Genomic DNA, 288358 nt, shown 5'->3' on the forward strand with positions numbered 1-288358 from the left:
AGAAAAAAAAAAAAGATTCCCAGGTAAGGTGACATTTGCTCCCTGAACACTGAAGTTTTCAGAGTTTATAGAAAGATTTTGTGATTACTTCTAGCCAATATGGATTCTCTAATTAAGAATATGTCAGCAAAATTGAGCCTTTTTTCTGGAATGGAGCATCTGTGTAGGATACAATGATTTCTACATGGCATTTAAACAAAGATTATTCTTATGTCCTAATTAAGAATATGGTGAGATAGTCTATTATTATTCCGCAAATGAACTGAGCAATTTCTGCAGAACGTTTTTTTTTCTATATTCAGGGACATCTCTGCTAGAATATTGTTGAACTCTGTGATTTATCTTGTCCTTTCAATAGTTTAGCAATGACATGACTGAATGCTTAGAAAGTATAGATATCAAGTGCACAGATGACAAAAAGCAGCCCATTTGATAGATGTTAGAATCCAATTTTGCAAAAACTGTGACAGGCCTAATCCAAAATTAGGACATTTAACAATGATAAATGACCCTACATTTTAGTTAAAAACAATGAATTCTCCCCAGCTGTAGGTGAGTGTTACATTACTATGAGAAAAGCAGCGGATCGCTGGTGAGCATTCTGGGCCTACCGATTACCAACTCTGAAGAAAGTATATCAGCGTACCAGCATGGTTACTTATTTAATATATATTCATATATATATGCACACATGTAAACACACACATATGTATACATATATGATAAGCAGGGAATGCAATGCACGGAGGGCGGGAGGATACCAGGCTGGGAATGCTGCTCTGGCTCCAGGAATGCCACATACAACACCACCGAGTGGTGGGGCCACTGCTGATTGCCCCAGGGAAGGAGGACTGGGGACATATTGGGAGAGAGGCCACTGACAGTATATTTAACAGGTGAGGGATGACTGCTGGGGGTTTTCATGGACCAAGCCACTTGTGGGTAAATGAGAGAGCTGAGATGGGATGGTTTAAAGAGGAAAAACCAGAAAGCATATCCAGTACAGGCCAAGGTGCCCACCCATGTGAGAGATGTAGGGAGAGCTAATAGCATTCCCTGCCACCCACCAGTGCATATGGGAGGCAGGGCTGGAGTGCATGCCTGGCAGGACTAGGTGGCAGGTCCTGGCTGTGAGTGTTGGGTTAGGGGTGGTCCATGTCAGGCTGGCTCACGGCACTCACTGGAATGAGAGAAAACTGGATCTGGGGGCAGATTCTGTGGGGGAATCTGTGAGCTTGCCCTTGTGGGATGGCAGCAACTGTCACTTTGTGCAAGAGCTGGATGGATCATGCCAGGCTAGACCATGAAAACCACAAACACTCATGGGAGCTGGGTGAGGCTGGAAGAACGGATTGGGCCAAGCTGTGACACCTATGTGCACACTTAAGAGCAAGGAAAAGGTGTGGGCCATGCCAGGCTAGGCTGTAGCATCTGGTGGTTTACATGAGAACCCAGGCTGGAGGAGGCCAGACTGGGCTAGCCCAAGGTACCTGCCGGTGAGAGCTGGGATTGGGAGTGGGCCAGGCCAGGCCAGGATGCAGAATACACTGTCAAGTGTGGGAGTGGACCAAGCCAGGCTGGACTGAAGCACCTGCTAGCAAACACAAAACTCAGGACTGGCTATGGGTCTAGAGAACTATGGGGACTCCCCTAGTAGGCTCTAGTTCCCACTGGTAAATGTGAGAGCCATGGCTGGGGCTGGCCCAGGCAGCAGCACTCATTGGCATATGTGTGGCCTGAGTTTGGGGGTGGCCATCCTGGGTTAGACCCCAATAACTCCTAGTGCTCATTAGAGCCAGAACAGGTATGGACAGGCTGCGCTACCCTGAGGCATACATTAGTGTAGGTCTAGGGTTGGGAGGAGGCCTAGTGGGGAAATTGGGGAACTCCCCTTCTAGTCCATAAGTCCTTCTGGTGAGCATGAGGGTTGCGACTGAGGGCAGGCCAGGCTGGGCTAATCCGTAGCACCTGTTGGCACACTCAAGAGCCAGGACGGGCTTTAGGACAAGTCAGGCTGCAACACCCACTTAGTTCACTTGAGGGACAGGATTGGGGGGTTGGGCCAGGCTGGGTTTGGCAGCAGCACCAATTGTTGAAACCTGGGATTGGGACAGGCTGGGCTAAGCCAAGCTGTACTACCTGCTGACAAATGCCAAGGCTGGGGGATGAACCATGCTACACTGGGCTACAATACCTGCCAACACATGAAGATCCTGGGCTAAAAGAGGGCATGGTAAGGGAATTTTGAGGATTCCTCTGGTAGGCTGCTGCTTTCACTGGTGAGTGTTAGAGCTGTAACTGAGAGTGGCTTGGCTAGGCAGGGCTGCAGAACTCATTCCATAGCAAGTGGATTGAGTCTGAGAGCAGGCCAGGCTAGGCTGCAGCACTCACTGGCAAGTGCCAGGTCTGGGTCCAAATCATGTCAGCCTGGACTCCTTGGCAAGAGCAAAATCTGAGGCTGAGAGTGGGCCTAGTAGGGGAACTGTGGGCACTACCCTGATAGGCTGAAGATCCCACTGGTGAGCATGAGAGTCCCAGGGCTGGGGGTGGACCAGACTCTACAAGTAGCATCCTTTTGGCAAACATGTGAGCCATGATTGGGGACAGGCCTGGCTGAGTTAGTCACAGTACGGATGGATGTGCACAAGAGCCAGATGAGATGCTGGGCTATAGCATATGTTGGCACATGCATAAAGCAGCCCTGGGGTTGGGCATGGTGGCAGTCATTGGGGGTTGCCCCACATAGGCTGCAACATACACTAGTGTGAGGACTGGGCCTGTGGAAGCTTGGGTCAGACTAGCCTGCGGCACCCATCAGTTTGCATGAGAAATAGAGCTGGGGTGGAACTAACTAGGCAGCTGCATCCATCATTACGTGTATTGGCTGGTGCAAATGACAGACTGAACTTGACCCTGTATTAGCTGGCAAGTGCAAGAGTCAGGTAGGGTTGGTCACCCAGGTAGGGTTTCTTAGGGGATTCCCCAACTGTACTGCTGGACTCAAACCCCTGCCACAGGGAAAATAACAGGTTATGTGATCTGACTTTGGAGTCCATGTGTCAAAACTGGGCTTCCCTAGTTGCTGATGCCCGTGCACTGGGCAACATGCCCAGATGCACAGGCAGCAGAGAATGTTGAGTGCTTTGTCAGATGGGACAGAACAGGTTGGACCACTCTCCTGGCCAAGCTTTGCAGCAAGTGTCTGGGTTCGTGGATGTAACTAAAGTGGGATTTGGTCAGCCAATAGACCTTGGGAAGATTTTCTCAAACCTGGTACAGTGAAACTGACGGCATCTTGGAAGCATCAAAACCACTCAAGTGAAACTCTTGGAACACTCTTCCTCACATCAGGTTCTTTAAGGCATCATCAAATCGCTGTCCCCTATCCTGGGGTGCTGATACAGCTTGACAGCAAGAAGTGCCCCCTTTCCTTTCCTTGCTGTGGACACAGGGGGAAACAAAATAACTGAAACATTTATCCCATCCACCTTTCTCCATACCTCAACCTTCTCTACTCAAATTGTAGGCATTTTAAGTACAGCATAAGAGGTTATGCTCATAAAGTATAAAATCACACAAGAATGAGCTCAAGTCCCCAAGTAGCTATTACCTTGAATAGCTTGACTTTGCCTAAGTTATTTACTGGAGTGGCAGGCTTTGGAAGAGTGTTTAAGATTTCACTCGGGACCCTGGCATTACTCATGGAGTTTCAACAGCAGTTGACTAGGAATGTACACCCAGAGAAGTCACAGGTGATGGATCTACTGATGGAGGATTGACTGGTCATCTGGGAGAAAGAGCTTTTGATACCTGGCTTTAGCCTACCCAAGGTTTGGCTGATATGGATATGTCTTGAGCAAACAAGTGGACTTATTGGTTTATTGTTAAACCATCTCTCTCTCTCTCTGGAATATCTAAAAATAAATGAAAATAACAAATGTGAATTTATCTGAGCCTCAGTTTCTGCATCTATAAATTTCCTATGATAACAATGACAAAAAGGATGCATACTTGTCAAAGATTCAAAAAGGGATTGCACAAGGCACATTCCATTGAGTTCTGCAATTGAAACTGGTGGAAAAAAGAGAATGCTAATTTAATATCTTGTAATAATTTAGATTACCTAATTGAATAAACTACCAAATAATTTGAATTATACAATTGCCTTTATACTTAACGAATTGTTGTCATTGTAGCTATTCAAAGGGGTGTGGATTATCAGCTCTCAGAGGCTGCCTGATATCTCTCATCTGTTATTCTTTCAACAAGTATTTATTGTTGCCAGATACTGTGTAAACAAAAAACAGGCAGGTGTCTTGCCTCTGAGTCTAATGGAAATACACATACTCCAAAAATGACATTGTAATGGTTAAGAGACAGGCATGGAGAGCTAAAATGGAACAAAGTAGGAACATGGAAGGTAGTCACAAGCTACCTGTCAAGCTTATTTAGCTCCATTGTTCATTTTTTTGTTGTTAAAAATGTCACCTCTTGTAGCTGAAACAGTAAAATAACCTAAAGGAATATTGGCCTGCAATAATATTGCTCCCGGGAGTTCTATTATGGCCCTTCCCCAACTGCTTCTCAAACTCCTCATTTTTAAGCTCTTCCGTCTAACCATGCTTCTCCTCACTCTTTTATTCCCTCTCTCAAGGCCATCTTTTTTCAATAGACTGAATATCATTGTTGGCTGAGACTGAGGAATAGCCATTATTTCTTTCAGTAATGGGGTGTTAAGACAGTCTCTGTTCCAAAGTCATGTTCTGAGCTTCCCTTTACACCAAACTCCACAGTTGTACAGTTGCTTTGGCTTTTTGGAAAAACACCACTGATCATAGTTTTTCAAATCTATTTTCTAGCTGTATGATCATTCGAACCCATCCTTTCTCTTTCCTGTTGTCTTTCTTAGAATTCAGCACTGGGATCAGCATCACATCCTACTACTTTGGAAAGGTACCCTGGAATAGTGTCTATTTCTATTAACAAAACCACTTTATTATTTGGGGGAAGGGAGATGTACAGGTAAGGATGATGAATATGCTGCTGCTGCCTCTCTCTCTCTCTCTCTCTCTCTCTCTCTCTCTCATATGTGCATGATGAATGCTGCTTGATTTTTGAGAGACCAAGTGAGCACTGTGCAGTGAAGAGAAAAGTGAAGAGAAGCTTGCCTCCTTTGGTAACCAGGAAGGATTCTTACGGACAGAGAACACTGCTGCTTAACTTAGTGCTTTACCTAAGTCATATCACATCCCAAATAATGTCAGCCTTGTTTTTCCATTTCCCCCTCGGGCTGCTGAATCCATTCCATATTCAGAACACAATGTGATTAGAAAATGAAGATGCATGATCAATCACGGGGCTGGCAGAAAGACGGGGAGGGCATCTGGGGCAGCTGCCTCGTCCCTGAGGGAGAAGCAGCTACAGAGGTTGGTCCTGGCCTCTTGAGCAGGAGGCAGTGGGGAATGGTTTTTCCTCCCCTCTGGGTCACATCATCAGTTCAGATTTGAATCTTTGAAATATTACAAGAGCTATTTCAAAGTAATTTAAATTCTAGATGTTTTTTGCTATGTTTGTTTAAATTTTGATTTATTTTCTGGTTTTATTTGCTGTATTACCAGCCCGTGATCATGTCTGTTCTTTGAAATATCTGCTGGACCTCTTCTTTTAGAGGAACTCTTATGTCTGATCTTTGTCAACCTACCAATGAGTTCTAAGTGAAGATGTACTCTTACTTGCACTATATGATGTGATAGAAGTCGTTTGAGGAGAGGAACTGGATCATGGCTGAAACTAAAGTTACAATGCTGCTTCAGGCATGTTAACCAATAGATGTAATCATACCGTGAAAACTGCACCTACCTATGATTGATCACTTCTGGAATTCACATTAAAATATGACTGCGATTGTATTGCTGTTAGTTTGCTAAGGAGAATAATGCTTTCTGTTGTAGCAATGGATTCGTTTTGAGGGGGAGTGAGACGGGATTGTGACAGAAACAAGGTCAGCGGCCAGGATTCTCACTCCCCCTCCCCCTGCCCCCCAACACCAACCAGGTGCTCTGATCATGTTCTTGGATTCTAAACTTGAGCCAAATTATTGTTTTCATTTATAAATTCTGTGGTCTTGGGTATTTTTACAATAGAAAACAGGATAAGGCATGTAGGTGAGCAATCCTACAATAGTTTACTTTTCTGAATTCTCATTTTTCCCCCGATAAACACTATTAGTTCACCCTGCTGTTCTGGATACACAATTCTAGCATATTCAAATGCCTACTACATCCTGATTTATTGTTTTCTGATGTTATTTCTGTAGAAGAGCATTGTCAGTATCACCAGGTTATATAGCCTTGAGCACAACCAGTTTTTATATTTTTATACTTTTATTTTTAGTGGGTTATTATGTTTTCCCTGAATACTGATTGGAATTTTTCCTTTTCTTTACACATTTTTTTTGTCCTTCAAGAAAAATGTTGCTAAATGGATCAGTGTGGGTTTTTGTTTATTGAATTATCTGGCACACGATGACTCAATTTCATTTTTTTTGTATTCATGTTTTTGTAATAGTTTGATTTTATCTAAGGAAAAGTCAATTATGTTTATTATTACCATGAATCCAATTATTCTTTGTTTATTCAGGCACAAATGTTATCCTTTGTGGTAACTTCATTATTGCTTCGCAGTATCCATTGCATTCTTCATTATTTTCTTTCCTTATAAGAAATTTCTCAAGTTTGTCAGGTATAGCATTGATTACATTTTGTCAATTCTGTTTCTTATTCCTGCCAACAAAGGTTGTCAATCCTTGTTTTCAGTTGGATTTGCAGTTCCTATGACATGTTTACTTTTATATTTTTAATTCTACTTAACATTTAAGTTCATTGTCGATTTACATGTGTTTGTAATAAATAACACGGAGGAAACCTGTGTGCATGTTACTTAGTTACTGTGGTCATAATATCCAGCAAAGCTATGACACACTTTCCTAGCTAGACAGCGACACTGACATCATTCATCAATCTCATTCCATTTTTTTCTGTTTTTTCCTGTGCTCCTTGTATGTGGATGTATTTATTTTTGTGTAATATGTATTTTTTATTTTTATAATTCAGAATTCATTTTCTGCTCTAGAATTTTTTTGTTTCTTCTTTTAAAATTAATTTATTTTATTATTTTATGATACGGTTGCATAGGCTCTGGAATTTCCCTGAAACCTACCTAGAATTTAAAAAAAAGTATACCACCTGTTTGAACTCTTCCTATTTAATTGTCACTGAAAAAAAAGGTGATGCAGGAAAAAGAATTCTCTAATTCCTTAGGTCTCAGGGGTCCAGCAGAGAAGCCTCAGAGCCACCTACACATGGCAGGAATGCAGTAACTATTTCATGAAATCAATTGTTATTCATGTCTTTCTCACTAAAGTAGCATAGGTTCTCTCAGATTTTCTTGTTTGTTTCAGATAATTTATCTTTCATTTTTCAAAACAAAGTGCTCTGTAGTATTTTTTTCTATCTGAATAAAATGTTCTGAGTTTCTTTAAATAGAAATTGCTGCTTTTAAAAATTATTTATTTATTTATTTATTCAGAGAGAGAGAAAGAGAGAGAGAGACCATCTACAGCTCACTCCCCAAACGGCCTTGACAGCCAGAGCCGGATTGGTCTGAAGCCATGAGTTTGGGAGTGTTTACAGGTCTTTTATGGGTATGTAGGGCCCCGAGGTCTTGTGCCATTCTCCTCTGCTTTCCCAGGCAGATTAGCAGGGACATGGTTTGGAAGTGGAGTAGCTTGGTTTCAAACCAGTGTCTACATGGGATGCCAGCACTGTAAGTTGTGGGTTACCTCACAATAATACAATACTGGCCTAAGAAATGACTTTTTAGACATAAACTTAAATATATATATATATTGCTTTCTTGAGAGTTGGAGGCACTGAAAGGCCTTAAAAAATAGCTACTTTTTTTTCTTTCTTCTTCTTCCTTTTTTTTTTTTTTTTTTTTAACAGAGGTAGACCTTCTGTTTGGGGCTCATCCCGGGGCTCATCCCAGGTCTCCGACGGGGGCAGGATGGAAGCCGTGATCTAGCAACCAAACTTTGTTCTTCCACAAGGGTGTTGATTCCTTGGGCCCACACTGCTACTCCCCGGGGAATACACGGACAGGAAATTGGAGCTAAGAGGCAGAACAGGGTATTCTGCTGTGAGAGACAATCTCCACTAGCAGGCCAAACACTGCCACTTGCTTGCTGGCATTTCATGTTTCTGGTTAAGCAACAGGTTTACTGCTCCTTTACCTTGTGTCTAGAAATGGGATAGGCACACATGTTCACCTCTAGCATGTTCCAGGGGAAATAAAAATACAACGCAATTTTCCTTCTTTCCTTGGCGCTGAGAAAGGACCATACATGACAACGGAGATGTCTTACAATAAAATCACAGCATCATAAAATTGCAGAGCAAGGATGAATGTAACAGATTGTGTATGACTGTCTCAAACACATTTTTTTATTGCCATATAAGTGAGAGAAAATCAGAATATTAAAGCCTGGCATAAAAAGGAAAAATAGATTGCAGATTACCATCCAGTCACGTAACTAAGCTAACTTTGAAGAAGAGCCTCTTAATGTGTTTGTTTGTAGCTTTCAGTCATTTTAATGTGTACTTATCAAGAAGAGAATTTTTAGTTTATTTTAAATATTGACTCTCCCTAATTGATTGAATTAACATATGTATTATTCATTGATGTGGAATGTGAAAACATCCAACAAAATAATCTAAAGTTTTTTTTTATTATAATGATTAAAATTATAAATTTTTCAGGCCCAAAGTAGCTATGTTTTAAGGCACCAAAATGCTTGTGATTCTGCAGAACTAGTGAATGACGTTTATGGCTGTCCTTGAGGAATAATGCTGTTTTCCATTAAAACTCAGCAGAACAACATCAACAAACTCTAGCATTAAAATGTGTGTAAAAGGCTTTGCGTGACGGCCTGGTGGCTAAATTAAAACTTAGCAGAACAACAACAAACCCTAACATTGAAATATGCTTATAAGGCTTTGCGTGATAGCCTGGTGGCTAAATCCTCCCCTTGTATTTGCCAGGATCCCATATGGGTGCAGGTTCATGTCTGACTGTTCCACTTCCCTTCCAGCTCCCTGCTTGTGGCCTGGGAAAGCAGTCAAGGACTGCCCAAAGTCTTGGGACCCCGCACCCCCATGGGAGACCTGGAAGAAGCTCCTGGCTCCTGACTTCAGATCGGCTCAGCTCCAGCCCTTGTGGTCTCTTGGAGAGTGATCCAATCTTTTAAAAAAAAAATGTTTATTGTAAAACAGGCTAAGCTAGTGTCTGGTTTTGATTTTGCTTCTGCGTATTACTCCATATGAACACTTGCTTTCATCTGCTGTCTATAAAACAAGCACAAATAAAACGGGTGCATAGGAAGAAAGAAAAGTGGAGAATGCAGTAGACATTCAATACTACAAGGAAAGTCAACCCTGTCCATCCTTCTGTCGTTTTATGGATTCACCTGTCGCCCTTTTCAAAGCACTGACTGATGGTGCCAGCGAAAGCAGCAAAGCAGGTTAGACAAACCTGAAAAAGCTGTTGTTTCATTATCTCTACCCATTAAGGCCACTGCCATTCTCAGCTGTTTGGTAGCTAAACAGCAGAAACCAACAGTTGTTCAAAATGGGTTTATTTGACGGAGCTGTAGGAAGTATTCAGGAAGTGGCCTAACACTAGTGAATGAAATGCCAAAATAAAAGCCAAAAAGCAAACAAACAAACAAAGAACCCCAAATGGTTCCTTAATGAAGCTCTTGAAGTATTTCTTAATCTTCTCCAGCTCCAGTTCCCCTTTCTCCTCTTTTTAGTTCTCCTGCTAATTCAAATTGAAAAATATACTTCCGAGACTTGTCAAATGACGTGCAGTCAACCAAGATGCTGACCATTTACATAAACCTATTCTCTCGCATCATCTCTCTTCTCCGGTGAACCGGCAGACCAATACCCTGGGCCTAGTATTAATGGGTATCAACGTTATATTTCAAAATAATTTCTGATTCTGAGAAGCTAACTCCTTTTCAACAGAAAAGGGTTTTTTGTAAGCTCTGGTGAGATGGCAGGAAGAATAGTATAGGCTGTGCCCTTCCTGAGATTTTAGGGCCTTGAGCTGTGTCTGGTGTTAAATGAATTAAATTAAAGGTAAGCATAAGGCATGAATAGAGGTAAACTATGTGCTTGGATGTCTTTTCTTGGCGTATATATATATTTATATACGATGAGGAAGGAGCTATTATTTTTTACTTACTATTTATTGTAACAATATTTGTTGACATTGTCTCCCCATTTTACGTATTGTGCAGTAGTGGAGCTGCCATTTGCTAGTGATGTTAATGGTGTTATGGAGCTGACAGCTCAGAGACCAAGAATCTCCTTGAAACTGGTAATTAAGTCTTGCTGTAGAAAAACATCAGGTACAGGGGCTTACATTGGGGTTTTTCTTTCTTTATTTATTTATTTTATTACAAAGTCAGATATACAGAGAGGAGGAGAAACAGAGAGGAAGATGTTCCATCCGATGATTCACTCCCCAAGTGACCGCAACGGCCAGTGCTGCGCTGATCTGAAGCCAGGAGCCAGGAACTTCCTCCAGGTCTCCCACACGGGTGCAGGGTCCCAAGGCTTTGGGCCGTCCTCGACTGCTTTCCCAGGCCACAAGCAGGGAGCTGGATGGGAAGTGGAGCTGCCGGGATTAGAACCGGCGCCCACATGGGATCCCGGGGCGTCCAAGGTGAGGACCCTAGTCGCTAGGCCACGCCGCCGGGCCCTACATTGGGGTTTTTCATCAGGTATTCTAACATAATAGATCTGAAAGGAAATTGTATCACGTAAGGAATACCAAGTGGAGAACCACTGCTCTCTGCTCAATGGGATGACCACATCCATCTCGATTTTGCCGATACATGTATAATAAATATATATCTCAAACATACCTCACATATATATTATATAAGCCATACTATTTCTAAAATAAAGTGGGCTACTTAAGCCAACTGATCTTTCTTTCCTCAAATTATTTAGAACTCTATGGACACTGATCCTGTTGATTGCTTCAGTTAAGTAGACGCTTCACTCAAAGCTGAACCTTCCCCCTTGACACCTTGATGTGGACTTCATCATGTAGTGGTACTCCTGCCTTGGCTTGCCATTGCTTTTAGTCAACGTGTCCATGCTAACCTCTGGTCTGAGAATATTGCTAAATTCATCCATCCAGATCGATATTATAACCCATATACCCTTAGACTCAGACTAACTTGGGCCCACCTTTTTCATTTCAAGAAACAAACAAGCAAAAATCCATACTCTGGTCTCTCTTAGTGACCGATCAAGGAAAGGTGATGTGCACTGTTAACCAATCAGAAACAGGCTGGTTATGCAGACTTTATCTCCAGTTTTGAGCAGTATGATTCACTGTTTTAAAACTGCCAGGGAATATGGGAATGAAGCTTTAGTTGCCAGCTTTCTTCAGCAATTCACCTGCTGTACACTGGGTGAGTGGACACAGGTTTAGGAGTGATGCAGTAATGCCTCCAACCAGTGTTAGGGAAATTCCATAACACAATGTGCTGAGGAAAGAATTTCTGCTTTATCAGTGATAACAACTTCATTCTGATATAAAGGAATAATGTAATATACATGTTGGAGCCAAGAGAAGTGATTGCTCTTACGTGACCTTTGTCTTTTGTAGACAATATATATACTTTTAGTCATTACTAGCTATTAACAGCTATCCCCAAATAGTCAATAAAGTTGGCTGCCATCTGCAGCAGTTGCTACCCGTTAATGGCTGACCCACCATGACATGAGTGGTATGCTGAGTTTTATATGTGTTTAACTAGTTACTCTTTTTAAAGAGTCATTAAGTCATTAACAGGCATGTGAATCATGCCAATGATGTCATGATTTCCTTGCATATATGTGTACTTTTGCTCTTTCTAGACTGATCTCTCTCAACTTCTCTCTTTTCCTCTCCCTCCCTCATATACTCACACATATTCACTTAAGCACACAGATACTCTGTCTTTAGATTTTTGAGGGCCCTTTCTTTGTAAAACAATCGCAAGGCCACTGAGAAAGGTTCTTCTACGAAATGTTTTTCTTCCTCCTCTCTGCTCTGGCTGCCTCCCAGCAATGGATGCTGTGTAGCTCTGGCTTCTGTCTGACACGTTGTAATGCCTGACATTTAGCAGATGCTGCTCCAAGGGATGGGGGAGGGTGAAGGTGAAGCAGGGGTGTGAGAGAAGTAATTAGACTAACAATGTCTCAATTATCAAGATGTTCCCACAGTGTCCCCTTCTGTTAGCAAATCTGGAGCAGGAAGGATGACTTCTAGAAAGGAAAGGTTGAGTAAAAAGATACAATGATTTGCATTGACAATTAGATGAAATCAGAAAGTTAGAAGCTGTAAGTTTAGTTTTTGTATCAAAAAATAGTTGGTGAAGCATTTCTAGCTCTTAATCTATGTAAGATCACCAAACTTGTAAAAATAGACATAGTTTTATAATCCTCACGTCACCTCCGGCTTATTGCTATGAACTGATTTGATCATAAGATGTTCTAATATTCAGTTTAAGGTTACATGATTCACCTTGTTTCTCTATGGATGTTACACATTTGTTGTAGCTTGAAAGACCATTCTCTCTCTCTCTCTCTCTCTCCAGGTTTTGTTTTTGTGTTACTGATATTGATTGAAGTTGGAGCTTGGCTCTTCCCAGATCTGTTTCTTTTCCTTAAGTACATAGAAAGTGGTGGCCATGTCACCAAACAAGACTAAGAGGGCGTCTTCCCAAGGCCAACAGGTCCAGCAGCTGCTAGAACAGCCTCTAAGCTCTCCCAGGGAGGAAGACTAACTGCTCATAGTATTGCCAGTAAGGATGGAATGGTGAAAGGTTCTTGTTTCCCTATAAGACAAGAATCCCCAGGAGAGAAAGATATTAGATAAGCAAGCTTATGAAGTTTAATAAAAGAAGGCACCTAAGAGACCAAGTGGCAGCTCCACAGAAATCAGGTGCTATGTCTATATTTAGCCTGGAGTTTTTGTGGCTGTTGGGTGATTACCTTTTTGACAATCATCCTTCCTGCTTTCCCCTCTCTGTAATAATGCAGGGCAGGGCTTCTTGGGCATGAAGCCCACTACAGCGTTAAATGACAGGAAGATTCCTTGAGTACAGAACTTCTACACGGTATTAAGCAAGACTTTTGATTAATGTATGTTGGGTTATGTTCATGACACATAGGCTCGTGTCCATTCTTCAACAAAATCAGTAAAGCTGGAGGTGCCACAATACCTGACTTCAAGACACACTGCAGAGCTCTAGCAGCCAAAGTAACACGACACTGATGGGGAAATAGAGCAGTGGAATAGAATGAAGATCATTCTGGGTGGAACTAATGAAATCAGGCAAACTCTTTAAAAAACAAGTCAGGGTTGGGATCCTTCTCCTGTTGGCTTGAAAGAAAGCAAATGAAAATGAGGTGAATTTTCTCTGGATGAGTACCATTTAGCTCAGCTGTAAGGAAAAGTATACAGTAGCAGAGAACAACCCCTGTCTGACAGCCATGCTGAGAAAAGGGTTCTCAGTGTTACCAGCCCAGGAGACAAACTTCTGTCAGAAGTTTTCATGTGCTTGCAAGAGAACCTCAAGCACAAGATGAGATCATAATCCTATCAGCACTGTGATTTCTTCCTTACCAAACGTTGAGCAAAAATCTCAGTGATGCTGTGCACAGACTTCTGAACTATACAAACAGGGAACTTGTCAAGGAGTCCTCTCTTGAGCCAGTGTGTTTGTAGTGATTTGTTACACAGCAACCGAAAGCCCGTGCACTCATTCTTCAGAAGTGGACATTACAGACAAGCTTGTATAAGCTCAAGCTTCTTTAGAAAACAATGTGAAAGAGTTTCTCAAGGCAATTCTCATTACAGCTGTTCAGTGAGGCGCATCAGCCTGTTTAGGGTGTGTTGGTCACTCGGAGCATACATGTGCTGCTCAACAGGGCTGTGCAAGCTTTACTTGAAGGAGTGCTTATGCAAAATTGGGAGAAGGACCGTTTTTCTTCTCAATATATTTATCAAAGAATACTAAAACCATAAGCCCCATGAAAAATATTCAAAAGACCGAAAATCAACATTCCAGGCTGAAATGCAACTTCCTAATAGGTTATTTACTAAGAAGGTACTTACTGGAGATCGCTGAGGAAGACTGGGTTAGCCCCAGGATGTGAGCCATTGTTTTCTGAGGACGGTGACTTTGAGAATCATCAACAGCATAGATATCCTGTGTTCATATGCCTGGAAGGGACATGTGGCATTGAGGAAAGAGAAATTTCAATGTTCAGAGAATGCTGTACTTAGTAATAAAACAACTTTTCTATTTTGGAGGTTCATTTTTAGGTTTGTTGTAGATTTGCAAAGAAAAAGTAGCTGATTGTAATGTAGCTTTTCTCATTAGCTGCTGTGTGATCCTGGCAAGCTTGTTCCTCACGATAAATGTGTATAAAGTGACAGAAATACTCACAACATACCTCATCTAGCTGTGAAGATTAATGAGGGGACATTCACGTGATATGTACAATCTGTAAGGTGCTTTGCACATATACATGAAATAATAGTGCCTTTATTCTTCAACTCTTCCCTTAATAAACTCAATCTGGTCTATTCTGTATAGTGGATGGGAAATGAGAAAAATATGGCCATGCGCTCTAAACAATTGGATGTTACCATTACTAACAGTTTCTGGGAATGACTTGGAGCTATTATGTATGAAAAAGGAAGATACTGAAAAGATCTCTGTTACATTGAAAACAGACTCCTCTGCAAATCTTGTTTTGTCTGTAATGTGCTCCTAATTAATAACAGAAGAAGGGACAATGGTCATTGAGTTCCGTGGACTCTATTCTACCGCCATCTCAGGGGAATATAAGGCAGCAGGATTTATATCCAAATAGCTTCCATGATCTTTTGTCCAGTACCATCTGTGAGCATTGTAGCATTTGAACACCACAACTTTTACAAATGGAATAGGAGAAGGAAAACAGCACTGTTAAACTTTGTAATAGGAATTCCACATCTCTTTGTCTCTCCACAGGAAAGTTGCTCAGTCTAGCATTTATTTTACATAAATAGAATGAGAATTTTCTCAAGCAGTTAAAGCACTTCCCACTCCGTGATTTTCACTTACCTTGTCTTTAAAATAATTACATTCAAATAAATTTATGGTTGGATAGGCTCATCCCATTTGGACAAATAAAAGGCAGGGACCATATCATGACTTCTTGGCTATTCTTTTTTGGTTTATTTGATTTGTTTAGCTTTTAATCCAGCATAGAAAACAAATAACTCTTGCATGCATACTTTGCAGTTCACGATCCCACTACCTGTATTTTTTATTTTTTTATGACTGAAGTTTTAAATCCTGCCCCTCACACAAAGGGGAGAGAACCTCTTGTGATTAACACCCCATGAATCACTTTGAATATTCATTATGACCTCAATGTCACACGCCATGAATGCCTTCTGGATTATCAAAGTTTTGTCTTACAGAGTTATGATGAAAACTTAGTATAGAGGAGAAACTTAAATGTATTTATTCAAAGAGAGAACACATAGAATCAGGGATTATGATTTGTGAGTGAATTGCAATCCAATTTTCAATGAAATATGCCTTTTCAATTTGATCAGCTGGATTTCTGCCATTGACCATGGTATCAATTAAGGCCATATCTGCAAAAGAATGGACATTTGTCACAGCCCTAAGCTGTGGCTTTGGATGCCCGCATCCTGTATCAGAGTGTCTACACTCTGGGTTTGAGTCTCTGCTCTGTGGTAAAGCTTCCTGCGTGCTAATGTATCCCTTGAGAGGTAGCAGGTGATTCCTGCCGATCATATGGGAGATCTGGGTTGTGTTCCTGGCTCCTGGCTTCCGCAGCCATAGTGGTTGCCAGATTTTGAAGAGTGAAGTAATATGTAGGAGGTTTCTCTGTCTTTCTCTCTTTTTTCTATCTTTGTCTCCCTGTAATCCATCTCGTTCTCTTTTTAAAAATAAAAATATGTAATTAAATAATACATATGCAAGAAAAGTGTCCTTTAAATGAATGAATAAACAATATACTCCATAATAGGATTAAATGTACATAGAAGCCAAAAGTGACACACTAGGTAAATATTAATGCTCAGAGAAGAGTGACATGGAATATTAAGGTGGTTTCAATGCATGTTGTGCAATGAGGAAGGAGAAAACCTGGGCATTCTCAAAGCTTTTCTGAACTCCAAAAACAGTTTCCACAATTCAGAAATAATTTTCCTGTCCTATTTCACATTATGACATTTTTTTTCCTCAGGATTTTGGATTTTTCCAGCCATTCATTGACTATGAATAACTGTGGAAATTGTGATTAGAAGTTTAATCTTACCTTTGGTCCTCTACGTATGCTTTTACAAGGTTTGTTGGATGATCACACTTTTTGAATACTAATTAGCCTTTCTGTGTATTTATGATTGTAGTAACAGCCTAAACATAACTTTGCCAAGTGCTCTGTGAGTTCTGGAAATTTCTTCCAGATAATAAATATCATCAACCTGTGATGTCTGATGTTATTTTGAACTAGTGACAGGCTTGAGAGAGGAGCCAGTGATACGCGAAACTGTAGCAACATCCTCAAGTAACCTACAATCTTTATCCACCTATGATCCAATGAATTGAAATACTGAATGAGTAAGTGGCAACCAATACAATGAGTTTACGAGGTGGTATCAAGAACACATCAACATGGTAGATGAAGCCACAGCTTAGGCTGAAACAGGGAAAGCAAAACTAATAAAGATATTTGGATTGGACATGAGTAGTTTTAGAATTTGATCAGGAAGATATTCTTTATGTGTTTCTGAAATCTCTAATTTTTAACTTACTTTTAATTCATATAAAATAAGTAGATTTTACAGGTTTTAAAACACAGACTTAGAAAATAGGGGTTTCAACCTCTCTTTTCCTTCCTCTTCAAGGGAAGGTATTTTTGATTAGACCATTTATCCTGATGCTCCATCCTTCATTCCATCATTCTGACCTGAGACGTCTGGTGTCAGAGGAATTGCATGAAGACCATTTGATCAGCAATGGTCTTGATAGTGATTGCAGACAGACACCTGGGGAGTAATGATCTGCAAATCAGTGTTTTTATCTAGGCATGCTTTCTCAGTCTCAATCCTTGTGAACATACCCTTCTTTCACATTGAAAGGTATAAGTAAAATGTACAGAAATCCCCAGAAGAAAAGCTATGTATGAAATTAGGGCATTTATTCATTAAGTAGGAAAAAAAAAAATAAAGAATTTTCTTCTCCACTTTTGTAGTGTGACTCCCCTCTGGATGACTTCTTTTTCATTATTATATGTACAGGAATGTCTTCATCGTATCTCATATTTTGAAATGATTTTAGCCACATATAGAATTTTAGTTGGAGGCTGTCACTGTGGCACAGTGAGTTAAGCTTCCATTTACAATGCCAATGTTACATTTGAGTGCAGGGTTGAATTATAGCTACCCAGCTTCCAATACTGTTCCCTGCTAACTCATCTGGAAAAGCAGCAGAATGTGGTCCAAGTACTGGGCCCCTGACATTTACGTAAGAAATGTGGATGGAATTCCAGATTCCTGGCTTTGGTCCTGGATCTTGCAGCATTTGGGGGAGTGAACCATTAGATGGAAGATCTCTCTCTCTCTCTCTCTCTCCCTCCCTCTCCCTTTGACACTATTTCTAGCTTTGTCTTAAATATGTTGCAGAAAGGGCCCAGCATGGTTGCCTAGTGGCTAAAATCCTTGCTAATCCTGGCAGCTCCACTTCCCTTCCAGCTCCCTGCCTGTGGCCTGGGACGCTGTTGAGGATGACCCAAAGCCTTGTGACCCTGCACCCATGTGGGAGACCCGGAAGAAGCTCCTGGCTTCAAATTGGTGCAGTTGTGGTCATCATGGTCATTTGGGGAGTGAATAATTGGACAAAGATCTTCCTCTCTGTCTTCCCTGCTCTCTCTATATATCTGACTTTGCAATCAAAATAAATAAATCTTTAAAAAAATGTTTGCAGGGCCCATCAGCGTGGCCTAGCGGCTAAAGTCCTCGCCCTGAATGTGCCGGGATCCCATATGAGCGCCAGTTCTAATCCCGGCAGCTCCACTTCCCATCCAGCTCCGTGCTTGTGGCCTGGGAAAGCAGTTGAGGACGGCCCAAAGCCTTGGGATCCTGCAACCACGTGGGAGACCTGGAGATGGTTCCAGGTTCCTGGCTTCGGATCGGCGCGCACTGGCCATTGCAAGTCACTTGGGGAGTCAATCATGGGATGGAAGATCATCCTCTCTGTCTCTCCTTCTCTCTTTATATCTGACTTTGCAATAAAAAAAAAAAAAAATCTTAAAAAAAGATGCTAGTGCTGTTTATGTCAAACAAATACTCTTTAGAAACTATACCTTTTCATAAGAATCTAAAGAAAAATTATTGTAAACTTTAGAATAAACCAAAAGGATGACCACAGCATTCATTATCATAATTAACCAACTACTAACTTTTGGGATGGAAACCTTTGTGGACTCACCATTCATTAGCAGCAGACATTTTGTGACTCTTCAAAGGTATGTGTTAATTTATAGAAAGTAATTAGAAGCAAATGATTTTTCCAGATGAGAAAATGAAGGTTGTGGTTATGCATTTGCTCCTTTAAGATAACTTAATTTTAAGTTTAGTTTCATAATATTACTTTGGCATTATGTATTAGTTTACTAAATGTGTGCATAAATATAATTGCATATATGCATATATGAATATCTCATCAGAAAGGTATTCTATTTATCACATTTTTTTGAGTCAGTTTTAGCATACCAATAATTTCCTCACTGAAAGAGAGTTATTGTTAGATTTTGATGTATTTTCATTACAACATACACAAACATGCACAAATACACACAGAGCATGATCAATTAGCATATTACTGAGGCATTTATTTCTAGCTCTCTGTGTTTAAGCTGCACAAAAATGTGATTTTATTAAGGAATGAAAATAGAAAACATTCCAACAAAGAACAAAGTAACCTTAATGCTACTGATTTCATAAGTGCTCTACAGAATAAAAATCTCTGAAACACCAAGTATTTTGAGGTAAAAGATAACTTGTAATCTATACTGGTTTGAAATTTATAAGACAGTTTACATGGCAAAGTTATAACTGTAATGGAAATAATTCAGCTGAATTGCCCTTTAGTTTTGCATTGCAGAATATTTTTGAGTTCATTGAATTTTGATTCAGTTTCAAAAAAGAAATGTCTTAAGCACGATTTTGTTCAGAAGTTTGTGATTTCTTTAATTTGACATTTCTTTAATTAACATTCCTCTTTCAAGACAATATGTTGGGAAAAATGCACTGGTAAGTCCTTCATCATTTTAATATAATTGCAATATTATTTTTAAAGAGATGATGTTTGAATATTCCATTTTCAGTGATGTTGCTTCAATGATACCAACAATCCTGTGGGAAACAGTTGCAGATTCTGCACAAAAATATTCTCTCCAGGGTCCAGTTTTGTGGCACAGTGGGCCAAGGTAACGACTTGCAATAGCAGCGTTCCGTAATGGGAGCAGAAGTCCCAGTCAGTGTGCTTCTGAAACAACACCTCCTCATGTGTTTATAAAAACAGAAGAAGATTGCTCAAGTCCTTCGGCTCAGGCCCACCGTGGAAAAGCCATGATGGAGGGAGTTCTAGCCTCTTGGGTCAGCCTGGTCCAATGCAAGCTATTGCAGTAATATGGGCAATGAATCAGAGAATGGAAGATGTCTCTGTTTCTGTCCCTTTTGGTGTTACTTTCTCTTTCCAATAAATGAATGAATGAATGAATGCACAAAATATGTTCCAATATTTAGGTGCAATAATGGAATAGAAGTAGGCAGAGCTCTAAAAAATGTCAGCCTTGAAAGAGCTGGCCTACATCAGGCAACAGTCACAGGTACGTACTTTGCCTGAGGTTGCTACAGTAGCACTTTCACATAGAGTGGCTGCAGCTCAAAGAATAAAATCCATAACCTTATGGCTTGAAGAATCGGAATGGTCTAGGTTATGCTTCCAGTTGGAGCAGCTTAACAAGGAGAGGATGGGCTCTGAATGGTCTACCCAAGTGCTTAGGACTGGACAGGGGAGACATCCGACAACTGGCACTTAAAAATGACAGATAAATATCTCAATAACTGATCAGAAATTTCTGTGCTGCCACCGCAGGGATTTGAATGTAGCCAAGTTTGTACCTGCTGGAATCTAAGTGGGCATTCTTCCAAGAGAAAAAGAAGCAGAATCGCAGAACCTCTACAATGTTTTCTTTAGAATGTTCAGTAGTTGCTAAATACTACTAAATATGGGAATGCCAAGAGTAAAAGGTAGCTTAATGCAACAGTTGGCAGTTATCGGAGATGAAATGACAGTGTTAGAAGAGAAGACAAGGATCTTAATACAACTGTTACAAAGATCTTCAGGAATTAAAATGAAAAATGGTCTTTGTGGGTAATAAATGGGCAATCTCAGTAATGAATTAAAACCATACAAAAGGATTAAATGGAAGTTCTGGATCTTAAATTTATTGCAGAAGTACATAAATTAAGATTTCACAAACGCACATGGCTTAATAGTGGTAAAGAGATTGCATGGATTTAGTAGCAAGAAAAAAGAGGAGAAATACTGTTTGTTGTCCAGATTATAATTTAATTGTGTGTCTAGGAAGTATCTCCAGCTGAAAGTTAAATAATATTCAAAAGCTCAGGAAGGTACACCATTTAGTATTTATAGAGTATTCGAACTTATACAACTTAATACAATCACCTAAAGCATTTTGTGATATAAAAAGTGAAAAGGTAGAAGATACGAAGTTCAATGATATCAGATGTATATGTGGATGTATTCTCTGTTGTTTTCTTAAAAGATTATACATATATTTCAAAACACTGCTTGCTGCAAATGGATTGAAATGTAATACAAGCAGCAAGATATTTTTGCCTCATATTTTTATATTATCCTGTTTCACATTTGTATTTCTCCTATATCAGTTATAACTTAAACATTTTACATTTAAATATGTTTATTGTTCATCTTTGGTCTTTTTTCTTAAGATATGTGGTTTTACTTGAAAGAATTATGGAAAGAGAGAGAGAGCAAGAGAGAGAATCTTCCTTCTGCTAGTTCACTCCTCAAATGGACACAACAGCCAAGGCTGGGCCAGTCCAAAGCCTGGCACCTGGAATTTCTTCTGGGTACCCCATGTGGGTGGCGGGGCGCAAGGGCTTGCGGCTTTTCTTAAGATGCTTTCCTATGCTAATAGTGGGCAGCTGAGACACAAACCGATGGTCATATGGAATGCCAGCATCACAGGCAGTGGATTGGCGTGCTGTGTCATGCCAGCTTGTAGCATCTCTCTTTCTAACCACAGCCTGCATAACTTTGGTTGCCTGAAGCACACTCACATCACTCTAAAATGATACGTGTTGGATAGTTTTAAACTATTTACGGTTGTTGCATTTCTTTACTCTTTGAATCTTAAAAAGAAAGTTAGCCTTATGCTTCTTGTCATTAGTGAGAGTGTGAGCAGGGATGGGACACTCGGCTCCACTGTCCTCACATTGAGAGACATCTTGTGGCTTTCTGCTTATCAAGAATGACTTGAGTAAGAAGTTTGGATGTTCTATTGCGGCCATATCTCTGTGGAGAGTAGCAATGTACAGTGTATTCTTCTAAAATATGAAAAATGATCAAGACAGGATTTTGAATATTCTTAGTATAAAAATAATAAATGTTCTAGAAAGATAGGTCTGTTTATCCTGATATGAACTGCACACAATATCTACACACATTGAAATGTCACAGGGTACACCATAAACAGTTATCATTTTTATGTGTCAGTTAAAAGCAATCAAATGAATTGACATTTGCTTAAAACAGTCAATTTAGGAAGATGACATCATTTTCTTCTTCGGGGTATTTTTCCACTGACGTTTTCTTGATACCTCATGGGGCTTTTGGCTTGCCAAAGCAAACATTCTTTCACATCCAAAAGGAATGATTACTCACACATTTTTCTCTTTTTACTATTTTTTGTCTCGCCAGGAAAGTCATGTGTATTTTGTATAGTCTCTTTCTTTGCCTGTCCATATTCCTCATAGATTCTCTCATTTCTTTTCCATGTCTCCATTGTTTTCCTCATGCTAGCGCGTTCTTGATTATGCTTCCTCAAGAGCACTTCATTTCTTCCCTTCCCTCTTGATGTAATTTCATTTTTAAAAAATTTGATTTTCATTGCAAAGTCAGATATACAGAGAGGAGGATCTTCCATCCGGTGATTTACTCCCCAAGTGACCGCAACGGCCGGTGCTGCGCTGATCCAAAACCAGGAGTCAGGAGCTCTTCCGGGTCTCCCATGAGGGTGCAGAGTCCAAAGACTTTGGGCCGTCCTCGACTGCTTTCCCAGGCCATAAGCAGGGAGCTGGATGGGAAGTGGAGCAGCCGGGACTAGAACCGGCACCCACATGGGATCCTGGCGCATTCGAGGTGAGGATTTTAGCCGCTAGGCCATGCCGCCGGGCCCTGTAATTTCATTTTTATGCCAAATACTTTTTATCTGCCTCATTACTACTCCCTCAAGCTTTGGGGTGCTAATCTCCTGTTTTGTTTCTTGAATCTGAGACATTGCATGTGTTACTGAAGTTCTTTTTTATTTGAAGTGATAGCTTCTTAATTTTTCCCCTTTAATTTCAGTGTCTCAAACACATTCTTTAGTTTACAAAATGTTTCTGTATTTCAGATGTCTGGAAACACACAGGATGAGGTGGGGTGTAAGTCCTCTCCCCCGTCCCCTCTTTAACTGAGGAGCTTCAGGTCATCTGTGGAAGAGAAAACGGAGGCCCAGGCATCTGGAAAGTTCATTTGTTATTCCAGAACACATGTTTCATTTATGTTGCTTTTCATGTAAGTCCTGTACTCGCTTAGCAGGAATTCACCTTGGCTTGCAGAAACCACTCATGTCATAGGCACACTGTGTGATGATTTAACATTGATTTATCAGACAGGCTCAGATCAGAAACTCAGAATTCACCAGCTTCCTCATCCTGTCTGTCTTGTGTATATTTCATCACATTATTAACCTTTTAATGAAAATGTATTTCTAAGCTTTTGCTTGTTTTCTGCATTCTCTGCCCTTGTAGAGTCACCTGTTCTTCTAATTAAGGGATGGATGATTTAGAAATTCATCTCCATAATGCATATTCTGTAACACATATTTGTAGGTACTTTTAGTCTCAGTGTCCCCAACGGGCGCAACAATCTGCCGGCACCATCAGAAATCACTTCCCCTCAAGTGCACTCTCCAGCTCAGATCGAGCTTTGCACTTACAGTGGAGGACAGGATAAGAACACACTCCAGCCAGAGCCCAGGATGTAATCAAAATCCCCAAGTAAAGATTAAACTTGTTGCCTGTGAAGAGCAGCAACAAAGCCAACACAGGAACAATGGAATGTGTCTGGCACTGGTTAAAAACCGCTGAGGCTTGGGGTCAGGGGTATGACATAGCCTGTGAAGCTGCCCCTAGAAATGCCCATGTCCCAGATCAGCTCTGGCTCTGGTTTAACTGCTCCACTTCTGATCCAGCTCCCTGTTGACATGCCTCAGAACGCGATGATGGATTGCCCAAATGCTTGGACCCCTACAAACTTATGGGAGACCTAAGAGAAGCTCCTGGCTCTGTGCTTAGTTCTGGTCCAGCCCCAGGTACTGCAGCCATTTGGGGAGTGGACAGTAGATAGAAGACTTTTGTCTCTGTGTTTTCCTGTTCCTCTCTCTCTTTTATAAATAGTCACAAAAGAAGTCTCTTTGTACTGTGTCTTCCCACATGTATGAACCAGGTCTAGTGTTCACGTAACTCAGGAAATCAGCACTGTAGTTCATGCTGGGGTCTGTTTCCTGGGGTTTGGGATACTGAAAACTGGAGTATATGATCTAGTGTTAAGCTTTCTCCTGTAAGCACATTCTGCTTCTTGATTCTGACCCAAACATGCTCTGAAGCCTCTTTCTTCCATGGTTCTTTGTCATGTTTTCATTCCACATATATGTTGAGTAAAATATGCAAGACTTCTTATATATGTGTATAAATATATATATATTTTTAGAACTATTTCATTGGTCACCAGATAATGGGTAAATTCAGATTTATGCTGGTCCCTTCTCCCTGCCTCTGGATTTTTTTTACACTAGTTTGATTTGGAATGTATTGCTTCTCTGAATTTGATCCTGTCAGTGTAGCAGAGCTGATGAGACTTAATGATGCCCACTGATGCTAACAAATCTCTCACAATGCAGAAAGTTGAATGTTGATTTAAATTATGGCACTGGGAATTATCACTGCAACAGGACAGAATGTTCACATCTTCCTAGTTGGTGCAGTTTTTTATTCCTGTGAGCAGGTTACACAGAGAATGAAATATTAGAAGATAATGCAATGAGTATGAGTCGGAACAAAACGAGCTGGTACAATTTCTGGAACGTTTGCTGGTATCAGGCTTAATGTTTCCATCTCCCCAATAGGACCTCATCTAATGGGAAGAGGGAACGTTTGCAATGACCTGAGGGGTCCAGTCCAGGCAGAGCTGACACAGTCACAGTCAACAATTACAGCTCATTGTTTTCCTCCAAGCTTCTTCAGCTTCGAAAGAAATCTATGTCACATTGAAAGAAATGACAGGCATAGTAGTCATCAAGATGGCTCCTTGTGTTCTTTCTATCTTTCTTTTTAGGTGTGTGGCTAGAATGTACTTTTTCCATCCTGTTGAAATTAGGCAATATCTCTGAGAGAGAGTTTGACAACTAACTGATAGTAGATGCTCTTGAAGAGCCAGCATTTGGTGTACATCTTTATCCTGCCAAAGTGATTAGTGAGGACTCCATTAGTGAGGATTATTTTTAGAAGAGTAGCTCTTAATCCCATATCATAAAATTTGATTGTAGTAGAGCACTGACCTTTAGCTTGGATTCCTAAATCTGATTCATAAAGCCTAACATAGTTAACGTCATAGAAGGAATGCTGTAAGGAAACCTTCAACATGATATTGGATCAGTGAGCTATGTGGTATATAATGACAAGAGTGATTTACAAACATGGAATGTACAGCTTCTTGTCATGTAATGGGTAAACACCTGGTAAGAAAAAAGGACAATCACAGTAACTTAGCTGGCTGTTGATGCTGTTTGCACAGGTCCCAGCCATCCGTAATTAAGGAGAGAAAGGAAGAAGTAGGGGTAAGGAAAGGAAGGAAAGGAACTGCCAAAGTGAGAATTTTGACTCAGAAGGAGCTGGATACAATCGTTTTTCATAGCTGACTGCAGTAGAGTAGATAGACCAAGAATACGTCTGAGAGCAATGTGCTGTCAAAGAGTCAACAGCCTCTTTCAGACTGTGGCTAGTTGAAGTTTAAAGCGATCCTAATGGTAGCCAACTATCCAAAGGCAGGAAGTGAGCTGTTAGGGTTGCTCAGGTCCAAGATCACATTTGCTGAGGTCCAGATATAGATGAGGAAACCCATGTATACGGAGAAGAATCCCACGGATGATGAGTTCAGGGAAGGCGTTTTAAAGGTTAGCTACTCGCAACAAAGAGATTCAGAGTCTATTCGAAAATCATTGCCCAAGCTTTTGGGGAGGGATAGCTGCAAATGAATCTTCAGAGATGTTTTAAAATTGCTACGGACAGGTATTAACTCTGGCTTCTTCTATCAAAATACTTTCTGCAGTATTTTATCAAGGCTCCAATATCACATATTGAATTGTTTCTTTAGGAAATAAACATATTATTTCACAGGTGATATAATTCAGTGAAACTATTTTTCAATACCTATGTAACAAATACTATGCTATCCACGCAAGTTTTACATATTCCTTCTGTGTATATAAATTCTCATATATGAGATAACATATTTTCCTTTCTTTATCTGCCTTATTTCACTTGACCAAAGGATGTGCATTCCCACTACTTTGGTTACAATTGTCAGGGAAGACATCCAAATGTCCACTCCAGTCACTGCATCAGTTTCACAGCTCTGAAGATCTAAGACATGCGGGCGGGTTTATGCAGTATCTTGATGTTAGGTCTGGATGTTGCTCTTCTTGATTTGAAGATAGATGACCACCTTTCAAGCTGAAGTCAACATCTGAAAGTGATACTTGTATTTTCAATGTTCACTGCAGGACTATTCACAATATCAAAGCGAACAAATCAAATTAGATGTTCACCTCCAAGGACTAGATTAAAAAGTATGGCATATATGCATGATGGAGTATTGCTCAGCCATAAAAATGAATGAAATCCTGACAATTGTAACCTCTCTGTCTCTTTTCTCTAAATCTGCATTTCAAGCTAAATAAATAAAATAATCCTAGAAATAATAGATGTTATATTAAATAAAATAATCCTAAAAAAATTTTAAACTTTCTTTTAAAAGCATTCATTTATTTGAAACATAGAGCATGAGAGTGACTGAGATGCACACGTACATAGAGTGAGAGTGAGATCTTCCATCGGTTTGTTTATTCCTTAAATGGTAACAGCATCAATGGTTTGGTCATCTTCTGCCTTCCCAGGCACATTAGCAGGGTGTTGATTTAGAAACAGAGCAGCGGGGCCTGACCCAGCCCCTTCAAATGGCAGCTTGGTGCCACAAATAGAACATCAACTTTCATTTTTGTGTAAGGCCAAAGAGATGCTTGAAAATAAATGCTAACATAATTACGTACAACAATATATATTCCTGCAAGCACAGAGAAAAATTATTCTCTTCCACAAGCATGTATATTCACATAGACAAATATCCCTATATACATATATGTGCTCACGAACATATGCTTTGCATATGAATATTTGCAAATATATTTACAATGTATGTTCAACAATAGTCAAAAATATTGGAAAAAGTACAATTATTTCACAGTTCATGTAAACTAAAGTTAAACAAGACTTGTAGGAAGAGAAACACTCATTTTTAACTCCTACATGCATTGAGTATATGTATAAACATGACCACATTAACAGACAGGAACATCCTGTCTGTTAATAATAAAAAAATAATAATATTCCACTTTCAAAATTGCCAATGAGTGCGTGCTCGTGGATGTGGAGTGGTGATTAGGTGTGGGTAAAGACAGGATGAGGAAATACCAGCACACAATTGGTAGGATTAGGAGTGAGAAGAATGTACAACAATGACATTGAAATATTTGTAATGATGTCGGAAACTAGAAGCATTTTATATGCAGTGCAATCGCAGACCTGTATGTATATCAGCACATTTTTTTCTCTTTCTATGAACTTCTTTCAACTTTTAAAAATGTGTGACCCCCACCCCCTCATCTAGAAAACTGTGAAATAACTGTCATCCCTTCAAGAATAATGCTTTGGCCCCAGAATGGTGCTGTCCAGCACTGGGATTTCTTTCAAAAGAACTAACAATGTGGAATTCAGAAAAAAAGCAAAGTGTGAACTTCAGTGCCGGGAGATCTAACTCCAGGCTCTTGGGCCTAAGGCCCAGATCATCTGATATCTCCAAGGAGCACTCTTCATTCCTGTTACTTAGTGTGAATTCGCATGGAACCATATCAACACATCGATCCTTTCTCCTTTTTGGATTCATGACCAAAAATGTGTGCAATCATTTATCATAGAGACATTTCCCAACATCCACACACACGGAGGATGACAGCCATGGATGCCAGCCTTGTCCCAAAGTCTATAGTGATTGTTTCTTATTTGCTTTAATCTATAGTATTGATCCAAAATGTCCCTTTTAAATGCAACATTAAAAACTTCACGCGGAATTGGAGCCCTGGAGTGTCTAGACAACATTATTTATGAAATATGTTCAGAGGGGAGGATTCATTTCTGATTGTCAGAATATTTTAGGTGCTACTACAATTTAGAAGGGGTTAGAACAATAAGGCTGTCAGCCATTCAAGTAGTTTTTAAAAAGGCTTCTGTTCACAAAAGCCAACTGAATGTGAGTAGAAAAATTATACCATGTTGTGCACTATTTTAGAAAAATAATTTTTTTCATAGAAATATAATTTTTGACATTTGGTTCACTAATATATACCTCTTAATTACTGAACATTTTCAGATATTTCAGTGATTGGATAACTGCAAATCTCTGTTTCATTATTTCTTACAGTGTAGTTCATCCTAAGTTTGCATCATGAAATAGAATTATTTCATTATAAATTAATTTCCTTTGGAGAGGCCACCATCATCCAAAGATAATATTAGTCTTTCAAAAAAGATGACAATTTCAGTTTATTAAAGCCTACCAAATACTTTTAAATACATAAATTTATAATATAATTTAAAAAATCTGATTGTCTTCAGGAGTTAACAGAGATGTTTTACAATCTTGAAAACTCTATAGAAAGAAAGAAAACAAACAAACAAAAAAACCTCTCCATGGGGTCTATTCCTTCATGAAGTGTATCATTGTATAGCTATACAATAAGTTAGAGTAAATATTTATTTAAAAGCATCATATAGATTTATTTAAATATTTATTTAAAAGTGTCTTAAAAGAAAAACCCATGATAAAATTATATTACCAGTATTTTTCAATACCCCGAATTATTATAGGTATACCTGGAATCTGAACAGCTATCAATACGATAAAAAAGGAGCGAGACTCTAAGTGTGTTCTGGTGAAAATAAAAAGAACATAATATATATACAAGTACTTGTGAGCCTTTCCAAAGTTCTGAGTATGAAAATGATGATGCCTCTAGAACTAGCTGCCAATTTGAGAAAAAAATTTTAAGATAGGAAGGTCGTGGATATGTACTGTAATTTAGCACCATATCAATCAAAATCTCAGCAAAATTTTTGCAATGTTGATTTTTTCCCCAATAATAGAAATTTGGGGTGGGGAGGAATGGACAAAGAATAGATACATCTTAAAAATCTAACAGGTTGGAGGACCAGTCTTGTGGTGCTACTTGGCTAAACTTCAACCTGGGACACCTGCATCTCTTCTGGGTGCTGATTAGGGGTCCCAGCTGTTCAACTTCTGATCTTACTCCCTGCCAATGCATCTGGAAAGAAGCTGAAGATAACACAAGTCCTTGAGCCATGCACCTTACGCTTACAAGGGAGGCATGGATACAGCTCCAGGACACTGGCTTCGGTCCAGCCATTGCAACCGTTTGGAACTGAACCAGTAGATGAAAGGTTCTGTTTTTTTTCTGTTTCTCCCCACCTCCTTCCCTGCTGTCTCTGCCTTGCAAATACGTAACTATTTTTAAAAAAACGTTGTCTGAAGTTTGAAGCATTTCAGGTGCCTAAGCCAACAGCACAAGTTTAGTAACTCAAAATTCGTGCATTTTAAATTAATTTTCACAAAGGTTGTAAATGGGGAAAAGAACTGATTTGGACTTGTGGTGGAATTATTGACTATCAAAAATGCAAGGGAGCTTTATATAGCACTTTTATCATATGTAAACATTACTCACAAATGTGAAAGCTAAAAGTAGCACAGGAATTTGTTGTCAATATGTAATGAGAACATATTACTTAGTTGTTAATCCACAAGCACAAGTCTTTAAAGGTGACAAATTAAACAAAATAAAAACCTCTGTATTTCCAAGCACTTTGTTAAGAAACTGAAAATTCAAGCCACAAGCTGTGAAAAAAATATCCATAATGCTTGTAACTGCTGTGTATTCATAATCTATAAAAAACTTTGTATCACTCACTAAGAAGAGTATTTATATCCAATTACAACTAGAAAAATGGACAGGATTCGCCTAGATTCATCACTAAAGAAGTTACAAAAAGCTAACTGGCAGAAGCCCTCCATTATCTTTCCTTCATGGGTAAATTCAAGTTAAAGCCATGACAAAATAAGATTGCACTCTTAGTAAAATGACCTTCATTTAAAAATTGACAATATAGAAGTTGGAGATGAAGTGGGGCTCCTGAAACACCACAAATAATTGGTGAACATGTAAAAATGCTGCCGTTGCTATAAAAATGTGGCAGTGTCAAAAAAAAACAAAACATGAGCTTTGTAAACAACCCCCCAAAATCCTACTCCAAGATCTTGATCACAGTGAAAAAATTCACGTATCACACAAATCCTATGCAAACACAGTCACTGAATTTTTAAGATTAATATTCTATAATCAGAAAACAGCAAGTTTTCATGAGCATAAATTTGTTTTCATAAATGATAGCTCATCCTGTCTATACACTACAAAATACAACAATAGAAGACATTGAAACAAAGCAAATGGAACAAATTACGGATAGAAAGAATCCCTTGGGTGAGTTTTATATTAAAGAATCTAGACAGAAAATAGTTTAAATTATTCTCATTTACATGAAACAATCAGAAACATTGAGTCGATTAGTTGTTGTGTTAAGCTAATTGGGTGGACATGCTGGTGACAACGGGGAAGATGGAACATCTCCAGCCACAGTACACTTGATTTTAAAGTGCATTTACAATTAGGCAAGGAAACAGTTCAGTTTTCCCTCCCAATCCCTGGGTGGAACTCACAAAGTGTATCTCAGAATCTGCTTTTGAAAAACAACCAAGAAAATGGAATTACTTCATGTTCATCACATTCTGAGCTCACTGATTTGTATAACAATTTCTTCTGAGTTTGATACTGTCATTCTCACTTTACATTTAAGAAAACTGTGCTTCATTCATATTACATATCTTTTTCCAAAAGTCCTTTGCCTGGTGAACAAGGGTGAGGCTCATATCCACATGAATTCAAAGAGACCAATTTAAATAGCCATATTCTTGGTCCTTCTTAAAAAATGATTTATTTTAATTGGAAAGACAGTTACAGAGAAAGAGAGTCAGAAAAGTACTTGAACTGCTGCCCATATGGGATGCTGGAGCTGCAGACAGAAACTTAGCATGCTAACAAACTGCGCTGGCCTCATTTTCTGATTCCTAATATTTAATCTTTGCCTTCTCATTCCTTGCCCAGGTATTAAGGAAACTGACTACATTTCTATGTTTAGTTAATTTGCTTGCTGTCTACATGTTTATTCATTAAATGATATTGTGGAGGTCTTAGAAATCATGGGGGAAAATGGACACTATACCAAGAAAGTGTTAACTTTTTAATGGAGATCAATGTTAAGTTCTTCTGCATATTTGCATATTTCTGAATTTTATGAAATGTCACCAACCTCATTCTTGAAGTTACTTTTTTTTAAAGCAACAAATGTTCAGGACAAATTACAACTCTGTTCAGCATTTTCTTTTCTGTTTTTTTTTATTAATTTATTTTTATTGGAAAGGCAGATATACAGAGAAGAGAGACAGAGAGGAAGATCTTCCATTTGCTGGTTCACTCCCCAAGAGGTCACAATGGTAGGAGCTGTACTAATCCGAAGCCAGGAGTCAGGCGCTTCTTGGTCTCCCACACGGGTGCAAGGTCCCAAGTCTTTGCGCCGTCCTCAACTGCTTTCCCAGGCCACAAACAGGGAGCTGGTTGGGAAGCAGGGATGTTTGACGTGAACTCGCACCCATATGGAATCATGATGCATGCAAGGTGAAGACTTTAGCCACTAGGCTACTGTGCCAGACCCTCAGCGCTTGCTTGTCTGTCTTTCTTTTCTTTCTTTCTTTCTTTCTTTCTTTCTTTCTTTCTTTCTTTCTTTCTTTCTTTCTTTCTTTCTTTCTTTTTCTTTCTTTCTTTCTTCTTTCCTTCTCTTTCTTTCTTTCTTTCTCATCAAATATTCCATGACATATTCTTAGCTAGTTAACATAGGTTTGATTAGCAAAGTCCAAATTCACAGAAAATACTGGTTATGTCATTACAGATTGGTAGGTGTCATTTAAAGTTGACATTGAAATTTCATCTGAAGACAAGTACATAACAATACCAATAGCTTTCCATTGCTGACTTGTGTGTTTCCCTAATATGTATTATCTACTTATCATTGGGTTTGCCTAAAACGTATGTGGTATGCACAATAGTCCCATAACTTAACACAGTCTCTGCCATTGCATTGCCAACTAAAAGCCTAACATATGATTGAAATGTGACTCCAAACTTACCCCATAACAAAAAATTTTTCTGAATTGTCTCTCTCTTCCAATTCTTGTATTCAGCATGATTCAAGATTTAAGAAATAACCAGTCATTAGACAGGAAAAATAAGTCACAGGGAAACAAATGGTTAGGGAGGAAGTCAAATTATCCTATTTTGGTGATATGATCTTACACAGAGATGAACCAAAATATATTATTGGAATTTTTTCAAGAGTTTGGTAAAGTTGAAAGAAGATAAATCAGCACACACTACTGAAAAGGAACTTGCTGTATCAGACCCATTCTCAATACCCACAAAAATTTAAATATCTCAGGATAGATTTAACTAAACATGTGGAAGATCTCTACACTGAACACTATGAAGTACTAAGGAAAACAATAGAAGACCAAAGAAAATGGAAAAAATATCCAGTTCTTCTGGGGTTTCTATTCTGTCCATTGATCTTTGCTTCTGTAGCAGTATCAGACTGTTTTGATGACCACTGCCCTATAATATGTCTTGAGATCTGGAGTTGTGGTTCTTTCAGTTTGATGTTTATTTTTCAGGATATTTTTGAGTATTGGTGTTTTCTTGCGATCCCAGATGAGCTTTTGACTCATGGTTCCTATTGCTGAGAATGCTGGTGGCATTTTGGTGGGGATCACATTGAACCTGTATATTACTTATGGTAATATGAACATTTTGATGATGTTGAACCTGCTCAACCAGGAACATGGTAGGTTTCTTCAACTTATTATTATTATTATTTTTGTTTCTCCATCTTTTAATGTCCACACGTGAACAACCAACTAATCTTTGACAAGAGAACTGAAAATAATCCAGGGAAAAAGCCTGGTTTCTTCAACAAATGCTGTTGGGATAATTGGATAGCAACCGACAGTGGTAAGAACCAAGATGTCCACCTATCACTTTATACAATAATCAGATCTAAATGTATCAAGGACCTAAATATACACTGAAAGTATTTGAGGAAACCATAGGAAGCATTTTGCAAGGTATAGGAATAGGAAAAGACTTCTTAGAAAATTCACCAAAAGCACAGGCAGTCAAAAGTAAAATAAACAAATGGGACTACATCAAGCTAAGAAGCTTCTGTATCACAAAGGAAATGATCAAAAAAGTGAAGAAGCAACCAACAGAACGGGAGAGTCTTTGCACTATATATATATATATATATATGCGCCTTATAAAACAGCCTTATAAACATGTAGACCGATGGAATAGAATAGAAACCTCAGAAATAAATGTATGCCTCTACAGTGAGCTAATCTTTGACAAATTAGCTGAACTCTATCCTTGGAGAAAGGACAGGTTCTTCAACAAATGGTGTTGGTAAAATTAGAGCTATGTGGTCAGAAGTATGAAACAATGCCCTTACAAAAATAAACTCATGTGGATTAGGGATTTAAATATGAGATGAGAAACTATGAAGTTACTGTAGTAAAATACAGAGGAAGCACTGCAAGTCATTGGCATAGGTAATGACGTCTCAGATAAAATCCCAGAAGCACACACACTTAAGGAGAAAACAGACATGTGGCGTTACCAAAAACTCAGTTTCTACACAGCAAAGGAAAAAAGAGGCAACTGAGAGATTGGGAGAAGATATTTGCTAGCCATGCATCTAATAAAGGATTAATATCCAGGATGCATAAAGGGCTCAAGAAAATCAATCACAGAAACTCAACTTACTTTTCTCTCCATATATATATATATATACACATATATATATATATATATATGAATACTACTCCTTTATATAAGAATGAATTCCTGTCATTTGCAATTAAAAGATAAAATTCTAGAGCATTATGCTTGTTCAAATAAGTCAATCCCCAAAAGACAAAAATCATGCTTTCCCTGATTCATGTTAATAAATATGCGGAGTGCGTAAGTGATGCATACAAGTGAAAGTGACATTTTGAGATTTGATTATGGTTTATTAGCCTTAGAATAGTGGTTTTATCACTTACTACATGTTGAATTCTCTAGTTAGTGGAGGGCTAAGCTGGTTTATTATAAGGTAAAATGAAAGCATTGTGTTATAAAAACTAAAAGAAAAACAAAAGGGAAAGAAGAGAGAAGGTGAAGAAGGAAAGGAAGAGGGGTGGATTAGGAGTATTATTATGTTCTTCAAACTGTGCATCTGAGAGTCTGATGCAGTAGCCTAGCGGCTAAAGTCCTCACCTTGCATGCACCAGGAACCCATATGGGTGCCAGTTCTAATCTGGGTGGTCCAGCTTTCCTTCCGGCTCCCTGCTTTTGGCATGGGAAAGCAGTCGGCCCAAAGCCTTGGGACTCTGCACCTACATGGGAGACCCAGAAGAGGCTCCTGGCTGCTGGCTTCGGATCGGCTCAGCTCTAGCCTCTAGCCATTGCGGCTGCTTGGGAAGTGAATCATCGGACAGAAGATTTCCCTCTGTCTCTTCACTCTTCTCTGTATATTTGACTTTCCAATAAGAATAAATACGTCTTTTAAAAAAACTTCATGCACTATATAAATAAAATTTGATCTGCCTGCAAAAACAACACATTTATAAGAGAAATAATCTTTAATTTATGAGACAATTTTGACATATCAATGTATCAATGTTTTCGTAAATTTTAGCATTCCCTTAAGACCTTCGTTTGATTTTCCCGTTGTTATCTATTTCAATAAACAATGAAAGTATTACATAAATTGTGTGTGTATTTATGTACTTGTAAGGTTATACAGCAGAAATAATATAAGTATGTATTGCTGAAATAGTAATATATAGATATACCAAAAATAGTAGACCTAATATAGTTTTAGGGACACAAAAGACACACACACACATGTTTACATAACCATGTTCCCAATAACACGCATGTGCATATTTCTATTTCCACTGGATATCTCTATTTACACCATCTTGTCCATGTGTGTGTGCTCATATGTGTGATATGTGCATATTCAATTACATTCTGTGTCTTTCTTCACTCAGATCCTATCCAGACAGTTCTATTTCTTCTGTAGCATACTTTTCCCTTTGTTTTTTTTCTAGGTCACTTCTTGATCTGTGATAGACGGTGGGTTTTGCTCTCTTAAATCTTAGCTCACACCATGAAGTGTTGCTTCACTGCACTGCCAAATGCCTCGATGTCTCAATGCCATTATAAATATTTCATGGCTTTCTATGTGTAAACACACTTCTTATTTTAGTAACCTCTAGAATGTCTGCATGATTCTCTTTGGTCCAATTCTTTCTCCCACTTTCAATTTTCTCTCCTACTGACTACATAATATGAATTTTTCTCCCCCTCCCCCGAAAATTGCTTCTTTGTAGAAGATCCTGCTATCTTGGATCAAATAGTGACAAAGTACAAACTACAATCCGGTCTTTTCCATGGCAAGCTCTAATTACCCAGCTGGCACTAAAGAATACAAACATTTTCACTTTGGGCAGTACTTATCCGCTTTTTGCAAGTACATCACTTTGGAAAGCTGCTTGCTCAGCTAATCTGTAACTGTCATGGAAATACGTTTTTTTTTTTTTCCTCTTCCAAACCAATGACAGGCACCTGGTAAGACCGCCTTATGCACCCATGCATTTAAGTCTAACTGTTTCCATGGAAACCTATAAAACCCTGAGTGCAAGATTCCCCGCACCCTACGTTTCACCCCACCCCCCTTTTCTATGCTGTTTTCGTTCTCTGTTGTTTCTGAGCACTTGCATACAATGACAGAGCTTTGCAACAGCTCTGTAGTCACCTTCCACACTCTGCTTGGTCAATGATGGATTCTGGTCACGTTAAACGCAGCTTAGCCAATGGTCCAGCATGTTACATTGAAGGGCCAGACAAAGCACTACTTGTCAACTTCTTAATTAAGTGTGTATCATTTTAGTTTTATTTTTGTGATGCTTAATATGTGCCTGCTGAAGAAACTCCTCATTTGGGACAGGTGTTAAGCTTACTGATCAAGATTGCAGCTGAGACACCTACATTCCCCTTTGAGGTTTGATAACGAGCTCTAGTTGCTGAATCCAGTTTGGTGGGGAGCAGGACTCCGGAAGGCAACACTGATGACTCAGGTAGCCTAGCCTTGGCTGGTTCAGACACGGCGACTGGGGGTATTTGCGGGGTGAACTACCGCTTGGAGGATTTCTCCCTCTCACAAGTGAAAATAATAATTAAAAAGCTTAATAGGCAGAATTATTGGGAAATATTTTAAAAAGCCTGCTTGTCGAATACAACGTTTATGGCTCCAATAGAGGTATTTCTGAAATAAACTGGAATTTTATAGCCTATAAAATTCATAACTCAAAAAGTTGAGTCCATAAATTCATATTTGAAAGAAAGCAAATTAATATTAATAACAACTAAACACAAACATTTTTATTTTCAATTCCTTGTGATTAAAAATGTTTAATCATAATCTATAGATAATAGTTCCAAGGCAAGGGAATTGACTGTTAAAGAAAACGCACCAGTGAATTACAGATGGAGTGCTTTTTGAAACCATATTAGGTACTATTCTTTTTGTTTTTTTCCAGCATATTTTTATGAATATAAATTTAAAAAGCACGTAATTTGGGCCTGGAGGCGTGGCGCAGCGGCTAAAGTCCTTGCCTTGAATGCGCTGGGATCCCACATGGGCACTGGTTCTAATCCCAGCAGCCCCGCTTCCCATCCAGCTCCCTGCTTGTGGCCTGGGAAAGCAGTCGAGGATGGCCCAAAGCCTTGGGAGCCTGCACCCACGAGGGAGACCTGGAGGAGGCTCCTGGCTCCTGACTTCAGAACGGCACAGCTCTGACTGTTGCGGTCACTTGGGGAGTGAACCACCGGATGGAAGATCATCCTCTCTGTCTCTCCTCCTCTCTGTATATCTGCCTTTCCAATAATAAATAAATAAATCTTTACAAAAAGCATGTAATTAAGCCAAATAATATTCAAAAAGAGTAATTAAAGAAGGAGGAGGGAAGAGAGGGATGTGATGAGAAGAATCACTAAAGGCTTAAAATTTTATGTATAAAACAATACATAAAATTGATTTTCTTTGTACAGATACAAAATAAAGTAGGTAAGAATTAGATTTAAGAATATGAGATAAAAATTATTATTCATTGAAATGAACAATCAAGTATGTCATGGAAAGAGCATGATTGAAGAAAAGTTTTCTTACAAATGTATTTTTATTTGAAAGGCAAATTTGCATAGCAAGGAAGACTAAGGGGGGGATAACACAGAGAGAGTCTTTAAGAATTACTAGCAAAGAGAGAGAGAGAGAGAGAGAGAGAGAGAGAGAGAGAGAGAGAGAGAAATTTTCCATCTGCTGGTTCACTCCTTGAACGGATACAATAGCTGTAGACGTGCCAATGTAAAGCCAGGAGCCAGGAGCTTCTTCCAGGTCTCCCATGTGTGTCCAGGCACCAAACTATTTGAGTCATCTTTGCCCACTTTCCTAGGCCTTTTGCAAGGAGCAGGATCAGAAGTGGAGCTGCTGAAATTCAAACCAGTGCCCGTTTGGGTTGCTGGTGCCATAAGCAGAGATTTATTCGCCTGATAGATACACCATTAAAAAAAAAAGTTTTTAATTAAGAAAAAAAAATGTTATTGATGCTACGCTTTTAATTTCATTGTCCATGAAGTTTCGTTGTGCTGACATGTTTGTTATTATCACATTTGTTTATCCTTTTCTTCTTACATGTATTTTTAAGAATGATAGACAATTGATAAAAAATTAAAATTCAAGCAGGAATCAATATGTCCCCATATTTTGTGTTCCAGTCTTACATGCTAAGATTATGCCAAAGTGTTATTAGGTTGGCATCATCCCTTCCCAGAGTTGGGGAATGTTTGTGCCTGAACATGTGTGAGTATGCGTTCATCAATTTAAACTGTCCCATTGATAATGCAAAGCATAGAATCTGATACATGTCATCTTTGGCATTTCTCATATTATAGTGAGAAATTGGTATACAAAAGTCTAAAGGTTTAAGGTTCAGGTAGGATGAATAGGTTGGCAGATCTGTTTTACAAAATGGCCGTTGTTATGAATGGTAATGTATTGCATTCTTGGAAATTGCTCAGAGTACAATTTAAACAGTTCTCACAGTCAATGGTAAGGTTGTGATGTGATAGAAATGGTAATTATATTGATTTTATTCATTTCACTATGCCTGTACAGATGGAATCATCAGATTATATAGTGAAAACACAATTTTTAATGTTTGATTACATTTTAATAATTTTTTTTGTTTAATAAATAACATTAAATCAAAATAAAACATTGAATAAATGAATGTATATCATATTTATTAAATTTAGATTTTTTTACAATATTTGAAATAACTGCATATTTATAACATGCAGCTAATGAAGGTACATCAAAACTTCATTGCAAAATTGCATCAAAAGTTCATTTTTCTGTGGTGCAAAACAATTCAAAGTCTGTGTACAGTTTTCTGTAAATATTCAAGGTAAGCTTGTATTATGGAACAACTCTTTTTTGGTAGTACAATAAATATCTTTAATTCCACTTTTTCACTAATTATTTGAGGTAACATAATATGTATAATCATATCATAATATGGTGGGTATCATATAAAATTCAGTGACAGATTTCAGGCTTGCTTTATCGGGGATTAATGAAATGTCAGGATGAGTTCCCAGTTTGTCAGCTTGTTCTCCTCAGTTCTACTGGAAATGTTCATTTCCCTTTTAATCGTGTAAAGGAAACCCTGTGCCTCATGGCTAGAAGAACTATTCAGTCAAGGAGCAAGAATTTTCAGCAAGTTTGGAGAGGGTTGTCGAAGAAGACAAAGAAGCTGCTAAGAATCAACTTGTTTTTTCCTGAATTCCCCATAATGGAGTTGCTTGCCATGTCTCTAACAGCTTCCACTTTCTTTACATTTTCTTTCTCACACTTTCCTAATTAAAACCCTTAATCCACCCAAGTTTGGACTAGCTGAAGGATGGGAATCGATGATTAACAAACAATTAGGTTAGATACAAATTACGTTTGCACATTGTTCTTTATTACTGATATCACTGTTCCTAGTTTATCATGCCTATAGATACAGATGCTTCATTGTTCTAATGGGCACATAATTTTCCATTGTATGCCTGCAACCAGACAGATGAAGTTCTTTTACCTCCCAGAAATGATGATGATCAATAATGTAGATGTGTTTTAATGATGCCAGCTACTCCAGGGCAGCTCTGGGCTTTTAATATGCCATCAGTACTGTGCTGGAAATTTGTGGATGAGTGTCCCTAGAGTTTAATTTAGAGCAAATATAGGCTGCATTTCAGCAATGTTCATAACTGTATTCTTCTGTCTTCCTGTCTGTATCCATTTTGGTTTGTCTCTGGGCTTGCTATACAGCTGCCGTCTTTGATACCTCTTCCCCGTCCTATTAAAAGTGGGCTCTTTCTATCTTGCAGTCCATTTCCATCCCTTCTGAGTTTGTAAAGACACCGTTTAGTGTCTTCCTAAGGCAAGATTCACAGGATGAGAATCTTGCAAACTTTTGTAGATCTAAAAAAACCTTTACTTTGGCCTCACACTTGATTGTTTAGTGGTTTAATGAGGTATAATAATGCAGACAAACTAGTATTCTTCCACAATGTTTAGGATATGAATAGTGTTATATTCAGAAGTGACATGATCGGTTGGTTTTTAAAAAATTGAGTATTTTTAACTGGTTAATAAATGGATTGGCAGAGAGGGATAGAAGTGTTCGTAGTGAGTCTTTGAAATCAGTGTATACTTAGAGTACATCTGAATTTGACTCACTCATGTTTCAAACATTTAGCAGCCACATTTAGTTAGTAGCAATCATAATAGGCATCTCATTATTGGAATGAGAATTATAGAAAAACTAATGCTAGGGCAGCTTCTCATCATTTAATAACATTAATTTTAGATGCATTTTTTAAAGATATGAAACAATACATCAGAGGGGAAGAAAACTAAGAAACAAACTTATCCAGAGGTGTGAAGTAAGGTGCCGAGCACACATGATTTCTAGAGAGGAAACATGAAGAGTCATAAGCAGATCAGTCTTTGGTGTGTGGATATGGAGAAGCAAGTTCTGTTGATTTCTGAGACTTTAATTCCTCTGTAAAGAGAAGAAGCTTTGAAGACAATACGTAAAAGCGATACGATATAGCATATATACTTAATTAACATAAACTCATTCTGTTCTGAAGAGTGACAATTTTTCCACCTTCTCATTTGGACCAGGGATAGACTCAAGTAGTATGCTTTTTTGATTTCAAAAGGAAAATTCCATTAGATTGAAGTCAGCAACAAAATTCAAACATATGACTAGAGAAAGCGGGGGACAGATCTCCAGTTGGGATCTATGTAAGGTCCTTTGTATAAACTCATTGGAAGCATTCATACTTTCTCAAAAATATTAAAACTGATCCCAAAGACAATACATTTATTTAATTAAAAGATAGAGCCATTTAGAAGGAGAAGAAGAGACCTCTCATTCGTTGCTTTCACTCTCTAAATGTGCAGTCTGCCATGACCTGGTCAAGCCAAAGGTGATTGCCATGAACTCCATCCAAATCTTCCATATGGGTGGAATGACTCACTCCTCGGGCTGTTATCTGTCGCCTCCTAGAAACTTCATCAGGAAACTGGTTTGAAAATCAGTTGATTTTGGCTATAGGCATCCTATGGTATGGCTTAATGTGCTGGGCCACAGCACCCACTATAACCCTTTTACTCCTGATATTTGTGGTTCATGAAAAAAAGTGCTGTTCATGGGTGCAGTGTCTCTTAGAATTACTATCACCTACTAAATTCTTTGCATTTCATAGAAAACACCCAGATTGGATTCTGGTATTCTTAGACTGTATTCTCATTAGGTTGAATATTTCCCAGGGTAACTTGTCAGTTTGCTTCTGTGGTCTCTCTGGAGCCCCGTCAGGATGCTCAGCAAACTGGATCTCTCCCATTTCTCGGGACAGATGATGACATGTCTGCTTCTGGGAATGGTTCCTTGACTCATTACTGCAATTTTGTGTGAACTTTGGATATTGACAGTGACATGTCAGAATTCAGACTATGCAACATAAATCCGACGATAGGACTATATGCCATGTGCTTTAATGGGTAATAAATACAGGGTGATATGTCAAAGGAGATGCTATCAAGAATTGCACAGGAAATGAGGGAAATAAAGGATATTTAATAAGTTTCCCACAAAGCAAGACTTATTCAATTTAAAGATTGTGAACTTATACCTTTCCCAGCATTGTTGTAAAATTTTCTTTCATTTTATGAAATGGTAGAGGTAGTGCCTTGTTGTTTTATTTTAAAATGGCCTTATTTGGCCAGATAGAAACTCAGTTGTCAAAGAAGAAAAATGTACTAATCACTATCTATGGTTCTTCAAATATGGAATTGAAAACTCTAGTGACAATTGACCTAACTCACTGTGACAGGAAAAAGTCTCTTTCCAGCTAGATTGCATTGCAAACCTGATTGTATTTCTTTCCAAAATTACATACATCAATCCAAAGTAGAAGCCAAGGTCTGAAAAGTAAGTGCTTGGAAAAGTACGCATAAAAGCAGAATCTCTGAGACTTCTTATGTCGGCTGAAGTATATACGGACGGAAATATTTCTATCTTAATGAAAACGTTGTATGTTGTCTTGTTAGTCGCATGTGTGAAAGGCAAGGACAGTCATGCAGGAATCCAGCTGTTAACCTGGTTCTGTCTCTGCAACAGCCTTGCTTCATGCCAATGTTATCAACCTTATTAAATAAAAGAGGCATAGAGTTCCTTTTATATCCTTCAGCATGCAAAATATGTGTATGATTCAAAATCTTTAAAGTGTCTAGGTTGTATGAGCTGTATCCTTTTTCAAAATTAATCACACACATATTTTAGCCACTTGTCTGCTTCATTATATTCAAATCATGGTCACAATAAAAATTGGACAAGGGTTGAAAGGTTTTCCTTTAAAAAAAAGATTTATTTATTTTTATTGGAAAGTCAGATATACAGAGAGAAAGAAGGACAGAGAGGAAGATATTTCATCCGATGATTCACTCCCCAAATGGCTGCAATGGTTGGAGCTGTGTCGATCTGAAGCCAGGAGCCAGGAGCCTCTTGCAGGTCTCCCACGCAGATGCAGGGTCCCAAGGCTTTGGGCCGTCCTCGACTGCTTTCCCAGGCCACAAGCAGGGAGTTGGTTGGGAAGCAGGGCTGCCGGGATTAGAATTGGTGCCCATATGGAATCCTGGTGTGTGCAAGGTGAGGACGTTAGCCTCTAGGCTACTGTACTGGGCCCAAAAGGTTTTCCTTTAAGACTGTTATTTCAATGGGGTGAAATAAAAATAGGCAAAATGATGGAATTATTTTTCCGTAGACATAAAGAGAGGATTTTATTTACCTTTAATTAATATAGACATGACTCTATTTAGGTGATCAGCAGATGGAATATTTCTCACCTATTTACCTATTTTGTCCGGACCTCTTTTAAATGGTTGGAATTCCTTTCAAGAGTTGCAGTTCTCTAGCCATGAATTTTCAAGGCCACAGTTTCTACTCACACACATTATGAATACTTGTAATGCCAAGCTCTAATCCTGAGCTAGATGACAGTTTTACATCTCCAATCATGAGTCAGATAGAGGCATTTCACACGCCTGTGTGGCAACAGTGGGTGTACAAGCTGTTTAGCTTCCTGATCCTTGTAGAGTTTATCTTCTTATGGAAATTTTGAAAAGCAGAAAAAAAATGCTGAAAAAGCTAACATTTTGGTCTAGCAGGGTGACTTCTAACCTCCTATCTGACAATCATTCATGGGAAAGATTAGAGTATGAGTTGCTGGAGGCTTTAGAAAGATTTGAAACCTGATGAATTCCTAAACCTTTTTTTTCCCCTGGTTTGATCATGAGAAAGACAAAAGGGCACTTTTCCAGGAGGAATTTCACAGCATCCCTAAAGTGCCAGCACTTTAATTAGAACAATATTTCAAGTGCCAATGGATAAGACTACTAAATAAAGCTGAAGGATAAGCTGGTGGAGGTGAGGAAGTCCTTGGAAGGCACTTCAAAGCTCTGTGAGGTACAGAGCAACACGTACCATGTACATTACAGAAGAGAGCAGTAAGTAGAATGTAGTTCTCCAGATCTCACTCTAAGCAAGCATCGTTTTCGTTCTCTTGCTAGTGGACTCAGGCTCTCTCCAGTGACAGTGCTGCTGATACTGTCTGTTTCTTTACACATCACAAAGCGTGTGGCTGCTTTTGCACGTGTGGTGGGCTGATTTAGAGCCAGCGCATCATCATGGCATAGTATGCTGCTGGCTCTGTCTGCATTATCTATGTCCCTGGCCAGTCCTTCACCACAGACTCTGTGCAGTCTTTGAGAGTCAGCCTAAATCCACGCCACAAGGTCCTGAGAGTGCTGGAATTATCTTACCTCAAAGTATCATTACCCATGATTCTTCTTGTTCTGCCTACCTCATGTTCTGTGCCTTTCTGGTTCTGAGACTCTTTCAGGAATCCTCTGCGTTGCTGTAGTTAAGCTTTGAGGCTCCTGAGTCAAAATAGGGCTCCATTATTCACTTTGTAGTTCACTAACACTATGACATCGGGGAAGTTATTCATTCTCTTTGTAAAATAATGTTTCATCTACCGAAGGGGAGTGAGAACAGTGACTGCTTCATAAGGCTGCTCTGATAATAAAGTGAGGCCATGAACAGAAAGAGCTTAGCATGGTGCTTGGATGATTAAATGGCACTAAACAGTTTTTAATTATTTTCTGTGATGACAAGGAATTGTGTCTTGTGTCCAAAGCCTGATTCACAGTAGAGGCCGGAAGTAAATGCTTTTCTCTTTTATTTAATAAAAATGAAGACTTATTTTTAGTAAAGTTCTTTAAAATAAAATTCCCTATGGGAAAGCGCGCATACACACACACACACACACACACACACACACACAATCCTATTCTTCCATTTCTAGTGAATGTGAGAGGAAATAGATTATGTCTTAAGTATTGGGCACCAGTGCAGTTAGATATTTCTCATATTAGGCTCAAGGCAACAAAGAGCATCCTCAGAAAAACTTGTGTGATGAATTCTGGCGGCAGATGTCTGAAGTCTGTTTTCAGGTCAGTATAGTATCTGCATTTAGGATGAATTACTGGTGTTTTCTCTATCCACATTCAAAAATATGAATAGCAATGTTAGAGTATGCAGTATTGTAGCTTTTAAATTTCTTGTTTTTTTTTTTTTTTCCTGTCTGAATAAACTCTCTCTCTACTGTGAGTATCCTTCTGTGAAATACAGGCAAGAATTCCAGCATCTCTGAGCCTTACTACCTTGGCAGCTATTTTTAAGTCAGTGGCAGCTCACCAAAATTGGGTATTAGTGTGAGAGAATGAGAGGAAAATTGTGTCACAGCGAATGAGAAAAAAAAGAACAATTGCTTTTTCTGTAGTCATTCTGATTGCCAGTATTTTAGAGTTTCAAGTTCACGATCTGACTTTCAAAGCCATGGTGATCATGGAAATAATCATGTCTTGCACCTGCATACTCTTGTGCAACTTACAAAGTGTATTCATAGTGACCGATTAATTTTTTCCTGGCACTTTGCTGTCTGGAGGAAGATGAAGTAGCAGAAAGATGAAAATGTGTGTGTTGTTGACGTTCCATAATTTGAATGGACCATGATGTAGCACAGTTAAGCTCTGAAAATGTTGGTAAATTGTTGAGAAGGATAAGTTGACTATATTGGAGTGTTCTATTTTGGAAAGCCCACAGAAGAACTCTGTAGTATCATAAACTGAGAAAGAACCACTTCTCTTGAGCAACTCAATCCATATGTATATTTTACACTATGGAGCTGATTTAGAGTCCTTGTTATGGATTGTCCAATAAAATTCCTAAATTGAATTTTATTGGAAACCAGTAACATTAACACAGGGCTTACGTAAACTTCATTTTTGGCTACCTTATAGATCTTTTTACTTTTCTTTACCCATCTATTTCAAATTCATTCTTACCATATTTATAAGTCAGTATGAACTGCCTCAAATTCCCCTTTTTTAAGACAGGGCATACATTACTGAAACGTTTTCACACATAATATTCCATTTGATTCTCATATGAAGCCTCTGAAAAGGACATATTACTAACTCGGTTGTAGCTATATCTGTATTTGTCACTACTTTCCACCCAAAGAGCTAAATTTCTAAAATTGTGAGGCTGATAGAGATCTATGAGATTCTGTGCTCTGCAGCTCTGGGTACTGCTTTGCAGAAGAGATCAGAAATGTTTGCTCATGCGAGAATCAATGCCAGGTGGGTGTCTTTCCAACACTGATTAATTTATGTTCCCCAAAGCCATGTGTTCACTGTGGATCATAAGCTTGTTGCACAAACACAAACTAACCATACTGAATAAGTTTGGCATTAGTTCTACACTAATCCCAGTCTGAAGGATATTTGCCAAAAGAAGGGGAAAAAAAATCTTGCCAATTTGAGCATGAATGAAATATTTTGAGGCATCTGTAGATCACATACTAAAAAGAGAAAACTTGTGTTTATAAAGTTGATTTGAAATTTATTCATTCAAGCATACTGTACTGAAGAATCCCAGCTTCATTTGGACGTGGTCTAGACAAGTCCTTAGCAGCGAATGTGCATGAAGACAAGTAAATAGGAAATCCCTAGAAATCAAAACATACTCTTGTACTAATTCAGAATACTCGTATAAACAGAAGCAATGACAGTATTGTGCAGTATACTAAAATACGATTTTTGTGTGCATAATTACAGAAGCCTAAAAATTCCCAAGTCAGTTTCTTGGTCCTCCTTCACATAAACTAAGGAAAGAACAGAGAGGGGCAGAGATAGGGAAAAGAAAGGCAAGTTTAGTGGGGAGTTGGGCAGGGGTGCGGGGTTGGGATAGTGTCAGAACTTGGCCTCCTATGTCTGAATGCCTAGATTCCTGCCTTCTGCTAAAGCTTACACTGGCAGGCAGTAAGTATGACCCGATTAGTGGAGTCCCTGGTATTCATGTTAGAGACCTAGATTGCATTCTGGACTTTTGACTTTGGCCTAGCCCAACCCTAGCATTTGTTGAGTGGACATTTGGGGGAATGAATAAGGAAAAGGGAGACAAATAAAACTTTATAAAGTATTATTTATTAAAAAAAGGAAAAAGAAAAATCTGTGGAGGTGCCCAAACAATTACATAAGCGATCCCAAAATACACCAAGACACCTCAAGAATCACTGTTAGATTTGTCTTTCCTTATTGACTTCCCATGGGGGGGAAAATTTCACAGTTAGTGGGCACCGGATGCTTGGAAGCCCCAGGCACTGAGAGCTGAGCACACACCCACCAGTACCCCCACCATAAGCCAGGAAGCTTGTTCTGCCTCATTGCCACATCATTTCTATCCCGTATCTGTGTTCCTAGTCTTTGGAGTGTTCTGGGGATAGGCATGCCCTTCCCATGTTGTGAAGATCCTTGTGGCCTGTGTAGCATTACTCTGCTGTGACTGTATATGAACCTCATGTGTCTTCCTCATCTGCTCTGAATATGCTTCAGCCTTAGTCTGATCGCACTCGTATAAAGAAAAAAATCAACATGGTTGTGCTTTTTTCCAAAATGTAATTCTACTGGTGAGGATTGGTTAGACCAGTTATCCGTAGGATCGTGACTTCCTGAGATGAAGTTACACAGCATTTCTTTTAACCATTTTCCTGTTAATCACACCTACACCACACTAGAAATTACACTACGCTAGAAATTAGGGTTACACATACTCTAAATATGTGTATTTTCCTGTTTAACAGGGTGATTAACCCATAATATGCTTTTTTCTTTAAAAAATACTGGATAGAAAAAGCATATTTTAGTTGATACAATTTTCCATCCCAAATGCTTGCTTTCGTGCTGCAGGCACATTGGCTAAGCCTTTATCCACACGCAAGTTATTTTGAATCATCTTTGTGTGCATTGCACATTTCTGTGAAATTTGGAATCTGGAACTTGTCATGTATTCACACCTAGCAGCAACAGTCACTCTGAAGTGTGTTATGTGTATCATCAGGGTGTGGAGCAGAGAGACTCACATGAAGCTTTTCTTTCAGTTTTCCTCATTATCATGTTTTCAAACTTACTGTAGCGAACCTCTCTTTCCTACTGTTCATAACTGCTTTTTTTTTTTTTTTTTTAGCAAAAAAGGAAAGCTCTATGTTTTTGTTTTTAAAATTTTCAAGGGAGAAAAAGGAAACAAGGAGTCTTTAAGAATAGAGAGAAAACATTATTTGGTATATTTTTCTCTAAGGCCTTTTCCAATAGATCTTTTTATTTATATAAAAGGGACGAATTTCAGGCATTTCATATATACTGTTTTAAGAACATGATGAAGATTCATGGGGCTAGTGTTGTGACACAGCTAGTAGAACTACTGTCTAGAATGGCAACATCCCATATTGACAGTGATTTGGAACGTGGCTGAAATACTTGCAATGTGACTTCTTGCTAATGGCCTGGGAAAAGCAGTGGAAGATGAAACGCCTGGGCTCCTCACTACTACTCTTCATCACGTGGGAAACCCTGATGAAGCTCCTGGCTTTGACCTGCCCTATCCAAGGCCATGGTGTCCAACTAAGACTTTCAGAAAACTAAATAAAATCTTTTAAAATAAAATATACAAAGAAAATCTTACCTCATTAGAGATAGAGAGGAAAAACATGTAACAAAAATATTCACAATATTAACTTCATTTATTTTAATAAATATTCAAGGATAAAATTTAAGGCAATTTTGCATATTCCCAAAAGAAATGATTTTTCTTTAGATGTGCTATACTATTTTTCTTCAAACAGTTGCACAGATGGAGAACACGGGTGCCGTGTGGAACATTTTCAGTATGCATCGATTTCCACTTTGCCTGAGCCTGGCAAGACAGTACGTGCACACACTCAAAAGTTACTTGAAGTTTATTATTCACAGATAGGCAGCAAGAGACAACAGTAGCTTAGGATCCGTGGGCAGCTGGTCCACGGAGGCTCAGGGAAGCCCCCTGGGTGGGTGCACTCTTGAGATGAGCTGCTCATACTCACTATACTGGAGGGATACAAGCCCACCAGAAACAAGCCCACCCTGGTTCTCACATTTGAGACTTGGGGACTCCCCAGGCTGAAGTGTTAAAGGCCACCCTATTTCTGTGATGGATTGGAAAGAGCTAGTTCCCGTTTTTTCAAGGAGTTGTATTTCCCAGTATGTCCTGCAGTTATCTTGAGAACTACATAAGAAAAAACGGCACATAACTGGGACAGTGAAGTTCTAGGTCACAGAGGATCAGAATATCTTTTGATTGTCTCTTAGTAAGGAATAGTTATCCCTTACATGCAACTTAAGTAATTTAAACTCTGAACTAATTGGAAAATGTTTCCCATGATCATAACTTTTCTACTCATTCACCCGTGCCTGGAAACCACAACAGAAATACTCTCGTTTGAGCTTCCTGGACCTCAATACCAGTCCGGGCCAGTTTGGGCTCTGACTGGCGAGTGGGGGTTGATCTTTTGACTTCCACCTTCTCTTCTATTCAGAGGTACTTGGCATTGCCAATTTCTGTCTATGAGTATATGGGATTTCCCATTGCCACCTAAGCTGTCTTTACTTGCTCCATCGGTTACCACTCACCCATCTGCTTTCAGCCTCCAAAAAGTATGCCTGCTGCATGTGCCTTTTTTTCCATCTATTTTTAATCTTGTAAATGCTTGACTGCTTTTTTATGTTTAATCACATTCATCTCGGCAAAACTTGGGAGGTAAGTAAGGATAAATGTGTCTATAACTGACTCTACCAAGAATACATATGGATAAAAGAACATTGAAGATATGTTGATAAAAATGTAGATATTTACTTTTAAAAACTAGTATTTAATAATTGTAGTTTCATAAAATCTACATATTATACCAGCTTCATGATATGTCATAGTTACGGTACTTTATCAGAGCTGTTTTAAAAGATGTTATTCTAAAGTTTTTCTCTTTCTAGATCATGAGTAAGAAGCTAATAAGGAAATGGCTCCATAAAAACTTCAACAGTAGAGTCATAGTGGTGGGATGGGACGTCTGATGAATTTATATTTTCTTTTTCATTATTTTGCTATTTTTGTAGTGACAAATGTTAAAATGAATATAAGAATAATAACTCTTGGTGAATTTTAAATTTCAAAAAAAAAGTGTGCTAGGAAAATAGGATTTTAGATACTGAGCAAAATCGATTATGTGAATCTGTGCCAAAAATTATCTTGTTCGCTTTTCCATTGCCTTTCAGATTTAAGTTTCATATATTCCTTTGTTTCTCCAGTTTTAGACAATAGATCGTGAAGCAAGGAAGAAAATTTGGAGTGACACATTTTGAAGCTTAACATTGATTTCCATTTTTATTATTGATATTGTATACTTGCAAATAGTCTCTTAACTAGCAGTTTTCTTCTGCCTGTCTGTAGTAGGTTGTTACCATTTTAGTTTCCATTCTCCTATTGCTGTTTCTATTCTACTTGACCAATTTCCTGCACTCTGAAACTGGAATATTTAATGCATTTCAGACACCTGTTGTTTCCCTTTGGCTTCTCTGAAAATACTTCTAGAGTTGTTTTGTTCATTGAAGGTGATACTCTCTGCAAACTCTGTTCTTTTTCCATTTCTATTTTTAAAAAGATTTGTGTATTTATTTATTTGAAAGTCAGGGTTAAAGAGAGGGAGAGGAGAGAGAAAGGAAAGGGAAGGAGAAAGAGTGAGGGCGTGCTTCCATATGGCTGCAATGTCCGTAGCTTGGACAGGCTGAAGCTAGACGTCAAGAGCTTTCTCTGTTTCTTCCATATGGGTACAAGAAACCAAGCGTGTGTGACATTCCTCACTACTGCCTCAGGACGTTAGCAGGAAGCTGGATTGAAAATAAAGCATCTGGGACTTGAACATACACCTGTGGATGCTGGAGCTGCAGGTGGTGGCTCTGCTTGCTGCTACAAGCCCTTTTTCTATTTTGAAAAGAGATCTAGTGGACAGATTAGGACGGTATTATTTATGGTGCTATACATGGTGGTAGTGCTATACATGCACACATTATAGAATGGCTAAATAAAGCCAATTAACATATATTAACTCACATAAATATGGTGTTGTAGCTAGAACAACTAAAATGTACTTCCTTAGTAATTTTAAGTATATTGTAAACAGTTATTAACTATCGTCACCTAGATTGAGCTCTTGGACTGCTCTTGAATCTGCTAACTGAAAATTTGCATACTTTCATTAAATTCTTCCTACTCCTTCTGCATCCCAGAAGGAAAATGATATCAAACATTCTACTCTCTGAATTCAACTTCAGTACGTTCTTCATGTTGCTTGAATAAGATCAAGTGGTATTGGTACTTTTGTGCTTAGTTTATTTCCCATAGCATAATGTCCTCCAGCTCTATCTGTGTTGTCACAAATTACAAGATTTCCTTCTTTTTAAGACTGAAGATTCTTCCGTTGCATAACATATCTTTGTTTCCATTATTCAGTTGATGGACATTTACATTCATTGCATATTTTGGCTAATGTAGACACTGCTGCAATGGAGGCAGATATGAAAATATGTCTACATACTGATTTCATTTACTTTGGATATGAACCCAGAAGTGGGATTGTAAGATCAGATGGCAGTTCTATTTTCAAGATTCTTCACATTGTCTTCCATATGGTGTACCAACATAATTCCCCACCAGTTATGTACAAGCCCTCTCTTTTCTCTACATCATCAATAGCATTTGTGGTCTATTGACATTGTCCTAGGGGATGAATGGTGATCTCTCATTGTGGTTCTGGTTTGCATTTGTTTGACGCTTCTTAATGTTGATGACCTTTTAATATGCTTTTTTAGACATTTAACGCCCACTCAGATCCTTAATACATTTTAAAAATTGAGTTCTTTTCTTTCTTGCTGTTGAGTTGAGCCCCTGATATATTTTGGATATTAACATTCTATTTGAGAATGAATATCTTCTTGCATTCTGCTTGCAAATATCTTCTTTGCATTAATTGTCTCAATTTTGTTGGTTATGGTCTAGGCTATGCAATTTTTTTTGGTTGTTAATTCAATTCCACTGACTTTTTTTTGGTAGCCTGTATTTTGGGGGCATATAGTCAATTAACAAATCAATGCCCATGTTATTATCGTGGATAGTTACCTTGTTTCTAGTTCTAGTAACATTTATAGTGTTGGATTATATTTATATCCCTAATACCTTTTGAGTAGATTTTTGTATATGGTGTGAGACAAGGTGTGAGAACTCTGTCAAGTATTTTCTTATTATGTTTAATTTTTACACACTGTAACGAATCACTTTTAAAGTGTGGAATAAAATGAAAGACATTAATTATACCTACTGGAAATACTTCTATTCTATTCTAGTCTAGTCTAGTCTAGTCTAGTCTAGTCTACTCTACTCTATCCTATCTATACATATTACCTGTTCTCTCAATCCATATTCAGTTACCTTTATTCGCAAAAGTGTCCTGATTTACTTGATACATTCTTTGATCAGTCTTAGTATAGAACCTTATTCCTATTCTTAAATGTAGATATCCAAAATATTGTCTCTGATCCTTCAGTTGTAACTCTGATGTATTATAGCTTTAGCAATAGAATAGGAAATGCTTATGATTAAAATAGGCCCAAAGTTGGGATCAGCATTTAAAATCTGATTTGGATTATTTTTCTTAATCAATCATTTGCATATATAGATTCAAGTATATCTGGAAGAGAATACCTCTTTCCATGTATCTTTGAAATCCTTCAGATGTACGTGGGTGATTTCTGGATACTGGTGCACAGACATAATCTGGGTATATTAATAAATGACACACTCATAATTATTTTTTTTTTAATTGTTTATTATTTAACTTCAGTAATTACATTGTATTATGTGACACAGTTACATAGATACTTGGGTTCTCCCCACCCCTCCCCAAACCCTCCCACCATGGTGGATTCCTCCACCTTATTGCATAACCACAGCTCAAGTTCAGTTGAGATTTCCCCATTGCAAGCGTATACCAAACATAGAGTCCAGCATCTTATTGTCCCGTCAAGTTCAACGGTTTCTTAGGTATACCCTCTCTGGTCTGATGACAGAGCCAGCAGAGTATCATCCCAGTCAATTGAAAGCTCCAACATACCATCAGCAAAAATTTACATCATTATGGAATTAATTGACATAGTAATGAGTAACCAATATGTTAAAAGTAAATGCGGGTTCCCAGCCACCTTCTGTGACCACCTCACCTATACTTCAATTTTAGTTTATACACAACATATAACATTCAAAACATAACATGTTATACATAACATCATATCATCTTAAATTAAGGCAAACATGTGGTATTTAACCTTTTGGGATTGGCTCATTTCCCTTAGCATTATGGTTTCCAGTTTGGCCCATTTGGCCACAAAGAACTGCATTTTGTTTTTTTTAATAGCTGAGTAGTATTCCATGGAGTAGATGAACCATAGCTTTCTTATCCAATCCTCTGTTGATGGGCATTTTGGTTGTTTCCATGTTTTTGCAATTACTGATTGTGCTGCTATGAACATAGGAGTACATGTTGGTTTCTCATAGAACAAGTGTTCTGGATATATTCCTAGGAGTGCTATTGCTGGATCATACGGTATGTTGAATTTGAGTTGTTTGAATATTCTCCATACTGATTTCCATAGAGGCTGTACGACACACTCATAATTATTACCAAATATTTTTAATGTGAAATACTCTATTTTTAAGACCTTGTGCAGGAGTCTTTACACAGTTTTCTTTAATCCTGTACAGGCACACCCATGAATACATATGGACAGCTTTTTCATTGTGTTAGGACTTATTTTATCAAAATAGAAAGGCTTTTTATCATCTATCTTGCTTTTTTACACTCAAATAACCTTATATAAATTATTATAAATCAGTTAATGTTGCATGATTCATGTTTGAATTACATATACAATTACACATAAGCTGTGTCAAAATAAATCCAGTCACACTTATGGTCACCAAAATAAATCCAAACATTCACTTTATGCCTAGTTTCTGATTTACTAGGAACAATACTGCTATAATAATCCATAAGAGCATATATTTCAATGCTATCATTTCTGTTTTTATGAAATGGATTCACAGATGTGGAATTCTTTGGTCACAAAATTGGTGTAATTATAGATTTTGATAGATATTTTTGGACAGTCTTCCAAAAGTACCTCAATACTCTATCTTTCTTTTGGCAATGAATGAAATTACAGGTTATCACGCATGCTCCCTGGAAATGTTTGTTAAAACTTTTTATGTGGATAAACTAAGTACAAATTAATATCTGGTGGCTCAGAGAGAAATTATAAAAAAATATTGTGAAATAAGAAGCTATTATTTCAATGATTGGATTTTCCCTAGAATTTAAAGGTCCCGTATCTTTGGCTCTTAATTGGGAGATAAAAGGAGGCAGACGTTTGGTCTGATTATGTGCTATGGTGTCATATTGGATTCATTCTGCTAAGGAAGCTACTTACAAATTGAGCAATTGATTTTAATTATAGATGAGTTTATTATCAGACTGGAAAACGATTAACATAGGACATAGTTATCCCTTTATATCGCAGGGCATTTGTTTAAAAAGCTTGAGGAGAATCTGTATTCCATGAACATTGACATCTAAAGGAAAATAGCGTTCTTTTTCTAATTGTGCACATTGATATCAGTATTATCTATATTTTTAGACTGTAGACTATCTGGGGAAATAAATGTTTATTAGACTGTTTTCACATTTCATAGCAAAAATTTGAGGGATGAATTAACAAGGAAAAGTGTTTCCATGTTTTATTTTGAAGTTAAATTCATTTTTTTTAAAGATTTATTTATTTTTATTACAAAGTTAGATATACAGAGAGAAGGAGAGACAGAGAGGAAGATCTTGCGTCCAGTGATTTACTCTCCAAGTGACTGCAATGGCCGGTGCTGTGCCGATCCAAAGCCAGCAGCCAGGAGTGTTCTGGGTCTTCCACATAGGCACAGGGTCCCAAGGCGTTGAGCCATCCTCAACTGCTTTCCCAGGCCACAAACAGGGAGCTGGATGGGAAGAGGAGCTGCCGGGATTAGAACCAGCGCCCATATGGGATCCTGGCACATTCAAGGCGAGGACTTAAGCCGCTAGGCCACGCCTCTGGGTCCTGAAGTTAAGTTATTTAGATTAAGAAGAAATAGTGCTGGGCCAGTATCGTGTCTCAGCTTGCCAAGCTGCCACCTGACTTGTTGGCATCCCATATTGTGCCTGGATAAGAAGCAGAAGACGGAATAAGTGCTCAGTGCCATCCAGATGACAGAACAGAACGGAGTTCCAGACGCCTGTCTTGGTTTTAGCCCAGTCCTGGTATCTATGGTTGTTTGGAGAATAAGCAAGAAGATGAAAGATCATTTTCTCTTCTTCTCTATATAGACTATAAATAATGAAGGAATTGAATCCATCTTAAAAATTTGGAGAGTAAATTTACTCAAAATTGTTGAGGACACTATCATTACATCCACATCAATTTAAACTTTCCATGTTTAATTATGCAATTCTGTTTCCAGACAATTGCACGCTTCTGAGTATTGATGAAGACAGACGTTTTGAAGTTATTTGAATAGAATTATTTCCTGTGTGCTCAAAGTGGAAGAGACGTACGAAATGCATTCAAATTCTACCATGTCACTTAAACTGTGAATTTTAACTGAAAATGTAAAATTCACCGGGCATTTGTCTCAATAGTCAAGAAATAATGAAATATAGAAGAAATAACTCTTGAAAATCATGTTAGGCATCTCAAGGCAGTGAAGTGTCTCCTAAATGTTTTGTTCTGGCAACATTTGAACAAACTACACTTACAATCATTAAGAGAGAAGCCCCAAGAATGTAACTTAATTACAATCTCTTACAAAGAGCTGAAACTTAAAATTTAGGGCATGGAATGAATTTTGCAGTGATTTTAGGGATACTGTGCAACACAGTCAATAGATGTAGATCCTGAGTTTGTCTCATTATTTCATCCTCCTCAGATGCTATTAACCCCAAATGATTATCTTTCTTTTCTGAGATTCATGGGAAATGATCACACATCATCTTTTCACTCTAGGATCTATGGTCTTGAAATAAGACAGAGGATTAAATATTTTTGGTCAAGAATCTAGTTTTAAAACTGTGATCCTTCCATCTTTGCTTCTTACCTTCATCTTTCTTTCCATCATTCATTTCTCCCCCAAAACAAATGAGTAATGATAAATCATCAATTAATGAATAGTTGTCATTGTCATTCTTATCTTTTCCCTGTTTTTTGTTTTTGTTTTTGTTTTTTTGCTTTCATGAGTTTTTCTCTCATTTTTGTGCAAATGGGAGAGAGATCTAAATGGGTGGCTGCTTAGATGCTTCGATGCCTTGTCTGGCTCAACTCCTTCTCCCTCAATGCTTGCACCTGCTTCTGCCGTCAGCTCAGCCTTTATCACCCACCCTCCATTACTTCACGAGCTTCCTGGAGAAATGTAAGGATTTCTAATTAAATGAAGCTCTGCTTTGTAACCTGCTACATATCTAACCAGGCTGTGTGAACAGTTTTCCATGTCAAGGAAATACATTACAATTTTGGGTATTGTATCCTCTTATATGGAACATAGTTATTTCAGTAGAATATTTTTATATGATTAAAATTTTTAATGTGAAAATATGTGTCTGAGAAATGCAAGAGAATTGTAAATGGTTAAAGAAAACTTTAATTGGATCATTCAGTGTCCATTATTAGCATATTCTTGTGTTTCTATCCCAACGATTATCATTATTGATTTTATTTATTTTAACCCCATGAATAATATTTTGCTTTGCTTAAAAACACTGCAAAAATTTGAATTTTCCTGTGATAACCACTCAAAGCGAAACTTTTTAGTTGTTTAAAAAAGGTCAATTTTAATTTTATAACTGTCCAGAATGTCTCTTATGCATTTACATACATATGTGAGAAACTGCAAAGTATTATTTGTCTCTGTGCCTTTGTAACCTATTAATAAATGTTTTATTTGTCCTTTCACATATATTTAATGGTTCATTACCTTCAAATATTTTATAGCATTTCATTTACATAGTATATTATTCCTTCCCTGTATTTTCCCATTTAACAACTTTCATAATGACAAGCATAAGCATGCATGCTTTTGAAAGTACATATACAGGTGTGATTCTTATATTCTCAAGGAAAATGCAATTTCACTTTTAATGACCACACTAACTTTATAATAAACCTTGCTATTGGGAGGAATATGAACACCTGGTTGTGGTCTTGTACTCACCAAGCCAAATGTTGTTCTTAGAAACACTAAATACCAAATTTTCAAGTTCCTTTCAGAGTAAATCGTGGCCATGTCACTACATAGGCTCAAAGGAATTTGTGGGTTTAAACAAAATCCTCAAGTGATTCTTTGGCATTGACACTACTGCTGTAACCTTGAAAAATATTTATTTGAAAAGAAACATATCCGGGGAGAGGGAGGAGGGACAGAGGTAAAGAGATTTTCTATCCAAGGGTTTACTCCCTAAATGGTCACGACATCCATAACCAGGAAAGGTGAAAGTCAGGAGCTTATTCCCTGGTACAAATGTTTAATTTGTAGATTCTGGCTCTTTCTCTCCTCCCTCCACCTTGCCCATGCCAGAAAAGCTTCTGCAGTGGTTTAATCACAGAATTAAAAGTTTGGATACTTTGGTGACTATTTGAAAGTGAACCGATCATGCGTCATTCTCTAATTTGCTGTATATTTGCTGTATTGCAGTTAATAATAAAAAATGCATAATTTTGATTGACTAGAACTTGATATTGGGACAGATAAGAAAAAAGTTCAGGTTAAACCATGATGAAATGATTGCTTGCAGTAAGGTTGGACGGTGATGTTTCACAGTTCCAGGGGAAGTGTGGAAAAAGGGGAAAAGTGCATTCAACATCATTGGGGAGGCATTTCAAGAAAGGCATTTGCCACCTAATATATGGAGTACAAAAATATAATGGATAATGGATATCAGTGGAATGGACAACTTGAGCATTAGTTATTGTTAACAGCTCTAGTCTACACTCGTGGCGAGCAGTGTTGTTTCTACTTACTATTTGTGGAATTCTTTATTGGGTTGAGGATTAAGCTTTCACAAAGTAAACTGAAAGTGTATCATTAGAAAATTAAAAAAAATAAGAAAAGAATGAGGAGGGAAGGAACGAGCAAGAGAGGGAGTGAGAAATAGAACATAGGGTGGGAAATTATATTCTTAAAATCGTATATATAAAATGCATGAGATTTGTTCCCTTTATGTAAAGAAAGCACGTTTTCAAGAAGTCAAACTAATTTTGTACATTTCCATGCAGTTTTTAAAGTGACCTCGGATTAACCTTTGTATTTCAGTGAATTTATTTTCATATTAAGAGCTAATACAGAGCCCCCATTTGCCTATGCTCACCTTATGCCATTATGATACCTTGTAAGTAGCACAATATCACCACCAGGACAACCCAGAGTCACATCTTTATCTCCTTCACCCTCTTCCTAATTTGTAGAAACAGCAGCAAAAAAAAAAAAAATCTGGTATCCATTTCTGTAGTTCTGTCATTTTAACAATGTTCTATAAAACATATGTTTAAGGAATTGGATTCTGCCATTCAGGATAATTTTCTGGGGATTTCTCACAGTTAGAGTATGTTTTGTGCTTCGAAATTAGTTCCATTTATTGCTGAATAATATGCTGTTCTACAATAATACGATGTGCCATAGTTTGCTTAATCATTCACTATTGAAGAACCTTGTCTTCTTTGCAATTTGGGGCGGTTAGCAAAAGCTGTCTAGAAACATTCATAAACAGGCTGCTGTGCTACCCAAATCTGCATTGCTCTGAGTGACTCTTGGGAGTACAATTGTGGGGTAGATACTATTCATTTATCTAAGGCTTTTTAAATTGTTCATGTTTGTACTATGTCCAGATTATCCTTCAAGATCATTGCAGAAACTGTGATGACATGATCTAATTAATAACTGATCTTTGCAATTTAAGATCTCTTCTTTGCCAATCTTTTTAAAAGTGCTCATCAATTTTAACACATAAATCTTTGTTTCATTGTTTTTCTCTATTTGAAGAAATTGTGCTCATTTTTGTTACTCATAACAAATTATCCAATTTCTCAGAAAGGCAATATATACTAGCAAGTCTACCAGCTGTCTGGAAATAACTGTAGATATTGTAGAAATATTGCAGATACTAGACATTATCCTTTTAAAAATTTTGGCTATTTTCTGTTTCAGTGATATGTCTTTGTTTATGTATTTAAAAATAATGAAAATTCAAACTTTTGTACTTTAAATTGCTTCTAATTTAATTGATTTAAATATTCTAATACAGTTAATTTAATTGATTCTCTGTTTCTTAAAATGTTTGGTTTTTCACTGCGGATCTGAGGTAGCTATTGATATATTAAGGTTATTGTTATTACTATTATTACATGTTGCAAATAATTCTTAGTTTGTTTTATGCCCTTTCTTGAAGGGAATTCTGTAACAGATGTTTTATCCATTTCAAAGACTTCCAACAAAATTTCCTTTATGATTTCTGATTTGAACATCAAAGTCTTATGTTTCCAAAGCAAAAATCACCTTTCCTAAATGGTACGAGGAAAAGGTGGAAGATAAAAATAGCCATTTAAGTCACAGAATATTTCCGAGCAAAAAAATTTATCTTTTCTTGAGATAGCGGAGTATTATAAAGTGTTTTTAACTCCTGAGTTTTTAGTATTTCTAACCAAGAGAATTAGATAAAAAAATCCAAATACATTATTATGATTGCTTCAGAAAGCAACATATTGAAATTAACACATTAGTTTTGAAGCTCTTACAAGAATGCAAAAAACAGCAAAGGTCAGAGAAAGGAAAATTCAAGAATGTCAGAATGTATTTTTGTGTCATGGATTATTTCGCATTTATATAATGTGAAAATTCCTCCAACTTTTTGAAAACCTTTTTTTAAAAACCCTAAAATAATGAGAAGGTTGTCCCTGCCTTAAGATAAGCAAAATGAATTGTGCTGCTGTCTACACTATCGACAAATCCTATTACTTCCTGTCAATGTACTTATTCCAAATTTCTCAGCTCTAGTTTTCTAATAGTTCTCATTGCTCTGTTCCACATTCCTACAGAGCTGACATGTGTTTTTTCAATCACCAGTGAACATTTGAAGAGACTTTGTTCATGTTTTCTTTTATCTATTTTATGTATTATTTATGTAGAACTAAGGTATTCTTGATCTTTTGTTTTGGGAAAATATGTTAATCTTAAGTGATTTCAGATGGTTAAGATGAGTGATTGCTTCAAAATAGCTTCCTGTTGATACCTTGTTTAAAATTTTCCTTTGTACATATTTCCTTAAAGATTGTTCATAGAAAGCAAGGTCAGGAACAGTATGGGGCTTTCTTTGAAAGCTAGAAATAAACTTGCATATGATCCAGCAATCCTACTAATATGTGCATATTGAAAAGACTTGACTACATTGTGTCAAAAAGATATCTACTTCCCCTTGCTTACAGATTCACTATTCATGGCGGCTAAAAACAGAATCAGTCAGGGTGTCCATCATCAGATAACATGGAATATTATTCATACTTAAAAATGATATTTAGACATCTGTATCAAATTGGGGGAGATCATGTGTAGTGAAAGAGGACAGAAATGGAAAGATAAGTATGACATATTAATTCTGATTAAGTGGAATCTAATATTTAAAAAGAAAATAATTTTAAAAGAAATTTCTGCGTGTATCAGTATTGTTGCAAATACTGTTTCGTGAAATTTTGCTTTTTATATATTTGTCCAAAAAAGTGATTAGGAAGGATATGCTAGTATAGTTTTATTTACCTGTGGTCATTTTAAAATTTACTGTATATGAGTTATCTAGAAATATATTCGTTGGGTCATTCCTTGTAGCCTTTGCTTATATTCTGCTGAACTATGATTTTTAATTTTTTCTTCTTGAAATCATTACTTAAAAGATGTTATTTAAAATTTTTGAAAAGAAAGAATGAATGAAAAGAAACAAAGAAAGGAGGAAAAACAAAATGGTAGTATCACTATGTTTTTAAAACTGTCCATTTTAAAAACTGTTTTTAAATCTGTCCATTTTATTAACATATTAAAATGAAAATTGTGATTTAATACTTATACATTTGCTGTGATCCTTAAACCATAATATATTAATTAGTTGCTTAACAAGAAACAAAGATGAACCAATATGTCATTTCTTTTGAACACTACATTATTGGCACAGGATAAGACAGTTGAAGCTTTCATGAGAAGTGGCTAAAAATTAAATGCTTCTGTGAAAGTCAGTCATTAAAAAGAACATACAATATGTCAGTAAATAATCATTTCAACAGCTCATTTATTCAAAGCTGAAATTTGGAATAATTTAGTAGGCATCTCCTCATTATGTCTACCATCAACCTATTTGCACCCTTGTCTGAGTAATGGTTTAAAACTTCCAATGTGGTCATATGCTGTCTCTTTTTAAATTTATTAATAGCTTTGGAATATATGCTCAGGACGCCACTCTCTATAGCAAAGTCCTCTCCATAGACCAATTTCTACACTTCTATTCACTCACTGTGCTTCAACCACAGACTGTGTTATGCAGAGGCTGCCTTATTGTTCCCTTCAACTATCTTTGCTAGCTCTATATTATCCATTAATGGAAGCTCTTGATAGTTCATTACAATCCTTATCTCTAAATCATCTACCCAACCTGACGTTTCCTTGCAAGTCTGACTTTACTTTGAATTGAAAAATCATTTCTGATCCTTCATGTAAGAAATATGATTAGAGTGTTTCAGAATGAATAAAGAAAATGGAAAACTATTCTTCAATAGGAGGAAGTCTCAGCTTTTAATATTCAATAATTTAATTCGAAAACTTCAAACAGCTTCATCAGAATTTATCCTAGAATGTTTCTAACGATGACTTTCATTTGCTCACTTCCTCTAACTTATACAAAATAGAAGGAAAAAAATTCATTTAGGAAGTTGCAAAGTAGGTAAGGAAAAACACGGAACAGGTTTGATGATTCTTTAGCTTTCTGAAAACAAGTATCAACTTAAAAATTTAACGTTTCTATCTTGTGGCTTGCTTAGCCAACCCCATGGGAAAGAGGTAGCTAACTATTCTATTGACATGGAAAATCATGTCTTCTCATGTTATGAAGATATGCTGAAATACTTTTCAATGAAAGAATTCTTATTTATTTAAAAAGTGAACATACGTGCAACATTGTATGTATTAATGGGGTGCCATGTGGTTTTACAACATTGTAAGTATTGATGGGGTGCGATGTGCTTTTAAAAACTAAATGTATACTCCTGGCAATTGTATCTATTGTCCTTGCATTTCAACTTTATTTATGGCAGAAGCAATCAAAACTCCATTACATGGTTTTGAAATACATTAATGTACTTCAGATAAATGTGCTATGTGGTTATAGAGCCCCAGAACCTCTGATTCCTGTGTATTATGATATAGTACCCACCCATCACACTTTCCAAAGTTCTCCCACATTCCTTCCCTCCCCACACCCCACTATTGGCAGCCACTGATACACTTTCAGCTTCGATGACCTTGAACTCCCTCTCTCTCTTAGAGATTACATGATACTTACCTTTCTTTACTTGGCTAACTCTACTTAACATTATATTCTTCTGGTGGATCCATGTTATTATAAAGGACAACATTTTATGCATTTTTGTAGCTGACAACAATGCCATTGCTCATTCATCAAAGGGTGGATGGTTTATTTTCATCTTTTGGTTATTGTGAACAGTGTAGCTTAGAGACGTGGGAATGCAGAAGTCTCTGCCAGACGGACATACTGCCCTTTGCTACATGGTCACACGTGAGATTGTTGGACCTCATGGTTTAATGTCCATACTAATTATCCACGTAATTGTACTAATTCACATTCCTGCCAACAGTGTGTAAGGTTCTCTTTTGCCACATTCCCATCAGCATTATCTTTTGTGTTTTCATTAGTAGCCGAACTGATTGGAGTAAAGTGTTAGCTCATTGTGCTCTTGATTTGCATCTATTTAATCATTACTGATGGTGAACATTTTTATGTGCCTATATTTTTCCTTTAAAAATGTCTGTTCAGACATATTACCTATGTTAGCAGGGACTGCTATTATTACTGCGATAAAGTTGAGTTCCTTGTTAACATCTTGTCCAATACGTAGCTTACAAATAATTTCTCCTGGCCTATAGGTTATGTGTTTTTTAAATTATTTTTTAAGATTTATTTATTTTTATTAGGCAGATATACAGAGGAGGAGAGACAGACAGGAAGATCTTCCATCTGATGGTTCACTCCTCAAGTGGCTGCAAAGGCTGGAGCTGAGCCAGTCCGAAGCCAGGAGCCAGGAACTTCTTCCGGGCCTCCCACGCAGGTGCAGAGTCCCAAGGTTTTGGGCTGTCCTCGACTGCTTTCCTAGGTCACAGGCAGGGAGCTGGATGGGAAGTGGAGCTGCTGGGATTAGAACCAGCGCCCATATGGGATCCTAGTGTGTTCAAGGCAAGGACTTTAACCACTAGGCTATCGCGCCAGGCCCTAGGTTATGTTTTTACTTTGTTGTTTTCTTTATTATGTAGGAGCTCTTTAATTTGAAGAAATTCCAGTCATCTATGTTTATTTTACTTCTTTTATATTTTAGTCTTGACAATTCCCGTGTGCAGAAACACTTCCTCTGAGCTATGTTTCTATTTATTTCCAAGTTCTAGACCTTATATTGAGTTCTTTAAGATGCTTTAAGTTGTTTTTGCAGTCAAATGCTCTACCACTGAGCTATACCTTCTTTAAGTTGTTTTTGTAGATGATGTGTGTGTGTGGGGGTGTCTAGTTTCAGCTCTCTGCGTTAGGACATGCCCTTTTCATAGCATCATTTGTTGATATACTGTCCTTTTTCAATGAAAATGCTCAACACATTCTCAAAGATGTATGAGTTTATTTTCAGTCTCTACCTTGTGCCACTATTCTGTGTGTCTGCTTTATGCCCATATCATGTTGTTTTAATTTCTGCATCTTTGTGATGGATTTTTAAAATATTTATTTGAAAGGCAGAATTACAGAGAGTGAGATATTTTCTATTCCCTGATTCCATTCCCATATGGCTGCATTGGTAGGGACTGCACAAGGCTGCAACCAGGAGCCCAGAGCTTCTTCCTGATCTCTCACATTCAGGGATGCACTGCTCTCCCAGGCACAGAACAGGGAGCTGGGCTGGAAGTGGAGCAGCTGGGTTTTTGAAGTAATTACCATATGTGTTGCTGGCATTGCAGGTTTTTTTTTTTAACCTGGTAGGCATGTTGCCGACTTACGTTTGTGCATTTTGATAAGAATAAGTTGAATCTGTAAATTATTTTGGATGTGTGGGTAGTTTAAAGAAATTAAACCTTCCAGTTCATGAACATGGGATATCTTTTCAGTTATTTCTCCTCTTTTTTTGCATTAATGATATATAGTTTCATTGTAGAAATTCCTAGATACTATATTGTAGAATTATAGTAAATGGGGTTGCTTTCTTGACTCTAATTTCAGAATATTTGCCATTGATGTATAATAAGTTATAACTTTCTGTGCATTAACTTTATGTTGCACACTGCTCTGAATGTGTTTATCAGTTTTAATACCCTCCTGGTGATGTCTTTGGAGTTTTTCCCCATAGAGGTTCTGTCGCTTGCCACCTGTGATGATTTGGTTTTCTCTCTTCCATTCTGGTTTTTCTTGCAATGATTCGGCTTACCAGCTGAAGTAATTGTATGTCACTCCTTGGATTTGTGTCTTGCACTGGACTGCCTGAGCTTAGACCTGGCTACAATGTTTCTGATCCAGTTTCCTAATCAGGAACGATCTGAGAGGCAGCAGACATTGGCTTCCTTGATTCCTTTCCACCTATGCAGAAGATTCACATGAGTTTCGGGCTTGTAACTTCACCCTGGATATTGCGGGCATTTCGGGAGTGAACCTGCAAGTGCAACCTCTCTTCATCTCTGTCTGCCTTTCCAATAAAACAAAAAGAAGCAAGTAAAAATTTAAAACAAGCAATCTGCATGTTCCTTTATTGTACAAAAATACTCTGGCTAGGATCTCTAATTGCAGTTTAAATAAAAAAAGCTGAAAGTCAATGCTTCAGTTTGTTCTGGAGCCCAGCAATGAAGTCTTCTGCTTTATGCCACATAGAATGATGTTATCTGTTGCCTCATACATGGCCTGCATTATATTGAGGTATACTACTTCTCTACATATATTCTTCAGATTTTTAAATCATGTTATTATTTTTACAATTACCTTAGTTATAACTTGGGTCATCTTTGACTGTTCCCCCTGGCATATTAACAGAAAAGTGACATGAAATAAATGCAGGCAGAACTTGAGCCTGTCCTTTGATATGAGTGTTTTGTCATAAGGGGGAGACCTAGTTCATGATACCACAATGCTAGTCCTCGGATTTGCCTTCTGTAAAGACTGTTCTGTCTGCAGCATAAATGATTTTGGCATTTATGTTAAAAGTCATTGTGCTGGGCAGTGTGTATTGTATTACACTGAATATTGTAGTATGTGGCGGTATGCGCAGAAACAAATTGATAGATTTCTGATTTGATAAAATTGGGAAAATTGAAATATGATTGAGGTAAAAGTGAAGACATTTCCTTAGCTTCCAGTTTGTATCACTGAATCTGCAGTGGCTTAGAAAACAGCAGGGTAAAGTCAGCTTTGTGAGTGAGAACATGAGTGCTATTGAGACCTGCTAAGGTTGAGGTGCATGTGAGCTCTCCGAAAGTGATGCTGAAAGAGTTATGTGACATCGTATATACAGAGCTGGGAACATGCTTATATCTTGTCATACTTAATAATAAAAGTTGAGGTTACTGATGAAATCACATCAGTAGAAAATAATGAGGAGTGCCAAGTATGAAGTGTAAGCAACTTGAAGTGCCCACGACGTGATGGCTGAAGCTAAGCCTTTATGCCCATTAGGAAGTTACAGAGAATTACTTACACTCAAGGTGAAAATGGGCATGAAATGTTTTTTTTGAAGACTTATTTATTTTTATTGGAAAGGTGTATTTATAGAGAGAAGGAGATACAGAGAGGAAGATCTTCCGTCTGCTGCTACATTTTCCAAGTGGCCACAATGGTAAGAGCTGAACTGATGTGAAGCCAGGAGCCAGGAACCAGGAGTCAGGAGTCAGGAGTCAGGAGCTGAACTGATGTGAAGCCAGGAGCCGGGAGCCTCTTCTGGGTCTACCATGCAGGTGCAGCGTTCCAAAGCCTTGGACCATCCTCTATTGCTTTCTTGGACCACAAGCAGAGAACTGGATGAGAAGTGGAACACCTGGGACATGAATAGGCACCCATATAGGATCCTGGTGCTGACAAGGCAGGGGTTTAGCCGTTGAGCCATCATATCAGGCCCACAAAATGAGATTTTTTTTTTTTATCAGCCTCAAGGTTCAAACACAAGTAACCCATTGCTGTGAAATAGTAGGCTATACCTCTGCCAGGGACATTGACATCCCAAGTGGATGCTAGTTTGTATTGAGACTGCTGCATTTCCTATCCAGCTGCTTGGTAATGGCCTGAGAAAGCAGCAGAGGATGGCCCATGTGTTTGGATCCCTGCATCTATATGGGAGACCTAGAAGCTCTCGGCTCTCAGCTTTGGACTTTTCCACTACTAGTCCTTGTGGCCACTTGATGGGAGTGAACTAGTGGATGGAAAATCTCTGGCTTTTCCTCCCTCTCTGTTCCTGTAATTCTTTCAAGAAAAAAAAATGAATAAATCTAAAAAAAGAAAACCCTAAAAAAGGAACATTTGGTTTTGGTTTGTATGGTATTTGACTTGCTTTTCCTTGTTTGCAAAGAGCACAGGAATTTAGATCAACTATCAGTGAATTTTTCTGGGAAAATACAGATGAAGAAAAAAACTTATCCATTCCACCAAGTAGTACCCTGAGAGCCTGATGAACCACACTTCATCAATACATTAGAAACCTTAGAAACATATGGCAGAAAATGGCAAGCATACTCAGAGAGGTGTCCAATGGGGAGACTAAGTAAAACACAAGCCTTCAAGGGTAGAATTGGAGCTCCACCAATTTGCATTGAATTGCAAACATTCTTAAGTGAGAAACGTGCACCAGTTGGAATTCTTTTTTAAAGAATATCTAGAAGCACTCAGAGTCTGAGTGCTAGAATCTAGAAGCATTCAGAGTCTGAGTTCCGAGATGTTCACAGATATGTTTTCAATGTGATGAGTCGCTTGAAAGAAAGGGGAAAAATAAAACATTTTATTCTGCCTCAGTTGTGTTTTCTGAATAATGTCTGCTACAGTTAGGAATAAGGTCTGGCGGAAACACATCCAAGGACATGGCATGGAACTTCTCTTTTCTTTTTTATCTGGGACTTGCCCCCACTCCTTCTGCAGCACTAAATTTGGATGTTGGAATATCGTACATGCATCACTGCCACTTACATCAACACTCCTTTGGTCTGTCGAATATTTTCCACTTGGTACATATTTCATGCCACACGATTATGAATCATTTTCCATTCTATTCCTGGTAATGTGTCTTTAAACCAATTTTCCTCTTAATAAAAAGTGTATAGCCTGTATGTGGACATCCTAGAAATTTCTTGGAAAATGTGTAGTATTACATGATTGTACATAGACTTTGTATTTCCTGCAAAACAATCTTGTCCTTGAAGTCTAATCTTCACGAGCTTTTTGAAATGCGATTTTACAGATACAGACTTGCACAAATACATGCACTTTATTGAAATATTATACATATTTACATCTAATATGATTTATTGGTAAACTCAGATCATTTTTTCCTTTTTTCTGTATCTATTTTACTTGGAAAGTCAGTTACATAGACAGGGAGAAAGAGGAAGACACAGAAAGATATTCAATCCCTCGGTGTACTTCTAAAATGGCTGCAATGCCCAGAGCTGGGTCAATCTGAAGCTGGGAGCCAGAGGCTTCTTCTGGATCTCTCACCTGGAGGCAGGGGCCCAAGAACTTACGGGCCCGGCGCAGTGGCCTAGCTGCCAAAGTCCTCGCCTTGAACACGCCGGGATTCCATATGGGCGCTGGTTCTAATCCCAGCAGCCCCATTCCCATCCAGCTCCCTGCCTGTGGCCTGGGAAAGCAGTCGAGGACGGCCCAGAGCCTTGGGACCCTGCACGTGCATCCCCAGGGAGACCCGAAAGAAGCTCCTGGCTCCTGGTTTCGGATCGGCACAGCACCGGCAATTGCACTCACTTGGGAAGTGAATCATCAGAAGGAAGATCTTCCTGTCTGTCTCTCCTCCTCTCTGTATGTCTGCCTTTCCAATAATAAATGAATAAATCTTAAAAGTAAAAAAAGAAAAATGAAATAACTTAGGCCATCCTCCACTGCTCTCCAAGTCAGTCAATAGGGAGGGAGATGGGTCCAGAGGTGGAGTAATCACCAAACGAGTCAGCATCCATGCGGGTTGCTGGGTGGATGATCAGCCTGACGTGCCACTGCACCTGCTCTTCACAAATTAGGCTTTTCTATGTAATTTTGTTTGTGTTTTTAAAAATATGTGCTTATGTGCCTAATAAGTATGTGCGGTTGTATATCTGTTTGTGGGTTTATGTGTTACAAATATATTGAAAAACAACTTCTTTATTATTAATATTTGAGAGGGATGCCTATGCATACGCACACACTCACAGACACATTAAAAGAAACACAAAGAAAGGTCTTCCATCTGTGTATTCCTCAAACGGCTACAGTAACCAGGACTGGGCCAGGCCAAAACCAGCATCCTAGAACTCAATCTGAGTTGGAGGAGAAACTGAACAGAATTGGATGGAGGAACTCAATTCCTTGAGCCATCATCTACTGATACACATTAGAGGGAATCCATAATTGGAACCCAGGCAACCTGATGCAGGATGTGGACATTCCAATTAGCATCTCAATCTGCGACAAAAGCTCACTTGTTTTTTCTTTCTTTCTTTCTTTCTTTCTTTCTTTCTTTCTTTCTTTCTTTCTTTCTTTCTTTCTTTCTCTTTCTTTCTTTCTCTCTCCTTCTCTCTAATTTAATAGCTTTATCAGAGGCAGTGTCATGGTATTCCTGGCTAAGCCACTGCCTGCAGAGCTGGCATGCCATGTGGCCATCTGCCCAAATCCCAGTGTTACCACGTCATTTCCTGCTAATGTTTGGAGAAAGCATCACATGATGACTCAAGTGCGTAGGTCCCTGCACTCACACAGAAGACCTGAAAGAAGTTCCTGGCTCCTAGCTTTCATGTGGCTTCTGAGGCCTTATGCGGATGTGAACCAACGGATGGACAATATCTATCCCTCCCGCTCCTTCTTTCTCTAAAACCCTGCCTTACAAATGAAAATAAATATTTCTTACAAGCTTTATGTATTTGAAAATCAGAGCAGTGGAGAGGAGGTTTGTGGTGGTGGGGTAGAGACAGAGCTCTTTTTTATCTAACTTTGCAAAAGCCTCCAGTAGCTAGGAGCACAGAAGTCCATCCAGTCTCCCAAATGCAGCTGCTATCTTAGAAACACATTAGTGGCAGTCAAACGGGTTGGAAATGAAGACAAGACTTGAACTGGCACTCCAATATGTGATGTGGGCGTGTCAAGAGGCAGCTGATCTAGCTGTGCTGCAGTGCTGTCCTGATCAAGTTCTTCTCAAATGTAAATGCTTTTAACTTCAAAGTAATGCTGAAAAGTAAACTAACAGAATGACTATTTCTTTAATACTCATTTGAATAAAATGCTATAGATATCCATCGTAGACAAAAATACGTGATGTAGGTAATATGAAAATCTATGCTTAAAATAGCTTTTTAGAGGAACTACAGCTATAATTAAAGCATCTGTGATACTTACCTTTAAATTTTGGTATTCCAATGATTCTTCTGATGAATTTACCAATGCTGTTACCTTTAATCTCTCATGTTACACATGTGGCATTAAAAGCTTCTCAAGAGAGAATATATGAAAAGCTTATTTACAAGTAAATGCTTGATTTCATATCTAAGAAAAATGTTCATTCCCTGTGCATGTTTTCTTTCATTTCATTTTATTTGAAAGGCAGAGTTAGAGAGAAAGAGAGACAGGCAGAGGGAGAGAGAAAGTAACATCTTCCATCTGCTTGTTCATTTACTCCCCACATGAGCAGCTGAGCCAGGCCTAAGCCAGGAGACAAGACCTGCATCTGGGTCTCCGCACAAAGGGTAGCACCTCAAGCACTTGGACCATCTTTTGTTGCTTTCCAAGGTGGATCACCTGGGAGCTGAAAGGGAAGTGGAACAGATGGGATGTGAACTGCCACTTACATTGGGATGCCAGCCTTCTAAGCAGTGGCTTAACCGGCTATGCCACATCAGCCCAAATGTTTTATTTAAGGTATATTTTTTAAGATCTGTTTATTTTTATTGCAAAGTCAGATATATAGAGAGGAGGAGAGACAGAGAGGAAGATCTTCCATCTGATGATTCACTGCCCAAGTGACTACAACGGCTGGTGCTATGCTGAGCCAAGGGCAGGAGCCAGGAACTTCTTCCAGGTCTCCCACGCAGGTGCAGGGTCCCAAGGCTTTGGGCCGTCCTCGACTGCTTTCCCAGGCCACAAGTAGGGAGCTGGATGGGAAGCAGGGCTGCTGGGATAGGAACCAGCGCCCATATGGGGTCCAGGTGCGTGCAAGGCGAGGACTTTAACCACTACGCTATCACACCGGGCCCTAAAAAATGGTTTCTAAAATACAATTTTTACTTTGTCAGAATGAAAAACATCCTGGACCTGGCGCAGTGGCCTAGCTGCTAAAGCCTCTAATGGCACGTACCAGGATCCCTTATGGGCACTGATTCTAATCCCGGCAGCCCCACTTTTTTAAGATAAAAAAAAGAAAAAATATCCTGAAGGTCATTTTTTTTTCCTCCACTGATTATTTTTTTATTTCGCTAAAATCAGTTAATTTGGAAGACAGTAAAACGATGACAAAGGGCTGTTTGCGGCCTCATCAGGCAGTCAGCCACAAGCTCAACACAGCTGCTGGAGTCACACCAGCCGGAAGATCCTTGTCAGAGACATGTCACGGGCACGGGAGAACAAAGAGTTTTCATGTGTGGGGGGGAAACAGCAAAGATTTATTGATTTACTCCCTCAAGAGTTATTTAGGATTTGGCATGATGGCCTAGTGGCTAAATCCTTGCCTTGCATGTGCCGAGATCCCACGTGGCTGCGAGTTAGTCTCGTGGCTGCTCCACTTCCCTTCCAGCTCCTTATTGTGGCCTGGAAAAGCAGTCAAGGATGGCACAAGGCTTTGGAATTCTGCGCCCCCATGGGAGACCCGGAAGAAGCTCCTGGCTCCTGGCTTCATATTGACTCAGTTCCAGCTGTTGCTGCCACCTGGGGAGTGAACCAGTGGACATAAGATCTGTGTCTCTTCTCTCTGTTGACCTGTCTTTCCAATAAAAAAAATCTTTTTTTTAAAGAGATGTTTAAAATCAATGTCATGCTTCCAAAGATTATAAAACACTTTAATTATAAAATGGATATGATTTTAGCTGTTTTGAAATTTTTTCTTTGAAATGCAAATTGAAAATTTGGCATATCACATTTACTCTTGCTGCGTTGCAAGAAGATACATCAGGTCACATAGGAATGTTTTGTGTATAATACTTTTATTTGCATACAGAAATATGTATTTCTATTGTACATGTTATAATCTTATATATAATATGTATATATATTAAGCATACAGCATATTCCAGGAAGATACATTAAATATGCATATAGTTCATGCTACAGCGTGCACCCATTTAAGAGAAGCATATTGACGAGGCATGGTATTGTATATACATGCGAAAATACACTTTGCACAATTTTATCCAGCTTTGGGTGCTTTCCTAATCTATTTGAAACACCAGTGCTATAGTTCTTGAAAGGGATATTATCAAATTAGGGTGCTGGCAACTATCAATGAATTAATCATGAAGAATGAATAATTGTGGCCATCATGTATGCTCCCATCTCCCCTGTGTTAGGTCTTCCAGATCAAAAAAGCAGTGGTTAAATAAGGAGCACAAGTTTGTGGGATCTCCAGTCATCCACCATTCAAACTAGAAAGCATCTCATTTGTGATGTGACAATGGGATGTTGGTGTCAAATAAATGATGAACTGGTCAAAGGGTAATAATTTCTAAAATATGAAATGAATTTTTAATATTCTTAATCTCCTCTTCATTTAAAAGACCACACTGGGATATTTACATTATTGCCAAGAGGAGAGAGGAACTAGTTGACAGAATCCACCGTTCCTATGAAGACAAAGGGTACGAATCATGTCATTTTCAAAAGAGGCTCTTCATATTTTTCAAACAGAAAACGGTAGCTCCTGCGGAAACTGACTATGTCAAGTGTGACCATTTGGATGGACAGCTAACAAGACCCCAACTCACTAGACTGTGTGGCAATTGTAAGCAGACATTAAATTCTGGAAATGATAGGCTGTGTGTGGTTTGGTGATTTGGGACATGTTGATGTGGCCTGATTGTCCCAATGTGAATTACAAATATAATCAACTAGTTGGAGCAGTGTTCGAATACATGATTAGGGAGCATTGCCTACTTTAAGCTGGTGAGCAAATCACATAACATTCTACAACTGTTACAGGCTTATTTCTTCACTTAGAGGAAGCAAGCTCTAGAAATTTCTTGAAGTAAATGAGAGTTTAATAAATAAGAGTTTGTGAACCTTGAAATTATTTTGACATTTAGGCTAAATGAATCTTCTGGTGTGGATAGGGGATTGGATTGTGCATTTTAGTTTTAGTCTGTTTAGCAGCACTCCTAGCCTCTCTCCACTAAATACCAATTAACTTCCTCCCTGGTGTGACAATCAAAAATGTCTGTGCACATTGTTAAAAGTCCCCTTTGGAGAAAATTGTCCCTGACCGAGAGCCTCTCTAATAGACAAATTTAGCAACAGTTAGGACAATTCTTGGAACACAGTCTCTATTTCTCTACAATCCTTTCCAGCATTCCATACATGTTTCTGATTCCAGTTGAACAAATTTCCATGGTGTGTGTGTCTACCTTCAATCTTTTCCTTTGACTAAACAGTTTCTCTTTCAATAAAGTTGTGGTGGCTCTGGAAATGATGGAGAACATAAAGATGAAAGTTAAGGGTTCAAGGGAAATCGAGTGAGAGACAAGTGGACTACCATGTAGTGGGACTGTTAGAGCCATCACAAGAAAAAGAAATCCTGATGGCTCCAAAGGGTTCATTCCAACTTGATCTACATCCCAAGTCAGAAAGTGGCATTCTGGGCCCATCAGCTAGTTTTATTTACAGGAAACCCAGAAACGCACTGGCCCGATGTTCATTTGAATCAACAAAATAGAAATGAGTATGAATTTAAAAAGTAGATATTTACGTGGCAGTCATTATAATCTATTTGAACAGATGCTGTCAGTTAATACACTGATGCTGCTGTTGGGGAAAGTGACTAATTATCCAAATAAAGACATTATTTTAGCATAGAATAAATAGGTCAAGTACAAATATTACCAACAATTTGCTTTTTACTAACTTACAAATGTTGGCTGCTATTTTCCTTGTGCTTTTAAAACAAATTCTTTGAGTTATCGAGATGCCATCAATGTAACAATTCATTTAAAATAGTTCAGATAAGTTCAGTGGTCTAAGACTGATGAACTCATTCTGTAACCCACAGAAAGATTACTAAGGAGGATATCGTAAAATGTGCAATGTATATAAAAAATAATGAACACTTGTGGGATAAAGTGACTAGTTAAATGTGAATCAATATAATTCTGTATTTATTTGGACTACAATGTCCCTACATGGGCAAGAATTAATTTACATGATATTACCATTTAGATACTTTGTGTGTAGAATTTCAAGGTGAGGCAAAATGTGAAAACAACCATCAACATTCTTCTATCAGTTTCTTTGAGTTCATTTGGCCTTAGCTTTGTTATTCAGCATACTTCTGTCATAAATATATCCTATTAATTTATTTTAATTTTTGGGGAAAACTGACTATATTACCTTTTTTCCCCTCTCTCAATTGTAGGATGGTTATAGACAACCTTTTTTTGAATATAATTTGAATATCATTTAGGAGGTATTAGTTTTGGGGGGCACTGACTTACTAGTCACAGATGCCTTGTGAATATCTTTATTTTGTTCGGGATTCCAGAAGAACAAATCGGAATCTCCTTCCTGCTGACAGTCAGGAGTTTGTGTTTTATAAGTTAGCATTTCCTTCATGGGTCATGCTGATTCGTTTGAAATCAAATGCCTTTTGTCCTTTTGTTCTCTCATTTTAAAATTCACTTGGCCTCAATAAACTTTCTTCAACTATACCGACCAATATTTAAATGATGAAGCCTCAACTTCTTGATGACGTTGCTCTCTCAAGCACACTTATTCTATTAAAATAAAGTAGTAGCTTAGGACTGGACTGATGAGAAAGAACATTACACATAAAGCATTTTAAGGGAACTAAATCCTTATAGGCTTTTATACCTGAAAGAATTTAAAAGACACAGTGGCTGAGAGGTCTCTGCCTGGATTTAGTGAAAGTCCTGCAGGCATTGTAAAAGTAAAAGTAAAAGCAGCGTGAGCTTATAGTGGTTTTTGTTTGGTTTCTTTTCACGATGGGAAAAGCGAAAGGTGGGAAGAGCTCATTTATGACATCGCAATCCTTCAGATAAAACCACAACAAAAGAATAGAATGTATTTAACTCTCTGGAGACTATTTCTGCATCCTTACTTGATTTTCTTTCTTCACATGTCTATTTTACAATATCTATTTCTTTAAATTTTCACTTCCATGTTGGCTTGCAATGATGATATTTCATTTTCATATGAATAATCAGAACAACAGAAGCAAAATACACAACAAAAATAATGAGGTTACTCTTTTTGTGCAGAGACTGACAAAATTGTAGATTCAGAAGCCCTTCTTCAAGAGAATATGAGAAAGCATGAATTGCTGCTTAATAAATTCCCAATTCCAATATGTCTCTTTCAATTGTCTCATTGCTCTTAAACAGACAGTGTTTACAAGGTGCAAGATTTTCAAACTGTAACATAGGTATGAGAGTGTCACTGTTGGCTTTCCTTAGTTGCACAGTCAATAGTAAGACTATAAAGTGCAATGGCAGAGATTTAAAGCCAGTTCTTTGATCCTTGTAGTCTTCCCATATTCTTTGCAAAGATGTTTTACCTTGTGGCGCCTATGTTCTTGTAATGACACATGAGAAGGTGTTTAAAGGTCTTCTTGAAGGTGGCATTACAAAGTGCATAGCAGGCAGGGTTGATAGTGCTGTTGATGTAACAGAGCCAGTAACCGATTGTCCACACTGTATTGGGGATGCAGGGTGCACAGAAAGTGTTAATGAGCACCATGACATTGTATGGGGCCCAAGTGATGATGAAAGCCAGCAGGATAGCCAAGATGGTCCTAGTGACTTTCTTCTCCCGGGAAGGAGGAGGCTTCTTTTTTGCAGGTTGCTTAGTCATCTTCACAATTTTGCGGGCTACAATGTTTTGTTTCTCATCTCCATTCTGTCCTGAAGATCCAACAACCTCCACAGTGGTATTAGTTGCGGTACATGAGTCACCTTTTGGGGTTTTGGTGACAATTTTTATGCATGTTTGCTTGGAGTTCTCATCTTTGGAATGGCCCAAGGAAGTGGAGACTGTGTTTTCATCCTGGGTTATTTCATCATCTCGCATATTAGAGGCAACAGCACTGACTGAAGTGGAATCGTTGGAACTCTCTTTCTCCTCCCCCTGGACACAGTTTTCAGTCATAGCATCTCTGGGAGCTTTGCCATTCTGGATTTTGTTGTGTTCCAGGCCACCATCACTGCTGGGCACATTGTTGTTGTTTGGCTTCACTATCCTTCCTTGCACAAGACTTGGAGACACAGGATCCTGGTTGGTCACAGGTTCCTTCTTGTCCTTCTTTATCCTGCTCTTGCTTGCTCGTGAGATGTGCCAATAGAGCACAGTCATGATGATCACCGGCAAATAGAAGGCTGCAATGGCAGTGCCAAAAGTGACAGCAGCATTGGAGAAAAACTGAATATAGCATTCCCCATCCTCCACAGTTCTTACTCCTACAATGAACTGCCAGAAGAGAATGGCTGGGGCCCAGAGGATAAAGGAGAGAACCCAGGCAGCTGCAATCATCATTCCTGCCATTTTCGTGGTCCGCTTGACAGGGTACGTCAGAGGTTTTGTGACGCAGAAGTACCTATCAAAGCTGATGATGAGCAGGTTCATAACTGAAGCATTGCTCACCACATAGTCCAGAGCTAGCCAAAGGTCACATACAACTGGTCCCAAAGGCCAGTAGCCAATCACCGTGTAGAGAGTGTATAAGTTCATGGAGAAGACACCTATGATGAGGTCAGCACAGGCCAAGCTGAACAAAAAGTAATTGTTGACCGTCTGCAGGTGGCGGTTCACCTTAATGGAAACCATGACCAGAATATTTCCAATAATTGTCACCAAACTGAGGGATCCAGCCACAAGCACGATGAACACCACTTCAAATGTCTTATAAGGACTGGTGAGGGCCAAGCCATTATTGGATGAGTTTGTTGAGTTATTCATTTTGTGTTCTCTAATTAGTAGCCAAGTAATCGAAGTAACATGTAATCCTGCAGAGGAAAAGAATAGAATGAACAAATATAAACTTTGCTTTAAAATATATCAGACTTAGAGTCATAATTTTTTCCTCAAAACACATCCTCCTGCATGTTTACTGAAGCTGTCTTCCCCAATGTTCCATGCGAAAAATTGATTTTGTAAAAGGTGACACCTCTCAGGCTGGATATGAATATAAGCCTGTGTATCATCTTTTGTCAATAACTTAGCGGAAAACGACTTCAATGTTGAGGTAAACAATAAACACATACGTGTGTATAATTAATCATTCAATGGGACAAAACTATGGAAGGAAATACAAATATTATAACATTCAGCATGCAAAATTTGCAGTCAACATTATCTTTCTTCCTGGAAGTTGTAAGCTTTAATTTATACAACATAACAATAATGGTACCAATGACTATATAATAGTTTTTATTAGCCAATACATTTCCCCTAGATAGAGTTATTTTCTTTGACCTTCAGTTTGTACCTACAATCAGTATGGTTTCATTCTATTTTTCATTATGTTTATCTTGTCAAAGATTAGATGAATACTAACTGTGCTATAGAATAACTATACCATATGATGGATATTGTGGTAGAGCAGGTTACACTACTATTTGAAAGGACTGCACTCCATATCAGAACTCCTGGTTCAAGCTTTGGGCTACTGCGCTTCCAATTCAGCTTTCTGAAAATTCACCTGGATTGGGAATAGACAGTGGTTCAATTACTTGAGTCCCTGCCACGTATGTGAGAGACACGGTTGAAGCACAGGTTTTCTGAATTGCACCTGGCCTGGTCTTAGCTCTTGTGGGCATCTGGGAATGCAGCATCTCTCTTTCTCTTCTCTCTCTCTCTCTGTTTTTTGCTCTCACTGTGGATGTGTGGCTATATCTATCTACAGATACAATACACATAATATATATTGTATACAAGGATACATGTATTGAATGGCATGTATACATGTCTTGTAATCATTATAATAAATGCATATGATTAGAATTACATCAATTTTTAATGTTTTATTTTGAAAGCCATTACCAAATCTAATTTTACAGTACAGGAGACTGAGGCCTGGCAGGATGAGGTGGTTTGTACAAGGTCATAGGTCAATCAGAGAGAGCAGATTATAAAGCTTAGCTTAATCATTCATTCTTTCACTTTGGCATCACATGCCCACTGAGCTAACACAATTAGCTGTAATTAGGCACCATGGTGTACTCTGAACATTCAGGGTAATTAAGACAAGATCCCTTCCTGTGAGAGGTGTATTCTCTGGTGTCAGATGGAGGTTGAAAAAGAAGGAACGATCAAATCCAAATATACCTTCTTCATGGTCTTTAAGGCAACAGAAAAATCACAGTTTTAGATAATACCATCAAAATCTGGGGACACTTGAATGATCTTTCATAATGGACAAGCTATGTTGAGGATTTAGAAAACAAAGTTGTTCATCAAATAAGCTATGACATATTTTTGAAGAATAGCATATGCAGGAGAGACTAGTCCAAGTTCCACCTGCTTGTGACAAAATTATTTTGTATGTTGCAAAAGAAAAATGGTTGAGAAGTACTTGTCAGAATTTTAATGTAGTGATTTCTATTAATTCTGATACCACTAAATACAAAGTAATGATACAGGTTACTAGTGGGGGAATGGGTTGTACCTGAAGTAACAGAGTAAGTAATTGGGAAAGTACCTTCAGAGCAGAAATAACACATAAACAGATGCATTATTTTAGTTTCAAAAGCAAAATACCCTCTAGCATTATAAAAATGAACCAACATTGGAGTATCATTTCATTCATTTTATCTTTTGGAACAGAGAAAGAAAGAGTTGCCATTCCTTGGTTCCCTGGCAAGTGCCCACAGTAGCTTGGGACTCAGCCAGAGCTAAAGCAAAGGCAAGGAACACAGTACAGGTCTTCTATATGAGCAGCAGGAATTCACCATCTTGAGCCACCCCTTGTTTCCTACCAGAGTCCCCATTAACAGGGGACTGACTGCGGTAGGTATCTGTACTGAGTGAAAGGAAGACTCCCAGTAAAAGTTAAATATATCTTTGCAACATGATACCACATTTTCTACCTTTGCCTATACCTACAATGCCAGCATGTATTTAAATAGTGGATTTTAAAACTAGTAACTGTTACTAAAAGACTATATTAGTATGATAATATAGGGGGAAATGGTGGTGGAGGAAGATGGGGTGGTGGGAAGCAGAGGAAAAGAGGAGAATCCTATGTCTACACAACTCTATCATGGCAAATAACAATAAACATTTTAAACGAAATAAAAAATAAAATCATACCTTCAAAAAAAACAGTCTGGACAAACACTCCAATATAGAATATGGATTTTTTCAAACAGTGGTTAATGGTAGGCCAAATGCCTGTTCTTAAGTTTTTTTTTTTTAATTTCCTCTTTATGAACTTTATGAAGTATTCTTACATATGTATCCTAGAATTGCAGTAAAAGCTTACAGTTAAAAATGATCAGCTAAAAGCAAGATATAGATTAGTATATGTCACTTACATTTTTGCAAAATATGCTTATACACACTATCATATGTAGATTATACTCTATGCAAAGATACGTAGATATGTAGATGTGTAGGCCACTGGGAGATGCTGGAGAGCTTAAATAAAATTGTAACATTTCTCCTTAACACCTTTGCCATTATTTATCCAAATATGTATTCATGTGATTTAGCTAAATAATCTCCCTGTTCATGTTCTTATTCCAATGGTTCTCAAACATTTCAGGTGACTCTAAGATCAGAATTATGATTTATTTATAAGCAGAATTTTGTTTGTCTCTTAGATAAATTCACGGGCATTTCTGCTGTAAACCATGTGCTCACGTATTTCATGAAATGTTAAGTTTCAACCAACTTGGTTGAAAAATACCAAATATTTACTTACTGAATATCCTGTGGGATTCTTCAACTGTCACTTACTATTCACTTGATAAAGTATAAAACTGTATTTTAGTTTATGAAAAAAAAAAAGATTTTGGGCTGTTGTAGCACATGAGGTTAAGCTATCACCTGCAAACCAATACCCCATAAGAATGCCCAGCCCTCGTGGCAGCCATGTGGGGAGCGGATGAGCTGATGGAGGTCCTTTCTCCTTCTCTATCTTCTCCCCTTCCTCTATCTCCATGTAATTCTTCTTCTAGAAGAACAAATATAACTTTCTTTTTCATCATTTTGAAATTTGATTATTGTTCACACGTCTCATCCATGCCCTTGAAGAATAGTGGTTTTTCTACTTACTGCTCATTGAATTCTTTATTTGGTTAGGCTTACACTTACGATTATAAAATAAAGCAAAAGTATGTCTGTGTACATTAAAATAGATGGGAAAAGCAGAAAAGAGGGCAGGGGCATGGGCGGAAGAGAGGTAAGGGTGTGACTTCATGATGCTTCTAAATCAGTACATATTAAATACATGAAATGTGTTCCTATGACTTCAATAAAAAATTCAAAAAGAAAAAAAAAACAAGAACTAATTTGATCCAGAAATAAATGATTTGTCCACAATCACTTGGTTCTGTTCACAGTAATAATGAAAGCATTTTGTGACGACTGAACTTTGCATTCACAGAGCAATGATTCACACATGGACACTCTCACATCATTTGTTGTCTTCCTTCCTCCTCTTCCTTGTCGTTGTAGTCCATGACAACAAAAAAATTACAGCAAAATTTAGTCAGTCCCAGGTCTCAGATACATACAGCACCTCACCTGATGCTAACAACCACATAAACTGTACAGAACATGTTCTATTAACCGCTTCACCTAAAGAAAACAATGTGTTCACAGAAAAGCTGGAACAAGTACTCCCTGATCACAAGATCCATGAATGAATAATCACAAACTAAATTAGCATCTTTACTTTATGGCATTCGCGCTCTCTCTCTCTCTCTCTCTCTCTCTCTCTCTCTCTCTCTCTCTCTCCCTCCCCTTTGCATCCTCTTCATCCACTTTATCCTATCCCCAACTTTGGGAGATTTATATTCTGTCTAGTAGTGTGTGAAATAATTAGGCAGTTGCAGGGTAGTAATGTGGCAGGCTGATTCTCCTTTATCTCTGGCATCCAATATAGGGCTTGTCCTATTCCCAACTGCACCACTTCTAATCTAGATCCCTGGTAATGGCATAAGAAAATCAGTGGAGGATGGCTTGAGGCTTTGGGCCCCTGCATCTACCTGGGAGACTCAGAAAGAACTCCTGGTTCCCAGCTTTGGTTGTTGGAGCCATTTCAGAAGTGAATCGGTAGGTGGAAGATCTCTCTGTCTCTGTCTCTCCATCTCACACTCTAATTCTCTTAAATTAGATAAATAAATCTTAAAAAATAAATAGTTGGGCAGTCACATAATAGGGAACTGCACCTAGAGTTTGCTGCTTAAGACAGATTGAGTATTGGGGAAATTGGAATCCCTACTCAGCTAGTACAAAGTACATTTATATAATATTAACATGTCTAGTTATTCTTATATCCTGTGAATTACAACATGTGCTTGGTCAAACTAACGCTGTGTGTAAAAATAGAAACAATTCCACTTAGAGGCAAGCTGAGATATTCAAACAATGGTATTCTGTTCTTCAACTGCAGTGCACAAACTCTGGAGGAATGTTCCCCTTCCATTAAAGAAAATAGCTTTCTTTATCCAACCTTTTGCCTCTTGTACTGTTTACATTTCTGTACAAAATTTGACTTCTGCTGTGGCGTCATAGGTGATTATTAAATCCATAATGGCTGCATCATGGATAAAATAAAGGAACACGACAGACCAAACACTGAGGACAGCCTTTAAAGGAGTTAGCATTTCAGTATGGTCAGTGTCTAACAGTCATTCATTTGGTATTGTACAATTTAGTTAATAAGTCTTAGAAGTACTATGGAAACTTATCAGAAGAATGTCTTTGAGCCCTTAATCTCTTTGCTATTTAATTCTCGTGCGTGACAGAGAATATCATGGTTTACATTTTCCTCTCAAAGCTGTGAGTGTTAATCACTACTCTCAACTATTAATGGTGTGACTCTGAATAGGCCACTTAAATTCCACGTACCTTAATTTTCTGTTTTTTACCAAGATGAATAATAATAATATTCTTCTTTTCATTTAAAGTCGTAGTAAAGATTAAAGCAAGATAATGCTTTGGAACCACAGTTTAGAAATGTTAAGCAATTAGAAAATGCTGCTTCTAATCAATTTTGGCAAATACAAATTAATTTTCCTGATAATGGGGAATTGTGTGTGTGCATATGTAAATTATCTTAAGCGTCAGAACATGTATTGATTAGTGTTAGAAATCAAATTAATTTATCCTTATCAATGATACCAAATTTTCAGTAACTTTATTATCAATAATAAGCATAATCGAGGTAATCATTGCAGTTACTTTGGTGGATAATTACTTTGAAAATATTTTTACAGTGGCCTGTGCTCAGGCCAAGGTTGTGAGCTTGAGTAAAAGGTGTTCACAATAAAATATGCCAGTAATAAGTGGGATCTTACAGGAAATCATGTGATATTTAAGCTTCATATCATTTTTCTAAGAACAATGACCACGAGAATATATCATTATATGAACTGATAAGTAACTTCTCTCATTAGTAGTCACATCACTGGTACAAAATTTCTAAATATTGATGATAGCGGACTTTTGGGAATTGCTATAAAGATATGCTAATCAAAATGACTTAAAATTAAATTCTGACATACATCTCTATACATGTAAATGATTCAATGAAACAAACATGACTTTCCTCAGACTGTACCAGGCCTGGCAGGTTGTTGGATTCACATGTAATGATGTGTTCATGAAGACAGCTTAGATCCACGGGATGCAAGCACCTGCACAGATGTGTCTTCGCTTCAAGTGTTCAGATCATACTTACGCCTGTGCCAAGTATGGTCACAAACACATTTGGGCTCCATGCAGGGAAGTGCACTCACAGACACATTTAAAATGCAGCAAGCCACCAATGGATTTATCAACGGATGCTAAAAGTTGGTGCTAGGATTTTTTTTGCATGTTATTTCATTTAATTCTCACAATTATCCTGATACGAGTTATATGCTTTTCCAGTTTCACTGATGACAGTAGTCAGAGATTCAGATGGTATCAGACTGTGTTCCACATTGAAGTTTATCTGGATCCCGGGCCACATTCTTTCCACTATGCTCCTCCATGACACTATAAGTCATTCACTAAAATAGTTTTCCAGAATAATGAGAAAGCTCAGGACAAAAATGAATCTGTGATTGGTAACAGCTGGAATCCCGAAAAAGAAGATAAGTAATTGTATAACAGAAATTCTGAACAAGAAGGAAGTTTGGAAATCAAGAGGATTTTGCATGAAGTGGAATTTACCATTGTTTATGTCACTTTAACATTTTGTTTTAAAAATGAAGTCTGTTGTATACAGTCTTTTTTTTTTTTTTTTTTTTGATTTCTAATTTCTTCTGCTCTAGGAACACAGATATCCAAAGCAACAGGGCAGTCTGCGTGTTCGTTGCTCAACTTTTTCAGCCACTGAGCTCTGTGCAGCAACACATGAACTGAGAAATGCCAGTGGTGTCACCGTCAGCGTTGGCCGCGCTGGGTATAGTTTTTACAACTGTTAGAGCAGCAGTAGAATCCGTGCGAGCCTCTGAATTATATGTGTAAAGACTGAACACAGTAATGTGTCCTGAGATCAGAACCAGCTTGTTTCAGCCAAGGGCTTTCAGAAGAAAATACGGTAATTGAAAAATGACAATCGAAGAATGATACAATACGGCCATACAGAGAAAGGCCAGGGTACCTACCAATGGAAGCATGACTTCTCCTAAGTGTTACCTCTTTTCTGCCTGAAGGATGAGATGGGGGATCTTATGCTGGGTTATCATTCTTTAGAAAGCAACTAGGATTGCTTTTATTTTAATTTTTACTTTTATTTGAAAAGCAGAGATAAAGAAGGAGTTGGTGGACAGGGGGTCTTTTCATTTGCTAGTTCACTCCTTAATTGAAAGCAAAAGCCAGGCCTGGTCAAATGAAAGACAGGCATCTAGAACTCCGAGTGTGTCCCCCATGGAGACGGCAGCTAAAGCAGGAGAGCTAGGTATTTGTGCCTGCACTCTGACATGGAATGTGGGCATTTGAAATGATGGCTTAATTTATTGCAACACAATGTCCACTCTAAAGCTGTTTGATTTTAACGTTCATATAATACATTTTTATATAAACATTTATGTCTTGTAAATGATATTCTTTTTAAGTGATTTTCAAAAAAGGATTTATTTAAAAAAGATTTATTCAAACAAAAGATTTATTGGAAAGTCAGATAAAATTGAAGAGACAGAGAGAAATATATTCCATCTGATGGTTCAATGGTTCACTCCCCAAGTGACAACAACAGCTGGTGCTGAGTCAATCCAAAGTCAGGAGCCCCTTAAGGGTCTCCCATGCAGGTGTAGGGTCTCAAGGCTTTGCGCCATCCTTGACTGCCTTCCCAGGCTACAATCAGGGACCTGGATGGGAAATGGAGCAGCTGGGACATGAACTGGCACCCATATGAGGTCCCGGCGCATCCACTAAGCTACCATGCTGGATCCCGTGCTATTCTAACTACAGTTCGTTTTTTTTTTTCTTTTTCTAATATGGGAAAGAGGGTTACCAAAGCAGCTAGTGTGTTATAATCTATTTTGATATTCTAAACACTCAATCCCATTAGTTCAGAAACGGTATTGAGGTATTGATACAGATACAGGCTTTGAAATTGATATAATCAGCAACTGTTGACACTGGTGATGTTGAGGAGAAATCATTGAAAAGAGGTTTGTGCAAACAAACCCATTTTTCTGATGAAACAGAATTGAAATGAATTTCAAAAATCTCAAATGCCTTTTTAAAAAAGATTTATTTATTTTTACGGAGAAGGCAGATTTATAGCGAGAAGCAGAGACAGAGATAAAGATCTGTCTGTTGGCTCTCTCCCCAGGTGGCTAAAACAGCCAGAGCCGAGCCAATTGGAGGCCAGGAGTCAGGAGCTTCTTATGGGTCCCCCACATGAGTTCAGGGTCCCAAGCCTTTGTGCAGTCCTCAACTGCTTTTTCAGGCCAGAAGTAGGGAGCTGGATGGCAAGTGGAGCAGCCAGGAGACAAACCAGCATGCTTATGGGATCCCAGGTGTGCAAAGTGAGGATTAAGCTACTAGGCTATCGCACCAGGGTCTTGAATGCCTTTCAGTTTTACTTACAGATAAAGGAGAGCCCTGGTCTGGGACACAGGGTAGTCCAGCCCTCAGAACTGTCATTACTTACACTGCACACTCCAAGTGTTTTGATAGTATCTTAAAGAAGCAAAGTCCTTTTCCATGTCCTCTCCCTTGAATCAGGTTTTGCTTTAAGCCAAGTTTGCTTGATGAGTCAGCTCACATATGTGGAGCTTAGGGGCTTCTGCATCTCACTGTGGCAGCAGTTGTGGTGGGGGTGGTGGCCACAGGCAGTGACAGGGGTGCTGTTAACACAGGCTGTCTGTTTCTTTTTCAGTTCGAAAGATCTTACGGAATAATTGTTGACAGCAGATCCTTCTATGCCATGTAGCACTGTGGGTGATGGGAGTGAATAAGCAGAGTAGCATACATTTATGTCAACAAATAGTTCATAATCTAGACAAGATACAAAGTGCCGATGAAATTTCCGATTAGCTGAAGCGACTCCAGGCCAACAACATGAGAAGTGGCCAAAGGTTAAGGAGGGTTGGAGGAAGGCTGGCCAGACTAGTGTAAAAAATTACAGAGGCTCCCTGGAAACCTTTCTAAACTGTCACACTAACTTCTCTAGTATTTTTCATTATACCTCCCCTTACCATTTCTCGGTGACTGATAATTGTACACTTTTTTTAAAAAAAATAGTTTTTATGTGAATGTTACTTTTCAGGAAAGTGCAAGCCACTCCAGTGGATTGGGCTTAACAACTTGAAACTTCAGAACCAAAGAAGGACTGGAGTGGTGGCAGAATGGGTGAAGTTCCTGTGTGCCTTGTCTTGCCAGCATCCCAAATCTGAATGCTTTGGGTGTGAGTTAAGGCCACTCTACTTCTTACTCAGCTCCCTGCTAATGCACCTGGGAGAGTTGTGGAAGACACTGAATTCTGAAGAGAGGTCAAAATTCCTGGAACTAGGGCCCAGTGCGGTGGCCTAGCTGCTAAAGTCCTTGCCTTGAGCACACGGGATCCCTGTTTACTCAAATATATCAAGTTGTTCAATTTATCTGAAAAAAAAAACAGATAAAAATATTCTGATTGTCATGTGTGAAATTCTCCCACCTACCATAAGACAGACATATAAAATGCAGAAAAGACAAAGCCACGTGAAAGCATGCCACATTTACCAATCTGTATGGAAGTTATCCTTCCATAAAGAAGATACATATAGAGAGTGGACATTCTAGCAGAGCAGGTGAATCCTTTGCTTGGAGAGTTCACGTTTCTTTTTTAAAAATATTAATATCGGGCCTGGCGCGATGGTGTAGTGGTTAAAGTCCTCACCTTGAACGTGCCAGGATCCCATATGGGCGCCGGTTCTAATCCCGGCAGCTCCACTTCCCATCCAGCTCCCTGTTTGTGGCCTGGGAAAGCAGTCAAGGACGGCCCAGAGCTTTGGGACCCTGCACCGACGTGGGAGACCCAGAAGAGCTCCTGGCTCCTGGCTTCGGATTGGCTCAGCTCTAGCTGTTGTGGCTACTTGGGAAGAGAACCATCGGATGGAAGATCTTCCTCTCTGTCTCTCCTCCTCTCTGTATATCTTCCTTTCCAATAAAAATAAATAAATTTAAAAAACATTATTATCATTGTTTTCCATGATAATGTTTTATAGATATAAGTGTTCATCCATCCCTCTCCCCATCTTCCCTTCTTTTTTTTTCCCTCTCACCTTTGTCCCCTGTACTCTCAATGGTATAGTCTCTCAGTACCAGTTACAAATTTATAATGACATAAGCACTCGCAAAGGTAGAAAACCTAGTATTATAATATACAGGTACATTTAAAAGTTTCATTGGGAGTCCACTTTTTATTCAGAAGTAAAGCCACATATTGCCTGTGTATTAATTCTGGTATATTAGTCTCCCTTGAACAGCTCTTGTTCATATATATATACACACACATATATTTGTGTGCATGTATTTACATACATATACCATATATATATAGTCGCATTTTTTTCACGTGGCTCTTGATTTTTTGAATTTCATCTTTTAAGAACTATCTGTTCATATCCTTTGCCCACTATTTGACAGGGTTGTCTGTTTTTCTGTTGAGTATCAGGAGCTCTTTATAGATCTTAGATATTTAGTCCCTTGTCTGTTGTGTTGAGGCGTTCACATTTCTTATAAAAGTCCTTGGTATCAAATCTTATTTGCCCTTCTGATCTAGCTTCTTGTTCCTGGATCTATGAGGTAACAAATATGGCCCCGATATTTTGGTCCCTGATAATCATGTTGGAAACCCCACTGGAGTTTCTAGTTCTTGGTGTTGCCCCGACCCAGCCCTGTGTGCTCTAGATATCTGGGAGTGAACCAGCAAGCGAAAGCTCTCTTTCTCCCTTCCATCTCTCCTTCTCATTATGACTTTCAAATAAATAAAATATTAACAAAATTATAAGACAAAGAACATAAACTAATGGAAGTTGCTGAAATAGCAATCTGATGGTGACATCAAACTAAATAGAAGAGCATTCATGAGTTTTTCCAAGGCACAAAACATGAGGATCATGCAAGGCCTTGTTGCAGTAGACACATTTGCTGCTGTGGATGCTTGTTGAACATATGACTGCTCTTCGTGATGCTGGAACAAACTTCCTTTGTACGTCAGCCAAGTTATCCTTCCCTTCTTCAAAATACATTCCCCAAACACTTACCCTATACAAAATGTCATGACTAATGGAGAAAAAAGTGTAAACATGATTTACCCAGTCCTCTTTTTCATTTTCACAACACCCATGGCACATTTTAATTATTTATTCACACAGTATTCATCCTAGCCAAGGAGAACAAGTCCAGGGCAATTATGAAAAGAATGAAACCTGCAGATACTCAATTCTTAGACATTTTAAAGTAAAATCCCTCTAAATAAGCACTGCCAAATCCATTCTGCACTTTACCAGGCATTTGACAGAATTTAAATATTGATGATGGCCGCACTTGACTAAATGGTGCTGACTAAACCGTGTTCGACAACAGCCAGCAGCAGAAGTAGGGAAAACCTCTGTTTACAGGTTGTTTTGTCCTCACAAGGAAGAAGAGAGAGAGGAAAAAGGAAGTAATTCCCAAAGAGCTACTAACAGTGTGTATGATTAGGCAGCTGTATTTGACTCAATGTCTTTCTTACTGAATCGAGAAGCTGGAAATGTGTACAGTTAGCTTTTTTTTTTCCTTCCGAACTTGGCAGGCTGCTGGCTTAATAACTCCAAATTAGTTAATTCATTGGTTTGAATTAAAAATGTGAATCCAATTTACAGAGGAATTGAGCCTTGTTATGACTGATAGAAAATGCTGGAATGAAAGCCGTTGGATTAGAGAAGCTGAGACACTCCAAACAATGCATCCCGTTTGGGATCTTTGTCCGTGGTACATGATGTGCTTTTGTTTCAAAGCTGAGATGAAGCAGAAGGCAATGTGAAGCTCTGGATAGTAGGTCAAGGACAGCTTTGAAGAAACGAGTAGAAGTTGGTTTAGGAAAAGAGAGAAGCTATTGAAGAAGTTAGTATCTTTCCTGTGAAGGATACACCAGAATGGCTAGGGTAAGAATAAATGGGATGTGAAGTCATCACAAGACTAAGAGGTGTACCAGAAGTGGCATGTCTTCCTCTGAGTACAAAGCAGACGGTTTCAGGTAACACATCCGAGGACGTGGAAGTTGAGGCAAGGACACTTGGTTGCACGGAGGAATCTGTGTTTAAGTATGTCCCTGCTAAGGATGCAATGCTTATGGACACAAAAGAAAAGTGGAATGCCTGATTTGCTCTTTTGATAAATACATGTTAATATGAAAATTCAATGTAATTGAACTCCTTTACAGACAAGATTATACTGGTTATCGCCTTTGCAGACATATCTGTCTATAAGTATAAGCTGAACAAACACCACTGCTTGTTGGTAGCCATTTCTATAATGTAAATACAGAGTGTAGAGAAAGTAATTCACCTTCGAAAGGTTTAATCTGGGGTCCTCTGATTTTTCATTGGTGGGAATAACACAAGCCCCCATATCCTTAGGATTTACACCAGATTCAATGAAGCTATAAAAATAAAAAATAGTAATGAAGTGTTGAGAGTAATGGTTAGCAACTATTTTTATTGTTTGCAATCAAAACACAGAATGATTGTTTCCTCGGAGTCTGATTGCAGCCTATTTCAGGAACTGAGCAAAATGACCATGCAGTGTCATCCCACTTGAACTTGAAAAACAAGAGCATGACGAAGATTAGACTCTTTACTAAGTAATCTGATGGCAACGAAGATGTGAAAATATAAAAAGCTGCATCGACTCTGAATACATTTTTGTATTCACAACACTAATTTAGAGTTGAAGCAAGCTGACTGGAGAGAGCGATGAGAGGGTGATGTGGTGAGTCAGGACAATCATTCTCTTGCCTACTGTAAATAGAATCATTTCTTGGTGATAACCTTGGAGGAAACATATAATAATTTAATAAATGCCATACGTATTGTGGCATGCTTTCTAAACCTCTCTTCTGCCAACTCTCACACTTTTCTGCTACAGACACCATTACTGGAGCTCGTTCAAATATTTAAACACCCTAAGGCTCCTTCACCTGGGTCCAGTATGAAAGCTATGACTGAGTCCAGTATGAAAGCTATGAAAAAATTACACTTTTTAAAAAGATACCAGAGCGGTTAGGAAAAGTTCAAAGAACAACGTATCTGTTTTCATTTATACCATGTGATACAGTAATAACCAATTTGATTTTGAACTGGTCATAGAGGCATTTAAACATAATTTCTGTATCTAAATATTTCCTAAGAAGGAAGGATTTTGTAGTAAATGGTTGCTGAATGGATTGAGACTTGTGCACATGTTATGGGACAGGCTATTTTTTTACCCTTTGGAACACAAGTGTACTACAATCAGCAAAGCAGATTTAGTATGTAGTGTTTACAAGAACATGCTAGGGTAGGACTGTATCTACACCCTGGGATATGGCAAGATGTCAGGAAATAGGAAGTTGGGAGAGCTTCCCTTGGATTTCTTTCATTTAAACGGTATGTGTGTGTGTATGTGTGTGTGTATTAGTCACAGAAGAAGGAATTAAAACACACATATGAAGAAAGGAAAAAAAGTCTAGTCTAAGGACATTTTCAGAGGCAGTATCAATACAATTTGATGATACACTCTGTAAAGGGAATCTGCAATCTACAGGCTTGGATGGCATTTGCCAACATTGTTGCTAGAACACCAACTATCCTTCGACGCTTCACTTTGAGGAGACGGGAGCACAGGGCCCACGGGACTGCCTGTCAGTTCAGCGTACGGGCAGAAGCCTTGGTCTCCTGGCTGTGTAAGGCAGCATTTGCTCTTTTTGTAGCTTTTATTCACAGATACCTATGATGGTTCTATGCATTCAATACATGACATTTTGAAATCAAACCTGAAACCAAAGCTTGATTGATATTTTGTAGCCTATCTAAAAGATGAACAGAGGTGGCAAATAGAACCACTGTTCACATTTTTACATGTACATATTGCACAACGTTCCTTAGCAGGAGGTTATTAAGTCGTCATTATCATTAAGTGAATTATAATTTAACAGGTGGTTGTAGCCAACAAGCAAGCGTATGAAAAAGCATGAGGGAGCAACAGTGAGACAAAGGAAGGAGTAAGCACTGACTGTGTATTTCTCCCAAGAAAATAAGAAATTAATTTGAAACTTTTTTTTTATTTTACAGGATCCTATTTCACGTGGCTTTTATTATTGGTTTCTGTTCAGGTAGAATCTGCCCATTCATTAGTCTATGATACTGTTTCCCTGTTTTTCCACGAAAGATTTATTTTAATCTGATTAGAAAGTCAGATCTACAGAGAGGAGGAGAGCCAGAGGGGAAGATCTTCCGTCTGCTGGTTCACTCCCCAAGTAGCAGCAACAGCCAGAGCTGAGCCGATCTGAAGCCAGAAGCCAGGAGCCTCTTCCAGGTCTCCCACGTGGGTGCGGGGTCCCAAAGCTTTGGGCCGTCCTGGATTGCTTTCCCAGGCCACAAGCAGGGAGCTGGATGGGAAGTGGGCAGCTGGGACATGAACTGGCACCCATATGGAATTCTGGTGCATACAAGGCGAGGACTTTAGCTACTAGGCTACCGCACTAGGCCTGGCATTGTTTCCTTATATTGAAATGGTTGTCATCTTCAACTTATATTTCAATAAGCTTTTTCTAAAAAAACAAGTAATTTATTGTTTTTCTGAGAAAAATGTCAGAAGACCACTGGCAAGTGAATCTCTATTTAGAATTCTTGCTAAAGATCCAGGAATGATTATTTAATGATCTCGTCCTACATTTCAGTTGAGAGCAGTTCAGTGTTGAGGAAAGGCCAATATTTCTGACAGACTAAAGAAAAATCTCTGCCCAGCTTGCACAAAATTTAGAATAAATCCTGAAACCAAGACATTTCTTGCTGGCAAATGTAAAAATAGAAAAAAAAATCACTCTTGTCAAACTGAATGCTTACAGGATGGTCAATGAATATGTATAAAATTATTTTGTGACTTACATTTATCATAACTAAATGCTATTCTAAAACAGCGATATTGTTAAAATTTCCTTTTGACAGCTTAGGTTAATTTAAAGTAAGCGCTTTCTCATGGTTAACAACAAAAAGGCAGTGATTCCGCACCATGTCCGAGCTGGGGGCTGGGTTGGAGCCTTCTTTCCCTTACTTAGGAGTATTTCTCTTGGGAATTCGAATTTCTGTTTTCCAAATCTTTACGTTCTTAATATTCACTCTCTCTGTCCCCCACCCTTCCTATTTTCAACAAGTGTCACACTTGGAGATGGCATGAGGTTTCTGAGGAACTACAGGGTGACACTCTCCCATCCTTTCCTGCTGGGTTACTTTTCTGCCATGTCCGACTGGAAATAAAAGAAGCTTCACTTGATTTATGGTATTACAAAACACTGATCTGAACATATTCCACAAAAAGCGAACATATGAGCATGTGTTAAAGAAAAAGACCTTATGGAAAATGCATAGTATGAAAAAAATGTGCATGGCTTTATTTGTTTATTTATTTATTTTTGTACCAGCATAAACATGCAGGGGACAAAGCTGGGGTAGAGCTGGCCTTCAATAGCAGAACCTGAGGTAGAAGTTTGATGTGCTGACAGTCCTTCAGGACAACAGCACACTCTGCTTAGCAAGGCCTCATCAATGTAGCCTGCTGCATTCCTGTCCTAGTCCTGGTTAGGGTCTACACATCCCTGAGTCTTTACTTGAGCTAATGCACAGCTGTTGGGCTAGGAATGCATCGCGCAAGTGTTGCAAGGACCGACTGGTTTGTAGACTGCGTCTTAGTCCCAAGTCAGACTCTGTATCTGCCACTTAGGAATGCAGCTTGCGAGCAGCCTGCCTTGGCCCTTCCTTGTTTGGCTGCTTTCAAAGTCCATTGTAAAGTTGAAAGCTGACAGCTTGATCTGCTTTGCTCACTTTTTTTTTTAAGTCTGTTTGGTATTGTTATTAAAATAACAAATGACTGTTTGCACAAAGCAGACCTCTTTAAACAAGTCTAATCTAGCAAGCACAGAGGTACAGCCCTGTCTAAGGGGAACGGGGAGGGAGGAAAGGAAGTTACCAGAACACAAAAATACCAAAAACAGGCATTGGAGTGTAGGGGTGGGAATATGGGGTAGGAAAATGCTTCCCTGTCTGGCATCATGCCAGGTACATCCTTGTATTTACAAGCCGTGCCTTAAAATAAAGATTGGGAGCATCGAAATAAAGATTGATTTCTATTTAGATGACATTTCAAGTTCTTAACAGCCACCCTTAGCCATCTCCTCTAGTGTAGAATGAACTGCTTGTTCCTGCTCAAACGCACGCAAACCCTTAAATGGTTACCTTAAACGACTCAATGGATTTATCGAATCCGAGCAATCCTTTCATGTGATGAAGTTAAATTATTTGCAAAATCATTACTTCGTTTATAGTATAGCAGACAAGCATGATAAAAGCTAGAGGGTAAGAAATCACAGATGGCATTTTGGGTGACAGGCATTGCGGTGTATGCCACAGGATGGAAAACAAACAACGTGGTGGCTGCATCATTATTTCACAATTTGAAAACAAAGCTATGTAGAAAAAAAAAGCAGCAGTAGCAAGCTGAGGGAATATTTGGTTAAGAGAAGCCTTCCAGAACGTTTGGTTTAGGTGATTTTCTTTATGTTAAAAATAAGCATAAATTATGCAAGATGTAAACTGCAGAGAAAGCGATATTGATGAGTTTAACAGTGAAAAAGCAGCAGTCACCCTGGAGTTGGCAAGTGGTTAAGGAAGGAAGCTGAGGATGCTGGTGTCCGGAGGACTCAGGAGACAGCTAACCTTACCAACAGGAGGGAAAGGTGCAGGAGGGGAGTAGGTTCCATTAGTTTCAGAGACATCAAGGAATGCGGGGTTTAAGGAACATCACAAAGATGATCTAGTGAGGATGAGGAGGATGTGGTATGGCCACAGGCATAAGGCGGAATGGATCCAGAGCTCCAAGACAGTGAAAGCTATTTAAAGTCAGAGTTATAATAAGCTACTGATATAACGGACCGCATGGGTAGCAAAATCCAACTTAGCGACAGGTGTCCCTTATGAATTTCGATTTCTGACTACCCTTCTTTACGTCGGAGTTCAAGCCCTTGCTTCACTCCGTTGTTCAGTTATGATTTGAGTATCTGGAGCAGTGTCTTGACAACCTCAAATTCTAGTCAGTGCACAGAACCCACTCCAAAATCGCACTGAGCTTCTGACATGTCTCAAGGAGCAGTAGTATCCTCGCTTATGCGTTGACGTCATGTGCCCAACAGGTTTTCATGGTTTAATGTAACACTCACAATGGATTGAAACCAAGCCTCTCTGTTTAAGCTCCTCAGCCTTTTTTCAAGAACACAAGTGAAGGCTGAAATTTGGCTCTGGCTAGGTCGGGAGTGGAAACTGGAAGACAGCAACTTCTAACTCTATGTCAGGTCTGTTTGAGATCTTATTTTAGTACTTTCTGTTTAGAAAGTATATTCTTGAATTTCAACGGATTTCATAGCTTTGATCTGCTTACAGGATAACTGTTTCCATGCAGTAACCATCGCTCACATTTCAGTAACAAACAGTTTGAGACCATCCAGGCCTGCTGGTCTTGGCCGCACCCTCAGTTGGGCAGCACCAGCATTGCCCACCCATTTCCTAACTGATTAAGAGATCACCAATGGGAAACATCTTACCTGTAGGTTCCCCGCCCAACAAGGAGGGGACAGGGAATGTTTAAAATCCCAAGACCCTTCCTCAAACCTTTGGTCTCTCTCTCTCTCCCCTTTCGAGAGGCAACCCACCTCCTGGCTTTCTCTCCGGAGGTGGTGTCCCCTTCCTTCTCCCGTCCCTGCTCACCTGGTCCCTTCACAAATAAACTTTTCTGTCTGCAACTTTTCTGTCCGGCTTTTTATGTGTATTCTAAGCTGAGGAAAGACCCCACCGGGCATTTCTGGTAACACATGTTATTTGATCTTCTCTACATTTATCATAGATACATTCGCTAACGCTCATTTTCTGTTCACTACCATGATTCTGAACTGGATCTCTTGCCAGACAGGAGCAACGCATGCGTTGGAAAGGCGCCATGTGCTGTGTGTTCTGTTCGCTTTTCCTGTACCCAACGTTAATTACAGCAGGTCGCTCTCTCCTCCTTCCGGCCTGCCCCTTCTTCCCCCTTGACTTCCCACCACCCTGTCCTGTTCCTGCCCCGCTAGAATAAACCTCCTAAGATACAAAAACAAACAACAAACAAAATGCAGCAGGTCATGAAAACAAGGAGGAAAAATGTATCGTGCATGATTTCTGTGTACTAATTTTTCTCTTAATCTTGAACCTACAACATTATTAAAGAAGAAAGTTTAAAAAAGATTTTGAAGCATTTATACCTGAATCACAATAGCTATGTTTACTTGACTTGACCATTCCACAGGTAACTTTTTTGTTAACTTCAGGGAAAAAAAACCCAGAAACTGTATTATAGTGTCCTGTTGTCAACGATTTTTCAACAGTTAGAAATACCTCTGTACTTTTGCTGCTCTGGAAATATTTGTTTTCTTCCTACATTCATGTAAAGGCGTGCAGGATACATACACACCTGGACAATATAAAATACTGCATATAAAAATGTATGAATTCAGAGGCTATGCGAGAAGTTGAACAACTGAGAGGAGAGGATATAAATGAACATGTTCATCTGGTCTGTGGTAGTAGGCCTTGGAGGGCTGTAGAACTTGGGAAGCTGTTACTTACTGGTCAGTTCCCCTTGGGGGTAGGATTGTGGACACAGACTTGCCAGCTATTAGGAATTATGCAGAAGTACTGTTAATCTGGGTTTTATATGTACTCTCACCAATTTTTAATCTTGGCTTAAGTTTATAAACGACTGACAAGCAAGCAACAGACCTGGCTGTGTACCCACCCTTTATGACCCGTGGCATTTACTGAGTTCTAACATTTTGAACTAAACATAATCACAGACGTTTTTCTGCGATGTTAGATAATCTGCTAATACATCATTTTAATGGGCATGTGATATTTTGCTTTGTGGTCATACAATACTTTTATTAAGCAATCTTCTAGTTGTGATGCCAGTGTTATTTCCAGTCCTTCATTCTTATAAATAATGGTACAGTGAACTTCTTGTATAAGATTGCTTTAAAAAGAAACACTTATTTGTTTGTTTATTTATTCATGTTGGAAAGGCCAGTTATACAGAGAGATAAAGGTCTTCAGTCCACTGGTTCACTCCACAAGTAGCTATAGTGCCCAGAGCTTAGCAGATCTGAAGCCAGGAGCCAGGAGATTGTTTTGGGTCTCCCACATGAGTTCAGGGTCCCAAGACTTTAGTCATCCTCTATTGCTTTCCCAGACCACAGGCAGGGAGCTGGATGGGAAGTGGAGTAGCCGGGACACGAACTGACACCTATATGGAACCCTGGCACATACGAGGTGAAGACTTAGCCACCAGGCTATCGTGCCGGGCCCATGCTTGCTTTTTTAAATACATTTTTTGACATTTTTTTTAGGATGAATTATTATAAGTTGGATCACCAGCCAAAGATATAACATATAATTTTAGTAGTTAAACCCCCTCAGCAACAATGGTTGTGTTATTTTTTATGGCTGCTAACAAACCATGAATTATCCTTAAAAATCTTTTCAAATGAGATGAATGAAACACTGTGATGTTTTAACTACGATTTTATTGATTTGTGAGGTTTTATATTTATAGTATAATTGACCATTGGCTTTTTAATTTCTTTGTTACAGGATATTTTTGCATGTGCTGTATTTGTCCAACATTTAACTTTGTGTTATCACTCAAAGGGATCATATTATAAACTCAACATCCAATGATAATTTTCCTTATCTATTTCACATACTTCCAAAATGTGTCTAACCAAAAGATGCTATTTGCATAAAAACAGATTATGAAGACAACTAATATTGATTTTTCTCAAGCAGTTTAAAAATAACTCCAGAAATATTTAGCACGCAGTTACACTTTCCACTGTGAAAGGCAGTTCACATCACATACCGATTACATATATTTTGCTCTTTTTTGCGGACTTTCTTCTCTCTTTCATTGTTTTTTCTGTTTTTCTTAAATTTGTGACATTACTTTTCCTAATACAATTTTCTAATATGCATCCATGTTCTAATTATAAGTACTATTCATTAAGTTTTCACTTTCTTATATGTTTGCTTTATTTCCATAAAATTTAAAAGATTTTGTGAAACTTCATGATTATGGAATTTTATTGGGTTATTATAAGTACATTTGGCAAAATTAGTGTTGATAGCATTGAGTGTTCATATTGAAGGACTTTTCCATTCATTCAAATTTTCTCTCTTGTCCCTCTGTGCTGTAGTGTACTTTTCTTTATATGTGTATCTTCACATACATATATGCAACACACACACACACACAGCTTCTTGGGATCCCAGCATTCAGAGTGACCAAGTTTGTGACTTAACTCTGTTTCTGATTGCAGTTTCTTGTTCATGTAAATCGTGGAGACAGTAGATGATAACTCAACCAGTTTGGTCCCCGACACCTGTAATGATGACTCTGACTGAGTTCCCAGATCCTAGCTTCAGCGTTGCCCATGCTTAATTGTTGAGAGCATTGGAGAGGCTAAGTAACAGATGGAAAATGATCTCCCTTTTGGTTAATAATAAATAATAATATAAAATGTACACACAAAAGTAAACATTATTGGGACTGGCACCGTAGTGAAGAAGTTTGGGCCGTAGCCTATGATATCACCATCCCGTATGGATGTTGATTTGAGTCCAGCCACTTCACTTCTAATCCATTTCCCTGCTGCACAGGGGAAAGCAATGAGAGACGAACCCGATTCTTAAACGCGTGTAACCACTTGGGAAAACCTGGTAGATGCTCTTGGCTTCTGGATTCAGCCAGGTATAGCTCTGGCTATTGCAGCTATGTGGGGAGTGAATCAGTGGATGAAAATCTCTCCTTTTTTCTGTCCTCTCTTTTTGTGACTCTACCTGTCACATCAATCAATGAATAAAGCTTTAAAAAGATTTGAATATGTGTAATCAATTAAATGCCAGTGTATCCAATACAGAATAAATGTGGCTCATGTAACATGATCGAGCAAGTGAAGAACATGAGATGGAAAGAATACTTCAAAGATAGAGACGAGTACTGATGATTATATTTTGATGCAAGAACAACTCAGAAACAATTCTCAAATGAAAATAATCCCTGTCAGCAAGTGTATACAAAATATATTACTGGCTCTTTTGAATCACCATTGTGGTTTAAGCCCTACAACAGAAACGACAGTTTTATGTTTATTTTACAATATCCTGTCACTTTGTACTGCAGAGGCCAGGGAGGGTTGGAACATTAGAGCAGGTGCACTCGAAGAGCCAAAGACAACATTTGGAATAGCAAGGTCCTGAGATCCCCTGTTTGGTTACTTTTACACATTGCAATGGTCATGTGTAAACAAGCAACCTTCAAACAAAAGAGTAAGATTGTGGTCACATCAACATTTTAGTAGGGTGTACGTGAGTTACTTGATTCAGTGTTTCCACTTCTCACTTGGTGGCAGTGACCTCCACATGAACTGAATTTGTTAGTGTTCTTCTTTTGAAAAAGAAAATCATGTGTGGGAAGCATTTGGAATCTGTGTTTTCCACATCTTTTCACCTTTGCTTTGTGATTGGATTTTCATTTACGTTCATAGCTTCCCAAAGACAATGTACGTGAAGGGGTTTTTTTTGTTTGTTTGTTTTTTGTTCTTGGTGAAATATGGTCAAACCATGCACCTACTACATTTCTATGTTCTTTCTTGCCTTAGAATAGCTTAGCAACACGAGAAAGCCGCTGGACTTCATTGGGCTGTTTTCCCATCAAAGCTCACTATCCCTGGCACTTTCCTTTATGTCTGCCAAGGGGCTGTGGCTTCACCTTCAAAGAAGTGTGAGCTTGGGCACTGGTTTATATCTCTCTTCCCAGTCCCCAGGGAGCCAGCACTGAGAAGACAGAGCAGTTTTTGAATACCTAAAAAGAATTGGAGAGTGTCAATGGTGGTAGTATTTTTATCCTCGCTTTTCTAGGTAAGAAAACCAAGCCACTTTAGCAGATAGATGTTCTAGGGTCAGCTAGTGAGTGTTGGTGCTTGCATTTGAAGTCAGGCATGTCTCATAGCACAGCTTTGATCCCTGACATGAAAGCAGCTCACTTTTGGACAAGAGCATGTCCTCTCTCTGCCTCTAACTTCCTCTCTCTTTTTCTCTTTGTTCTCCATGTAGATGCAGTTAAAACTTATTTTGATGAATAAAAATACAAGTCATTGAACTGTGCTTATGAATAAGATTACCAGTATCTTATGATGGTTTGATTTGAGTGGTCAATTTGATTTAAACATGTTCAGACTGTAGTACCCAGTTACTTACTCAAGCACAAACATGGGCACTGCTGGAAAGTATTTTGTAAATGTGGTTATCAGCTATAACCAATTGGATTTTAAATAAATGAGGTCTTTAGTATTTACAGGTTGGCCTTATAGTCATTAAAAACTCTTAAGTACAAAACAGGATTGCCAGGGAGATAGTTCTACACCAAAGTCATAGCATTAATGCCTGCCTCTTTTACAAGTCCATTGGCATACCTTAACAGATTGTACATTTACCCACCACAATTTTGTATTCCAATTTCTTTAAAAATATATTTAGATATATAAAATATGTGGTTGATCCTTATTAATCTGAACAATTATATTCTATAAAATTGACACCAATACTAAATTTGCAAAATTTGAGCCACTGCTTATGGAAAACAGTTTTACTTAGAAATTTTTAAAATAAAAATTTAATTTTGAAATTTTTTCATATATTAAGCCACATGGTTAAGGTAGGTTTGAAGTAGTTTTTAATTGGTAAATTGAGTCATTTCAATATGGAATAGCAAATACATCCTAAAGAATAGTTTGCCTCTGCTTTATGGCTTATCCATTCAAGCAGAAGTTATTAGAAATCTAAGTCATAATAGTATCAGATTTTGATAAGTGTCTAACTTTTCAAAGGATGATGGTAACTTCATATCAACTTAATGTTATTTCTGTGAAGTGTATTATTATTAAACATGTTATTGAACATTTACAATATATCAGACATTGAGTTATGGGAATACACACTGAACAGGTAAGAGCTAGAACCTGGGGCCTGGCTCAATGTCTTCATGGTGCAACCCTCCTCTTTTCAAGCACCAGGATCTCAAATGGGTGCCAGTTCGTGTCCCGATTGCTCCACTTCCCATCCAGCTTCCTATTTGTTGCCTAAGGAACCAGTAGAGGATGGCCTTTAGCCTGGAGACCCTATAGCTGTGTGGGAGACCCAAAAGAAGCTCCTGGCTGCTGATTTTCGATCAGATCAGCTCCAGTTATAGGGCCAAACCTGGAATGGATCAGCAATTGGGAGATCTTTTTCTGTTTCTCGTTCTCTCTGTAATTCTTTCCAACAAAAATGAATAAATATTTTAAAAGAAAAAGATCTAGAACCTGAACTCAAGTTGCTAATAACCTGTAGGAAAGAGAAATAAGGAATGTGTGGAAAATAGCAAAAATAATTAAAATCTGCCCATATACCAAAAGAAAACAAAATGAAACAAACAAACAAAAGACACAGCAAAACAAAAGAAAAAACAAAACAAAAGCAGGCTCATATAGTCTCGTACAGAATTGAACTTGTGCTGGACACATTTGGAGGAGAAAATTTGCAGGGCTCAATCTGTAAGTTAAAAACGAAAGTATATTGAACTAAAACTCATTAAGATAAAATTTTACTTCTCCAGGAACATGAAAAACTATTGTCTTCCCCAAACCTGGTTGTATTGTAAGTGATTATGGGAAACATAGCCAGAAAATATTCATGCTACCTGAAAAAACAAAACAACAAATATAATATACATATATTTATGCATATATGACAGCAAATATAAATATGAAGGGATGATATTTTAATGCTGGCTCTGGTTAAGCCATGGGAATAGTGATTGCAGTTTGCTTCCACAATGCTAAGTTTCCTTACATATTATTCCTGAAAATGGATTGTGCAGCTCGCTCTGCCAGGTCGATATGGAAGAGAAAGCATATACACCAGAGTAAAAGGATACAAGGGAGGAGATGTTTAATCCGTGCAAATATTTTTAAGAACATCTTACCTTCAGATGAAAGTAAAGGAAGCTAACTCAAACCATTCTGGTAGTGTTCTGAATTGGAATAGTTTCATATCTACTGCAATAATTTAATACAAAAAACATGTAAAAGTTATAGTAAGCAAGAGAATGTGGAATTGAATAGAGTAAGCTTTATATCAATGGAAAACAACAGAACACACACACACAAGACTCACATTTTGCTAATACGAAGTGTAGGAGTTATAAAAAGGGAGCAGAGACAGTCTTTCCAGTAAATGATGAGGGGAAAAACTGGAAATACAAATGCAAAAAAATTCCAGTCTCTGTATAGACTTCTCACCCTTTCCCCAAATTAACTTAAAATGCATCAAAGCCCTAAATGCCAAATGTAAAACTACAAAAGTTTATGCTATTAATATACAATAGAGGAAATCAGTGTGCAGGGGGAGGGCATTTGAGGAGGAGGATATGGGAAATCCTAGAGCCTATGGAGCTGTATCATCATCATCATCATACATTTTAACAAAAAAGAAAAGCAGAAAATGTAGGGGAGAATCTAAATTATTAAATACTAGTAAAGCATGTTTGTGTAAAACAAACTAAAATTAAAAGCTCTACTCTGTGAAATACTCAAAATGGGAAGGAGAAGACCAAATTCAAATTGGAAGAAAATATTTACAAGAGATAATCTCATAAACCAAAGTCACTGAAAACAAAGAGCTCTTACAACTCTATAATATGGAAAGAAATAGCAAACTTAAAATGGATTAAAGGTCTTGATCAATATTTTACTTAAGAGATATACAGATGAGAAATTAGTCTATAGAAATATGCTCTGTATTGTATGTGATCAGGAAAATGAAATGAAAAATTGGATACCACCACACACTTACTAGTATGACTAGAATCTAGAACATTGACACTATTAGATGTAATGGAGGGTGTGACTCACTAGGAGTGGTTGCTGGTGGGAATGAAAAATGATGCAGTGAGTTTGGAAGACTGACATTTTCTTATAAATCCAAGCACACATTTAAAATACAATCTAGCAATAAAACCTCTCAAAAAATGCCCAAAGAAACTGAACAGTTATTTCCAGACAAAAATCCACATATGGACATTTATAGCAACTTTAATCATAATTTTCAAAACTTGGGGGGGTAATCATCATGTTTTGTTTTATATGTGATGCAATATACATCACATTTGTATAAGCTGTGTAATATCCAGAAAATTGAATGCATTCAGTGCTAACAAGAAATTAGCTATAAAGGTGTGGGAGAAACTTAAGTATATATTACTAAACGAAAGATGACAATATAAAATGGCTACATACTTCAAGAGTCCAACTATTTGATCTTTTGGAAAAGGCAAAATCATGGAGCCGATAATACAAAGATCAATGATTTGGCAATCATAGAGCTGGGGAGGCTGTTGAGTGAAAGGCACACAAAGGACTTCAGTAAAGTGGAGAACCACATTATTGTACTTGAAGGATGTATCCATCTCATGATTTTCCCAAACCCACACACTCAAATGTAAACTGTCATGGAAACCATGGATTTTAATGCACCACTCAGGTGGCAGACGTTGGCCATGGAGAACTTGGAGGCATGAAATTAGGAAGTATATGGGAAATCTCTTTTTGCCTTTTTCTGTGGACGTAAAACTGATCCAAATGAATAAATCTTTAAAATAATAAATGTGGCAATAACAATATGGTAGAAAATAGTGTGAACGATTGTAGAGAGACAAAACATACAAAACAAATCCAGTGCATATAAATTAACAATCCTGGAAATTCAAATATGAGTCAGAAGAGGTGAAAAGAGGTGTGTGGGAGAGAAAAGTTAAATTGTGTCCTACTTAAAGCACTCAGACCTTATGCTATAGTGGATGAGGATCTGATGGAGGCGTCTAAAAAAAGGAAGTACTATGAATAAATTTGTATTTTAAGGAGATTTCTGGAATGGTTGTGAAAGGGGTAGAATTGAAAGGACAAGACTAGAAGCAGAAATATTAGTACCTAGGTCATAAAACCGATCCATGATGAGATCAAAGATAGAGACAAAAGAATAGGGATGCAACGGACATGCTATGTGTCAGAATAGATGATTCAAGGTAAAAAATGAAGCAAAGGACGTGTCAACATGGCATACATGGTTCCATCAGCATGAGTTCTAAGCAGCAAAAAGACTGCACTCCTTACAAACGTTAATGAGATCACAGTGAACTTAATTGGTGCACATCGTAAGCAATGACCTTGCAAGACAAGATAGATTTTATTCTCATTAAGAAAACAAGTTTTCAATTAAGCAACTGGATGTGTCTAGGTTTGTGTTTACTGTGCATCATCCTGAAATAGAATGGACTCTAAGTGCCTGATGAGCCAAATTTGAGTCCTATTTCAGGCATTAATTGTTTTTGTGACCTTGAATTAGTTACTTACCAGTTTAACATTTATCCTTTCAGATATAAAATCAAAATAAAAAGACATTAAGTGACAGTAGATATGAAAAGGCAAGATACAAATATAATTTTTATTAAAAACCCATTTACCTAAGCATGAATCTCCTCCTAATATGTAAAGAGACAAATGTGTCAAATACATATTTTTGTGGAGCAAGAGAACAGAGTCTGAAAGAAGATTAACAAGGAACAAACCATGGTTCTCTTTTTTTTTTTTTTTTTTAAAGATTTATTTTATTTTTAATTACAAAGTCAGATATACTGAGAGGAGGAGAGATAGAGAGGAAGTGGAGCTGCCGGGATTAGAACCAGCGGCCATATGGGATCAAGGCAAAGACCTTAGCCACTAGGCCACGCTGCCAAGCCCAAACCATGGTTCTCTAACTTCCCAACTGTGTGAATAATACCAAACCACACAGCCCTTTTGCTTTCTGTTCTTTGCTTATTAACTGGAATAATAACGACCATTCTCAAACATCTGATGTAAATACCATTGGAATCTACAAATATGTTACTTAGAATATTTTCTTAAACTTGGCATGCTCTGAATAATTATTATTATGCAGTATAGTTGTAAATTAAAAGCAAAGGCATAGATGTATGTGTAAATGTATATATGAAAATACATGTATGCAAAAATACTAGTTTGAATAATATAAAATGTTTAGAAGCTAACCAATTTGACTCACAAACATACTGATGTCCTATAGTTCTGTCTTAAATATTTATATGTCATGGCTTTATTGTCTCTAATTTGTTCATTTTAGGCGAGCAATGACTCTAGTTTGATAGAGACCCAGGCTAATAGATCCTGGTTTCTGGTTTTGGTCCATGGCCATTCCAGGCTTCTGGAAAGTGAATCAGTGGATGTTCATTCTTTTTTAAATTATTTTTTTTATTAATTATTATGCATTATGTGACAGTTTCATTCTTTCACTCTCCCTGTCTTTGACTCCCAACACAACTGATAAACATGTAGACTTTAAAAGGCCAAATTTTAACAAAATGAATATTGTCAAACTACAAAAATAGAAAATAGTGGATTGTACGTGGTCCAATATTATCTAAATGGATGAACCAAAGATAAGAAAAGGAAGAGGCCTGTGTTTGGTCAGAAGCTGAGCAACTTGCAACCAATTATACTAACTTTCCATCGGGACCTTGCACAGTCACTGCATTCACACTGCTTTTCATAATTCTCATATTGGAATGATAACCTATAGATTAGGATGTATTGTTAATGGAATTGATAATGTAAGCATGTGTTTTAGATGAATTTGAAGAGTGAATTGTGAGCAGCAAAGTATCGATATAGATAATGTCCCTGAGCAGGAAAATGAGGTGCCTGGAGAAGTAAATGGAATATGATACTTAATACTTACTATTTTTTCTAACTTTGCCAAAATAAGAAGATGCTTCTGTGCTGTCCCAGGGTTGGGCTCAACTTAAAAGACAGTTCAAATAGTAGGGATCAGAATCTGCTGCCAGGAAGGATCTTCTGTACTTCTAACATGTCTAAATAGAATCATAAATCAGCTGATTGGATTCTCATCTGTTTCTTGGGGAGAGAAGACTAGACCATTGGAGAAATTTACTCAGCATTCATCCATTTATCTCAAAGAGAACAACCAGGAGCTGTCATTATCTTCAAGATACTTCTCTCCACTATATGGAACCCTCTGAGTTGTGGAAAATCTAGAGATTTTGATTGCCTGACCCATCAGTTGACATATCACTTCACTATGAAACAATTGTTAAACAATTATGAAAAATAATGCATGTATCTACACATCCTTTTATTCTGAGGATTACTGCAAAAGCAACTGAAGTCCATATGACACACCAAACATACTTTACCATTGCCGTACTACAGTGAAATGATGTATGGGAAATTGGAGGAAATGTGGAAGTTACAATACATTTTAATTCCAAAACAAAAATATAAACAATACTGGGCCTGAGTCAAAAAAGTTAGTCTGGGTACTTCTATATTAACACTCATGAACGACTCACAGCCTTGTTGTACATTAGGTTTTTGTGTAAATCTAGTACTTACCATAAGAACCCACATATGGGAAATCACAGGCAAATGCTTGACAGATAGATGGATGGGTATGCCAAAATAATAATAATAATAAAAAGAAACAAGAAACATATATTCTGAAGGTTTACATGGTCAGGATCATGAGAGAAGTTTAGGCTGTCTGAGGGAAGCAGAGCCCTTCACCATACCACCATGAACCTGCTGTAGAGTGGATACCATGTCACCATTAAAATAACAAAACGGGTTGTAATGAGACATTAATTATTAGTCATGTGGTAAAGGAAGACACTTGAGAAAATTTACCTGTGAGTTGCTTACTGAGATTGTTCAAGGGGAAGTCATGTGGAGAGCTTTGCTGATTCCCCAGAGTAGTGGACATTTCTTCTACGGCAGTGCTAAGCCACTTGCTTTTCTTTTGGTCCATAAAATCCAGTAATAGTGCGCAGAATATAAAGGAATTTCATTCTTTATCATGGGAAAGCCAATTACACCATTTACATAGTCAACAGACTGCAGAATTTCCAGAGATAAAACTACATGAATGGATTTAAGGAAATTACTGAACTTGAGGGAAAGCAAATATTACTACTGAATTACACAATTGGGGATATTGTTTCAGGGACGAAGTTGATCCAGGCTTAGTTATGAGACTCATCATTACAAAAGGAAATTCATTTATCTCTTTAACTAAGATTGAATTTGATACGAATAGACATGTGGCTCTGAGTAAAGTAAAGCCGAAGGCTCAATACTGTGTGTCTTCTGCCATCACTAAAAATCAGAACCTCAACAACACAGGCTTGACTCATGAAAATAGCCTTCTACATAGTCTTGCCACTTTTATTCTCCTCCCCCTTTTAAAGTTTATTTGTTTTTATTGGAAAGGCTGATTTACAGAGAGGAGGCTGGCTGGCTCACTCCCTAAATGACCACAATGACCAGAGCCGAGTCCATCTGAAGGCAGGGGCCAGGAACCAGGAGGAGCTTGTTTTGGTTTCCCCACAGAGCACAGGCAGCAGGAACCCAAGGACTTGGGTGATTCTACACTGCCTTCCCAGGTCATAAGCAAGGAACTGGAAGGGAAGTGGGGCATTTGGAACATGAACCACAGCCCATATGGGATGCCTGTGCTTGCAGATGGAGTATTAGCCAATTAAACCTTTGTGCCCAGTCCATATTTCCCCTTTTATTTGTCCTATGAATAGAAGTGATGCAGAGGTTAAGAATCTAGGCATTGTCAAGTTTATGATCTGCTTTACTGTATTACTTGTGGAAGTCTTCTAGCCACATCACAATCTAGAAAATAAGGATGAATAATATTTACATCACAAGGCAAATTATTATCCACATCGTCAGCATTAAGTTAATATGTCGTGTAGCTATAAAAAGCACCAGCTAAATATTAACTATCATGAATTGTGTTAGTATTAGTAATGATAATATTTTATCCTCCATAAAGCAGCAATGTCACATTCCCTTTCCTATTCCTTCTAAGACTTTCTCAGTCTACACTTCCAAATTTAGATATCTTCAGTCTCATATAATACTTTATTTATCACAACTCCTTTATATTATACCTGGAACCCAGCCTGGAAGTATTCTAAATATACTCTAAATGTCTCAGATCAAGCTTGAGGTATACATAGTTTTCTTTTCATAATATACGGCCTTCTTTCTCACTCACTAATTCTTATCCATGTGCAAGGTTTAGCTCCAATGTCATTTCATTGGCAAGATCATTTTCCTGTCTCTTTCATCATGATACCTTATTTCTGAGACAAACAAGATTCAGCAATGTGTCACACACTGGCATTGATATATGTTTCAAATAAATAAGTCCTAACATATTCTGCTTGAAACTGTGAACACGACACTATTATCCCTAAGAATTTTGGAATTACACGGATGTACTCACAGTATTGTTGGAGAAGGTGCCAAGCAGCCTGAATCTACTTTTTGTTTATTTGTTTGTTTGTTTGTTTTATTTTTGTTAACTGTTCTTTTATGATGGGTTCTAACCTTTTAGGCTTTGCTCTAAACACTGCACCAACTCATAAAAGTGAAGCCACTAGGAAGTTATAAAATAAACGAAAATATCAAGCACTTTTAATAAAGTAACAAATACCTCTCTTTTGCTATTACATACTACATACTTTTCTTTGAAGACAGTGATAACTTATGCTTTAATATTTGAGATTGTCAGTATGATTTTATAGCTGAACTTCATTTTGTTTTATTGGGAATAGCAGAGCAAGATTTCTAAGCTAAAGGGGAAAATATTCCCTTCTATTTCCTCCTCCATTTCTTGGGGGGTGAAAACCAGTACTGATTAGGTCCATTTTCTTTTTTCTTCTTATTTTTAATCCTTTTCTACTAGGATTACTAGGGTGGGTTTTAAGCAACTTATATATTTCTAGAATTAGAAATACAGTTGTATATGTGAAAGGGCTATAAACTGCCTAAACATTTTCACATGGCTTTTCTCAAGTTAAGTGATTGCAGAACAGAAATTATAAGAAGTTGAGTTCCAAGTCATGAAGAAAAAAAACTTTCTTGTAGAGTGCTATGTATCACTTCTCTAATATTTCAGTTGCTGATCTAACGTGTCTTCAAGATGCCATCTTCAAACATCGCCCACTCCTACTAACTTTCACATGCTTATTTTTGAAACTGCATAATTTATTAAGTAAAAACACATCAGGTCCATGCTGGAAGGCCATAAGCAGGAAGTCATTCTCAATCTTCTGTATTTTGAAAAAGAATTTCCCAACACTGAGATGCTGTTTTGTTTCTTGTCTGTGTGCTAGTCATCACGCTCACATTACTGCCATCACTATATTTTCTCAGGAGTCGCATCATCAAAGGTCATCCGACTAGTCTCACTGGCTTCATTCTTACAGTGAAATGTGTCTTCTATCTGACATCTCAATGATATTTCTAACTTAAACATGTCATTCCGCTGTTGACAATTACTCAGCAGAGAATGAATTCCCAACATAGAATTTCTACAAGAGCTCGCATGCAGTGGCATCTGCCTAATTGCCAAGCAATGTCTCAGTCAGTACTCTGTGCTCCCACACTGCGCTATTCTTGAATGACATACTACAGAAACACTGAACTAGCTGCAGTTTTTGAAATAAGGCATTTACAATCAAGCGGGTGTGTTTTTATGCATTCTGTTATTTTTACTCAGAAAAACTCAATGCTCATTTTTCCCTCCAAGGCTGCTGCTCTCTTGTCAAGGAAAGTCATCTTTGGGATTCCAGTGAAACTCACATATTTTGTCATCCAATATTTGGTACAATTTATGTGACATTGTTTATGCTATGCAATGCAGCTTGGAATTCTGTATTCCTAATTAGAACCCGAAGTCAGAGCTGCATCAATGATTTGCTGAATAAATGTCATAGCTTCTCATTTAAAATAGATTGACCTGAAGACAAAGACCATTGTAATACTCTCAGTGCCAAATCACTAGTAAGAGCCTACGAGATGTTTGGCAAGTAGTTTTTGATAAAAAGTCTGATAAATTCATGTAACAAACATAACTAAATCCCTAACTTTCTTTCTTATATTTATGGTGGGTTCTTGAAAGAAACTGACAAAAACGTGAGACTGAATCTAAGGCAGAAAGTAGAAGTGGCAATTGTTACAAAATTTTTATTTACAATAAGGTGTTTTAACTGATTTTCATTCCTAAGAATCAAATGCTACCATGCTGGCTGTACTTATTTGTTGTCGTTTTGCACTATGGGATTATTATTTTATTTTTTCCTTCATATTCTATTGTAGGATCTAGTCATTCAATGGCTTGAATTTTTAGAAGGAAGCACACCCCAATATTGTCACCACCAGTAGTATCAACATCAGAACTAGTACCATCAACACCTTGTACTGCCATGACCACCCTCACTACTACCACCACCATAACCATCGTTACCTATAACCAACAGCACCATCACATCCTTACCCACACAATCACGACCTTGACAAGCACATCCACCATCACCAACACTATTGATAGCCGCCTAAATCGCCTTCATCATTGTTTACATTATCGTGATCACTGCTGCCACCCTCATCAACACATTAGGTGTGCGTTTCAAGGTGCGAGTCTCATCCATTCAAGGTTGAGTTGCTATTTGACGGAAGCATCAAACATATTCTTTTCACTTTCACAAGAAATTAAATCTGAGAAAACGCCAGAGGGAACAGGGATCACTGGCCTGGAAAAGCAGAGTTCTTGGCAAGCAACAGACTGCTGTGTCACTGACAGGAGGAGAGAGACTAAGTAATGGAAGCGCCACAGGCTATTGTTTCTGGAAACAAGATCCATAAGGTAGGAGATGCTGTTATTCTCTGGGTTGGACAAGACATGGCAGGAATTCAAAAGGGGACAAATCAGACAGCCTTGAAGTGAACACAGAAACCAGAAACTTCCCCCAAGGTGGAAGATAGAGGAGACTTTTAAGAAACAAATAAGGATTTTATTCTTACGTCAAGAAAATACATTCTAGAGTTCTCTTTTATCTGTAAGTAGATTTATGTGATTTTGAAAGATGGCCTTTATGCAAGTTCAGGAGAAAAGCCAGGAGGAAAAAAAAAAAAAACCAGTCCTGCTGACATTCCCCCAAACAGCTGCTTTAATATTCCTCCAGGGTTCAGTCTGCATAGCATCCAGATACCAGATCAATCAGCAACAAGACACTCAAACCATTTTGTCTTTTTTAGAATCATTTAAACAAAGCAGCCGTTTTCCAGTTATTTTCATTCAATCAGTCACTGAGTTCAGAGATTTTAACACTGTCTAGTCGCTTTATAAGTCAGCACCAAAAATACAGATTCTAGTAGATTTGAAAAAAAATAAAAAACAAACATAGAACCTGCAAGAACACAAAGTGGCTTTTTAGTTTGCCCTTTGGGTTCAATATCGCTCTTTACCAAACTTATAGCAGAGAGACAGGAATCACTGTGTAAGTTTATTTATTTTTTCCTTTTTCAGATAATCTATTCTCTTTCCTTTTATACGTTTGTTCCTGTCGAGTCTTCACTGAACTCCCGCAACCTATCTTTAAATTCCCTCCATACATTTCACTGACACAATGTGGTGGAAGTTACAGGCTAAAGTTCAAAGACTGCTGGAGCTGGCATGGATGCTCTGGGTGCTACTTCGGTTAGGCCATTTTCATCATCCAGAAAATGTACGAATTGATCAGGACCATCTGTGAGGTCTGAACACCTAATTCTAATGTTTTTGGTCTCTGCGATGGAAGATTTTAGCCTCTGAAGCTATTTATTTGCTGCTTCTTATTGTCCAGTGGACTAGGAGACTAGACAATAAGAATTATTGTTTTGTTCAACTCTGTCAATTTATTTTCTTTGAATGTTTTGAAATTTAGGAAGGTAAAAAGGACATGCTATTCACCCTGTCTCCCTGTTTCCCAAGAAACATGCAGAAAGTATTCTGACTTTATCATAAAAGAAAATTATCTGCGAAGTGCCATTTAACCAGAAGGATAAGAAAATATCAAAGCAGTAATAGTTTTTTTTTCCCTCCAAGGTATTGAAATGGAGGTTTTAGGAAGAGTAAAAACAAAACAACTGGGAATCAGTGACACAGAGGGAAGGACGTTTGATCCATACCACAAAGCAGATGCTCATTAAATACTACTGAAGGAAGGAAGGGCTGAAGATGAATCTCGTAATTTTAGAAAACTATGATTGGTGCAAGGAAGTTCAAGACATGGTCTGTGCATTGACAAGGCATCACAGTGCAATAGTGGGACAGTTCATACATGGGAATGTGGAAAACGAAGTACAAATTGGGTTGAAATAGTGTTTCATAATTAGAAGATATATGATCCATATAATATTGTATGAGATATATAATAAGATTTATAGGAATTGCATAATGAGAGAGGGGCATATTTTGTAAGGAACTCATCTAGAAAGTGAGAATTAACAGCCTAAGTTTAAAAAGAGAAGGCACATAAAGAAATACGGAATTAAAACCAGAATGTCAATTGGAAGACTATAAAAGCAGGCTGTGCATTTGTACCACCCCCCAACACCACCTATGCTGAAGCTCTAACAGCATGTGAAATGGCACCTTGGGTGATGGTGGAACTGCATGAGATCATGAGAGTAGGGACCTCATGATGGATTTAGCTCTCTTAGGCGATACACTAACCGACTTGTTCTCTTCCATGTGTAGACACAGTGGAAGTCAGTTATATATAAACCAAGAAGAGAGGTCTTCCGTTCCCCAAACCTTCATGTCGAATATCTTATTCTCCAGAACTATGGAAAGGTAAATTTTGGTTGTTAAAAACCGCCTGGTGTGAAACTCTGTTATGGCAGCCTGAGTGAACTCCTCCACACTGCATTCTCAGCCACTGACACATCCAACTATTGAGTAGCCACTCTGAGAATACAGGATGGCAAAACACAAGTCTTGAAGTTTAGTGTTTGAAGGGTACCCATGCATTTCAGAGAAATGAGTAGGGCTAAAACAAAAGGAAGAGAGAAATGTGGCAGAACTCTGGAGGAGCTTACAATAAGGAAGTGTGCTGATGCCCAAACCAAAGCATCAGGCAGCGGACCCTCCTAAAAGCAATCCTTGTCAAAACCAGACCACAGGATCTGGCGCGGTAGCCTAGCTGCTACGCTCCTTGCCCTGTATGTGCTGGGATGCCATATGGACACTTTGCAATAAAAATAATAATTAAATCTTTTTTAAAAAAGGAAGTAGAGATGAAACTGCTAAGTCTCTCCACTTAGTGATATACTTGCTTCCGTTACACAGATCCTCTAGATAAGAGACTTTCAAATACAAATACAGCTTTCTAATTTTGCACAGACATAATTATTAACTATCTCTTCTTTATTTTTTAAAATATTTATTTATTTTTATTAGAAAATCAGATATAGAGACAGAGAGAAAGATCTCTCCCCAAGTGACTGCAACGGTTGGAGTTGAGCTGTTCCGAAGTCAGGAGCCTCTTTCAGGTCCTATGTGGGTGCAGGGTCCCAAGGTCTTGGGCTGTCCTCAACTGCTTTCACAGGCTGTCTTCAGGGAGCTGGATGGGAAGCAGAGCTGCCAGGATTAGAATCGGCGCCCATATGGGAATCTGGTGTGTGGCATGCGAGGACTGTAGCATCTAGGCCACCGTTCTGGGCCCCTCTTCTTTATTGTAATATGAAGTCTACATCTCACCTTTAAAAAATTATCCTAGATCTGTCTCCTATTCTCTTTATCATCATCATAATTTCTGTATAGTAGTGTATTACTTCACATCTCACTAAACTATCTCTATTTCGTTCAAGCATTCCTTGACTTAGATTCTATTTTATTACATTCATAATATAATGTGCAAATAGGCAGTGATGAGTGGAATTCTTACTGCTCTTTCCCTGAGCACAGCATTTCTGTTGAATCCAAAATGTTCATACAGCACATTTGGTGCTAATTGGATTATGGTAATGGATATTGGATGAGACTAGAACAATGTTCCTCCTTCTGTGGCTGACTTACTTCGCTAGTGGAATGTCTTCCATGTTCAAAATACAGATTTTTTTGGTTCAAAAATAAAGATTTTTTAAAAGGTTTAATAGAAATCTGTTTACATACAAGATCAATAGATACTAGGTAGACAGGTGTAGATAGAGAGAGGGATTGTGCAATGAAGGCAAGTATACCACACAGTGGAGATACAATGCAATATGCGTCTCCACTTCTGAATAAAACGGAATCCCAATGATGATGGACTTACAGCTGTTTTTGAAGGCCTATATTATTGTTATAATATAGGGGGAAGCAGTTTGGGGGAGTGGGAGCTGAAGGGTAGAACAGAAAATCCATGTGTTTAAGGGACTGTATCATGAAAAAAAAGAAAGGAAGAAAAAAGGGAAAGAAGGAAGAAGAAAGAAAGAAAGAAAGAAAGAAAGAAAGAAAGAAAGAAAGAAAGAAAGAAAGAAAGAAAGACAAGCAATCTATTTGCTGTAACATTCTATGTTGATGGTCATAGTTTCTTTTGACATATTGGCTATTGTGACTAGTATTGCACTGAAATGAGAAGACTAATATCCTTTTAGGATGGATTTCATTTTCTTTGAACATACACGCATAAGTTGAAATTTGCTTTGCATACTAGTTCAATTTTCAAGGTTTTTTGTTTTGTTTTACTGTTTAATAATTTGAGAAATGTCTACAGTGATTGATGCTAAGGTAGAAATCCAAATACTGATTTCATATGCACTAGTTCTTAAGAACTGCATTAGCAGGAAGTTGCAGTCCAGAGCTGAAGCTAATAATAGAAGCTAGATATTCTGCTGCAAGCTGGGGAAACCTTCCTTGCTAAGCTCAACACTCACTACCTAATGTCTTCTTTTAGAGCATCTTCATAGTGCTTTCCCTAGTTCTTGTACTAGTTTGTATTCCCTCCAATTGTGCAAAGAAGTTTGGCATAATCTGCACCTGTACGTTTTATTTTTAATAGATCATTCTAACAGAGGAAAGGTGATATTTCTTTTGGGTTGTAGTTTATATTTCTATGATTATTAGTAATGTTGGTGTTTCTTCAAAAATCAGATAAAGAGACAAAGGCAGAGCTAGAGAGAGAGAGGAAGAGAGACGGATGGAGGGAGAGAGGAGGAAAAGAGACAAGGAGAGAGGCAGGGAGAGAGAGGGGGGAAGAGAGAGGGAGGAAGAAAGAAGGAGAGAGACAGGGAGAGAGAGATGGAGGGAGAGAGAAATATCTTTTATCCACTGGACCCCTCCCAAGATGGCGTCAACAGCCAACACTTGGCTAGGCTAAAGCCAGGAGCTTCTTTGAGGGTGGGTCATCCTCTGCCTTTCCAGACCATTAGGATGGAGCTAGATTGGAGGTAGAATAGCTGGGACTCAAACTGGTATCCATATGGGATGCAAGTGTCCCAGGCAGCAGCTTCACCTACAACACTACGATGTTTTTTAAAGAGACTCTTATCAGATAAAAATACATGGAATTATATTATGAAAGAAAGAACATTCTTAGAAGAAGATGACTTGGGGCATAACTAAGTTTTGGGGGAACTCTAAACTCACAGAAGAGACAGAAAAATAAACAGGTATGAAGAGAAAGGTAGAAAGTTAGATCCATAAGTTCCATAGAAATCACGGAACAAAAACAGTGGAACAGACAAAATAATGCAAGTTAAAAATGTGCATTTGAATAAAGTTCCAGTTTTCAAGTTGGAAGGGCCTCCTGTGCCTCAAAAATATTTCTGTAATCGTCCCATAAAATATCCAATCTCCCCCAATGTGAATCATTAGATTAGATCCACTATGGGCTATCAAGGTTTTAGGAGACTCTTAAAGATTAAATTTTTTCTTAACTTACTTATTTATCTATCATGTCAAGATCTCTTTAAATCCTCTTTCCAACGCAATGGCATTCATTTTCCTTCTCTTATATGCTTTATCACAAATTTGCAAATCATATTACTTTCTTTTTGATGTATTGATAAAATGCTAATGGATAAAAACCTTGCACTATAATTGGGTAAGGTAACCTTTATGAGCTCGCCATAGAAATAATTAACTCATGAGTCTCTGGATAAAATTATTCAAACGGCTTTGAGATTTATTCTATTCTCCCTGTCTTCCAAACTGTTTATGTCACACAGATCTTGAAAAGCATTTGAACATATGTAGGTAGAATCAAAATATAAAAGACCTATGATATCCTAGTTTTATAACAGTTTATGAAATTGATGAAATTTTAATCCATGTTATAAATTCGTGATTTTTCCTAGCAATGTCCACATCAGAATTTTCCTTATGCCTTGAGTTATTTTTGTTCAGCTCTTTCACATTTCTCTTCTCAGATCTTAGTTCGTTTTGGCATATTTCCTCACAAATATTATTCCAACCGTCCCACCATGTCATTATGTGACTGTGTTTATTTTTGTCTTTGTGCCTTTTCTCCCACGTTCTGAATGTTACTTGTTTCAAGCAGGAGCTCCTCATCTGCGTTCAATGACACACTCTTCATTCACATGGGAACGTGTGCCTTAAGTCAAATTTCGTTTCAGATAAAATCTCTCTCCCTGTGCCTTTCTAATAGTAATTCTGTGTCCATAGAAGCTTTTCTTTTAAGACTGTTTGCAATTACAATTCCTTGATTTTAATGTTAGACACTTCCATTTGTTGAATATTCCCTCTAATGTATCTGGATCTGAAATTTTTGCATACGTTTCTTTTGTTTTGAATTTTTTTTTTTTTTGCAAATTTGGTAGTTATTATGCACTAAAAATGGGCTGGGTTTTGCTTCCAACAATTCTTTTTTGCTTTTACTTCATTAATGTGTTTTGTTAAAGAGAAGTAAATTCATGGTGGCAAATCCATTTACGAATTACTTGAACTTTCAAATTAGCAAATTCACAGAAAAAATGACATTTTCTTTCATAGTTTAGAAGACTGACTCCTCCTCAATGTTAGATATTTGGATTCCAAAACCCCGAGTATGTGTGGCTTCTGCACCAACTTTGGCACCTGTAAACATCACCTAAAATACTATTTCCACTCTCTTTTGTATTATTTTACTATAATTTAAAGCTCACCACAGCATTTCTCTGTTAATCCATAGGTTTCTCAACTTGAATGTAGTTCTTAACATGGAGATGACTCCAAATCTTCATTCTTTGCAAAACAAAGTATAACCTTCCTGGCATCAGTCATGAATCTTCAGTGGGTTTTCCAATCTCTAAAAGTCACCATTCCTGGAAGGACACTGATTCAAATCATGCTAGAAGTTTTCAGAAGAGTCACAAGATGGGTTTATGTCATTTAACATGGCTAGACAGGGAGATTTTGAATGCTCTCATCACAAAGGAATTGTAAGTGTTTGATGTGATGAACATTCTAAAATAATCTAAGTTAGTCATTTTAGGGGAACAGAATCACTATCAAATATGATTTTGTTAAATGTGTTTACTCCACTAGCTACAAAAGGGAGGTGAGAAAGCAGGTTAGGCATTTCAGAGAGGCGAGGTTGTTGCTACCTGTGTTACAAGCTCCCATGGACAGTAGACTAATTAACAGATGGATGGCGGTGCAATTTTGCTTTCATGGGTTTTATAGCTTTATTTCCCTTCTGTCTGCAAAGAAAAAAGGAGGAATGAGTTCAATATTTCCTCTGGGACACTGGACAAAGAAAGAAGAGGGCACTTTGGGAATGCCAGCTACACTTCTATTTTCTGATATGATGCAGGCAGGCACTTGAGAATTATTTTTCTCCAAACGTTAAACTGTGAGGCCAAATGAGAACACAAAGTGTTCGAACAACATGCAAAAGACTTTCAGAGGTGCTAGATGTTGGTGTTTAAGTTACTGCCTATTGCCCACAAAATCTGTAAGAGGGTAATTGCTAAAAATCTACATTAGAACAAGATAAAGTAGAAATATTCTGCTAGTCAGGAATGACACATAAACATACTTCATATAAATGTTCCTGATTTGTGTCCTATTTTGTGTGAAAATATATGTCACATAGATATATTTCCCACTTCTTAGTGCAACTTATTAATCCTAGTGTGGTTTTTGAAAATGATGTACTAATGAAAATGTCATACTGTCGGAATTTACTTTTTCAGTGAATAGTTTCCTGACAAACATTTCTATTCCTCACCCCCATGGAGCAAATAAATATATATACCCAAGCAGTAAAAAACTAAAATTTCAATACAGGAGTGTTTTTAAAATATACCCTATGCTATTAATGATTGATTGCCTTATGGATTCAAAGAAACATATATAAATGCAGAGCATAAGGAGAGAATGTAAGTGCCACCAAAAGGGCTTTTTCTGATACAACATTTGGAAACAAAACAGGATGGCATAGAGACTGCTGAGTCTTAACCTTGGAATTTTATTAGAATCATCAAGAGAAGGTGTTTAATTAATGCTTTTGCTCTCTTTTACGTGTTATCATTATTTTCCATGACACAGTCTTGTACCACCTCACCTTCCTCCCTCCCCATTTTCCCCACCACCAATTTCCCCTATATCATTAGGATGGTATTGTCTTTCAGTGCCAGTCACAAGTCCAATATTCTGCTACTTGTGTATCATGGCATTGTAGGAATAGACAATAGCAGAAAGTCTATATCATATGGTCAAGGTACCTTTAACAGTTTCATGGGATTCTTCCTTCTATCCTAGAGTAGAGATGCCTATCATGGTATGCCAGTCTCCATTAGGCAGTTTATCTATGAGAATATATGTATATGCATATTTACCAATACATCTTTCTATGTTTTGCATAATGCTGCCTTACATCAGAGAATATATATTTGTCCTTTTGGGATTAGCTTATTTCACAGAGCATAATGGTCTCCAGACTCCTTTCTGCCAAAGCGTGAATGGCTTTTTGCAGGGTGGTGAGCATCTCACTGCTTTGGTTTCCATTTACTCCAAGTTTCTCAAGGGCATGGATCATCTTTAACTGTATCTTCACTTCTCAGCATGATGTCTGCTGCTTACGAGATAGGCACCTACGAAGTAGATATAAAATGAGCTGAACATGAAAAGGGAGTGGGCAAACAAATGGCTAACTTCATTCTTTATCTTTTTTTTTTCTTTTGATCTAGGCTTCTTGCTCTCACAAATCATCCTCTCCTCCCTTTTTTATTTCTCTTCAAATGCGCAACAAACTTTTTTTTCCTTCGGAAATAGTATTCTTCATTCTCCCTGTTTTCTACTCTTTAGTCTGACACCTCTGTCTCATTCTTCCATGAAACATCACCAATTCAATTCTTTTCAATGTAACTGGCATTCTTTCTTTGAAAAACAAACATACTTAGTCATGACTGTTTCAAACTCTTATTGAATTTTATCTTCAACTTGCTACAAATGTATAAGTTCTACGTAATAAATGCTGAATCTGGCATGGCTGCTATTGCAGGAAGAACATGTTTTAAGTCCTTGATTACTTTTCAACTGTAAGGTGGTTAATTAGTTTGCTGTGAGTGAGCTCTTAGTCACACTAATGGAAAGAACTTTGAGTACATGTTTGTTTTCATTAGATTTTTTTTGGAATAGTGATTAATCTATGGTTTACTCCCAGTAGGATGCCTTTCTCTAGCACGTGAACCACATTTTAAAGTCATACTGGTATTATTTCAAATTGACCTAAATCAATGGATTTTTACTCTTTCAAAAAAAAACTGCACGACTTCATGGAGTTTTCTCCACTAATTTATAATTAAGTACACGAGGTAACAATGAAATACACAATGTAACACAATGAAAATAAAGAATGCTTCCCCAGTTCAATAGAGTGTACTTGTGGTGCCACGTGGAAGAAGGACAGAAAGCACCTGAACTTAGCCCTTTCCCTTCCTTTAATTGGTGTTGTCAAACTCATAATGACTTGGATTGCATCCACACAATATGAATCTGTTAGCAATAAAGATATAACTCCCACCCTTATCTTTCTTATTTGTGTGTGCTAAATGTATTGGTCATCCATTTCAGAAATGTCTCCAGTGGGCCAACATGGGCATTGGTTTTTGCCCTCACATTTTGGTTCAATCTCTACATGCTGGGAGTATTGCAACACAATCCCGCTGACCCTTGTTTCCATAGTAACAGAACTTAGCATGAATCTCATCAGTCTTCAAAGTTGGAACCAGGTGTTGATATCCACATATCTCATCTCCATAAACATAATCCTTGTCATGCCCCCATATCGATCATATTATTATCTTGAGACGAAGGACATAGCTTCTTTCATAATTTATACACAGGAATAATGCAAGAATTAGTATAGAATTAGATGTATATTTGGTTATGATAAAATCACGAACAGGTAAATTTAATTGTTTTGTGCGTGGAGACTATATGGAGGGACCACCATTAAAGGAAGCAGTTACAGAAAAGAAGGAAAGAGAACAGAAGATGGGAACTTGAAGACAAGCTTTGCTGCTTTCTCTAGCGGAAAGCGGTTGCTACTTTCACATAGAGAGGAGCGTTGTGGAAAATAAGAGGCTGAGGAGACTTGGGTGTCATCGTCCTCATCTTAGTGCCTATCCCAGAAGAGGGTTGAGATCACCAGGCCATGGGCATCTACAAAAGAAAAGGCATTAACTCGTGCACCTTGGATAGACTATATTGAGTAGAAAACACTACACTTTTACTATTTTTAAACATTTTCTTATTTTATTGATTTTGCTTTTTTATATATTTTAAATTATTTTATGATACAGTTCCATAGGCTCTGAAATTTCCCTTCCCTCCTTCCTGTGTACGGATCATCCCCCATATCATTATAGCAGTATATTCCTTCGTAAGCAGTCCTAAGCTCGTTGTTCTGCTCTTTAAGTGTACCCTGACATTGTAGGCATGGACAATGGCAGAGAGTCCAGCATCCTAGTGTCAAGATATACTTAACGTTTTCATCGGGATTCCTTCTTTGATTTGGAAGTAGAGGTGCATACTGCATTCTGTCTTCACATCTGGATATGATAGTCCCTACTATACAGTTACTATAAAATCCATTAAATGAAAAGCCATAAAACAAAATCAACAACAGGAAGAAAAATAGGGAATTTGTAAAACGCATGACAAAAGAAAAGGTAGTGTATCATGTGAAGGACAGACATTGAAATGTATTCACTTCCTACTTTCATTAAAGGAAATCTTCTTACTGCTTTCAATCTCTTCCAGTCTCTGCTACTTCTTAACATATTCTTTTGCTCACCATATGGCCTTGTTCCTCTTCTTATAAAGGAAAGTAGAAAAAAGTAAAAGATGGGCTTCCATTGCGACATTATACAGAACTACAAGTATCTGGTGACACTAATATGTACCTGGTATATTTAGCAAAACATAGATTTGTTTTAAAGGTATCTATAATTGAAAGTCCCAGACAAAGAGGGACAAACAGAGGCCCCTGTCTGCTGGTAAATTCTGCACATGGGCACAATGGCCAGGACTGGGCAAGGTCAAAACCAGGAGCTTCATCTGCGCTACTGACAGATGTGAGTCACCTTACACGTTGGGCCACCTGCTACTGCTCTTCCCAGGCCACTAGCAGCGAATTGCATCATTGCCAGAACATGAACTGTGTCACAGGTCATGGCTTCATCTATGTAAACATGCAAGCCCCCAAAAGGAAACCTAAAGCTGTTGAATGATAAACAAACACAGGCACTTGAATAAAATACAAACACACAGACTTCACAATAAATACATTGTGGTCTTTTCCAAGCTGTATGTTTTCTGATGATTACTCACCATTGGTCACTAAATCCTGACCAAGTTCACAGATGTCACTTAACAATATTGAAAAACAAATACTCTTTCATAAGAGGAAGATAATAAAGCCAATGTTAAAGATCCAACAACCTTAATTTAAAATAGTGATTATTGAAAGCTGGGTTGAGGGAAGATACAGTCATTAGAATGTTGTCCAATAGAGATAACTGGTTGTGGTGTTTTGTGGTGGGATGACTACAAGTCACAGTGATATAATGTACTTTGTACAGACATCTGGGAGAGAGGATCTGGTATACTCAAAAACATTAAGAAACTAGAAGGAAATGGAAAGACTAACTTATGTGTTTAAATATTACACTGTACCCCATAAAATGTACAAGTATTCCACATGAATCTAAAATTTTTTGAAGTAATTGGAAAATTATTCCTGAATATTTCAAAGCATAAATGATCTTTTTTTGTTTGTTTTTGTCAGAATGATACATTAAGTGGATTAAGATTCATTGATAAGAATCAATACTGAAACTCCTAAAATAAAAAAATTCAATATTTTATAATATTAACAATGCAATTGAACAGCAAATAAGCATGGTCATTTTCCGCTATGTGCATCTGCCTAATACGTGCAGATCAGTGCATTCATACCAAATCAGAAAGTCAACAAGTTCAACATCAGAATCCACTAATGAAGTGATTTATCTTCTTAGTTACAATAACTATTTTGAAAAACAAGCAACAACAAAAGCATCATGATGGCAAAAAGCCATCCTTAGCAGGATCGGGTTATCTGCAAAGCTTTGCCAGGTGGAGCACCAGAAAGGCGGTTCACATTCTTGGCCTTCTGCCTGGATGAGTCCCTAACTTGTTATGCTGCTTACCCAGCACAAACTGAAGTAGGATTTTGGCGCTGAATCTATAGAGCCAGCCAAGCCACCACCTCCTCCGTTAGGCATTTCTGAAGAGAATTGGAAGAGGAACAGCCTCCCCAGCTCTCTTGAACAGTGGGGTCCAAGGCTAACCTCAAGTCACCTCTGAGCAGTGCGTAGCTTCCAAGTAATGTTATAGCCAATAGTTGCTGAGGGGTCAGTGGAATGAGAGACCATTATCTACTGCTTCCACACTTGCTCTTGTAAAATTAGTGTGTTTGTAACAAAAGAAAAAAAAAACCTTCATGGAATCCCACTTCCTCTCCCTGTTTCCTGTCTATATTGATTTGTTGCTTCAGGTTACATTAAACACTCCTCCAGAGGCCGATGATACAGCCACAGGCAAAGGGATTTCAGTTGAGGCTAATGTGTCAGCAATCTCTGCTTATCAAATAATGAAGGACAACACTGGGTTGCTCTAACAACAGGAAAACAAGTCTACCAGTAATTCTCCTACCCTCTGGATGGAGGGGAATGGGAACATGGGTAATGAGGTTTCCTGACGCCCTCTGCAACTGATAAAATGTATTCACTGGTGTTCTGTAAGGGAAGACTCAGAAACCAGATCTGTTTCCAATATGGCCTTCCTGTTATCTAGGCTGTTAATCTTAGGCCAGAGTGAAGTATTTTTTTTTCTAGATGACTAAGAGTTAGCATTTCCCCTAAACAGTACAAGTATAATAAGGTTCATTCTAGAAACAGTTTAAATAGAACAGAATTAGTACATCAAAAGAATGATTAAATACCACAGAAGCATTTAAACAAAGAGGCCAGTAACAATTCTTTCCCTTTCTTTGCTCATAAAGGCTACAAATTATATTCTATGCCCTTCCTGAATTTCTGAAATAGACTTTCACAAGATCACCCTCCGTGTCTTGCTCAAAATTATTTTTAAATTCCACTCTTTATGTTGCAATAGTAAAATGAGGACAATTATAGCAACTCTCCTTTGCTTACCAAAAATATATCCCAGGCTGGACTGGAATCCAACATCATTCCTTTTGAGTTACTCCTACCAGCAGAAGTAGTGTAAGAATGAAGAAAGTGCTTAAAAAATATTAGTTGATACATCTGCTCATTTCTTCAAGATTAAAAAAAACATATAAATAAGAAATTTAAATAAACACTATAAACACATGGGAAGACAGTAAGTGTACCTGATGTTGATGCATTGATTTAAAATGTTTTACGTAGAGTAAGCTGAATGTGTCACATGGAAATTTAGCATCAAAGAAAGGTGTTTATGAATTTTAAATAACAAGCCATTTGATGATAATACTTAAAAACTCTAAAATCAAAAGGCATAAGAATTCTCCAAAATTCACTACCTGAGACTATTTAGTCCAATATGGTATAAAACCAGTTGTTCTGACCAGTGACTACGCTTTCCAGGACTCCAACTGTGTGAAATAAAAAAATATGCCTTCCTGCAAACACAGGAAAATGGTGAGATGCTTCTTAGAATAGTGAACGGTCAAGTTGAACCACATAGTTTAAATGTTTGTGTTGCTTCAAAATTTGCAGTCTGAAATCTAATCATTGAGATTATGCTGTTGTGAGGCAGGATTGTAAGATTCAATGCCGTCCTCTATGGGAATCAGTTTGGCGAATACTCAAGCAACTGAAAATCAACATGCCATATGATCCAGCAATAGCACTCCTAGGGATATATCCAAAACATCTCCTACTCAAGAAACCAACATGCACGTCAATGTTCATAGCAGCACAATCTACAATCGCAAAAACCTGGAAGCAGCCAAAATGCCCATCAATAGAAGACTGGATAAGGAAGCTATGGTTCATCTACTCTATGGAATACTACTCAGCTATTAAAAAAAACGAAATGCAGTTCTTTGTGGACAAATGGGCCCGACTGGAATCCATCATGCTAAGAGAAATGAACCAATCCCAAAAGGTTAAATACCACATGTTTGCCTTAATCTGAGATGAAAAGATGACAACCTGATAGTACCTGTATATTGTAATATTATTGCAATCTCTAACAACCTGTATCCAATACAATAAGATAATGTGATATAATCTATAAACCAACAATTAATGTCAGAATACTTAAGATCTACATCGAAAAACTGTAAAACCTACTATACCCTCAATACGTTATGTTAATCCGTAATGGGGGGGAGTGCAGGGAAGCCTTTCAGGACCATAAAAAGAGTGAGGAAAAAGTATAATATAGCCTATCATGATCAAATCTGGTAATTCATAGACAACAGACTCAAAGCAGCACTAAACAATAGTAAAACTACTATACCAATGCATGAGGGGGGAATTGGGTGCGATCCTGACAACCTCTTAACAGGAGGTCATGTGCGTGGAGCAGGGGGGCACTCCAGGGTAGAGCAGATGGCAAGGAGAAAGCCTGGATCCCAACCATGAAGACTCCCAGACCTTCACCACAAACTACTAATACGAGCAACAAGGACTATATCCCAACTGCCAAGGAGGCCACAGGGAATTGGATGCCCTCGGAGGCCGAGTACTCTGAGGTCACCCACCCCTAACCGGAGCTCCCGCAGGGGATGGAAGAAGTCCAAACACTACCGCGCAGAAACCAACGTCATCGGAATGACAACCAGAAGCCCTGAGCGGTCCGCAGAAACAGAAGAACAATAAACGTCCCTCGGGACCAGGGAGGAGAGCTTTCTCTGGACCGAGCCTGGCTCCACCTCTGGACCCCCACCCTCCCTTGCAATGACCATCAGGATCGCTCCGAAAACCCCTCACAGCAAACAAACAATCATACAAACTAAAAAAAAAACCTAAAATAAATAGACAAACAACAAAAAGTAGAGCTTGAAATCCGACAGGAAAGAGCTGGCATGGATTGGCTAATGCCTCGCTGGGTAGGACACAAAGATTAGTCACTCCTTACCATGGTGTTGGGGACTTTCCTGCACACCCCCCCCCCAAAAAAAAAAAAAAATGTTCTGCACCTTAACTGCTGACAAATGTCTTGTTAGAGTTACAAGCCAGTCTAGATTATCCTAAAATCTGCCAAGATCAGTAAAATTAGACTTCAACACAACAAATGGCTAAATACTAAAATGAAACAGACACGAGACAGCTGAATGGTACCTTATAGCCATTTTAAGGTATATAGCAGCTGGTCCTGTATATGAACTAAAATTGAAATGTCAATGAGCTAATCATAGGTTGTGGTTAAGAACTTGCTTCTTTTTTGTTTTGTATTGTTTTGTTTTGTTTTTTTTAACATACTGGTTACGCAAAACCTTGTCAATTCCATAATGTTACAAATTGCTGTTAATGTTATATTGAGACTCTTAATTGACTGGGATGATATTCTACCAGCTCTGACTTTGGACCAGAAATGGTCTCCCCAACAAACTGTTCAACCCATCTGGACAATGAGTAGCTGGACTCTATGCTGGGTATATGTTTGCAAGGAAAGAATCTTGATGGAATTTGAACTGTAATACTGCATCAAGGTGGAGGAATCCACCAGGGGGGAGGGGTGAAGGGAGGGGTGGGGGGATTCCCAGAGCATATGAAACTGTCACATAATGCATAATAATTAATAAAAAAAAAAAAAAAAAGATTCAATGCCGTCACGAAACCACAGCACTCATCAATCAATTAATGCTGCTATGAAAGAAACCTATACACATTGGTATGCCTTTGTTCCTCTGTTTTTTGCCATGTGATGATGTAATAAAAACATTTTTGCTGGGACCGGTGCTGTGGTACAGTGGGTGAAGCCAAGGACAGCAGCACTGGCATCCCATTTAGAAGTTAGTTCAAGTCCCGGCTGCTCCACTAGGAAAGCAGCAGCAGATGACTCACGTCTTTGAGACCCAGCCACGTATGTAGACCCAGAAAATACCCCTAGCTTCTGATTCAGCCTGGCCCAGTTCTGGTTGTGTGGTCATATGTGGAGAGAATCAGCAGATAGAAGATAAACTCTCTCTAACTCCGTTTTCAGATCAACAAATATGTCTTAAAAAGAGAAAGTTCTTTCTAAATGCTGGTATCTTGCTCTTAGACTTTCTATTATCTAGAACTGTGATAAAATAAGATTCTCTTGATTCTAAATTGTTCATTGTCAGATATCCAGCAAAATTTCAGTTGTATTGCTATGATGTTATGAATACATAACACATTCAATTTCTGGTTAGAATTTGATGAATAATGTACTGCTATTGTGTAGAGAATGAAAAATATCCCATTTCCTGCTGCTGTTGACGTTGAGATTGTCATTAGGGAAGTATTAGAATGTCGTAGCAGAGACTAATGACAGGAACAAAAATGTTTCAAAGCAGTAAGTGAATACCAAGATGAAACCTCCATGGAAAGTTACCTAAAGTACCATTTTCACTCACATTATTATTACTTGTCAGGAACGTAATTCATAAGAACTGAATCAAACAATGAACTATATGACTGGAATACAGGACACCTTGGCTAGGAAAGGTGAAGCAGTGTGTATTTCAGAAGTCATGGCAAACTTAGAGGGAAAAAAGGTGAACATTAATCTGGAAAGAGGTCAATCACTTCTAAAGAAAACATGGATGTTTAATATTCCTTTATGACTACATGGAAATTGAGACTATCAGAGAAACACAAAGGAAACTGTGAAAAACGCTTTATCGTGGGATTTCTTCGCCTGTGAAAATAATGAACAATCAACTAAATGAAAACCAACACAGAGATCAAGAGCTGCTCCAGTTAAATGAATGTGCCATAAAGGGGAAAAGCAACTGAAAGTCAGTGCAACGTGATCAGTGAAAAGCTAACCTAACCCAAAGCATCTTTCTGTAAACAAACTAAACAGCACACGTTAAACAATCTACAAAACTGTTACACATTTAAATGTGGCATGACTTCTTTGTCACATGCTAGGATTTAACTTTTTGTAGCATGTAGTTTCATGATGATTATAGAATCAATCATTTTTTTTGCCTCAGTGACTGTAATTTACAGCCAAATGGCAGATGCAGACAGAGAGTCCACATCTGATGATACACTTCCCACATGCCTGCAGAGGTGAGGGATGGCCAAAGCCAGGAGATGAGGACTCAGTCCAGATCTCCCACACGGGGGTCAGCCATGCCCTGATGGCTCTTAGGGTTCACATTGACAAAACAGAGGAGCTGAAGTCCTCTGTTTACAGGGTCTCTGTTACAAGAAGCAAGTGTTCTTCATCAGTTGCTTAGTCAAGTCCATAAATCAATAAGACAATATATGCAAATAGAGTAGAAAGGATGGATAGCAAATTAGAGGTAAGAGAAAATTAATCTAATGCTTTTAATAGAATATTTCCCACTGTGATAGAATATGGCATAGTTACAAATGTTGTATTTTATAATGTCACATTGGAACCAAAGAACTATTTGTCCTGAACTCAATATTGGAAATATATTGTGGAATGTCTTCAAAGTTTAATCAACACATCTCTGTCCTTTTCTTATTCCACTTCCACAGAATAATTCCATCTGCTTCATAGTCTTGCCCTGGCCATCAACCCGGCAGCCAGATGCTCTTGCAGTGCCCATGGTGAGCCCACTGGTCTGTGTTTACTCTCGCTGGTGCCGAGGGTGTTTGATTTCAGTTCAGTGTTTAGGATTTGGGGAGTCAGATCCTCTGCATCTGAGCCCACCTGCGTATTACTGCCACACCAGAGGGCTGCAGGAGAAGGAAGAGGGAACTAAAAGCATAAACAGCGATAAATAAGGATGCCTGGCACACAGTACAGCTTACAGGAGGAAAAGTGAAGAATAATGGTGGCCCACAGCTGGGCCTGTTACTGTAGTTAAATAAGGATTGTTTCATTAGCTCACTGGAGCACATGGTTCAAATCTAACAACCCGGTGCTGATAAGGAAGAACTGGGTGGGGAAGAAGTGTGGGAGTAAGTGAGTGAATTCACTGAAATGGGAGGATTTGTATATGTTTCTTTCATCCCACTGATTCACTGAGGATACCATCACGAAATAGCAACAAATGGGCTCCTTCTGTCCTCTTCTAACAAACCAGTTTCGATGCCCATTTTTCCTCATATGTAATCAAAGAAGAAAGTATTAAAAAAACCCTTTCAAGTGTGATATAAATACTGTGAAGCAAAGGAGAAGTAAGCAGCGGTAATAAAACCTAAAACTGTCCAGCCAACCTCTCAATCAAGCACTGTGTTGTTCTCTGTGCGAAGTGACATTTCTCCAGCGCCTGTCATGTATCTCACGCAGGCTTCAAATGAAATTTACATTCACGCTCACCTTTCTCCAGACTGCATTTTCCATGTGAGAGCCTGCTTTATAATAAATCCCATGAATCATCAGAATTGACAGGGTTCCCTTGCAATTGTTAAGACGCTGGCATTTTGCTTCATTTTTATCAGAAAAAAAATGAAGTTAAGGAACTAACGCTATCCTAGCTGGATAGTCTCTGTTTCAAAGCAAACGGCTTCTCTGAGGTGCCCCTTCTGTTTGTCACATCAACACAGACACTATGATGGTCTATAGTCACATGTAATTTAGTTTTAACTTGGCCTCTTCCAATGGTTTACAGTGTGACATTTTGTAAAATGCTGCATTTTCTTGATGAAAACTCTCTATCTACAGAATAAGACTGTTTTAGTTGGGAAAGAGAATCACTCCATAAAAACAAGTAAAATCTAAAATGCTCTTTGTGTATAGGCCTTTCCTAGAGGAGGAAACAGTTACAATCAATAAAAAAATGAATAGTAATTCAATAATACTTTACAATCAATAAAATTAGTAATAATGTATAGTAATTTACAATCAATAAAAATGAATAGTGATTCAGAGGTTGGTTAGTGAACAGATCAATAATCAGAAAATCTAAATGCACATCATCTTATTTTATGACCTTAGGTTGACAGTAATGAGGAATTGTGACAATATCAATGAGGAGAATGCAAGTGCCTTGCTTAAGACTGTTTGCAAATGTTTCACTTCATCATTTGGAAAGTCAAATAGTAGTAGCCAAACTTGATTTTATTGCTTCTTCATTTTTGAAATAAGAGTTAGAAACAATTTGACTCATGTAGAGCAAGTGTGGGCATGAAACAAAAACTGTGTTCCTTTTAATTGATATGAAAGAAAGTTTCCAGAGACCTGAGTTTGGACTTTGACCTAAGCACTTGCTGCATTAATAACCAGGCCCAGTTTATTTCACCTCTGAGTTGTAGCTTGAGCTCTTAAAGATGAGGATAATTAGGTTTACATTTTGGAGGGTCTTTTTTTAAAAAATCTAAGTTTAAATGAGAAAATACACTGCTCAATAAATACTAGTTGCTGATGCCCTTCTCCAAAATTAAACACAGTTGAAAAATGTCATCTTGCCGGAGATAGCTTAGTCTCTGCGGCTAAGCACAAATGTCCAAATCATACTTTCAGTTAGGCAATTCCATTTTGCGTCTTCCTCGTGATGTAGTTTGTGATTGTCTCAACGTGTAACCTGTCCTGCTACCACCATCTTTTTTCCAGTTTGTCAATGTCCACAACTGCCCTCCCTTGTTAGCTTCCTCTCAGGCCTTTGAGGACGCACTCTGAGTCCACTTGCTGTCTGCTTCTTAACTCTGAGAGGCTGAATCATCAGTTTGAGGCTATACATCCTCTCATTCTTTATGCGAACCAGGAACTGTGGTGGGAAGAAGACATATTTCTTTTTTCTTTCTTTCTTTTTTTTTGTCAAAATAGTTTTTTTCTTGCCCAAAGAAGGCAACTTGTTATTTTTGGCATTTAATTTTATCTCTTTTCCACTTAGCTAAAGTAATGATGAAATAATCACCTTGTTGGTGTGTCTGACTCTTGGCTCAGGATATTTTGCTCTAGAGAATTCAATTCTAGTTTTGTTAACTGATCTTTCCTCACAGCTGACCCACTGTTTGTCCTAAACTAGCATTTCCTTGACCTTTTAACTCTATTTGCCCTCGTTGTAACTCACTTACACTGATAACATCCTCATTGGTACAAGTTGACTTGCTTATCATCATACCTGTTTCATCCTTGACATCTTACACTTTAATATTCCCCTCTCTGACTCCAGTGTAACATTCCAGCTTACCATTTTTCTAACTTGCCGACTTACTTTGAGAGGGACTGGGAGACAGAAAGAACACTCCTGTGCATTTTTCCTTCTGCAAACGTCCACCATGAATGCATCTGGGTTGGGGCAAAGGTTTGGAGTCAGGAAATCATTCTAGTCGCTCCAGGTCTCCTGCATGCCCAGTGACTTGGGCCATGGCCACTGCCTCCCAGAATCAGCATCAACTGAAACCTAAAGTCAGGACCCAGCCCAGGGACTGACACAGTCATTCTGATGTGGAATGCCGACATCTTCATAGCTACACAAACTGCAAACCCCGTCCTGCCTTCTGAGCCACACTAAGTGTTCCAGTAGGTTCTGGCATTTTCTACCCAGTAATAGTATTTCCTATAACCAGTTTCCTTGTTTTGTTTTTTTTTTCCCTATCTTGGCAATACTGTATGGTTCATTACTTTATTCTCAGATTGATTTAACTTCCTTAGTGTCTGCTATCAAATAGAGTTGACCTTGTGAACCACACCTTTCCAGATGTTCCAGTGGTATAATAAGCTATTGTCTTACAGCTGCAGAGAATCTAGCTGTAAGGAATGGGACTGTTATTAAGACACAATCTCAATCTAACCTTAGTCCCTCTTCAGGATCTTCCCATCCAAACTCTCAATAGCTATTTCAAACCTTGACTAGTTCTCTCAAATTTCCCCAGGTCTCATAAATGGTTCCTACCTCCTATACAGTTAGAAACTGGGGCTATCAAGAGATAAAGCCCTAGTCATTTATATTACTGTTACCTTTCCTTCAAGTGTATGTGCTGCTGAAGTGAGCACAACTTCTCTGCAAGTGAATTCGACCTTTTCTCTTGGTTTTGGGAAAGATAGTCTTTTGGTCTGTCTAGTGTGCTCCGTATAACTAGCTAACTTCATCAACTCTAGCTTCCTAATGCACTTAATTTTTGTTTCATGATAATCATGACATGACTGGGAAATACAATTTTCTTTTAAGAAATATAGGTCATACAGGAAGAACCACTATCAGGTTAACAGGAGCGTGACATAAGAGAAGAAGCCTCCCGGGCTGATGGCCAAACCAACAATGATGAAAGAGCTATAATAAATTTCCCACGGCAAAGTTTGTGTTGTTACTTAAATTGATAAAAGCCACAGTAATCACTTTAGTGCATGTCTACATTAACCTTTGCTATCAGAATAAGGAAAAAAATATGTAGCTCAAGTACTACATTGTTTCCTTCCAATTTTACATTTTGATTATTTGTGACTTTTTTTTTTGTCCTTATGATACTCCAGAAGAAATTTAGGAAGTTAGGAAATAAAGGCGCATGTACTTTTTTAATCAAGTGAAACATCTGTCTGTTTTTTAACTGTATTTCTTCCTCAAGCCCTCCCTATTTGAAAATTTCAACAAACAAACAAATTAAAGTAACACCAATGTTAACAACAGAAACCTTACACTATTTTCATGGCAATGCAACATATTTTTAGTATTAGGCATAAGGCTTCTTAAATAATTCCTCAGTCTGTACAGACCAATACAGTTTGATTGATGTTAACATTGAAATGAGAAATGAAATTAATTGGCTAACTAAAATGGAGCATTTCATTTGAGAGGGAGTTTCAAAATAGCAAATGCAGAAGTTAAGGTATTTGCTATCCTAACAGATGATCCACCTAAAAACAGAACTGCCCTAATAATTTTGGAGACCATTCCTGAGGCTGTTAGTAAAGTGACATAGTTGAAAAGCTTTTTCCATTATCTCCTTCCTTCCTGGAGGAACATGCTCCCTTTGGAGATATTTTTTACATCTTTTTGTCTTTAGTTTGGTTACAGACTACTTTGTAAGTGTATCCACATTTCTGTGCTATTCAGATTTGATTTGCAAATGCAATTAGCAGTCAGAGGCATAATTCTACTTGTAGTAAGTTTGCATTGAGCACAACACAAAAAAACACATCAAAGTGTTTCAAAAAGTTCACCAAGGGATGGAAAGAAAAGTTGTTTATTTTTGTGCAGTCTAATTGAATCATGTATACTTTTCCTCACTTTTTGAGTTTTCTGTGAACTTCTTGGAAACCCCTCGGATACCAAGGTAAAGTTTCATGAATGGATAAGAAAAAGAAAAGTCTCAATTTCTTCTGCTCTGTAATCAGTCACAAGAAATTCCAGAAGAGTAATTCAGCTCATTGTTACACACATAAACCACTCTGTGCTTATCTGCACCCTAGATCATCAGTTCCACAGATGAATCAGTGGCCTAAGAAATGCGACCACTCTGTAACTGCCTCTTTCATTCCCTGCCAACAGAGGACCCCATTTCTTGGAAGAGCAAGGTTGAAGGATCATGGGGGCTCCATTGCTATGTCTCCGGTTACTAAATGCAGATTTGCAACTCTGAAATTCTGATCTACCACAGATTTGTGAATTCTTTTCAATATGGTTATGCAGTCATGTCTGAATATGTGTTCAGACATCCCCTAATGTCATGAAAAGAATTTTCAGATTGTACCGAGGTCATTGCTATATTCCAGAAGATACAGTTTTATTTTCAGCATATTTAGGTAATAGCAAACTGTACTGATGTTCTTAGGTTTCATAGACTGAAAGCAGAGTAGAAAAAACATCTTTTTTGCTTTCTCTTGTTAATTTTTTACTCAACCTTGAAATTTTAGTTTAATGTCCATATCAGTGCTCTTAAATGTTTGCAGAAAATGCATATCATGAAAAAATGAGTGTAATTCACAATTTTTGCACCATAATAAGCATATCTTGTAATTCCAGCTTTTTTATGAAATTCAACTGTATATGAATTATACCCTGAATGAAGACATCATCAGCCATAAATATGCTTACATGAATAAATATACACACTGCCTTATTTTGTGTCGTTCATTCTGAGATACTTGGCACTTTGCATGGAGAGCTTGTGCGGCATCTTAGCCTCTGCTCCATTCTCCTGCTGAGTCCCTGTCGGATCATCTCACACGATTTCAATGTGACACACGATCCCGCCTTGAAAGCCTCCTTGATTCTTGTCCCCATTTTGCCCGAAACTATTCTTTCACAGAGAATAATATAAGGCTAAAGAGTCACTGATTCAAGGGCAGATTTTTAGTCAACCAAATAGTAATGTGGCCATTGCTGCAAAGTAAATAGAGGCACCATGTACCAGATGCAGAAGCTATCAAAACTGCAGAACTAATAATAGTATTATGCTATTCCAGTGACAGAAGTTTTTTCCTCTTTGGGGTGAAAAAAACAGCAGCTTTGACCTAGGTTGTTTCCAGCAGAAATGAAAGAGAGCAAACAGGAAGCCATATACAATTGGCAAAAGTGAAATGCTTGGAATAATAACTCATGAGTAGAGATAACGTGTCTCAGAGTTGCTACATTTATTCGGCGTGACTCCAAAGACAATTTCGATAAAGGAGACAGGTGACAGATAAAAGTAAGAAAGAATTCTGATGACAGGTTCACTCGCATAATGAGATGGGCTCCACTGCCAGACAGGGAGTGCCCTAAAACTAGATATAGCCTAGCAAGGGTAACTGGCTTTACTTACAGGAGCTGAACACAGAGACCCTGTGTGAGCTGGGCCCTGTAACATTTCCATTCTGTCCCATGTCAATGATTACAATGGAAATATGAATGCATACATAAGTCCTAATGCAGACTGAAGACTTTGACAGTAAGAGGTTATAAAATGATAGGAAGGACAAAGAAACATTTTGAAGGAAAAGAGAAAAAAAGAGGAAGAAGAGAAGAATTAAATTAAAAAACATTCTCCCGTGCATTGTCTCCAGCCATGCCAGAGTGTCTGCAAACCAGGAAAGCATGAGCAAAATCACAAAGGGCAAAGATGACTGGGAAAAACTAAATAATTTCTTTGCATTTCTCTCCACCACAGAACATGATGAAAAAACGACCTGCCCTGGGGTTATTCTTCCCTGACAGTGAAGGTGAGCTTCTGTCAAGGAGTGATGTGTTAAATGAAAGGCCAAAAGGACAAGAGGAGAACTAAAAATGCCTGACATCACAGAGAACGGATACGCGCTCTGAAAGAATGAGAGAAAAGCATTTTGGGCCTCTTGACAAAACTGTGTTTTATCTTTCAAAATAGGCATGCTAAAAATTGCATCCAGCAAAGTTGCCCTGTTTGTTATTGGGTTTCAATAATGTATCTATCACATTCAGGACAGGTGGCCAGGTGCACCTGCAAGGAAGAGGATGAGCTTCTGGCAAAGGCCAGTACAACACAAAGCTGCTTTCCCCAGTATACGAGGGGAGAGCTAAGAAAAAACTTTTGATGGCTGGCTGGGGCATACACCTTCTCTTGAAGTCTTCCAGATATGGCAAATGTTGTGGATCCTCGTAGCGATAATAATGGATCCCAATGGGAGAAGGATAGCAGACGACAGTTCTTGCATATTTTGTGTCTTAATGTAATGAGTTAATGCACTAAAATCTATACAAGATGTTAAAGTGTAAACCTGTTACTAAGCATAACTGCATTCCTGTACCCCACATCCTTTTTTTGTGATTGTAGAGGCCAAGAAAATATTGCTAATTTATCATTTCCATAAAACCTCAGAAGCTTCCAAAATCAGGGTACAAAGGTAACGGCTTGAGTTCAGTGTAGTTTCTATACCCGGGTCACACAGCCAGAAGTGGACAGAGCCAAGATGCTAGAACTGGATCAACTGGAAACCAGCACTTACCCCTCCAAACCATAGCCATGAGTGTATCTTGACAATTAAGCAGAAACGTTCATTGCCAATAAGACTTTCTTTCTTACAAAGTCTCAAAGTTAACACTGAGAAACAAACAAGTACTAGCTAGGTTATATCAATAGCCTCAGCTGTGTTTTTCTTGACTTTGCCTCCCATTGTGTATATATATTTCAGCAAATTGGTCCAGACACATTGTTAAGTTCAAAGAAAATGACAGAACAGTAACAGGCTATGAAAAGACAAGTGTTCTTCTGTACGGTACTTAAGTATTATATGTGTGGAAACATCCATATATCCAGAGCAGTACATTTTGCTTTGCCTCAGTCACCGTGTTGCTTTGGCTCTCTTGTTTGTAGCACTAGGATAAAAGATGGAGCTGTCTTTGCTCTTCTCTAACTGGATATGGGCTCTTGATACATCATGGCTTTTCAGAACTTGATCTACCACCTTCGATGATGATGGGACAGATTCTCACTATGTGTCTGAGGGACATTTTGGTTTTGAAAGCCATGACTCTAGATAATGGTCACTACCAAGTAATGAAAGATTTGACTGCCAAGGTGCCTGAATTGCATCCTGTGTGGCAGAGAGGATGCACTGAAGAGTTTTAAGCTAGAATCTGATGCAACAGTAGCGGTGATTTTGAAAGATTGATCTTCAAGTACGATGCAGAATGAGAAAAGCTCATGTTCAGATAGGACATCAATGCAGTGTACTCAGACCTGAGCAGCTGCTGCCTGCCCTGCAGCCTTTACGTAGCACTATATTATTAGCTGGACAGGGTCAGATCTGTGTTGTGCTTGTCAGTCTTTCAGATTTTAGGAGACAATATTATTTTACTTAATTACTGGCTGTCCAGATTAAGCCTCGGGAGTGTCAGCTGATTCTCATCAAAGCATTACTTAGTGGGTAAAGGTATTTCAAAGTCAAGCAGACATGTATTACTTAATTGGGTGTGTTGCATAACCTGTTTAATTCTAAATTTTTCCATACAAAAGCAAAATAATAGTATCTAACTCCCAGAGTTTTCAAAAGGATCAAATAGAAATGCTGAAGTTCATGACTTGGAGCTCAATAAGTGTTCAATAAATAGTGATGAATTGTTACTGTTTTTCTGCCACCCTACTTGCCTCTTCTGGAAAGATTCCAATTTGCAAGTGCTATTCCTAGTTTGTGATTCAGAATCAACACTGATAATCACAGAGGCTAATGGACCTTCACCAGGACTCATTTTCAGCATCAGGCTATGTTCTGAAGCCCTGCAGTCACTCGATAAGTCAAGTTCCATTGTTAATTCCATTTTACAGTTGAAGAAGTACACACACAGTATTTAACCCAGAAATCTCATTCCAGAGACCACGCTTTTAAGCACTAAATGAGGCTTCTCCTTCTGGAATGGTCTTTCAGAGAGAGTTCTCTTACTGCTTCACATGCAGGCCACTCTATCAAATTGTGCCCATGACTTCATGTCATTCGAATCACAGTACATATATTAATGTTACTATCATCTTAGATGACTTTCCTATAAACTGTACATTGTATTGTTATTTGCCTTTTCAAAAAATGTCATATGTATTAAATCATGTATTACATTGTGAGTTTAGGCTTACAATTTAAACCTTCTGATAATGCTTTCATTTCTGACCATAGATTTTAAAACCATCCTGGCCAGTTTTGATTGTGTACAAATTTAAAAAAATTTTTTTTGAGATTTCATCTAAGCCATCAAATGCACAAAACCAAATACAGGACAAAAATGACAACTATTCCCAGAAAAACACAGATATACAACTGATATTCTTTGGATAAATGAGTAATTGTTTAACTGGCTATGAATTCACAACTTAAGTTTCATTCTAAGGTATTTGCTCTTGTAACTACACCAAATACTGGTTTTAAATGCACCAAAAGATCCAACTTCCTGCTAATGTGTACCATGGGGACACTCAAGGAATGGCTCGAGTCACTGGATCCATGCTGCTTGAATGGGAGATTCGGATTGAGTTCCTGAACTTAGCTTCAGTCTAGTCCATCCCCAATAAAACATTGGTTGGGATATTTGTCCACCTTACAAAAATATAAACTTAGATTTTGAAAAATCTTTAATCCTTCTATTGTATCAGTTAAATGACTATTCTTTAACTCCTTTAAGTTTCATTAAGATCTGTAACTCTATTTGGAAAAATAGATAGTTCCACTGTATTTATTTTAATTATTTCTGGGCAAGTCAAATTAAAGAACGTCTAAAGTTAATAAGTTAACATTTAATTTTAGAAACAAAAAATTTTTTAACAACATTTGGTGAATGTTAACTTACAAGAAACCCTTTTGTGTGTGTTTTTCTTCTTTGCTTTCTGCAACAACCCATTCATTGAATAGAGTAAATAATGCTATTCTTGCTCTATAGGTGAAGAAACATTAGAGTTTAAGATGATAATTTCCCAAACATAATTTGGAAGAGACACCAAACCTAGAGTACATATGGTTGTTACTAAAGCCATGAAACCAGAGTGAAATTAAAAACTAAATGGCTGTACACCTGTGTGAGCCTATAAAGGCAGAGATAAAACAGCAATTTTAAAGCAAAATAACACAGCTTCTGTTGCAAGGAAAGGAGTCACAGCAGCTGTACGGCTCTGTAACAGGGCTTCTCTGGCAGTTTCCCTTTTTCCACTGCTTCTTAATAGACACAGGTAAGGTTGATGTTTACAATGGCTGATAGAACTGAAATCAGGAGATTAACAGACACCGGGAAACTTTTCCTAAACAAAATTGTCATCTGTAGTTATTCTGCCTCTGTCAGTTGGAACCATTTAAGTGTTAACCTGCTTCTCTAACATTGTTCTGTTCAAAGTTTCTGAAGTCATTAACTGGAGGCTCAAACATGCAGCTGTCCTTGAGAGACACAACGTTACATGGGGATTTGTCCAGCAGTAAACAAAGATGCCATTCAGAGCCTAACAAAAAGAGGAGATGGCACTGAGAATACACCATTTGGGCCATCTATGGTAGTAGTTAACCACCTACTTAATGCTGGGAGAGAAAACAGCCTTGGAAAGTTATATTATTCCAGATAGCTGGCATATTAGACGATCTTTTTTTGTGTGTGTGTCATAATGGAGAATCATCACCCTACCCAACATAAAATTAAAACCTAAAAAAGTTTCTTCATTTGTCAGGGGTTCCAAATGAGACCAGCAGGGTGAAAATGTAACATACTCTTAACTTAAACATACCTTTCCAAATTTGTAGTGGAACGTGGTATTAGCGGTAGGGCACTAAGAAAAGACAAGTTGGTCTTTTTATTTTTTAAAGGATTGTCTATTTGTTTTGAAAGTCAGATTTATAGAGATGGAAAGACACAGAGAGAGAGAGAGAAGGAGAGAGAGAGAGAGAGAGAGAGAGAGATTGAAAGATCTTTCATTGGCTAGTTCACTGCACAAATGAGTCCAGGCAGTACCAAGCCAGGCCAAAGGTGGAAGTGAAAAGATGCTGCTTTACTCGCAGCCGTTGCCTGTATTTCTAATGGAGATTCCAGTAGGGCATGACAGTGCAGGCTCTGGCTTTGGGTTCTGTATTCCCAAGAACACAAGGTTTCCAGGGGACTGTTGTTTATGTGAAGAGCCTAGGAGCTGCTCCTGTCAAACTCCTTATGAGGAGTACATGTTTATGTAGATGCATGTGCTTCTTAAATACAGTGCTCTTTTTAGATAAAAACCATAATAGACGTTATGCTTTGGAGGAGACCTTTTGCCTCCGGTACAGCTGAACTTGACAAAAGCGAGAGAGTTGTGAGGTGGGGTCACTCCAGCAAACAGCACTTCTGAACTAGCCCCCAGGTGGACTTCAGACTCCTGGGAAACAGTTGCTCCCTGAGAGGGTAACTCAGAACTCAAGAAAGCTCATTTGTAAATCTGAGCACCTTGGTTTTGTTCATAAGTGCACATCTCAACTTTTTTTTAAGTGATTTTTTTATTGTGAGCTACTCTTTTATTTTTTAAATGCAAAAGTTATCAACATAATCATTGTGTGATTTTAGGGGGTATGGTGTAATGTTTAAAAACATCTATCTGTATCTGTCTTTCCATGTATGGATCGATGTAACAGAAAATGAGCAAGTTGGGCAATTGGTTCTCCAATTTCCTTCCCTTTTCTGTGTCCTTTCTTAGAGAGATTCTTGCAGTGGATAAGACATCACTGGGAGCTGTAGCCACACCTTGGTGCTGCAGAACACCAGAACTCTATCTGCCTCTATCTGAAGAGATCTTAGCGCCACTCACCAAACTTCCCTGTATTTTCTCTTGCTAGTAATCACTATTCCAAGTTTAGATAGACTTTGATTTTTTTTTTTTGGCATCTGCATATGAGAAATTCTCTCTGTATCTGGCTCATTTCACTTGTAGTAGACAATGTTCTCTCTATCCTTGTTTGAACTTCAACATTAGGTGAAACCTACTGTTTCCATCAAATCCAGCTTGATTGCAGATTATCATCCAAGCTCCTGTTTTATACCCGGGCATTGTGCAATCAACTCCAGGGCTTCACCATGTTACCTGATTTTTCTCATCATGGATGTCCCATACTTTATACAGGAAATTGCTTTATTCTTTTCACAAATGTGTTTCTTCTGCGTAAGACTACAGTATGTTAATTAAATAACTTCTTAAGTCTTAATAACCGGAAGAGCAGAAATCTTCACTTCTCCTGGCCTTATACTCTTCCTTGTACATTTTAGAATCCACTTTACTAATTTCTATGAAAATCCCTATTAGAGATTTTATTTAGCATTATACTGTATCTGATCTGTATCCAATGAGGGAGACTGTTAATTTTAATCTTGAAAATGAATCCTGCTTTTATTTATCTCTTTATTAATGTTCCTTAGAGTTTTGTATTTTTCTACGTGTTCTATAATTTTGTAATGTTTATTTTGTGTTGATAGTTTTTTTTATAAAATAGCAAATGATTTTCACTTTTTAATGATACTTTCTGTTAATGTGTTTGTGAGATACAGAAAGACAATTTTTTTATTTTAGTCTTACATCTGTCACAATGGGACTCACCTGTAATATCTAATAATGTATTTGGAGATAATATTGTTTTCTATATTTAAAAAAATACATTATTTGTCAGTAATGGAGATTTTACTTCATCTTCCAAAGCCTTATTCTTCTAATGTCTGCCTTGTTTCATTATGCTGGGCAGCATTTCCAACTATTGTTAAAGTTATAGTGATGGTAGTGGGAATTCATGATGTTAAATAAACACTTGCAGGACTGAGTGTTGTGGCACAGTGTGTTAAGCTGCTGTCTGGGGTGAGCATGAGCTACCCTGGGCTTCTGATCCAGCCTCCTGCTAATGTGCCTGTGAGACAGCAGATGATGGAGCAAGTTCTTGAGTTCTTCACACCCACATGGGAGACCCTGATGTAGTTCCTAGCTTCTGGCTTTGGTCTGACTTAACCCCGTCTCTCTTTTTCACTATCACTTTTAAATAATTAGAAAAACAAATTTAAAAACACTTCTAGTGTTAGGTGTGTGATATATAATCTTTTTTTGTGTTTGTATTATTATTTTTCATGATATGGTTTTGTAGGTGTAGGCATTCCCTTTCTACCTCCTCTTTCTCCCTTTCTCTTTCCCCCACCGTCTTCCTTCACATTATTATAATAATATAGTCCTTTAGCAACAGTCACAACTCCAACATTCTGCTGTTACAATGTAACATGCTATTGTAAGTATAAGCAATGGTAGAAAATTTAGTATCATATTGTCAAGGTATTTTTAACAGTTTCCTTGGAAGTTTTTGTTTTATTTGGGAGTAGAAATGCCTACTGCAACATATCTTCACTTCCTGGTATGCCAGTCTCCATTACGCAATTCAACTATGAGAATTCAGGTTTACCTATATATCTATTAATTTTGTATTTTTCAGGAATCTTGCCTTATATCAGAGAATATATGATATTTGTCCTTTTGGGATTGATTTTTCATTGAGCATAATGATCGCCACCTGGGAACATTTTGTTGCGTATGTTATAATTTCATTCTTTTCAATGACTGGACAGTATTTCATGGAGTTGATGTAGCACAGTTTCTTTATCCGAAGGAAGTGAAATTTGGTTTTGAAAAAGTGACCTGCAGACTTATGTTTATAGCAGCACTATGCACAATAGCGAAGACATGGAAACAACCCAAAAACCCATTAAAAAAAAAAAAAAGGAATGGATAGAGATACCATCTTGCCAGAAACCTGTCTCCTTGAGTTTCACCTCTTTCCCAGAATTCAAACTGAAATCCTGAAGGCAAATGCTTTTTCACAAGTTTCTGTTTTCACACTGCATTGCAGAGAGGGAAACAGCGGCTATTAGACGTAGGCATGGTCTCTAAGAGATACCCATGAACAGCGGTGCTGCTTCTGGATTGAATCCGTGGCAATTGATGCCAATGGGGCCATCAGTGCTGGCATTTATCTCACCCCTTGTTGGAATCTGCAGAGGAGTCATACAAGGTCAACACATTTGCTCCCAGTTTTATGCCAACAAAGCTTTATTCAAAACATGATTCCTGATTACTTTCAATTCTTTAAAAAACTGAATAGAAGGATAATATAGAACAAAGTATGATAAAAGAATGTCTGCTCAAGTAGTGATTAATTAAGCATGTTTTCATTTTAAGTAATGCACTAAGTGCTAGGGATGAGATGATTCATACAGCAAATCTTAGTTGCCAAGAATTTACTAATCAGTGAGAATAAGGCTCTAAAATCTTGATTGCATATTAAAAACACCTGGAGAACTTTTAGACTATTTTGATGGTAAAGCTAAACTCCTCACCAATGGAATAAGAAGCTCTAAGTGTAAAAAAAAAAAAAAATTAAGAAATGCTTTTTTGAAGCTACCTGTTCTTTCCAGTGCAGACAAGAAATTGCAAACCCTTAGTTAAAGTATCTGGACACCAAAACATAAGGCGTGTGTCAACTCTAGGCTGCACAGTGTAAGCCAAAAAAGTTACACAGACAGTTCTGGAAGACAAAGGCACAGGTTTGGACTCTTGCTATGGAGAATGTACTCAATATTTTTGAAAGATGATTAGATGCTGGAAGTATCACTAAATAAAAGAGAAAAAGAGAAGAGAAAGAGAGAAACAGAGAGAGGGATAAAGAAACGAAGAAAGAGGAAAGAAGGAAGGAAGGAAGGATGGAAGGAAGGAAGGAAGGAAGGACGGACGGACAGATGGGCACAGTGCCTAATTAGGAAATAATTCAATCATCAGGGTAAGAGATGATAAATAGCGTGAAGTGTTACTATGAATGAAAGGAAAAAAAAATAAATGGGTTTAGTCATTATCCAGAAAGAGACAAATTTTCTTAGTGTTGGAAATGAAAGTAAAGAGAAGATAAATATAAACGGACTCCAGATTTAAGGTTTGGTGACTAAGACAATCATATTGACAAAGAAATATAAAAAGGTGTAGGAGAAAGAGTTTAGGGTTTGTGTTTCCTGACATATTTTTAAAGGTTAAAAAACTCATAGTATACTTCTCACCTATTTAAATACATTTAAATCAGTGTATCTTATCATATTGAAACTCAAGGAATCATCTCCACAATCAGGTTTGGAACATTTCTCTGTCATCTCCAAGACAAAACAATAGCCTGCATTCACTAGCACTTAGAATTCCCCCAAATCTACCATTCCTAATCAACCACATTTTGCTTTCTATATATAGTTGCTTGTTCTGGAATTTAATGTGGATAGAATAATATATTGTATAATTTTGTTACTGGCTTCTTTCATGTAAGATCCTATTTTCAGGCTTATCCATGTTACAGCATGCAACAGCACTGTATTTGTTTATTATATTTATTTGTTTCTAGACAATATTTCATTGTACAGATATATCTGCTTGTGCCAGAGTTGATGGATATTATAGTTCTATCTATTTTTTATTATAATGACCAAATTCAGCTAACGAACATTAATGTATCAACTTTCATGTGAACATGTGATTTTTACTTCACTGGGGGTGTGATTGCTGGCAGTAATGATTCCGTATTTAAAATTTTGAGCAAGTACTAAATTACTTTTTAGACAATCATACGACTTTTTTCCTCTTCCATAAAAAATACATGACGGTTCAAGCTTCTCCATATCCTTGATGCATATGAAATACTACCTCCATGGGAATTTGTGTTTCCTATGGGCTAATCATGTTGTTAGGGATTCTCGCATAATGTTTATTTGTTGATTGTGGATATATCTTCTTTAGATAAGTGTCTTTTCAGACTCTGCCCAAGCTTTGTTCTTTTACCATTGATTGGTATTCTATCTAAGGAATCATTGCCTAAAATCATGTACCCCATGTATTTCTCTGAGATTTGCAGTTTTAACTCACATTTTGCTTGGAATATTTTTGGTAGTTTTTGTGTGTAGTATAGTGAAGACATATAATTTCATTGTGTGTGTGTGTGAATATCCATTTGTTCTAGCAGATTTGTAAGCCTATTTATTTTCTAGTAAATTCTCTTGATATTTCTGTCAAAATCAATTGATCAGAGAAGCAAGAGTCTGTTCTCTCCTAAGAATGGGACAGTGTATCTTATACATCTGTCCCTGTTGAATTGGTTAGCAGTTGACTTTAACTTTTTCTTAGGCACTAGGTAGAATTCACCAGTGAGGTTGTCAGATCACCAATTTTTTTATTACCATAGTTATAAAATCGCAGTCTGGTTCCTTTTCTTGTGTGTTCTAATTTCTATTTCTTCGTGAATTGGTTATTAATGTATGTGTTTCTCAGATTTTATCCTTTTAATTTTTTTGGCATCCTATTGTCAGCTATTATATAATCATGGGTTATATAATGTCCATGATATAAATGTTGAACCAGGTTACTATCTTTGTTACTTTTATTATCATCCTTTTAACAAATTCAGTCTACATGGTTTATCAATAAACAAAGCAGGCAAAGGCAGTGCCCTTACAAAAACCTCAAGGGGTTAATCCCCGTGTCCTGATTCGGAGTTCCCCAGGCAACCGTGGAAACCCTAACTCCACAGAGCTCAAGTTAAATCCAGACATAGCCTAGGATGACAGGATTTTCCTTTATTGTTTGCAATCACCCTACTGAACAGGTGTATCCAGGATCTACCTAGTGGGGGAGTTGGATGGCTTGGGTCAAGATGTAACTGTGTCCTCTGAGAAAGCAAAAAGCACAGTAACACATTTTGGTGTTTAAGATGAGAAATGCGGTCTTCAGTGGATCAAATTAAGACACAAATGCAAGCAGTGTGTAATGGAGACTGTCATATCCAGTAGCATGGTATTCAACTTCATGGCAATGTAAATTTCTATTTTTCTTCCTGTTGTTGATTTTGTTTTGTGGCTCTGCATTTAAGGAGATGTACAGTAACTGTATAATGGAGACTATCACATCCAGATATGAGGATACAATGCAATATGCATCGCTACTTCCAGATCCCAATTAAACTGTGAACTATGTCTTGACCATAGGATGCTGAACTCTATACCATTGTCCAAACCTGTAATGATGGACATATCACTGTTTATGAAGAACTGTACTATAGTAATAATACAGAGAAACTCAGTGGGGAGAAGAGGGGGAGTTGGGGAGGGGTTAAAGGAAATCCCAGGGCCTATGGAACTGTATCATAAAATAATAATAAAAATAAGTAAAAAAATTAAAAAGTTTAAAAAAATCAAGGTCTGTATTTTTGTAGATATAGATGTTCAAGATGTCTCAATAAGTAAATGCAAATTGAAAGTGAACCCCCCAAAATGCAAGCAGTGGGTGGGAGGGCAGTGAAGCCAAACGGGAATGGACATTACAGAAATAATAGTTCACAATTTTGAATGGAATCTAGGATTTCATGAGAGAGGAGAGGCCAGTTACTGTCTAGTAAAATGTACTGCTTTCCATGGCCTGCTATCCACTGTCACCATCCCTAACTGCCTGCCCTTTTAGGACATACCTCACCTGGATTCCTCTCTCACGTTGCCCAAAGGCATCTTCATAGCTCCAGGAGTTCTTGCCATTTTTATTTGGTGGCTTAAGCTGCTTTGAGGCTTGGAACTTGCCACTTTCGGAATCAAAATCTTTATCACTTCAGTGCTATACTTAGCGCATTATCTTTCCCTGGGTTTCAGCTGTTCCTGCTGCGCATTTGCTAGAACAGAAATCTCTTTCTGTCTGTGTGCCCAAAGGAGTTTGTATCGAAATCTAAAGTAATGTCATTTCCTCAACACACCTTATTTTCTTATCAAAATAGACAAATTCGACTAATTGCATCAGAAAACCTAAAATAGGGTAATCCCGGTGGTTGACATCTGAGTAAAACCCAAGACTCTGATACATAAAGAAAACAAAGGAGACTGGCAGTGTGATGAAGCAAGTTAGGCCGCTGCCCTCTGCCTACATCCCATTCAGCTGTCTGTGTTCTGGCTGCTCTAGTTCCAGTGCAACTCCCTGCTAATTTACCTTGGAAAGCAGCAGCAAGAAGAGCCAAGTTCTTGGGCCTCCTGTACCATGTAGGAGACAAGATAAGGCTCCTGGCTCCTGACTTCAGCACGGTCCAGCCCCAGCATTGCAGCCATTTGCGGAGTGGACCAGCTGATGTAAACCCTATCTCCCTGCTCTTTCTGTCTCTCTCTCTGTCTCTCTGTCTCTCTCTCTCTCTCTCCTGTGTGTGTGTGTATCCCCCTCTCTGTAACTGACTTTCAAACAAATAAATCATAAAAAAAAAAAAAAAATAAAGGCAGCAAAGAAGGAACAGGACGTAAAGAACTTTCTGGCCACTTAATCTACCATGTGAGCATTGATGATTGCATAATCTATGTATCAGCCAAAATGCAATTCTTCTACAGAAGTGCATTTCAAATTTACTGTGCAAATAAATTAGCTGAGGATCACATGACTTCACAGATTCTGACTCAGAAGGTCTGGGGTCTAAATCATTTCAAGCTAGATTCCAGATGAAACTGAGATAAGATAAGGTACTTTTGAAATCTTTAGAGCTGGCCTACACATGGAAACTTAGCAAACAAACAAACAAAAATTAAAAAAAAAAAAACAACCAAAAAAATCTCTTTTTTAAATTTCAAAAAGGAAACTATAATCCTAAAGTGATATGATGGCAGAGGCTGGTTAACCCTATCTGCAGTGTCAACCTCCTCAGCAGGCATTGATTCATGTCTTGGCTGCTCCATGATCTAGTTCCCTACGAATGTTCCTCAGAAAAGCCACAGAAAGTGGCCCAACAGCTCCTACCTCTGGGACCCAAATGAGAGACGAGGAAGAAGTTTCTGGCTCAGCTAGTATGACTGCTTTGAAGTAGAAATGCTACGTTAAAAATCACATCAGTACAGACTGATTGTAAACTGCACTGTTGGCAATTGAGAGGACGGGTGCAGTGAGTGGAGGCTCTAAGTCCCCGCTACCTCCGGAATTGAGCAAATAAAGCCACCAGCCATTCTATCAGGAGCATTCTACATTTTTGGGACACAGGAGTCAGTATTCTAATTCCATTTTTTCTTCAAACTTTTCAAAGAACCATGTATTTGTTCACCAAAATGGCAAGTAATCCACGTGAAATAAAAATCAGATAGTTCAGATTATCTGTTACCAGATAGCCAAAGACAGTTCTTTCAATCAGTTCTGCATGAACAGAAGTAATGCTTAGGAAATCGAAACTGAACTAAATTATTACTGCCACTGAGGCCAGCTCCTAATTATCAAACTTCTATGACTCTATCGTTAATTATTTAGAACATATGCATATATTGGCATTTCTTTTTAATCAAAATCTAATTAGCTTTATCACTTAATATAACATTCATATTTGATTTAATGAATTAACAGGCTTGATATTGATATTAATGGTAATCTTTTGCTTTAATATTTGTTTATTTGAAAGACAGATAACAGAGAAAGAGAGACAGAAAGAGCGAGCGAGAGAGATCTATTTTCCATTTGTTGATTCATGTTTCAGATGGCCACAATGGCCAGTTTTTTCTGGGCCAGATAGAAATCAGGAGCCCAGAGCTTCATTCAGATTCCCCACTTGGGTGACAGAGGCCCAGACATTTGGGCCATACTCCACTGCTTCCCCAGGCACATTAGCAAGGATCTGGCTCAGAAGTAGAATAGAGGGGTCTTGAACCAATGGCCCTAATGGCATGCTGGCTCTGCTGGCTATGGCTTTCCCTGCTATGTCACAACATCAGCCGCTTACCTTTCCTATTGTGTTATTATGTGTAATTTGTAATTTCATTATATCCCGTTCTTATTTTTGTCTCAAGTTTTTCAAATTTAATTAACATATTCATTTGAGAAGGAAAACATAAGACATTCTATCTGCTGATTTACCACCCGTCTCCTCACCCTCCCCACACCCTCCCCAGAGAAAAAACCAAAGCCTGGAGCAGGGAACTCAACTCCAGCTTCCCACGTGAGTGGTATGAACTCAGTGACTTGCGCTATCATGGCTCCTCCCAACATACACATCAGCTGAAAGCTGCAGCCAGCAGCTGGAGCCAGGTTAGAACCCAGAAGAGACCTCTAGTATGTAATATAGTCTGTCTTTTAAGAAAATGCCAGTTTAAGTCAAAAGTTTCGTCATAGTTTTTTTTTTTTTAATTCTGGGCAAACAGGCACGTATTTTTCTTGTATTTGAGTATGAAATACTACATGTTCTACTGCCTCCTCAATTCGCTCTGCTCCTCAGTTCTACAACCATTCACTATTTTTAAGTCATTTTTTTTGGCTGCATGATCCAATGTATCCTTGTTTAATCAGCCCACATGTCAGCGCTGAGACCCTCCTAGTTTTTGCTGACATCTGGTTGGCAGTGGTAGCTGAAGGATAGTTTGCAGTGGCAAAGGGAGGGAAGGAATAAAGAGACTAGGAAAAGTGGGGGTGGCCAAAAGGTGGGTTCCCTCTTCTTCCCAGGGGCTGAGTCTTTTGGAGGAAAACTCTTGAATCTGAAAGGAATGAGAAGGTAACTCCTGCGTGTCTTCCTCTCCTTCAGCTTCTCAGGATTACCAGTGAAAATACAGACAGGGCTAAGCAAGAACTTAGGGTACCCTCCAGTAAACAGCAAGAACCACAAAAATCAAAGCGTGTTTTCTTCAAGGGGAAAAACAAAGCAAAAGCCATGTGTGGAAACTAGAAGAAATATCCAAGTTTTTAGTACGGCTCCAAATTAAGGTGCTTGGATAATTCAATTAGTAAATTTGAAACTGCTTCCAAACATGTCTATCTGTTGATCCTAGAGAAAAGGAGAAAGAAGCATTTAATATCTCATCCTACATTTCGTGTACATAGTAGAATCTAAGAGGCAGGGAGGGCCTTTCTTTGTGGTCCTGGAACAAACATTAGACTCACCATCGATCTTTAGTGTTGCAGTCAAATACTTCATCTAATTTCATCCTCATAACAATGTTTTGGAAGAGTGTTACTTTTATTTTCATTTCCATCCCACTGTAATCTTTTTCTCAGAGGTTAGAAGTCTTACTTCAGAAATAGAGTCAATATGTGCTTAAGATTAGTTTTCTGATTCAAAATCGTGGGTTCATTGCAATGTACAACATGTTGAGAATGATAGACAGGAGGCTCTTTTGCTCTACAGTTTTGAAATCGTGAACAAATTCTTCTCCAAAGAATATTTACTAAAAGATCTTATTGAGGAAGCAATAGCAGCTGGGATGGCAGCAAGGCTAATTCAATCAGTCTCATTATTTATAATGAATAAGAGTAAACTGAATGAATATTAACAACATTGTTTCCTCCGATGTTTAGAAGAGTCAGGAAGCATGTGACCATGCTCCAGGATCAACATTATCATCTTCAATTTTCTGATGACATAGTTGATAAACTAGCTCAAGACTATATTCCTAAACAAAGTCAAAATCTTTAGTTAAGCTGTCTGACAACAGAAGCCACACTTGTAACCATCGCACCATAAGCATATGGCAACGTGTAATTGAATGGTGATGTTCAGGCAAACCACACGATGTATTATGTTGGTGGAGTTGTCCCTGGCGGTCCCAGAGAATGAAGCAAGGGGATCCACCGAATCTGCTAGTTTATACAGCATGGCTTGGTTTTCTAAGTTTATCCCTGGATAGAAATAACATGTCATCAGTTATATCTTCCTACATCTGACAGCTGCAGCAGGAGCATCAACAGAAAGGTTACAAACATGCTGATTGTCTTTCTCCTGGCTGCTTACAGCAGAGCATAAACTAAAATGTGCAGAGGACAAGAGGCACACACAGCAGGCTCCCCAGGACTGAGTTTTCTTCTGCAAATAATTAATCACAGTGGTACAACCTACACATACGCTTTGTTTGCAAAGATTTTCAAGCCGTACATTTCGTAAGAAATTTGAATTCCATTGCCTTCATTATGATGCATAGAATAATAGGGATACTTAATTTATTTATCTCAGTGTTAGAAAGAAGGACTCAAATAACCAAAGCCCAAGATCTTTGAGTTATAAAGATGGATTTATGTGATGAGATAAAATGCAGCGATGTCCACACATAGCTATTTCTCAATACTTTATCCCAGATTTTGGCATCAAAGAGGATATGATTTTACCTGTCCATTATCAGTAATCTACTCCTGATTGACACACTGAAGATCTGTAAGAATTTGCATTGAATAAATCCATCTGATTATAAGTAGACATTAGGGGAATTAGATCTAAGCCTGGAACTAGATTCTATAAATTATAGATACTTTCCCCCTAGGAGGCAAATAGCAGTTTATTCACAGCTGGCAATCACTAAGCAACAGTTTTAAGTCAAGATAAGGGAGCGTTCAGAATCACACATGAAGGCAGGAGCAAAAAAGGAGATAAAAGCAAAAAAAAAAAAAAAAAGGAAATTTGAAGGTATGGCAAAACTTGTCTTAGATTTAAAAGAACTGAATACTTTTGTAGACACAGTAAGTAGCAAAGATATATTGCCACATTTACACTTTGGAAGCAACTTTTACATGTATATTCTCCAATATTGTGAAAACAGTAAAAGAATCATCAATTAACATACTCATTGAGCAGGTGGGTCAGCTTTTACTTACTATTTGTTTTGTGATATTGGGTATATTACACAACTTTATTTAAGCTACTCAAATTACCTAAATTATTCCTAAACACACATGGTCACCAATCCTTGGATTGTTAGAAATTATTTATGACCAGCTCTTCACTCAGCTAGTTGGGTAACAGTTTTTCTTTGAGCAGCAACCTGATATTGGATACAACTACAATCAAGCCAATACAGGAGTACAGAGTTCAAGCCATGAGAAGCAGTCTTTCCCAGGCAATGTTCAAAGCAGTGTGGAGGTGTGTTGCATTCAGAATTTCACAGTTTAACAGGATTGTTAACAAATTGCTACCTTGAAATATTTGAATCAAGCGTTCATGCCCTAAGCCTTTTAACACTTTGCAACATCACAAACAAGTCTGTGTTTGGTAAAAACTTGATAAACACTTGTTGCTTGGATGAGTGCATGCATAATTAGAAAAATACAGCAGAATAGCTGTGGTGCGAACATTGAATTTAAAACAGAATAAATGAAATAATAACTCTTTTTTTTTCCTAGAACACTTTATTGTCCCAGAAGATAGAACCATAACAAATCAATGGAAATTATGATGAACAATATGTAACTCATCGTAAAAAGAAACACTGTAACAGTTGGAGTTGCCTGGAGCATAGTGTGGGCAATGGTGAATCTGTAGTGGAAGTCTACCGTAGAATGTAAATGCCCAGTGGTTGGGGTTAGCCGAATGGTGACTATGTATGGGGATTCCACATATCTAACAATTTAGTTTATATACATTGGCAAATCTACGATTCTATAGCTGATGAATGTACCTGCAAAAATTGGGCCTCTTGCCAAAATATCAGCAGAACCAATTTTCATAGGATCTTAGAAATAATGTACTAATACCACGCATACACCCTCCCATAAGTTTTTAGCTTAGGAATCTTATATTCAGGTAGACAGAGATGACATTATTGTAAAATATTTATATGCTGAAGATTAAAATAAAAGCATGCACATATAGTTTCTTTTTTATTTTGCTATTTAAATAATGATAGCCTTGCTTAAGCAATTTGGAAGTTATTTAGGAAACTAATAAAAATATCCCTGCAGTTGGGAGTGCACTGTGACACAGTGGCTTAAGCTGTAACCTGCAATATTGGCATTCTGTATGAGCACTGGTTTGAGTCCTGGCTGCTCCATAAATCATCCAGCTCCCTGCTAACATGCCTAAGAAAGCAAAAGAAGATGGTCTCAGGACTTGGGCCCATGCACAACCGTGTGGGAGACCTGGGTGAAGCTCCTGGATGCTGTCTCAGCCCCGCACATCCCTAGCTAGCATGACTATTTGAAGAGTGATTGGCAGCAGCTGGATTCTCTCTCTCTCTCTCTCTCTCTCTCAAAACTTCCTCTTCCTTTGCCCCTCTTTCTCCTCCTCCTCTTCCTTCCCTCATTCCTTTATGAAATTGTGCCTTCCAAGAAAAAGCCAAATAATTTTTAAACTGAAAATAACCATTTGAAATCAGTTCATTGTTGGGGATCTCTTACTGTAGAGCTTCATGACTCCCTTGTGAAGTGCAAGATTCTCATGTTAGAGTTACATTCATGACCAATTCTAAGATACTCTTTTTCTGTGTCTGACATTGGCTTACCTAAGATGAAAAACTGAGCATTGAAATAGCTTACCAATTGATTGACTGCCAAGAGACTTTCAAACTAGAACTGTCTCATCAGGCAGTGTAAATGGAGCAGGGAGAACATTTCCATGGCAGTGTGAGGAATGCCTGTGGGCCGTGGGATGCCTGCCATGCTCACCAGAACCCTGATCTGGCTTGGCTATTTCATATCCTTCCAATCATGGTAGGGGATAATCAAGTAATTTTTAATTTTTGGTCATTTATGACATCTATTTTTGTCAGAAACAACAAGTCTCCCTGTTTGCATTATGTGTGACCCGATAACTTTCACAAGGTGTGTGATGAGATAACTTAAAGGCATCATCCTCCATGAAAACTGGCTTCCATTTTGCAACAATAAAATGGTCTACAGAATCTGTCAAATGACGTTGTAATTAAGCTTTACTTAAAAGTTGGTATTCACTAAATACTTTATGCATGAGAGCACGCCCCCTAGAGAGAGACCTTATTGCGATTTCCATTCAATAGATAACACTGAGGCTTGGAAGATTTGACAAGTGTATGATAAAGGCCACTTTGCAAAGTGTCTTTCTCCCTGATGAAACCACAAAGGTGTTCAGGTAAGTTGTCCATCAAGATTAAGGTGCAAGAAGAATGAGCAATGCCACCTTCAGGGCCCTTGGCAATAAGACAGAGTGTCTTAATTCTAATTGCTTCAGTTCCCAAGGAGTGAGTCAAAAGTTCCTTCCCAGAAGAATAATATCACGTTCGTTTATTGAAACCTAAACTGCCACTGTAGAGGGAATGAAGGATTGGCCAGAATGCACAGAAAGCAAGACGGTGAGAATGGAGTCTCTGGTGGGTAAGAACAGGAAGGATGGCAGATACACAGAAGGCATCTGGAAATAAGATTAATATAAAGGGAACAGACGTCACAGATTCCATATGCGCAATGTTAAGAACATAATGATACTTCCCACCACTTCTACCTGTTTCCCACCCTCTGCCTTAGTTTGCTCTGAACTTTACAATGACATACTTTCATTTTACTTTCAAATCGTAAGCTTCATCTCCCACTCAATAAAAAATTCAACAACTAGAAAATAGGAAAAAAATGCTGTTTCTCGGGGGTATAGACAAGGGCTGCTAAGCGATAATCAGGTTGCAAAGTGTGATTCTTGAAGCCAACGAGCAGATTTGCATTTTCCAGAGGTTATGTGAGTTTCTCTGTGGAGAACAGAGTCAGAGAGGTGGCTTTTGTCAGCGTCGCTGTGGCAAGTCAGGGAACACAGGCTGTGAGGCTGAGCAATGGCAGTGGCGGTGCAAAGGCAGGGGAATCTGAGAATTGTTTTATGAGGGCGCATCGGCAAGATTTCTGGGCTGCTTGAGAGAAAACAAGAGTCAAGGACAAGGACATTGCTGAGCAAAGGAGCTTCAGGAGAGAACGGACAAGCCTGACTCCCAATCCTTGTCTAGCGCCCCCTTGTGTTGGGTTCCTGACTCTGCAGTGCCTCCAGTTGGGGTGGGTGCGATCTTCCTACAGCACCACGTGCAGGACCATAGGAAAGCTTCCCTGGAAAGAGACTCGTGTTTATCTAGGAAAGATTTTTTTGAGTGGTGGTGATGGGGAGGCAACGAGAGTGTGATCTGACGGAATAGACGATCATTAGAGCAACAAGCCCTAGAATGTAAACCAGTGAGAGGCAATAAAGATATTCAGAAGTGGTCAAAAGAGAAAAATAAATAAATAAAAATTAATGAGCCTTGAACTGTCAATCAATAAAGAAGACATAGGTCCATATGTTGTGGCCTAGAAGTGGAACTCCATGTGTAGTTGCTTTACGTTACTGTTATGTCATGCTTTCACTAACAGTATCCGCAAACCAACATACTGTAAAATATCCTTTCTCAGCTGATTGCAAGCCTTGCAGAAGTAAACTACACTAGAGCTTTTACAGATGTGCCTTTATGGTTCATATGCTCAAATAATGAAATGGAGAGACTATTACAGAGGTGAAGTGCTTATGATTAAACCACCTTTGTATGTAAAAAAAATAACTTTAGAGATTCCCCATTCTGTAACCTGTGTAACTATTTCATAATATGAATTGTGAGAAAAATGATTGGTGTAATCCTAAGTTTGTAGATGTTGTTTGACACATATTCCAACAAAAGTTTCCTGACTGCGATGTTAAAATGAAAACAAAAAAAAAATGAGAAAAGTTAAAAATTGTGTATATGGACACCATAACATTTCCTTTTCTAAAAAGGAGTTAGCTTTGGAAAAGAAAAGCATAAAGTACAACCATAATACAAAAGTCAGAGAGGCAGGAGTCATTTTACAAAAAAAAAAAAAAAAAAAAAAGTAGGAACTAGGAACTAATTTGAGAAGTTTCTCAAAAAAAAATTCTAAAGATTCATTTATATCTATCTATCTATCTATCTATCTATCTATCTATCTATCTATTATTTGAGAGGCAGAATGACAGAGAGAGGCAGGGAACAAGAGAGAAATGTTCCATTCACAGGTTCACACCCCAAAAGGTTGCTATGGACAAGGACTGGTGAAGACCTAACCTGGAACCTGGAGCTCCAAGAAGTCTCCTACATGGGTGTCGGCCCCCATGCAGTTGATCACCCTGTTATTTTCTGTGGTGCATTAGCAGGGAGCTAGATTGGAAGCAGAGCAGCCAGGATCTGAGCCAGCACGCAATGTGAGATGTCAGCACTGCAGGTGATACCTTAAGAGACTCCAAGGAAAAGACAAATTTCTAAAACTGAAATCAAAGCTTGCCTCTGACTTGGGACTTCCTGGTAGTTGAAGAAGTCTCACACATATCCTCTATTTATATACGATCACCTAGACACAGAGAGGAAGGGAGAGTGAGCAAAGCAAAGAGTTGGCAGTGCCTTCCAATTCTGAATTGTAGAAGAAATCTAACTTTGGAATACTTTTATGAAGAAGTTCATGTTTATGCTTTCAATGATTGCTTATGAAAACACAGGTATATCACACAATATAATAAGAAAAATAGGGAAATGTCAAAAATGAGCCTTTCAGGAGAAAGGTTAGCAAAGTAATTAAAAGGAAAAAATGAGAGCAAAAGGTAAACTTTAAGACGGAGAGAGGATATAGAAGGAAAAGCAGAACAATGTAAAATAAAATATTGTGAGAACATGGAATGGAGTGATAACCAGTTGAAGAACAAAGACAGTTGTCTCTCTGAAATAAATATACAATTAACCCAAATGATATGATCCTCAGAATCTGTATCATGGGATTGTTTCACAGAGAAGACAAAACACTTAAAATAAATAAAATTATATTAAAATAAAATAAATACCTGTTAAATGGAGTTCTAGACCAACCTGTCAGAAAGTTAAAGCTTCTATGTAGAGAATTATATGGTACTTAAAATAGGAATTAAATGTATTCATTTTTATCTTTTTTCCTTTTTCTAAGATGAAATTTGATTCCACAGTCATGCAGCTGTTTCCCAAATTAAGATACTAAAGAAATCAGAGTGTATTTAATTTGCGTGCTTATATCACATCACTCTCAGTAATAAGGATTCTGATATGAAAACCAAAATGGCAATTATAATTATGGTGTAAAAAGAAAGTTAGCACAAAATTCTCCGCATAAGTGACAAATAGCCCAGTTGAAATACTGAGAAAAATACAGTAATCGTTCCTCTTACTGAGGCCTGCATCTCCGGGTTAAGCCATTCGTTGTTTTATTAATGCGGCAGTGTACAAGTAGTGCAATGGGAGATGTCTTGGAAGGAGAAGTTATTCAAAGGCACATGCGTTGCAATAAGCTGTGTAAAATTCCTCCTGGGTTCTGTTCTAAGTAATTGAGTGTGCTTCCCCAGTACACGGATTGGATGATCTCATGGGACCCCCAAATTCAGTTTCTTCTTTTCCAAATGCCTCCTTACTGGATAAGACAGCTTGTGCATATCATGATTTCTGTTGCTTGGTGTCATACCAAATTGAATTCACCAAGACTGTGACATTGGCAGTGTGGGCAAGCATTCTGTCACAAAGAATAGCAGACATTTCTCTGGTAGCTTTCCCCCTTAATTCCTGAGAATGGTGAATACTGCTACCCACATAAACATCTCTGTCAATTTCTCAAGTTGTGACCAGTGATTGGATCTAACTGATATGAGCAAGTCTAGAGAAGATTCTGGAGATTATTCAATGTCTCTACAAAAACAGACACATTCCAGTCTTCAAAAAGCCCTGGGGTTTCTTAGTTTTATCTATGCATACATACATACACATATATACATATATACACACATACATAGTTTTAAAAAATATGATATACATGACAAAATCAAATCTTTATTTGACAAAATCATATCAATAGTCTGAAATTACTGATCGCTTCCAATTAAAATCTATCAGTCAGTTGGGAGAAGATGAATTAGTTGTGTCAATGATTCATTAGCCTCCTAGCAATTAAAAATTGCACAGGATTTTCTCAGTGAATTATTCAATAAATTAACTTGATGCTAAACATGCACAGCCTTGCTTAATTAATCCTATTGAACCTGCAATGGATAATGCATTTTTGCCCTTTATGACTTTAGGCAGGTTATTTGACTTTACTGAGCCACTTCTCCTTGTCATTGCTTTCTGTATGCATATATTTTCCCAAAAACATTTCTTTTATCCCAAACTACAGTTCTTACAGAGTTGATATGAGCAACATGCCAGCAACCTCTAAGTTCATTAATGATGCTAACCCCTAAAAGATCTGTGTATATCTGTGGACACTGGCGGTTGCTTCAATTACAAAATGGCTGTTGGATCATGATTCTTTCTGTTTCCAAAAGAAGTCATTAACTATCTAAAGGAATGAGTATCCGATGCCAGGGTGGACATTGAGCAGAGCTGTTACAATATCACCTCTCCTATAAGAATATTTGATGTTAAGTACCACCTCCACTGCTAATTCCACTTTCCTGCTAATGCACATTCTCAAATGGATCAGGTATCTAACTTAGGTAGCAGGATCCCTACAAAGTAGGTGGGTGACCCAGCTTGAGTTCCTGGCTCCTTGCTCCTGGCTTCAGCCTGGGAAATTACTGGCTACTGTGGGGATTTGAGGAATGAACCAGCAGATAGATTTCTATTTGCCTCTGTCTGTTTCCCTCTCTCTCTTTCTCTGAATTCCAAGTAAATAAAACAAATAAAAGCAACAAAAAGGAACTCACTGCACAAAGAAGTAAAAGTACTTATGAATTTAATGTACTATTTACTCAGTAGAATCTATTTCACGATAGCAAAAACGTTTGAGGCTAACATGTGGGCTAGTGGGTTAAGCAGCTGCCTCTGATGCCCACATTGTACTTGAGTTCCACTTTTGAGTCCAGGTGGCTCCACTTCCAACCCAGTTTGATGATCACAGTCTGAAAGGAAAAAGGCAGAGCGTGGTCCAAATGCTGAACCCGCGTGGACGACCTGCCTTCACTCTGGCTCCTTCAGCCATTTGAGGGAATGAAACAGTGGATGGAAAATTCTTCTCTCAGTGTCTCCCCCCTTTTCTGTAAATCTACCCTTCAAATAAGCAAAATAAATCTAAAAAACAAAAAACCTTTTTGCATGTAATTTACAATTTTACAGCTTACATTTGTATTAACTCATTGGTTCCACCTCAATATTTGCATATGATACTTTAGATAAATGTGATTAATATTTCTCTCTTTAAGGTAGTTTCATTTATTTTAAAATCAGAGATACAGAGATTTAAAGACAGAGAGATCTTCCATCTGCTGATTTACTCCCCTGATAGCTATAAAACCATGGTTGAGCCAAACTAAAGCTAGGAGACAGGGGCTTCACCCAGGTCTCCAGTGTGGGTTGTAGGGACCAAAGCACCCCATATTTTGTTGTTTTCCCAGGTAATTAACAGGGAGTTTTATTGGGAGAGGACCAGTGTAGACAAGAACCGTCTCCAATGTGCAATGACAGTAGCACGGGTATGTTAATACCAGGCCACAGACCAGTTTCACAAATCACGAATCCAGGGCCCAGGGCTCAAAAATCCATTGCTTATTATGGCCAAACAACAAATCAAGGTAGCGGTGAGTCAGGAAACATCCTGTTTTTTCTGTTTGTTTGTTTTATTTTTTTGTATATACTCCTGCCTTATTGTCTCTCCCTATTAAAGGGGGTTTAATGCAATTATATTCCTTGGCAATAAGCAATAATGCAATTATATTCCGTGTGCTCAAGGCTTCTATAATGCTCTACTTTAAGAAGTGAGAAGTGGAATCCTATCCAACTGCCCTCTAGTACCCTCCAAAGAGCTCTGTTCTAACTTCCTGAAATAAAGAACTCAATAGTGTTTATTCTTTTTACTAACCGCTTCTTTTACTAACCACTATAATATGTAATAATGAATGAAAGCTGTAATTGTTTTCCTTTCAAATACAACCTTTCTGTAGATGCTGCTTTATGAATGCTTTGTAATCAACTGGAGAATAGGTGAGCTTGAAGTTGCACTTCAGTGATTGTATAATCAATTGAGAAAAATTGCATGAACTGAGAAAGGAGACTTACAATTGGAATTGTAATGAAATGAAACAAAAGAAAGCAAAGGTAAGCAATTGTGTGTGTATTTTTAGAATCCTGATGCAAGCCAGGAGATTGAGTTAGGTAGGAGAGAAATAGGAAAAGCTAAAGCCAGATTTTACTTGGAGAGATTGTAAATCTTCCACAGTCAGATGGGCCTTTCATTGAATACATGACAATGACAGGTAGTGAATAACAGATACATATGACAGTATTTTGGTGTAAAACACTACCAGTCTCAATAAATAGACATATTTTGCTGGGAGATAAGTTTTGGGAAATATACCTGAAAAATCAAGGTAGTAGTAAACCATAATAGCAAAATAAAAATTGGCAGAATCCCAGATCTGCTAACCACACATCTTATCATTTCTCTAGATCATTGCTATATCATCTTGAAAAAGGAATACCCACTTTAACATTTTGATTTGGGGAGAAAATTTCACTTAATTAGTAAGTACTTCGTAGGAACTTGGGAATGGTAGGTGGTTATCAGGTGTTTAATAAATTACCTTATTTTAGGTCCCCACATTGTGGACAGAGTCAATTCAGCTATAATCGCAGTGGACATAGGCTGAAAGGGACCATCTCCTGAAAATCTAGCAATGCAAGAATCTCCACCAGAAACTGAGAGCTGAGGTTAGTCTTGTTTCCAAAAAATGCTTTGCTTCTATTGATGGATTCTTTTGAACAGCTCCTTCCAAAAGAATGCTGGTACTCGGCCACCTTGCATTATAAGCAGGCTAAACATCATTTATTTTGCTTTTCTTCTAAATCTTTTGATCAGAAACACACCAGCCACAAAGAAGATGTTCATATCATGTATCAAATAAATTAACAAGATACTCTGTTTTCGATTGTGAACATACTTGGATATATATCAAAGACTCATTTAGTTAGGCATTTTGTCAGGAGCTTAACGTATTATAAATTATTCATTACAGTTTATCTGTTGCGAAGTAAGATAAACATCAGTTTTTCTTTTTGCATTCCTTTTCCCTACATGATAGTAATGAATTAAATAAAATTTCTATAACAATAATGTTAATACTGAGAATTTTCACATGCCAAGTGTCACAGTAGTTATTAGAGATAGGGATGATGATGATGATGGTGATGATGATGATGATTGTTGTTGCTATCCTATTTCAATAAAATGAAACTAGAGCTTAGGTAGATTTAGCATTGTGTATGTTGGCATTAGATGTATTTAAAGTCAATTAAGCATTTTGGAGAACAGCATTATTTGTATGCTCTGGTTATATTTTTATAATGAACATTCATGGGATGTCTTGGGCTCTAGTTTTATTTTGGAAATAGGAAATCTCTAGATGGTAAATTCCTTAACACCTTAGTAGCAATACCAGGAGTCAAGAGTTCTGTGTTCTAATGGTAGTCACATGAAAACCAAGAGAACTTTCACACAGATTAAAGTTTATTCCTCCCAACGCAGAGTGACAATAATGTTAATCTTGACCAGAGAGCTCTGAAAAGACCAGAAGAAAATATTGTTTCTGACTCCCCACAGGACAGAAAGCTGGATTAAGTTTCTCAAAGCAACATTTTTATTCCTGCTATGGTACACACAGAACTGTGAAAGGACACTCTTGGGCATGCTTGGAAATTAATGAGCAATAAATATAATTCCACTTATTTTTCTCTTACTCTAGTGAACATACTAAATTGCAAGGGACTATGATTAAATTACATCTGTCTTATTTTATCAAGGAAAGACATCATTCACTGATTTCTACTCTTTAAATATCATTATCAATAAATTGCTTTTGAAGCATGTTAGCATTGATGGAACCATAACAGGGAATAGGATTTAACTCATGGCATGTACCCAATAAATATTTGTTGACTTGATTATATTTAAGATATGGAAATGAGTCAAATACAATCTATTTTTTATCCTTTATATTATTCAGTATTGAAAATAAATATTTAAACACCATTTGCTTTACGAAATTCACAAAGTTGTTAATGGAGAAGGCTTTAGAATCTTTTAGTCATTGTTCTACAACACTAAAAACGTTTTTTATAGTAAAATATTCACATAGGAGAATTTTGCATAGGAGGATATAAAAATAAGATCTCTGTGTTAACCACATTTATTATAGTCAAATAATTGATATAAACAAAATGAGATTTTGCCATTTGTACATTTCCTTACCTTCTGAAATTACAGTTCAAATGGATAACCCATTGTCTTTTCAAGTGTCTATTTATTTGAAAGTAGAATGCGTGTGTGTGTGTGTGTGTGTGTGTGTTAGAGAGAGAAAGAATCTTTCATTTGTCGCATCAGTCTCTAAACCCCCTTAACAACTTGGTCTTGACCGGAAGTCAATAGCAAACAACTCCTTCCTAGTCTCCCATATACGTAGCACCATACAAGTATATGAGCCCTCACTGGCTGTCTCCCAAGGAATACAGGCAACCCAGCTATTCAATAACTCCTTGGGCTTCAATGTTTTTTTATCATCAGGCCTCTTTCTTTGGATCTCCTCTTCCTGGCTTAATGTGTCATTGCCCTGCTTCTGGGTAACACTAAAGCTAGCTTAGCCAATTGAGGCAGTGCCACAGCCAGCCTGAAGATTCTCATCCCCAAATAAAACCATTTGCTTCTCCCATAGAGAACAACTTCATGACTAGTGTTGTTTTAAGGCATGTTCTTTAGAAGAATTCAAGGTTCAGGGAGAAAGAAAATGCTGCTAGTATGTAGCTGCCAGGCTGACTGAAGCTCAAGTGTCCATCTTAAGTTTTCTCTGAGGAGCACCAAATCCTTCACCCCCTAACCGTTTGGAGAGCCTGGAAATCAAACAGTGGTTACTCAGCTCCTTGCTCTGGGCTTTGCACTACCTACCTAATTCCACCAACCTGATGTCAGTGATTAGTTGTCCGTATGTATTGCACCAGGCTTGGAGGTTCGATAAGTAACACCTTCAATTATTTCAGGATGGGGCATTCATTAAGAAAGAGCTGAATGGGAAGCAGAGGTGGGACTGCAAACTAGGCATGCAACATGGGATGCAAGTGTCCCAAGTAGTATTTTACCCCTACCATGTCACAATTCCTGAGCCATATTTGGCTTTTATATGCTAAATAAATAAATGAATGAATGAAAGGCAGGAAGGAAAGAAAGAGAGAGAAAAGAAAAGGACTTTATGGATGGGCACTTTGGTAAAATCTGCTGAAAATACAACATTGAAAAGCTGCATTAAAATTTTTTTATCAGCAGTATTAATAACCTCTGTTTAGGAGAAATGAAAAGAAACCATTACATGAACCTAATTCAAAAGTGCTTTATTAAAAGGAAAAGAAAATTCAATACATAAACAGGTTTGAAAAAGTAAAAGATAATCAACCTGAGATGGTTTATAGCCTAGTTATAACTAGCTGCTCTGTGCTTTTTTTTTTAGCCAGATATAATTGTATCACTCATTCGCTTCTTCCTGCAAACTAGTGTGTACATGAAATTATAGCCTGAGGATCCAAATAAATTAAAGTAGGCAGAGTTTAGTGGTGAAGTGTATGGCTGTGTGTCCTAGCCTCGACAGAAATTTAATTGTATGACTTTGGGCAAATTTCTAAATAAATATTCTAATTCTTAGTTTGCTCAAATGTAAATGAGGAATCATGATGGTTTAGAAATTACAGAGTGGTTAAATATGCAAAAACACTTAGCCAAGTATTAAATACATTGTAATCACTAAATAAATGTAATTTCACTCTTTGTCACTGGCTTTGTTTTTGTTTAATCATAGATATTTTAGGTATATCATTATACAGTGTTGCTGTAACTATGGTCTGATTTATATATAGTGATAAACCATTGTTATTCCCATAACTGCTGAAACCCAATTCTTACTTTAACCATCAATTATGTAAGTCAAGGTTACAGGACATCAAGACTAACAATTCTGTTCTTTCTGTTAAACAAAGAATATTCAGCTGGAACTGATTAGAAATAGCTGAAGTTGCTTCTGGAAGTTACAGGAACCATGGACCACCAGTTCCATCTCTGCTCACTCAGAATTAGAGTCTGCACATTAGAACAACTAAATTGTGAATTAAAAAATAAGCTTACATCACACCTCTCAAAATAACAATTGATTGATTACAATTAGATTTATTCAATTTGGTACAAAATCTCTATTTTTTCTTTTCTCTGTTTTCTCTCTCTCTCTCCTACTTTCATTCCACTAAAACCAAAGAATGATAAAGTGACAAGTCAGAAATTACTTATCTGTATCAAAATGATAGCTCAAAAATAATCACACTGACAAAAAGATTCAGGTTTTAAAAGACGACAACATCCTGTTGAAAGGTGAAAGAGATGGCAGACGAAGTGCATACGTTTTTGCACAATTCCAATCCTGTTCCTTTTTATGTCCTATTTTAGCAAACACACCAGGTTTTATTCAGGAGATCTCAGTGATGAAAAGGTATTTGATGTCTTCATATCTTACAAAGGTGGCAGGCGTAGTAACTGAGCCAATACAGCATTTGGTGCTTTCACACAAGGACTTTAAGTTCAGGAAGATGACTCAAAATCCTGCCAGACAATTGTCTTGTTGCAACAATAAGTACTTGGCTTCAATTCAAATTCCCAGATAATAAGGAATCACTCTGCTCTTGTAGACAAAGCATGCCTCTGACAATGTGTACATGTTTACTATGCTAATCCAAATCACAGGTCATTAATAACTACTGACTATGAGTCAAGTAAACACACTAAGGAACTAGTCAACCCTTTAGACATGAGGAAAAAAACACGATGAAACAGAAATCTTTCTTTGCTTGCATTGATGAAATAATCAGAGAATAACCATTATTGGCGTCTATGCTCACCTTCTTATTGACTGTATTCCCTGGCTCTAGCTAAATCCCAATATTAAAGTAACTAAAGCTAACATTTGTCATTATTCAAGCACGAACGGTAAGTGGCTTCTTGTATGTATAGATATAATTGCATCTTACTAATTTATATGCTATCGGATTTTATCTTGGAGGGAAATATATTCAGAGAACAATACTTGTTTCACCCATTGTAGATAATCATCTACAAATAACCTAGTAAAAGACAAATTAAACAACTTAGAGTTATTCTTTTCCTGATGAAAATGGTATGTTTCAATTGTACATTTGCAGTGTATATAAGAACTGCTTATAAATGTGTATGTCATTTCAAGAAGGAAGTGTACATAAAGGTGCACACTTGAGTGCTTATGTTTATGAGACTTTATAAATAAATGTGGGGAAAGAGTGTCAAGAATGCATTTTTCACAGGCATATGTGTCTAGCGAATATGCAATCTTTTTCAATATACAGAATTCTTATTAGCATACAGCTTAACATAATTATGAATATATTTCCAGCTGCACTTTTTCATTCAAAATCTAGGAGAAATATTTACCATCCTAGGAAAGCTACTTAAACCTTCTTTACTTCTCCCATCAACAAAGAAAAAATGTATAAAATTGTGTTTGCTTTATAAAGTTGCAATAGCGATGAAACTCAAGGGACTTTTCGAGTCTTGGGTCAGGCACACAATAATCAGTCCAGAGGCTGTCTAGTGTCTTGTCTTCAAGAAACAAATGATGACTGTAGCTGTATGCCACGCTTATTGCAGAAAACAAACTGTAGCTTGCTTGTCCTCTTTTCTCCTCAGTGAAAATCCTGATACCTTCACTGCCATGAGAATCATATAGTAAAATGAAGAATGGGAAGCAATGGTTAAACTCACGATCAACTCTGACTCAACCAGACAAAATGTACACACCAAAAAAGTGGAGTCAAAAAAATAAAGTTCTTACAGTTCTTGGGAAAACTATCTCAAAATCTCATAATTCAGAAACATTCTAAAAATGTTCCTGTTGTTCAATACTGACCCTCCTGGCTAATATCCATAATTCTGTGTATAGAAAAAACAATTCCACTTTTATTTTGGTGGAATAGATAAAATATTTTATGCTAGGTTTATCCCCTCATATTTCACATCTTTCTTTCACTGACAGGGAGAATATTTGTAGATCATGAAAATAGATTTTCTGCTTATACTTCTATAGGATATTCGGCAGCTAAAAACTTTGAGTTGCATTTAAGCAAATTGATTTGGTCAGATATTCCACCTTGATTCAGAATGGACTCAGACATTTTGAATAAGACATAACATCTGGTCATTCAAAACTAAAATCCACATAGACATATTGCTATGGATGAATGAAAGGGAAGAGATAAATGTTTCACTAAACATTAAGATCTAAAATCTGGGCGTAATGGTGAAGGTTCTCGCCTTGAACAAGCCAGGATCCCTTATGGGCGCCGGTTCTAATCCCAGCAGCTCCACTTCCCATCCAGCTCCCTGCTTGTGGTCTGGGAAAGCAGTCGAGGACAGACCAAAGCCTTGGGACCCTACACCCGCGTGGGAGACCCAGAAAGAAGTTCCTGACTCCTGGCTTCAGATCAGTTCAGCACCAGCCATTGTGGTCACTTGGGGAATGAATCATCGGAGGGAAGATCTTCCTCTCTGTCTCTCCTCTCTGTACATCTGCCTTCCAAATAAAATAAATCTTTTTTTAAAAGATGCTAAATTCTAATTATAAAATTACCTAATTTTATTTCATCTAGAAGGGAAGGGGTTTCAGCTCTGCCACATAACTGGTAAAGAATAATCCTGATAACATTGTCTGAATAGAGGAAGCATTTATGAATAGACACAATTTTAATGCTTTGTCTTTTTCTGTCTTTAGGTCCCAAATGGTGAAGAATTGAAGTGATACTACATGGCATTTGACAAATACAACCTTGTCACTCTCTCATACTGCCCACGTATTTGAGCTTGAACACATCACCTTGACTCCATTGTCTTCTCTACCAAGAAGGATGATGACTGAATCTGTAATCGTATATGACTGTTTTAAGGGTTTAAATGAGATAATGAGATAAAAAGAGATTGTATTTCAAGTGTATACAAATCCTTACATTTGTAAAAGTTCGTATTTTTATTATTCACCATGCCTAGAATGCTCTTTCCCAGCTAGTAAACTGATATTCTTCCTTGGAACATAAATATAAGTGGTTCCTTTATAAAAATTCCACTTTTTAGCTTCAGAAATTCAATGACAGCAAAACAAACAACCAATGTGAAGAAATGGGTGAAGGAAATGAGCAGGCATTTAAAAAAATTCAAATGGCCAATAGACACATGGGGAAAATGCTCAGAATCACTAGCTATCAGAGATACACAAATAAAAATTACAATGAGATTCCATCTAACTCCAGCCAGACTCCCTATGTTTGGAAATCTACCAACAATACCTGCTGGTGTGGATGTGCGAAGAAAGGTATCCTCCACTGTTGGTGGGAGTGTGAGCTAATGCAGGCTCTGTGGAAATCAGAATGGAGAGCTCTAAGACAACTGAAAATTGATCACTGTATGACCCAGCTACCTCAATTCTGGGAATATATCCAAAGAAAATGAAATCTGCATATGAGAAAATGACCTGTAATCCTATATTTACAACAGCACAATATACAACAGCAAAGACATGAAAACAACCCAGATGAAAGAGGGATGGATAAAAACAAACTGGTATATCTACTCTGTGGAATGCTACTCAGCATGAAAACGAAAGGGATTCTAACATGTACGACAAATTGGACCCGACTAGAAATGCATTTTGCTCAGTAAAATAAGCCAATCCCAAAAGAACAAATATCAACCTTCATGCAAAATACAAGATGAATCGATACATGGGTAAACATGTTTCAACATATACTCATCAAGAGAAACTAGCGTATCAAGAAGCGAAGATACATTGCAGCAGGCATCTCCTCTCCCAAATAAAAGTTGGACTCCCAATGAAGCACTTAAATATATCTTAACAACAGGATGCTGGACTTTCTACCATTGTTTATACCTACAAGGTAATGATACACTTATATAGCAGAAAGATGGACTTGTGACAATTGTTGAAGGACTGTACTATTGTAATAATTTGGGGGAAACCAATTGTGGGAAGGCAGAGAAAGAGATGAGTGGACGAGGAAATCCCTGAGCCTATGGAACTGTTTAATAAAAAAAATTAAAAAAATAATTCTCTTGACATTTTCGAGGACTTTAACCAAATTTTCCTTAGAGAAAATGGAGCATTACTGTGGGGAGTAAGACTGATAGCAAAAATAAGAAATACTGAGTAATCTCACATATTCCCTAACCCAGAACAAAGAGCTTGTTCAACTTCCACTTTTTGTAACCCATGTTTACATCTTCCTAGTCTGGGTAAGAGCAATTTCTGGGATGTAAAGCAACTTGCTTATGAGACTTACAAGTGTGAGAATGAAGCGTTTTTGGCTGTCAGAACATTTGGCTCACCTTCGCCCCCCCCCCCCTTTGGTGAATATCCACTATTTTGTAGGTACATTTATATAAAACAGTTCAGATACAACCATGACACACAGGCTGGCTCTAGATCGAAGCAAAATGCACAACAAGACAATTTCAATGTCATTGAAACAGTATACTCTTCCCTGTATTTGAAAAAATAAGAGAAAGAGGAAGAGGAAGAGGGAGAAGAAGGAGAAGATGAAGGAAAAGAAGAAGAAATAATAATAATTTAGGGGGAAATGTAGGTATTAAAATATCTCTTGAGTATACTAAAATAGCCCAAATTTTGATTATCCTTCAACAACCCAAATGTCAGAGTGAAGCATTTAAAGTATTTCGCACAAACTCCTGCAGCTCAGCAATGGGTTCTCAGGTTCTGTTAAGACTTGCTCAGTTTGTGACCAGAGAGATGGTCAACCTACTGCTGTCCTCTTCTTTAGCAACAAGAAACATTTATAGCCTTAAGGACAGGACATCTCAAATTCAAGATTTTGTAGTCATCCAAGATAGTCATACATGAAGGCAAAAGAAAATGTACACAGACCCACATTCACTGAGGATTTAAGTTCATAAACAAAACTATGAATTAAAATAAATTTTCATGGAATTAAGTTGGAAAACGAATTTAGAAATAAGGAACACTTACTATATAAGGATTTGTAATCATAGAAATCAAGAAAATAAGAAATTGTTAGGTTTGCACAGTATCAGACAACTGGGTGAAAGTATTGGAATACAAAAAAAATGATTTTAATTTACACAGTTAATTAGATACAAAAATGCAATAGCAACAATTTGACACTAAATATTCACATTAGGTCATAAAAATGTGAAAACTTGGGATGAAACAAATGCTGATTAAAAATTTTAATTTTAGCAGTAATAACTTCCTGAAAAGGAAGGACAAAACCTCATTTTTCAAAAAAAACTCAGGCTTGATTAAATCTTCAAATTGATATATACATTCTAACTCACTGTTTTGAGAGAAATAGAGTTTAAAAAGAGAAATAAAATTACATGGAAGCACAAAATAAAAACAGAACAAAGAAAAAAAGGAACTACACTAGAATCAAATCACTGATTTAAAAGCAAAGACTAGAGATGAGAGAACAAATAATGGATTATAATTATAAAATGCTTAGAAGAACAGATGTGAGTAAAGATGCATGGATAATTTATTAAAAAAAAAGATTACTAAATTTTAGAAGGCAAACTGAAAGAGAAGAATTTAGGGGATAACAATATTAGCTCAAATAAATTAAAATTGTAAGCAATGTATATTAATCAGAATAGATACAATTATAATAATATGAAAATAAGGTCTAAAATTCAAAAAGAATTTTACATTGGTTTGAGTTTGACCCAAACAAAAATGAAGAGATAATATGAAGATGGGAAATGATTATACATTAAATGTGTATGTGTATGTACAAGCCCTTCTTTAGTAAGTAAAATGGTCTTCAAATTGTACACGTAATTTAAAAAATTAATGAGACACTTTCAACAAAATAGACCTTACACAGCTACATTTCTGACCACAATGCTGTAGCAATTAATAAGAAAAACTTCAATAAAAACCATTAAAAGCAACAGATATTTGGCACTTTTGATTTTAAAATAAAAATGACTATCAAGCCAAATAATGAATCAAAGTACAATTTTCAATAAAAATTACTATTTGTGTTAAATATTTGATTATGGTATTGTTGTACCCTTAACATATTAACTGATTGAATCTTACACAAAGAACATAATGTAACTTTTTAAGTATAAATTATAAAAGAAATCATCACTGTTTCATCATGTTCTCACAGACAGAATTCTAAACTAAGCTTTTTTCATTCTAAATTTGTGTTATTAATCACCAGGTAACATGCTAAACTTTTGATGAAATTAAATAATTGCCAAAAAATGGATGTTTGCTAATAAATACCCAAGAATAATTAAAGAGTAAAGCAATAATAATAGGAGGAAGAGCTGAGTATTCAATTCAGGAATGGAAGCAATAATCCCAGTATAATTGGAAAAATTACATAAAAATAAGATAGGTAATGAATCATAAAATCAAAACTGATAAACATAAGAAAATTAAATCTCAAAAGGCACAGACAAAACTTGTTAAAACATCTTTATAAAAATAAAATTAAATTAGGGAAATAAAAACTGATACATTTGATGGGTAATCAATTTTACTGAATGGTTTAAACAATTATCTGATATAAAGTATATACATTTCCATTAAATAGATAATTAATACAAAATCCATGTTATCAAAATTAATCCATGTAGATAATTAAAATAAAAAACTTTTTAATTATTACAAAAATTTCTTTAGGTTTTTACTAACAATTTTGCGGCTAGGTCATTCAAGAATTTAAATATTTAGCCATCTTTATTCTACGTAAATTCTCTAGCAGTACAAGAAAGGAAAAGGCCCCTGTTAATTTTGTCTAATCAGTGTGATTCTAGAATAAATATGATCGAAATTTATTAGAGACATAAGCACCCTTTAATTCACTCTGCCTTGTGAATGTACATACACAAAGCTGCAGAAAAAAATAGTAGCAAAAGGAATTCAACAACACATCAACAAGGAACATAATAGGGCAGTGAATGTAATTGAATTTAGAAATGTGTAAATACTAGTGTTAACTGAAACCATGATACACCACATAACAATCCCCATATGGAACATGTATACATAAATGCTTATAGATAAGAGAATTCCACAATGCTAAAAACAAAATATTGTGTAAATTTCAACTCCTTAATGTACACAACATCTAATTTAAACCAACCCCCCCAGTGGCATATTACTGATTGAAATCAGGAGTGTTCAGAACACATAATGGGAATAATAAGTTATTCAACATTGCAGCCATCACCCATTATTTCTACTTTTCAGTTTTGCAGTTTCAGTCATTTGCCATAAATTGCAGTCTGAAAATATTAAATTAAAAAGCCCAGGAATAAACAATTCACATAAGTGATTTTTGGTTTGTTGATATGTTATGATTGCTCTATATTTTATTATTAAGGATTTTGGTGTTAATCTCTTTAAACAAACCTAAATTACAAATTAAGCCATCAGAGTTATAAATGTACAGAAAGCAGCATTGTCTGTAAGATTTTGTAATATCCACGGTTTCAGGAATCTCTGGAATATCTTGGAAGGAATCACTGTGGATAAGGGGGACGGTCTACATTGTGAGACATCTGGTCAGCTTATAAGATGCTAAATAAACATAAGGAAGATATTTATTGTAAAGTATCACCATTTCCCATTCCTTATGAGTAATATGCTTATATATTAATTTAGAAAATATTTTAAAATACAAAAATTGCATTCTTTTACATTCTAGACTTTCTCCATTCTTAAAATTCATTCTATACATAAAGTTCACAAACAAATATTTTATTTATACCTGCATCGTTCTTCTGATACTTGGATTTGCAGAGTACATTGTGACATTGCCTTTGATAATATTCACAAAATAACATGGGTTTTGATGTAGAAGTGTGAAGATGTTTGCTCATCTTCAATTCTGAAAGAGGAAAGAGTGCTATCTCCATTGGAAGGATATGTGTGTGAACATTGTGGAAGACACGCATTGAATTCTTGGTGAGGTGGAGTTAGAAGTGTCCGCTGCTTGTGAACAGCTCAACAGCATGGAGTCCTCCAGGTTGGTGTATCTCTAAACGTGACCCACCTGGAGATCCATGGTGCCGAACAATGAACCAGCCAGGCCTCTGGAAAGTGAGGGAGCTCCTCTTCACCAGCGTTGGTTGCACAATACATAACCTATGCCTATGCTAGCCCAAAGGAATGTCTGCCCCTTGTCTTCTCTGTTGGAATCTCCTTCATTCCTTTTCCAATTTCAACCTATTGTTGAAGCTCCATCCTTTATAGTTTCCAGATTCTAGATTAATCCCAGACTTGGAGAGTTTGATTTTAATAAAAAAAAAAAAATAAACAAGGAAACTTACAAAACTTTGCAAGCAATACCTACCTCATCATAAATGTCTTGACCATACAAAATTTTGTGTTACATGGTTACTGTAGAACAATTACATTCAGTTTAGCAGGTAGACTGATCTTCACATCTCCCTGTGGATGTCAGATTCAGCCCTACGCATATGATTGTAGTTTTTCATCATACTGCATGTGGAAAGAGCATGCCTGATTCATAGTCATGTATAAAAACTTACATGGCCTTGGGATAGAAAACAACTTTTGATAGAAAACAATCTTATGACTGGCCCTTTTACTGTCAGAGTTGTCCTAGGCCCCTCTCCCTCCAGTCTAAGCTTCCCATCCTCACGGGAATCTGCTTCAAGTGCCTGCAGTAGTATATTTTCAGGGATCTTGGAATCATTTTCTTCTCTGGTTCCACTCCATTCCTTCTTCTCCCACAGGTGGGTACACTGCCTGCACTAGAACCCTGTACCTCTAACTTCACCAAACATATGCTGAATCTCTAGGCTCTACCAAAATATACATAATGAGGTTGTCTTTGAATAAGGCTGTAGGTTTATGAGACCTGCCAGGGTATATCTCCTTCCAATTTTTAGATGCAGTTAACCAGGGTTGTGTCTGCCAGTTTTCATCCACAGAGAACACTGAAATGGACATATTCTTAGAAGACTCTATGTTTTAATTTCTTACTTCTTATAAATTTACATCCCCAAACTCTTCTGAAATTACCCTACTCATATAAAAATGATTCTGTAACTGACGTCACAAAGTGGATGGATAGAAAATACCTAGATAAACATATGATGCTCCAAAGGATGAGATGATGGATATCTGAGGTCAGTGTTTGGTTTTGTATTTTGATGTGAGGGTAGGCTTTGATGGGGCAGGGGAGTTCATGAGGTCTAATGAAAGCCATGGAAGGGGCAGTGATTAGGTGAGGGGCAGCTGAACTGTGAAGATGACTCTTTCTGTTACAATCCACTTAGTTACATAAGTTCATTAGAGGGTGGGGAGACTGATGAGAATGTACTGGTAATTTTTTTTATCTGGCCATGTAATAGACAAACATAATCAGAAATGAGCACCCATGTCTGTGTCTGAAAACCTGGGTATGTGCCACATAAGACCATTGGAACTTTCTGGAAAAGTCACTCATCCTGGAGTTTGTGCTCCCCATACACTATCTGGAAGTAAAACTTTTTGTAAAATGGGTTTAGGATGTGTGTGTGTGTGTGTGTGTGTGTGTGTACACACACACGCACAAGTTCTCTGTTAACTAGGAAGCCTCCGCAGTTATAAAATTACCATTTTAGTAAATGTATCCGATGAAGAAGCTAAACGACTAGGTTCTTACAAGAAATGGTTCAAAAAAGCATGTGCATGCTTCAAAATATAGCAATGGAATCAAAGGGGGAAGTAACAGGAGGGAATATCCGACATTGGACTGAGCGGAATTGAAAGATCATTGATTTGTATCACCACATTTGTATTGTTGCTCATTGGGCACTGCACAGCCTCCCTGAGTCACTCTAGCGCAGGGCCCAGATGCTATATAATTATGGATTGGATGCATAAATATACATTTTTCTGGTTTCATCAGTATCCTGTGTTTTTGTTTGCAAAGCTGTATAAATGGAAAAGCCACTGTGACACTGCAAGCCTGCTTTTCAGATGTCAGTGTTACTGAATCGCCTCCATTCATGTTACAAGTGCAAATCAACTGTACTCTTCAACTTTTCCAAGGAACTTGTGTCACCAAAGTATGACCTTTATTTTATGCAATTCATGCATGTGTCGGTCTTTCCCAAGGTATTGATCTTGACTTGGGTAGCTACACTGCAACTGATAAATGGGATTATCTACTGACCACCAAGAAGAAAACTAGAAACACTATTCTTTGGTCTATGGCACATTTTTAAGGAAATCTGTTTGCATACTCATATGCTCTAATATAAATACCATGCAATATCTCACTAGTGACATAATTGATAAATACTGCTCGTCCACTAATCAGAATGCAAGATATTGTTATGAGTCTTGATGTGCAGTCGATATTTTAATTATTATATCAACTGAGCCTTTTCAGTATGTTCCTGCTCAGCTCTACATGGCAGCATTAATTATCTGCATTCCACAGTGTTCTCAGAAACCCATGATGGCTGCTCTGCCCTCCCCCAGGGAAAATTGGCCAGTCTGGAAAAATTTATAGTCCCCAGGAGAAACCCTCAGGACACCAATGTTTCATGTAATGATTATTTTAGTGGTTAGCAATCCAACTAACAGAGATAGTAATTCTGTGACACTTTAGAACTGTCCATGTTTTTAAACTCCCGTCACCCTCTGCAATGTCCAGCTCAATAGAACACTTTATGTTGGCTGCCTCCCTGTTCTGCTTCACAGCCTGTCCTCTCTCAATGGATTCCTACATTTTTCTAATCAGAGGTAGGATCTTACATCTGGGAGAACCCAAAAATAGAAAGGCATGTGGTCAAAATCATCACAACGCTACTAATCCTAACTGTGATTCCACTTGATTGCTTCTTAAGGCAGTCTTCTCATTATCACCAGGGAGTACTATTCATCTTGTCTTTTCTCTCTATGGTTTACTGCAGTAGCACTGTGGTATAACACACACACACACACACACACACACTCTGAACTTCACAACCACGTATCTAAGTAGTGCCAAGGTTGTTTAAAGATACTTGTATCCTTCTTTCAGTCGCTTCAAGTTACTCTCAGGTTCTGAGTTGTGTGGCATGTAAGAACCACTATTGGTGCAGAAGAGAGTATCAGAAACAACCCTGCCTTTTGCTTTAGTGGAATTACTTCTCACCAGGTAATTCATTACGAACAAACAAATAAACAATTTGATTGCATATTCTTACTATAGCTGATGTGTAAAGACACTTAGGTCTTCACTCATAAGAATGAAAATAAGGCACAACATAGAAAACCTTACATATTTGTTAATTCACTTAAGTTGTATGTAAGGCAGATAATTCTGCTATAAGAACCCATACTTTCCTTCAGTGAAACCAATTGTTCACATAACTAATTATATTAATAAGCATTTATTTGTGATCTATGGTTTAACAGAAATCTCTCTCAGAGTGCCCAAATGTACCATAATTTGTGGTTTGCCAAAGATTAATTTTCAGTAAAGAATCAGTTTTTCTTTGTAAATAATGAATAGGAAATAAACGAGTAAGAAATGTTCTAAGATGAATTTGCTCCATTGTTAAAAGAAATGGACTGTGCCTACTAGCCTAGTTTTGAAAAATTTCAGGTTGCAAGGTATAAGAGCTCACTGGAACTATAATCAAAATGCTGAAATTAAAAATTATCTAATATTCCTTGGAGCAAGTTTCCTAAGAATCATCATCACAGTAACAATTTGAATTTGTGTAGCACTACAAAGCTACCATAAATCATAAAGGAGCTAATTAAACTTCCAGCACGTAAAATTTGTTCCATATATAAATCCACATTTTATTAATAATTTTTAGATTTTTCTTTTGTTGTACAATTATATTATGTAAATTCATATTTTGGCAACCAGATGTATAGTTCTTTAAAATCTTTCATGACTTCCCATCTACACCATGTTGGGTTTCCTTAACAAATAAAAGCAAATACTGTTCAATTTATTCTTCGGATTCACTGCCTTGTGTAGCCATAATAGTAATGTAGACCCATGTCCCGGATCTACATCACTCAACACATTAAGCAAATCCTTTATTTCTACTTCTTGTTTACCTTGCATCAATATGCAGCTTTTCCTTTTTTGGTCAGTTACATCTTTAGCTTTGAATGTGAATTAGACTCTGGAATAATTTGCCCCATTCTGTCTGATGGTTCGCTCCCCAAGCGGCCGCAACAGCTGGAGCTGAGCCAATCCAAAGCCAGGAGCCAGGAGCTTTTCTGGGTCTCCCACATGGGTGTAGGGTCCCAAGGTTTTGGGCCATCCTTGACTGCTTTCCCAGGCCACAAGCAGTGAGCTGGATGGGAAGTGGAGCTGCCGGGATTAGAACCGGCACCCATATGGGATCTTACAGTGTTCACTAAGTTACCGCACCGGGCCCTCTCAGCCCAATTCTAAGTACCTTGAACATGTGGGGAGTGAACCAGCAGATGAGAGCTGTGTTTCTCTGCTTCTGTTTGGTCTCTCTCTCTATGTCTTGGCTCTTTATGGTGTGTGTGTGTGTGTGTGTGTGTGTATGTATGTGTATTTGTGCATGTATAACAGTCTAACTTTCACTTTCACCATAATTTTTAAATTCAGTGTTTCCAAGTTGACACACATTACATATTCCCTCAAGTCTTTGACAGACTTATCTAATTAGTTGATTATATTGATTATCAGTAACATCCATGATCAGAAGCAGAGTTTTATATTCCTAAGCTTATTGGAGTCTATGGTTTCTATGATGGTAACTACAATAAGGAGGAAGTAGATTGTCAAAGGGATGTAAGTTTAGAGGTGAAGGGTAGGGTGAGGAGCATGTATTAGCAAGGAAGTGTAAGTAACAAGGGATAAGAAAAGAAAATGGGCAAGCTGGGGCTATACTATTGTTAAAGGAAGCTTAAGCTGCCACCAGGCTAAGTGTTCTTGGCTTCTGGATTTAGCCTTACAGCCTGTTTTGGCAGTTTGGGAAGGGAACAGCAGATGGAAGATTCTCTCTCTCTTTCACTCTGTATGTCTTCCTCCAAGTTATATGGTTATATAAGCACTGACAATATTATTTTCTAATTGCAATGTATTACATGTATTAGAAAAATTAGAAAACTGACAGAGAATTATCCCCCCCCAAAGATGAAAGCTCAGTATGATTTTTCTGAGATAACTAGTGTTGTATTTTCTCTCTGTCATTTGTTAATAAGGTATTTTCTATCTAGTTGTTACAATGGTAATGATTACCATTGGAATTATATTGCGTAGAACATGATTAGAGAAGAGATTTTGAAATTAGATGTTTTTGTTCCTATCTGTCTAACATATTTTGCAATATCCTATGGTTTTATTTAGCGATGGAATGAATGTCACCTCTGAATTGAGGACATTTTGACGATGGCAAAACCAAGAGGAACAAAAAGGGCTTTAGAGAGTATGATCTTTTAGGAAAAAAGAAATCTTACAAAGAGTTGACCAAGAGCTGAGAGGTGCGATCATGTAACCGTAAAACCAAAACAAAGTTAGAAACAGAAAGCAAACCTTGGCAGGATAAAACATAACTAATAATCGTAGAGAGGAGCATTTCAAGCTTGGCAAACAACTGTAATCACTTCATGAGTTTCTCTCTCACAATCTATCATTTTTTTCTTACTTTCAGAAAGGGGAATGCTGACATGTCTTACGCAACGCCTCAGCTCCACCTTGGTTTCCTCATATAGGAAGGTAGTGTATTAGCATGACAATAGGAAATTAAGTCAATATTGTTATATTGTCATGTAACATGTTTCCTTGAAATGTATACACCTCCTACCTAAGACTGCAAGACAACAGAGATCCACCAATCTAGCTCCAAGGTTGCAGCCAAGAGCTACAGTCCTCAGTGGTCTTAGGAAACTTGACCATGAGGTACCACTTCTTAAAGTCCAACCTCATCACACAGGGCTTTTATAGAGTGTGTTACCCTAGATTACTGTTAAGGCTGCAGCCATGGCCCAAATGGAGAAACCAGTGAAAAGAGAAAGGTAAACAATAAACAATGCTGCCATTTCCGTTCCACATCATTATGGCCAACCAAAGATAACATCATTGTAATCCAGTGAGTCCTTCCAGATGTACTCTGGGAAAAGGTGCTTGACTTTCGTCTTTTCAGATTAAGTCTTCGCAGCATTTCTGCTCTTTTCCCCAATTTATAAGTAAGTACTGCTGTGGACACCACTGGACTAAGGAAAGCATGGATGTTACTGTTGGCAGGGTCATAAAGGACCAAGATTGCCTAGTAACGCAGTCGTCAGCACAGGAGGGGGTTGCTCCTAGAAGCCTGTTGTCAATTTCAAGCAGGTTAGTGAAGCAACAGCTTTAATAGGAGAAAGTAGTTTCTGTCTCAGAAGACTGAAAATCTGTACAAGCTCTTAATCTAACCTCATTGTAAAAGCACCTAAGTAAGTTTACATCGTCATCTTCCTCCCTTGGTGTCATCCTTAGACATTATAAAATCTGGGCAATCATCTCCATGCTTAACTCCTTATCATACATGAGCTCAAATAATCTTACAGATAACTCATTTGTACTTGGTTGTTTTTGTTTGTTGCGTCAAATAAGATAACACAGTTTCTCAGAACAGATATTAGCTTAAGGAAGAATCACATTTTTCTTTCTTTCTCTCTCTCTCATACACACACACACGCACACACACACACACACATGATTTTGCATCTTTTTAAAGTATATTCTCAATTCTCAAAGAAAAATAAGCATCATTAAATAAATTAGATGAAGCACAATTCACCAATTCTCAATAATTTAAGCAAAAAAAAAATTCATTACATAGAAATTATCATGAAAAACATTCCATGCAAGTGCTGTTTAATTCATCTTTCATATTCAAGGAAGATTTTTTTTGCAAGACATTGTCATCAACTTTCACATCCAAACAACGTTAATTTCTACTATGCCAGATACTGGTTTTATCCCAATAGTAAAATAAATATTCTCTGTTCTGTAATGAGATGTCATAGCAAAAATTCAAAAGTTAAATTCTTTTAAGGAAATGAGTTAATAAAACAGCTTACAAACTGAAGAAACTCTTCAACTGAATTCACAAGGAAAGGTTTCTGAAGAATGACAGATAATCAGGCTGAATTTAGGAAGAGGCTCAAAATGCGAAGTACAGGGAAGGAGTAAGATTAAAGGTTTTATATATGTGAAAGAAGCAATGTACGGCATATGCTCTAAAAACAAAAAGCACATCATAGCCAAGAAACTTAACCACTATCATGGTGCCAAAAGCCTGTGTCAATAGGCCATATCTCAGGATTGTACTAGAGAGGTTGGATGTTTCAAATCATGTAGTTAATCCTTAGAAGTATTATGACGAGCATAAACAATAAAATGTGAAATAAACGTAATAGCAAATACTACTTCAGCCAGGCGAACAGGCTTAACACCATCAGTAATATGTAAGGGTGTCAGCATTTCCCTCAGATCCTCCTCCGCAATTGTCCAGCCCAGGGCAAAGCGTTAGACAACAAAAATACAGGGATATTTTACTAAACATCTGGTCAAGTATCTCTCAAAGCCAGCAAAGTCATCGAAATCAAGAGAAATCTGAGAAGCTGTCACAATGTCTAAAGCAAAAGACAACAACTGAATTATTCACGGATGGGATTCCTGGCAGAAAAAGAACTTTGAATTAAAAAACTAAAAAAGTGCAAATGAAGTACAGATTTTAGTTAATAGTGTTCCAATATTGGTTCATTAGTTATGTCAAATCTATTCTACAAATTCAAGATTTAGAAAAAGATGACATAAAGTGATGAGGAAATGGGGACTCTGCTGTCTCTGCAGCTCCTCTCTCACTCTACAACTACACAGGATGAAAGGATTTTTTAAATTAAATGCATACCAAGTTTCTGGACTTTGCATATGGGCATGGTTGTACCGCATTTGACACGGTTATACCACATTTTGGGTAAAGATTTTTAAGGTATAGAGTGGTGTGAATGCTAAAGGAAGGTTAAGCAACTTCTGCGTATACGTGTGTGTGTATGTGTGTATATATACACATATATATATATATACATATATATATATATACAGATACATATATATACACCTATAGATGGGCTACTCTGCTTCTCAAATAAATAAACTTGAGGTCAAGTCACCAGATCAAAGAAGCGGTTTCCCAGGGCATTTAAAGCTCCTTACAGAGGTATGGCTGCTGTGAAGATACAGCATACAACCCCTAACCAACAGCTTTCTTCCTCCATATGGATCCAGCAATATTGCAAATTGTAGCCATATTCAATGTAATAATTTTGAAGGTAATGAGGAAACTACATACTGGGCTATATGAATGAAACATTTTAATATGAATAATACTTATTTTAATTAGAGAAATTTGTTCAGCATTCTTTTGCCATTCTTTTTTCTATGTCAAATCAGATCTTTTTATTACATATAAAATGTGTATATATAATTGAATATAACTTTGCTGAATATATAAGGAGAAAACATTTCCTCATATTCTGTTTTGTTCATAATACAGTTCCAGTGGCTCAGGGAATTTATTAGTAAATGTGTTGGATTTCCGCTGGAGTAAGGGCAACAGTAATGCAGGCACCTCAAACAGCCAGCCATCACCGGAGAGAAAGGCTGATTTTTGATTTCTTAACACTCATTCCCACCCACAGAGACCTTCTACCCTGGAGGTTGAGTGGTGATGACAGGGGTGACTTGAGAAATGTTATTCCTACTTATTTATGTAATTCTCTTCTGGAAACCTGATAAAATATTTCCCACCAAATCCCCACAGCTTAAAATATCACAGGTCAAGTACCTGTTTTGTACTGAAGCAATGATTAAGTCAGAAATTTGCTAAGAGGAATCACCACTCTCCAGCTCTCACGGTAGGGACAGAGAGCCAGGAGCGGGTCTTGATCCTATCTTCCTTGAGACAGAAGGCTTTTCGTTGGTTTCCTACTAGGGACCTGAAACTAAACCAGGACATGCTGCTGTGCTTTTCTTCTAGGAGTAGCAGCTCATCAGTAAAATTCTTACTTATAAACATTGTGTGACAAACCAATATGCCTAGCAAGATCGTGGCAGGGAATAAAATGAGACTGGAGATTTTCGTTCGGCCCTGGGGAAAGCACAGTTTAGTAGGGAGCCCCAAGAGAGCTCCCTTCAGGGCTCACAGAAGGAATGTTACACCTTGAAAGTTTTAAAAGTCCTGTCGGTAATTTTCCTCTAACTTTGCCTTCCTAAAGGCGTTGTCTCTGTGAATCAGAAGCGACCACCAAAGCACCTGCTAAAAGTAAAAACAGCCTGGGATGGTGGTTCTCAGTAGATTTACTGCTAGATGATACTGCAAGTTCTACTTAAAAAAGGACGAATTGCTTTTTATTTGAAATACAGGTTTACAAAGAGATGGAGAGACAGAGAGATCTTCCAACCACTGGTTCTCTCCGCAAGTGGTACTAATGACTGGAACTGAGCTGATCTGAACCCAAGAGTCGTGATCTTTCTCCAGGTCTCCCACATGGGTACAGGGACCCATAATCCACTGCTCCCAGGCCATAAGCATGGAGTTAGATGGGAAGTGGAGCAGCCAGGACACAAACACACACGGCTATGGGATACTGGCGCTGACAGACAGAGAATTACCTTGATAAGTCGCCATGCCAATCCCTAGATAAATACATTTTAAAACGAGAATCAAAGGCAAGAATGTTGGGTTAGTTGATTATGTTGCTGCATGGGACTTCCACCTCCTATATTGGAGTGGATGATTCCAATTCCAGCTGTTCTTCACTGCTGATATAGCTTCTTGCTATGCATCTAAGAGGCAGCAGATGATAGTCCAAGAAGTTGGTCTTCTGTCATGCAAGTGAGACACCCAGATGGAGTTCTCAGCTCCTGGTTTCAGTTTGGCCCACCCACGGTTGTCTGGCTGCTTGGGACACCTAGGGACTGAATCAGCAGTTGCGAGTTTTCTTGTTCTCACTCTTACTCTCATCCTTACTCTCGCTGCTGTCTCTCCAACCTCACACCCTCTTTTCCTTTCTGTCCATCACTGCTTTGCCCTCACAGTTACTTACTCTGTTTCTCTCTATGTATCTTTGCCTTTCAAATAATAAATCTTTTCAACAAATCTAAACTCACATGATCAAAATAACACTGCCACGAATGCTATCTTTCAATGTGGAGAATATACTCTCCATGTGCTCATAAACATGATCCCTAGAGAATCCACGCTCTTTTCCCAGGAAGGTGCAGAGGAATGCTCTTCCCAGGCCTTGATCACATTTGTAAGCAAACTGGGACGTCCCAGCACTCTCTGAAATTCTTGTGAGTGTTACAAGCTAATGCAGTAGGTTCTGTGTGTTTCTTCTTTGGTTCCATTGATAAGGAGACACAACCCACCTCTGTCTGAATCTATTTTTTTTTTCCTTTGACTCTATATCAAAGTGACTGAAACATTACCTAAGGGGATTGAGGCAAATTCAGTCTCAGCGTCTTCAATGCAGTTTCTTCAAAAACAAAGTCCCCTGTGCCTTGAGATGGATTAGCAGTACAACCCAATAGCTCTGTAATATGCTTGTGGAACTCACGCAGAAGAAACACAAAACAAGTGAGCAACTGCAAGAACGGATTTTCTGTGAGTCTTTGAAATGCTTCGCTCTTAATATACAGTCTACACTGAACATGGAATTCTTTCTTGGTCAGTCAAGATAAGCAGCTTTGAGGCCAGCCCAGTGGTATAGCAAGATAATCTACCACCAGGGCGTTAGCATCCCATGAGACTACTCCACTTCCCATTCGGCTCCCTGTTTGTGGATTAGAAAGCAGCAGAGGATTACTCAAGTCCTTGGTCTCCTGCACCCAACCAGGAGACTCAGAACAAGCTCCTGGCTCCTGGCTTCTGATTTCAGATTGGCTCAGCCCCCCAAACTGCAGTCATATGGGGCGTTAACTAGTTTGTGGAAGAATCTATTTCTCTCTCTCTCTCTTTCTCTCTGCTTTTCAAGTAAAAATAAATACATCTTTTAAAAACTAATAAGCAGCTTTGTTTTATGGCAAATTAATCTTTTGGTTTTCTTACTGAATAACCCTCCGAAGAATAATACATTGTTAAAAAAAAAGAGTTCTGACAAACTCTTCTCTCAAAATTCCAAACGCCTCTTAAAATAGCTTCACAAGTGGCTTCCCAACATTCCTCAGGAGCACATCACATTCCCAGTGTAAGTGACAGAGGCTGAGAGGGCATGCTGGCACCTCATCGAGAGTTTCTCTGGGCCATGAAATGCCCAGTGTCTCAGACAACACCAACGCCTCAATTCACCAGCAATTGCTTCTGCTTTCCACTCTCCTTTAACAAAAAACAGAACAAGACAAATGAGCAAAAATCAAGTAGAAACATGGTCATTCATTTGAAAATATTTGTCGCATGACTAATTACATTTATGCTGAGTTGCCAGTACTTCGGGATGAAGTAATCAACTATGTGGAAGAAAAGCACATTGATTAGGATAGCTGATATCAAAGTACAGCTTCCAACTGTCTTACCCTGACTCTAAATTACTGTATGTGAATTTTTTTGTAAATTTGGTGATAGATGCTATGACAGTTTCCTAATGATCTTATAAAGTGAGAAAGCAGAATAAGGTAGTGGATTTTATGTTGTTTGGGCTGAACTTCTATCCATTATACTACCTTCCACATTCTGAAGTTGTCAAAGATATTCAGGTAACAGTTAGTTTAAATTATTCAGAGTTAAAAGGTTAAGATATGTTCCATGTTTTAAGCACTAACATTTTTTTTAAATGCATTGGTCCATTTAGACACTGAAAATATATATATTTTAAAAAAATAATTATTTAATGCAGCTCATTAGCAAAAATGACTCAACAATTCCTCCATAACCTTTGAAAAACAGGAAAGTAGATGTCTCCAAGATTAGTTCATCAAACCACTCTGATTTGTAGCAGGAACCCAGAAGAATGGTATAACAGCTGGCGTGTGCGCTGATGGTTTGCTTCCCTAGCCATTGTCAACAAAATTTCACTTACCACAACACAACCAATTCCCTTGTAAAAATATTGGGAAATCAGAAGAGGAGAAAGAATTTAAAGTTCCATGCAGATAAGAGAGATGAAGGAAAGGGGGAAGAGTATCTTTAGATCATTTCTGTAAGAAATTTAAACTCTAAGGTTAAAAAAAAATCATATCCATGCAATCCGTAGAGGAATTATGGAGGGGTGAGGGAAATCAGAAGAGTTGGAGGTCAGGATCTTCAGACAACAGATCTTGTGAAGTTGCTCTCATTCATACCTTGATTACAACTCTTGAACTATAAAACAAAGGCACCCGATTAGATGATATTGAGCATAGCACTGAATCCTTGAAGCTATAAAGATGAAGAAACTAAAAGTAAACTAGCAATGGTAACACTGTCTTCAAAAGAGATGTGCTTCATTACCTCACATTGTCTAATGCCATTTGGAAAACCTGAGGCTTAGACACAAAAAGATGCCCAAGTCCTTTCTTTTTAAGGGCCCTGGAGATAATGAAGAGAATGTGGGACTCTGTCAGAGAGCCTGGATCCACCATCACTCCCAAGGCTGCAGCCAGTGCTCTGAGGAGGAAATGCTAAGACTGTCTGGAAGTGGGAGAAAGGGTAGACAGTCTGCTTTCCCAATAGTTTAGAAGGGAATCGGTTATTTCATGGCAAGTGATGGTGTAGTGTTCAGGTGATAAGTGATGATGGAAAGGAGTCAGGTAGGAGGACTAAGTTGGAACACAAGAACATTTTTAGGAGCAAAATAATTTTGCTCAGTAAGTATTTGCTGAATTTATCAAAGGACAAATAAGTGAATACATCAATTTTATGCCTAAGTATATGAGATAGCCAGAATGGTACTTACTTAATGTCCAGAATGCTACTTAATTTCCTGTTGTGGTTTGTTCTTCAACTTTGGCTATATATCTTAGATAGGATCAAAATTTTAAAAGGAAGTGGTACTGAATTTATCCTTAACATGGAGAAAATGAATCTATTGAATCATATATGATTTGTTGTTTGCTAAAATCTATATCAATATGTGTTACATATTAAGAAAAAAATTGGATTAATGTACTTTGTATTAATTAGATTCGGCCTAAACAAAATAGTATTAACATTGACCAAGAATACAGGAACATCTCCAAGTAAAATTTAGTTCGGCTTTGGACAAATTATTGGCTTCAATAATAGGAAAAAATATTAGAGGGTAAGATTTATTTTGAAAGAAAAATTTTACCTAGAAAGAAGTTCCGTAAGCTGTTCATAAAATTATAACTTGATATTATGAAACCAACTCATGAAGCAGATTGGATTAATAGAAATCTTGGAGTTCTTGCAGACCAGCAACATAAAATCATCGTTAAGTAAGTATGTATTGATCCTTGCTATTTGCCAAGAACAGAGGAAGTTACCAGGCTGTTTCTGAGAAGAGAAAGAAAAAAGGGAAAATTACAAGGATGAAGACAGAAAAGTGAAAGCAGAGGGGGAAAAAAAAGACGTAAACTCTGCCCTTGTGGAATGAATTTCTTCTAAAGAAACCAGAGAGTATCAACAGGAATTTCCCTAAAAAGGAGTTGAATATGATGTGTAGACGTGAGATAAAGGATCCAAAGATACTCAAAGTAGAATTAAGCAAGTGGATAGCATCAGCTGCCGAAGGCAAAGCTCTTATCTACATAGATGAAATAACTAAACCCAAGTATTAAACACCATTAATTTTTTAACAAGCAGTGAATAAAGAAAAAGGCAGAAACCTTAGGAGTACTGTATGTCCTCTAAGGACTTCTCTCCAGTCTCAATTAAAAACAAGAGTGCTCTGTTTTTAATTTGTAAAACAGATCAATATATATGATCTTTCTATTAAAGTTTATTTAAGGGTCAGCATATTTATTCATTGAATGGTCATTTATTTATGTTTTCGGCTTTTTCACTTTGCTTCATCCTGACCATGACAGCTTGACTGTAAAGATTATTGGGAAAGAAAAATGAAAAAGAAACAATTTTGTGGTATTTTTTTTCTCTGCCTTTCCTTGAATTTGCAGCCAAGGGAGCTGAAGAGTTGTCAGAATTGAGTAAACAGAGTATTTAATTCTTTCAACAGAAGCGTGAACATTTTTTTGTAACCTGAATATATAAAAAAAATCCATTGTATGGTAAAAATAATAGTGAAAAAAATAAAGGCAGCTAAATAAAACTCACCCAATATTAAACGGTAATGTTCCTTCATAATAAATTTGGAAATATGGGTAGAGTGGATTAGAGGGAAGAAAAACAACAAATTGTGTGACTACTGTTAGGAAGTTCTAGACTTTAAGGTCATGGAAATATAAGAAGTGTAGAATAAGAGTAAGAAAAACACATATGGTTAAATGAAAAAAATCTTCTACGATGCATATCTAAACATCTCTTCATGGAAGGAGGAGAAGCGTTCATTGAGTTTTACTTTATTAAAAATCTTGGCGACGGTAAGGCTTTAGAGATTAAGTGACAGGTTACTTGCCTGCGTCTCTTATCTGTGTGCCTGGGTTTAATATCTTGGAGAAAGCAAGTGATGGCTCATGTAAAACACACAGACTTTCCAGCTCCTGGCTTTGGCCCAGTTCAGTCCTTGCCCTTAACAGTATTGGCAAAGTGAACCAGTGAATGGAAGCTCTCTCTGTTTTGTGAATAAATATTTTAAAATGCCAAAAAACAGTAAAATCACAATGAAAAAAATAATACAGAGGAATGTTCTTCAGCACTAAATGAATTTAAATTTTAGTCCACAAAAACATGAATGAAATTCCATATTATTATGTGACAGACCAGTCTGAAAAGCTACACAGAATAAAATTTCCACTATAAATGCCCTGGAAAAAGATAAACTAAGGAGACTGTAAAAGAGCCAGAGGTCGTCAGGAGTCAGTATGGAGAAAGGATGAATAGGTAGGGAACATCATGTTTAGAGCAATGAAAACGCTCTACATGATAGCCTAACACTTGGTACTTGTGAGGGTACATTTGTCCAGATCTACAGGGTGGGCAGCTAACAGAGGGTGAGCTTAGCGTACGACCTGGACTCTGGATAACAGGGATATGTCCATGCAGCTTCGTTGGTTATAAAAAACAGACCACTCTGGAAGGGAATGCTAATAGTGGGGAACCCTGTGTGTGCACAGGGGCAGGGTGTGTAGAACTCTCGACCGTCTGCTCTGCTTTGATGTGTGCTTCAAGTTGTAATTAAAAATAGTGTAAGAAAAGATGCCTTTCAATAATTATGCATATTAAGGAGGAAATATAATTTGTATTTTAGATAACTGACCTGTTGGAAACAAGATTCATGTTCAATTATATTATAAAGCAAAGTAAGAGAACATAGGATAATAGGACAAAGAACATTTCTTTTTAATGCGGTCCAATGCTTGCTGCAAGTGGAATGAATAAGTCACACTAATTTAATTAAAAAAGAAAACAAGAATGACCTTTAGAAAATCTGACCAAATTTTGGTACAGATTTCAATGGTCTTGATTGCCATGTCTTAGGAAGATCCCCTGATGAGTTTACAGTCATCATCAATTAGTTTTTAAGATCCATCCAAAACACCAAGAAATGGCAACATACAGGAATGAAAATAATGTCTACTAAAGAAGAAAGCTTGACTACCAATTATAGCCAAGACTCCATCATCTACCAAAATAATAAGGCTAAAACAGACCGGAAAAGGTAACAAACCTTACAAGCTAACAAAGATTCAGAGGGGAAATGAGTAATGAAGTAGTTCAGGACTAGGAAACAGAAAACAGATTAGAAAGGAATGGACCTTGAAAACTTTCACTTGTGGTACAGAAGCTAAAATAAGCTAAAGAACACCACATGGGAAACATTTGAGAGCCTCTCTTTCTTCCATAGAAACACCCCCAGGATTCTATCTGAACACTTCCATGATAGAAAGATGTCATTTTATTTTGTTTGAATACAGAAACTTGCTGAAAACTAAAGTTGACCTCCTTTCTGTAGGACTGCTAGCAAACAAAAATAATTCAAAATTGTAGTAGATCCGTACAGAGATAGAAGCTAAGGAATCTTTCTTATTAATGTGAGCATTTGAAAGAGGAATGCTAAGTTCCTGAAGAAAGTGTTACATAACCAACAAACTGATGGGGAATTAATTATTACTTTAATCAATTAGGGCTTTATTGTGGTTCCCTTATGAAAGAGAATCCTTGATTACAAGTGCCAGAATGTAAAAGTATGGACTGATATTGTAATGCAGGAGTGTGAAATTTCAATTAATTGTGAAAAACAGCTGATATTATCTACCAATAGAAGCTAATGATGCTCAGGAGATTTGTGATGCACGAAAAAGCGGTTAGAGTTGGCAATGGGTATATAAACATGCATCAGGTTAATCGACTGACGAATTACCCCTTAGAGCATTAGTTCCTTTGGCTGTTCCTGCACCTGCAAGGCAGACGTCACTGTGAATTGATGACAACAGTCTTGTAGAGGCAAGGAATGCATAGATATAGGAAGATGACATAGAATGAGATTGAATAATAACATTCTATCAACTTCCTGTCAATGGAAATGTTCAAATATATATGCGCTTTTTAAATATCTGAAATCAAATATGATACCTTGGGATTTCCTACCTGAAAGCCTTGTTAAGATCATTCCCACTTCCAGGCCTTGGAAGAGCTTCCTGGGTAGCATGAGGGCTAAAACACTTTCAAATGTTAAACCTATAAATTAGTCTAATCCAGGAAGCTTCTGACCAAGGCAGAAATTTAAAAATTCACCTGTATTGACCCCTCTACTACAAATTAATTTTTATTGTTGCTATTATCTGAAAAATTATTAGGAGTAAGACTTGCCCTATTTTTTCTTCCCTCTATCTTTTCCTTGGCCTTATCAGCATTAGATGTTTTGTATTATAGTACGCTATTCTCTTTAAGAAGTGCTTATGGGACAATAAACACAACAAAACCAACAACATTTAAAAGATCAATCTGTGATTTTAGATGTGAAACTTGAACCAAAGCCATAAACTCACTCTTAGACGATTCAATGTAATAAGGGATCTGATGTCAACAAACCCCAGTTTCAAAATCAATAATAAGAAAAAAAAGAATAACAAATATCCATCACATAGGATTGGCACAAGGTAAAAGAAAAAGAAATGTGAAAAGTGGTGGAAGTTCTAAAAGGTGCTACATCCAAGAAACAATGGGTATTAGCTCCTGCTTGCTGTTGGCATTGTCACCAAAGAGTATTTCATTCAAACTTCTGAAATTTTCCTTAACATGGAACCATTTCATCACATATCCACTTGCGATGCATTTATTAAAAGCAAAATTAGGATGACTTCCATGTGTTTAAATAACTTCCGTTTGCAAGGAACAAAAGAAATTAAACCTGTGTCAACCATAGCCCTTCTTTCCTTCGTTGTCTCTATGACACAGCACAAACAAAAGTGTTACACATTTAAGCTTCTGGATGACCACATAAGGCCTACTCCACTGCTAAAGTCTAAGAAACAATTTGAGGATGACGTGAAAAACACAGTTGACATGTCTGAGAACATGTTTCATCCCTGACTTCTTTATCTTTTCCCAAAATAAAGCCAAATACTCAGGTGCTTGCCACAGAAAGCAACTCAGAATTTTCCTATCACTTTCCAAGTTTCATGCTAGTTATGATAAAAGCCTCTCCCATCTACAGTAGTGCTGATGAAGGTACAGATTGTTCAAAAAATCTTTAGTTCCATGATATGAAATCATGTGAAACTGATTTTACTCCTTCTCCCAAAGAATTACACTCTGCTTAAATTTTGTGAAAAGTGGGAAAATTTACCTTCAGGCAATTCTTTAGTTTCTCATCTTACCAATGCTAGAGAGCTCCTTAGTGTGTAATTAAATAATCAAGAAGTAAATAAATAAATAACTTGCCTCCCCTCATTATCCCATCTGGTTTCTTGGCTATCGTAGATGAAAAAGTAAGGAAAAGTTTGTTTTACTAAAATTTTAAAAATGGTATTCATGACTAAGGGTGGACAGTAATATCAGAAGCAATCTTTACATCTTTCCTATTCCTTGAGAAGATGTTATATCAGTTAGTTTGGGGGGGGGGATCTCCATAGAACATCAACATTTTCAACAGCGACGGACAAATATCTCCCCACTAACAGTGAACACAATTGCCTCCCTCTCACTGACCCATCTTCAGGGACTGATTGAAAGGAGGAGAGGGAAAGTCAGGTGTTGAATGCAACCAGATGCATAGTTAAAGCTTACACATAACCACCAGACAGAAGAGGAAGGATACATACTCTGGAGTCACAAAGATAAATATGGCTTAGGATGAGATCAGAGTCAATGCCAGGGATTTTGGAAGTGAAAACAGGAGAGAAAGCACAGAAAGCAAACTACATGCTAATGGCCAGGGAGTAACTCTAAGGCTACAAGTTACATACAGGACTGTGCCTCACCTGCAGAAACAGGAGTTGAGACTTTGTATAGAATGAAAGGAAGCATCTTTATCTCTGTCTGTCCTCCTGAATTGTAGTTCACCCCTCACACTGGAATCTGCTTAGGAAGTTAAAAAGTCCCTAAGCACAACTCTGCTTTCAAGCCAGGCTTGGCTGACCCTCATGGAAATGCAAAGCTCATATGGCCATATAGGCAGGAATATTGGAGTTGAACACACTACCTTCTTTGACCCTCTTTGCCCTTTGAGTTCCCATTTTTCTATCTGTTGTTATTTAAAATGTACTCCTGTGAATACCCACCTTTGATGTTACATCAAATTCCTGGGTCTGATCTTCAACCTGCTAATGCAAATGCTATGCAACAGAAATGGAATATTTCAGGTTAAGTAATATCTTTTAAAGAACTTCTTAGAAGATAGCAACATTTTAATTAATTCAGGATATTGTCATTCACTGCAGTACATCTGATAATTATGAACATTGTTTGTTGAAGATCTCTAAAGAGATTAACACTCAAAGTTATATAGGCTCTACTTTTGTGAGCTCAAGAAAAAAAAAAGACTGCTTCAAAATACCGCCTTGCTTGTTCCCACACTTTTTAAAACTGTAATGTTTACTAATTTTAAAAGCATAGGTCTTCAGTTTTTTGGTTACTGCTACACATTGATCGTGTAATAAGAGTTTTGAATTTAAACTGTTTAACCTATGAAGATGCTGAAGATGCCAACAGCTTCTTTGATAACAATACACTGAGAAGGAGGTTGTGCATACCTAGTAGCACATAATCTACATCAAAGTTGGAAAAAAAGGAGTTAGCTGTTTTTAAAAAGCTTTCTGCTAGCACATTGAAATGTTTATTGCTCTAATGTATTCTTAGATGGCACTCATTCTTACATTAGATCGTATCTGAATGCCTAACAAGGCTCAGTTGTTCCTCTTCTCCTTACACACACTGATTAGCACTTTCACAAGATAATATTTTGTAAATAATTCCATCTAATATCAAGAGGAACAAACCAGTTAAATCTACAATGCTTAAAAAAATCTTAATTTTACAAAACACTTAATGGAAAATACTAAATGCCAAGAAAGTCATACTGAAATAACAAGAATGTACTAAGCATCCAGTGTGTGCGAGGCTTGAATGTGGGAAATTAAATGAGGTACAGACTGCAAACACTCATCAAATTGACAGTCACACCAAAGGTAATTTTTTGTTTTAGTTTGTGAGACAACTGACAGAGTTTAGAGTATAAATGTGAGGCTTGGCATTGCCCAACTTGCAGTATAATAATAAATTACATGAAGATAAAAAGGAGGCAGAGAATAAAAAGAAAAATGTGTGGACTAGTATCTGTTCTGCATGTATTTTATAGTAGATTTCATGCTAATTACAGGCATTCCCTCCTCATTTGGTGGGGAGGAAGAAAAATGGTTACTAGAAACACAGCTGGGATAAGAGATGTGGTCGTTGATGAAAAATCGCATATGAGTTTGATTTTAGGGTTTACTCTTGACAGTTTAGAAGCACTGAGGAATTTTTGTAAGTGAATGACATGTTCAAATTTGCATTTTAGAAAGGCCACTCTGGCAGTGTGAGGAATAGATTGTACTAGAGAAAGACGGGAGGGTGACAGACCCGTTAGGAACATATGGCTCCGGTAGTAGTTCAGAGAGAGGTGCTAAAGGTTTGGCCAAGACTCATGGGTGGAGAGAAGTGATGGATTCCAGAGACGTCTCAGAGACAGAACTGGCTGGACCTGGTGACTGACTGAAGGGTGGCAGAGTAATGGGGAGTAAAGACAGCTTTCTAGCACATCAGCCTCACTTCCACGTTATCATGGGAATAGTTTTTAGTTACAATGTGTAGATGATATGGTTATTCATGTACTTACATAGAATAAAATCTCCAAGATTTTAAAATCTACTATATAGTTTCAACAAGAAAAAAGTGTTCACACTCTAAGGACTTCCATTTTGAAATCCTAAAAATATGTCAAGAAGCTCTTTTTCTTCCAATTAAAATGCTTTATGACAATATTAAGCATGTAACAATACAATATCCCCCATTTGCCTTAACTTTAGAATTCTACACATTAAACAGCACTTAACACCTCAGATAACAAATGTCTCCCACTTATTTCTGTTTAAAAATGTGTTGATTAAAATCTTTTTTTTTTTGCTTATGTCCATTTCAAAATGTAATGAAACTCCCTTTAAGCTTTAAAAATGATCTCTCTGCCTTACTAAAACCAGAGTGCTTTCTGTTATGGAACACCAGAGGGCGTATTCTGGTGAAAAGCTGAATTTGGAAGGGGAGGGGTCAGAGGGTGGGGAGCAGGAGGAAGAAAGAGAGAGAGAAGAATCCCAAAGCTAATGAGAGAAATCAAGCTTTTGGTGTGTATCTTATCTACCATAAAACATTGCCATGGAAACAGCACCAGTTAAGATGATTGTATATTTAGGTCATAGTATAAAAGAAGGAGCTTGAACATGTGGGGGGAAAAAAAAGGAAATGAAATAAAGTTAGACAAGAATACATAAAGAATACAAGGAGGCAAACCAATTGGAATCGACCTCATCCTTTGCTAACTTCAGTTCACAAAGTCACATTATGCTTTTCAAAGCAAAAGTGGGCAATAAATTCTAGTTAGAATTAAGTGAAGCCATCCAAATATGGAACTTTGAGTGTTTTTAATAAAGAAAGAGGGACTCTGTCAGTATGAAGAGGGGAACAAATCAGAGTGTGAATGAATGGTCTCAGACAATCCACAGCTAGCTCTGTCACCTGGGAGAAGTCCCCCGTTACCTCCACATCTGCCATGAATTAAACTGGATAAAATGAAAATGTCCTTTCAACTTCTCACAACAGATGAGGAAATTCTCTTTGGTCAGCCTCGGTACAGCTGAAAAGTAGACATGGCATCTAGAAAAAGTTAGTTAATTTAGGTGTCCTTGCTTTGCTCTGCCAGAAGCAATCACTGACTAAACGCATCAAGCATGCTATGCCAACTACCAATCTAGTTAGCACTGAACATTCTTAAGACTTAGGGAATCCACAAGAACATGCAAAGTTGAATTAAACAGACGGGGAGAACATCACTGAACGATAATTCCACAATTTTTCTCTCCCCAAACACAGGGAAAACAAATGCTGCAACTATTCAGAGTCCCACTCAGTGCGATATGAGAGACCAACAGGTTTCATGTTGAATCTAGGGACTGCAACGTACTACGTGACTGAGGTTGGTCACTGACAGACCCTGATAAAGATTGATTTCCTCACATATAAATCAAGACAATAATGTCCTCTTGATGTGATTGTTTTAGTGAAAAAAAAGTGAGAATCATCTACTCAGGCATTTAACAAATATTTAATAAGTTCCTAGAATGTGCCTGAGTGTATTCAACAGTGAGGATAGAACACTCACAAAACAGATAATATAACATGTAAAATGCTAATGACTGTGCCAGGGACTTGGAACACACTCTGAAAATGACTATCCACTGGAAGATTAATTGCTTCCCTTGCCTCCCCCATCTGTCCTCGACCACCACCCACACTGTGTGGCACAGAAGGGCTCGATGAGCAAGCTTGCATTGGTGAGCCCTAATAAGATTTCCAACACCTGCTCAAGGAGCCAAACGTGGATTGAATGAGGACAGGTGATAGGAAATGAAAACCAGTGAATAGTCACAAAGAGGAGACTGACAGTGTTTGATAGTAAGAGCCCACTTAGGAAAACGACAGAGAACGCCAGCATCACAAAGGGAAAACCAAGTCTAATACAACTTGAAAATGAAGAAAACCAGACATGTTCTTGTCAGTCTCTATTTAGTCAAAGCAGCAAGTTTATTTGATGATGAAGTCTGGGCTTTGGCTGCTTCCATGAAGGCAGTCACTGATAAGCACTGTCTCAAACACACATCTGACACAGAGACTGACCTTGCAGAGGCAGGCTGAGCAAGCCTTGCCAAGAGTACACCCACAGGTCCTCAGACTTTTCAAACTAGATTTTATATCCCCATTTCCTAATTTCTCCTCCTTTCCCTCTTTTTGCACTCGCTTTGACATTTGTCCTTGCCACGGGTCAAAGGGCCATGTAACTCCTAAGGAGCCAGTGCATGTCCCAGGGAAGACAATGTCGTTCGTCTGGTTTATGTCCTCCGTTCACCCAGCATAACTACTGCTTTTTCTTCCAATCTTGGAAGCCACCGCCGCCTCTGTGACCTTCTGACTGGGGGCTGGCTGCCCTGGAACTGGAGTTAGACAACTGTCTGATGAATTTGCATGTAAGTGTCTAACTGGAAGCCTCTCCAGACAAGCAAGGGGATGTGGGACAAGTATGGCAGTTGTTTTCACTACCTCAATAAGGCACTCTCTTCCTCTCCCCTCCCGCCCCCATGGTGAGACTGTGTGTTAGGAATTCCCATTTGAAAGGGACTCTCACTTGTGCTAGCCTTTCTCCTCTTCCACATCAGTCTCTGAAGTCAATTGAGAGCTGCAAACATGTGTTTAGGTTCTCTTGCACTTGGATTGAGAAAAAGATATTCAAATCTACCTATTTTCTCACGCCAGGCACCCTGGGGCACACTTACATAAATAACACTCCTTTTCAGTGAGCATCTATCACACAGCATACTCAATTTTAGATCCCAGAACTTTCCCCTATTCCAAACCCACCTCATTTGCAGGATTTTAAAACAAGAAAGTGACTTTGCTGGAGCTCCAGTGCCCTTATAGGGTCAGTTTTGATGTGAGTTCTAACTGATGTTTTTATTTAGCCCAGCAAAGCAAATAGACCAATGGGATGTTGCTGAGCTATTCATGCCGTGACAACTGGTACACCTTCTTAATATAAGAGGAACAACAATAGCAATAAAGACATGATCTGGCATTGACATTTTTGAGTTCTTATGTGCCACACCTGCAACATTGAAGCAGATATGGTACAGAAGTCTTCCGTGGACTTGCCTAGAATCTCAAAAGCTCACTTTCTGAATTGTAGCCTAATAATACAGTTTCAATCTCTGGTCAGTTCAACTGGTTTTAGCTTTGTGCTCATCACTGCGTTTGCTGTTATGGCCCAATGCTAGCCTGCATATATCTACCTGACTAAGATTTCTACTAGAGTATCATCACCCCTAGTCTATGCTAATGAAGATAATTGATAGATACAAATTTGGATGTATTACTGGCACACAATACGGAGTTAGTCATCCTTGCAGTCTACGCATCGCTTCACTTTCACAAGTCCAGACTCCAGAATCACCCAGTGTGAGCAAAGGACTGACCCACCCCCAAACCCGACACACACCTGCCTGGGCTAAAAGGACCACGACTGTGGCCTTGAGGGTGAGCGCAGGCTGGGCAGGGGCAGCCCATTCTCCAACAGCCAGAGCACTGGGAGGCTTTTACACCAGAACCTTTCCCACCTCGCTCCCGATCCAAATTTTGGCTTTCCACAGTTCTGCCTATTCTTCCCAGAGGGTTTTTTTTGGAGGCTGGGCTGACTTCCCTCTTAACAACTCAACCATTGGCGGGATCGGGGCTGAGGCTTGTGGTGCCAGCTGTGAAGGTGGCCGCAGGCAGTGGGAGCTGTGCAGCCCCAGCAGCGCGCTGGAGCACACAGCAATGTGTGGTAAGGGTGTTTTTGTCCTCTGCAAAGTGCACCCGGGGATAGGCAGTCACACCGCCACCACTTACCCAGTGCCACCCAGAGCTAAGAAAAGAGCAAGAAAAGCAAAACAGAAAGGGGGTGGGGGAGAACATAGGTGCCAGGAATCCCGGAACGTGAGGGCTGGTGGGCGTTGGGCTTCTGCGGGACTTCCCAGCGCCTGAGCAGGCGGGCCAACTCGGGGCCCTGGGTGGCCAAAGTCACAGAGGCGCACTGAGTACGTGAACTGACACAGAGACCCCAGGCGGCTTGGGTGAGGTGCCAGCGGACAGCTCTGCGGGCTTTAATCATTTACCTCCATTTCTCCGCTCTGCTCCGCCACTCCGCCGGGAGTGACTCTTCCCGCAGATATTTCCATACATGCCAGAGTCTTGGCATCTTGCCCAGAAACAGCCGGGTCGCTCGACCCTCCCCGGGACGATTTTGTAGCTTACAGTAGCCTAGGATCCGTGATGGGCAGAAAGTGGAGAAAGAGATGCTGGTGTTGGAGGGGACTGGAAGTCGGAGGGTGTGACTACCTCTGTGGCAAAAATTCCGGGGGCAATTTTGTCCTATGGAACGCACCGACTGGGTAGCCACCACCTTTCCCATCGAGGGGCACTCAGGGGCGCCAGGCAGAGCTCACAGGTGGAATTTCTGTGCGTACTCCACCGGTTCTGCCAGCTACAAGTTAGCCGCGATAGCCTAGATCCGCAGGTGCAGATGGCAAGAGATTCGCAGATGCCTTGGTCCCCTGTCTACTAGAGTCCCGAGGTCTGCCAGCGTGGACCAGGACCCAGGGGGATTTGATTGGCGAAGCTGAGGCCACAGTCTGGGAACTGAAGGACTCAGGGTTGAGACCCCCCTGTCTCCTAGTGGCAGGGGACAGAAAACCTCGTAGGCGGGGCTGCAAGACGGGGTTGCACAAGGCTCTCCTCTCCTTTGTCCTAGGACCCTCATTCATAGCCTGCTTCCACCCATCCCCCAAACACCCCAGCTCTTTGGCCCCGGTCCATGGACTGCAACACCAAACATTTTTCCAGAGCCCGAGGGGGTGCTGTGAAGGCTGAGGCTGGTGGGGCGGGGGGGGGGGGAGTCGGCTCACAGCGGGTTCACTGGACCTCCACCCCAGATGCACTCAAGACCTGGTGGGATGCGGAGCAGAAAGGAACCTGAAGAGCGGCAGAGGTGAAGCTCTCCATTACCATTCCAAATTTCAGCAAATGGGGAGCGGCCCAAGATTGGGGTCCGTGACAGTGGAAGATACTGCTTCCAGGGCAGCGCGGTTCCCAGGCTGCCTTTAGCCACATTCCGCCACACTCGGTGACCCACCGAATCTTACCTTCTCCCTACGCTCTGCCTTCTTGGGCCCGTGCCTTCCAAGCCCCACCATTCCTTCCCTGAGCATTCTGAGCCCCAGGAATCAAAAGTTTCCGTTTGGGAATCTGCATGTGTGTCGGACCCACCCTGCGATTCCCCCAAACCCCGACCTTCCGCGCCCTTGTTCGGGGGGTAGGATTGGGAGGGACCCCGCCATGCCAGCTCCCTTGGCGCGGATAAGAGAAGAACGGAGCAGAGTGGTCCCCTTACCTGTCGCGGATTTAGCCCCAGTTGCCTCCCCGGGCTTTGGTCTGGTGGAGGCTGGCTGGAGTGAGGAGCCCTTCGCGGGTCTGGGACGACTCGTCCGGATGAGAGCTGCCCACCGCTTAGAGTCCGAAGTCAGTCGTCCCTTCGCTTTCTCCCTTGATCTTGCAAAAGAAAAAGGGGGAAAAAAAATTTAGTTGGCGCCGCGGCATGGAGGGGTGGGGCGAGAGAGGCGGGGAGACAGACAGCGACCCAAGACTCCGGCCAGAGCTGCGGGGATCGCGCGCGCGCCACCGCCCGGGTCCCAGCCACTTAGCTGATTTGGGACCAATTCGCATTTTAGACTTGCGTTACATTAACGCTGCCCCCCACACCACCCCACTCCCTCCTCACCAAATCGTCTAAAGAGATCCGAGTAGGACTTTCAAACCTGGCTTTCAGCAAGACGAGTGCGGAGACCAAAATAGAACGGGGACCTGGATACGGCCTCGAGCTGGGAGGGATTCATTTCTTCACCAAAGTGTTTGGGGAAGTAGTAATTTGTCTAGGGGGACGAGGGAATGAAGCAAAGGAGAACAACACCTATTCCGGTGCCTGTGGTGATTTCTTAGTTGAATCTTCGGTTTTTAAGATGGGTGTGTGTGTGTGTGTGTGTGTGTGTGTGTGTGTGTGTGTGTGTGTGTGTGTGTGTGTGTGTGTCCCGGTCTCTGCGCGCGCTCTCTCCAGCTGCTCTCTGTACCCAGGAGCCTTCAGCGTAGCAGGCGAGCGTCTCTGTATCGGAGCGTGTGTGTTCGATTAGCTGCAATGGGCGGACAATTTCTGGAGAGAACATTTACAATTTTCTTTCCATATGACAGGATTAGTTGCTGTTGAAGGCGATCCTCCAATGGAATGTTTTCTGCGCTCTGATTTGGCGGTTCTTCTGAGCCAATATGACAGCCTTTTCCTCCAGGCTCTTTTCCCCTCCTCTCCCCAGAGCCCAGCTCTCAACCTGCCATTTCTACAGCACAGTCTTTGCAGTGACCACCATCACCCCCAAGAGCCATTCCTCCCAGTGATTGATGGCTACTCAGGTGACATATTGTATTGGCAAGAACGCAGTGTTGCTTTGTGACTGAGGAAGATAATTTAAGCCCAGTTTTTTTTTCCAGGTGGGAAAATGTTGGAATACACTATGCTTTGTAGTAAGCATATGATCTTGCTGAAATAATCACAGATGATTTCTTTGCGATGCTGGCCATTGTAAAAGGAAGGGTCGCTTTCTTTTTTCTTTTAGGAGTGAGCCAGCTCATTTACTGTTTTTTTGTTTTGTTTTGTTTTGTTTTGTTTTGTTTTTTTATTCAAGCCATGGGCAGTAGAATCTAAAATACATTTGATGCTTGGGGAATTGGTCATCTGCGTGCTGAGGGATTGGGAGGGGGTGGGAGAAGAGAATGGAAACTTTTTGTGTTCTGACCAGTCTTGGGTTTTTATCTCTTTTAATGAGCATTTTCTTGCAAGACTTCTACGTAACATTTGTATGTTCTAAATACATGTGACGAAGGTGCAATAATAGGATTGTAAGGTATAGCAAAGGATTTGCTCTTGTGATAGTATGTGCGGATAAGAAGGCAACATAAACACATGAAAATCTGGCTGTGTTTTCTGTCGTTCAGCTTCAATCAATGGAAACAATAACTCAGAACTGGATATATCACTGTTTGAATCATAAAGAAAGACAAAAAGTAAATTAAACATGCATTGAATTTTCTATATCCAGTTCAATTTAATGCAGTTTAATTCTTGATGTTTAGGCCCTTGCTAGGTATGAAGGGATGACAGGGTGATAAAAGGTATTTCTCCTGTTCTTGATAAGCCAGGGACCTCTCTGGTACAAAAAGACACCCAGAGGAAACACCAATATAACAATTCACAATCAAGATGATCGATTATGAAGTAACATACTAAAACAGATAAATGCAAAACACATAGTTCCTAGTTTCTTCCCCCCACCCCTTTTTTTTTTTTCTCAAGTCATGGCTATGAATAAGCGGGAACTGTGTCAAACTTTAGTCTTCCTGATTGAATCTCTGACGGCACAGACAGGACTATACTTCTGATTCAACTTCGCATTCACACCCCACCAACGCTGGGATTGTAAGTTTCATGTTAGAAAATAAGGAGAGCTCTGTAGAGTCCTGTGCCCAGCCTCTACAGCCTCCATCCCTTTGGCAGACACCAGGCTTTGCCATCCTTTCTCTTTTGAAAAGGAATTCATGTGTTCTTTCCTTCAGCTATTCTTTCTTGTGTAGTGAGCTTCCATAAGCATATAACTTTGCATGAATCTTTTTGCACACACACACACACACACACATACTTGAAACAAATAAGGGAAGTAGTTCCCTGATCAGCAATAAAGAAATCCCAGCAATTTGTTGCTCTTTATTCTTTCATAACATTGCCTTCTTGCTAACAATGGCTACACATTTCAACAAGAATAAGGCTAATGATTTTTTTAAAAATTCGCTAAAGGAGAGTCCACAGGTAACTGAAGTACTGAGTTCGATGGGGTCTTGAAGAAGCAGTTTTAACAGTGCTGCACATGAACTCCTCCTGTATCACTGAAAACGCATTATTGTATATACTGAGAGATTTGGAAAAGATTATTTAATTTCTCTGTGCCTCAGTTTCTTAACCTGTGAAACAGGCACATTAACAGTTTTATCTCCTGGGGCTGCTATAAGGCATAATACAACTAATCAGAACAGTGTCTGAAGTATGCCCAATTGGCTAAAGTTATAATGCAGTATGTCAAGATTTAAACATACAGTTTCCTGGGGTAGGTATTTTGTTTAGCATTTAGGAAGCTCACCTCCCATATTGCTGTAGCTGGGTTCGATCCCTGCTCCTGCTTCCTGCCGCTGCAGACCTGGGATGGCAGCAGTCTTGACTCACATGGGGTCTGGATATTGGCTTTGTTCCCAGTGCTGGCTGATCCGGATTCAGCCTTTACAACCGTTCAGGGAATAATTGGTGGAGGAGAGCTTCTCTCTCTCCCTCCCTCTTTTTCTCTTTCCCTCCTTCTCTCCCCCAATCCTCCTCTGTCTTTGACTGTCACTTAAATAATAATAACAAAGGTCCCTGCGTCATGCCTTGACCAACTGAAACAAGAGTAATTAGCAGTGACTCTTGCCATTGGTAAACACGCTGCTTTAACACCATCAGGCAACAAGAGTGTTAAACATAATCCATCCCAACACTGACCCCAGGGAACTGTGTAATTTTCCCTTCCTAGTTTCTTTCTATAAAAGAAATATTGATATGTATTCTGGGCACTTTATTTTCACCTCTTAAGCAAGTTCACTTTCTGAGATAAAAGCATCCTCCCCCATCCCAAGAACGGAACATTTACAATTATTAGTAACTCTTGGTGTGGAACATTTTCAAAAGTGCCTTTTAAAGACCTTGTACAAGGCATCTATGGGCTTTCCTTTATCTACATGCCTATTTTCCACCTCAAAGAACTCTAACAAATTAGTAATTTTCACATGTGAAGCCAAACTTCATTACCCACCTCCTCAAACTGCTTGCTAGTCTTAGGCATGGGTTGAAGAGCTCGAAGCTCCTAAGGGATGATTTAAAATCGTTGACAAAGCTTGCTTTTGAATAAGACTGCAGATGAGGTCAGCAGTTACTTGAAAAGGCCAGCGTAGGCCTCTTTCCTGGGAAGGTGGTGCGTCTTGTGCCATGTTGATTTCTGTGCAGCAATAATCAGGCTTCAGCCATTAGATGCACAGATCAGTGCTCTCTCCTAAGTGGAGTAAGAGAATGACATGTTCAAGGTCAGTGACTTCCCACTAGGTGTGGAGGTCACAACATGCATGTATTTATTTATTTATTCTGTTTTCAAGGAGCTGAGAAAATGAAGACGAAGGCTTTGCCACTCTTAGGGAAGAGCACCAAAGATGCCTTGTCCGTCATCTCCCACTCACACAGAGTGTTGAAGAGCTGATCCAGAGCAGTCAGGAGGTTTGGAGAAGGCGCACTGATTTATCTGATGTATGCCAACGGGAGCTTCCCTTTCTTTGAGTTCGGTTGGAAATATAACAATCTTCGGTTAAAAGGGGCTCTCTGATAGATGACAATCATGCTCTGCAGCAACGTTCACTGTTCTGAAATGTTAATAGCAGCCCCCTTATAGACGTACTATTCTTCTGATTTATTTTCCTTACAAACCTTCTCAGGGAGTAATTTAAAAGCTTCTATTCTTTAGCTAGAAAAGATGCTGGTTTCTTTTTCTCCTAAAAAGAAAGTCCTAAGGCTTTTCTTTTTCAGATCCTAGAGTAGAACTTTTCATATACAACTGGGGCTGATTCTGGGTGATAATGTTTAGTGACAGTCTGAGGAACAATACATTGCTATTTTTTTTTTCTTTCCCCCTTTCTTAAAGTTTGGCATCACAAATGTTTTAAGCTCTCTCTCCTACCCAGGATAAGTGTTGTCCAAAGCCTGGAAACAGTTACTGCTGTTGAATCTAAAATATTTTACATACAGATTTCTTTGGCAAGCAGGGAATATTAAGAAGTTGGCAGGGGAGGGGTTGGGACAGTGGAGGATTGGAAGTGGCAATGGTGATCCATCAGCATTAAGCATACAGAAGAAAAAGCCACGTGGGCTGCACATTTGATTGGAGAAGTATTTAATAATATGTATGAATTCCTGCAACCAGTGGGTTAAGCTGAGTTCTATTTCAGAGGCAAAGCTCAAAAACAGGGTGAACAAAGTTTCACACCATCTCCTTGTGAGTATGTTTTAAAGGTCTTACAGCGTCCCCTTTTAGAGTCTACATTTGATGCTGAAATCTTGGATGGAGATAAGATTCTGACAAGTGAAAGCCTTATCAGACTCTTGAAAAAACAAGGCCCTGGATTATATGAATCAGTAACTCTCCCCTCCGCACACCCAGGAAGGAGTCATTAAGGAACATATAAAATCTTTGATAGTCCATGGAGAAATCTGCTTTACTTAGATTTTAGAATAAACTCATCCTTACTGATGGGAGTTCACATAATTTCTTGGATCCTATAACATACTACTTAGGCTAACTACAATGGCATTCCAACAGGAAGCCAAAAATGCCAACAGATTCCAAAGAAATGTCCTGGAAGCCATCACAAGACAAGGCAGCATACTCATTAAATATGATCTACCCTCTATTTCTTGACAGTGACCAGCATAATTGGTATACACAAAGCAGCCTTTTGTCAGGCAAGACTTAACCAAGTGTGACTGGTAGTATCATTTCACTCAGGTTTTTCCCCTTTGCAGACAGATTCTATCTCCTTGTCCTGTGCTCATGGAAGCTCTCTGAGAGCATTTCCTGATTTTCTATGCCTAACAAGGTATCTTGTCCTTATTTTTTTTTTCTCGTTTAATCAGCATGGTCACTGGATGTTGGGCTTAAGGGCCTCTTTTAAAACATCTTATATGCAACATTTTATAAATCCCTACAGAAAGGCATGTGACAAGGCTCTAGGCAAATTCAATGTATGCACTGTCCTCCTACGAAGATTTTATTGACAAATGTTTCCCTAAGAAATTGAGCTGATTTAAGAATATACAGCTAAAAAAAAAAAGAATATACGGCTAATCTTTGCATGGATTCAGTAACAGCCACTCTAAACTTATCCTCAGAGCCCCACAACTGAAAATGCACTCTCCTGTACTGAATGTCAGCATATGGAATGGATAAATTCTCTTGTCTAATGGTAATCCCCTGAAAAGTTTTTTTCCCCCCTTGAGCAAGTTTTCATGTAAACAAGGCACCGGTGTTTTGCTTTCCTTTGGCAGTTCTGGGAATTGCTGAGGGCAGTTCTGACAATGTCAGATTGTGTCTGTCAGAATTGGGTGCTTCCTGGAGGCCTACCCTAGCCTGGATTGGAAATTTGGGGACTGGGTTTTATCAAATATTTACACATCCTTCAATATTGTCTTAGAAGGAGGCTACAGAAAGAGCCATGAGGGATTTCTGCACCCTTCTCCCGAAAAGCTAAAGATGATTGAACAAAACAAACTGCCCTTTGTGAGCACCTTGAATCAAATCCTTGGTGTTGTAGTAGTCCTTGGGGAATTTCAGAAAAGGCCTTGATGTTTTTACATCAATGTATTGGTTCTAGAGCTGAATGCTAGCTCTCTGGGATCTGGGAGGTATAACAAGGTATAGCTGATGACTAAAGTACCCTGGATGATGAAATTTCAAAATTTCAAAATAGTTACCAGAATGATACTGAACACACAGAATTAAGAGCCCTAAAATGAACATATTGAGCCTATTATTTTCAGGATCCATAGTATACAGATGAACCAAAGTCACTGAACAGCATGTCGGACTTTCAAAGAAGTTAGTGGGGAAGGCAGGAGTAAAATAGGAGTACTCTTGAATATTTGCTCTTCATCTAGGATGCTCTCTTCAGTCCAATCTCTTAACGTCTCTGTACCTTTTCTCTTCTTTCATTACTTTTCTGCCTTTTTTTTCCTTTATGCAGTTACAGTTCATTCGAATGAAGTAATGGGTCTGGAAATGGGGGAACGTAAGAGACCAAGAGATGAACCTAAAGGAACACTAGGCCTTGAGCCATATTTCGTATCTTCAGCCTTTAAAATAACACTATCTGATTCCTGGGGGTGTTCTCTCAGGCTTCCATGGCTCTTGCCCTTGAGTTAGCCCACAGCGATGCGTAAGAGAAGAAGGTAAGAAATGCATCCAGATGTTTCAGTTCAAAGTGGGAAATAAGTGACTGTTTCCTCAAAGACTAGTGCTAGGGAGAAAGCTCCTGTCCCTTTATCTCCAAAGAAGTGCTCTCTGAGCAATAGAAAGTTCTGGAAGATGTAGCAAGTGCTGAGCTACTGATTAAATATTTTCCAGAGGAATCATATAGAATTCTCCCTTACAATTTCACAGCTGACACGTTAGTCTCCTTTTATTGTAATTGGGATAGGTTCTTGTGCTGTATGGTAGACATCGGGAAATATTTCTTTCCTAAGTAAATAAATCACTTTCAATGCCCTGGGAAACATGAGATTTAAAACCCAACACATGACAAGAAGCAGACCCAAGTTCAAACTTCACCACTCACTAGATTTATGACTTTAGAGAAAATATTTTACACCCAGTTCCCTCATGTTTAAATAACATACGGATTCTGCACAGGATCATCAAGATGATTAAGTGAAATCATTATGTGTCAACACGAGGGGGAGGGGATGGTCAAGCCTGTGACTAGAACAGGGCAAGTTTCCGGCAGTAAGCTACGCTTGCCCCTTCAAATCACATGACAAAGTAATACGCATTTTTTTAACCACAAAACAAAGAAATCATGCTGTCTTGCTTTCTTTACTTACACAAAATTATCAATTCTTTACACCAAACTAGGCACCCTTGGTTCTTGTATGATTCTTAAGCACAGGAGAAGGACATTTCCAAATCAAGAATGCCTGTCTTACCCTCTGTCAATTTTAGAACTTCCACAGTCACTTTTCTGTGTCATCTGAAATTATGCTTGTATTATCTGAAACAAAAGGAGCAAGATTTTACACATGTAGATCATATGTATATTTTGTTCACAACAAATGTAAATTAACCTCCAATAATGTTACCTCTTCATACACAAAACTTTTTTTTTCCTGACTACCTGGTTCAGAAATATTTAAGATAAAATAATTAACAATTAACTAAATCTGGCCTGTATCATGATTCTGTTGTTTTTGGAGCATAATAATCTTTAAAATTGAGATATCAGAGGGCTGTAAGCATTGACTCTTCCCAAATTGTGAGGTCAAATTAGTTAATTATATATAATTTCCACTGTACATTGATGCAATTAATTGTTTACACTTGAATGATTATAGGAAACATTTCTCATGCTATTACAGCACAAATGATTGTCTCTCCTTAAATAATTTTAAACTTTTAAGCCTTCATGTAAAATGCAAGATCAATAACCATTTCAATACTGTTTTTGCTATTTCTCATGTTTTGATATTTTTGCTTTTGTTTTCATTTCTTCAAATTTTTTTTTTGTATATTAGTTTCTTCACTGACTCATAGGTTACACAGTGGCACTGTTTCGTCAAGAAGTTTTTTGGTTTTTTTTTCATTTCTTCAGTGACACATTGGTCATTCAGTAGCATTTTATTTAACTTCATGTTGTTGTAAATGTTTAAACTTTTTCTTCTTGTTGCTGATTTTGATTTGTGGCTTTCATTTAAGGGAATGTATAATAACTGTGTAATAGAGACTAACATATCCAGATGTGAAGAAACAGTCCAGTATGCATCTTTACTTCCAAATCAAAGATGGACTCCAATGAAACTGCTAAATACATCTTAACAATAGGATGCTCTGCCATTGTGCACAACTACAATGTCAGGATACACTTAAATAGCAGAATGATAGACTTATGATTGATTGTGAATGACTATACCATTATAATAATACGGGGGAAATCAGTGGTGGTGGTGGGGGGGAGGATACCATATGCAACTGTATCATAAAATAAAAAGTTTAAAAATAAAACTTATGTTAAATGATGAATTATCTATGGCCAAAATGCAAATATGTATATTAACACCTATGCATTATTTATATATCATTAAAGTTGTCTCATCACATTGGAAACTTTGGTTTTACTATGTTTATTGATGATGACTTTTAGATTGGTGAATTAAGTTTTTTTCATTCTTCTTTCCAGAAGTTTTCATTGTTATTTTGCTTTCAGTCTAAAATTATTCCTAACGAATTTAACTTATTAACTAGAGAAGCCTAGAATTAAAACTTTAATGCAAACCTTACCATAGAAGTCCATTCTAAAGATGGTTGCATCAGCAGAGAGAGGGACTGTGGGGAATTTTGAAAAAGGCACCTACTAATGCAGTCTGATGTTCCAACAACTGATAAAAAGTTCCCCAGGTCTACCCTGAGGTTCATCATGGGAGAGTTTGAGAAAGTACATGAATTGTTAGGAAAAGTCAATGAGCCACTGATGCTTTATGCTCTTTTACCAAACTGCTGCAAGCTGTAACATGGCTTTATTTTTAAGCTAAAAAAAGTCTCAGCTCATCAGATACACTTTGTAAACCTATTTATTACACTTATCCCTTAAGGAAAGAAGTATTGAAAGCAAAAACAGTTCTAAGGAAATTTCTTTCCTTTTGCTTGCTTACACCCTTGTCTTGTGAAAGTTCTCTCTGTGAGCTCCTTTACAGCTTTACCATTCTAGACTGAAATTGTTTACTCTGAATAGTCTGGGTTTGTGGTGACGAAGCAGAGGAGAATGATGATATGTATAGCAGGCTAGTTGCTAACGCAAAGGTTAGAGCCCAAGACCTCAAAGCAGAGAGCCACGCTTTCTCTCAAAGTGGACCCGTGGTGAGCTGGAACAATTCATCCAAATGCTTTATCAAGGATATAGTCTTCGATCCTTGCTTTACAAAGCACAGCTGCCTTAGGGAGACAGCGTTTTTAAAGCAGTCCTATGTGACTCTGTAGAAACATGTAGAGTATTTACTTGGGTTTAACATAGCCCTGAATAAGAAAGCCAGCTCTCTAGCAGAGATGCACTTTAAGACACAGTTCTAAAGAATGTAGATGGATGACTGTTTAAAAGATCAGAAATCGCCATTTAGCTTTTCCTGAATCTGCTTTCATCATCACATGTTTGTATTTTTCCCAATAGTGGTCATACTGACTCACTTATAAATAACTCCTCAGGCGTTTGCCTATTTCAGCGCATACTTTTGAGTAGTAAGATTAGTGAATGGCAGAACCTGGCTTTTCACATAAAGGCTGTTCTTTGTGCAAGGTGTTTCGCTATTGCGGTGTCCGGAGTGCATACGCATCTGCCCACAGCAGGGCATATTACATTCTTGTGACTAGAATTCCTGGAATACCATAATGTCCCTTTTAACATGTATTTTTAAGAATCTTTGTCTATACAACATCAAAAGTCCAACTTGTCTGTAGCTTCAATCTACCCTGATAATAAAAATTCATGATTTAAAGCTTTGCGATTTTTAAAATTAACTCCTCGATGCATTTGTTCTAATTCGTTGGCAAAATAATCTGCACTTGTAAAAGGAATGCTTCAGGGATGGCAAACAGACGATACCCTTGATCGCACCCATATATGACCTTGAATACGTAATTTAACTCATGCACATTCTACTCTACCTGAAAAAGACAATGTGTCCAACATAAGTAATTAAAGATGATTAAAAATACACAAATTTCCATAGTTATTATGTCAAAATATAATTTAAGAAACCAGCTGTTCTTCATACATTTTGACCAATTTTGTTGATAATTTAAAAATGTTTCCAATGTTTACATTTACAAAGTTTAGCAGGCAGAATAATAATCTATCAAAGATTTTCACATTTTAGTCCCTGGAACTGTGAATGCGTTTTCATATTTGTAAAAAGGGAATGTGGGTGACATACAGAATTAAATCTGCTAAGAAGCTTACCTTACAACAGGGAAATTATCCTGTATCATTCAAATGAGTCCAAAATAATTGTGTGCAACTTTAATGAGCTGTATAATGGGGACTAGCATGCTGGGAAGTGAAGATACAGCATGCATTTCTACCGAATAAAGGAGGACTCCCAATGAAACTGCTAAATATGCCTTGACATTATGATACTAGATTTTCTACCTTCACCTATACCTACAATCCTATGATACACTTAAATAGCAGAAACTTAAGTTTATAACTGTAATTGGAGCAGTATACGTCTGCAGTTATATGGGGGGACTGGTGGAGGAGGAAATGGGGAGGGAGGAACAGAAGGGCGAGAACAAAACCTCTATCACACAAAACTGCATCATGGAAAGATAATAACAATAAAAAATGAGTGAGCAAGGCAAAAAGCTTGATGTTAGGGTGAAGTGATGAGAAATGACTTCGATGGCTAATGCTAGGTTTTCAGATGGAAGGAACGTATGCAACCTTAAATGTTGGAAATCAGAGACTAGATTCCTCCTTGGGCCTCAAAAAGAAATGCAACCCTGACCTCACTTTGATTTTAGCCCAGTGAAATCTGAATCAGACTTCTAAAAACTGAGCTAAAACAGTAATGCGCATTAGTGTAGGCAGCCAAGATTGGTGCGATTTGTTACAGGAGTCATAGGGAACTAATTCCCACTCATGTCATAGAAAATCATTCAGGTACAGTATAGCCAATAACAGTTTTGTTTATCTAAATTCCTAGATAGGTCATTCATGCTAGTTGTGATATAATTGTAACAGGGATTGTGAACAGAGGACTCAATCAAATTACATGATTATGATATCCATTTCAGGGAGGGAACAGAGAGGTACACATGTTCTGAAAAAGCACTTTGTTGAGAGTAAATATTCAGCACTTGGGACAGTTCATTCCCATTTTCCAGTTTTGCATCAGTACCTTGGAGAGAGGACAGGATGCCTAGCCTCATAGATTTTCAGGATAGGCTCAGATACCCAATTACTCTGTTTTGTCAGCCTCTAGCAAGATCTCTGAGCGTTCAGAGGGTGATTTTACTTATTGGAACATGAGAAGAAAATGTAAAATAATATCAATTTTGAAATAGCTTTTTCTTCAACACCCATTACCCTCACCTGAGCTCTGCTCAAGAAAGTTGGAGTCCAAATGCTATATTATTATCTTTGACACAATGCTGCATTCCACCTACAGTTTCTGTAACTGTGCTAGGTATGAATTGCCTGCTTTATGCATCCCCACATGCTAGTCTCATTTTATGTCTTGAAGTCCATAGCCTATTTAAAATCTATCGTTATGGTCCAATATGGTTTTTGCTTAAAATAAAGTCAAACTGAGCTCACTACCTAAGGGCTTAGATAAATTGTGTAAACTAAAATAAGTCATCATACAACATTCATTTATTAATTCAGTAAATAACAATTACTTACTACTTTCCAACTGCCATGAATTATGTGTCGTATCACAGACAAAGGCGGAGTTGGACAAAGTCTTGCTGTCACGTGTTTCTTGTGAGAAGAAACAGGAGACACATGTGACGATATAATAATACCATTGTAATAGTTATCATAAAATCCATAAAATTGAAAAACATGTAAAGAGGCTATTCTTGTTAATACATATCATGCTATATGAACTATTGATAGGTCTCTGTCATTGCAGAGGTAAGCTAGGGTTGTACTTGCAATGCAAAAGATCATATGGCTGACTATTTCTGAGGTATGAATGATGTTGATGAGTCTTAGAGTTGAGCATTTAATTACGATGTGAGCTCCTCCATGGTTCTCCTTTCCCTCTGGCACAGAAATGGCAATATTTAAAAATGGCAGCAGTTCCATGATCTAGAACCTGAAGAATTCCGGTTAACCACAATGAGTGTGCGGTGGAGCATGAGATGCAGTTTTGTTCTTGCTGTTATCATGTTCTCTGTCCACAGAATAATCTACCATATTCTGACTGATATCAGGGAAGCCACGACATTAACATCTGAAGAAACAGCAGGGATTGGGATGATAATAGTGAACATCTTATATTTTGTCCTTATTGAAGAAAATTTCAGATAGGGGAAGAGGTAGTGTAAAGATTTGGACGCAAGACATTAAACATTCTTGCGAAATGTGATGCACCACTCTGAACAAAAGTCAAGCATGTGGTTCTGGATGATGACAATTATTTTCTTGTCCAATTTTTGGCATATTAATTTCAATTTTTCAGTCTAAGATTTATTTTGGAAAATATAATAGATACTGAAATAAGTATCTCATATTATTATAAATCTAACCCGAGAAATGACTAAGGACTTAATTTAGATGTCCCCTATAGAATTGACATTCAGAAACAGCTCTTTTTTGCCACTATCCTCACATTCCACACAAGATTTTTGTCATCTTTTTCTTTATAAACCTGAAGAAAACAGAAACTTTTGTATCGTTGAAATCTCATCGTTTTTATTTATTGAAAAATCGCTGATTAAGCAATTACAATGTGGTTAGTCCTGGACCAACACTTAAGATCAGTGGTGAATAAAGTAGAACTTAACACTTCTGTGAAGGAAGCAAATGTTAAGGAAATAACCACGCAGATTCAATGGAAAACGATCAATGTGCCAAATTTAATGAAATAAAAGTCATGTTGCTCAAAGGACACGTGGTATAAGGACTTGAACCTGCCAGGGTGATCAGGGAAGGCTTTCCTGAAGCTAGGTTAGCTTAGCAAAGTTGAGGAATCAATCAGGTAAAGAATAATAATGTATGTTTGTAAGAAAGGAGGATAGCATGGTTTCTCTAGTGAGAAGGAGTGTGAAGGAAAAAAAATAGAAAAGAGATAGTGTGATGAAGCAGAAAGATCAATGAGATGTCTTTCACATAAGGAGGTGGATCGGGTATCCGTGGAGAATGGAGCACCATGCTACCGACTGTTACAGACTGTTCTTTTCAGAAAAAACAGTGGAAAGCTAGGAGAAGATGTAAGTGGAGCTGGAAAAACATGACTAGGTCAAGTTTAATTCAACAAGTCCTCTGCCTATTTTTGGGAAAACTGTCTGGAGGAAGTGAACTCAACATGATCGTTATGTTAATCTGTAGATCATAATTACTTTCACTGGGGGCATAATGCTGGGAGTGAAACATTACCTCCCATAGCACTGGGTGAAGTGAATATTATGAGCTTTGTCCAATAATGGACATGGTTGGTAGAAGATGGAGATTTTGAGGATGACACTCTACCGTGGTGACTCTGGTCATGAAAATTGTTGACACTGGAAAGAAACAAAGCTCTTCAAGGAGGTTGCACATTGAACATTTTGAATTTAAAAGACCTTTGAGATAAATAGGGATGGCAGATAGACAGTTGAAAATACGAATCTGGAACTCAAAACACAGTCTAGGCTAGATACATTACCTTGTGAGTCATTTGCTCCTGGGTGGTAATTGAAGCCGTGGGCAAGACCGAGGCTGCCTAGGGAGTGTTCATGGAGGAGGAGGAGTGGGGGCAGAAGATGAATGCCTCAGACAGAGAAGGGGCAGCAGGTGCAGACTGGGAATTTGAGCTGCATCAGGACAACAACAAGAAAATCCAGGTTCTGCGTGTCCTGATTTTCAAGAATTCACATCCCTTGAAACATGTTCTCCATGAGATGATTGACTTCAATAAAGTTTTTTGGATTATTTGAATTACATAATATAGTACTGCTTCCTCTCCAAAACAGAGAGCTGCTCTTCTTCTTCTAATTGTGTTCCCAAAGCTGAACATTAATAAACTTGAGTTTTGTTCTTGGAACGTAACTATCCCAAATCCGTCATCCACTCAGATATGTGAAGTGAAAGATTAACATGCCTGTGGAAACAGAAGGCTGCTTCAGCTTATGTTTTAGGGTTGAAACAAAGCAATAGCCTACACACTTAGAATGTAGCCTTCCAGTCAATACAACACGGAGAACATACCTATAAACCTGAAAAAGCAAACAAGCCGGCAGGTCCTTACTCAACTTTAAAAATAGTTGTTAAAAAACACCATACAATGTGCTTTGTGGGGACAATCCTCAGAGACAGAGATCCATTTTTTAAAAAAATTTCATATAGAACTCTTACAGGTTCTGTTATCTAATTTTCCAACCAACTCAGAATTAACTGTATTCAATTAAAATGACTAAGGAGTTGTTGGAAGCAGTCATTCAAACACCAAGGAGAATGAGTGACCAGAATCAAGACAGGGGAAAAAAGGAAAAGAACAGCAACAAAATTGTTCCAGAAACTGAGGAAGCAGTATTCTCTGGGACCATAACTGGAACATTCCTTGTGCCCCTTCCCTGGCTGCTCTTCAAGCCTTTGCTATATTATACATTATCCAAAACACTTTTCAGTTTTCCCAGTACTTCTGAAGCTGACGTCCCTTACACTATTAAAGTGGGGGGGGGGGGAAGCTGATATACATTCAATGTTAATTTCCTCAATTAAAAATAGATGATCCTTAAGGAGTTAAACTTAAGCCATCTTGAAAATTAATGTCTTCCAAAGTTCCTGTCTCAATGTGAGCTGTATAAATGGGTAAAACTGTTTCAAAACGTTATGGAGAAATGGAAATAATGGGATAGTTTATTTGGTGCAGAAAAATGTGAATCTACTCACAGTGTGTGTGTGTGTTTAATAGCATGCATTTCCTGAGGTTTCTGAAGACACTTCACATAAGCATAGGTTAATTACTACATTAGCTAATAGCTTTTCCTTCCGCTCACCATTAGTTCAGAGCATATTGAAACTTAGTATACTATTGTTCCAGGGCTTCTGAAACATTGGCTTACAAAATAAAAATGATTGTCTCATCTTTTGGTGGCAATAAATTCAAAATCAAGGTGTTAACAGGGTTAGCTTTTCCTAAGGGCTCCAAGAGAAGGATCCATTCAAGAGTAATGTTTTCTCTGCATGAATTTCTCTCCAAAAATTTCCCTTTCTATATATGGATGCCAGTTCTATTGGAATATGACACTAACAACTTTATTTTAACTGAGTAAAGGACATGTCTCAAAAACTGGCCATATTCTGAGATAGGATTAATGATTGGATATTTGAACCTCAGATGGGGACATTTTTAACCTGTAACATCCGTATTTGTACAAAACACAGTAAGTACATTAGTAAACGTCATGTTTGCTATCTGCTGTTAATGTTGGTCAAAGGCTCTTTAAAGTTTACTGCCTTTAGCTCATCTGCTTCCTGATCAAAAAGCAGTGGTGAATAATTAATGATTAGGCACTGTGCTTCTGTAATACTTATCATGGATAATCCAGTGCTGTACTGTTTATAAAAGACCACCTTGCATCACCCTCAAAGAATATTATCTTACTATTCCTTGCATAGCATTATTCTTTGTACATCACTATTACAAATTTGGGGTGAGGGTGGGGTGGTAAACTGTTAGCTGGGATTGTAAATTTTCTCGGTGACTGTGAAACTTTGTGAAGCTCACTGACTCACCTAGGATATTGCCGTAGTTTCGGTCACCAAATTCTAATTAAGAAAACTAATGGAAAATTGACAAATATCACCTCAATTAGACTTAATCCATCTGTCTTGTTCTCTGGGATATCCATTGGCCTTGCATTCTTAGAGTGATTTTAATGAGCTGGGCTTGATCAGGACTGTGTTCCCATCCCTAAAATAATGAACTCAAGAATTCAGCAAGCCGACTCTCAACAATCAGTCCAGTAGCATCTTGTACCCAGTTAACGAGCTTGGCACAATTAAAATCAATCACCCCTGATCAGATTTCCCAAAGGCCACAATCTAATAACCGAAATGAAAGAAGTGTGACCATGTGAAAATTGGCTTTAGTTTCTGAACTACTCACTCATTTACATATATTCTGATGTCATTTTTTAGGCAATTCAGCTCTCAGTTCCAACATCCATTTTTTTCAAAGATATTTCCCTGATCATGCCATCTAAAGATATCTGTTTACTGCCTTCATTTTCTGCACCATAAATTCAGGAGGGTTTTCTTTAGCTCAAATCGCTATTGAAAATGAGCTCATATATTCTTTACTCTCTACTACCCAATGCCTCTGAGTCCCTGAGTTTTGTAGACATCAACTCCAAGAAATTAGCCGCATCATTGTTGCTTATTGATACCTTGTTCACTGTGGCATTATTATTGTAGGTATTCAGTTAATACTAAATGAGTATCCGCATGGCCCACCTCTTCTTCAGACCAACACTCTGCTCTCACCTCTTACACATCTATTTCACTCATGTCCCTTAAGCTTCCTTGCTGCTCCTCATTCACATCTTCCTCAGAACATTTGCAATTCCTTAAGCCTCTCCTGAAAACTCCACTCCTTCAGATTTCTCCTCAATCTTTTAAGAACTCTCTCCTCCTTGTCTCACTTTGCTGTACTATTCCCTCAGCACCATTTGACACAACACTTATTTTTGTTGTTGCTCTACTGAATGCTGTGATGCACAACTCGGATTTTCCTTCAAGAAATAAACATTGGTTTCCTGATCTATGTATTAAAGGGCCTGTTTGAAGCTTGCACGGCATAGAATGACTCCACTGGAAACTTCCTTTGGCTGAGGGAATTCACAGCCCACACCACATATGTGGCAAATATGAAGGCTCCAGAACTGCCTCTGGAGTTTACTGAGAACCATGCATTGCTACTTCTCATTTTAATGTTTCCTTCATCCAAACTTACCTTTCTAATTTTCTCCCTTTCCTGTGTTAAGCCATAACAAACCTTTCTGTGCACAAACCAGTATCTTAGAACCCACTCTTTTTGGATACAAGTTGAAATGTATGTGTAATACCAAGTTCATCAGAATAGGGGCATTGTCTAACTGATCTGCTACTGCATCCGCAGATATCCAGAACAGTGTCTGAAACGTACAGGTGATATTTGCTGACCAGATACACAACAGAGAAGACAAATATTTCTCCTTCATAAATCCCATGTCATAAATGGATTCTGTATGTTATTACTGGAAGACAACACAGAGAAGTTTTCAGGGTATTTGTTCAACTCCTTTGAGGACAGAATGATGCCATAGTATGAATATTCACTAAGAACAATCTAATCTGCATATCACAATTTGCAGTGACATCCAGTCAAGCCAGTGTGATTGCACAGCTTATTTAACCTTCCCACGAACTATGTGGAGGATACATATGAGCCGTTATTTAAAAAAAATTCTAAATTAGAAACTGAAGATTGTAAAGGTTGTCCTGACCACATCATGTACCACCATATAACAAAAGTAACACCTAAACTCAGATATTCTACATTTTAGTTTTTGTGTCATACTTAGTTTCACTCTCTTATTACTCACAATCCAGGATGCTATTGACTAATCCTAAATTCCTACAATATAAATGTTTATATACTCCTACCTATCTTATCCAAGCTTCATTTAAAATTTAACTTCTGTATTGAAATGTCCCCGCATCCCTTTTTGATAAGAACTCAGAACTCTTCTGTTCTGTTGAAATAATGAGAGAATTAAATAAAACAACCCACTGCATTTAAGATTTATTTGTGATACACACTATAAGAAACAGTCATCATTGTGTCATTGATCTTACGATCATTTTGCCATTGAAGAGTCACTGATTAGTCCGGTTGCTATAGAGATGTCAATGTGGCTTGCAAATATAGATTTTTTAAGTCTAAGTCTGAATTTTAGCAAGATACATGGAAAATATTTAACATGTTATGATATATTTTATGCCTAGAAATATGTCTTTATATGTAAACAAAAAATTAATTCAACCATGATATCCACAATAATTACAGCCAAGTTACAAAAAAAGGAGACACATTGAATTGAGTGCTTATTTTGTAATTAATCAGATGGAGTATAAAATACTAAAATCAACTTAGATCTACATTTGAAAGGGAAATGGATAATAGTAATGTTGGAGAGCCCTCAAAACACACTTCTCAGATCATTTTCATTGGTGTGAACAGTTGACGGGTAACTCAAGCTGGTCACCTTCCATCTCCCCAGAGCCCATCTCCCCATAGAATGATCATAATGAGTGATAGAGGTGCCAGGACCATCCCAGGCTGGGGCAGTGTGACATTACTCCAACTGATGGAATTGGTTTAATGGTTCTTCATTAACCTGGCTGAATTTCTGCTGGTTCTCTCACATTCCACAAATGTTAGATTTGCATTCCTGTCCTAAGCATCTTCTTGCTTTTTCCCGCTGTCTTCCCGAGTACATATTGCCCATCTAACTCACACTGGTATCCACTGCTCAAAAGATTCAAACTAATACACAGGACAGAGGTTGAGTATGGAGGATGTCCTACCCCACCTTACCACTCTGTACTCAAATGCAAGGTTCAGTGTAAGGTCTCGATTCATGAAGCACCCAAAGGACATCTAAAACTCACTCAGGATCCATATCAACAATCACACAGGCTGCACAAATGTTTCTCCTAATGTTCTGCTTCTTGCCTAATTTTGGAGAAAGTTGCAGGAAGAAATACAATCCTGCTTCAGTTTTCTAAAAATCCTTGCATGATGTGTATGTAGTGAAGATTCAAATTTGAATCCATCCCTGACCCCATAATAACTGATCTTAGATGAAGAGGGAAAAGCAATATTGAGTTGCAGATGAAACAAGGATGGATCAGGAAAATCATGAGGCCATAAGTACAATTATAGCCTTGGAGAATATCCATAACTAGCAGACCATTGTCCTGCCTGTATGTACTAGAGGGAAGACTATGTTCTGAGTAATGATCTGAATCCCCAGAGATGAACACATCAGCAACTGTGTTCCTGATACAGGCAGTTGAATTCTAGACCTTATAAGGTGAGCATCAATAAGCACTTTTTCTCTGGAATAATATGTTTACCACTGATGGTCATATCAAAGGATCTAGGAGAAACTACTCTTTGATCATTATTGTATCTTGGGACACAATACTATAGAACCATATTGAAAAAAACCTAGGAAGCAAAACTCATGACAACTCAACCCCAAAGTGTTACTTAAATCACCACATGATCTCTGAGTTCAAATCCTCTCATGGGAAATAGTGCTGCAGTAGCTAACACCCCTTGTTCATGGAACCGTGGATATTCAGAGTCAAACCATGTTCGAGGTCTTTGCAATTAGAATCTATTGCATTTCCCACTTTATAAAGAAGTCTACTTTAGAGCTGGCATTGTGATAGGTAAATCCAGCACCTGTGACAGCAACATCCTGCATGGATGCTGCTTTGTGTCCCAGCTTCTTCACCTTGAATCCGGGTCCCTGGCAATGGCCTGAGAAAAGCAGCAACAGATGGCTTATGCTCTTGCAAACCTGAAACTTGTTTGGGAGACCTGCATGGATTTCCTGGCTCCTGCCTTTTGGCCTGGCCTGAAGGACCACCTGGCGCATGAACCAGCAGATGAACGATCTCTCCATCTGTCCTCTCACCCTGTAACTCTGACCTTTCAATAAAAGATAAATCTTAAAAAGAGAGAATTCAACATCCTAGAACAAGGTTCCTCTAGTGTTTCATTTGTCGGAGCCTCTATAGGGGACAAAGAGAGCTCTCTGTGATCTTGTATATTGTACATACGCATTCTTTGTGATTTTCAACTCTCAACACAATGTGTTTATGTTGGTCAACAATGGGTCTTACTGTTACATTTAGAGTAAGGGTATACATTTTTAAATGTATCCTTGATGTTTTAATAAGCCAAGGGGAAAAAAACACTAATAAATATGACCTGGAGCTCAAATTTGAATCCATCCCTGACCCCACCACAAAGTGTTTATTAATTGATTTGAAAGACAGTGTAACAGAGGTAGAGGGGGGAGGGGAGGCAAAGGTCTCCTATCTGCTAATTCACTCCCCAAATACACAAAAGCCATCACTGCTGTTTGTCCTTGGTGATTAGCCAGCAGCTGGATTAAAAGTAGCAAGAACATGACCCAGAGCCTATTTGTAAGCAGCAATTTGGCCCACTACAGCACAGTTTGTGCCACAAATGACAACATGTATCTGTAGTGACATTCACTTCTTGACTTAAAATGTTTTAATCCTCAAACTGAAATATGAACAGCAAAATTACTTCTTTCTATGCCGAGGTCCTCCATTATCATTATGCCCATAGCCATGACCCAATGAAAGTGAATTTTACCTCACCTCTCACTGACAAGATCCACCCAAGGACTCTGTCCTTCACATCCGGGCTTGCTTTCTTCACATAATTTCTTAATTACGGTTCCTTGTTTGGCAATTTACATCTCCTCTCTAAAGTCAGTGAGATCCCGTTAGATAAAGCATACTCTCCTTAGAGACATAAAAGTCCTGACATATGTATCGCGACATAAACATCTATAAACTGACTCAAACTTGTCAGTAAAACTTCCCACATTCATCTCTATCAGTGGGGGAAAATAATTTATTCAACTATCTCAGAAGAAAGGTTGCACTTTCCACTTTCTGTCCCTCCTCCCCCATAAATGTTCACACCTCCCCAGAAACTGATTAACTTTGAACTGGAAAGATCTTGAATACTAGATGTGTGAGAACTTTCTTTTTAAACCAACATTACAAAAGATCAAGCCAATTCAACTTGATCATAAGTGAATACTCCAGCTACCTTGCACACAGCTCCGAAATCCAATGCATACGGCCCACTGTACACAACGATGTGCCGTGTGTGATCAACTGGTAGATAGTGATATTCTGAAAAGAACAATTTTCTTCATGATTTTGTTCCACTGACCTACTCTTTACTTCATAACACATATATCCCAGGCCCCTTATATCCTCATGTCTTAAATTCATAGCATGTTTTCTTATCAGATTATATAAATTACACTTGACATCAATTTGTAGAAGTCAAAGATGCACAATATATTTTGTTTGTTCTTGATGCGATGAGAATATGATCTATTCTTTACATCCATAAAACTATAAGAAACAATAACAGTAGTAATCACAGCCATAACAAAATAGTTGCACTGGGTAGAAAGAGAGGGGATAAACATAATTTATGTCTTTTTCATGATGACGTGAAACTTGTCTCTCTTTAAAGAGGGTCTTATTCTTATGATATCAGCTGTCTGCAACTCAAAGTAAATGATCTCTATACTGTTTGTGGAAGCAGATATTCACTAACTTTTCCATGGGAAAAAAACAGTCCATGGAATCTAATCCAAGCATGTGTCCAGCTGATTAGCGTTTCTCTTCTGTGAATGGGATGCCTCAAAGGAACTCAGAGAGATCTCCATCATTCAAGTGTTGAGCATCCCAAGCTCTTTTCAGCACTTTCAAGAGTGCCTGAGGAAGCTGGCGTTTCTCAGCCTTGCCAAGGAGCACAGGCACACATCACTGCTCTCTTCCCTGTAATTTGCTTTGCATCTCCGCTCCCACAAGACTACTTTCTTCCATTCCACAATGTGAACTATGACCAAATTACTCCACTGCACTGATGAGCTCACCCTCCTGCCTTCTGTCCATCATAAACACAAATAATCCACGCAAAGGACATCACTGCATATGTGGTTCTCCAGATTTTATTTCCTCCCAAGAACAGGGGAGAGTTATAGCCCTTCTTTTCTCCAGAGGGATGGACACCATTCAACATCTGCAGCCTGACCTTGGGCTCCCCTCTACATAGCAATCTCTTCCACTCTCTTCCTAGGAAATATGCTGATCACCCACTCCTTGAACATCTCCTTCTAATCCTGCCCTACTGTTTACACTCTGCTGCATTTTCCTCCTGCTCTTCCCTGTGTCCAATTATCACACTATTCCTTCCTTTTCTCACTTACACTCCTGTGCTTGGCTGTTGTTTTTTTTTTTTTCTTGATTTAAAAAAAATTTACATTTTTCCCTGCTTTCCAGAGGCCCTTTAAGGCAACAGCTCTTGCTATTTCTCAGGCTGGTTTGTTCCATAAAGATTTCTAAAGAGTTGTTAGGGAGCCAGTGAGCCCTGGTTTATGACAACTGCTCAAGTAGGGGCATAGCTGGAAGAACTGAAAAAAACATAGGAATCTCGAGGGAAAGTTAAAAAGCTAATGCAAATTGTCACAGACCTCTACTTTCCAAAGGAGCTTCACAATAATCTAGTCAAATTTCAGTGCTTGATAGAAGAAGATACTGCAGTTCAAAATGATAAGCAGTTTACCTAAGGCCATCCCATGCAAGGGTAGCAACATTGAGAAAAAGGAATCAGGGCCCAAGTCTCCCCATTGCCACTGTGTTTCATTCTGTCTTCCCTCCTTTATAATCACTTCACCATTTTTTTCCAGGTCTAGAGTTAAGCACGAATTATGTGAATCCTCTCTCATTAATCTAGGGGTACAGATCTCTGGCATATATCAAGGGAGGTACTTTCCATGGAAGGGAACTTGGTCTGACAACAGCTCAGGAGCCCAATTGCATTGTTTTAAGAGCAAACTGCCTCTCTGTTCTGCCTTCTAAATTATAGGGGAGGAAAAATCCAAGCTCCTAATAAAGTTTTAAATAGCCTGCATGGAGTGGTGTGTTAACTTTGAATAACTGTGGCATCCAGGAGAACCACAACATCATTCTCGTAGGGAGGGGGATTTGCTGGTGGTGCCAGAGGACTCGTCCCTCTCAGGGCCACTGCCTTACTCTAAAGCAATAAGGGAGATCAAGGTGCCTCAAACAGACTTCCTATAATACTTTTAGTAGTTTATGCAATAGAATCTTAAATTTGTCAATTTTTACATATATTTTACTTACTTGAAAGATACAGAGGAAAATGTAGAAAGAAAGAGGTCTTCAGTCTGCTGGCTCATTCTCCAAATGGCTTCAATGGTCAAGTCTGGGTCAATCCAAAACCAGAAGTCCAGAAACCCATCTGGGTTTCTCAAGTAGCTGTCAGGAGCCCAGGTACTTGGGCCACCATCTTCTGCTTTCCCAGGCTCATTAAGAGGATGCTGGATTGGAAGCAGAGTAGCCAGGATTCAAACAGGAGTTCTAACAAGGCATGCAGGCAGGCACAAGGGGCAGTTTAACAATACTGGCCTTGATCAGGTTTTTATTTTTAGAAAAACAAGGAACTAGCTGTATTGGGTAGTTCACCAAGGCTGATCAAAAATAATCTGATTGGCTTTACAATATTGTCCTCTCCAGATCTGTTTTCAGATATCAATGCAGTAGGCAAAGAGGGGAGGGACAAATAGAGAAAGGGACTCCCCAACTAAGTTTCTGCACTTTGGAATGATTGACACATGGTTATTCCATGGGTGAAATATGCACTCTATGTTAAGGTGGCTTCTGGATTCTGTGAATGGTACCTGTGTTTCTTGAGCTTTTTTTTTTTTCCCTACAATGAATTTCGGATGGATTTAGTAAGAATAATATCTGTGGGAAGGAAGGAAAGGAATGGCTTTTCATTGTTGATTTTGGAAGTCCTTTTTAGAAAAACAAACTCATTAAGCAACATTTGTGACACTAAAATACATTTTTCTTTGGCTAGATACAGAGCATTTTCTCTTATGGCAGATGGGTCACATCTCTAAAATGGTATTCTTTTAGTTTAGGTCAGCTAAAATATTGGACAGCCAGTTAGATTTGAATTTAAGACAAAGAACAGTTTCTTTTTTCACCATTAGTCACCTCACAATGTTTGAAAGGACATACATATGCAAACGTCATCTTTACTGTCCATTTAAAATTCAAATGTAGCCAAGCATCCTCGAAGTTTTATTTATGAAATTCATCATCAGACGTTTAGAAATGAATGTTGAACTAACTTTGGAGTTGGTTATCTTAAAAAATTATTAACTCAGAATGCACGGTTGTTAATACCTTAGGTGGTAAAATACTTTTCAGAATAATTTAAAATTTAAGATATTTATAACTGCCTCTATATCCACCATGTGTGTGAATTTCTGCTTCCCAATAAGCTCCTTGCTTATGGCTTAGGAAAGCAGAGGAGGATGGCCCACATCCTTGGGACTCTGTACTCATGTGGGAGACCTGGAAGAAGCTCCTGGCTTCACATTATCTCAGCCCTGGCTGTTACAGTCACTTAGGGAGTGCATCAGTGGATGAATGAACTTTCTTCTCTCTGTCTCTCCATCTCGTTCTAAAACATTCTTTTTCAATAAAAAATATTTGAAATAAAGAAATAAATAATCAAATGATCAGAATCAGTAGTAATGTTGCTATCAGGGGCCTTCTGCTATGATGCAATCATACACATACTTGGTCTTTATAAAATGCTTCCTCAATTTTGTAATCACTTTCTGATAAGAAGCAGTAGATAAACTAAATAAAAATAACATTATATGAAATGCCTGACCATTAATCTTCAAAATATCTCAGGAGAGAAAAATGAAGAAGATTGTGAATTTCCATAGAGTGGAAGACAATAAAAATACCTCATGATTAAAATAGGATTTTTTTATCGTTAGATAGGATGAAATGTGAAGAAGCTTTTTTAAGTTTATCTAATTATATTGCATCCATGTTCATTTGTTAGTTTAGATGAGGGCACCATGATGATGTACTACCATTAGGTGAGAGAAAGGAATATGGGGACTCCTCTACTCGAAATTCTTTCGCAACAGACTTAAAAAACAATTGCCAAGTAGAAACTATGAAAATAAAGCTCCTTAGCATATACCTACTGGTGACACCTGCCTCTACTCTTCCCATTTTTCGGATTCCAGCCACCTGAGTTTCTGGGATGTGGGATGCTCCCTTCTGTTGCAGATGTTTTTCATAGGCCACAGAAGTTTCTCCTGTGTGTTTAACAAAACTTCGCAACTCCTTTTCTAAATCAATAATCCCTGACTCATCCTTCAGAACTCCGATCTCAGAATTTCCCCCTCACTTTAGAATCTCTTATTAGAACAAATCCTCGAGTTATAGCATCAAGTGAATCAAATCCCACTTCTGGTTTGAGTCAAACTTATAGTTGTGCATTTCTCTGTGCAATTACTTACTGATACTCTCTTGAAAGGCAAGCTGTATTTTTAGCAATATCATACAGGAAAACCAGTACAGTTCTAAGTATAGGCTCTGGAATAGAAGCGGTATTCAAAAAGTGCTTTTCAATGAGTGATATGAAATTTTCTACCATTTCACCCACAGAATGCATCTCTTTCCATCAAATCTGTTGTTAGGCAAAGAATCCTAGTTATAAACATTGCATTGGTTAATACTTTAAAGCAGGAGAGCTTTTAAGGACTCCCTAATACTTCATAGTAGGAAGCAGATGTGGCAACCCCACTGTGTTCTTCTGTCCAAACTTCACCTGAAAATCTCATGCTATGTTGTTGAGATCTATGAGGGTCTTGATTTTCTCAACAGCCTCACTCAGTGGATAAAAAACTAGGAATTTTAGTCATGTCTATGATGAAAGCTTTTGTCTCCCTTCCTTTTATCTCTTATTGTCTCCTCCTCCTCCTTCCTTCTCTCCACCCCCCAATCTTTTTTGTTATTGTGACTGTTGTTGATAATTGAAAGTAGTTAACATCTACTTTGTGATTTGCTGTTTAACAGGGAAATGATTTTTGAGACAATTCCCAAGGGGACTTATTTTACATTTTGGGGACATTCCAGTTCACTGATAGCAGATGGAACATTGTATTTAAAATTTTGAAAAGAAAGACAACAAAATTAGTTCTGAAGAGATAACAAGGCTGCAGTTGTACAAAGTGAGAAGAAAAAAAAAAGCTAGAAATTGCTTTTTGAAACTAAAACTTGTACCCAAGTAATTGAGAAACAGGGACTGTGAGAAGGGATATTAACTTTTTTGGGGTTAAAGTTATGAAACACTGCTTCTTTCAAGGCTAACTCACTCAGAATGGGTTCTTCTATATTTATTTATTTATTTTTTAAACCATCTTCAGTACTCCATTTGTGGAGATGGGAAAGAAAAGCCCAAATCCAATTCCTTCTAGCACGCAATAGAGACTATCCTTATGGATGGGGAATTTATTTAATGTATAATTTTTATTGACTTGGGAGACAGCAGGAGAGAAAACATTCACATATCTGGTTCACTCCTCAAATGACTATTGGCCAGGGATGTCCCGGACCTGGGGCAAGAAGCTGAGCACACAATCCAAGCCTTCCATTTGGCTGGCAGGTGCATGGTTACTGTATCCCAGTGTGTGGATCGAGGCAGGATCCTGGAGCCTAGAGCCAGATCTGGATATTAAACATAGGCACTCTGACACAGGAGGCAGACATCTTAATGTCTGGGTTAAGTGGCTGCTCCAAATGTGCTAAGTTTTATTTCCATTCTGTGAAAAGCTTACTAGATACCAATTCCCATGATTATAGGAAAAATTACTCATTTGTTTGAAATTCTCAGTTTACAGATAGATGTTTTGGATTAGTCACCACCTGTCCCAGGAAGCCCTCAGCTACTAAGCCCCACACAATAGAATGAAGTGTTAAAATTCTCATTCTAATTATAACCATGTGGTTATATATAAGTTCACGAATGAATAGTGGACCAAAGAAAGGATACGTTTAATTGATTAATTGACTGAATGATATGGAATATGACTCATAATAGGATTGTGAATCATGGAGCACTAGACAAGAGGAGGTGGCCAGCGTGGTGGGGTTCTCTGGGTAGGTAGTCCTTCGAAAGTTTACACAGGGCACAGAGAAAGACAGAAGGGACTGGTCTGCCACCAAGAGCAGAAGAAGCAGGCAGAAGCACATGGGGAAAGCAGGTGCCAGAAGTTTGAATAAGTTGGTAATCACAGAAGCTACAAAACACTCAAGTTTGATGAAGTCAAGCATTTTAAAGATTTTATTTCTAACTTGATCTGCTTGAGAGATGTGTAACATTAACATGACTTACGTGTTGAACAGATGACACTTGCTAGCTTTTTGGTCTTGCTGAGTGTTTGGGAATTCAAGCTGACTATGTTTTAGTGTATTTGTTGAAAGGAAATACCAAGAGAAAATTAGAGAAGCCATCAGCTGTCTCAGAATGCTTTCACCATATCCTACCCACGTGTCACTTTCTGTTTGTGTTCTTCTAAGAATGCGCTTACAATGTGTGCAACCTTTCATAACAGAGTCCCCTCCTTAAAACAAATCCTAGTGCTTAAGAGTAGAAATCTCACTTATCCATAACTTACTGAAATATGCTAAGCCACCTAAACATATACCAGCACCGATGACTACAGAAATAAACATGACATGTAGAAAAATAAAAACAAACAAGCAAAACAACGAACCAACCACCCAACTCCTGTGTAGATTGGAAAGAAAGACATTTGCTGATCAGCAGACAAAAATCTTGCAGAGCCAACAATTAAGGTTAGTAAGTTGAAAAACAGTCGGATACATTTCTTTCTACAGAACGATAAATATACTTATTACATCAATACGTGCAGGTATATCATCTATTAGAAAGAACATTCACCTAGATTCTGCTTTTTTCTAGTCCTTTGGAAGTTGGTTCAGGAATTCATTTCTATTAGATTTTTTTTGACTCAAAAAGACCATCAACTGTGAAGCCTCCTATCCCATGGCTTCAATTTATCAAGCAGAAGCATTTTCCATCAAATGCTTTCCCTGTAAACTTCCACAGTTAGTTCTCCTGGGGGGAGAGAAGTCCTGCTTTGCAGCAATTGCTAACCTCTATGGTGTAGATAGTCCCATCACGCCCCCTCCCCATCCATTTTTGTATTATAACCTGGATACAGTACATAGCTGCCTTTTAGTTGTCATAGATGACAAAGTTTTTAGACCTCATGAAAAAATCAGAAGATAAACCTACTTTTCATCTTCCCTTTCTTCCCACAACTTAAACAGGAATCTGTAGGCAAAGCAGCAGGTCAATCTACAGTAGCTCCTCGGGCCAGGGACTGGGCCCCTTGCCCTTTGGTTTGCCCGTGCTTCCCAGTGCACTGACCCTTGGCACTATCTCAGCTGAGGAGGTTCAGAGAAGAATCCAGACTCACGTATGAGAGAAGTAGGTTATCTTTCCAATATAAGGATATGCAAAAATTTTCGTTCAGCTGGTCAAAAAAGATACTTCAAATCCGTGCATATACAAAGGGAGGAGCAGTTTCAAAGACTTCATAGAAAATGAATGTCAAGAAAAACTGTGCATGGATGGGGAACTGTATGTGGGAGTAGGAAGTGGCTAAGAAGGGAGACAATAGAAGACATGGACATGGTGTCTTTCTTTACTGAAGGCTGCCTAGCTGGGAGAGACAAATTTCAAGCAGGGAGACAGAAATAGTCAATGTACATAAAGGTTGTGATGTCTAAACTTCATTGGATGTTTTAGCTATGAAAGTGACGTTTTTTTGGGATGAACAGAACTCAAGGACTTCTTTAACACACAAGAGAATAAGAGTTACTGTGTCTCCCAATGGCAGTGAAAAAAACAAAAGGAAAAGTGAGTCCAACGAGTGGATTAAGAAAAATCACAGGACAGAATAAAATAATACTTTGGTGCTCTCCATAGAATCCTGCTGTTTCAATGTGGTAACAGCTTCATCCCCCAAAAGTTAGTCATTTTAAAAACGAATTTGAGCCACGCAACCAGGAGAAAGCGGCATAACCTCTCTTAACCTATGTTGGCACTGCAGAGCAAGAATAATGATTTTTACCCTGCCTGCTTCCCAAAGATACAAGGAAGACAATGTAAGGGAGTTCTGTGAAAAACGGCGAATTTCTACAAGTGTATTGTATCACAGTTCACCACACCAGGGCTCAGCGTGTGCTGCACAGTAAGACTGTCATGCTTTTGCTGTTCTTCATTAGCCATCTCCACTGCCTTTTGTATCATCTGGATAAACCTCTTTCTTTATGATTCTATTCTCTTGGCTGCTGCTACCCAAGAAGCAAAAAGGAAGTAAAAATAAACCAATATTTCTCTGGCTTTTGTTTCCTCCAGTGAATTTCCCCTGAGAGGCATAGATAACAGAAACAAATTTCATAGAAGATATATTTTTTATATTTGAAACAGATAATGATACAAGATAAAAATAAGCATACGTATTGTAGAAAACCTGGAAATATACAAAAACACAAAATTAAGTCTCTCCTCACCCAACATACGTGTGTTGGCTTATTTTATTTTATTTTATTTTATTTTATTTTATTTTATTTGGATTGCTTAGTCATATATAGAAGTTGCTTTAGGGAAGATCCATTACTCTAGAAGCTCATTTTCGCTTTGCACAACATGTCTATTTTTTCCTCTGTTCTTGGAAAGCTTATTGGGTAGGTAGGCAATTTTGCTTGACAGTGATTTTCTTAAAAAAAAAAATACTGTGGGTCTATTAATTCACTGTCATCTGGCCTCCATTGTTGCATTTGGATCTGTGCGAGTTTGATTGACATTCTTTCTCAAGTGATCATTTCCTTTCACTTGATTTTAAGATAATCACCCTGTCTTTATTGTCATCTAGTGTCTCATGATATATTGAAGTGTTTTTAATATTTAAACTCATATATATTTAATTTATACTTAATACATACATATTTAATATCTAAACACATATATATGTATATATGTATCTCCAATGTTTAAGATGTAAATGGACTTTTAGATTTTACAACTGTATTTCATTTCTGGAAGTCTCTTTTTTGCTGTTGTTAGAGAAATGACCTTATTGTTTGTTTATTTCTGTTTCTGCACTCTTAAAGATTTACTTTTTTTTTTTTTGGATTTTGGGGGGCAGAGTCACAAAAATGTGGGAAGAAGGAAAAAAATGAGACAAAAAGAGAGCAAGAGTTGAGTGGAATCTTTTAGCTACTTGTTCATGACCCAAATGACCATTATAGCTGAGGTTGGAGCCAGACAAATATGGGAGCCTAGAACTGTACCCAGGTTTTGCTCATGTCAGTTGGGACCCCAGTACCAGCACCATCTTTCATGACTTTTCTAGGCACATGAACAGAAAGTTGGTTTGGAGGTACCACAACTAGGACTGCTGCTTGGCTGTGAGATACTGACTTTGCAAGTGGCACCTCAACCCGCCGAGTGACTACCCCAGTCCTGACATTTATTACTCTGCACATTCATACAGCATTGATCTACAACTTCTGCCTAAGAGTTGTGATTCAGATACAGAATCCATAGTTCTTATAGCCTGTATCTGTTGTTTGTTTTTTTGCAAATTCTAACTGTGATGTTTAATCCCTTCATGCGTTTTAGATATTCAATTGGGTATACTTGCTTCATTTTAAACAGTAAGACCCACAAGCATCTAATGTCAGAACTTATTTTCTAACTTTCTTCCAGGAGAGCTTGCTTTCATTTCTTTTGGTAGCCTTAGCCTATCACATGGAAGGGCTGGGCTCACCCCTGGGTTGCTGGATTTAGCAGACATCTCTCATTGGGCTTCAAGATCAAAATCTTAATGTTACATTCCAAAGGCATTGTCCTCAGCATGAACCTGCAGCTCTGAATTTGTTGATGACCATTTCTTACAAAATCCTCTTAATCTTTGAAGGATGAATAGAATCGTGAACCCAGAGATAATTTTTTTTAATGTGCCCTGTTCAGTATACAATTATTCATGTATTTGTATATTTGGTGAAGTGATGGAGAGTAGAAGAAATTTCTTAGAGCACCTATTTATTCATACTGTAAAGCTAGATGTTTTCTGGGCCTAGTATGGTAACCTAGTGGCTAAATCCTTTCTTTGCATGCATCACAATCCCAGACGGACGCTGGTTCGCGTATTGGCTGCTCCACTTCCCTTCCAACTCCCTGCTTGTGGTCTGGGAGAGCAGTTGAGGATGGCCCAAAGGCTTGGGACCCTGCACCCATGTGGGAAAGTCGGAAGAGGCTCCTGGCTTTGGATCAGCTCCGGCTCCGGCTGCTGTGGCCACTTGGGGAGTGAATCAGTGGACGGAGGATCTTTTCTGTCTTTCCTTCTGTCAGGATATCTGACTTTCCAATAAAAATAAATAATTCTTTTGTTTAAAAAAAAAGTTGGGTGTCTTCCAACTTTTTGGGAGTATGTTTCACCTCCACTATTTCCACAACTATTGCTTAAGGAATATCTCAGGTTCATCACTAATTTAATTTTCCATAGTGCCTCTTCTGTCCTTATTTGTTCTCATTCATATTTCACTTCTGCCCTTTTATTTTTTAATTTCACTACAAGCTGACTGCATCATTTCATCAGCTTTTTATTTATGTGCCTCTCTCTCATAGCTTTCATCTCAAAATGTAATTTCAATCGTTCATTGTTCATTTCTCATTTCTTGGTGGTCATGTTTTCTGAAACTTGATTGAGAACACAAAAACCAATGGATTGTAGATTTTACATCTGTTTCTTGTAGTACCTTCACAAAAATATATTGATTTTTCTTCTTATGCTGAAAATATATTTTTTTATTTTGAATTTTATGGTACAATTCCATAGGGTGTGGGATTCCCTCTTACCAATTTCCTACCCCCGACTGATTTTCACCATATTATTACAATACTATAATCCTTCATAAGCAGTCATTAAGTCCAGTCTGTTGTTTAAGTGTGCCATGACATTGCTGGTACAGTCAATGTCAGAAAGTCCAGCATCCCACTGTCTAGGTATGTCCAACAGTTTCATTGGGAGTCTATCTTTGATTTGGAAGTAGAGATGAATACTGCATTATATCTTCACATCTGAATATGATAGCATCTACTATGCCATTAGTATACATTCCATTAAATGGGAAGCTGCCAAAGTTAACAGGTATGAAGTTAAAAAAATTTTATCTATTGTTGGTAGTCATTTGTAAGATAAGTGTTACATTCTAACCAAACTGTTTCTGTCCTGCAGCCATAGACAGAGTCTATAGTAACACATGTGGACCACTGACTAGTGGTCAATAGCTGCCATTTAGTAGTAACATCAGCCTTTTATACACAGAGGGTCACATAGGATAAGGGAGGAGGTATTGAGCTTATCCACAGAACCCATCATTTCTATACTTTTGTTTGGAGCTCTTTTGTTTTGCGTATCCCACCAAGTGTTCTAATTCACATGCTGTCCACTCAGCTGTTCTCATACAAATGATATCCAATCAGTTATACAAAAGGTATCCATTCAGTTGTTCTCCCACAAATGTTATCCTATCAATTATAATCCCGTGCTTGCTGACCTTCTAGGGTCACAATGTCCTTGTACATAAAACATAATGTTAATTTAAGGAAATAGACAAATGAATAGTAACTCATTCCTAATGATTTTCAAACTGTACCATGTTTACTATAAAAATCCTGTTTTGGCAGATGTAACACTACAGAACTGGGAGGTAGGAATACTAGCTAAGTTTTGCTTAGGTAGAACTGCAGCAGAACATTCTGGACCTGGTGTTTATCCTTTTTTTTCATAAAGATACTTTTTTTAATAAGAGATCAGAAGCCACATGTGCATTTTTTGCTTTCTAGAAACAGTTTCTCTCTCTCTCTCTCTCTCTCTCTCTCTCTCTCTCTCTCTCTCTGGCCACAACCTGCACAGGCATTTCATACGCCCGGACTCTCCAGTAGCAGTCCTGTCTTGCCCTCCCCGCTGCTAACTGCAAGTCATGTTGCCATGCATCATTTGTCTCCTTCAGCATTTACCTGTGCTCTGAGTTGAGGCTTTGATTTTGGAACAGATGCAGGCAGAGAAGAAGCTGGGAGCATGCAAGAGGTGGGAGTGGGGAGGAAGCAGAACAGACCCAGGAAGCTAATGAGGCAGCAGAGAGACTATCGCTTGGATTTCTGGTGGCATAGACTGCAATGTCAGATCTAGTTGGAAGGACATGAACATGGGAAAAGGCATCTCATCGTGAAAGTGTGAATATTTTCTTTGGAGAATTTTTGCTGTGAAAGTCATCCAGGGATTGTCGTTTCCTCCTTGCTGTGTTTATGTCTTCAGTGCTGAACAATTTCTCTCTTCCTATCAGTCACTGGATTTTTTTTTTTTGCTGTCTCTTGCTGTTATAGATTTTCTTTTATTTTCAATATTCGTACGCACAGATTTCCTGAGTTATCCCCTGAGGTTTGGTTCCAGGACCACCTTATGAACACCCGAACGTGCGAATGGTCTAGTAATATTTGCGTACAAATTATGCCCATCTCCTGTACACTTTAAGTCATCTCCAGATGATTTCTAATACATAATAAAATGCAGAGACTGTATACGTGATTGTTACACTAGATTTTATATGGAGTAATGACAATTCGCACATGCTCACTACATAGTTCATTTTTAAAAAAATGATGAACTGATTTTTTTTTCTATTTTATAGTAAATTCTAACAGATGTGGAAACTGCATCTTTGTGAGTCACTATGTGGTGTTTAGTATATATCCATTGTGTAATTGAAGTATTTAATGTCTCTCTAAAGGTATCAGGGATTCTATTTCAGGCATTTTTTAAATAGAGCGACGTACAGTACACTAACACTACCTGTTGCCATCTTACATGCAATATATTGGATGGAGATTCTTGCCTATTTGCTATAACCTAGTATCTGTTTTTTCTTATTTTCCATCCCTCCCATTCTAGTCTCTTCCCCAGCGTCTGGTAACTACCGTCACATTTTACAGAATGAACACAATATCAATCAATTACAAATCAAAACTACCATTCTTTAAAAAAATACATTTTATCTATGATTGATATTGCATAGTTATGAATTCAATTCATGATTATGAATTCAATTGACCTAGAAATCTCATAGACAACTGACTTCTTATAGACTTTTTTTTTTCAAATTGCCAGCTCAAAGAGAAAAACTCATGAAATGCTGCTAGTCAGATCCCTTCGTAATCCAGAAGTCAGACTGGTTTTATGAAACACACACTGTCTGAACTCAAAAGTCATAATTTATTCATTATTTGCTGGAGAAGAGAAACTGCAGGGAGTCTCTAAATTGCTATTTCCGCTCTTCACTAGTGGAATTGCTATGATGTCTGCCTACTCCACAACTCTGGATGAAAAAGATGTTGATTGTCTGTGCATTATAGCAACAGAAATGAGGCAGAGAAGAAAGAGACCAAAGTTATAACTATTTACGAAAAACAGTCAACCTGGGCAAGTCATTTTAACTTTGCAGCTGTCAAGGATCCAGTATTTCTATTGCTTTTCCAAGAATCTTCATTTTTTATCAGTACTTAGTATATGTGTTTATTTATTTGTTGTGAAACAAATCTTACCTTGCTCTTAATAAAGCAATAAGAGGAAAGAGAAAGAATACACGCTAATTATATGTCACACATTTTTGTTTTATTTTTAATATTTACTTGTTTGAAAGAGTTACAGAGAAAGAGTGAAAGGAGAGAAATACAAGAGAAAGAGAGAGGAGAGAAAGAGAATTTACGTTTACTATTACACTCGAATGGTTACAGTCGCTAGTGCTTCACCGGGAAAAAAACAGGAGCCAGGATTTTCTTTAAGGTCTCCTCAATGTGTTATAGGGCTTCAGACACTTAGACCCTCTCCCCTGTTATTCCCAGCCAATTATCAGGGTACTGGATTGGAAGTGAAGCAGCCAGACATGTATGTTGAGACAGGATATTAGGTTAAACACACACTATGAGAGAATCAGTAATCAGTAAAATACGGTGAAAACCGCACTTGGTTCTTCTGCTTCCTGTTTTTTCTGCATTGAGTTTGCAAAGAATAGAACTTGTTTTGTTTGTAAATAAAAGCTTAAAAATATAGAAACTCTTTCTGGCCACCCTGATGCCTTTGCCAACCCCTGATGTCTCTGCTTATGAGGGAATATTGTATGAGGGAATGTTTGTCATTCATTCTAAGTAAAGGGCACCTTTGGTATGCACTGATTCTGGGAACACCAAACAGACTTTACAAAGCTATTGTGTTTATGCCATGGTCACTGCTGCAAGCAAACTCATTTTCCAGGCAAAATTATCTGGTTCTCAGTAATTCTTCTTCAGCACTTTAACTTCACTCAGTAGATAAGGCAGCCTGAACTTGCGTAGAGACCAACAAGATACCAGTTTGATTTGGTTTAGCCCAGCAGAGTTTGAAGTGTCTTGGAAAATGCATACGGAGTATATCTTTGGAGACCAAATATTATGAGTTTTATTAAGTATGAGTTATTTCCTTTAAAATAAACCCACTTGTAGATAACTTTTTAGTGTTACACTTTCTCTGACTTAGGCTGTTTTAGAATAATCATCGGACTAATTTTTATTGTTGCCAAGCTCTATGTCCCTAAAAGATGAGAACTAGAATTGAGTAACTGAGATTGCACTTTGTTAACGTCCTAACTTGAAGCATATCTTCAAACATCACTAGAGGTAAAAGCACCAGCATCACCAGAGCTAACCCTTTGAAAGTGCTAGTCCTCACGTTCTTCTGACCTCATTTCTGAGACCCAACTCTGTAGCCAGTTGCATATTAACTAATTTTATGTATTAATGAACAGATAAAATTAAATTGGAATATTATGACTTTCAATTGGATTAAGACCATTAATTATCAAATTAAATTACTACAAATTGAAGTCATAATGTTACAAAAAGAGATCTCAACTTAGATAACTCAGTTTTTAAAATCAGCTGGATACGAAAGAGTACAGTTATGGAATAGCAAATGGAGGATTTTTATGATGACTTATATTAATACAGAATATTGCACGGAAAGAATTCACCTTAGAATAGAGTAGACAGAATCCTGTGGGTTGAAGGAAGAAGCAGTGTGTGAAAACCTGGCGATCACTGAGAGAAACACGAACAGGAAAGGGCACAGGAGAAACTTGCATTTCGTGGTCTACGGTGATAGCAAACCCCAGAGAGATGCTTTGTTATTGGCTCAGGTACCTACCATCTAAAGAATGCTAACATCAGCCAACGAAATTGTGAAGCCAGTGGAAGGAGTCCTCCAAAGAAATCTAGACAGTGATGCACAGGTGTCTCATTGAAGCCGAAGGTTCCTTGTTACAGATATGGTGGGAAGCACCTTTGGTATGTGGTATGTGTACAAATGCATTTACGTCATGCACTTATTATTTTATGTTTAAAATTATATTTCTACAGATGTAATGGAAATGGTCCAATAAAATTGATGCATAAAATGTACTGGAATTTTATATACATTTATCATTTTATAAATTCATTAAATTTTAAGTTTTATAAATTTATAAAGTTAATACACTATTACAATGATTTTACCAGGAGTGCGAGCACCTGGATCACCATGCTCTGCTGCTCTCCCAGGCCATCCAGCAGGGAACTGGCTCAGAAGTGGATCAGTCAGGATACTAACCATATGGGATGCTGGCATCGCAGACAGAGGCTTAACTTGCTAATGCACTGGCTCCTAGAAGAAAACAAAATGAAAAGACGTTTATTGGAGGATTAGGGAATATGGAAGGAGAATTACCTGAACTTTATATCGTGAAAAATAGAAATTTTAAAAATTTGGATAGAAAATATTTGAAATCTATACATACATGGGGTATTCAAAAAAGTTTATGAAATATTCATATTTTGAAAACAAAAGAATTTCTAAAACTTCACACCAACATATACATTTTTTGGTTAACTTTCAAAATTTGTTTTGAAAGATCATTGCACAAAAATGAAATCATATGAATGAAAGGATGAAAGATAAAACCTGAAATTGTAATACTCTAGAAGAAATTATATTGGCAAAGCTCTAAGATGTTGACCTAGCAGTGGTTTTTTGGTATATTTCCAAAAGGTATTGCAAAGAAAAACAAAATACAAAACAAATTACCACCCAGAACAGTAGCCTAGCAGCTTAAGTCTTTGCCTTGCACACGCTGGAATCCCATATGGGCCCTGGTTCTAATTCTGGTGGCTCCACTTCCCGTCCAGCTCCCTGCTTGTGGCCTGGGAAAGCAGTCAAGGACAACCCAAAGCCTTGGCACCCTGCACCCGTGTGGGAGACCCAGAAGAGGTTTCTGGAGCCTGGCTTTGGATTGGCTCAGCTCCAGTCATTGCTGCCACATGGGAAGTGAACCATCAGATGGAAGATCTTTCTGTCGCTCATCCTTTCTGTATGTCTGCCTTTCCAATAAAAATAAATCTTTTAAAAAGGATGAAATTCTACCATTTGTAACCAAATAGTCCCAACTAGAGACCATTTTCCTCAGTGAAATAAGTCAATCCCCAAAGTACAAACATCACATATATCATACGTTCTTTCTGATATAAGGCAACCTCCATGCAAATATAAGATCAGTTGGTAAGCATGTAGACACACACTTATTAATTTATGTATTTATTTATTTATTTATTCATTCATTCATTTATTTATCTAGAGGCTCTGTATAATGTGGACACGTATGCCAAGAAGTGAGGATACATTGCAGTATGCATCTCTACTTCTGACTAAAACATAGATTTCCAAATGAAACTTAAATATATCTTGACGCTGGGATGCTAGGCATTGTACTATTGTCTATATCTACAGTGACAGGATATACTTAAATAGAGTGATGGACTTGTGACTGTTGTTGAGGGGCTAAACTATTGTTACTATATATGAGATCTGTACTTTAATTCAAGGTTTTTCATTTCTCTATTTGTAATTCTTTCACAAAGACCAATTATTTGTACATGACTTTCCCAAGAAAGATTGCATCAAAGCAGTAAAGGTACTTCAACGTTCAAAGTAGTGGATCAGCTTTGTGACAGAGTGCATTAAGCAACTACTTGTGATATCGTACTCTGAATGAGGGCTTTGATTCAATGCCTGTCTGATGTACTTCTGTTTCTGCTCCCTAGAAATGTGCCTGAGAAGGCACCGGAAGATGTCTTTAAAAACTTATGACCGTGGCACTCAGGTACGAAATCATGATGTAATTGTCTGGCTCCTGACTTAAGCTTGTCCTAAAGCTGGCTGTAGTGGCCATTTGAAGAATGGACCAACAGATAGAGGATTTATGTGTGTGTGTGTGTGTGTGTGTGTGTGTGTGTGTGTGTGTTTGTGTGTGTCTGCCCTTTAAAGGAACAAATAAATAAATCTTTGATAAAATGTCAAAGTAGCTGAAAAGGGAAGAAAAATCAGATTAAAATCAAACCTAAGGTAGATTCTCTATCAACTACCTCTTCTCAAGGGTGCATGTATTTTCACGTATATTTTTTATACTTATATATATGGTTGAATATGGGTTTGTGTTCACTAAACATAGAGATCTGTTCAATCACATAGGTACAGGCACAAATGCTTATTTATATTCATCCAAACATAGGCACACACTGACACCCACATGCAGAGAAGAAATCTACACAAGCCAAAACTACTTACTTAGCTTTAGCAAAAGGAAGAGCACTGCTTCTCTCACAATGATCTTTACAACTTTTAGGAAGTACAATGCTTTTTCTTTGCTCTTATGAAATCTAGTTGTGTAAGAGATCTCAAATTTACACTAGAAGGCCATAGGTTTCTAAGCTCAAAATAAACATTATGTACTGAAATGTGCTTCCCCCAGTCCTAATTCTATATGCTGTGATTTCATAAGTGCCTTAGGACTATGTAAAATAATGAACTTTTGGACTTTTATTGCAGTTTCTAGGTTGGCGTCAGGGAATTAGCAATGACTTTGTGCCTATAGAATTTGCAGAAGAGATGACAGCTTTTTTTACTATTTTATCTATTTTTATTGCAAAGTCAGAAATACAGAGAGACAGAGAGGAAGATCTTCCGTCCACTGATTTACTCCCCAAGTGACCACAACAACGGGTGCTGCACCGATCAAAAGCCAGGAGCCAGGAACCTTATCCAGGTCTCCCGTGCGGGTGCAGGGTCCCAAGGCTTTGGGCCGTCCTTCACTGCTTTCCCAGGCCACAAGCAGGGAGCTGGATGGAAAGTGGAGCTGCCGGGATTAGAACTTGCCCCCATATGGGATCCCGGTGTGTACTTTGGCCGCTAGGCCACCTTGCCGCTCTGGAGATGACATCTTTGTAACAAATTTTTAAACATTGTTTCCAGCCACTAGGGTAAGAGTTTAAATAAAAAGATATCAGACTTGTTAGTAATAGGCCCAGAAGACACACCTGCTGGGAGGAAGAGTAGTTTTAATCCCTATGTTGCATATAAAGCTTATTCTCAGCTAACTACATTGCACAGCTGTGATGCTCAGGGTCAGAGAACATCAAGTTCACTGGGAAGTCTTGCTAAAGCACAGATGTCTGGGGCCTGTATTGTTTCCTAGAGAGGAGAGTGGGTTAGGTGGGGATGTACCAGTATCTTCCAGAGACTCGAGTTGGGATTTGAGTGGGAATTGGTACTTTCACAATTTTCTTTAGATGCTATACTTCACATTTATATCACCCTCAATCGCAGTCACCTATCTTGGTGCACTTTCCATCACGTAAGTGGCTCGTGGTAGTCCAAGGAAAGCCCCAGAAATGAGTAATGGGTGTGTGTAGCTTCAGAATCCCCATGGAGTAGGGACAACAAAAGAAAAATCAGCTCGTAGGAGTTGTCTTAATCTTGCCAAGTTACCACAGACTCTAGAACTAAATACTTACCTCTTATTATTGCTAGTATGAGCATGAAGTCCTGGTTAGGTGATGGTGACATCATAAAGTGAAAGGAAGGAATCTTTCATTTACTGAAAGTCGGTGTTAAACGTTCACTATCTGATGATGTTAGTTAGCAGACAATTTGTAGTCTTAGCTAATTCAGTTCCCTCATCACAGTAAGTAAAGGAACAGTTCCAAGTGTCTTAACAGGGAGAAAGCACAGAGAATTTATAAGGAGTCTAAATGAATGTAAGAGAGAAACATCTAGGGAAAAACTCATGCTTCATTTTCTGGAACTCAGTGACAATGTTTTTCCCTCCCAAAGCTCTAGCAATGGAGCAACTACCCTCCAGGCGCTGGAGTAATGATGTGGCTGATTGCTCCCACACACAGAGCCATCAGAATGGATGCACATAACTTGTTTAACCTCTTTTGGTCCCAGTTTTCTCATCTGTAAAATGAAGAATCTAGAATGTATGATTTCTGAAGATTTTTCCAGCTCTAATATTTTATGAATTATTATCTGACTGGCAATGTGGCCTCTTAACTGTTGCCATGCATGCTTTAAAAGTCTTCTATGCAATGTACCATTGTGAGCTCAAAATTGAAAGTAAAAACAGCTGGCTTCAGGCAAAATAGAAAAGTAACTCAAGTTTTAGTTAGCCTTTTCTGCATTTTGTTTAAACCTGACTTTTATACTCCTCCCGATTCCCTTTCTAAGCCTGAGGAAAAAATCTAAGGAGGGGTTACTCCTAAAGTCAGCCTGTGCTTCTTGAGCTCCATTCTCAGCATCTCCCTTTGCTACTGAAGCACTTTCTGAATGCACCTGTGCTGATGGGAAGAGATGGAAGAGCAGATGTGCAGGAGTTGTTGGCTTCTAATCAAAACATTCTTTCCTGAGCATTGGTTTGCCTCTACACCTGGTCATTTCTCATTGTCTCTCTTCTTTCCCTCCAACCCTATGATCACCCATGATAAGCCAGTAATGTATTTTTAAGCTTATGTTTATCTAGTCAGGGTTGAGAGCCCTAGAGTTATTGTAACTACAGTCCTTCTGAGCTGTTAGTTTATTAGGCATTCAATCATCTAGACAGGAAACAGACTTGTATAATTCAGACTTGTATAATTGTAGCTGAACAGACTTGTATAATTCAGGTAAGAGGGAAAATATAGGGAAATGTGGGAAGACAGAACAGAAAGAATCTTAATCCTACGCTAGAATAGAAAACGATGAGATGAATAAAAGTTGTCTTTGAGTGAGTGTTAGTAGATATTTGTAAATGTAAAGGAAAATATTGATGCAATTCAAAAATAATATGACAGGACCAGCATTATGAAACAACAGTTTAAGCCTCTCTTTGTGAGGCTATCAACCTATGTGGGCCTTGGTCCTATCCCAGCTGCTTCATTTCCAACCCAGCTTGCTGCAAATGCTCCTGGGAAAGCAGTATTTGGTTCCTTGCCACCCATATGAGAGATCTTACATGGAGTTCTAGGCTTCTAGAGTCTTTCAGAGCCCAGTCCTGGCTGTTGCTGCCATTTGGGAAGCAAGCCAGTGGATGGAATATGTTACTCTATCTCCTACATTATGACTCTGCCATTCTAATAAATAAGTAAAATAACTCTTAAAAAATATGATGTGCAACAAAACAAAGATATATTTAAAATTTGAGTTATAATATTTCAAAATATACATAATTTTTTCGTGTTCCTATTTATTATTCAGAAAAAGATAGTATCATTTAGTATTTTATCATATTAATGACATTAGTTTATTCTAAGTTTACTATAACTACAACATAAAATTCTGGTCAAATAGTCTATAGTTTTGTATCTTCTTACATAATTTTTGGAGTGATTGTAGTTATATGCTCATAATTTAGATAGAGGAGAGTGAATAAACTATTACATTTATAGATTTCGTCTTAAAGGTAAATACTTATTGCTCTTGTTAAGACTTCTACTCTCATGAAAAGATTAAAAGTACTGATTTTTATCCATTTTGAAAGACTTAGAAATAAGCTATTCTTATATAAACTGTGATCCAACTCAGCAGCCCAAATTTTGTTCTTAATTGGTCCCTTCGTACAGACATGGCTTGGAATAGAACCAACAATCCAGGCCTTTCATCTCTACGTTTTCTGGCTGGAATAAGCCCAGGTTGAATATTATAAAATAATGAAAACCAGTTTTGCTTTATTCTTTAAGGCTTTTATGTTGAATACGAAATTCAGGAGCTCCTTATAAAATTATCAAGGGGCCTCTTAAGAAATTCAGATGAAGTGTTTGATTAGTCTTAACCTCAATTCACTCTTCAAGTTTAAGCCAAGTGTAGAAATCTCAATTATTTTTCAGTTGTTCTTGGCTTTTCATAGAATGTCTGTTGTTTTCAGCTGTTCTTGGCTTTTCATAGAATGTCTGTTGGTACAGATAACGGTAGCATGTTTAGGTATACTGGGATATAGCTGAAAGGGAAGCATGACACATTCAACATAGCCCACACATACAGGTCAATCAAAACACAGCACTTTACCATAAAGCATATAGAAGGTCATACAGTCTCAAAAAAAATACCCAATTATTTCAGGTAGATGGAGCCATAAGAACTGTTAATGATGGATTGCATAGACAATGTCAAAGGCCTGCTGTAAAAATAACAGAATTTTGTAGAAAAATGTTTTCAAATTTTAGCAATTTTATGCTGTATCATCATGTCTTTGATATTTATCTGTAACAGTATTTACTGAAAAATTGTATTGAGATAGGCCTAATTACAAAGACCTAGTTTGTGAAAATGCTATGTATATACATTTATATGTGCACACACAGATGTGCACATGCATTCACACACAGATAGTAAAAACCATTTTGCAAGGTTGGACTTCGATGAACTGTTAAGACAGTTCTTGGCGTGCCTGCATCTTTTATCAGAGTAGCTGATTCTGATTCTAACTTCTTGTTACTGCAGATCCTGGCAGAGATATGATGTTCAAGTGCATGTGTCCCTGCCACTGATGTGGAAAGGCTAGTTCAAATTCTTTGCTCCTCTGGCTTTGTCCTGGAATGGGGTTGTCTTGGCTTTTACAAGCTTTTGGAGCATGAACACGGAGATGAATCTCTCTCGCTCTCTTTCTTGTCTCATCAAATAAGTAAAAAATAAATACTTTAAAGTCATGTAACATAGTCCAAGTCATAATTTTCCTCTTACCTATATGCAACCCCCCACACCCCTACAAGCTTACCATCAAGAGGTAAAACTGATTGTTCCATGCTTTAAGACTTGGAGTCTGGGCATGTCTTATAACCCAACGTAGCCAATAAAATACGGTGTTGATGATGTTATGCCATTTCTGTGACCAGACCTTAAAACAGTTTGGATATCTCTACTTCCTTTTCTTTTGCTAGTCATACATAATGCGATTCATTTTAAAAATAAGCTTAATTATTTGCATAAAGAGTATAAATGTTATATATTTCATGTTACAGATTTAGAAGCATATGTTATTCTTTTTTTGCCTCTACCTCCACCTAGCATAAATGGTTATAACAATACTTAATTATTACAATCATCTTCATCTTTGTAGTCCTCATTCCTTAACTGAAAGCAACCCTGAGGCTGGGGAATATAGACTCTTAAGAAAATTAGTAAACATATTCATTTTCTTTGTTGTTGGGTTATTTGTTTATGGCAAATCTGCATATGTAGTTAGTCCTAAGGATTTTTTGGTTTTGTTTTGGGATAGAAACTTCTGCTTTGAGGAAAATTTGACTGTGAAATATTAAAGAAGAGACACAGTAGCACTGTAGAAAACAAAGAATACACCTGCCACTGTGGATTTACTTGAACTAAAATTCAAGTTGCAAGGTAAAGATGAGTTTGCTCAATTTCCAACTCAGCTACAAGAAAATTGAACCTGAATGAAAGAGAAAAAAAAAATGTCGTTTAACAGTGTGTTATGCATTTGGGTCATGTACTTCTATGGATGCACTAACACCTGTGAATAAGTTGTGCTTTTTTTTTTGTTCTTTGGAGTCTAACATGAGCATAATTAAACTAGCTGCCAGAAAATCTACACACTTAGTTGTCCCAGTGTAACAAAAGCTTTACTGTGTCAGCCAAACCTAGAGTACAAAGGGGAATGTGAGAAAATTGAGTGGGGAAACCAATGAGCAGAGATTTTAAAAGGGAGTTTGAAAGTGTGGTGACCACAAGGAATGGAGGGAAGTACTTCCTCCATATCAAATGAAGTGTCGTGGAAGATTGAAGGTAAAATGTCGGAGAGCACTTAAACGTGGGCATAAACATTTTCAGGGAAAAGTTAACAACATAATGTACCTGAAGCGTCCTGAGAAAGCCAAGTGAGTACAAACACAGTGATTGGAAAGACATTTGTTCACTGAATTCAAGGAAGAGGAATAGAAGCAGAAGCTGAAGTGAATATGCTACAAATGGCCATCCATGTGAAAGCAGGACAGGTGATCTGAAATGACAAAACGTGGTAAAGTTGCCTGTCAGAAGGGATACTTTGTAGAAGAGTACCAGAATAACATGGTTTTAGTGCAGATTCCCATATAGATTCATGCATTTATTGATATACACATATACACATACGTGTGTACACATGCATATGTTGGTATACACGCATATACATACATTTGTTTCAACACACATACATATTACTATATCCCATATTGCAATGATTGATTTCTGTCCCACCTGTTGTGCTTAAAATCCAGCCTTTTGCTAATGCGTACCCTGTGAGACAGAAATGGCTCACATAGTTGAGCTCTTACCCTCTATGTGGGGAGCCTGCATTGAGTTCTTCTGTCCTGGCTTTGACCTGGCTTAGCCTCATTGTGGTGCATGAAAAGTCTCTCTCTGTATTTTTGTCTCGTCTTCTTTAAAATAAGATCTCTCTCTCTCTCTCTTTATATATAATATATACATTATATATATATATATTAGAAATATTAACAGGTAGATGAGTAATACATTTACCAAATGAGCAGTAAGCCTACATGATTTTTTTCCATTATCCCAAAGTCTGGGTTCAATTCAAGTCAAAATTGAATTGGGCATCAGATTAGGTGGTTCTGGACAAGCCTTTACATTTCAGCTCATGAATTCAGGAAAGGATTTTCTGGCAGGCATGCACGAGGCAAGCAATTTCTCCCCTTTCTCTTTAATTTCCCTGTTTATTTCCTTAATATGCTAGCCCCCAAACACTCCTATAATAGCCAGAGCAAGAGGACCCATGGGAAACCAGAGAAGCTAGACTATGAAAAGTAGGAATTTTGCTCCTGTCCAAGAAGCCGTGACAAGGGGAATTCATCACTTTCCTGTCTCTGTCTTCCAGTCCCTTGACCCCAGTCACAGTTGTGGTCCAAGGACTTACACAGAATAGCAGGCTATCAGAAGCCCTGATTACTTTAATGGTCAAGTTAGAAAGGAAGGCTGAGGTGGTTGTATGGAAGAAAGACGCATGTTCTTCCTTGAAGGCCTTTCTGAACTTCAGTGTTCATTCCTTAGCTGAGCATGCAGGTACCAATCTCACACAATGGACATGGACTTTGATTGTTGTAGTAAAGACATCCACCTGAGTCCTGCACTGGCCACTGGGTGGTGCCCCAGGGCATAGATCCTCCATGTACGACAGAAGCTTCGAACACCCAACTGAAAAGAAAATCACAATGCCCCGAGTGTTGGAACTGGCAGCCTGTGCCCATACAAGAGTGCCTGACTCAAAATGTAATTAATATTCTCTGCAGAAATTAAATGAAACTGAGAATCAAAACATTTAAAATAGCCATGCTACACCCCAATATTACTCAAACCATGAAGAATAAACTCTACATTTAAATTGCAGAATGATGGACTTGTGACTGTTGCTGAAAAACTATACTATTGTAATAATATAGACAAAAGCACTGGATGGGATCAGGGAGGAGAGAAGTCCCTGAGCCTATGAAATTGTATCACAAAAAAATCGTAATACAAATAAAAGAGAAAAGAACCTCCGCACTTTTACAATGTAGTGACACAAATATATCAGGTTCTATCAGAGAAGAATTAAATGGAAATTTCAGAAAATTTTAGCAACATCTCAAACAAAACGAGAAAACATAGGAGGGTCAACCAGCAGAATGAGAACTCAGAAAAAAAGAATGAGAGGATTTGAAGATACGAAGATTGACATATAGAAATTAATGTGAGCACAATGTAGAGTCAACAAATGGAAAAAATTAAATAAAATCCCAGAGACATGGAAAAATAGCAAAACATCCAGCATTCATTCCATCAGTGCCTAAAAGGGAATGAGAAACATTGTGGCACAAAAAATAATTTGAACATAAAAATGACTGCCAACTTAACAAATTTGGCAAAAGACATAAGCCTATAGATCCAACAGTTTTAAACTGAAAGCAAATAAACTAAAAAAAAAAGATCAGTGAAAAAACAATTTAAAGATTTAGTAGAAAGACAAGTCAAATGACTGAATGTCTCATCACACATCACAGAACCAAAACCATGTAACAACATTTCTAAAATACTAAGTGGAAAGAAGTGTGATTTAATATCTATCAGAAACACACTGCTGGAATTAAGATAGAAAAGACACTCTCAGGTGAAGGGAATTTAACAGAATTTGATGGTAGCAGACATAAAATAATAAAATTAGAAAAATGTGCTAGAATATGATAGAATTGATACCAAAATGAAACTAAGAATAAAAGAAAAACAGCAAAAATGGGAAATTGCTTATGTAATGGAATATTCTTTCTGAGTCTGTACATTACTTTTTAGTTAAAAGCAAAAATTCCAAACATTGGTGATGTTTTCAAGGAAGCTGGATGTCATGCATGGTATTCCTATGGTGTAACGTAAAAAAAAAGCAAGTGATCCTAAACTGATAAGGTTCTGCTTGTATAAAATTATGAATAAAGTAGAGTATGCATATCACCATGCTCAGATATATATCACAATACATAGAAAAATCTCTAGAAAATGTCAAATGATAAATGAAACTCAAAACTACTATGAGATACCAATTTCAACTTTCGTAAAATGGTACAAAAAAACATGATACTGCCAAGAGTCACAAAGAAAGAAAAGTACCAGGAACTTTCATATATTACAAGAATGAATTTTAAAAATGGGCCAGCCACTAGGGAGACCAGTTTCGTAGTCCTTTATTAAAAAACAATAAAGTTAATCATCTATTTCTCATGTAATTTAACAACCTACTCTTAGGTATTCAACTAGAGAAGCGAAAAAAATCTTATTTTTACCTAAGTGTCAATAAATGTTATAGCAGCCCAAATAATCCTGAATCAAGAATTACTAAATCATTATATATTATTACAATGGAATATCGCACAGCAGCACAAAGCAATCAGCGATAGATACATGGAACATCTTGAATGAATCTCCATGGCGTTTTGCTAAAAGAACTCATCCCACATATCACACTCTCTATAACATGCTCATCGAGAACCACAATTTAAATCAACAATTGCAAGATGTGGGGGAGAAGAGCCAAAAGTAGAATATCTTACAGTCATAAGACCATTTGTAGCCTGATTGTGGCATTAGCTGTGCAAATTTAAGCCTGTCCAATAATGGTTTCATGAGGGATGAACATGGCTGGTTAGTAAATGCTGCAGTGACTTCTGCATTAGAAAAACTACCAGGAAGATAAAGGAAGGACCACATTTCCAGGGCACTGATTGAGAGAGATTTTCAGGAGAGAATGGACAGGACAGAACAAAGGTGATCTGGAGCAGTGAAGAAGCAGAACACTGACAGGTGTGTGCTGCCAGCTACTCCTGCATTTACACCGTTGGTACCTGGCTGGGAAGTGCTGTCTGCTAAGGCAAGCCTGTTGCAGCCTTGGCCACCAGCAGCTTTGGCTGAGGGAGAATCCCATGAACTGCACAGACTTGGATTCTGGTGGAAGAGCTGCCAGAAGACTGGATAACTACTATGCTGCATGAAAGGAGGCCACCTTGCTTCCCTCTCCTTCCTCCACCAAAGTGTTAGATTCAAAATGCTGCAGCTGACTCTGTCCTGATTTAGGGAACGGTAAGCAGGTCACATCCTTGGAAGGGGACGTTCATGGGTCAGACAGACACTCCCCTGCACCCAGTCACTGGGACACAGACTGCGATTATCTATGTTCCCATGTACACTCCCAGTCTGTATAAAATCGAAGTTCACATGGCACACAAGCTCCTACGAAGGATTCAGGAGACACTGTGTGGACTGGGTCAGTGCACCATATGGTGCACGTGTGTGGCAGGGGGCTGGTATATAGGCACTATGAGCTCAGTCTAGAATGAGTATCAGATGTGGCTTTGGCACAAAGTATGCTTGAAATGTCAGCAACTAGCCAGTTTCAGCATTCCTTCCCCTAGTGACTATAGCCAGAACTGTTCCACAACCCCCAGCTTGGAGGTCAGGGTGGACTTTTGCGTGATTCATAAAAAGCAGAGCTCTATGCTTCACCCAGCACCCATCCTTTGAACTTCAGGATAAGTCTTAGGGACACCAATGATTATAGAGGCGTGTAAAAATTAAAGTTGAAGCACAAGAAACATAAACAAGAAAAGGACTTATGATTCCCCAAAAGGAATATAATAATACATCAATATTATTGATACAGACATCAATAATACATCATAATAATACAACATAATAATACATCAATAGACTGTAAAGAAGGGAAGATTGATTACAGGCCTAGAAGGAATTCAAAACAAGTATCGTAAGGTTACTCAAATGCAAAGAGAAGCATTTCAATGAAATAAGGCAGTCCATACATAATGTGAATGGAATAAAATCTGTAGTTACAGACTGAATATTTTAAAAAAAAAAGAAATTCATCTATGTGTTGCCTGTAAGAAACACACTCCCCCAATGATACATGCATAGTCAAAGTGAAAGGGTAAAGACACATTCCAGGAAGATGAAAATTCAAAAAAGCAGGAGTAGCTACAATAATCTCAAACAAAATAGACTTTAAGGCAAGATCAGTAAAAAGCAAAGAAGATTAAGACATCAATTTATATGACTATGTAAATATATACACACCAACGCAGGGCGCTCAGTTCATAAAAGACAAGATAATAAGTCTAAAGAGAGATATAAACTTCGATACAATGATAGTAGGACACAATATCACCAACCCAACCCTCATCAGTAGACTGATAAGCCACTCCTCTCTAAAAAAATAGTCAATATATCTAACCTACACTATAGACATACTATGCCTAACAGATATCTATAGGACATTTCATTCCATAGATGCAGAATACACATTCTTTCTAATAAGTAAATGGAACATTCTGTAGAATAAACCACATGAATCCATAAATGTAATCTCAACAAATTAGAAAACTACAATCATAACATTTATCTTGTCTGATCACAATGGGATGAAGCTGGTAATTAACACAAAAAGAAACTCCAGAAAAATACACAAGCACACATAGACTGAAGAACTTGCTCCTGAATGAACCTTGAGTCACAGGAAAAACTAAATGGATAGATTAAAAAATCTTTTACGCAAATTAAAACAAGCAACAAAAAAACGAACCTATCAAAATGAATGAGGCACAGCAAAAGCTGACAGAAAATATTTTGATATGATATGGGATATGTGAATCAAATCTGAACTCTAATCAAGTAACCCAAATATTCTAGTGAACACATTCCTTGTAGAAAACGTGTTTATCTCTTTCTTCATCCAGAGCACAACCACCACCACTCATGCTATCCCAAGAAGAAGCATGAAGGTAGGCATTTATTTTCCAAGATCTATAAGGAAGTTCGAATACTGTGGCAAGGAAATACAGAGATGGAAATGAGGACAGAATTTTCTATCTTCTAGAATTCAGGAAACATGACCTGAAGTTTGAATTGAAAATGGAATTAAAGATACTTGCATGCTTCCTGAATAAACATAGGCTGCTCTGGGCTGCTCTTTGGGAACGACCAGCTTTGCTTCTCTTGCAGGTGCTTTCTGCCATCAGTGCACCAAATGTTCCTTTTTTGGCTAGCATGCCAAACTTTCTGGCTGATCCACTGTCCTGGAAAGAAACCAATGTTCATGATTTCTGTGGTTGGTAGCTTTTGCATTATTGATGTTTCCTTCTTTCTTCACTCCACCTCGAAAGTAATTTTCATCCAATTTGGAAACAACCTGAAATGATTAATTATTTGTGCTTTTCTGCAGTGGTAAGATTTAATTGGATTTCGCTGGCTCAGTTAAATTCCTGTCACAAGTAAATAAACCTTGTACATGGGAAAAAGTCAACAAGTGAGATGTTGAACAATGGTGCCTGAAGAGTAGAAAATTCTGCCAATAATCATTTGGTCGTTCATAGGTTTCTTTTCATCATTTTAGGAAAAAAATTTCCATAATACATGGGATAACATTAGGATAAGGAAAATCTTAGGTATAGGAAATAATGTCAAGAGAATTGATTTTTTTTTTGTCTGTTCACATACAGGAAAGATAAAATAGTATAGACATCTTTGCAACTTCACCTATATAGAAGTATGTATAACATTTGGTTCTTCTTTGTATAGATGGGGAAGTAATTAATCAATCCTGCAGGTGTAACATTTTGTCCATTACTGTGCAACCAACTATATCCATACCTGATGGGTCATAAAAGAACAATTTATTTGTATAATTTTTTTTTGCTAGGTGGAACATTTCTATTGTCCCTGTTTCTTAAGCTCAATCACATAATTGTATTCAGAAAGCCTATTGCCCATTACTGGAGGAGTCACAGTGTCTCACTTCTACGGGAGTCTGAAATTATTAGCTTTCTCTGTGTGATGATTCATTATCCATGGGATTGGCATGCTTATGCTGGAAGTAGAGATTAAATCTGTGTATTCCAAGGCCAAGACTACAGAGCTTGCACAACTTCACTTTATCACATTTTGTTGGTCAAAGTCATAAGGACATCCCAGATTTAAAATATCTTAATCCTATTGCATAAATACTAGTTAAATAGACACCACCATAAATTTAAAAATACTAAATAGATATAGTAAATATTCTGAACTTGGGATTTTGACACATATATTTCATTTGTTCGCTGTGGTAGATATAAACTCTACTCCTTATATCATACAGAGGAAAATGAAGAGTATAATAACATGGTTTTCTTCCCTTAAGGAATTTATTGTTTCGGTATGGATAGTAGAGTGTGCCCAATTAAGTGAAGGATGTTTCCAAGGGCACAGAGTTCAGGTGGTAATGACTTGACGGTACATGGTGAAATGGCCATCTAAGAAAGAATCAATCTTCATGTGGCTTGCATGGGAACAGCCAGACCACAGGTGTGCTCAGGACTGTCTCATATATGTCCAGTTTTTCTTTGTGTGCAGTCACTATATTCTAACACTAAAGTGCATGAGCCTGAAAGAGTTCAATTTCAAACATTTTTAAGGGAGTGAAATTAGTTTGAAAAACAGTGCTTCAGACATTTCAGACTATGCAGAAAGCAAGAACAAAGCAATTCCAAGACTAATGTAAAAAAAAGAAATTATTAAAATAATGGAGGACTTAAACCAAAAACAGACCAAAAGAACAATACATAAAACCAAGGAATCAAAGAGCTTGTTCTTTGAGACAGTTAACAAAACAGATCCCCCACTAGTCCAACTAATCAAAAAAGGAGAGAGAAGATATGAATCAATAGAACCAGACACAAAAAAGGAAATATAATAATGGACATCTTAGGCATACATAGAATAATCTAGAACTACTGTAACAACTAAATGCCAACAAATAAAAAAAACCTAGAAGAAGTAGATAGGTTTCTGGACAAATACACTTTAACCAAAATGAAATTAGTTAATAATCTAAATATACCTATAGCAAGGATGGAGACTGAATTGATAATTAAATCCTTTCCAACCAAGAAAAGCCCTGGATCAGATGGCTTCATTGCAGAAATCTACCAAACGTTTCAAAAGAACTGACCACAATCCTCAACAAGCAATAAAGGGGGTGGGGGAATCCTTCTAAACTCTTTCCGTAAAGCCAATATCACCAGGATATCAAACCATATAGAGACACAACTGAAAAAGAGAACTCAGACCAACATCCCAGATGAACATAGACACAAAAATCCTAAGCAAAATACTAGCCAACAGGATCCAAAAATACACTCACCCAGACCAGGTGGGACTCATCTCTGGCATGCAGGGACAGTTGGTGGGAGTACAGCCTAGTACAACCACTATGGAAGTCAGTATTGAGATTGCTAAGAGAGATGAAGATTCATATTCTGTATCATCCAGCTATCTCACTTCTGGGTTCTGGGAATGTATTCAAAGGAAATGAGATCTGCATATGAAAAGTGATCTGTTTTCCTAGATTTACAGCAGCACAAGCTACACTAGTGAAGATATGGAAACAACCCAGATGTCTGTCAATAGAGGACTGCATAAAAAAAACAGTGGCACGTGTACTCCATGGAATACTACTCAACCACTAAAACATAGGAAATCCTACCATTTGTGACCAAATGGTCTCAATTAGAGACCATTATGCTCAGTGAAATAAATCAATCCCCAAAGTACAAATATCATATGTTCTCTCTGATACAACAACATCCATGCAAAATACAAGATCAATAGAAACATAGTTAGGTATGTATATACATATATTTCCTTTTAAAAATATTTATTTTATTTTTTATTGTAAAGTCAGATATACAGAGAGTAGGAGAGACAGAATAAGAGCTTCAATCTGCTGATTCACTCTCCAAGCAGCCACAATGGCCAGAACTGAACCAATCCAAAGCCAGGATCCAGAAACCTCTTCTGGGTCTCCCACACGGGTGCAGGGTGCCAAGGCTTTGGGTCGTCCTTGACTGCTTTCCCAGGTCACAAACAGGGATCTGGATGGGAAGCAGGGCTTCCAGGATTAGAACTGGCACCCATACGGAATCTGTCACCTGCAGGGCGAGAACTTTAGCCACTAGGTTACCGTGCCGGGCCCTATACATACATTTCTTAAATAATGCAGTATAATGCAGGCATATATATCATGAAGTGAGGATACACTGTAGTATGCATCTCTGCCTCTGAGTAAAAGGTGGACTACAATGATACTGTTACACATATCCTGACACTAGAATGCTGGACTTCATACCATTCTCAACCTACAATGTCAGGATGCACTTAAATAGCAGAGTAATTGACTTGTGACAGTTGTAGAGGGACTAAAGTATTGTACATTATGTGGGAGAACACTGGAGGGCGGGGAAAGGATGGCGGTGGTGGAAGGGGAAATCCCTGTGTCTAAGAAATGCATCATGAAATAAAAGATTTATTTTAAAAGGGACAACATGTGATGGAAAATCATATATTAATGAGTGAACAGGAGTTATCAGTGTTCCTAAGCTGAAAAGTGAAAGTTAGTGAATTTTTGTAAGATAAAAGAGTTAATTATCAAATCTGATATGATAGATTCAAGAAAGATATAAGAAGAAAAACACAAGATTTTCAAACAGTGAATCTACACCTTCTTAGTGAGGGAGCTTTATGTAGAAACAGTGATCTTTCAATCAGAAGTCATTACACAGGCTAAGTTTAAATGGCACCTACATGAGATGCAAGGCAAGCATAGTCACAGGAAAAATAAGAATTAGGATTTTATCAGGTGGAAACGCTTATCCTCTGTGCTCAAAGCCAGAGAAGCCCTGACTTCCTGTACTTTTGTAGTTCCTTTGGTAATTCACATCTGTGGTCAGACTGTTCCTATGCATGCCAGCTGAAGACTGATTCTTCCTTAGATGGTCATTTCATCATGTACCATCTAAAGTCATCACCACCTTGCACCTTGTGCCCCTAGAAGCATCCTTCACTTAATTGGACACACTCCACTATCCATACGGAGCGAATAAATTCATTAAAGGAAGAACAGCTATGTGGTTACACCCTTCATTCTCCTCTCTATGATGGCATGCATTTTACATCTGTAGTTTAAGTGAAAATGTTGTAAGTATTTTCCTTGCGTAACAGTAATTGGCAGAACTTTTGTCTTCTTTAAAATGAGTTCATGGGTTAGGTAACAGATCTGTACTTCTCTTTAGCATGCACAATTTGTAAATCCTAGTATATTGCTATGATTGCGATCATTGTTATTCCTTGTATATACTTTATAAGCTGATACATGATGGTAAAGAACATTTCTCCTCATAGGCCTTCTGTAAAGCATGAGCAAACCAGCAACTGTAGTAATTGGGATACCGAATAAACACTCGTTGTACATTGACTACGTGCCAACTTAGCATTTCAATGATAAGAAAAACAGACACACTTTCCCTTTTGAGGATCTTAAAGTCTGTATTGGGGATTAACGCACATATTAAACCTGTAAAGAACCTCAATATAAAGTACAAGTTTTATTAATGAAAAAAGTAACATGTTATGAATAAATATGAAGGGGAAAAACATGCTGGACAAGTAATCCAAATCTATCCTGCTGAAGAAGTTATAGTTATGCAAACTTAAAAGTTATTATGAAGTGCATCTGGCTTGGTGAGTGGTGGTAGAAAAATACAGGTGGCAGAAACAGCACAGAGCCCAATGCATTCAGAATAATACACTGTACATTTCAGCCTAGTAAGAGTGGAATAGGCCAAGCTTTGAGGTTAGGCTTAAAAAGTTATGATAAAATATGGTAGCTTTATGTTGTCTTTGGGAATGACTGGATTTTAAACAAATCATAACTAAAAGAAGAGCTGTAAGGGAAAGAAATTACTTTAATGATGTCTCTGGTTGCCACATGTATAGAGTGGATATAAAGTCAGATGGGGTTGGGGGTACAATGAAGAGATGAAGAAATATTCAGAGTTTTGGAAGGCTTGGGGCAAGAGTTGGCCAGGCAGCAGAGCAGTGGTGATAAGACAGGTGGCAATACAGTTGAGATATCCTCAGGATTTTTGCTGGGATGATTCTAGGGTTTTGCTTGAAGTGATTGTGGGCATGGTATCTGAGATGGAGACAACATGTATGTAATCAATGGAGATGTCTGTAATCAATACAGCTTCAAATATTTAGTGGGTTGCAAGAATATGTTAGAAGAGAGGTCTGGATTAAGGACAAGAATTTGGAAATTATTAGCGTATGGATGACGCTTGTGCTTGTCGGAGTGTGTATAACCACCTGTCAGGAATACAGGCAGAGGATTGTGAAGAATCAAGGCGGAGTCTCAAGAAACTCCACCCATTAGTTGCAGTAAAACAAGAGTACTGGCCAAAGGAAGTTGTGAAATACTGAAGAGAGGAGTAGGAGAAAACCAGGCAATTACAATACCTGCAGACTTTTTTAAAATTACAGTTTCTACCTCTGTCCCTGATTTGCATGAATTCCAGAAAAGTCATGCACAAAGAACTTCAATATTATACAAATCTGGAATTCAGAAGTGTACTGAAATTTATGAGAAACATGGTGGAAAAGGTTAGATAAATAAATGAAGACCAAAGACAATCTGTGTTAGGATCAAGTATAGAGCAAGGCATGAAGCATAGCAGGGAATGGTCTCTGCATCGTGGGCCTGCCTTGATAACTTCACTGTTTCAAGTCACTTCTCTACCTCCCTGCTGTACCTAAAGACTTCCAGGCTGTGGTATAAATGGAAATATAAGCCTTTATCATGTGGACATTAGTGTTATGTCCAGGAAAGATCATTAACAAAACTAGACATAGTATCCCTGTAGCTGGGATGAGGAGCCTTTTTATTCTGCCAAGGACCAATGAGATGTTTATAACATTGTTCATGGGCCACACAAAATTATCAACTTAAAAATTAGCCTGTTTTGAATTTATTGAATTTCGAGTTGTGCCTGCAGTTGCCTTGGCAGTTCCAGACCAAATTATTTGTGGATCTTAAATAGCCTGTGGGCCAGATGTTCCCCACAACTGTCTAATGAGAAGTTAGTATTAAGAATTCAGGGTCCAGGGACACAGAGGCTGCCAGAAACATCACATGCACATCTGGGCATACAATAGAATCTCATATGTATTTTTTGAACAAGAGAGCCAGCCATCCCAATTTTCTCTTAGCACAGTGCTAAAGTATGATGCATCGAATGAGGTGCCAGTTTTACGCTAACGTCAAATACCTTATTCTACACCTGCTACTACTACCTTTTTCTTCATGTCCTGAAATGTTTTATAATTTCTTATATTGCACATGCATTTCCTATTGTGATTATCATGTAATAGTGTATGTATTTGTGGGTAGCAGTGTGATCTTTACCATGATTTTAATAGCATTACTAACAAAACCACAATAAAGAGCATTTTAATCTCCATATCACTGATTTATACTTGGAGCCTTTAGCTTTCACTTTTGTAGTTCTTCATAGACAGACAGTAGACGATGTTAAATCAGTTACCGCCCACTCTGTGGTGAAACACTAGAACTTAACTCCTTCTGTTTGAGACCTGGCAGTCATTATCCAGCTCTGTCCTTAAATTTCGCAGTTACTATTCCAACTCACATCAACTGGTTTTAAAGTTGCCACATGCAAGAGTGAAAATGTGGCATTCGTCTTTCTGTGTGTGACTTATTTTGACATAAAAATCTCCTCTTCCAATTGAATGGAATGGCGGGATTTTGGATATTTATGCTGCAATAAACATACAAAAGTGGGACTTCAAATGCTGACTTCATTCCCTTTGAATATTTACTCGGGAGCAGAATAGCTGGGTCACATGTCAGCTCTGTTTTTCATTGTCTGAGGTACTCCTAGCTTGTTTTCCATGATGGCTGTGTGAACTTGCACCCTGACTACAGTGTGAGGTTCCCATTTCTCTACATCCTCATCTACCTTTGTTAACTTTTCATCTTGAAGAAGGCTCTGCACAACACAGGAATCAGGCAACAGATTGAACAAGCAACCTAAACAATGAGGGAAAATATTTGCAAACCATTTATCTGATTAAAGGCTGATATCCAGATTATGCCAGGAACTAAAAGACCCAATTAAAATTGGGAAATTTGTCTTAGTAGATGTTTCTTAAAAGAAGAAATGCAAGGCAACAAATATATTTTTAAAAATCTCAATTTTAAAACTATCTCTTAATAACACTTCTGTGTATTCATTGGATCCATAAAATGGGAATTTATTATTTTTAGGCAAAAGGCAAATTTTCAAGCTATAGATTTTACAGTATTTATTTCTATTAGAATCAACACAAAAGTGTGATTTATTTATGTCTATCTCTATTAATATGGATATAAAATAACAACGTTAGGGCAGCATTCATTTAACTTTCGTATGAGAGAATTATTTTCTGAAAAAAGAAACATGTGGATTCATGCCATGGATAAATCCACACAGATGCCAACAAGAAGTTTCAAGTTTGCCAAGAATTTTCAAGTTCACAAATGTTGTCTGGTCTCTAAATTTGGCAATCTAGTTTTGCCACCACTAATAATAATTCCTATCTACACACAAAATGTTGGGCACCCCAAATGAACACCATAAAATATCCTTCTTACAGTTGTTTCAAATCGTGTGGTAGATTCTCTGCTCTGCCCTGCAGGTCAGATCTCTCCCGTCACTCTTAATTTCATTCTTATCATTTCTGGCTCTCTAGCAAATTTGACAATCAGCAAAAATAAAGCAGGAAATTTATTGAAAGATGGTATGCAAACAACATACATATCTCAGTCCTTCACATTAGTTTCAGTGTGTTCATCTGAGTAGCTGTGTAGCAGAGAGCCGGGAAGAGAGTGCAGGCTCCGGAGGAGTCAGGGAGCCCAACATTCTGACACCTCCCTGGGGATGCCAAAAATATTGAAACATCTTAAGATTTCTTCCCGGCCCTGGCGTGGTAGTCTAGCAGTTAAAGTCCTCGCCTTGTACACAAGGGCATCTCACATGGGCGCCGGTTCTAATCCCAGCAGCCCCACTTCCCATCCAGCTCCCTGCTTGTGGCCTGAGAAAGCAGCCGAGAACAGCCCAAAGCCTTGGGACCCTGCACTGATGTGGGAGACCCGGAAGAGGCTCCAGGTGCAGTTCCAGCCATTGTGGTCGCTTGGGGAAGTGAATCAGTGAACGGAAGAGCTTCCTCTCTGTCTCTCCTCCTCTCTGTATATCTGACTTTCCAATGGGAAAAAAAATAAATCTAAAAAAAAAAAAATCACTTCCCATCCAGGCTTCTCCCTCAGCCTCCTCTGCGGTCCTGTACTCTGCAGGACACAAAAGGAATGTGACTCCCATGATGAATTGTGGAGAGAACACATGGATGCTGTAGGTGGGTGTGATATTGATTCCAAGACGTCTGAAAGCTAAGGTTATTTCCCTGCCTCTGTGCCTCTGTCTCCACCTATTTCTGTTTCTCTCTCTCTACCCTCCCTCTAACGATGGGCATAGTTTTTCCTTCTGTATGTGAGGAAAGACAGAGAGAGAGCTGGGTCCCCCGAGACTTAGGAGTATACGGTGCTCTAACTTTATTATTTGTAATGGCTGAGAGTCTTGCCAGATTGCTATAATGCGTTGAGACTTCAGAGAAGCAAGGAGACATTGTAAGATTTCATTTACTTAATGGCTTGCAGATTAACTGAGTTTCACACAGCCCCAAATGCTGTACAGTTTTCCTTAAAACACATTGTACAATTTTTTGACATAGTACAAATGATTCTAGAATATAACATTTTTTTTGTGGCTTGAATTTTTTTCTCTTTGTGCTGCCTCACATCAAATGCATATTTAGAGATTTTTACTTTGAGATAAATATCATTGTATTCTCACTCCAAGACCAACAAAAAGTGGGACACCACCTTATTGGATTCTACAGGGATGAAACCCAGGATATAGACGCTAAGAACATTTTTCAAACAGCAAGGTCCTGCAATATAGCACAATAAAAGTGTATTGCGGTAACACTTTTATTCTGTAGCTCAAAGCTGAAAAAAAAAGTGATCCTTAGAGAAACTTAAGTTCTCTTTGTGTTTATACAATGACTTCTGGGGGGAATTTGGGCTGCAAACAAGAAATACCTTTTGTTAAACATTTTTCTTCCTCACATAAGAAAATCCATGTCAAGTAAAGGAACTTCACAGAACTCTCTTTTTCAGCAAGAAGTAAAGCTGACGGCACACTTCTTGTTATTTATATGATGAAAGAGGTGACAGGCAACAGACATAGCAAGGATTTTCAGATTTTAGAGGAACAAGCAAGTCTTCAAGGCTAGAATGCACAGGGAGTTGCTGTTGATGTAAGGGGTGGACCCAGTGTGGGTATATGGGGAGATCGATGTGAGGGAGAAGATGGGAGGAAATCAGAGAATGGTTGTGGGAAGAAAGCCAGCCTTTCAAGGACAGGCAGCTCACGGGAAAGAAAAGCCATCCATGTTACTGACTAAGGCTGGGGATGTGGGGTGGGGAAGTGGGCTGAAGCCACAGCAAAAAAGAAAATAGGGCAAATCCTTAAGTACCCATGAGAGAAGATCAGATTTAATTGTTCAAGCGTCCAAATGTGCAAATTTTCACAAAAATAAGATTGACACCTCCAAGGAGGAGGAGGAGGGCTAAGGCATGTAACTTGGGCAAAGGGAGTATAAGCAGACGAGTTCTGTCCTTCTCCCCTGGGAATGGGGATGCTGATAGACACTGAAATGAAAGCAGAAAAGCTGCAATGGAGCTGCAAAGCATAAACAAAGGGCAAGGAGTGAAATGAAATATGCCAGACTCTGACTGTGGCTGGGTTTCTTCCAGTACTCAGTAGGCACGCTGGACAGCAGAAAAGCGACAGGAGGACAGAGTTCAAGGCAAAAAGAAAAATGCAACAAAGACTCTTTCCCCCTGATTATAAATGGTCGAGGAGCTGAGGAAAACATTGTCTGTTTTAAAGCAATTGGTCTACTTTAAAGACATTTAAAATACCTGTTTAAGTGTGATATTTCCCAGCTGAACTTATTTCTCCAGTTTCCTGTAATCAACCCTCTTGCTGATAGACTGGACACTTCCTCTACACTAGAGGGTCACCCACCTGTGCTTCTAATGCTTCTTCCGTATATACTACCAACATGGATTTCTACACCTCCACCAACTCTTCTGGCACCTGCTGTGAGACACTTTGTACTCAGTCTCCCTCTCTGCATGCTACGCTTTACGAATATCTTACTGATGTTCTTATTCATCATGGTAAATGCTTTAAAACAATTGCAGATCTTCTGCTTCTCTAGTTCAATTCTCTTAGCTTTTAATTAATGATTAAACTGTTTTATTACATTGACAAGACTAGCACTGCATGAGCTTAATCATGGGCTTGTCTTCACTGAAGTATATGAACTGTCTAAAATTATTCTTTCAGCTCTCAGAAAGTAAATGTGTTTTTGCTTCTTTCAATTCGATTCTCAGCCTAAATGCTGGACTCCATCATATCTGGCCATTTACTGGCTACTTAACATTCTTCTTTTCCCTTGTATCACAGATATTACATTGACTCCTAAATTATTCTGAAAATATTGTATTTAATTTGCTCATAACTTATTGAGGGAAAGCATTTGTTTTATTAATCAGTGAGATTTGACAAATCTGAATTCAATTTCCCAAGTTCATACTGGAGAGTCTTGCTCAGAATGGTCGATACACCAGCCACAACTTCTGTGCTGTTTCCCTGAATTCCGCTGAAATCTAAGGCAGTCTAAAAGCAGAGTTATACTGCCGAATCCTTTGCATCACTTCAAACCTAAACAGGGTCCAAAACAACCACAGCATAGAGAAACTTCTTGGTCAAGCTGCAAAAATCTACAACAGGTTTAAAAAAAAAAAAAAGAGGGAAGCTTAACAATAAGTGAGCATACTCATGAGGAAACGAAAAAGCCTCAGTACCAATGGCAGTTGGAACCCGTCGTAAGCACACACCTGTCGGGTGATTAATCCCGGACTGTGCAACATTAGATCGGCCTCTCGTTAAGACATGTTACAGCAAGCTGAAACTGAGTAAATAGCTTTTTCCAATAAAGTGGAAGTTCACCTCCAGAAGGTTCCTGCGCAGGCATTAAAAAAAGGCTGTCACGGCAGGCAAACTGCAGCATCCACACATTTACATCTCTCCTAATGGCAACCCAGCTTTCTCAAAACTTCTTGGATGTTTCATCACTTCCCCAACTCTTGGTCTTAGCCAGGCCCCTTTGGAATCAGTCCCAGCATTCCCTGTGGGAGACAAATTTTACCTTACGTGTGTAGGAGGCACTTCAACCTAATAAACTGATCAATCTAGGCATTATAATGAGAAACCAATTAAACATTAGACAACTGAAGGAAAATAAGATCAAGGCAGAGGTACGATTTATCAAATAAAGAACATCTGGGGAAACCCAGGCAAATAAACCAGAAAATAGCATCCAATATAGCATCATTGATAGCCTCAACAATGCAAAATAAGAGCATGGCTGTAGAATAACAACTGGCTGTGATAAAATAAAAGTAACCGAGTTAGCTACCTGAGTTAATGAGCACTCACTTGAACTCACACAGAGAGCCCTCAACATCACCGCTAACAAAGTGAAATACGGAATAGCAATAGTAGAACAGGTCTTGTTGAGGATACAGAAGAATGCTTAGGTTAACATTCAAGTCAAGGAGATGGGATGATGGATGGGAGAGGTGAAATGATGGGAATGCAATTAGGATACGTGAGCAACAGATCCAAAAAAACAGCAAATAGTTTTCCAGAATCAAAGATTAGAAAGAATTGAGTGAGTCAAAACAAATATTTATCTTCCAGAAGAAAGACACGGTGCAATGAGCAGAACCGCCAGAATTGCTGCATGTTTCTCTAGGTTCCGCAAGCCACATCAAGGTTTCTGGTTCTCTCCGGAGTGGGGTGCCTGAGCTTGGTATCCCACAAGCAGGGGCAACTGCAGAATCTCCAGGTCCAAGGATTGCAGGGTCCTGATTTCCCAGATCATGTCAGTAAACAGCGGGCACCTGGATTCCAGACCCCTGGCATGAGGCCGTCACTTTCAGCCACCTGCAGGATCACACGGCAGATGTGAAGGAAAGAAATTATCCTTCTCCGGTGCACAGGCTCACACAGCGGAATTCTCACATCCCTTATGGGGGAATGGAAAATGCATGCTTATGCTTTTCTTCTTGTCCTGCCTGCTTGAATGTTTTCTTACCCACTGAACCCACAGAGCGAGGTGCTGTCGGGCACCATTGATGGGGATCGAAGAGAAGTCTCACCGTGCACATCAAATAGTGAGACTTTAGAGAACAGCATCCCCCCACCTCCCACAGATGTTTTACAAAATGATTGTATATTTATACATATTTTGGGCAAAATATTTTTATATTCAGCAAGAAAAGACATTCCCACATTTTCATGTTTATGAATGGATTTATATTACAGAAACAGTTAACTTGTAATTTAATGGAATTCCAAATACATTTAAAACAGGCATTTAAACCAAAACTGAAAGCCTGAAACTTCTTTTGGAGAGACAAATAAAGGATATCAATGTCTGTTGTGAAAACATGAAGTGGCCAGTAGTAGATGGTAGGTTTTCCTACAAGATTCCCCTTCTGGAGTGAAAGGCATATTTCTTCCCACCGCAGAGAGTCCTGCCAGCCACCAGCCCTTGCCAGGATTGCTCTAATATGATGATACCTGGAATCTTCCCAGAAGAAGGCTGGGCCAATTGATCAGTACTCCTGGGTCACGAAGTTCAATCATTTCCCCTCAATGGGAGCACGTGCTGGAGGGGCTGGCCTTTCTGCAGAGTCCCCTGTGGGGTCAGTTGTGACTCTCTTGGACCGTGTCATGCCTGTTTCTCCCTCTGCCTGTTTCTCCTGCCATCGCTTGCTCACAGATATGATTACCAGAACCCTCCCGAGTATGCTTCTGCCCACTAATCTCCATTGCAGAGCCTGTTTCCAGAAGGCCAGAGCTTGTCATTGAACTGTTCAACATATAGCATACTAAAGAGAGAGAGAGAGGGATGCCAGGAAATGAATGGACAACTAAATTAGGAAGAGAATGCCAAGGCCAGAAACAGATCCACATATATCTGTGATAATTTAATATGTCGCAAGAATGCACTTTGCCTATTTTTAAAATTTAACCAGGAAATCGTGGACTTTTAAATGACACTGGGGTCCATGCTTGTCTATGTATCAAGGCAAAACACAATGCAGTCAATGGGGTACATTTTATCATACATTAAAAATACATTATAGGTGACTTAGAGATAGAAAAACCAGAGTGTGGAAAGCTCTGGAATTAAGTGAAACACACATACTTATATACTTGGATAGAAAGGGATATTGAACACAAGCAAACCACTTTCAAAGATTAAATTTTTTTTCTCAGATTTAAAAGAATAATGCATTTTAACTTCTGTGTTTTGAAATACTTTCATATATGCTGATCTACAAAGTGAGCAAAGTATTGCTCACTATGGCTTACCAATGTGAAAAATGGATCAAAAATTGTTGTCTAATGCTTAGTTTTCGTCTGCATAGATATATGCTTTAGCAATCCTGGGAATGTCTTACTTCTTTTCTAGAACTGTGTAAACATATTGTGAATTATGAAAGTCAAATTTATATCAATCAGAGAAAAAGTAACAAATAAGTCAGAACAAGTGGATACCCTTGTGAGTTTCAGACTTTAGTGGAAAAGCTTCCAGTCTTTCCCCATTTAGTTTGCTATTGGCATTGGGTTTTAAATCTATTGCCCTGATCTTGTTGTAGGTATGTCCCTCCTATGTCTAGATTGCTTGGGGCTTCTAGCATGAAGTGGTGGTGGATTTTATCAATTACCTTCTGTGTATCGTTTGAAATGATCATAGTGCTCTTATTCTTCATTTTGTTGATGTGGTGTGTCACATTTATTGATCTGAATGTGTTAAACCTCGCCTGCATGTCAGGGATAAATCCCACCTGGCCCGGGTGAGTCATCTGTCTGGTGTGTTATTGGATTCTATTGGCTCGTATTTTGTTGAGGAATTTAGCATCTATGTTCATCTAGGATATCAATCTGTAGTTCTTTCTTTGATGTGTCTCTGGCTCCAGTATTAAGGTGATATTGGCGTCATAGAGTATGGAAAGATTGCCACCCTTTCTATTGTTTTGCATGGTTTGTGGAGGACTGGGATAATTTCTTGAAACATTTGAGAAAATTCAGCATGAAGCCATGAGGTCCTGAGCTTTTCTTGGTTGGGAGGATTTAATTACGGATTCAATCTCCATTCCTGCTTATGGATCTATTTAGATTATTAATTGTCTCATGATTCAATTTTGGCAAAGTGTATGTGTCCAGAAATCTATCCATTTCTCCTAGGTTTTCTAATTTGTTGGCTTTTAGTTCCTTGTAATAGTTCCTGATTATTTTATGTATGTCTGAGGTATATGTTGTTTTAATTCTCTTCATCTTTGATTCTAGTGACTTACATCGTCTCCCTCCTTTTTTCGATGAGTTGCGCTAGTGAAGAATTTATTTTGTTATTTTTCTCAAAGAACCAGCTCTTTGATTCATTGGTCTTATGTATTGTTCTTTGGGTCTGTATTTCATTTATTTCCTTCCATATTATGATTTTTTTTCTGTTCATCTTGGGATTGCTTTGCTGTTGTTTTTCTAGCTCTTTCAGACGTATGGTTAACCCATTTATTTGTAGCCTTTCTAGTTTCTTGATGCAATGAACTTTTCTGTTACAATGACCATGACTGTGTCCCACAAGTTCTGATATACTATAGATGCTTTCATTCATTTTAAATAATTTTACAAATTGTGATTTCTAAATGCCATGAAATACATGGAAAAATGGTAGAATTTAAAAAAATCAGCATTTGGTAAACATTGAAGTAATAATTATCTCAGAAAAAGCAGTTATTACAATCATTGAATGTTAGAATAGTGGACAGAAAAAACATTTAAAAAAATTACTTGATTTCTCAAAATGTTGATTACATTATCTCATGTTTACTAAATGCAAAGAAAAGCAGTGTCTTTTTAAATTGCAGGAATTGAAGACATTAAATCTAAAAAGAGACAAATTTAGTATTAGTAGTGGTTCAGACTCATACCATAAACCTGGGATACAATACACAGAGAAAGATGCACTCTCATGGCTGTACTTACATACATATAATTTAATCTTCAGAAAATATCAGGAAAAATAAACTCTGAGAGCTAGTTTGCCAAATAGCTGGTCAATTATAGCTGAAAAGTCAAGATTTTACATATGCTTTTTAAAAATTTATTTCTAAGTAGATTTTGTCGTTGTCTTTGCTGGCACTATCATAAATGCAGTGCTTTTATTTGGCATCATATCCCTTAAATGAGCATGTTCTTCTACTCATGAAAAAGATTAATTTGTGAATCTTAACTCATGTTTTGATCTGGTATTACACTGCTTTATGCTTGGGTTGGTTCTGTCACTGATACCTTAGGACTGTTTGGTTATATGGTAGTCACCAGTCACATGTTTATGGTGTTATCCCAGCGTGGAACGTTTTCATAATCACTGAAGATTCTAAAGCTACCTGATACTTTAAGATTGTAAAAATGCATTACAGTATAGTCTCACAGAAACAAATTCATTTCTTCTTGGAGTGCACTGGAGTGCTACCATATTGCTCTTGTTCTGTTGTGTAGCGAATATTTCCTGGAAACTACTGAACACAGAGATGATGGTCAGCAGCTTAGTGTTCCTCATTGTCTCAATGGAAACACACTGAATGCTTCCACCCGGAGTAACATGCCAGCTTTGCAGCTAGGAAAGCTCTATGTCCTAGTTATATACATATCTTGTTATCACTAGAAATGCACGTGTGAAATTAACATTTCTTAATTTGAAAGCAGCATATGATAATATTTGTAGTTATATACTTATATATTTTATGAAATCCTATGTACGTGCATTGAGAGATTTATCTTAAGTTGCTAAGGTGTATCTGTGTTGTTCTACTTCTTTCATTTTCTTTAAAAGATTTATTTATTTTTATTGGAAAGTCAGGTATACAGAGAGGAGGAGAGACAAAGATCTTCCATTCGCTGATTCTTTCCCCAAGTGGCCGCAATGGCTGGTGCTGAGGTGATCCGAAGCCAGGAGCCAGAAGCCTCTTCCGGGTCTCCCTCGTGGGTGCAGGGTCCCAAGGCTTTGGGCCATCTTCAACTGCTTTCCCAGGCCACAAGCAGGGAGCTTGGGATTAGAAGCAGGGCTGCCGGGGTTAGAACCGGTGCCCATATGGGATCCTAATGCATGCAAGGTGAGGACGTTAACCACTACGCTATCTTAATTTTGAGTTTGAGTCTTAATAATCTGTGTAGGCTCTTGTGTTGGGCCCTTGTTCTACTTTTTGGTTGGCAAGAACAGGAGTTACATTTAGTCAAAGGCTGTTCAGCATCTCTGGAATTCATCACATAAGTTTTATTATATTAATAAGATCAGTTATTTTGGCACATTTCCTCATTAGGAAACAACCATATATTTATTTAATAAATTCCATTTTTTCTAATGTATCATTTTTCCATAACCAAATATGTTTTTTTGTTATTTTAGCTACCACTTTATTTTTAATATTTACTTATTTGAGAGGCAGAGAGACAGACAAAAAGACAGTTTCTGTTCACTGATTCCCTCTGCAAACTAATAGCAATGACCAGGACTGGGCCAGGCAGAAGCCGGAGTTGAGAGCTCAAACCAATTTTCTCTGACTAGGGTCAGGAAACCAGATACTGGGTCATTGATGCTGCCACCCAGGGCCCACATTAGCAGGAGAGTGGAATCCAGAAGTTGAACTGGGAATTAAACCCAGCCACCCTGCCATGGGGGCTGGCATCCCAAATAATGTCCTTAGTGCTAGGCTAAACATCCACCCTCCAGTTATTTGCATATCCTTATATGTTATTTGTCTACCTTTCTTATATTGCTATTTCCATAGTTGAGATGCCAACATTATACTCAGGTGTCACACAAATAGTTGAGGAATTTTCCTTAACTTGCTGGAGTTAATTCGTTAGATAAGTGATTAATTTGCCTTTAAAATACTATTTATTTTTGCTTTTATCCATATTATAATGTAAAGCTATTTTCTTTAAGTACCTTTCTGATCATATTTGTCATATACAGTTTATAAATTGATACAAAAGCAGTTAAAAGAAAAAGGACATTAAAATAATACCTATATTCATTAAAAACACTTTACATGTAAGTTTAATCATGATTCTATAGAAATACAGGACTTTAAATTATGATAGCATTAAATGTTGCCCATTTTTCAGAAGGCAAACCTCAACTGTGAATTTGTCTTATTAATCTTCCCTAAGATATAATCAGATAACTTGCATGTTAATTTTTACACACAATGAATTATACATTTTCTCCCTATTATGCTACTGCATACCCCCAAATTCACAAAAATGTATGACTACCTCTGAAAGTTTTATTAAAATATAAAATTAGCAATAAAAAGCATAATGAGTTATGCAATGCAGAGAAAATATGGAAAATTTCATCAAGCATAAGACTATCATCTGATATAGTAAATTTATTCATGAGTGATGAATGGAAGTGAAAGTGTGAATATTTGCATAAGTAATTACAATGAAGTTTATAAGGAAAATACAATTTAATAAATGTTTGAACATTGGATGTTATTATTCTGAGAAGCCAGTTTAGTATTTCTTTACCATTTGATGCTTGGATTAGTTCTCTTTTTGTATCTCATTAGAGACAAGAGGCAATGAGTAAGAGTTCATTTCTTCCTACAAAAGTCTTTAGCAAGATAAATAAGAGAGCAGAACCAACTCGAAGTAACACATGACAAAGAAACGCTACAAATGACAAAATAAGTCAGACTCTGCAAGAAGGGGAGTCCAGATCATGCAGTGATTTTTTTTAGAAGCTCAGGGGATGTATTCTTACTATAAAACCATTAGATGGGTTTAGTCAGTTAAGTCTTGGATCTATCTCAAACCCCAGCGCTCACTCTCCCTAACTCTATAGTGTTTGTCTTCGGTTTTCACTGAAATCACTCCTCAAAGATATCACAAATACTTTCCTGAATATCCCGTGTAAATTTCACTTCATTTAAAACTAAACACGCTGGAAATATATGATGTAGGAACCTGCACATAAAGTCCTATCGTGAACATTCTGTGTTACTCAAAAGCCTTAGGTAAGGGCAATAAGCATGAGACTGCATGGATTATGAGTTTGGAGTTTCACACATTTTAAGGTTTCTTGATCTCTCTGAAGTGCCCTACCTTTTTTTATGCAGAACGACAATTTCTATAGTGTTTCTGGAAAGTCTCAAGAAATGTTTCACATTTTGGCATGAACTTGTTGATGTTTGTACTGCATAGCATCTACAGACACCACCAATGACCATGGGCACCACTGGCTCCAAGTGTATTGGATTTAATAATTATCTGTGAAAGTTTATCAACAAAAACCAGACATGGAGACTTTCTTAAAGATCTCAGATGACCTGAAAGACAGTAAAGTGTGGAACTCCCTGACCTATGCCCAGGAACTGGCAGCCTATGGGGTACGGGAAGCAGAATTGCTTTCTCTATCTGACCTGTTCTTGAATGTGTTGGATTCTTTCCTCCAGGTCCTGACAAATGACTTTTGTCAATGTTCTTCCTCTGCCAAGGACCGTTTTCCTGGAATCCTTCCTTAATTGGGTTTTTATTAATTTTTGCCATAATAGCTGATGAAGACAGAAGGGCAGAAGTCATTTTCTTTTTCTTCTCTGGCTGTGGTCGCACCTGTGACACCTGCCTAAATCCAACAGCATTGCCTGAACTGCGGGTTCCTGACTCCTTGCTCTGTAGTAGCAGTGACAGTTCCAGGTCCCATGGTGCTCTCCTTATGGATTTGGGGTAATGCCATTTTCCTCTTTTGCTTCTTGGCCTAAACAGTTTTAATCATATATTTATTTGCATGTCTTTCTCTCACGGATACACCTCCTCATAACAGTTTAAAAACACCTAGTTATTAAATCCCTTTAGTATATGTAGTCATTTCTAATTGGATGACCACAATGTTTCTTGAATTTCCATGCTGTTATCAGCTACTCCTAAAGCAATTTTCTTGTGTTTTTTTGTTTTTGTTTTTGCTTGAATTTTTTGTTTATTAGTGTCTTCTATCACTACTGTGTAGGACACCCTGGTACTTTCAGGGATGGAACCCTTTGATGTCTAACACTAGTGTGACAGCATTAAGTTAGCTATGTCACCCTCCCTCAACGCTAAGGGTTTTTGTTTTTCAAGATTTATTTAATTTTATTGGAAAAGTAGTTTTATAAGGAAGGAGAGACAAAGATCTTCTAAACCTCGCATGAACCTACAAGTAACTGCATTGACCAGAGCTAAACTGGCCCAAAACGAGGAGCCAGAAGACTGGAGCCATGAGTCTTTGGGTTCTCCCACATGGATGTATGGTCTGAAAGCACTGAGACATCCTCTGCTCTTTTTCCAGCCCGTAAGCAGGGAGCTGGATGGGAGGTGGAGTGGCCTGTGCACAAAGCAGTGCCACTATGGGATGCCAGTGCTTACAGGTGAAGGGTCAGCCAAATGAGCCACAGCGCCAGCCAGAGCTTCCGTTTCTGTCTCAAGAAAGCCTCCCTGCTTCCGTTTCTAGCCTGCTGGTAGCCCTGTACAGTTTTGTGAATACAGCTGCACTTCACTTTTGAATACAAAATGGAGACTGATGTTAGGACAGTTGCTATATTATTTTGTTTCTCAATTCTAATCCAACTCATATTATCTTTTTTGAGTTCCTCTAACAGCATGAATTCTCACATCTTTACTGTAGAAGAGATTGGCTTTGAGAGCTTATTCAAATGTAGATTTCCTGGCCACATATCTCCCAAAGCTCATATTGTGTTGCACTGTCAGGGAACTTATGCTTTGAACAAAACAATCCTGAGGGAAAGAGGTCAAGAGGAGTATATTGGGAGTAACTTACCCAGTGCCTGCTATTTAGCTTGATATTTCCTTTCTTCCTACTTTACGTGTCTGGAAATTATTCTAAAGAAAAAGCCACACTGCACTGAAACTGTTGTTGCTTTTCAAGTGTCAGATATTTTCAGGAAAATGTTTATTGTAGCGTTGACTAAAAGGAGAATCTAGCTCTAAAAGCAAAATTGGAGTTTACTCAGCTGGCCAAGTGGATGGTTTAACCTTGGGCTGGCTATTCTGCAAGGGCCAAGTGGGAGTTTTATATTTTCCCAGCAGAGTGAATGCCTGCACTGAATCAGGTTTAAAGAGGAGAAATGTGTATGTAGCTATCCCTCACACTGAAAATCAGACACACCCAAAACAGGAAAACACTTGCTAACAGGTAACAGGCTTTATCACTGATGAAGGAGGTACATTCCTATGTTGGATGTCCTCTATAAGCAGGGTGAGGCAAACAATGAGATTTTTCCAGACTTCTTATGCCTTAAGGCATAAAGCTTGTTCCTTTTTCACTTTGAAAAAGTGCATTTTAATATATTTTACAGGCAGAGTGATAGAAACACAGAGAGATCTTCACTGGCTAAGTGACCACAGTAACCAGGGCTAGGCCAGACTGAAGTCAGAAACTAACCAGGTGTTCCAGGAGTGGTGTGGGCTTAAGCATCTTGGCCAACTTCTGCTGCTTTCCCAGGTGTGTTAATAGGGAGCTAGATTGGGAAACAGGCAGCTGGGTGTCGAAGCAATGTTCTGACCCTTTCTTAAGACACAGTTAATAGATCCTTTCCTCACTGTACTCACCATCCTTCCTCAAATGAAGATTAGAGTTTTTTGAAGGTTGTCTTCACAATATAGCTAGTGTCCTGGATGATTTGTGACTTTGCTGTCACCATCTCAATCAAGCCCACAGCAGTATACAGTGAGACTTACTGAATAGAAATTAGAAACAGAGACAGCTGAAATAGTGTAGGTGAGCTGTGCCCAGTTATGAGGATTTACAAGGAGCTTCAGAAATTAGCAACAGAAAGAAAAAAGGTGAAGAAATGGACAAAGGGAATGAATAGGCATTTTTCAAAAGAACAAATTCAAATGGCTAAGAGACATGAAAAAAGGCTCAGGATCCCTAGCTATCAGGAAAATACTAACAAAACCACATTGAAGTTTCACCTAATCCAGTGAGATTGGCCTACGTTCAGAACTTTACTAACTACATCTGCTGGCGTGGGTGTAGGTGGAAATGTATCCGTCTTCACTGTGGGAGTGTAGGCTAGTATAGCCAGTATGGAAGGCAATATGCAGAGTGCTAAGAGCACTAAAATTTGACCTGCCATATCATCCCACTGCCCACTTCTGGGAATATGTCCAAAGGAAATGAATTCTGCATATGAAAGTGACCTGCAATCCAAGCTTGTAGGAGCACAATCTACAATACGACACATTTGTCATTAAGTAGCATGTTATTTAACTTCATGCTGTGACTTTTCAATTTTTCTCTCTGTGGTTGATTTTTTATGGCTTTTCATTTAAGGGAATGTATAGAAACTGTATAGTTAAGACTATCACATACAGATGTGAAGATACAATGCAGTGTGCATATCTATTTCCAAATCAAAGATGGCCTCCCAATGAAACAGTTAAATATATCTTGACAGTAGGATGCTGGATTCTCTGCCCTTTTCTACACCTACAATGTCAGGATACACTTAAACAGCAGAATGATGGACTTACTGCTGATTGTGAAGGACTATACTGTTGTAATGATATGAGGGAATCGTGTAGGGGGCTGGGATTTGGAGAGGTGTAAAGGGACATCACAAAGCCTATGGAACTGTATCCTGGAATAATAAAATTAATTAATTAACTTTAAAAATGAATGAGGGTGATGCTTTCCATGGGTTCAGGCCCATGGGTTAGAGAGAGGCCTCCTTTCCTTCAGCAGTGCCAGATCCTCAGGAAGGCTATTGCTGGAAAGATGGAGCAAGTCCCTGGACCAGCTCATGGTCTCTGCCAGACACCTTTGTCCATCACCATTGCACTCAGGGCACTGAAGGAGGAGTTGGCGTCTTGAATCAGGATGGGAAAATTCAAACGATCATGTTGTATATCAATAACTGAGGTGTACAAGGGTGTAGGTGCAGCCACTGAGAAAAATGGAAGGAATGTTGAGTGTGACTGGAAGAGAAACAAGGTGGTGAAATGTGAGTGCCCCACTATGGGAGCATAATGGAGGCAAGGGGTGCTCCGCAGTGTTGATAGGACCGAGATGGGTAACACAGGCCACCTTAATGGAACTCACATAAATTCTTCCCCTCTTTTTAAAACACATAGCAAACATATCCTTTACCTGCTATTAATTAATTTTCCCTATATGTATTCACTCAACCTTGTTTATATTTTTCTGTTTCCTGTGCAAGTTTAAGTACATAACTTAAATAAAATGATGAATGGCATCTTTTTTTTTAATTCCTGCTAGTTTGTTAATAGAACCTCAAAGTTATTGCTTTGTAAATTCATTTTAAAAAAGTGCTTTCTTAACTAAAATATGACGTGGAGTCTTTACAAAGAAAAACAAATGTGAACCTTCCCTATGACCCAGATCTTTGAATTTTAAATTAGAAATTAATTTTATTGGTGGGTGTGGTGGCTTCCCAAGCTAATCCCCAGCCCGCTGTGCCAGCATCGCATATGGGCAATGATTTACATCCCAGCTGCTCCATTTCTAAGCCAGCTCCTTGCTTATTACCTGGTAAGACAGTGGATGATGGCTCAAGTCTTTAGGTCCATGTAGAGGACCCAGAACACCTCCTGGCTCCTGGCTTTGGACCAGTTGAGCTCCAGTTCTTAAGGACATTTGAAGAATGAACGCTTGGGTGAAGGATTTCTCTGTCTCTCCTTTTCTCTGTAAATGTGCCTTTCAAATCAAAAGCAATAAATCTTTTTTTTAGAAATTTAAAATAAGTTATTGCATTTTATGACTATAAGTGTCATATGTGCTGATCACAGAAATTCACAGAATCCAAGAGTATATTCTAATATGAAGAAACTTGATTTGGACCCAGAAACAAGTAAAATAACATCCCCAGTGTACAATAAATTACATAATTTTGGGGTAATTTTTATGATCAGTAGAAATAAAAGCATAGGCACAAAGCATATGGTTTTCCTTTTTTGTTTTTAAGAGAATATAAAATTTTATAAATTGGTTGACAAAGCTCAGTCATATAGGTAGGTATTTCTGCTCTTGTTGGTTGAATGTCAGTACTTATTTTCAATATATTGAATTATGACTTGAACTGTTTTCTGACCTGTTTCATAGAACATGTTACAATTTTACCAAAAGAAAAGCTAGTCTTACAACTTTTATTTGTTGTTTAAAAGAAAGGTGGTACAGCCTCCATGCATTTGCACTCATTTCTCCCTCTCTCTCCATACCCCATTTCTATTCCCTTCTCTGTCTTTGCTTTGCCACTCTGTCAATTAGTTTTCCTAACTGTAACAAGTTTCAATGAAATGAAATGAATTCTCAAATTTCTAAAATCATTTTTCTCACAGTTCCATAGGCTAAGACAATAAAAATTAAAATCTGGGTAGGACTAACTTCCTATGAAGGATCAAAGGTTGAAATTTGAAGATTCTCACCAAGATTCTGTTGGTTTCATTGCAAGGCTTGTAGGCTCTAATCTGCCTCCATCTTCACCCAGTCATTTCCTTTCTCTGTGTTTATCTACATTTCTACAGCTGCATATTTATACAGAGCCTGGTCCTTCATTCAGGTCCCACCTTCATCAGACCTGACCTCTGTTTAACTATCGTGTGAAGGGATGAGAGTTTCAGCTTCAAAACATTAGTATTTTGGACATGCACTCAACTCAATGCACATTACCTTTTGGTATTCACTGTTATCTACATCTTTTGGGTTACCTTTACAAGCAGGCTTCTCTTTGAAAACTCCCTCTCTTTGTCTTCTTATTAAAGCCATAAGAGAGAAGAATTAGTATAGAAGGAAGAACAAGGGTTTTCAACTTTGCAGAATTTTGTCCCACAGGACATACTGCACAATATCTGGAGCAAATCTTGGCCACCATCTACGTGGCATGCAAGATTCCTTTTGGCAGTTTTGGGTGTAATACCGCTGTACATTCCACAAGGCACAGGGCAGCATCTCCAAACCCCTACCACAAGGGAGAATCTGGTCCCAAAGATCCGACTGTCAGTGTTGAGAAACTTCAACTCAGAGGTTCACAGAACTCTTAAAATAGACATTCCCTCAGGAAGAATCTTACAGGGCTCAGCAGAATGCACATTTCTGAGTGGAGGGTGGTAATGTAGAATTTGGAGGCACAGACTTGTGGCTGATTCTATAACACCTCACCGCAGAGCTCGCTCTTTATACACTATTGATTGTGAGATACAACTAACAAACCTACGCAGCCACATTAGGAACTACTAATAACTAGCAATAAAAGTGTAGGTTCCAGCTCGGTCTATGGAATCAAAATTGATAGTGGATTGTAAATATCTGTCCTTGAGGAAGCTTACAGTCTAATAGAGTACATTGGAGAGTAGTAGACACACAAGCAATAACACTGGTACCTTTTCCAGAAAAGGAAATAGCCTATGGGGAAAGAGGTGGAAAAGGACAAAAGATGTGTAGACTTTTTATAAGAGGAATAGGAAAGGAAGCATGATTTTATTTTATTGTACTTTAAACGATAAGCATCTCAGTGTTTAGAGAGCATCAACACTAAATGAATAATTAATAATTAATAATTCCTGAGTATAATTCTTCACTCTGTTCCCTTAGAAGGCAGAGCTCATGCCACTTGATTCACTTAAATACTTCCTGAGCATTGCTGTGGTCCCTTGTGCCAAGAAGTCTGCTTCTTTTAGTCCAAGCTTCTAAAGCGAATGCTTAGCAAATATTAGTCACTCAATATATGTGTTTTAAATGAATAAGTTAATGAATATTTTTAAAGCATATGGAAACAACTTAGATCTAGCAATCCTCCAGATAAAACTTGCATCCACTATAATAAGAAATGCTCTATGTTAGCAAGAGCAATGTTTCCCCCAACCCGGAGGGTGCATTCTACAATAAGGAGCCTCTGTAATAGATAACATAACAGGCTAGTTGCACAAGCATGATGAGGAGTATGTAATTAAATACATTTTTGCTTTTCACAATTTTTAAATGAATTCAGTCTGAGTCACAACACACAGTCTGTATTTACTAATGAGAAGAGTTGGTCCTCTAGACGGTCAGATTATTGAACATGGCTAACTAAGATAGTTTTGCAAATTGTCGGACAATTTGTTTTTCTGCCATACCCCCATTCTCTTGCAAATCAGGAGTTTTGGTTCTCCTTGTGCTGAACTGAGGATGGAGAGACTAATGTCTTTTTGATGAGAAGAAACAACCACCTGACTAGTTGCTGCTAAAACTGCTTGTTATTTAACTTGCCCTGGGTATTGTTCTTCATCCTTCAGATGTTCTTCCCTAGGAGGCTGTTGCTGGATTTTGCACACCTTCTGCATCTGGCAGCTGTCCCCAGCTCAGCCTTTTGTTTTCTCTTGACTCCATTACAGAGAACTCCTCACACTGGGATCCCCACAACTCTTCCAAACATTGGAATGAGTAATACCTGAAAAAAATACCAATTCAGCTCAATTCTTCTGGACCTTGGAAAAACAAGAAAAAGGCACGTACTGCTGAAGAAGCTGACATTGATGTCTGCTAGGCACGCAGTTCGTACCAACACGGCAAATTCCAAATCTCGAGATCTTAGTCTGTGTCTGTCACTGTCACTCTCCTTGTCACTCTGGTTCCTACGCTGATGTTTTGGGATAATAGCTACCTTGTCTCTTTTGGAGATCATTCTGGCCTGCTTTAAACATTTACTGAACATATCAGCTGCAAAGGTCAAATTTCTTGAGGCTGTTGGTCACAGGCTTGGATAGAGGGAGGACTAACCCTCATTCTTTGTGGTGCGGATCTAATAGTATGTACTACAGTTTTGCCCAATCCACTGTTTAGTCTCTCATTGCCTAACCTATGTCTGCCTGCCACCTAGCTTTGAGAGTTTTCTCATCATGTTAAAACTCCTGAAAATTTTCCACTCAGCGTATTCATTGTGAAATTCCATATACATTGAGTCCTATTAGTTGAAGTGAAATTGAGAAACAGTTAATTGTATAGGTATTGTGATAATTGAAATTCTTTTCTCAATAGTACATGGTAACTCAGTAATTAATAAATGGCTGTACTCAATATTTTTTCCCATCTCCAAGTTCAAGGTAGAGTAATAATTAAACTAAAGGTGCATTGACTTCTAATCATGGTATAGAAACCTTTACTTGGCCAGGACACCATGGCGTAATGCCTACTCATATTAACAAAATGGCATGTAAAGTGCTCAATAAGCAAATCTAAATTCACAAATCTAAAACAAAAATCATTACCAAAATCTGAAGTAAGCTTTGTCCTGGACTTTAAATAGGCAATCTAGTAAATCAACTGAGTTTGTAAATTAAAGTAGGAGTGGCAGCCTCCCCTATAGCAGTGACACTGATACTATAGTGCAAATCATACTGTAATTTGACATATTAATCCTTCAATGTCTTCCAGTTGCACTTAGAGTGGAATCTTAGAGCCACAGAAGAGTCTGCAATAACCTTATCTATCTACAAATGTACACTCTCATTTGAAATCATTTCAGACATACTAACTTTTCACAGATCTCCTTATTGTTACAATTTAGAGCCTGTGAATTTTATGATGCTTTTACTACAGTGGTTCCCAAGTGGAAGAAATTCTTTGCTTTCCCCTGTTCATGGACTATTTGGCAATGTTTGGGGGTGTTTTGCTTTTAACAACTGAACTTAAGTAGAGGTCCCATTATTCTCTACTGTGTAGATTCTGGGCATACTAATGAAAATCGTATCACAGAACCATCCCATAGCAAATTATTGTCTTGCTCCAAACACCAGTAATACCAGCCTGGAACAACTGACTCTCCTGAGGTTTCAGGGAACAGCCTGCTGATCCCTGCACAGCTCCTGTTTCTCATTGTAGACTCGGCTTGAAGCTTCAACCAAGTGTTCTAACCATCTAGGCTAGCAAAGCCTAGCCTGCACCCCTTAGCTGCGGAAGTTGCCTCAGTATCCTTTATTTCATTATAGAGCGCATGTTTTATTGACTTTATTCTCCCATCTTCTCTATCTCTGCAGGGTGTTTTCTCGTTCTTCACATGCACTGTTAAATACCTCGGGCACACCGTGACAGCAGTTGGATAAGTGGTGGATGAATGGATTACAGACAGTTGGGAGTGTAAGAGTAAGTGGTTAAAACATCACATGAGCTTTCTCTTCAGAGACACCTTGTTTAGCCAAAAATTGAGAGTTCAGCAATTGATGTATGAAAATATCTGGATGGGTGGTATGCAGATGGAGTTTCTCAGTGGCATCACTGATGCCTGAAAACCCAGATCACTGGGAAGAGTACTAGAGAGCAACGTATTGATTTTCCAGCAAAAATAAAACACTCACAAAATTGGCAACTGACACTTCAGCTGACATACCTTATCCCAGTAGTGACCAAATCTGTAAACGGATGGCAGAAGGGGATAAGCCTGTGGGTTTACACATAAAGAACACTGCAGGCACTGACAAACTAAACTCTCTTTTGCATGAGACCTGGGTGACTCCATTTGCTGTAAGTTAGTATCAGATGGGTTGTTTATAGGGGCCAGGCTTCCCAAAGCACATCAGGTGAATTTCTTCTGATTTGGTGTCTGAAAGTAGATTGCATGCTATGCCTCAATGATTTGATGGCTTACTCTTCAACCTCTATTGATGATTTAATACAGAGGATATAAGGATGTAGCTTCATGCAACTGGAATGCAACTTAAATTTTAATCATTATCTATTCAGATCTAATTTCAGATTTTCTAAACAATGGGTATGCAGAGGAATGACGTGGAGCAAGGATAGAAGACATCCAAGAAAGTAGAAAAATTAAACTCGCATCTCATTAAAGAACCTTGATCCAGCCCAGCGTTAACCTGAGTTAAAGTCATTAAGTTCGAAAATGCTGGAATGAGGTGAATGTGCCACAATTAAGTTCATAGTAAAGTTATATACAGCTTAGTTTTGTTGAGTTTATGAATCTACATTACAATAATATCCATCTGGTGGATGGATATTACACAGTGGTCAGGTATACAACTGGAAGCTATTGCACCAAACATTACAGAATCTGATGATACAGAGACAAGCTTTTGGTTAAGATGCTACTTAGAATGCCAATATCCCTTAATAGAGTGCTTGAGTTAGAGTCCTGGCTCAACTGCTTTCTCCAGCTCCCTGTTAGTCCATACCCTAGGAAAGAGCAAGTGATGGCTCAAGTACTGGATCAAATACCCGCGTGAGGCCAGGATTCAGTCCCGTGCTCTTGCATTTGGGCTGGCCCATCTTAGGTTACTGTGGGCATTTTGGCGAGTGAACCAGATGATAGACACTGATTGCTCTCTCTCTTCCTCCCAAATACATGCATTTAAAATTTTTAAAGGGATATATTTCCTTTTTAGAAAGCACAAAGGTTTTGCAAAGCAGCAACGACTCACCCAGATCCATGGGGAATGCTTGAGCCGGTGAAGAACTCCTGAGCTCCTTACGGTTCACTTCATGAAGAGAAAGGAAAACAGAAAGGGTCAGGTGTTCTGTCCCTCAGAGGAGAGTTTTGGCAAGAAAAATGAGTTTAAAAGACTTGACTATTTGAGTTTAATTATACCTTGTTTTCCTTCTTGTGTAACTGTATTACATTGTAAAAGAAAGACCTTTTTTTTGATGAATACACGTAGAATTCACAAGGGGTTAGGAGTCTTATGAGTAAAAAAGGACAGCTTCAGAATGGAGGGATGAAGAAGCAGAACCAAAAGGAGAAATTTTGGATCTTGCACAGTTAGGCGATGAACAGATCATAGAGTCTGAAGTTGAAGGAATAAAGCGTAACCAAGGCAAGGCCTGCACTACCTGCTTTCGTTTGCCATGGTCGTCGGTCAGCCTTAGGAGAGTAACATAGACTGTAACTTCCTAAACACTGCTTTAAACCTGTGACAGGTGAAGAGGGACAACCGTGATAAGAACGTTTCCATGTGAACCTGTAATACATAATTAACAAAATAATTGGCACAAAGTTTGAATCTCTTGGACAATATCTGCCTCTCTTTGGGTAAATATTTAACTCATTTTTTTCTCTTTGCTTCACAGAAAAATACACGATACAATATCTGTGTGAACTAATCCCATGCACGAAGAGGTGACATTCAAATGAACATGTTTTCTCACTTGCTCCCCCTGTTCTCCAGAAATCAACTGAATTTTCTTTAGTCCTTTAGACTTCCAGATCTATTATGAAAGTTATATACTCACCACATTTTGAAGTGACTAGATTTTGAATTTTCACACCAGAAAATCTTCTTATTCAATTTGAAGATACATATCCTTTTTGAGGCCGTTAATGTCCTTGGAACATAATAAAATGCTAGATTGCAGATACACATATCGGGAGAGAAGAGCAAAATAGGAGTGTTCAGAGAAGAAAAATCAATGATCACTAACGCAGGATTTTATATTAAGAAAAGCAGACATCCCAATATGCTTTCCATGTCTAACAGCATGTGACAGTCCTCCTAGAGATCGAAAAATAACATCATTCTAGCAGAACTAAGGCTAGGAGAGAAAAGATTCAATAACCAAGTGTTGAATTATGTGAAAATAATAAAAACGTATGATGAATAATTCTTTGTGAAAACTCTGTAAGCAGTTCTGGGGCACCTGTCAGAGGAAGAACAGATGAGAACGTAGAATCAGCCTGGTGAGGCCGTCTCCTTGAAAGCAGAGGAACCATCTCCCCACACTGCATTCAGTGTGCCTGGGGGCATAGCAAATAAACACATTCTTGCCCTTTGATGTTCACATCTGTGGTGTGTGATCCCACATCGACCTTGGAACAGATGGCCATGAAGTTATCCTAGGCATTAATAGGATAATTCCTTTGAGAGACTGATATATCTTCTTCATAAGAAAAAAAATCACTCACTCCCTCTCCCTGTCTGCCTGTCTCTCCTTCTGAATCTATATCTGTGTCGATATAGATGATATAGATATAGATATAGATATAGATATAGATATATAGATATAGATAGATATAGATGATACACATACTACAGCATGCAGTTAGGCATACTCATTATTTGGGAGGTACTGAAAATTCTCCTTATTTTTTGCCTAAAATGTTCGCCCTGAGAAGTTTTAATACCAGTCAACAGTTCCTTCTGCATAGGTTGTTGTTGATTTATTGCAGCTCACATCTTGACTGAACATAGATTCAAAGGAGAAATTTCTGCTTTGGATTTGAAAGCGTCATTTCATTGTATTCTGTGGTGTGATAGAAAAGTTTATGATTTTATTCCCACCGCTAATCATGCAATGAGCTTTTTTTTTTCTGAAAATGTTGATAACCTCTTGTTCTCATTTACAATTTGATGGTCCTATGTCTTGCCAGGCATCTGTTTTCATGTCATGAGTTGGAGCACTAGGTACAGTGCTTTCAAATTTGTAATGTATTTGCATATATGTAAAGGGACGTGAAGGAGGCATAGAGACACATAGAGATTTCCCATGTACTGTTTCCCTAAATGCCTACAAGAGCCATGGATGTGCCAGGTCAAAGCCAGAGTTTGGGAATTCAATCCAGGTTTTCCGCAAGAATGGCACAGATGCAAGTATTCGGACCATCAGAGCTGAAACGCTTACCCAGACACTCTGACACAATACCTCCAACTTCCTTTTCCTGGTATTAGTTTGATATTTTTGTTTTCATATTATGGTCTGATTTAAAAACCGGAGAATTCTAGGCTGTCTGTGTGTATTTGGTAGGATTCACAGAAAGTGATCTAGAAGATCTTTCAATGTTTAACTTTCTGCAGGACCATCTTTTGGGTAACTTAACTGTATAACTCTTAGTGGATGGATTTACTTTGATAACTCTCTTATGTTGATCAGTTTCTCCAGAAAGAAAACATCCAAGGTCTTACTCAGAGAAATGAGCTCAGGTATCAGCATTTTCTACAATCAACACAGGGCGGAAAGGAATGATATATTATCTAAGAAGAAAGCTTTTATTTCATTCTCTTTTCAGTATGTTACCGCTGATTTCAAGTGCAGCTGGTGCCACAAATCTGATTTCCTAATTCGAGTGGAGATGGTAATAAGCTATATTTGACACAAGAATTCATATAATTCTACTTCTGCTGTCTCATGTTTTCAAGCTGGACCCCATGCCCAAACATTAAGATCCATCCAGGGACTTTGTTTTCTGAGTCTTTTAGTATTTTCTGGAGCAAATCATTGTCATACTAGTTCTATCTCCTTATAAACATCCACCTCCCTGTCTCTCCTCTCAGTTCTTCCTTTTTTCTGCCTGAATCAATCACAGTGGTAGTTTGCTCATTGTTGGAGTACTTTGTAATAAAGAACAAAACCTTTACTTCTACTTCGTAAAAGGCAATAAAACCCACTTCCCATTTCTAGATCATTTCAAAAAGTAAGACAAACAAAACATTAAAATTTTGAAATGTTAAGCTGATATTAAATGTTTCTCCTATCTTAAAAAAAAGTACATTTTGCATTACTGAATCCAGAATGGGAATAATGACCCTACGTAGTTGTACAGGACAGGAGCCAACTCTAACCCAGAGGCAAAGGTAACTGTTCAGGCCCCTAAGGACCATCAGGATTACCCTCAGGCAGGTTGATGCTTACGAAGAAAGACTTTGGCCATATACACCTGCTTTTTCCTTTCAGTTAGAGTATTCTACCTCCTCCTGGGCAGAGTGTACATAACCAGGAAGAGAGAAGGAATTTCATGTGGAGATAACTGTTCCAAGGAAGAGTCATCATTCCCAATATATCCTAGACTTTTGTCTCTTATATCACTGGTTTACCATAAAACTTCTGGTCAGTTAGGATGTGCTACCTTCTTCTGGGGAGACGATGCCACTATATGTTTCACTGTCAGTCATTTCCATACTTTCCGGATATAGGTCAAAAACAGTGCATTAACTAAATCATCCCCAAGGTCCCTTTGTCACTCCTGATTCTATTTGCCTCCTCACATTATGGCAGCCACATTTTAAGAAGTTGTCAATGAGATCAAATGACATCATAAATACATTTTGAGAATAAATTACACCAAGACAATAAAAAAAACATCAGCAACACAGAGCTGTTTCAGATGCAAACTAAGTTCTCTACAATTGCCAGTGCTCAGAATGTGTGTATTGAGGACAGCGAGACAGATTCAACTACTAAATTCTCTTGTCAGTGAAAGATGTTCAGATCCACAGTTAGCACATCATCCTTCTGTGCTATAATAATCCAAAGAAATTTAAGCCTCTAACCCCCATTTTTTTTTCCTTCTGCTCAATTAAAAGCCTCTTATGTTTGTCCAGGTGTTCAAATGCAGTGGATGAAAGCGCAAATTATACATCAGGTTTCCTGTATTTGAACGTGTTGGGCATTATATGAGAGTTGTGTGACCATGAAGATTTATTTAACTCCTTTTTCTCATGGATGCCTAATCTACAAAGTGGCAATAACTGTGACACCCAAGTCAAGAACCAGAAGGAGATGTTACATGAAGTTCTACCTCTGCAATCCTTACAACATGTCTTGGGATGCAGTGAGTCGTAACAGGGAACTGATTTTTTTCTTCCATAACATCCACCTAGACTATCCTCCTCAGAAATGCCTCATTATGTTACATCGCGCTCATTTTACAATTTAAGCCATTTGTTCTTATTTTATTTGAGAGGCAGAGAACTTCCACCCACAGATCCACTCCCTGAGTAGTTACAACAGCTGGGGGTTGGACCAAGTTGAAAGTATGTGCCAAGAGCTGGAGCTGCATTTCCTATGTGTGTGAATAGGACACACCAGCTGCTGGAGCCATTACTGGGATTAGAACTGGGGCCCAGATGGGATCCTGGCGCATTCAAGGCGAGGACTTTAGCTGCTAGGTCACCGCGCCGGGCCAGGAACTTTCTATTTTTAAAAAATATTTATTTATTTATTTTTATTGGAAAGGGAGATATATACAGAGAGGAAGAGAGAGAGAAAGGAAGATCTTCTGTCCACTGGTTCATTCCCCAAGGGCCACAACAGCTAGAGCTGAGCCCATCTGAAGCCAGGATCCTGGAGCCACTTCTGGGTCTCCCACACGGATGCAGGGTCCCAAGGCTTTGGACTGTCCCCTTCTACTTTCCCAGGCCACAAGCAGGGAGCTGGATGGAAAACGGCACTGCTGGGATTAGAACTGGGATCATGGCGCTTGCAGGATGAGGACTTTAGCCACTAGGCTACTGCACTGGTCCTGATATTTGAAACTTTCTAAGACTTACTTCAAAGTTTATCATGCAAAACATTCATAAATGTCCTTAGTTTATAAAAAATATATATGACCTAATTATTGGATGCAGTTTAGCCTCTATTTGTACCTATCTGTGACAAGCTCTAATCTTCCTTATATCTATGTCTATCTTTTTTTTAATCCTCTGTGCCCAAAGAGGCTGATTTTTAAGACTGCAACAGAGAAAAAAAAAAGATGGAATATTTGGGTCAGTGCCACGGTGTAATGGCTAAGCTTTACTTTCACTGTTTGATATCGCACATGGGTGCTGGTTTGAGTCCCGGCCAGTCCACTTCCCATCCAACTCCCTGCTAAAGCACTTTGGAAAGTAGTGGAGGACTGATGGTTCAAGTCCTTGTACTTTTCTCTGGTTCAGAGACATTCTCTTCGCTTGCTTCTTTACACTTCGAGATGGGAGTGCTCTATGCTGCAAGTAGATCCTAGCTTCATTTCCACTGGTCGGTTTCCCATAACATTGCCACAATTCAGTTAGTAGCTACATTATTCACTCCTTTTCAGTTAACTTAATTGAAAGTGCCATTTATACATGTCAATTGTTAATTGTATCATTTTTATAGGAAGTTTTATTATTAGCAGGTCATTAAAAAAATATATATATATATATATATATATATCCCAAGACTTTGGGCCATCTTCAACTGCTTTCCCAGGCCACAAGCAGGGAGTTGGATGGGAAGCAGGGCTGCCGGGATTAGAACCGGCACCCAAATGGGATCCCGGGCGTGCAAGGCGAGGACTTTAGCCACTACGCTATTGCGCTGAGCCCAAAAAATATATTTTTAAAAGATATTGATTTAGAAACCAAAATGACACATACAGAAAAGTGAACTCCCATCCACTTGGGCACTCCTCAAATGGTTGCAAGATCCGGGCTGAGGCCAAGACCCTGGAATATTGGCATCTCCCTTATATGGGGGTCAGTTGCCCAGGAACTTGAGTTACCTTCCAGTTGCATATTAGCAAGAAGCTGAAGTGGACACAGAGAAAATGGGGCTCAAACCGCTACTCAGAAATGGGATTCCAACATTACATACAACAGGTTAAACTGCTTTGCCTCAACTCCAGCTCTGATGCAATCTCTTATATAATAACTGAAATAACGAAAGATTAGTTATTCTCCCAGTAAAACTATTTGGGGGAATTATTATTTACTCTATTATTATGAAGACGTCCTGTTAACAACTAATTGGCTTGTTTTGCTGTTTATCTCACATTAAATGTTGATTTCTTGAATCCTAATTTGCACACAGCAAAGCTCATCAGTCAGTAAGAATCCTAGGCATGTTCGTAAGTGTGTCCTTCTCTTACAATCACTACAGTGACAACATAATAGTTGTAACATGATCTCCTTCATTCTCTTGGTGGTCACGTCTACTTCTTATTCGTATCTTTTAGAAAATAGTACATTATGATTTTCCTATCCAAGAATGTAACCCAAATGAAATTGTATATCAGGCAGCATGCTGAGTTGATATGCTTCACTTGGCTTAATGGAATTTGGGTTTGACATACATTGGCTTGTATCTATAATTTGTATATTTTCATTATTAAGCAGTATTTGTAAAAGATAGATGAATGGCTGCATAGACAGATTTGAAATTGATGCATGAGACAGAACCGTTATGTATGTTTCTGCTGTTGGATATTTTGATCATTGTTAGATATTTTTAGTCCAAAAAAACCTATTTGAATATACAATGTTAATTTAATTGGGAGAAGTGGGAAGCATAAAAGGAATTGGGTTTTTAAAAATATGGAAATTTTTGTGCCTGGCACAGTAGCCTAGCAGCCTAGTATTGCACACGCTATGATCTCATATGGATCATAATCCATAATCCCATGTGTCCTGCTTCTTATCCAGTCCCCTGCTTGTGGTGTGACAAAGCAGTTGAAGATGGCCCAAAGCTTTGGGATCCTGCACCCAAGTGGGAGACCCGGAGGAGGCGCTGGGCTCCAGCCTTCAGATCTACACAGCTCCAGCCATTGTGGCTGCTTGGGAAGTGAAACTGGCAGACAGAAAATTTTCCTCTCTGTCTCTCCTCTTTTTATATCTGGCTTTCCAGTAAAAATAAAATAAATCTTTAAAACAATACAGGATTTTGGTCATGGTTATTTAATTGTGACAAATGTACTAATATAAGCTGTTAAAAGGACAAATGGAATCGAGATATATGGAAAATTGTATTGCTACTTCACAAATTTCATTTTATAAATTTATTTTCTCTCTAAAGTAAAAAGCTAAAAATAAAATACAAAATTTTTCATATGAGAGAGCAGGATGGCAGAGTAGGGTGAGGAGAAGGATTAGCCAAGGAGGAAGCAGAGACGGTGTGGTCCTCGGAAACAGGAGAAGCAGACCAACAGCAGAGGGCCAAAGAAACAACAACCTAGAGACATTAACTCAATCAGACCTGCCCTACAAATGTTGCTTAAATATGTGTCAACAGACAGAGGAAAACTATGGGAAAACATCTCAATAAAACCACAAAATAAACCTAAACCTAGAAATGAGAAACCCTATGTTGAAGCGACAGACCCAATCACTACCTGTTGATATTAAACCTGAATGTAAATGGCTCAAACGCATTAATCAAATGACATAAATTAGCAGACTGGAACAAAAGACAAAATCTGGGGCCTGGTGCAATAGCTTATCACCAAAATATCTCTTTATTATGAAAAGTAATATACAGATTCAATGCAGTCTCAACAACATTTTTTTATCAGAAAGAATATAAGTATTTCTGGAAACACAAGAGGCCATGAATAGCCACAGCTATCCTGAAAAATGAAAATAAAGTTGGAGGAATCATTGTGTCACACCATAAGATGTACTACAGGAAAATAGTCACCAAAATGTCTGGTTTTCGTACAGAAACAGAGAAGATCGATGGAACAGATTGGAAACCCCAGAATGAACATGTATTTATTCTGCCAACTAATCTTTGGTAAGAGAAGAGAAAAGAAAATAATCCAGGAATAAAGTTTGTGGTATCTTCAAAAAATGCTGTTGGGACAATTGAATGGCAGCCTGCAGAAATAAGACACAAGACCCCCACCAATCACCTTATACAAAGACCAACACTAAATAGATGAAGGACCTAAATCTGTACCCATAAATCACCAAACTACTACAGGAAAACATAGAAGGACTATGCAAGATATAGGCATTTTTAAAGATTTTTTAAACAAAATCTCTAAAAGCATAGGCAGCCAAGAAAAATAAATAAACAAGACTACATTAAACAAAGAAGCTTCCGTACAGCCAGAGAAACAATCCATAAGGCAGAGAAGCAACCAACAGAATGAGAGAAAATCTTTACACACTACACAACAGAGAATTAATATCCAGGATTTACAAAGTGCTTCAGAAATAAACATGTAAAGAAATGATTGAAGGTAATGAACAGACATTTTTCTAAATTTCAGGTGGCTAATAGACATGATAAGATGCTCACGCTCTGTAGCTACCAGGGAAATACAAATGAAAACCACATTGTGATTCCACCTAACTCCAGTGAGATTGGCCTACATTCAGAACTCTACTAACACCTGCTGGCATGGATGTGGTGACAAGGCATCCCCCTTCACTGATGCTGGGGATGTGGGATAGTACAACCACTATGGAAAGCAGCATGGAGAGTGCTAAGAGAATTGAAAATTGATCTGCTGTACAACCAAGCTATCCCAATTCTGGGAATACATCCAAAGGAAATAAAATCTGCATATGAGAAAGTGGCGTGCAATCTTATAATTATAGTAGCACAATCCACAATAGTGAAGACATGGAAACAACCCAGATTGCTGTAGAGACAGGAGTGGATAAAGAAACTGTAGTACATTTACTCCATGGGGTAGTATCCAGCCACTAACAAGAACGAAAATCTACTTTTGCAACCAAATGGTTCCAACTAGAGATCATTATACTCAGTGAAATAAGCCAATCTCCCCCCCAAATAAATATTATATGTTTTCTCTGATATAAAGCAGTATTCATGGGAAATACAAAGCATATAATTAAACATGTATATACATATGTATTTTCTCATAGATGAATTGTATAATGGAGACTAGCAAACTGGGAAGCGAAGATACGTTGCAATATTCATTTCTACTCCTGAATAAAGGAAGACTCCCAATAAAACTGTTAAATATATTTTGACAATAGAATGCTGATATTTATGGCATTGTCTATACCTACAATGTCAGGATACACTTAAATAGCACAATGTTCGATTTGTGACTTTTGCAGAAAGACTATACTATTGCAACAATATGAGGGAAAATGGGGGGGGGGGCAGGAAAAATAAAGAGGAAAGGGAAGTGGAGGGGAGTCCTTATAAAACTATATAATGGTAAACAATAAAATACACATAATATTTTATGCTGACTTATCTTTTCTTGAGTATTACAAGAATAAAATTATTGAGTTATAATACATGTTTATATTGTATACGAGGAAGTACTGGCAAACTGTTCTAACAAAACAGCTACTGCAGTTGGGCATAACAGTCAGTTGGGAAATCTGTCGACATGAATACTTTGTCTATCTGAGAACCTGGGATTGAGTCCCAACTCCATTTTTTATTCCAGCTTCCTGCTAATGCATACCCTAGGACAAGCAGTGGTGTTTCAGATACTCTGTTGCTTGCCACCTACTTAGGGCAGCTGGTTTGAGTCCCAGGCTCCTGGTTTGACTCAGTCCTTCCCTTGAAATATGGGAAGTGAATCAACAAATGAAGTATATCTGTCTGTCTCTAACTCTGTGATCTTCAAAACAAAAACAAGCTATGCTTTTTTATTAATTTTCAGTTTTTTCATCAGCTGCGTATTTTACTAATTTTCTTTTAATTCTTTTTTTGTTGATGTTGGGATTATGTTGCTGTTGGTTTTCTAGGTCCTTTAGATGTATGGTTGGCTTATTTACCTGGTACTAATTGTGATAAATTTGCCTCTTAGCACCACCTTGCTAGTATCTCACAGGTTTTGGTACCTTGTGTTGCAATCTTTATTGGTTTAAAGGACTCTTTTTTTTAATTTGTACTTTGATTTATCCTCTAATCCACTATTTGTTCAGTAGCACGGTGTTCAGTTGCCAAGAATCTGGGCATTTTCAGGATGTTTTGACTTACTGGTCTTTAGTTTCACTCCATGGTGGTCTGAAAAGATGCATGGGATGATTTCAATTCTTTAAAAATGTTGAGGCTTGTTGTGTGACCTCTGATGTTACCAATATATTCCTTCAATTCCGTGAATTCTTGCCTTTGTCTCTGTCTCTGAACAGTTGTATTATTTTTTTTTGTATTCTTTGTATAAAACATCCTCAAGCTCTTCAACCTGTAACTCTAAGATGCTCTTTTGCTCATTTTTGAGGGAAAAACTTTTCTTGTTCATTTTTGAGGGAAAAAAAAATCTTTCAGATCTTTGGGTTTTCTTTCCAAGCAGATTTTGTCTTTACATTGTTCTATTTTGCTCCCAAACATGTGGGAAGGTTTTATTCTGCCTGTTATGTACTAGCATAGTAACGGTTTTCCGTTGGTACTTGGGATGAAGTCTGAGGGTTTTTTGTGTGCTGTTTACTCTGGGAGCAGGCTTCAGCCTTAGTCTGCAGATGGTGCTGCTCTGTCTGCTTGCTTTAGCCCCGTGTGCTCTCAAGTCATGGCTGCACTTTTGCCTGTCTAGCCTCTCTCTCACTGTTGGTTTCAGTGGTGCCTAGAGGTCAGGAGGACGACTACGATGCAGAGCCACAGAGCTGAGTGTCCAGTAGGGTTGTGCCCCTCACGGTCTTGTCCCATGCACAGCTTGTGGAACTGTGAAGCCAAGCAGATTGGTGGCTTTGATTCTTCCTGCCTCCCCCAGGGTACTTCTAAATATCCACCTGGCAGCTGCTCACACTTTCCCAATTACCAGGGCTTCTCAAATGTGTCTCTAGATGGTTCCTGCCACTGATGTGCACACCCCGGAAGTCATCACTCTCTTTTCACCATTGTTTTAACTTCATGCATCCTTCTTCCAGAATTATTTTCTTATATTTCCATACATAATTGCTTTATACTTTGTGGTTGATGAGTACAAAATATGAAATTCTATGAATGCTGCCTTGCTGAATGTCATTTATGTGCTCATTGATCGTTGATTGTGATTTCACGTTTGTATTTGTGTGGGAATTATACCAGGATCTAATTTTGCTGCTTGAAAGTGGCAAGAAAAAGGGTAAAGAGTTTTGGATGTATTTGGTTCCCTTCTTCCAGGTTAATACATAATGGCATTTGTTACTGACATAGAACTTTTAAGAGTTGATATAGGATGGCAGGGTCCTTAACACCTAGAATCATAAACTTGGGATGCAAATATAAATCTGTCTACCATTTCTGAGCATTTGGAAGGCGTAGAGAATAGTTTCTGATACCGTGGAAGAGTGATTATTTCTCGCAGGTTTTGTGGCTCACGGCCAAGTAGCAGCTTTACCCCGCATAGAACCTATAGCTCATACTTACATGCATTTACAGAGTAAAAGACTTGAAAATGTGCTGACTGAAGTTACAGGAAAAAAATCACACAAATCTATGCATCATGCTGGAGGTAGAGCTTGGATAGAGACCCAATCGATATGTGTGTAAGGTGCTTCGAAACTCATGGTTGGATGAGATCATCTCTTAAGAATTTGTCAACTATCCAAAAGGGATAAACACGCTTTCTGGTTTTCTCCCCTTTACTTATGGAGAATTCTCACTAAAACAGGTATTTAGGTTTTAATTATCATTGTTATGGTACCCAACCAGACATGGTTGTTCCAAATGCTGCCTTTTCAATAAAGCAAGTTTTATTACATTGATTTTTCATGGTAGCAGAGCTTTGTGTAATTATTTTTTTTTACTGGTAATTAAAATGTAAAACCGAAAAACTTACAAATCCAGAACCCAATGCACCATCTCAACAAGCTGGAGGAAAATAGGCAACTTTGAAAAATCATAGTTATTGAAATATTCACTTATTGTTTTTTTATTTAAAAGACAGGTTATTACACAGAGAGAAGTTCTTCCATCCATTGGTTCCTTCCCAAGTGGCTGCAACTGCCATAGCTGAGCTGAGCTGAGCTGAAGCCAGGAGCCTCTTCCTGGTTTCCTACATAAGTGCAGGATCTCAATGCACAGATCCACCCTCTGTGGCTTTCCCAGACCATACTCAGGGCACTGAATCAGACGTAGAGCAGCTGGTACATGAACTGGTGCCCACATACTATGCTGGCAATTGCAGGTGACTGATTTGCTTGCTATGTCACAGTGCCAGCCTTGAAAAATGTTTTCTTTTATGTAATTAATTCATAGATTGCAAGATCGAAAGAACAAACCAGTAATGCATTGATCATATTGTAAAAGGAGCAAGTTAAGGCATTTAATTTCAAAAGACTGTATCTGGATTTGTTAGCTTAATTCTTCTCTTCCTCAGGAAACAATTTCTTAACAGCAAATGTCTCAAACCTTCAGATAAGCAAATCTTGAAAGCAATAATCACATTCATCTTGCAAGCGCTTTTTTTTTCTCTTGTCAACTGTTGGCCAAGATTACTTGTCATCCTGTGTCTCATGTCCCTTTATTTTGTCACCGGGATGTGAATGTTCCATTTGAAAAAGTCCAGCAATCATAATGAGCCTATTAAAACTTCACCAAAATTCTACATGTGATAGTTAAAATCTCACCATTGCAGAGAAATTCTCAATAATTCATAATTTACCATTTATGGAATGGAATGATCCATTGAAAACATACATATTTAAAGGAAATGCAAACATATGCAAAAGGAAGATTTTTTTTTTAATTATTTATTATTTAACTTCAGTAATTACATTGTATTATGTGACACAGTTACATAGATACTTGGGTTCTCCCCACCCCTCCCCAAACCCTCCCACCATGGTGGATTCCTCCACCTTATTGCATAACCACAGCTCAAGTTCAGTTGAGATTTCCCCATTGCAAGCGTATACCAAACATAGAGTCCAGCATCTTATTGTCCCGTCAAGTTCAACGGTTTCTTAGGTATACCCTCTCTGGTCTGATGACAGAGCCAGCAGAGTATCATCCCAGTCAATTGAAAGCTCCAACATACCATCAGCAAAAATTTACATCATTATGGAATTAATTGACATAGTAATGAGTAACCAATATGTTAAAAGTAAATGCGGGTTCCCAGCCACCTTCTGTGACCACCTCACCTATACTTCAATTTTAGTTTATACACAACATATAACATTCAAAACATAACATGTTATACATAACATCATATCATCTTAAATTAAGGCAAGCAAAAGGAAGATTTTTAAACTGTTGTCAATACCAGAGTCCTAACTCTGCTCCAAGGTCCAATGTTCTTTCTATTGCACATCCTGGGAGGCAGCTGGTGATGGTCCATTATTTTGCAAGGAGCAAAATCAGGATAAATATAATGCAGGTAATTGATCATTATGGAGCAGCACTTCTAACAGTTTGAATTATACTTCCACATTTGTCAGGGGAGTGGGTGTTAGGGTATGATATTCCAATCCATATACACAAGGTAAATATAATCAAACAGGGAAATTGAACTTTCATTTCATCGTCTTGTCTTTGTGCTTGGAACCTATCACTTTCTCTTTAATAGTTGTTTATATAACATAAATCAACTCATTGCACTGTGGAGTACAGCTCCCATTATTTTCATCCATGTCTGTTTTGATACACATTATCCAACCTCATATTTTCCTCTCCTTCCCACATTCCCAGTTTCTAGCAATCACTACCTTAACTTTAAAGCAGCTAAGTTTTTAACTTCTACATATGAGAGAACATGAGGTATTTTTCCCAGCTTTTTCGCATGTTGTGATCTTTAATTTCATCAATTTTGCTACAAATGTCAGAATTTCATCTATTTTGTGACTGGGAATTTCACTGTATAAATACAGCATTTTCTTTACCCATTCATCCATTGATGGACATCAAATTTTATTTCATCTTCTGGCTATTTTAAATTTTATTGCAATAAACATGGTAGTGCAGGTGTTTCTCAAATACATGAATTTAATTTCCTTTGCATATGCACTCACATGTGGAAAGGCTGGAAAATATGGTGAATTTATTTTTTTAGTAATTTGAGGAACAGCCATATAGTTTTCTATAACTGCAATAATTTACATTCTCACCACTAGTGTATAAAATACCAATTTTCCCGTACCATGCCAGCTTTTTTTTATACTAATCACTCTACCTTGACTGAAATCATAGCACTTTAAAGTTTTAATTTGCATTGCCTGAAAGCTAATGATGTTGACCATTTGTTCATATATAGTCTGGCCCTTCATAATTCTCTAGTTCTTTTTGTGAGAACTGTTTGTATCAGTTGTCTGTTTTCAGTTGTGGGATTTGATGTTTTGTTATTGATCTTATGAGTTGTTTGTATATTTTGGATATTATTTATTATCAAGTGAATAGCTCTCTCCTGTCAACTGGTTTTGTTTTTCATTCTGTTGATTATCTTCTTTGATGTATAAAAGAGTCTTAGTTTGATAGAATTCCTTTGTGGGCCATGTGCTTGGTGTCTGACCCTGAAAATGGTTGCCTATGGCAACGTTTTTGAGTTTGCTCCCTATATTTCCTTCTAGTCACTATATTTTCAGGTCTTGCACTTGGATCTTTGATCAATCTTAAGCTGACTTTGTATAGGGAAATACAGGAGTCATTGTTTCATCTTCTCCCCACAGACATACCGCTCTTCCAGACCCGCTACTCAGGAGGTTGTCCCTGCTGTACTGTGTGGTTTTGGTGTCTTTGTCAAGGACCAGCTGCTTGTAGATGTAGAAGTTCAGTTCTTGGAGTGATCTTCTAGTCTACCCTTCTGTTTTTGTTTTTTTGGCTGTGGCATGCTGTTTCGGTAGTGATAGCTCTAAATCTAGCATTGTGATTCTTATCATTTTGTCTTTTTAGCCAAAGTTTTTTGGCTCTTCCAATGTGTTTGATAAGTTATGTGAGATTTTTCACTAAATAAAAGTCATTCTTCTCTGTCCTTTCACTGGCTTCTAATTTTCAAATTTCTCTGGAACTGCAAGTTGTTTTGAGATGACCAAGTTGTATAACTAAGACAGTGGCATTATGGCCCAGTTCCATGGGCAATCATCCAGTTCCCCAAAGGCTGAAGATGACAGAGCTGAAAGCAAGAATTTTATGTCCATGAAAAAATTGAATTATGCCAGAAAAATCAGTGACTGAGCCTGTTTAAGGAATTCACGGATTCTCTACCGAGAACAGAAATACTAATGTAGGTGATACTGCTCTGTTGTAATCATATCATTCACTCAACAAGTATGCATATTTGCATATGCAGTAGGATATTCCCACTTGATTGAATACCCATAGCTGGTGAGTTTATGTTATAAACAGTTAAAAATCAC

General features: G+C 38.1%; 1 protein-coding gene across 1 annotated transcript; it reads right to left on the reverse strand.

Moving 5' to 3' along the window:
- Window positions 1-74110: 74110 nt before the first annotated feature.
- On the reverse strand, window positions 74111-195417 carry CHRM2 (cholinergic receptor muscarinic 2). The gene is made up of 3 exons (XM_058654952.1): window positions 194979-195417; window positions 194555-194712; window positions 74111-76003 (listed from the first exon to the last, which is right to left on the reverse strand). The coding sequence occupies exon 3, from the start codon at window positions 75954-75956 to the stop codon at window positions 74556-74558; it is 1401 nt and encodes a 466-aa protein (XP_058510935.1). The 5' UTR covers window positions 75957-76003; window positions 194555-194712; window positions 194979-195417; the 3' UTR covers window positions 74111-74555.
- Between the last annotated feature and the right edge of the window lie 92941 nt (window positions 195418-288358).

The sequence above is a fragment of the Ochotona princeps genome, chromosome 25 (assembly GCF_030435755.1).
Source record: "Ochotona princeps isolate mOchPri1 chromosome 25, mOchPri1.hap1, whole genome shotgun sequence".
Classification (NCBI taxonomy): domain Eukaryota; kingdom Metazoa; phylum Chordata; class Mammalia; order Lagomorpha; family Ochotonidae; genus Ochotona; species Ochotona princeps.

Coding starts and splice junctions, on each gene's coding strand:
- CHRM2 (XM_058654952.1), bottom strand. CDS start 75,956: ATGAATAACTCAACAAACTCATCCAATAATGGCTTGGCCCTCACCAGT.